This window comes from Myzus persicae, unplaced genomic scaffold, assembly GCF_001856785.1.
Source record: "Myzus persicae strain clone G006 unplaced genomic scaffold, MPER_G0061.0, whole genome shotgun sequence".
Lineage (NCBI taxonomy): Eukaryota > Metazoa > Arthropoda > Insecta > Hemiptera > Aphididae > Myzus > Myzus persicae.
Genome location: NW_019102520.1, coordinates 582,612 through 870,969, shown reverse-complemented (window position 1 = coordinate 870,969; position 288,358 = coordinate 582,612). Strand labels below are relative to the sequence as shown.

The window sequence follows — 288,358 nt, the reverse complement described above, 5'->3', positions numbered from 1 at the left end:
TTTGAACGTATATGTCGGATCAATCAATTACGAGTAGTAGATAATACCGGTTCAGAACGATGCGTCCAAGCAAGATATATCAAAGAGTATCCAGTTGGTAATAATGATTGGGGTGATTTTCAAACACATCGACGGCTTTTGGGTCTTATAACTGTTTGTAAGTATTTGTAGTAATGAACTTAAATATTATAGTATGCTTATTTTAAAAAAAAAACCTATGTTTAGATTGTATGAAAATTAAATACTATTCATTATCTATGTATGTACATTTTTTTTAGCTAAATGCAAACTTCAAATTGAGTTAAATGAAATATGTAGATTACATGAAAGTTTAAAAGTTAAATATCAATCTACTCTATATGATTCACGATGTATTATATTTGGTGTAAATGCTCCAAATTCTCCAGAATTGAGTACACCATCAAATTTCAAGTCAAGAGATGTATATTATGCTAGTGATAATGATCCGAATCCTTCTATTGAAATGCATTTAAATGAATTTTTATCCTCTTTATTTTGGGTATTGGATGCTAAACGTCTGGAAAAATCAAAAGAAAAAGTATGTATTATTATTGGAACTTGTTACTATTATTATTTTTAGAATTGTTGGTATCTGAAATTGTTTTTCTTAGTTGGATAAAGCTACTTTATTAATTGCTCCATTTGAAAAACGTAATATTATTGGTTTGGACATGGAGTCTAGAGCTAATAAGAAACGTTGTATGGGACGTGTAACAAAGCATTTAGCTGATTTGAACCTGCAAACTGGTTTTTTAAATGATGCTCTTAATTTCTATCAGACTGCTATAGATACACTACGTTCTTGTAATGATTGGCTTTGGTTAGGAGGTAATTTTAAATATTTAAAAAATAAAGTCAATTTTGAATATATTAATAGAACTATAATTCTATCTAAAGGATGTTTGGAAGGGTTATGTGCAACATCATTAATGATACTACAACCACAAAATCAACTCACAAAATCAAATTTTCAAAGAAATGCTTCACTTCAAGAACGTCATTCTAGATTCAAGTATGTTTTCTTTAGTTATTGTTCATTAATTATGTTGTATGCTATTTTCTTTAGTTGGAAATTAATTTTAAAGGTTTAGACCATTATCCACAAATACTGGTTTTGTTTCATTAGATGATAATGTTGTCAGATCTACAATGCCTCAGAATTTACTTAGCATTGATGATATTTATAAGAATTATGGCGAAGCTCTTAAACACTATAGTAAAGTAAGTAGCAGGTGAAAATGTAATTAAATATTAATTAAATATAGACATCATGATTGGTTATTTTCTGGTGATAAAAATTAACATAATGTCCTTAACATTAAAATATTAAACTAAACAATATTATATATTAAATGCAGCATGTATGGTAATAAATAAAAAAAATACAAAATCCTGTCTTACAAAATTTAATTTTATCAAATAACTGTTTGAAATGTTTACCCGGTTAACTACAGAGTTTTTATAAAATTGGCACAAATAAAGCTGTAATTTAAAACTATTCACTGTTAGTAAAAATATAAAATATATTACAACAATTGAGGCATCTTACCAATCTTACCTTAGGTTAGGTATTTAATAAACCTAAGCATATAAGTGGTTTGCGACTAAATAGTTACGTTTACTTATCTTCCCCCCACAATCAAGGGAAAATTATTAGTACAGCAATTTATTTTAATTGTAAAAGTGTACATAATATACATTATATACATTATATACATTAAAAGTGTATAATATATTTGTTTATCTTATAGTATTTAAATGCTGGAGTAGTATTAACTGAAGGAAGTCTAAAAGCTGCTCGTATTGCAGTTGACCACCATCATTTCATACATGTTCATTACTTTTTACAAAATGTTTTACCTGTAAATTTGACTTTAACTGATGAGGAGAAGGTAATTCTAAAATTTTTTCTATTTATTGTTATCAAAATAAATAATTAATTGCAATTGTAGTATTTGGTTAATTTTAATAAAAACAAGTTTTAAAAAAATATATATTATTTAATGTACAGATACAACGTTTAATGAAATTAGCTGAACTATACTCAGAAATTGGTTTTCATCGTAAAGCATCATTTTTTCAATGGTTAGCCTCAAAAAGATATGTTTCTGCAAGTAATCCACACACCTCTTGGGAACAGTGCTATCAGTTATTACTTAAAATGTTGCCTGGGCATAAGTTATCTTTAGATCCAAATGATTATGTGACTGGAGGACAATTTGGATGGCCTGAATTACAAAGACAAGTAGTTAATGAAATTGTATTAGCTGCCAAAAGAGTTGGAAATGCTAGTTTAGCAACACGGCATTGTACATTTTTATTACAAACTATGTGGTGGATGATGGACAAAGTAGAAAGAAGCGCATATGCTACACAACTGTCTGTATTATCTGCACAATGTGAAGGTTCTCCGGTTCCTCTTGTATTGGATAATGGGCTAGTAATTCCCCCAGCAAATCTTTTAAATATACCACAACCTGAGTAAGAAGCTTCAGTTTGACAAACTAATTTAATATCTATATTATTATAATCTATTTTAGGAACTTTTCTGTTCAAAATTTAAAACTTCACTTGAGACCACATAAGTTAGTGAAAGCTAAAGAAGATTTTGGTCCTTTCTTATTTACTCCATTGAAGTTCGGGTCCATGGAAAAATATAATATTAAAAGTAATAAAATGGAATATGTTTGGGTTATAAATGAACCTTGTGAAGTTATACTAGAACTCAGTAATCCATTAAACTTTGAATTAGAAGTAACAAATATTGTAAGTGTATTTTTATTTATTAACTTTTTTTACCATAATGTTATAAATTGTAATAATTGTGTTCAATGGTAATTTGTATTTTAGCTTCTATTAACTAATGGAGCTGTCTTTGAAAGCATTCCATTTTCTATAAATTTACCTCCAGAAATTAGTTATCAAAATGTTGTGTTAACTGGTATACCCAAAGAAGTCGGAGAAATTGAAATTAACGGTTATTCAACACATACATTAGGAGTGAAATCAAATTGTCGTCTTAAAAACATTCCAAATGTTCCAGAAACCACGTACAATGTACAAGTTATTCCGTCAATGCCAATTCTGGAAGCATTCATTTTAGACTCAAAAAATGATAATATATCTAATGTTACATTATTTGCTGGTGAAAGGTGTATAAAATATAATACTATTTATATTTTACAGTCTTCTGGTATACTAATTACTTTTTACATTTTTAGTATGGATTATAACTTAAAAATATCAAATGTTGGATCAATTTCTATTGATCTTCTGGAAATATCAATTGAATCAACTATTGAACATTCATTAAAAAATAGCATAATTAAAGTTGACACTGAAAATATAAAAGATTATTTGCCAATTACTCCTAAATCAGAAATTGTGTTGGGGATTCATTTAACTGGAGCATTAAATTTCCTTTCCAGTAACCAGTATCCACTTGCAGGTAATATTGTTCTAATATTTGATTAAAAAGTATCATGCATTAAATTGTTCATTATAATTAAGTTAAAATCTTGACTTTATATTAATTAAATATTGTATTTATTATTGTTATTTTTATTGCTTCAGAGTTAAATAGTTTAAAAAGTAGCCTAACTATGTCAGGTCCAAGTTCATATCCATCATTACCTAGTCCTAAACAAAGGAATGAAAGATTGTCTCCAATGACTGCTTCTTCATTTCGGTAAATTCAGATGAATCTTTTACTTTTCTTTTTTTTTAAATCTAATAAATTATGCATATATTTTTCAGATCAGGAGAAAGCAGTTTAAATTCAAATTGTTCTAGATATAGAAGCCCAACTGATATAACATCTTTAAAAGTAACATTTATTTTATTTATGATTCACAAAGATTTAATTTTTCATTTAAAAATGAAGTTTTTAATACATACATTATACCTTCATAATTTTTTCATTGTCCATGATTATTTTTATAATTATTATGCATTTGTTAAATAAATAATGAACATATTTAACTTTAGGTTATTGAATTTAATATTAAAATAAAATATGCTGGAGGTGAAGGTATGGCTGCTGGTTATTGCAGGATAATTTCATGTATTTTATCATTAAATATTTTCAATTCTGTATTAGTAACTGGATGGGATGTCTTACAAGCAGAAACGTGAGTATATTGTAGTATTTTATTTATTAATGTAGTCATCAACTTTGTATTTTAGGGGTTCCCAATTTTATTTGGTACTTGATGTTGTGAATGTTACTAATCAAGAAATGGAACTTAAATATGCAACAAATAAAAGTATTTTAATGGAAGAAAAAGAATCTTACAGAATTCCTGTACCTGTTGATAGATTTTTAATCCATAGTTTAGAACAGGTTTAATGACTTTTATTAAATAATCTATACTGATTTTATGAAATTTTAATTTTAATCTTAGGTTAGTAGTGGTGAAGAAGGGCAAGCTGATATGGTATCCCAGTGCAATAAACATATTGCAGAACAAGTTTTGCTGAGATGGTCAGTTAATTCTTATGATGATTTACCATCGAGATGGGGTGTTGCAAAATTATACGGTCTTACATTGTGTCCTCAGATGCTTGATATTGTATGCACATCACCTATTTATTGGGGTAATTTACTAAATTAAATGTTTGTGGAGCAAGTGTAAAATAATATAAAATATACAATTTTATTAGAAATCAATCTAAATGAAGAAAAAATTGTCAGTGAGTGTGATGAAAAACTGTTATCAGAAACATCTCAATATCCTGTTGGTCAGCAGCTAAAGCTTCAAATTTGGGTACATAATTCACTTATGTCTCCATTAGATGATATTACATTGGAGCTGAATTTTTACCAAGACTATCTGAATGGAACTACAAACAATCAATTAGGAAATAGATTAGCTACTACTGGATCAACTAAGACTCATACAACTAGAGTGAGTACATAAATTGTGTTGATTAATACATAAGTCAAAAATTTAAAACAAATTTATATTTATAAATTACTCCATATAGGTAAACAAACATGATAAGTTATATCATGAATGTGGGGTGATATTCTTTTATCCTGGTCAATACAAATTGAATTTGCAGTGTCAAACATTAAAGCAGCATATATGGAAATTAATACCTCCATTACAGTTGGATATTACTGCTGAATAAATAGTAAATATAGTATTATTCATTCATTCATTATTCATGTATAGTTATTGTAAGTAAATTCGAAATAATTAGATAAATTAGAAGTCATCTGAATACTTACAATATTTACTGCCACGGTATACTCCTTTTAATTAAACCATTGTTTTAATTTTATAATTATTATTATGTTTTCTCTGTTATGAAATACAAAAAAAGGCTTAGGTTTCTTAAAGCAATTGAAAAAAAAAAAATATTAAACATTTTAAAAATATGTTGATGAAATTATTCTCGGGTATAAATCAAAATTCTTAAGTTGTTATTTTTCTCAACTTATCAATACATTAAGGGTTACTTTATTTTCACTGCATAGAATATTTATACTCTAACCCTTCATTATTATAAATAAACCTGATATTTGAAACCGACTATTTGAAATGATTGACCAAAGTGAATTCATGTGGCAAGGCCATTATAAGCTCAATTATGCTATTTTTGGCACCAGTCAACAATGCTCCATAACGAAATATAATAGTTTTTAATATTACTATTTCAGTATGTTTATTTTTTATTGTTTATTATTTATTTATGTTAATTAAATATTCATATTGTGTATTTAATCAATGCTATAATATATAAATATAGTAGTTAATGATAACATTTTTAATTGTGTTCAAATGTTATTTATTTTTAAATACAAATAATCTTATAATAATTTTATTATGATACCAAATATTTATTTTTGTCAGTAATTATGAATAATTATGATTGTTTTTTTGCATAATATATTTTATTTTTTATTTAAATCAAAATGTTTGATTATAGATTTTTTTTAAACATAATAATAATATCATAATCTCTAGCGAATAAGTTTTATTTGTGTGGAGGAAATTCATATTTGATACTTTAATTTTATGCTTTACATTGTCATTTGTGAATTTAACTGTTGTTGATCATTTGAAATTGAGCCTAGCATCAGAACTCAACTCACAAACTGACAAAATGGTGTCATAATTAAAGTCTTACTATTATGTTTATAGTTAGGAAGAGTAACCAAAAAGCATTTCCTACAATGGACGGTTAAAATTTATTGTAAGAGTTATTTTTGCTGGTAGTTATGATGGATTCAGAAAGTCATCGCCTTCGTATCAACAACTTCCTTGGAGCTATGCTTGAAGACAATTGTCTATTGTTGTATCTAATCTTCAGCATTTAATTATAACAATATATCCATATAGTTTATAGATTTAACTAGATGAAGTGATCTAAGTAACAAAATATAATAATATCAATTATTATCAATGTATACCTATTGTCTAATGATTAATGGAAGCTATAGAAACAACTGAAAAAGGTTAGACATACTTCCATAGGCATGTGTACACGATGAACCTTGGCACGTCCTGTAAAGTTTTTGAAGACCAAGAGTGGAATTATTTAATATATTGCCACATATATTTTTATAATAAATAACAATAAAAATACAATATTTTTATAATAATAAAACAATTTTATGGCTATTATTTTTTATTATTTACAGGCATAAATATACATTTTACAGAAGTGTTATCATAATAGGAGGGTATATGAAGTAACTCTGAAGTTATATGTAAAAAAAAAAAAATGTTGAATAAAATGTATACCTATGCCGGGTCGCATGAACAATCACTAAACATTTAACAAATCCATAGTGAACTAATGTTCCCTTAAATATGGCTTAGCGGCCCATGATTGGGCCGTTAAATTAATAATTTTTTCATGCAACCCGGCACTAGTATATTTGTTCTTCGCTAGTATAATACAAGACTAACATGATTGAAATTTGTTACTGATAGACAATAGTTAAAAGTTGATTGTCTATGTCATCAGTTCAACTAGGAAAGCTCCTACAAGTTGATCTTTACCCAATTACGTTGAGGTACTTAGGGGAAGAAATTCATACTAAAGTAATTCAGAATAATTTAAAATTGTTAAATAGATTTTTTTAGATATTTAGAATAAAGTATAACTACAATGAAAAGCTCCCCAAAAATCTTTCAACTCCCCTCGATAAGTCCAACAATTATTGTGAAGGGGCAAAGCCATCCACGATGTAGGTTCATTTGAAAAATAGTAGCCCCTCCTCCTACTAATATTTTTTCAATGGATTTCCGCCTATGGGTACGCCATGATTTTTAGTCTGCGCACATCTATGCATAGAATATAGATTCGTGATGGTCGATTGCAGGTAAAACGGAAAGTCATGTAATATCATGCCATCTCTATGGTAGTAACAATCGCTAAGCATGTATATACAGAGGAAAAATGTGCAACGACATACCTATAATTAATATTGATTATTGATAAACTTTTTTGCCTATCTAATATTTTCGTAAACATTTATAGGTACATTTCATAAGACTGATCTAAATAAAAAAAAAATTAACTGTACTGATCTTAAATTGAAAAAAAAAACATTTCCAGTTACAAAATACAACTTTTTCAATCCAAGTAATATGAACAACAAAATGGTAATACATAATTAAATAACAATAAATTATTACGATTAACGACATTTTGTAGAATAGCCAGGATTTTGTATTAGTAGTAACGGCCAATAAAAATTACCTACCTACTCAATTGTAAACAAATTATTCATGCTTTATTTTATACTTTTACCTACAACTTTCAAAATAATTTATTTATGAATAAATGATTATTAATTTATACGATACTAAACCTAACGTCGTAACTAGTCATAAATTCTCAAAATAATTAAAAACTTAAGAATTTTCCCATTAACGATTAACTTTCACATTTAAATTTAAAATACGTCTGTATCATAGGCGCAAATAGTGATTTAAATTGGCTGGGGCTCAAGCCCTTTAATATATTCAACAAAAATTCCTCACACCCCCTCCACATCAAATAAAAATATAACTTTTTTTTTTATTTGTTTCTAGTAAATTAATTTTCAAAAGTATACGGCAAATAAAAAGTAGATTCAAACATTCAATAACAATGTTTAGCACAATTTATCATTATTCATTATAGATACATAATAAATTAATATTAGATTTAGTGTTTTTAAAAATAAATACTTCTAATTTATGACGTATAAATATCCAGTACGGGAGCATATACATATACATCGATATATCGATTGGTATATTGCCGTATTGGTATAATGTATAGGTGATACAAATCAATCAATTTAGCTTTTTTGTCCATATATATTTTTTATAATATTACAATAGGTACACAGATAATATAATCTATGAATATCTTCTTACAGACTGGTTGTTTCGAATCTTCTTAGGTAAATTTTTATTTTATACTCAGTTATTAACACCTATCCTTAATTTAGAACTACCCGTCACCTGATATGACTCCTGAACAACTCCAAAAACTTTTGCCGTATAAAAAGTCTGAAGACTCGATACATTTTAGTCTGCCGGATAACTTTGTTCCTGGATCCATCGCTTTCGCCAACTTTCCTGTCAGACCCAACATGCGTAAAGTAAGAAAACATTTTGCAACCCATATATTTATAATCTTTTTATAGTTTACTATTAAACTGCAGTACCTATATCATTCGAGTATATGGAGTATCCCTCTCCAATATCTGTTCAAATCACTCTAATAAGTTATTATTTTAAAGTATAGTGTAGATCATGGATCATAAATTCATAAATTATATAGTGATCAATAAAGTTTGAATCCCTTCCGTTACTTGAAAATAGTTTTCGTATCAAAGAACCGTGGGACGGTGAGACTTGTCCTATACCCTTATAGACACTTACTTATTTATAAACAATTTTGCTTATCTACTCGTTTTGTAGGCACCATGCACATATTTAAAAAATGTTTATTATTATTATTTTGTGTTTTAAATACAGCAGACAAATAAACCAAATAAAAAAACACATAATCACTCCACCTGGACTCAAAGTGAAGCAAAAAGAATCTATGTAAAAAAAACGATGAATTTATATCATTGGACACAGCCTGAACTCCCCACAGACTTTGTTCGAAAAATCATTTCAGATAGTTGGGATAATATGACTGTCGATGAAAAACAAGTGTACGAAAAACAGGTTAGTAAAATAAAGAAATCGGTACCTTACACATATTATTAATTTTTCTGTGGTTTCTGTGGGTTAGTTAGGTTACCTACATTTCATTTTCATTATATGAATGTTTTTTTTTCGATAAGATTAAGTAATGATATAATGATATTAATTTAACTAGGTAGGTACCTAACTAATTAATTTTATCCAACAAATTGTAAGATCTATACTCCATAGATTTGGTTAAAGAGTTTTTTTAATTGATTTTTTTGTCTGATTAGATCATTATCATTATTATACCTATACAAATCCTTATTTATTTATACACTCGTTAGTATTGAAGTTTACACGTAGTTCAGCCGTTTAGGTAAGTCTATATACTGCAAGGATTTATATAACGTTTTATATACATAAAATAATTATAAGTTTACCTATTAATCGCGTATCTTCGTTTGAATGAAAATAAAACCTTTTTATATACAGGCAAACGGCGAATACGGGCCCTTGATGGTTCACCCTCACTTGTCACTTATGTATCAATGTGGACAGCTAGGAAAGTTTTCCAAGCAACCAGAATAACCATAGAGGAGTTTCAATTTTTATTTGTTATACATTATGCATATTAATTATTTAATTTCAATATTAATACACTTTAATAGTTCAACGTATATTTCTTTGTAAACAAATATTTTTTCTCATTAAAAGTCAATCGATCAATAGTTATACTTATGTAGTTTAACCACTGACCTTTGTTAATGAGTGTACATAATACATTGACAGTAATATTTATTAGTAAATAAACGCAGCACTTATGTACAATACATTATACATATTATTATATATAAATTAACATCCCTACCTAACAATACTTAAAAAAATAAAATATCGGAATAGAGTCACCCAGCACCCTCGTCCTACACACAGTTATAACTTTGTAAGCTTATAACACTTTTGACACTTTCAATTTATATGAATATAACATAAAAACATAACAAGACCTGCAATATTTTAACATTGTTAAATATACCTTAGAATATGCCTTTGTAAAATCTGGTCAGTGTCATACTATTATAGTAATTAAAATCAATTAGTGTTTAGTACTACACCGGAATGACAACATTGAAAACACTTTTACACTTTTACTTTTTAGTTTAATATTAGCATAATTTAGTATAATATACCTATTATTACCACCGTGTATGTCTGTACTCAATACTCTGTATCAATATTGAATGATTTTTATATAATACATATTAAACTATAAGGAACTATACGAGACTTATAATAAGAGCTTGTGATACCGTAATTAATGTTATTTTTCAATACAACATAATGTTGTATGATTTTACTTAAGTGCCTATCAGAAAATAGTTCTTATAATATGGCTATAGGAATAGGACTAATACATCTACTTTAGTACTGAGTACTTAAGGTCTTAAGATATCTTAAATCGTGTACTGACTACCATTAAAATACGTAATGTTATAAATTGACAAGACGTTTCTCGACTATAGGTATTACTGGTATTAGGTTTAGGTATATATATGATTGAGTCTAGTGGCGTAATTAAGAATGTTTTATGGGGGGGGGGGGGATTGAAATAAATTTGTATAGCAAACTTGTGAAGCATAGGCGGAGATCTTGTGAAATATTGAGGGGGGGCTCAAATATTTGATGACAAACAGACCCTTGGGGGCATTGCCCCCACACCCCCAACAAACTAATTTTTACATTAAATCACTCATAAAAAATTGTTCTCGTTGATTCGTTATCATAACAACTTAAATAGTTACAAACATAAAAAAGAATAATTAATAAACGATTTAAATTTTAAATTTAAATATTTCAAACATATTTGAACTAAATTATTTATTAAAAATCTAAATCACAATCTCAAAAGAAATGTATTCCCAAGAACATCAAACAATAAGTAAAATATAATTTAGTATAAAATGGTCAATACGGTTAACGATTCATTCAATCGCATAAACTTTACGATAGGTTTAATACAGCTATATAGCGATAGCCGATAGTCCTGTAATAGCTAGCTATATCGTTTCTCGAGAATTAACAAAAATTATGAAAAGAAATAATATTTTTCCCATCTAAAATAGAATGGTATAATATGTTATTCAATATAGATGGCCAATTGGTACAAAATATGTACAATATTAGGTATATAAACACAATATAATATTATTGTGAATTGTGACTTAATTGTTCGGTATGTTACCGTAAATAATAAATTGGTAAATAATGTGTATGTAATGTACTAGGTACACTTATATAATTGTGGATATAAGGATATAAAATAATGAAAAAAGTTCTGCAAACTGTACAAAATTACGGTATTGTTTGTTTAATATTCTTAGAGAGACTTTAACTTCAAATCATATATTTTGGGGGGGACTAAGCCCCCGTAAGCCCCCCGATCTCCACCTATGTTGTGGAGGCCTTTGCCTCCCACACCCCCTTATCTACATTTGGTATAATTTAATGACTCAAACCAATATAATAATTTCGTTCTACGAAATGTAAATCATGAAGTTACATTTTTATTATTAAATTTTTAATTTTTGGAATAGTGGTTTTACTTATCATCGGATTACTTACCATCTATAATCTATAATATGAATGTAGTGTGTAGGAAGTAGGTACTGTAATTAGGTACAGGTGACGGACGACGGTGTGGCAGGGCACCCAAGTGTTTATTAATAAATAAGAATAAAAATGAAACAGACCATATATTTTAAAATCGTGCTCATCGTTTACCGAGTAAATATTTATGATCCGTACTAACACAACTAAATATTTTATTTTATTTTTTAGTTTAATAATAATTATTAATTTATAAGTTTGTATCTGAACTATTTGTGGGTATACGACAGTATAAAAATACAGCTCATGGGGGATCTATCCCTCATATCCCTCCCGCCGTAAATCGTAACTACGCCCCTGATTGAGTCTATAATCACGTCGATAATATTACATAATTAAACAAATTATTTACTGATATGTCTCTCCTCACGATATTGAAAATTAAAAAAAAATATTATTTTTAAAAAACAAATCATAATTTCGCTGATATACGGTCATACATATTACATCATTAATCGGCTTATCGGCTCAGTTTCGTGCTCAGAGTTTTTTTAAAGGGGGGATATAAATTATTGAGTATTCTCAGATCCCGTTATATCTTATATACATAATGGTTATTATACATTCACTGCTTTTTTAGTAAATATATTTTGTACTTTTAGGTACCTTATATAGAATAGGTTGAATTAGTGTTGCCAAAATATGGTAGATATATGTTAAAAAATTGAAATTGACAAAAAAAATAACAAATTACTAAATAATTTAAGTTTAATGTTCATAAATTGGCCGGTGGAAGAATTCATTTTAAAAATGTTTATAAGCTTGTGACTAGTTTGTATGGTTAAATTTGGCATACGACAAACAATTGAAATAGAAAACCGGGTTACACCAGATCACAAAGATTTCTGAACATATGATTTATCAATAGACCATATGCTGAGTATAAGATCTATGGATCTATCACATATTTTAATATATTTATATTATCTATGGCAAACGTCAAAGATGGATAAAAAAAAATTAAGTCAAGAATATATAGAAAAGTTGTCAAGCAATAAGTATATTATATACCATGAACTCTCACATTTTGTTACTTTCAGATTCGTTTCAGGATATCTTCAAGTTTCAGTTCGGAGCGAGATGAAAACTGTTGAAAATCGCGGTTTTTTCGGCGGCGAAGTACTGCAGCACGTCTGAACTCTAGATATTACATAGCTATAAGTTTCACCGGGAGAGTCAACGTTTAAGCGTAAGTTAGTTTTTATATTATTTTGGGGCTTAAATAAACTTTTTAGATTTAATTTAAATATTGTTGCCACCGATAATATGCTAACTGGGTGGTATAGAAGTATATACTTTTACTCCCAAAAGCGCAATGGATAAAAATATACGTAAGCCCGAACGGGTTAAAATGTCATCTCCGTTTAATGTCAAGTTTGATAATATGTACCTATTTTGCCTATACTATACGCCGGGTAACACCTTAGGTTTACATGAAAAATAAAATTGTATCTAGGAAATAAATAAGTTAGTAAATTAAATTTCCGGTTTCTAAACTTATAATACAATTTTTATACAACCTATTGAGCTATAACCCAAGAATTTGGTAACCTTTATATTTTAGTATTTATGTTTAATATTCGCTTTGAGTAGTATGCATTTACTTTGAATAGCACAGTTATAAAAACTTAATAAGTAGGTTGATTCAGTGTATACGAACAAATAACAATCGTAACTGCAACGATAAATTAATACAAGGTTTCTCAAAAGTTGTTGTTAGTGAAAATTAAAAAAAAAAAATGATGGGCGTAAACCCACAATATTTTTTTATAGACGTTTAAAGTTAAAATGTTTTCAAAATTTATCAAAATATTGAATATTTACAAATTATTTTTTGTTAACAATTTATAAGATGTTAGATTTTTATAGCTAAGGATTAAAAATTAAAAAAAAGTTTTTCATTTATTATAAATAGATAATACTGTCATCAAAAGTATCTAAAAAATTATATGAACACAGTTTTGTATATAGATATTCAAGTTCAAATTTTCACAGTATTTAAACGAAAAATAGCCAATTAGTTTTATTTTACTGTAATTTAAAAATATTTTTCCTGAGTACTTGAAACTTTATTCTTATATTTAGTAATTTGACGCATCATATAATGACATTTTAAAATGCGATTCTTTCTGCAAGAATTAATTCGACCTACTGTATTACACTATTACTAAGTAAAATAAATTACTTAAATAGTAATAATATCATAAAATATATATTTAGTAATTAATAGTAAATAGTAATTTAGGCTGAGTGCTAACAGACCACCTTCCCTCAGACTCGTTTATCGAATACAAAGTTTTTAGATTTTATGTCATTGACTTCAAATTTAACACATTCATTACGGCGATTCCTCTAGGTACCTGCAGTACAGCAGAGCAGTACCCATTTGGTCAAATTGTTTAAAAATTGGAATTTGGAAGTTTACTTATCAAGAATAAAGCTAGCAGTACTATGAAAATACGTACCTATACAGATCTACCCAACAAATCTGAGAATCTAGGAAAAATACAATACAATATAATAAAAGATTTCCAATTAATATTATTCAATCATAGTAAAATTATTTACATTATGTCATTATTTGATTATTAATTCAAAATTGCAATATTTTGGTAATGCATTGTAATAATAATAATTATAATAATTACCTATATATTGTCTTGATTAGATTGAAATTTTAAAATTTTGATTCAATAATAATAATATATGATTAATTATGTTAATAAATATAAAATAATATTTTAAACATGTATTATTTTATTATAGTAATATCATGTCTGACCGGTGTACGAATATGTCCGATATATAACAGGTTTAAATTTGGCGCCGTTTAGTAAAGTCCTAAACTTCATACAACATCCTTGGTTTTTGTATTTTTCATAATAATCGATCAAATCGTTCGGTATACCTAAACTATGTCGTAAAACAGCAATAGCCTATATACATTATACCGTCCTTGCTGCTGATGCATCCTGCTTAATTATTGTTTGCACGACTGTATCGTTTTATTTCATATCACCCACTCTCGAGTCTTGACAGCCTGCCGCTAAGGCTACGAGCTGTTTTTTTACTTATTCCGATTTTAATTTTTCAATAATCATCTTGGAATTATTATCGTGATCCGAGTTACGCCGTTTCGCTCGAATCGTGTATTTTCAACCAGGCAGGCACCTTAGAACCCCGCATGTCCAAGACATGACGCTTTGAGTTCGACGACACTACCTCCATATAATTTATTAAGTATCGATTTGCGGTTTCAATGCAGTGATTGTTGCACGGTCCGCGAAACAATGAAAATCAACATCAAGATACTTAACGGACAGGAATGTTCATTCGACGTGAGTATAGGCGCTTTTTAAACGATACATTATTTTCTGTTAATTGTTGAGGAAGTGAGAACAAGCGCTTAGATCTGTGTGCGTAGATTGAGGCTTACACTTTGGCGTCACTCCTTGTTTGTGTGTATTATTGATGCGCGACAGCAGAAGCAGAAGCAGTAGCAGTAGCAGCAAGTCGCCCACTCGTAGAGAATCAATTCCTCTTATGGCTTCCGAGGCTCCCAGGGAAACGTCACGCCGTGACTCATTGACGGCCCAAGAAGAAGAATCGCTCAAGTATGGTGCCGAGCACGTCATCAAGCTGTTTGTACCAGTATCGATGTGCATGTTGGTGGTGGTGGCCACCATCAACTCAGTGTCTTTCTATAATGTCAAAGACGTGTATTTAGTGTACACACCATTCCACGAAACCAGTCCTGAACCTTCTACTAAAGTGCTAAACGCTGTGGCCAATTCACTGATACTGATATCCGTCGTCATTGTTATGACTGTGTTCCTAATCGCCTTGTACAAATATCGGTGTTATAAACTAATACATGGGTGGCTCATCATGTCATCATTGCTTCTCTTGTCCATGTTTACTTGTCTGTACATTGAAGAAATTCTACACACATATAACGTTCCTATGGATTATATAACATTTTTTTTGATAATCTGGAATATTGGTGTGCTAGGCATGGTATGTATACACTGGAAAGGCCCGCTGCGACTCCAGCAATCTTATCTGATATTCATTGCCGCCCTAATGGCACTCGTGTTTATCAAGTACATGCCCGAATGGACCACTTGGGTTGTGCTGTTTGTTATATCTATTTGGGACTTGATTGCTGTCCTCACCCCACGAGGACCCTTGCGCATTCTTGTCGAATTGGCTGAGGAGCGTAATGAACAAATATTTCCTGCACTTATCTACTCATCTACGGTTGTATACATGATGAACCGGTCAGATAGTGTCGATAGTACCACAGACAGCCAAAATGGATTTACCAGGACCTGGGTCGAAGAACATCAGCAACCTCCAACTGAAGAAGTTAGAGTTTGTAGAAGACTGTTGGACGAAGAAGATAAAGGTGTCAAACTTGGATTAGGAGATTTCATATTCTACAGCGTTTTAGTGGGCAAAGCATCATCCTATGGAGACTGGAATACCACATTAGCATGTTTTGTGGCAATACTTATTGGATTATGCTTAACACTATTGTTATTGGCTATATTTAGACGAGCTCTGCCCGCTTTACCGATATCCATAACTTTTGGACTTGTGTTCTATTTTGCTACTCGCGGACTAGTAAAACCATTCGCAGACATGCTAGCCTCGCAACAAGTTTTCATATGATTTTTATCCATTCATTAATTTTTTATATTATAACATTTACCGTGTAACTAAAATATGTACTATTAATGATACTATCATTTTAGTTACTATTCACTAAATATTTATATAATTTTTTTTTTTATATTTACTAAGTATATGAATTTAAATAATATTTTAAATAAATGATTAATTATTAAAAAAATTTTTTTTTCTGTATACTTTTTTGTTCCTTAATAATAAATGATTGCATCGACTTATTTTTTAAGCTTATTATGGTAATTGAGTAAAAAATTGAGCATAATTGTGGTTCAAATCTTGGATGACGTCATATTTTATAAGTTAATTATATCACAAAAAGTTTCAAATTATATGATTAGTCCATATAAATGTTTACAATTGCCAATTATCTAATAGTTCTGTGATTCAGTAAATTTTTTTAATTGCATTTTAATGCGAACAATTCATTTTTAGGTTCAAAGTGAGATGACAATAGCAGAGTTAAAAAATCATGTATTTGAAGCACTTAAGGTTCCTGTTAAAGATCAAAGATTATTGCTTACCGGTCGTCCTTTATGTGGTAATTATTCTAACTTTTTAATTTTACAATAATTGGTATATTCAATATGTAATATTAATGTATTGTAGTTTAAAACTGTTGATGAGGGATAACATTTTTTTTTAAAAATATTTATAGATGAAAAAACCTTAGTTGATTATCCACAAATAAAGGACGGTACCAGATTGAACTTAATTGTTAAACAGCAAATCATTAAAACTGACGAATTAGAAGAAATGATCACTAAGCATGTACGAGAACATTATAGCACAGAAGATACAGTCAAGGTATTAAAAGAATTCATGAAGGAATTTGACCGTTCCCTTACACAGTATAGCTTAGATGACTACGAACGTATGGCAGAATCATTGTTGACAAATGATGAACCACAAAAAAGTCAATAATAAATGTTAAGGTGTAATATGTATAAAAAAAATGAGGAAACATAAATAAATTAAGTAATAAACCTATTTTTATCCACATATTATAATATTAAGAGTAATCGACTTGTAGTTCATCAATTTTTTGTATAGGTTTTTATAATATTATAACATTATAAATTTAATTTTTTTCATTTATTGAACACCAAAGGTTAACATTTTAAAATAACATTGGATTTATTGTTATATTGGTGACAATATTTGTATTGACTCAAATTACTCATAGAGTTAATAATCATCTCCTTTGCTTATGATTTCCTTGCATGTTGGTCTAAGTACAATCGTGTGTTCAAACTGAGCTGTGTAACAGCCTTTGATATCACATAATGGTGGATAGGCGTCAAGAATTCCTGTACAAATAAAATATTACATTCAGCTAACAACAAAGTAATATAATTGTATATTTTTTTTTAGACAAATATAAAAACTTGCCTTTATCGCATAAGTCTTTTAGTGCCATTTGATATTTAGTTGCGCCCAACCTATCAAGCCAGCGTTTACAAAATGCCAATGTACTGAAATTCTTATTGACTGTACTAAGTAATTTTTGCGATGCTTGGAGTCGTAGTGGAACATACGGAGCATCAAAATTTTTCATATAATGGGATGTATCCATATCATCACGAACAATACCACGTCCTGTGGAACCAAATGTTTCAATAGCATAGAACTCGTTTTCCTCCATCATAGTTGCTTCACCACCTTTAACAATCGGTACGGTTTTGCCCGCGTGTATTCCTGCAAAGAAAAAAAAAAATCAAATCTGAGGTAGGTATCAGTTGCAAATTCCAACCTTTAATTATTACTTATTGAAGTGTAGAAGCTATTTTAGTAAAAATTATTTTTAAAAAAACCAATCAACCAGAGCATGTGTTGGGTATACAATATCTTACCTCACTCATAATCTAAAATGATTAAAATTATTAATAATAATTTTATATTTACTGTATGCATCAATTGAATGGCCATTGAGATTTCTAATTGACTTAACAGGATATGTTTTACCATCAAGCTCGACTTCATAAGATTCCATTACTTCTTGAATTGCTTCACCAACTTCACAAAGCTTAACATCAATACCAGCAGCCTAACAATTAAATTGTCAATAAGTTATTTTTTATGATTTATGTTAATTTTCGGAGTTTACTTTTATTCCAGTATTGGTTGCATCCCTCACAGCTTCAACAAGCTTATCATACTTGGGATTGAAAGTCAAAGTAAACGCACAATCAATTATACGGCCTAAAAATAATAAAATAAGCATGAAATTTAAAAGAGAAGAAAACATTAAATTTACCGTTCACGTGTGTGCCGAAATCAATTTTTGTAACATCATCATATAATAAGACTGTAGGATCACCCGCATTAGGTGTATAATGAGCTGCACAATTATTTCTTGAGCATCCTGTGGGAAAAGCTAGACCAGCTTTAAGGCCATCTTCTCCAATTAAAGCTCTAGAACATCTCTCTAACTCTTCACAAATTTCAATCATAGTCATACCAGGTTTCACCCAGCTTTGAATATGTTTTCGTACCTAATACACGACAGTTAATATTAAATAACAGATAATAAATAAATACATTTACTTGTCTATGTGCTTCAGCTGCGCGCCTGGCATCATTGTAATCATCATACTTGGAACGTTCTATTGCTCGTTTCTCTTCACTAGTTATTCGCTGTTTACCCATACGGCCATCATATTCAACTTCTTGACCAACAGGATACTCACCTATGGTAATATAGTAATTACATAATAATTAATTAGTTACGAGATAAAAAAATAAAATAAGTATTGAACACTAATATTGTTTTCTGATCGTTAGTGTTACTGTTTTCATATAATTTTAATTTCAGACCAATTAGATTTAATTTATGGTTTATATATTAATAATTACTACTCATAAAAAAAATTTATACATAGTTTTCACAAATATTTACAAATTAAAAAAAAAATTTTTTGAGCCAACATTTTAAATGTCTAAAATGTTGTGAGACACCCTGTATTGTTTACATTAGATTAATCTTATCTTTAAACACTATAGGATAATATACAACTATCATCTGACCATGATTAAAAGATCACACCACTTCAATCTACAGAGTGATTAAGTTTAAACATTTTTGTTTTTAATTATGTTAACCAAATTAATGAATATAATTATTCTTAATTTTAAATTGAAGAGTAACAAAAATTTGATTTTTAATAAAATGAGACAACAATTTAGAGAAACTTGAAAAAATTAATAACCTTGCTAACTCTTAGAGAATGCAATATTGCATAGGCCATTTTATTGAAACAGCGCAAACAAAAAATCAAATGTTAATACTCCATAAAAATTAAAGTAAAGTTGTATTAAGATAACTAACTTGTTGGAAAGAGTTCGTGAATTGGGACTGATGGAGGATCAGTTTGCTTTTTTTCTTTGGACTCTGGTTCATCGACCTTGGTTTCCTTCTTTTTTGTACGGCGTCTGGACTTTTTTTTCTCAGCTTCGGCTTCATCGTCCATATTAATATTGGTTACACCGCTAGTCACTTCTTTTTCTACTTCATCTTTTTCTTTTGTATCTGTTCCATCATCTAAAAATTGCACATGGTAAGACATAAGAAATTAAAAAATGTTTTTAAAAAATTACCATTTGTTTGAGCCTTCTTCTTCCTTCGCTTCCTCTTCTTCTTAGTAACCGTCGGTCCATCTTCAACATCTTCTTCTTGTTCGTCATCATCGAACATTTCTTCAGTCTTCTTTAATACATTTGACTTACTAACGTCATCCAATACTGCAGCCATTCCGCTGTGAGTAGTGATTTCAAAAATCGACAACAGTTAATACAATAACAACAATTTTAATTCGAATTTCGAACGAATTGGATTAGTAATGGCTATTGACTAACGATCAGAAAACCGATCAGAACGACTGATTTCAATTTCAAATACAGTATACAATATTGGAAACTTTTTGTTTGATAAAACATTTGTTTTTTTTAGGTTATTTTACCGGTTATCAGTCTGTTAGTCTAGTTATACAAGGTTATCAATTATTATTAAGTACAGTGATACCCACATGGACAGATTAATAAGATACAAACTTCTTTTTTTTAAACTAGAAATTATTCTTTTTTACTGTAAAATGTTATAGCCTATAGGGTATAGTTATAGCTAGGGCTCGGAAGCTGTAGGAGTTGCAAATTATTCTATATGCTCTCGATTTATAGCAGACTGCAGCCGAGATGGAAATCCGAGCTATACTATGGTGAGTTTAAAAATAGAATATTTAAATGCATATTTTGAGTATTTTGTAATTTTAAGGAGAAAAATGCATACCATTTTTTCTTAATTTCCATACGTATGTGAAGCATATTATTTAATATTTTCTACAAAAATTGAACTTTTTCTTCCTTATTTTAATAATTATAAAATTGAATATTAAACTCAATATTATAACAATAACGGTGCGATGTGCATTTTATGTCTATCGCACTAATATTCTAAAGTACTATCTATTCAAGTATGTTTTAAAACTATTTTTTCAGTTTAGTAAAATGTCAAAATGGCAAACAGTTTTCGGCCATAATTGAAACATTATAAATTTATTTTCCCACATTTTACATTTCTTTTAGTGTTAATTAATAACACCATGAAATGGTTCTTTAAGAATTGGGAATATTTATTACATTTTTTTTGCATTTTCTACAATTTTTTTCGTATATATTTACATATAGTTAAGTTCCTTTAATACAAAAACTAAGTTAGAATTAAGTAAGAAAAGAAGTTAGTTTCTGAAATTTTCCGAATTTCTAATTTAGTTAGAAGTTTGGTAAAAATAAAAACTTAAGTTAGAAGTAAGGTTTTTTAGTTTAAAATATAAATTTATAAACCCGTTCGTTCAAATTATATTAAGCATTGCATAAATTAATTACTCAGTGTCTATCGGTACTTTAGTACCTACTTAGCTTAGATTATAGGTGACGATAGAAAAATTAAATTATATCAACTAGGTAAGTTATAAATTTAATATGAATTAAAACTAACTAGTTAGTGCCCAGATTTGCCTACTCGTGTCATATACCTATAACCTAAGGTACTTCAAATTATGATATTGAAGCCCTGTAGAAAATAAGCGATGGAAGTTTTGAAATTCAATACAGAGCCTGTTTGGTCTGTCTTGTAATCACGCGACAACAAATTTGAACGTTGATTTTTCAATGTAGAAAAAAGAGATTGACATATACAGATACACTCTTACCAATTATAGAAAGAAAAGTAGAAATATTTCACAGCTATCAGTACCGAGAATGCATATATAAATACTAAAATAGTAAATACTCTGAAATACCATGAATTTATTTACCAAACTATGCATCATACTGAAAATATTATATACTATTAGTGCTAAAGTGAGTACTCACTACTAGTACTCAAGCAGTAGAATCACTGTCGAATTTAGTCAAGACCAAATAATATATAAAAGTGATACTATTATCTAACCGAAGTAGTAAATACAGTCAAGGCTCTAATTAAAAGATGAACAGCTGGGGTGGTATATTAAGTGCAAACAACGTATAGTAAAAAATGATTTTAAACTCTAATACCCAGGTATAGTTGGTCACTGGCTAAATACGAATAGGTATAGTACCTACAGGTACTATATACGACCACTCATTCAACAACGGAGCAAACTAGAGGGAAGGGCTTTGGACACAATTTTTTTATAGTGTCAGTTATCGGTGTGTTAATGTGTTATTGAATAATTTGAATATGACATATGATATAAATATAACCATGACAAAATCAGTATGTATGTCATCATCAGACAACAATACGACTTCTGGCCTGGTTGATGTTTATGTCCACAGCCATATAGGTAGTCATGATTCGCCTCTTTTCATTGGCAGTTATGAATTATCCTCTAAAAGACAATCTAACATTATTTTATGTATGTATATTATTATATATTCTACCAATGAGAATAAGAAAACTAGGCTATTGTCGGGATAAGGTGTGGTCGGAGAGACTCGGAGAACATGGTGGGTATCACAAAATTACTGACATACCTAAATAATCTATTTTGTCATTATAGATAAAATAGTTGTGTATCAAGCTATGATAAAGTGGCAACAACATTTTTTTACATAATTAATAAAAATTTACGTTTTGGAGCCATCTAGGTCACTAATGTACATGACTGAAAATAACTAGGCGTGCTGTTGAATTTTAAAGAAAAACGTGTCAAGTAAACTTAGTTACTTAGGTCTTAGACCATAGGTATTGTAGATTAAACTTATAGTATATTATGATCTAAGATTGTTCTATACGACATCCGCAAGGAGCTCATCACTTTTCTGTATTTTAGATGAGAACTAAGAAGTAAAAACTATCGAATATTATTATTACCTCGTTAGGGCATACTTTATAGGCGATAGGTAGTGGTCGATGGGCTCAAAATAAGTGGAGGGATGCCTTTCATTATTAATATATAACTCTGAAACAGTCGTACGAAATGAGTGAAGGGATGGAAAATGTAAAGTGGAAAGTGGAGGGATGCCATCTTACCCTATCCCCCCCACACTTCGACCACTAGCGATAGGCCGACGATCTTCCAACAATTGTATACTATCTACAGGCTTTGATGTAAAAGTAATATAGGCTGATCGCTGATAGATCACTTCCGCTTAAAATCGTTTTTTGTATATGCAATTATTAGTGAAATAAAATCAACACATCCGCATTACAGTGATTTACTTAATAACAAAGGTACACTGAATACCTACTGCAGTACAGCAAAGTGGTTGCCTACTTTCCCACTTTTAAATTGGTCAAAAATTGATTTTATTAAAATTAATTGTAACAAGGATCTCATAATTTTCTTCAAAATATTGGTATTTATTTTTATTTTGAGTAAATTTTAGGTTATACAATAATATAATAAAATATAACTTGTAAAATAAATTAGTAAAACAGTTTTATTAGAATACTTAATGTAGGCATTTAAATTTAACTAATTTAGAATTCATCATTGATACATCTAAAAAACACCATATTTTATTATGGATAAATTATTTAAGTATTTATTTTAAAACGAATTTTCTATATAGTATAGTATAGTATATATTAGTGTATATGTTTTTACTCATTTATTATGCACCAAATAGAATATAGTTTTAATAAAACTTAGTAGGTACCTACTGTTTTGTTAATATAATGATATACATTTACTGAAATACCGATTGACACTCAACATTTATTTGGTACAAATATATGGTACAAGTAAACATAATATTTTTTATTTATTAATAAATAATACGTTTGTAAGAAATAAATAAATAAATAAAATAATAAAATGAAAATAATTAACTAATACATATTTTGTTGAATTATAAGATTAGTCATACAGTCTATAGCTTTTAAAATTAAAAACCGTTTTGTTTTAAGAATTAAAAAAAAATTCTAAATACATATTTGTTAGAAAATGTTTTCAACAAAAATCACTCCTGTGCACGTCAATTATTTTTAATTTCATTATCGTGAAAAAGTCTGTTATTTTTATTCATTTAAGTTTTACATTGAAGCAGTAGGAACAACCATTTTTTATTTACAAAAAATTATTTCGTTACATTTTGTTTGAAATCAAAACATTTAAAACATAATATCGTTTTGAAATCAAGTGCTTCTGGGATTGTGTTGATATGGACTATTTTTTACAATAACTACGTGTAAATGTTTATTTTTTATGTTTATATAATATTAATCATCTATAATAGGTGCCCGAAATAATTTATTTAATTTTTTTAATTTATACAATGTCATTTTTAAATCATATTTATTAACATGTGATATAAATCAGTATTTATAATTTTTTATTTTGTGCTTAATTTTCTTTCAAACATATATATATTATATATATTTGTGCGTAAGTATGGAATTATGTGGAATTATGCTTGCCAAATTTCTACCATTTATTAATAAATCCTATCATTTATATTACTTGTATGACTGAAGTTCCTCAAATATAATTATTTTATTCATTTATCTACCTATTGTGACGAGGATCGAGTTATTATAGAAAGTTTGTAACGGAAAACCCGAAAAACAATTAGCGTGCCAATGGTCTTAAACCTCAATTAAACTATTTTATGTAATTAGATACCTTATGATACCGTACTTTTTTCTTTGCATGGTTGTCCTGTTGTAAACACATAGTGCTAATATGATAAATGATTATATTAAAAACGAAGTATAAATAATATTATACCGTATTATATTTATTGTCGTTTTTGTTTTCTTTGTTAAAAGTTTTAGGAATTTTTTTTGAAATATACATAAAATTATGTTACAATATATGGTTATTATTTCCTACCATTAAAATATTTTATGTACATGTTGAATATGTATGGAATTTTGTATCAATTTTCTGTATCTATTGTATATATTTACTATGTAGTATATATTATACAGGTACCTACTCTATGATATATTACTGTATTAAGTAGGATGTGACATCACAGACCTTTATAATACACAGACTGTTATACTAGACACTAGTATATTATGTAGTATAACACCTACCTACCGCGAGGAGTAACAATTATCGTTTTTTTAATATAATAATCAATTCAAGGTGATAATAATATGTTTTACATATTATGTATTGTTTCTTCTATAACAGTAACAACAACAACAAAAATAACAATAACATGGCATATCATAAAAGATAATAATACTATTATTGTCGGTCCAATACAGATCATTTATACGGAACTCCCGTACCTAAATATTACATAGTATTATTATCTTGGTAGAAAGTTGGCAAACGTTTTTCACTAATATTTAATATAATACAAGTCGCAACATTATTGGCGGTTATTATTATTATTACTATTATTACTATTATTATTAGCGTTGTGCTTAATGGCGGTGTTGGCATTCTGCAGTCCTCGCGGTCTCCTTTCCAGTTGTTCTTCTCCGCAACTCTCTTCGTCCGCCTCAGCGGCGCGCTCGGCCACGTCGCGCTGCGAGTCTTCCGTGCCGGTGGACGAGCTTGGTGTCTCGGCTGCGTTCTCGTCGGGCTCTGGCGCCGCCACCTTGGTCAGCCGGTGCGCGTTAGACCTGGCCGGTATTTGTGGAGGTTCGATGGCCGTGCCGTCGTGGCCGTGGCCGTCATCGTCGTCGTCGTCGTCAGACGTGGCCGTGTCACTGGTCGGCGACGCTACAATTACGGGCGGCGGGGCGCGCCTTGTTGGCACAGCGGGCACGCAGGATGGCTTCGCGGGCAGCGGCGGGGGCCGAGTAACGCCGTTGACGACCGACGGCGGCAAACACTCCCGAACTGTCTGGAAAATATGGTCGGGGCTCATCAATGTTCACAATGCTCGCGAACCCGTGGCAAAAGAGGATCGTATATATAATATATAAAGGTAGATACTACTTATGTTGTTAAATACATTGGAGAATATATATATATATTATATGATTATTGCATATAGCAGGGGTTCTTAACCTTTTCAGTACATATATACTATATAGCCACGCCTCCCTTCCTCACACACAAAATAAAATTTTTTTGATTTTGATTATTATCTGTTTAATATTTAAATGTTAATTAAAAAAGTATTATTATTACGAGTACTACAATAGTTATAAAAATAACTTATAGTAATACATTTTTTATGAAATTGAATACGCCTGAATAATAATACAAATACTAAAATAAAATCGCCACTGAGTACCCACCATGGACCTTCAAGGCCCAAGGGTTCCATGGACCACTGGTTAAGAACCCCTAGCAAATACGTCTAAAGGTTTAGCCTGCAGAAGTTGTGTTTATAGTAAGCAGAATCTTTTAATAGGCATACAAACTTGCGGGCGGCTTTTAACCCCTTTCACTCTACCATTTACTTATTACTTACATTATCTGTATCTACTCAAAACTTAATATTACGACAAAAAAATAACTCCACTATTATTCGTTAAAATTAAAATGTGAAAAGCTCTATACACTACAAATTTGAAATACTTGTGCTCAATTTTAAAAATAGGAAATATAATTTTTATATCTAATATCAACTATAATATAGTATATATCTGGCTAAAAAATAGTTTTACTGCCTAAAATTCTATCATCTAAATGTATTAAATATTTTTTTCAGTGTACAGAGCTGTGAATATATGAAACGAGCGATATAAAACTATATAAAAATATGAATATTAAATCTATAAGAAAATAGAGTTTAAAATGCATTTATAATATATCCTCGGTACGTATGTAGGTATATAATATTATATATATACATATACGCACGGTCGCCTTTGAACCACTGCACTATGCCACATACTTTCGCGCTGCACGAGCGAAATGGACATTGCTTGCAGGTATTTTTTGTGATTTTTAACCGAATCCGTATAAATAAACTTGTCCTAACCTGATTTAGGTGGCCAAATCTCTAATAAATATCGTAACACGTTGACGGGCTGTTGGAAATCGATAGGTTTTTCTTTCGCCTCGCTTTGAACCATTAACACAGGGGCCAGACATATAGATAAATTTTGTGCTGACATCTTGTTTCGCGGGGATTGTGACACGACAAGTGCCAGATGGTCCATAATGTATGTCAACGTAGCCTTTGTAAGAAAAAAAAACATATTTAATTATAATGAAATAAGTTATTGTCTTAAATTTTTATTATCATCGAATATAAATATATGCGACATACTCTATTCAACTTTGGCAAGCAATCTAAAATCGATAACATCAATTTAGCGTTGGCCTGTGGATCGTCAGGTAACAATACTGTTAGCGCATCAAGAAGCATTTGGTATAGACAACGAGTGAAGAGTGGTTCGGGAAGTTCTCTTAAATAGTCTTTTAAGACACCTAAAATCGAAAAATATTAGAAATGAATAGTTGTACAATTGAATTGTTACTGTATTTACCCGTGATTACGTTAATATCGGGCACGTTGTCCGGCGATAAATCCACAGTTCTGGGATTACGTTCGAAAGCTTCTCGAAGAATCCTCTTCTTAGAAGCGGACCCACAAAGTCGATAAAGGCCAATAATATCTAAACCCCTACGTTCGACCTCTTCAATACACCTCCGAACAATGACTGGTACGGATGCTGTGGCTGGTGCTTGTGCTAATGAAGATAAAGAACTGGAAATTGCGCCACTTTCACGAGTGACTACTGACTCGAGATCAATACCTATATATTTTAGTAAATATAGTTTAGAATCAGTTTTCAAATAAAAATAACAGTATCGAAGGTTATATAATTAGTAATTCATTAAAGTAAAATAAATACATACCAAATAGTCCAGCAGTTTTTGTTCTCGGTGGTAAAGTGGTTGAAGTTCTTAAAGTTTTCCTGATAAAAGTCTGGTAAGGATCGGTGTGCCTTAACCGTAAATATAATGTACCCCGAGGCTCAATTTTTAAAGCTAATTGATGTACGGGACTATCTCTAACTAAAGATGCCAGATGTACTGATCCTTTGTAGCATAACTTGTGCCTGTATTGTTGGTCCCACGAGTATATTAAAAAGTCTAATTCTTTGTTTGAAAGTAGATCTAATTCAAATGTTTCATCCCAATCAAAGACTAGATCACCAGTGCGCACCACAGTTCTGGCTTTGTGCACTCGATCACACTCCAGAACGCAATACAAGTCTCTTGAACTACCAGTGGGCGCCATAACTATAAAAATTGTTTTTAAAAATAATTTTCTAGTTTATATTGACTAAAATAACTAGATATATTAAACTATACCAACCATTTGTAGGTTGACCCGGTAATACGTTAGTGGGAGTCGCTCTGAGACCTCTGCCAGCCAGTAGATGCACCCACAATAAACCACTTATTGGTGGGGCATTGTCTATTGAAGTTTTTTCAAACTTGTATTTTAAGAACTCTATTTTAAAAAAAAATAAATACATAAATAACTATTGAATGAAAAATGTATTACAAGAAATGTATGGTTAAAAATTTACCAGCTGGATTAATTTCCAATACTCTAGCTCTGTCGGCTTGTAAATCTGAAGTGGATGATGGACTACGTCGACCTAAATGTTTAGCTTCAAGTTCTAAAAGATGTCGAATTCTTCTTAATGAAGACGTTCTAGTATGTCTGTCTAATGTCGATGTCGTTGCTGAAGGTAATGCCGGAGATCCAAGACCTCTAAATGGTCTTAAATCTGCATTTGTTCCGGAATAACTCATTAATTCCGAATGCCTTGTTCTTTCTGGTAGGTTTTCAGCGCTAAATGTGAATCTTTGTACTTTTTGTTGTTTTAATGATGGATCGCAAACGTTACGAATACGATCATAAATAGCACTGGTCGACGGTGCTCTACTCATCCACGCTCTATATTCATCAGCTGTAAATACACTAGGAGAGCTGACTAATCGATTTTTGCGCCTCATTTGAAACTCTGGAGCACTAAGATTACCATCACTATCTTCATGATCACTTAACATAGAAGATGATATTTTAGGATTGTCCTGTGTATTGTATCGCCTCAAACTACCTCTCAAGCTGTTAAATACGTATTATAATTGATTATTAATGAATTTTATAATAATATTTTAAATGTAAATATGATGTAAATGTATCATGCTAATACGAGTAATATATCGTAAGTAATAAACAATACAATGTCGCGAACCTCGTGTTGAGAGATGAAAGTGGGGTTCGTGGGGTACGAATATCTCTAGGAAGTGAATTTGATCTTAAAGAATTACTTCTAGATATTGTGGAACTGCCCTGCAATCTTGATATATTTGAAACACCTAAAACATTAATTTAAAAATAATTACTAAATTACCAAATAGTTATTTGAAATTTAGATCAAACCTGATATTTGCGAAGAACCTCTATAGTAATATGGAGATGTAGAAGTTACTTTGGTTGCTTCTGTATCTGACGCATAATCTAGGTGTCTTGGTAATGTTCTAGACGAACCTTGCGAGTATTGTGAAACTAAACGTGTACCGGATCCAGCGCCAGCACTACTTCTAAGTCCGGATCTCATCAGTGTTTGCGATTGTCGATATGGTCCTAAAAAGATATTAATATGTATTTGAAAGTATGTATGATGTATGAACACTGAATTAAACATATTTTATTTTTATTAACTTACTGTTTCCATAATCATATTCAGATCTAGGTAGATACTGATCTGAACCAGATCTTGGAATATTATTACGGCGATATTGTTGCTGTGTAGTTGTTGCAGACATTCTTCTGCCAGTTGAGGATTGTCCGCCTGGACAAAACGGATGTACTTTTTCAGCTAATGATTCTAAAGTCTTAGGGTATGCTTTATCGAATGGCTGAAAATGCTGAGGTTTGGGTTGTTCATTAGAAACTGGAGGATGAGGAGGTTGATACGACCAATTATTACGACGATCCAGCTGAATAATATAATGTAAGTTTTAGAATTTAGTGAAGTATTTTTAGTTAATCATAGAATAGTCAACATTCATAGTGCATACCGTAGAAGCTTGTCTTCTTGATTCCGGAGGCCGTGAATTGTAGTAGAGATCTCCAGAAATATCGCCATTTGAATCCAAGGCAAGTTGAGATTGTGATCTTCCTCTAGATTCTCTTCGTCGTTGTTCGTGCATGTTTTCTTTATTTCTTTGATTTACTCTACTATTATATTTAATATTTGTTTAAATTTTTTATGACCTTATTATAGAGCATACGTTAAATTATTTCATAAATATATAAGAAAAAATCGCTAAATAGTTATTTATATGATTAGTTTTGACAATAATAAATTATCAATACATTAATTAATGCACTAAATAATTTATTTATTTCTTAATTATTTTTAATTAACTGTTATTATTTATCTTCTTTGATATATTATGGTTTATTAATAACATTGAAATAAATTATGATCAATTTTATTGTCCCTTCAAATATATACTAGTAATGATTTTTACTCTACATAATATATACATAATACATAATATATTTTAATAAAACGTTGACTGCCATGTGACTGCTGGCGGTTATCTGTTATCTCAAATTGTATACTTTTGCGAAAGCCGGCGTCCATAGTTGGTCATTAATACTAGGTTATGCATGCCATTACCGCCGTAAATTAATGTGGTTTTATATTAACTTTTCCATGGCCCTAATATGGCCATAATGAACTAAGTAGTGGGAATCATTATAATTTTTTTGGATGTAATGAACATTTTTTTAATATCTTTTAATATTTTCTTAAATACAATAGTATAAACAAATTTGTAATGATATTTATAAATATTTTTGGCATGTCGATAATACATATTGTGTGACCACTGGCAGTCAACATGCTTTAAAAATATTTGTATGATCTAAATATTATTTAGATATTATATTTATATTACTATTTTAAATGTACTCACCCTGTAGTCATATATGATTTCATATGCATATCATCATCATCATCATCATGTTGGTCATCTGATTCTCTACTAATATCCTTTTTAATCACAACTACTGGAGGTTGGTGACTGGGCATGGCAGATGCCAATGAAGCATTGACTGAAGCTCGATGCATGCCTCTTGTTTGTCTTAAAGCTAATACCAGTCGTCTAGGTATTGACATAATGATCACAACCTCGTCTACGGCTTTTCTAGTAACATCAACTAGGTTTACAGCTAATACTTCATCACCAACCTAAATATTAAAGAAATTAAAAACACACGTTTTTATATTGTATACTATAATATTTATTTTTATTCGTTTATATTATAATATGTTAAGTTATTTACTTTATATTAATTGTAAGTTGTTTACCTGTATACATCCACTATTATATACTGCCGACTCAAGAGCTAATCTAGAAATGAATAGACCATCGTGACGATTTATGCCGTTACCTTCCCGAATGTACAACCCTAAAGTCTGACCAGGTCTCTTTATTATCTCAACTAGATTAACTATATGGTTAGAATCCTATAATAACATTTAAATAATATTATGAATCAATATTTATAATCGTATTAATAAATGTACTTTTAACTTACTTGAAGCATAAGAAATTTTTTAGCCGCATCTGTAGCAGTTTTAGTGAGGTGAATTCTCGGGTCCAGTATTCGGACAACCATTTCACCTCTACGTTGTACTGCATCAAGTGCCGCTGCTGTAGTTGCATCATACTCATTTTCAATGGTATCGATTAATCGAAAATCTTCTTTACTAATTCCACTTAACTAAAAATTAAAAAATAATGCTCAAAATACTGTTGTAAATAATAAATTACGAATTTACTAAAACCAAAATTAAATTACTTTTCGGAAATCACTCTGTAAAACCACTGGCAGTGCATCTTTAGTTTTTGTCCCAGCCGGCAATGGTTGTTGGCCATGTCTGGACGTTGTGGCCAAGTCTTGAGCTCGATCGCGGCCCTAAAAAAAACACAAATTTAACGCGTGGTTATACCACTTGTTTTTCTTAAAATATTGAATGATTTTTGTCCTAATGCACCAAACTATAATAGTGTATTATATTTTTAATTTGTGTCAACTATGACCTCAACTCATATTTATTATCATTTATCCATATATATAATTTATATTTACTAAAGCCAATAAATAAATAATGGTAAAAATAATTTTGGGTAGACCAATCATAATGTTTGACCTCATTTTGACACGAACATTTCTATTCTATCTTCGATCCTCTTTGACCACAATAATATTTGTATAAGATTGTATATATATATATATATATATATATAGGGTTGTGTCGAATGCGCCGTTTACGCGATTTATACACATTTGCACGACAATTGCATGTATGTACCGTATATGATATACGTGCAAAACAATTATACATACATAATATACATATACATATAAATTAATATATAGTATCATCACCGACCTTTCTCGATATGAAGAAGCATCCCGAACTTGAGTCCCTGTCACACATTTGCAACGATTATTCGCCTAATCGTGTGTATACCATTACACCGAGTCGGTGCGCTATGTCATAATATTATGCGCGAGCAGTGTAGAGAGTGATGTCTGCTACATTTACGCGTTATTTGTTTTCCGGTAACGGCGATTTTATCTTTAACCCGGACGAAAATATATAAAACTCTATGCCGTCGACCTGCCGGGGAGCGTGTACGCACCGTGGAAAAATGATTTTTCCAGGACGCCCATCCAACAGTGCTCCGTTTTACACGGGGACTGTACGCTTGCGTACAGAAACGACCCCCGTACGGTATTTATTGTGTCCGTACGATATATTGTTATTACCGTACGCGGACGAACGCGCCCGCGATGGGTTCGAGACTGTTGTGCGAATATTATATTGTCGTTCGATGTCATAGTACACCGCCGCATGATAATAACGCATAACAATATATTTTTATATATTATTGCGTATGTATGGGAGTTGTGAACGAAACAAATCTACACACGGCTGCGCATATATAGGTACAGATCGTGGTGGTTATTATAATATTATAATTTACGGCTTTTATACGCTTAAAACCATTTGTGTGTAAATCCGTCGCTCCGACGTTGGCAACGTCTGGAAAAGTGTACGCATGTATATTATATTTATATAATATTCCTACCCTTGGACCAATACTACTACTACTACTACTACTACTACTACTACTACTACTACTACTACTACTACAACAATTTATACTACAGCGCCGCTCGCGAGAGGTGGTGCGCATGGTGTGATGCATAACGTAGTAAAACGCGAGGGTGTGCGTACTCGGAAAACTGACGTATACGTGGCGAATATGGGTCAATGAAAAGCGGACTGGGGGGGGTGGAGAGCGCGACTCCATTCAAAACCTGCGAGGCCCATCAATTAAAACCGACGTGCGCCTTTTGACATATAATAATATATACGTGTACGTATAATATGCCTCCGTCGTGTGTACCCACTCGGTGCACTCGTATATGCCTATAGACATTGTGTATACCGGCTGGTCATAACATTTTAACGTACTGCGCATCGTTAAGTTTGTGTTTTATGCGATGGTTCCTGCTGCGGTATCGCAAGCCGTATGTATATATATATAATAAAATACCAACAGAGTTGGCAGACTGGCAAGAAACTTTGCCGTTTTTCTGCCGGGAAACTTTTGTAATAATTGGATCGTAAAAGTTGGCCGGCATCACACAGCGCCGTATTGGTTTACCTCCATTGGTTCAATCTATAATACGGGCGCTTGTGTGTGTGTGTGTGGGTTGTCGTGTATTTGTCGAGCACACCTGAGGGGTAGACTGGTAGATGTATATAGTTAGGTAGGCACTGATGAGATCAATATAACGTTTTACTATAAAATGTGTTATTAACATTTTATTATTTTACGTAAATACTATGATGCTTATGTATTATTATTTACTATATTCAGTATCATAATATGTGCTTAGGTTTCGTGCTTTCGCTTATAAACAAAAATAATAAACAAAGTCTATAAAAGTGCGAAATAACTGTATAAGTGGGTACTGAAATTTATTTTATTGTACAATTAAATTAGGCCATGCTACTAAACTGTTAAGTACCTTTTACCTGAAGCACAGCTTCCAAAAATATACTATGTTACTATAGTAATAAAGAATAATTCATAATAGTTTCAAATTTCAAGTTTCAAACAATTTCCTTTAAGCTCCGGTGGTGAATATAAATGTACATAAATATACATTGCACATATTAATATTTTGCGTCTATAGACTAAAACATTATTTTTTTATTAACTATTTACATCCTATGACTTACGAACATCCATCAGAATGTATTTCTATCTATTTATGGGCTATATAAATAAATGTCATCAAATCTACTATGAGTATTTAAGATTTGAATAAGTATCAAAAATTAGAATCAGATATTGTACTGAATTTTCAAAAAAAATTAACAAAAACTTGAAAATAAATGTATAATCATTATTATATTTTAATGTAGATATTATATCGCTAAAACTCAACAGTTAAGACTTCATACAAATTAAAAATTATATGAAATATACCAACTTAAAGTATAATAACGATTAACAAAAGTTTAGAAATATGCTTAATGTAGTTTTAGTCTCTGCGCGATGAATGTAATGGTAACACATCAACGTGTGTTCTTTTACCTGTCGACCATCAACTTTCGGTGGAGTAACAATGCTTAAATATTCAACTTTGAGAATAATTTCTAGTATCAAATTGGTTCTAGTTTGTACTTTGGAAGAAGTTGTCAAAATTCACAGAACGTTTCTTACTTTAAATAATTGTTAAAATGATATTCATTTGATTGTATAGCTGGATTTATTTGTATGGTTTAACAACTTTAATCTACCTCAGGTTAAAAACTAAAAAAAAACTACGGGAAAACAGGAATATTTACACAACACTATTCTTCGATAAAAGTGATTTTTTTATTTAGTTGCAACTTGCAATTCAAAACCTTACTTGCTTGAAATTTTTTCCAAATATTTATATTTGCATAGGTATTCCAGAAGTCTAGACATGATGTATGTTGGCTCATTTTAAGCAACTAATACTTAATAGTCATTTGAAACTGTCGATACTATTTAGTTTTTTTTTGTTTTATACTTTTTCCACAACTCTATTAAAAATCTTACTCGTGTCGTTCTAATGTACATCGGTATTTACTAATAACAATAATATATGGTATCTATAATATTAAAATAATTTTTAAATAATGTAATTATTTTTTTTTAAGTTAACCTTCGTAAATATATAATATATTAATTATATACGAGTATAAAGGAAGGAGAAAAATATCACACTGCAATTAGTAAAAACTGCAGATTTTCACCAACACTGATTGCATACCTTAAGATTTGGAAAGTCTCGTTTGTAAAAGTCCAAACTCCAAAAATCAATCGGGGTTTTAGACCGAACTATTTTGTGCACCTATAGGTTTTACCAACATCAATCTGTAAATGTCCGAAATTCAATTTACCTACCGGCAAATCCTAGGATTCAGTGGTTTCACCGGTATGCTCATTATTGCCTTAACTATATGTAGACATATAGTTACATGTATTTCTATAGAAACATGATATACTTTTATGCATTATGCATTATGCATTCATGGGTCGTGTTAAGTTTTTGATATAAATTGGGTATATTATATATTAGCGTATAATATATAATTTATTTAATTTTGTATACGTATCCACGTGGGTATGAGTAGTAGCTATATTTTATGTGTGTGTATAATTTGTATAAAATATAAGTAGTGATGTAAGTACCCAGAGTCATTATGCTGGCCGCAGGGTTGGTGGTAGAAATTAGGGTGCTGCCGGTTAAACATGTTGTACCTCATCCCTAGTAACTATACCAATTGTATACTTAAAAGTATCGTTGTGACTTTCCTATTCTGGAACAGTGAAACCTTTAGGATTTTAATAAGCTTTATAACTTATAATCTAGGCAACAATTCTACTGTAAACAAATGGTTGCCCGCCTATGCTCCTGCTCCTGCAACCACCTAACTACCTAAACCAAAATGGTCTATCTAGATAACCATCCCCATTCTCCTGGTATCATTGACTACAATTACTAAATTTTAATTGTATTTACGACGTAGGAAATGAATAATAATAATTTAACATCGACGTTCAATAATTTAATTCAAGAGTGAAGAAAGAAATGTGTTGAACTTTGGATAATCATTTTTTTTGTCATCTTTTAATTATTATTTTTTTTTTGTGTAGAAGAAGTACTCAAAAAGTTTCATGCAGCGTAGACACTAGACGCACAGTTATATAAATCAGAAATAAAGTCTGGATATTACGTTAATGATAACTGATCAGTCATTTTTCAACAAATTTGCTCTAAAACTACCGACAAATAACGCCGAACAATTTTGAAGTAATATCAGCAAACGCCATATTAAACGGGATACGGTCAGAACCGTTTTTAAAATGATTTGTGATTGCTTTCAAAATTAATATCAACAAAAATACAGTAGACGCCTATAACCTTCATCCATAGGTAGTTGGCTGAGATAATACCGGAGAGAGCAGACGCGTGTGTCCACAGCTCAACCCCTGTATTTTGTATCCTGATCGTATTTTTATAGTGACACAGGGAACGCGATAGTCGAAGACTTTGATTATTCAATATAATATGTACATTTGGTTTGAGTAAATCCATGTAAAATAATAATTTAATAATTATGTTTAAGCATAATAACGTACGAATCGTAAGTAGTAATCGTACGTTTCACACACCTTGGATATCACTAACATGGTTCCTATGTGTATATAGAAAGTTTAATTTTATACTCTGAACGCATTTTTTTGTTGATATATTTTTAAAGACAAAACAAGTTGTTGGCTACATTATATTTTAGTTATCGACGAATAATCAACTGTTGAAACTAGCCGTTACTTCGCTTATAGCATATTATCTTCTATAGTCTACTAGTATAGCTAACTCGTATGGTAATATTCAAATATTGTCTAAGATTTCTTAGCTTATTATTTATGATGATAATAATGTATGTTTTCATATTATTATATTAATCATATTTATGAAATTTTGTATTGAGGGTGAAAACAATTTTTTTTTCTAAATATTTCATGTAATATATCGAATATCGGTTAATATTTCTGTCACTAGTAATTTTTCAAACAATTTGTTTCTATAAATGTTCGTCTATAGTCTATACTCTATAGCAGCGTTTCTTAAACTGTGTTCCGTGGAACCCCAGGGTTCCGCGGAGGTCACTTCAGGGTTCCCCGAAACTTGTGGTTTTTATTCAAAATTTTAAATTTTGGCACATAATTATAACTTTTATTGCAAACATTCCTTACATAAAATGACGCATTGAAAGTATTGAAACAATGTAGTGGTTCTAATTGTCGAGCTGTAATAATTTATTGTTAAGAGCTCCATAAAAAACAGCTAAAAAAAGTTGGGGGTCCACGGTGAAAGTGCACATAAAAAAGGGTTCCACGGATAAAAAAGTTTAAGAAACGCTGCTCTATAGTATGACGACTAATTAAAATACTAAAGTGCCTCAGTGGTTCGTCTATGAAAATAGTAATTTAAACGAATAAAATATCATGAAAATATTTAATTATTTCCTTAATAGTTATTATAACAACGACATGATAACATGATTCATTACATAACTGGTTTTATCTAGAGATTAGAGTCTAGGTAGTCATAGGTAATTCGGATTTTTATTTAAAGAAATTATGATGGAAACAATACATTTAGTGATATCATAGAACAAACATTTCATTCAATATATGCAAATGATTAGTTTTGAATCCCAAAAATGTTGATAGTAAATGGTTTTAATTTTGCAGTTTAGTGTGTTCTCAAAAAATGTCAAAAAATCTTGCTGAACAACTTAAAATTAAAACTAATTAAATGTATGTAAATATCCATATATGCATTACAGAATATAGAAACGTGTTTACTCATTTTTTAACAATGCTCTATGCCTTTCACATCTCCTCCATTAATGGATCATGGATCATTTTCATTATTGAAACATATAAAAATAGGTAAGGATCAACATTGAGAAAATAAAATGTATATAGAGAGGTAGGTACATGCTTTGGGAATATTATCGATCGGTAATGATATAACAGACAACAGGAATTTAGACGAATTTTTGAAACAGAAAGCGAGGAAAATAATAAATATGTTTGTGAATAATTTTTAATCAATTTTTACTTTTAACATTTAATTTGATGTATTATGTAGGTATAGGTATATTCTTAGTATTAATACAATAGGTAGTTGTATTATGTATTTAATTATACGATCAACCACACATATACCATAAATATATTTTTTTAATATGTTGTGCAAACATTTTTTAATAATATGTTTTGTTTAGTTAATAGAGAGAGATAATTTGGGGCCCATAGTATTAAAAGTAATCTGTAGTCTGTGACCTGTGTGGCTTATTTAATTATTATTATTTATTAGTGTATATATTAGTGTACTAGTGTACTTATTTAATACGTTAATATATATTAAATAGATCATAGATGTATAACGTAATATCGTATTATGGTAATACTACTAGTACGACTCATACACTACTTTTAAGTTCTAAGTACCTATCCAAGGGCCTAAATAAAAACTAATGCTATACGCATACTATATTTTTTTTGCGAACAGCAATGTATACATTTTATGAAGTTCCAAATGATTATAATATGTGTTATAGTTGTTAAAATGTATACTAAATTGCTCACATAAATTAATTAAAGTATTTAAGCTACTATTCTAACATTTAAGTCTAAAAAACTTAATTTGTCATAACAATATTAATTTTTTCTGTATATTAGTATACCATCAAGTACTTATATTATTTATTACCACTAAATATCATAGTAATATGAGACGTATTGTATTTAAAAGCAAACCGATCGGCTCAGTACGACTTAACGGCCCTAATGGTAATTGGGGTGGTGGGGGGATGGTTGGTATAGTTGCGGCACTACTACTACTACTACTATTACGCGTGCATGGTGCCCATGTGATGTGTACCACTACGAATGATATAACCATATAGGGGTGTATAAGGGGTGGTCTTGCGTTTGTGGTGGATACGAAAAATGCCGCGCTTTCGAAATTGGGTCATTGCTACGTCACGATCGATATAGACGGCAAGTGCACGCACGCCCTCTAAATATCAACCGCGGTACTGGTGGGCCGCAGTCCGCCTTATCAACACAACAACAAATCACTATCAGTCTCGTCTCGCAGCCTGTGTTCGTTCAAAAACCTCTCGGCTCTCGGTCAGTTGAAGTCCGCTTGGATTACTGGTTACAAGTTAAGTTATCTATGGCGAATTTTTCGTCCCAAGTGTAATATCTTATTAGTTATTATTAGCGGTATCTCGTCTGCCGTCGTTAATGGTTAGGTATTTCATGTGCGCACGAAAAACCATCGATCAATGCGTACTCGAAGGAATGAATGACAATCGTATGATACATGCAGCACTATAACTCGGGGTTGGCGCCCGACGTTCCGAATACTAGGAATTCACTCATCAATATGCACCAATGATATAGACCGCTAGGTAAGCGTACCTGAAAATCGAATCGTGGATATTCCTAGCGTCTGGTCTGCACAATTTTTTTTGTTCCTTGACAATTGAAATTTTGCAGAATAATGCATTCGTCATGTGGCCACTTCGGTCTTATACAGGATGGCTGTGGTGCTATATCATCAGCCAAAAGCACCGTAGACACTGTACCTGTATTCACCAAAAAGCCACCAAATACTCGAAAACCAAATATTCCAGACGAAGAAGCAAAAAACTTTGATATTGTTAAAGCGACTCAGTATGGACTGCTGAACCGTTGTAAAGAAATAATTGAAAGTGGTTATGATATAAACAAACCAGATCCTCAAAATATTTATCTCCTACATTGGGCAGCAATTAACAATAAGATTGATGTAATTAAATATTTAATTTCAAAAGGAGCAGCTGTAGACCCTGTTGGAGGTGATCTACGGGCAACTCCACTGCACTGGGCAACTAGGCAAGGTCATATATCTGCAGTAGTGTTATTGATGAGCAACGGAGCAGATCCGTGTTTTTATGATATTGAAGGACGCACTTGTTTGCATATTGCTGCACACTTTGGCTTCACAGCAATTGCAGCTTATTTGATTGCCAAAGGTGTAGATGTCAATTTGAGAGATAAAAATGGAATGACTGCTCTCATGTGGAGTTCATTTAAGTCATTAGGACTTGATCCAACCAAACTTTTAATAACGCTTGGTGCTTCTATGTCCATACAAGATGATGTGCATAGAAACACTCCACTCCACTGGGCTCTAATTAGTCGGAATCCAACAGCCATCAGTATTCTAGTCATGAGAGGATCACCATTAACAATTAGAAATTCAATAGGATGTACTGCTTTAAATTTAATTCACGAGTCGAGATCAGAGGTATGGATAGGATTGAATACATTAAAAACTGTTGATGAAAAAATGAAACCAAAGAATATTTTATTAAAATTAAATGAACAAACTATATCTACTACAATCGTTACTATAGCATTTTATGTGATTGGATTTGTATTGGACTCTCACATGATTTATGTAGCAAAATTATGTTGTTTGATTATTGGCTATCTCATTATGTACAAACTAAACCGTACATATGCATCAGTTTCCAAAACACTGCCTGTGTCAGTTTATTTTGCAACAAAATTTTGGATGTACGTCACTTGGATATTTTGGATTTTACCCATCATAAGTTTCTGGTGTTCAGTTGGTTTTTTTGTTACTACGTCATTGTTGTGGTACAACTTTATGTACAGTTGGAATGGCAATCCAGGATATGTGCCAAATACCAAAAATGATCAATATAATGCTATCATTGAATTGGCTGAAAGCTCTGGATTTGGTTCGGATGGGTTTTGTAGTACATGTTTGATTAAAAAGCCAATCAGATCAAAACATTGTAGTATTTGTAATAGGTAAGAATAGTAAATTAATTGTGTAAGCAGATTGTTTCTATTTATTGTGTTTATGTTTACAGATGTATAGCAAAGTTTGATCATCATTGTCCTTGGGTAAACAATTGCATTGGTATTTCAAATCATCGTCACTTTATTGGATATCTTATATCATTACTTGTAGCATGCGGTTTTATAATTTATGGAAGCATAAAATACCTGAATATGGCAAATAAATTTAATGAACAAACTTTTCATTATAATATATTTTATGTTATTTGGGAAGTTCTCATACTAGATTCTTGGGTCAGTTGGATTATGATCAATGCTATTTTACATTCGATTTGGGTATCAATGCTGTTAGGATGTCAGACTTACCAAATTGTCTGGCTTGGTATGACTACTAATGAACGTATTAATGCTGCACGTTACGAACACTTTATTCCACACGGAAAAGGATATAAGAGTCCTTATAATCGTGGTAAATGTCAAAACTTGTTGGATTTTATCCAGTGTCATTGTCTTGGTTCTAGATTTTTAAATGAAAAAGTATGGTTCAATTATTGTGATTTTCAAGTTTTTACTGAAATGGAATTGAATTTTTCTGCTATAAAACCCGATTTGGAATATGTTTAAATATTTTGATTATATTTTCAATTAGCAATAAATTGCAAACTACTAATTATTAATAATAATGTTAACATGAATAATAATTCAATATTATTAAGTTTTTATTGTATGTTCATTTTTTTTCTATGTGATTTGGCTTAATTCCAATAATTATTGTATTGTATAATATGTTAAATTTTGTAAGATTCATAGTATTTTAAATCCGATCATGTATGAGAACTGATTAAATTAAAATAATAACACTTAGCTTTTTTTTTTATTTCACTAATTATTAAATATAAAATTAATTGATTATTTATTGATTTATTGTTTTGAAATTGTATCCTGTGATTTTAAATGAGAAAATTTAGTTCTGTAGAAAATAATTATGTATTTTTATGTTTTTTGTGTAAGAATTTACTAATTGTGGCTAGCTGCTAGCATACAAATCAATAATTGTATATTTGTATCATTTTCATAAGGTAACTATATAAATATAAAATTAATTTTTAATTTCTGTTAATGCCATATTGCCATGATTCACACATAATGACTTGGGCTTAGAAATGTGTATGATTGTATATTTTTAATTGGCTGTTAAAAAAAACGTTAGATAGGTACACTACAAACTTATACACTTTCTAATACGTTCAAAAATAAAATGTTATTTTGCATATTTTTCGTAAAATTAAATAGCATTTTACTGTATAGAAGAATTTATTTTATAGACCCTATGCGGAATGATTAATTTTAAAAATACATAACAAGAGAATTACATTTTTCAGCAGTTATTTATACAAGAATTTCTAGTTTTGTTATACATTTCAAAATATTTTGACTCTTTTTGTACCATTTATATTTTATAGACATTTGGAATTTTCGACTTTTTTGTCGATTTAAATACATGATCAAATTTAAGTTTTTGGAAAAAACGAGCTTGAAAATTTAATACAAGGTTCCTTTATAATTTTTTTTTTATTTTAAAAATATAAAATTTGCTCATTTGAATTTTTTTTTATAGACGTTACAAGAAAAAATGTTTACAAAATATAATTTATGTGTAATTTTGTTGTTATTTCAAAAATTCGAAAGGACATGCAACTTTTCACCATTACGTATACTATTATTTTCTGTACACAAGGTAACTTTCAAAGTATTTCAATTAATTAAACATTTTTTATACTACGAACTTGTGGTCTACGATACGGTTGGTGTTGACTATCTAACGTCGGTGAGTTACACAGATAGGTGTACTATGTATAGTATAGAATATAGATATCTATGGTAAGTTAACAAGAAATATTGTATTATATGTAATAATATCATAATTATTCATGCTATTTGTTTTTGAAAAAATTGGTTCAACCAACCGTGCTACTAACATAAGGCTACCCATAATAAAATTTCCTTAGGGCTTGGTCATATTATAATTTATAGACTGACTACTGACAGATATGGCTTAATACTCATAAGAGGAAAAAAGAAACCATCATCAACAGCCTAAGAATAGGTCACACCAGAATAACCCATGGTTACCTGGCTGATACACGATTGAGCATAAAACACCATTTTAGCGACACGATTGTGCAAAATTGTCGGCGTATCCAAGAAAATCTAAATACAAAAAAAACCTAAACGATTGAGCATAAAAAACTCTGCAACCTTGCCATTTTAAATGTTTTACTGTATTATAAAAAAATATTTATTTAAATAATTATATTAATTCAAAATATAACTTGTCAAAAAAAAAAAATGATTCATAGGCTATAATATAGTCACATATTATTCTGTATAGATCTGTTTTATAATAGGTAATAATAAAAATATTAATAATATTTATAATTTTAATTTATAAATCAATATAAAAGTCTCAATAGTGGTCATAAATGATGTAATAATACGTGAAAATAATTAATTACAAAATGTTGGCAACGTGAATGTGGCAATATCGCGTAAAATATTCTATGCTCAATCTTGTTGCTAAAAAGGTATATGCTCAATCGTTTTATGTTTAATCGTGCTTTAATGTCCCCAGATGAGCCCCCCTCATGTATGATCTGCGGGGTCGAACTAACAATAAAACACATCCTCACGGAATGTTTTGCTGCATACCTCAATGCAAGGAATCGCAATCATTTACCCAGCGACTTATATGATATACTTGGACCAGTCCTGCCATCACCTGACACATTCGTGTTCCTCCAGGAGACAGGATTGGACAAACTTATTTAACCATCTGAACGACACAACTTTAAAATTGAAGCTCATATAATTTAGTCTAGATATTCGTTGTTATTAAACCTTTTTTTAATATTATTTTATATTATACCTATAATACCTATATAAAAAAAAAAACTCAGGGAAAATTCATATTAATTACACTATATCTTTTAAACCCTTCTGTTAATATTATTATTTATAGGTATCAAATATATTTTTAAATACTAAAAAAACAAAATATTCATCGCAATTTTGATAGCTTTGAGCGTCTGAACCTCCAGGCCCTACTAAGTAAGTAACTACTATAGCATATGGGCATTAGGCATCTTTTTAAAATAGTATCGATTGACATAAACTATTTAACAATAAAGGTAACAATTAATAAATATTACTTTAAAATCTATAAACCTTACATAGACTCTAGACTAGAGCATCGTTCTTTAAACGTTAGAACCTTAGATCATATAAATCTAGATCTAAGGTTAGAACTGAATTTACAGCTACGTCGTGTGTCGCATCGTGTTGATTAAATCGCATTGTGATTGGACATTAATATTTTGGTAACATGTTATAACCCAGTTGCAACTGAGTATACCAATAATTGATTTCATTTCATCTTTTAAACCATATTGATGACCAGTTATAAACCATATAGTTACCACTTACCACACCCTTGCATGACACGACGTAGCTTTGAATTCGGCTCTAGGTTTGTAGCCGTGTATAGTGCACCTAATTATAGTAGCCACTATTACTGTCATTTCCAAAAAGTTATTCTGTCATTATTCATTATTTACATTCTAGTTAGTTTCTAAACTTGGGAAACTGGAAAGGGTTTCAAACTCATTGGACAAAAAAGTATATCTACATAATTACACAAATAGTACTTACCTACTTATGTTGCCTACTCGTATATGTAGGCATATTGTGGCATGTCGCCATATTATGTTTGTACCATTATAGAGTAAGATATGATAATCTAACCTTACTCCATGGCTTGTACACAGATAGTATAATAAGGTAGGTATAGTTAAGTACCTATAGATATGCTAATGAATACAGCTATGTGCTAAAAGTATGACAAATTCTCTAGATTAACCGGAAATTATATAATCAAATTTAACTGTTGGTGTGAATGCATAATATGCAATATCGGAAGATAGTTGGTCGGACGGCTAACGGACCAATATTAAATTGAAGCCTAACCGTGGTAATTGCAGTCGAGCTGAATAGGTATTAGGTATGCATTACTTTATTACGGATTGGGTTAGATATACTTTCTTTTTTCGAGTTGGTAATCGTATAAAATATAAATACCTATATAGTCACAAATTATTTAATGTTACATATTAAACCAATCGTGTCTAATATTAATATAATATATGTAATAAGTAATAACCAATAGGCAATATGTTTTATCCATAGTATTTCCTACCTATATGAATATACCTATAATGGCTAATACTAATACATTAATATTTAATAGTTTTATGCGGCTGCCTATATTATCTCCTTATTATCTATAAATGGCGACTTAATTATTTATCATGGAAGTTAAAACGATTTAATATAAGCATATAAAGTGCTTATTCGATATTAAGGGTAAGTAGGCATTAGTCATTTGGTAGAGAATACATTTTGTTTAACAAAATACATGAATGAGGATATTATATAAGTCACAAACGGTTTATATTTTAAACTATTTTATAGTTTACTATAAAGATAAGTAATAGGTACCACAAAATTACATGGAATATTTTCAATTTTGTTAACAAGTTTAGATTATATCGTGTTTTAATGTGCAAAACATGTATTTATAATTTCAAGTCAATGGCTTTTGGTAAAGTCAGGTATCAATGCATTTATTAAATATTTTAGTTTGAATTTTATAGGAAATTTATTTCTTATATACCTACTTGACATTTGATTGTATAGAAATAAAATACATTGTTTATAGTTTATATATATATATATATATTATCTATTTATCTACAACAATATAACGACCATGCTAGGGTTCGATAGTGTGAGTGGGTTTTAATTTTTAATAAGAAATATTTACTAACTATATTTCCTAATACGTAAATTATTAATCATAATAAGACTGAAATTAAATGATATATGAGCAAATGGACTTCGATATAAACAGTGTTTTTAATTTTAAATATCGTTAATTAATATGAATTTTAGTATTTTTATGTCAGTGACCTATAAATTACAAGTAAATTCAGTTTTAGTCAAATTCAAAAAAGTGTGTTGGTTTGTCTTTATATATGACGCCTTTACACTATAACACTCGAAAAACAGTTCTTAGTAAAGCTCAAAATCTAAAAACACCAAATCTCTTTAACCATTTTTATTCTTTACAATTTACATTAAGTAGGTATTCTAAACTTATTCCTCGAGGACTTAGGTCTTGGGTAACAACACGATTTTAATAATATATAAGTATAACTTATGCATATACAATGTATATTATACATATATAATACAATATTTATTTGGTCGGAGCGTGTATACTTTAGGCTTTAGCATTACATGATTGACACATGATTGACATATGCCACTGGGCACTGACACTGTCATGCAGGAGGTACTCAGTAACCTTTGTTAAATTATTATAATTGTTGAGAACTCCTTTAAATATTTATATAAAATTATATTTAATGAGTAAAAATAAACGATTTTAATTATACAATATAATATATTATGTATAAGTACACGTCACATTTATAAGAAACATACAATTTAAGTTTGTTGATAGGTATGATAAATAACAATGAAAAATAAATTTGTGTAGTTTGTATATATTAATTTAGTATTTTTAATTATTTAAACTTTTAAGGGTATTAAATATTAATGTTATAAAAGTCAATTTATTTATAAGTTATAAATTATTATGTACTTAAAAGACAGCTCATATTTCAAGTTAAAAACTGATTTGTTTTAAGAATTAAAAAAAATTTTAAATACATATTTGTTGGAAAATGTTTTTAATTATAGTTGATATTCTCAAATTATTCGATTTGAAAAATGTATCAAAGCAAAATAGAAATAAGTGAAACAGTTTTATATTATTTTAGGCACCTATCTATACCTACCATACATGATGGTGTAATAATTTTCACAACTATTTGTTTGGTAAGAAGGTACATTTGGAAAAATTGGAAAAAATGCTCTGTTTGGACTAATTATTTAAATAGGAAAAATGTCATTTTTATAATTTTTTGAATCAATTATACATTTATACCATTTTTAATCATTATTAATTGTTATTTTAGTTTTTAATTATATAATTCTTGTGTTCAAATAGTACTTTACGTCTTTACTATACTGTTTAATAAGGGCGGTAAAAAAAATCAGCAAAGAATTGCATTCAAATTAATGTAAAGAATTATCTCATGGCCATAATCTTAATCCCGCATAGGTAGCCAGGTTATATTAATTTACAAATTTATAGTTGGTAAATAGCCACCGCTATATCTAAAGCCCAAAGACTAAAAGCCATGTTTATTTGAGGTGGTTTTGTTTCCCGGAAGCAGAAAGAATGTATATGGCCGATGTCATAAAGTTGATGAGTATATAGTATATATTTTACCTTACCCGATGGCCTAGGCTCATGAGTACCAAAAACGTTTAAAACTGAGTAGCTTGTCGTGTCATGTGTCTTTTATCGTATTCTGATTGGCCGTTGTAACCATGGTATCATTTACTATACGCGTCTACCCATGATTTACCGAAAAATGTCTGAAGTTGTGCCCATTTCAACTTTTAGGTATAAGTACCAGCCGTATAGTACCTCCGCTGGGAGGCCTCTACATTCGGTCTAATCTGTCGTTAATTATTTTTATTTTATTTTTTTATTTTAACTAATTCATCAATTGTTCTTATTGTTCTATTTTGTATTGTAACAGATCGAATGAAAAATCCTTTAATAACAAAAAAAAAAATAGATATTAGTACCTACACGACACAACAGACGATGTTTAGCTGTGAATAACGCGTTACAATAATAATGTGGATAGCGATCGCCTCGGACGACTCCCGCCGTGGTTGTCGGCTTTCGGGAGACGATATGTATAAATAGAACCTGATAGCAGAATTAAAAAAAACCGCGAAAAACCGAAACATTTACCGCTGAGTTCAGCGGTTCAGCCGAGATTTTTAACCCATGTGGTATAATCCATAGACGTATAAAAGATATGAACTGAGAGTAGAGAGGTTACAACATTGTGTCATTGGTGGAAAAAGATAGACTACAACTTGGTTTATACTTGCCCAGTAGTCAGTACCCATCAATTAACTTTATTCTGTGTCTCTGATATCTTGGCGTCCCGCCGATGACTATATTGCTTACGGTACTCGTAGAGTCGTAGCAAGCGAGTTCCCGTTATTATTAACAAACAAAATACATCTCATGAGAAATTAATTCTTCATAAATATTTCTAGAGGGAGGGGGAGGGTATTCCTCCATTAGTATACCAATGGGTATGATTTATTAAGTATGAATAAAATAAGAGTACGATGCACTGAAGTCACCAACTTTAATATTCACAGGCCCCTTGTATCCAATACACTGCAGTTTCACGAGCATTTATATTCTAAGGCCATTATTAAGAAATTGTATTTACATATTATAATATATTAATATGAACATGGCTTTGGAATATCTTAGGAAAACATTGATATAAATAACCACCGAGCAACGAGCTGTATTATGATTTTAGGAATAGTACTTTTTGACCTATCGCTTCTAAGGTTATAGCATAAATAAATATAAATATAAATATTAAATATCAAATGCCTACCTATTATTGTATAGTACTGTACTGTGTATCATCGTATCTCGTATAAAGTGTGCTCGTTTATAATCATTTATCGAGGCCACATATTATTTGGTATCAATTGTATTACATAACTATGTCTCTGTGTATACATATTCGCTTTTTGGCGTAATGTAGGTAACCATAATGTGCAGGTGTTATCCAATGACCAATATTCCAATAAGATGTTACAGTATCATTTTTGGTTGCAGCAGATCCGAACCTAGTACTTATGTATATTCTTATTTTTAAGCATCATCATCATCAATCATATTATTATGTATTAATGTATTATTAATTATTATAAGCTATTTTTAATTAATAGGTATTATTAAATATTAAATATAATTCAAGAACATAACTCATTAATCATAATATTAAATTTAAAATTTAAAATTTCCGAAATAGTGTTAAAAACACGCGCAAACAATAAGATTTTACCCACTGATGGTTCCAAATTTTATAAAAACTGTTAACAGACGACTGTTGTTTTCGCGAGTTAAATTTTAATACTAGAGAAATGTCAAATAATTATAATATTTATTGTAAATAGTTAAAAAATTTTCCAAATAGTAAATGGGTTGTATTTTTTTTTAATCGGTCAAACTCTAAACGAGTATTGCCTATATTATAATTGCACCCAATAATCTTTTACATATTTCTTACTTTCCCTGTCTGGACCCAGCTTAATATATATTAATAATAATAATAATGATTATATCATATAAATATTGAAAATACCTATACTAGTATACATGTAAGTACTAACTGCTAACTATATTATTATCCTCACAAATATTAAATACTCATCCTGTTCTTTCTAACTTCTACAATTTTAATTTGTTTTTAATTCTCTAAGATAAAAATAAGATAAAAAATGGGTATTTTAAACATTTCAAAAATTAAATTACACATGTACCAATGTCCAATACCTTTTTATGTGTACAAGCTGAATATTCTGGCCTTGTCCAGTTTTTTTTTGTGGCAAATCCTACATAGTATATCCCCTATGCAGGTATAAGTGTTGGTATCTAGGTTTAAGTGTATCTCAGTTTTAGTTTACGGCAATATACCTACGTCAGTTCACGGACAAATCGGCGTCAGCTAGTATACCTAGCTTGATGAAATCATTTGACCTAGATGGGTAACCGCTAGTTATGGACTGGATTTAGCGCTATAGATATATTTTTAAAGTGGTTTAAACTACTTGGGTACTTTTTAAACTTTTCTGAAATCTCTAAAAACTATCTATAAGATTTTCGTCAAATTCAACCGAGTAGTTTTTGAGTATATAAGCTACACACATACATTTGGTTTTAAGATATAGTTTCTTAACTCGAGGCCAATTGATGCATGCTTGTACCTGATCTACCCGAGAAACCAATGGCAGTTGGCAACTATTTATAAACAAAAAAAAGGTTTCAATTTCTACAGTGAATCTTAAGATTCCTGTTTGATTACTTCTTTAAAATGCGAATATCGGAAGTCCTTTATTATTGGACATCTAAATCATTAGAAAAACCACTATTACGAATTCATTGTATTCATAGTTTTGTAGTTTTTGAGATGTAGTGATAAAAGTAATATAAGATATTAGATATTTAGATATTATTTTAAAAAATTTGAATTAGTTCCATGTATTCATATTTCATGGTTAGGTTAAACTACAATTTATTCAAGTTTAATTTATAGATTAATAGAATTGTGGACTACACAATTATTCATGATATTCTCGTTGCCACTTCACTACCTTCCTAATCTTAGTTAAACTTTAAATATTCATAATTAAATTAAAACCTATTTACTTAATATTTGATATTTAGGTATATTTTAGAAATTTATTCTACTTCAGATTATGAAATGAATTTAGAAAAAATAGTCAAAGGGAGGGAAATGGAGAAGGTTGTCCAAGTATGTGTGTATATAATATAGGTATTAGGTATGTATATACATTATACAGTATACGTATTATATAACTGTTTTATGCATAATATATTAGTAAGTTCTATTTCCAAAATTCCATAATTAATTTTGATTATCCAAAAACCCTTATAATTTATCTACCTTAATTTGTGATTCTGGGTTGACAGTATGTATAAAACTTCGTTGGTCGTATATGGTATACCCATCATCAACATATCACATGGTAATAAAAGTTTATGATCCCGGATGACGAGTCCAATATTCAATTTAATACAGTATATTTGATACAAAACTATCTTATTCAAGATTTTTAGTTCTATGCAGTATGCACGTTCGTTAGGTATAAAAATCATAGAGATATGTAACTGAGATTAATGTATGTGTGTATCGAGTATAAGGAAAAATAAGGATCAGAAAACTTTTTTAAAGCCGTACCTTTAAATATTAAAAATATGTCATACATTTTTAAATATTTTTGTTGGTACACTTATATTGACTTTTATTTTATTATAATGATGTAATACATGACGTAATGTCTAATATTATAATAATATTATGTGTTGTGTGTTAAGTTTTTGTTATTTTTAAAAGAACAATTTATTACAACAACAAAACATATTTTACTTTGGTAATTTTTATACATGATAATTTTTGCTATTTGACTAATTTCCAGTGGACTGCTTTGCTTGGGCCAATTTTGTACTAGGTAATTTTTTCCGTGGCCATTATTACCGATTATCGTATAAAAATGTCCCTTTATAGAATATATTATATATTTACATATAGTCATCAGTCATCACTTTTTTTATGCTACTATGCTATGATATAAATGGATATACTGTACGATTATTGAGGTATACTCGTGTATTATTAATTATAATTTAACCAAACTTAACCTATCTGAGTTATAACTTTATAAGACGTGTCGTTTAGGGGTTAATTTTTTAAATTATATTGGTACAACTGTGTGCGTAGGTGTCAGCGGTCAGCCGACGCATTTTAAAAGCGTGGAATCGGATACGATTTTTTTCATGGAAAGGATGAAATTTAAGCCCTATTAAAATACAATGAAAACAAAAAATGAATGATTTGTATAATGCAAAATAAAATACTATTTATATGGGGTTGGGAAGATTTATTTTCCGTATAGGTACCTATATAAATGGAAGCAATATTCATCACCATTCCTGTGTGTTTAATATAATACTATATTCACATGAATATTATGATACACTACTGACGGATTTTGTACTTCCATTTTCCACGATATCAAAAGCAAACAAATGAAGTACGTTAAAATGTTTAATGATACGAGATATATTATACATGTATTTTATAAACGCTTAATAAATATATCAGACATTATTTTCTGGACAATCTGATTCATTAAAAGAATCGAATATTTATAATGTAAATATAATGACAATAAAAGAGCTTACAGGCTGATTTGCGAAACATACTCAACCACATTTTTTCAGTTAATAATGAATAAGTTCAAATTCTGAATTTTGGATGTTTATAACTATACAGAGTGTAACAGAAAGATAAATTAAATAACTTGTGTTCTAAACAATTTTTTTTTGGCATATAATTAATATAATTAAAAAGTTTATATTTTACGTGTAATACAAGTGTCTATTAATTATATGAAAAAAAAAAATTTAAAAAAATTGATTAGAACACAAGTTATTTAACTTGTCATATCTTTATGTTATATTCTGTATATGAGCTTATTTTCAAGCTTCTATACTTTGTATACCTCAAGGAGTGTCTTGTGATGGTTCAAACTTCTATTTTTAAATGAAAATCATCCTTTTCCTTGTAAATTTTTAATCACCTTAATGAGTTTTTCGAAAAACAATAATGCATCCAAATCGAGGTTCAATCGAATATTTTTTGAATTAATTAACTTTTTGTATTAAGGATACGGGATAGTAGATTCATGGACCACGAATAGATTTGAAATAAATTGGGGTCAATGATGTTTTAAAAATTACATTAATTAATATTGATCAAACAAAATTGTAAGTTTTAAAAAAAATTGTTTGAGTAATAGTATAATAGGATGGCATTTAGTTTTCCGTTATAGTATATTTATTTTAATAACTCAGAAACTGAGAAACTACTCTTTCGAATTTTGATGCGGATACATGAATATTTTCAAAAAAATCATATACTTAACAATTTACAGAAAATGATGTTTGTTTGAAAAAAATGTTTATATCGCCACAGGACACCCCTTAAATGATGTCAAAAGTCTAAGTATTTGAAAATATGATCTTTAAGTAGATAAGTAAACTTAAACATATCTAAAATCAGAATTTGAAAAAAAATCATTATTAAAGATAAAATGGGGTTTATCGTGCCTGGTGAAGACCCCGTATTATATATCTATAATATTATAGTGTTTGGTGGAGACATACAAAATAAATATTTCTTGGCCGACGCAATAAAAGGACTATTTTTTCTCTCTTCCTCGCCGAAATCGTTGCCAATCCCCTTTCTTATATCAACAAATATCGTTTTATGCGCAACGCTATTCTATCTACAAGCAATATCCGAGCATATTATACTTGCACACACATGTGGCAGGGTATATCATTTTTGAAGGCGACGGACAAATCGATATGGCTAAGAGAAAATTATTCACATAAACATTATAATAATATATATATATATATAATTTATAATCCTATATGGCTATACTATATGATGGCTGTATTTCATATATACATATAAGTGCGAAAACTGGCGAAGATTCGTGTCACCGGCTGGGCAAACATAGTGACATTATATTGCTTGCTGATATAATATATTACATTGTATATTTATATAAAAGACCATATATGCAGTGTGAGATACTGAGATATAATTGTATATAATATGATAATGTTATATAATATGCATTTATGGGCTTAATTTTTGAAAAACTTTTCGTACACCATTTTTGTTCTGATGTGCACACAGGTGAAAACAGTTTACAGAGTCCGGCAGAGTTGAAATGTATATGAAAATGCGTGTTTTTTTATTATCGATTTTGTTTTAAAACCATATCGCCGGTCGGCGGGTATCCCGCTTACGAGAACGGCCCGAGTGTATAATTCCGTCCACCCGTCCGAGACGCAATGTAGATGATATATACATAAATAACGTAAAACCTTAGAGAGAATCTGCTGGTAGTTGCCATTTTCGGCTTTTTTTTTCACTCTGACCTTTAATGTTTCCCCGCGAAAAAATAAGAAACGTTTTTTCACCATAACGACCGCGACGTCGGCGCATCGCGCGTTTGAAAATTACGTTACAGTTACAATATTTCTTTGTATATCAAGTATTCATTAATAATACTACATAATAACGACTACAGTACATATATATGATTCATTATTCAATGTACATTTGCGTTGAACAAAAGTACAATACATGCACATTTTGGCAGATGCATATAACCAACAGACCGTATTCTTTTTAAATCAAAGACCGGAAGCGAATATTTAAGAAGAAAATATAAAACCTTGACAAACGCATAGTAACATCGATTATTCGGCCATATATATTATATGGTTAACCAAATCGGCATTAGCTGACGTCATAGACTGCAACACATAGCTTAAACGCCTCAAACAAGCGAATAATTGTAATAATATTAAATCTCTAATTACCGCAAACGAATCCACATAGGTATATACAATAGTGGTAGGTGTACAAAAACAATGTTAGATTTATATAATACAAAACGTAATGCGCATTACGTAACAATAGTAACATATATTATATGTTATATTGGACCATATAATGCGACAGTACGTATGCGTAAATATTTATAAGTAGCCGAACAAGGGTGATTAGTTGCCAATGTGGTTCAAAATAATTAAATACAACTGAAATAATATGTCTGGGACGAGGTTAGGTCACATAACATTATATATACCTAATGTAGTGGTGGTGTGTATAAACTAGAAAGTCGCATACGGGGTTGTGAAATCAGAGACGTGATATTATATATACATATACATATATATATATATATATATATATATATAATACGGGGTGATCCACTTAACCTAAGACACTCTTTATTTCATAAAACATTAAAGTTTTTGAGAATAATTCTTTTACACAAGTTTTAGTCGTTATAAAACAACATTTTCAGAAAAAATTCCTTTTAAAGTTTTTAACGACTTAAAATTATGTAGAAAAATGAATTTTTTAAAAAAGTGACGGCTTTTGAAAAAATGATTAAATGAATCATCCGGTATATAATAATATACAAACATACGATATACATATTATTTGTGTGTGCGGTGTGGACTTGCCGCTACTATGGTAAACGATACCTGCTTTAACCTATATATAATATTACATGTAAAAACAACTTATATCTGTAGTGTTTGGAGGGTATCGTCAGTCCGACAGTACGTACGGTATCTGTGTATGCAATGATTATGATATATCGTACACATTTATAAATCGTGCGGTTTTGCCTTTTCGTGATGCACGTCATATAATATACTCAAATTATGTCAGCAGCCGTCCCGGAGGGATTCAAAACACCAAACACCTCTATAGCGTCAATGCAGCTCGTCAGATACGATAGTTTCCTTATTCGACAGCATAATAATATTATTTAATATGTTTTCTGGATTTAGGTGTCCCCTGTAAGGACGGATATTACGGCTGCAGATGGTATATCATGTATGTCATGTATGTTCATATTCTCGGGTCATTTGATATTTTCAAAAATTATGTTTTGAGGATGTGGTGGCAGAGTGCGAGGTCAATTAAAGTACCTACATTATACTACAGCTAGTATACTACCCGCTGTTTATTGTAAATGCACGTGCCTGACTGTTGATGTATACTGTTTACACACGATACTGCAGTCAATTAATAGTACTTAAGAATATTATAATGTCTATTGTCTATTAAGTATATTTATTACTTTATTAGTCAATTACTATTCAATCATTTTCTTCCGTTTTAAAAATTTATTAAATTATGTATTTTAATTTTTAATCCATTATAGATAGATACCTAAGTACATTAAAACCATCGATTTTGTCCATGTACCAAGACAAAAACTTAAAACAAATTTTTAATTACCTATATGGTTATACTAAACTGTTTTATTAATTAGCTATATCATATTATCCTTACTGTTAATTTTAAAATAAATAATGGAAGGAATTATGAATTACCGATTGCATTGGTAAATTGTCAACATTTCCCTATTACATAGAAAAAAATCTGTTCAAAAAATAATAATGTATAATGTGAATAATGTACCATTAATATTAAATATTTTTAAACGACAATTTTCAATACAATTTCAAGAAATTTTGGAAATAATTTTGACCTTCTAGCCTTTCGCAATAAGAAAATTCTTCCAATCATTTTTTATCTTAAATTTCAATAAGTATAAAATGTTATTTTCATGAACAAACTAAATGATTTAAATATGATAATATATAAACTGTACACATGTATACTTGAACACTTCAGTATATTTAAAAGGTAAATCGTTATGATTTTTTCGGACGCTACAAATGTATGGACGTGTGGTTTTGTTTCAACATTTCACTGAACTTCAGCAATTATTTTTATGTCTTCATAAATGTTATTAAACGAAAATTAGACTTTTGCAGTGGCCTTCATACAGATTACAATTTTAATACATGGTTACGTAATTAGTACGTCCACTGAAATAATATCATATTTTTCTAAAATTTCTGGAAGGGTTGTAACTCCCTCAGCCATCCCCTCTCTGGCCACGCCATTACTTACGAACCAAACGTTATTAATATTTAATAGTCCTTTATGTATGTTTTAAAACACAATAAACAACCATATACCAACTACAAAACTAAATTCAAAATATTATTATAACGACGTATATGTTATGTTAATGTTCACCGAAAATTAACTTCACGTAGACAGATTATGAAACTGTCATTATTATATTGTTATAATGTCAACTGCAGCGAGCATTTAGGTCAGTTATAACTCGTTTATAATAATATAAATTATAATTACATTTTAATCCAAACAGACTAATTTATATCCTCACGGTAGTCGGAATATAACAGTAAATATATATGTTGTAAAATGGTCAAATAACTAATAAATAATATAACATTTCCTATAGGTACCTATATATACGTAGAATGCTGCGATTAGTCTCATTTCTCATATTTACAGCACGTTATGAAATTAACATTATCTACCATGTATATTATGTACATATAAAAAATGAGTTGTACCTAATCAAACTAAAATGAATTGAAGAACTAAAAATTGTTCTTAATGGAAAAAGGGACGGGACATGTTTATAATTTAAAACTTCGGGGAGTTAATACCTTTTTCGCATCCGAGTACCTACGGTCCTACGCGCGTAAATAAGCCCTTATTTCTGATGGAAATTTATTAATTTCAAACAGATATATCAGTTAATCAGGAAATCCATTTACGTTTTAATTCAAATATACTATTGACTATTAACTCTGGTAAATAAATATGTTCATGAATTCTTCCTATTAGTTATTAGTTATTATTAATTATACGTACTCATGTATATCACACAGTGTAGCAGAGAGGCACCTAAGCTTAACTGAATCCTTCATAAGTTTGATATGCTGATGTTGTGGATAAATAGGTAGTACTTTTACAAAAATCTTCATACAAATTACGATTTTAATACATAGTTACGTCTTACGTTATGCGTTCACAATATATCAAAACGATTTTTAAATGATCATACAATGTGGGGCTGCCCCGTCGATCCCATTGCTATACGCTACAAATATTATACATATATTATTATGATTTTAAATTATAACATAATATTATTTTACAAACGCATATATTTAATGGGTAATGACTGATGCATCTAATATAATAAACTTTTATTAGGTACCTATCATATAATAATATTAATTTAATTTGTCGACAACTTTTTTACTGACTATTTCTAATACCTAATATGATCTATGATTATTATTAATCATAATGTATGATGAATAATATTGTATTATTATTCAACATGAAATGTTATTTAAGTTTTATTTTTAATATTAACTTTTATTTGTATCACGGAATTATATATTTTAATGTTTATGTGTACCTATAGGCTATAACTAAAACATCTAAGTATTTTATATTATAATAGTAAAAAAAAAATTAAAGAAGTTAAATTATGTACCCTGAATAATAATATAGTTAAGTCTTATTAAAACGATAGGTATATAATATATATTATTATGCTATTAAGGCATTACCTACCTATATAAGTACTTAATTCCAACGGAACACAACTGTTGGCTCATGTGTAAAAATAAATAATCTAAGTAGGATGACACTTGGCAATGTCATATAATATAATATACTATACGTGTCTACGTCGATATAATTCAAAATTGTTGCAATAATATCAGGCTACTATAAAATTATTTCATCTTGGTGATAAACGTATAAGATAACCCTAATAAACAATACGATGTACTTAGTGATTTAGAAGGTTACAGAAATTGTAACTGATACGAACACAGTTTGACATGCTTTATGTAAGTTTTGTAAACACAAACATTATCGTGTTGAAATTTGTCCGTATTCAACATATAAAACTACAAGTACTAGATATAACAACAATATGAAAGTACATCATTATGATTAGTTATGAGTTTATGACATATGAGTTACCTGTCTACTTATAAATTGTATCGGTGGTGTACTATGATTTTGTAAATTCAGTAAAGTATTCTTCTATTTTTAAGATATTTTTATGTTACAACATTACCACAATCATCGTATACGCGTTAACATATTTCATCCAATGTAAGTAAATACTTTTTAATAACTATTAATTTAAATATTTAAATGGCTTGTTTTTATTGTAAAAACTAAATTTAAAGGTAATTATTAAACATTTAATTTGGGAATGTTTAAACTATTTATCTTATTCATAATTCCTATATTGTCTTTATAGTTTATATTGTAGTGATATATTTTTTATACAATAAACATTCCTTAAACATATTCGTATTCATATATAATATTTGAGGAAATGATTTCTTGCATTAGGACGAATATTACATTATTTAATAATGTACCAATCACCAAATAATAACCAAAAACAAATTGTGTGTTATACAAAAACTAAAACTATAAGAAATTTAAAAAAAAATTGTTTGTGTTAGAAATTATAAGTTATTTTTAACTGATACAGTGAAAGGTCCCTTAAATTAATTTTAAAAAACTTTAATATTTAAAGTAATGATTTTAAAATGTTTAAATATTAAAGAAAAATATATGAACATACATCGCCCAAAATCCATCAAGTGTAATATAAAATACTGTACAAAACGTATTTATAGATGGTAATAATTACCAAACGGAACATTTTAATGTTTGGCACTTGAGATATTTGTATCTTACATTTTTTTTTAATGTAATAATATTTATTTATATTATTTAATAAGAAAATATAAATGTTCGTACAACAAGGAAAGAAGAAAGGGTGTGAGAGACTGAGAGAGGGAGGGAAAAAGCTTATAATAGCAATAATATATGTATGTAGGTAATGATTACCTAATGAATACTGATTTACGATTTAGTAAGTTCAAAAGTCCGCGTAAGTTTGTATCGATCTACACGATATATGTATAGGTGTAATATACTAATAAATTAAGTTTATAATTGTTCTCGGTATAATGGTTTTCGTTCTTACCTTCTTTCGGGCGCAACAGAGCATTGCAGCAGACGATCGTTTGTTCGTTGATGCTACTCTGGTCGTTACCATTTTGCCATAATGCCACCGAGGGATTCAGGCACCCGGAGCACCCGGTCTTCCGAACACGATACACGACATGTCCCTTTCGCAAGAAGTGCGCTTCTATCGGTGAATATGTTATCACTTTCACGTAATGCGTGTGACGTATATATGTATACGCTACGACGTAGGTACCTATAATATTTATCGTGCGAAAATATCCTTCGACAAACCCTGATAAAAACACGCGTGTTGTGTTTACAGCGCCGAGAACACAATAATTATGGTTATCGTGGCATACTGACTAATCTGGAGTGAAAAGCGCTGGCGCACGCCGGATGGGTCGATCGATAACCGTACAAAACCGCTTTGCACCCTCCGTGGGTTAGTGCCGAGGGGGCGAGAATATAATAAAATGAAAAATACCAGTCATCAGTCGCAGTGTACTCCAAATATAATAAAATATGTATACAAAAATACAATGGATGTATATATAATAATGTACAGCGAAGCCAATATCCACGATTTTCCCACGTGGGTCGTATAATCTATACGACTAAGATATTTTTAATATTTATACATAATTATTACATTTTATATTTCTATCCTCTCAGTATCGTCAAATACTTACCTCTTACCTGCATATTATACTTTCCACTGGCAGTGGTTTTACTGCTTACTGGATAATTTCGTTTTGCAGTCCGCACAATAAAAATCGAAAGCTTTTAATAAGACAACAAATGCCAGTGTAATAAACGTGTATATAGTAGTATATAAAATCATTTCGTTTTTAAATTAAAATTAGTTCATAACCATTACATTATACATTGTTTAGTATTATAATATTATATATGTAACAATATTTCAGTCGTTCGTTAAGTAGATATATTCAATAAATAAAAAAAAAATTTAAAAATTGACCGTTCTCAGTCATCTCGTCTAACAAGCAGCAAATAATGAAAGAGAATAAGTTTGGGCGTATATCGTTGTTCCGTCCACGTGGATTAAATTTGAATTCTCTGTGCAATTAGACCATCTGAAAAAAAAAATATTTGCTTATGTACGTAACATATGAACGAGAACAGAGAGAACGACAAACAACTATCGTTTTTAGCACTTATAGAAATGATTTACATGAGTACTTACACGTTTCCTTCGGTGTCAAAAATGGATACCTTGTCTACGACCACATTGACAATACTGTTGAGCCCATGCTTTTCGTTTTCAGTTTGATAAGCTAATGATTGGAAACTCAATTCGACATTTAAATGTTTTTGCACTGATTTTTCAAATTTAGCTACTGAAAGTCCTTCAGCTAGAAGTCCACCCGAAATATAATCCGTATGCCTGGAAAATTATGAATTTAATTTTGGCGAATATAAACAAGGCGCTGGTATGAAAAACCACTCCTTTGGTTAATTTCTCTACACAAATCGTCATTCTGACACCAAAAGTAAATATTTCAATAATAATTACTTTGTTCGGAGCTTAAAATTTGCAGTATTGTCGCCATCTTCTAACGATATTTGCAAGTAACCTCGAAGTTTAGATGTTTTGGGAGATAGTAAAACGGATGCCTTGAGCTGACGCCCTAAAATAAAATAAATATATATATAACATCAACAATTTATTATCAATACCAAATCAATGAACAACATCACTTACCACAAAATGGACTTGAATCTCTAGTTGTCAAATACAGTGGACCGCGGAGTTTTGATTGAGATGCCGCAAAACCCATGGTTACACAATTAGAATCTACGAAAAAGTAGTTGAACATTTTAATGAAACAATTATAATTAATAATAACCCAAACAATCGTATAATATGCTACTTTTCGTTATTTGTGTATTAATATATTACATTTATATCACCTTTTTTTTAATATTTTGTATTTTGTATTTGTCAGTTAATATATAGTTATACCTACGTATACTGGTATACTTAAATCAATATTTCCTTTGACACATACTAAATAAATTAAAACAATGCAAAATAAAACGCAGTGTCGAGTACGCCGAACTGCGAAAAGGAAATCGAATTCACGCGTGAGTAACATAATAATATATAGTACCTATCAGTATAACAGTTAATAGTGTAAATACAAATCTCGATTTCGTGAAAGCGAAGACCTGTGCATAATTTATTGTGCTGCCAATATTTCATGGCAAAGGACCTAGGCTTTTTTTTGTAAAAAGATGAAATATTTTCAAAATGGCCAACGAGTAATAATGATATAATTTATATTATAATATCTGTCAGGTATCCGAATAAATGTAGGAGTTCTGAAGATATAATGCAATAATACATATCATATTATATTTGTGGTGACGGGTCATATAATATATATTATAATTTATAATAGGTTAGGTACCTGTGCAGTTTGTGGGGAAGCACTCTCCTCTTTGAAACATTGACCATCCGGCAGGACACGGAAATGTGGTAAACTGACATGCATCAGGATCTGACACAGCTTTGAGACTTTCCAAGAAGAACTGTAATGCCCGGAGATGATTACATACCACGCTTGAGTTCATCGTTCCCTCTATATAATATATATATTATGTATACATTAACATAACATTTATACTGTAAACCATTTTGCAGGATATCCTCGACGTCCTTTGTCACTTTACTCTTCTTATCAAACAATTTAAAATGCTTATACAGGCAAAAACCATTGTTTCAACAATATTTAATAAATAGTACCTATTTCATACGTATGAATAAATAAAAGTCAAAATATTCATAGGCAAATAAATAATAATCCGGTTTGGATTACAAAATGTTTTTGAAAAACTGCATCTATGTAGACATTCGCATAAAAAACGGGCTCGCTTATAATGCATTACGCTTATTCGCACGTGAACCGGAATCCCGTTATTCGATCTATATTTACATGTACACATAATATGTGACCTATATAGTGTATTATGTCTTATATGACTTACCGAACCGGCTTACGATTACCGAACCGCGGACTTGTTCACAACCAGGCTGGTCGAGACCGCCGTTCGGGAAGTAGTCGACGTCACCGATCGGGTTGAACAGGCCGAACCCCTCGGACCATATCCTGGCGCCATCCGTGTGCACTACGTCGACGAACTCTGCGTCGTCTGAACTCAGTGACAGTAGCGAGGCCGACAACATTTGTCTGAACAGCGGGGACGCGGGATCCAGACCTGCACCAGATGACGAAATATTGCTCATCGTCGTTTAAGTAAAATTAACACACACCGAATCGACCCCGAGCTGATATTATATTATATGCAAGATTTTCAACAAGAAAAATTCGAAACGTATCGACACACATTAGAGTTATGACGCACCGGCTCATCTCAGTCCGATACCGGTCGGTGTACGTTTCGCCGGTGTATATCGCTCGTCGTGTAATTTCTCGATTGCTAGATATCATAATTAAACCCATACCATTATAGAAAAGATTAAATTTAAAATAAAAGTGTAATCTATTCTGTGCCCATACGTATCGATACACTCCGATTTATTCCTCGAAAATCTCAATATATTACCAACTATATAAGTGTACTCGAGACCCATCACCTGTAATTCTGCCCACTCTTATGTCGATCAGTTTCAACGCCTTGCCCGCGAAACCCGCCACGTGGGCTCCGAGGCTGAATCCGATCATGTGAATCCTGGCCGGGTCACCCTTCAGCGCCACCATGTCTGTGATCAATATGGCCAGCTGACGTCCGATCAACTGCGTGTTGGCGGCTGCAAGTGCGTAACCCGGCCCGGCGGCTCCCTTTTCCCAGTCCACGAAAATCACATTAGCGTCTTCCTGCGTACCAGTGCAACCGGTTTAGATGACAAATAGATATTGTTTTAATTGTTATGAAGAAATCACGGAACTATTACCAAGTCAAGTACCTAGGTATATATAAAGGTACCTCGGTCATAGTCCTGGTAATTTCGGGGGTGCCTACAATATTTTTGGATCCTCTCTTAACAAAACATGTACATATTAACTAGTGGTATATAATATAATTACTAGTACCAAGTTACATATTTCCTTGGATATAAATATCTAATATATATTTCTAAGATGATTGCAATGTTTATTTGTTATTTGTACTTGTGCAGTTGCTACAGGTACACCAGGTGCCCCCCGTGCGCACGCCTATGACCATGGTAGATATAGTAGTACAGACTAACCAGGTCCAGCAGCGCGTTGCCTAGGAGTTTTGCCACCTTGTCGTGTCCGCTGCCTTTGAACCCGTGGATGATGATCTTGGTCGGCAGTTCGGGCCTGAAGTTGGAGTTGTTCATCGAAACGTGCCGGTCGCCGTACGTGACCAAAATCAGATCGCTGCGATTCTGACGGGTCATCACTAAGAATTTCGTGTCCACCGTGTCCGGCGATTGAGGCGATTTCATGAGCGGCGAATAATTGGTCCGGGGTATAGGGAAGCATCCGACCATGTCTGCAGAGTTGTTGTTGTTGACGTATCGTTGTGGAAAATAAAAAAACAACAAAAATAAAAATCCCATCGGTGAGTCTTATAATATGTGATGTATACAGAGTGCGACGTTCGTAATATATGCGTTGCACGTATCGTCAGTCGTTCGTACGAGATGAATAATAATTCGGCGATGTTGCAGTTATTTTAAGGCGGCGAGTTAATAGTGCTTTTTCTCGTAAAGTCGTCACAAAAGTTAACGTGCAGTGCACGCTTATGGTTATATATACGCCATACGTATGCTCGTGTTTCGCGGCAGTTTCTTTTTCGCGGATGCCGTTGTTCAAGTCTTAAATTTTTGTCGTTTTAGTAAAAAATGATCGTCGGTCCTTGTGTTACGATGTCAGACGTAAGTTGGTGTATTATTACAATTTATGTCAGTCGCAGTTAAGGTAGATAATATATATTAAACATACAAATTTCGAAATATATGCGAGTAGATATATAGTGTATAGTACATCGTATGGGGTTAGGAAAACCAGATATTAAAATAGTATTTACAATGTTCAAGTTCATCTTACCGTAACAAATTTGTTTTGAAGATCTCGACTTTTTCCTCTCTTGTCTTCTAGACAAATGGTCTCTGACCAATTGCATCGCACGTTTACCCAATATATTTGACGGCCAAAAATCATAATTAGAAACTATTTAACACGTTTAATCGAAAAAAAAATGAAAATTCAATCGACACAAGAATAGAAAAACAAAAAATCAATGGACTTGTTTTGGCGTTTACCTTCAGACGCTGCTTTAATTATACCCACATGGTCTAAAACCAAATACGCTGTGATGGATATGGTGAAAATGGTTCTGCCATAATGTTTAGTATGCATGTTATGGTTTTATAATAATAATAAATATGTTTATGAAGTTCGATGTTCTTAAAGAGCGGATCTCACATGACTGTTTAAAAAATCAACACTGATAAAACTATAACGTTAAGAGTTCACTGGATTATATAACACTATAGTGTCAAGTGTGTTAACCATTATATTATTATTGTTCCTTGTTATTATATATATGTTTTTTTTATTTTACTTTCACTCAGTCGAAGGTAAACTCTATGATATTATACTAAAGAGATAGGTAGGTAGGAAGGTAGGTTCCTACCTTTACAGTTACAAAGAATTTACACGCTGACAGCTGGTTATGTATACCAGATTATGATATTGCAGAAGGTGTACACGCATGCTTGTATAAATTACACCAAGTACATATTTTTTTGATTTTCAAGTAGGTTTTATGTACGAAAAAAATACTCGTACTATACTACAGGTAATATTCTGATATAATATCATAAATTCGTAACAATAGACCGTTAAAAAATATTTTTTCTATATACTATTTAAGTTAGGTACGCGTGACATTAACTCCTAAATATTGCAATTTTAATAACATGCGGCAGTTACATTTGAACAAGTGTAAAATACTTTTTTTTAAATATATTATACTTTATAAGAAATTTAAAAAAAATAGTAGTTATATTGAAAATATTTTGGTTGAAATCAGTGCTGAAACTTACAAACTTGCAGCTATGACACTATCTGTAATATTATAAATACATAAATTAAAGTGACAAGATATAGATTATGCCTAAATTTAAAAAAAAATTGTCATTCGTGTAGCCAGTGATGTACTTTTCAACTATAAGAGTAGTTTGTGATTTATCAAGACTTATAAACATTTCTCGTTACTTTTATTGTGAAGTACCTATACATGATGATACCTACTACATCAATATCTTATCGTAGCATGGTGGAGACTAGTTTGTATGTTTATATACTAATATAATAACAAATATATCTATCCAATTTTTAATTTTGATGTGCAATATGTTTATTGAACTCGAATTGTATACCTTATTATAGTACCTAATTGTATATTTTTTTGTGCATTTTTATTTGACTATCTGACTTCTTTGTATAACCGTTCATGATTAATACAAAATAAGTTATAATGAATGATACATTTTATGCATTCAAATGTGGCGGATCACTTATAATAAATTGGTATGAGATGACCTTCCCGTAGTATATCACCTGCTACACGAATGCCAAAGATTTGGTAAATCGAAATAGAGTATAATATAGAAGAAGTCAATAGACTATAATAGAGTCATGGCTTTATTTTGGATACCTATAATTGACCTTTCAAATAATAAAAAGTTATGATCAATGTTTTTAATATATCGTAATCATATTCTTCTTGCACGTACAGATATATATGTTATCAATAAACATAGAGGTTAGATGTTTAGATTATAGTGTTCATGATGTATAATTAACAAGTAACAACGACATTGACAATATTACTTCTGACCAATACTAAATGTGTAGATATAAATGTATAATAATGTTAAAAGTAGGTATGTATTATGGCTGCTAGCTGGTATAATATTATTCATCGAATGTTCAGAATATGTGAAAACGGCATAAATAAGTTAGGCGTATTTACTTCTCATTATTATTTATTGTAGTCTATAATATACCGTATAGAGCTTAAGAATTTTCCACTTAAATGTGTCAATCTCAATGTATAAGTTTTTTTACATAAAATACATAGTTAGTAACCTCACTAAATATTAATTAAAAAATAATATGCTGGTATACGATACTACGTATTTAAATATTTAAATATCTACAATAGCTAATAATTAATGTATATTTATGTTTTAAATGGTTTATTTTTAAACCTAAGTTTTGAAAAATTTTTGTATGAGTGATTATCAAAACATGATATTAAATTTAATATGAATATGAACTTTCTGATGTCAATCGTTGGTCATTTTTACAAAATATGGTTGTATAATTTTATATATTTATTCGATGAATGATTTGGTCAAGTAATAAGTTGATGACTATAATTGGCAACAATAAAGGAGGCGTCTCGATGCTTACCGAAGCGTAAAATAGCTCTCTCAGAATAGTATAATTATAATTCGTTTATTTATAATATTTATAAGAGAATAATAAATAGTATTATGGCTAATTCCAGGTTGGGCATTAATATAATTATTATGGTATATACCTATAATGTAATAGATTCTTTAAATTTCCGTTGTCAAATGTTTAAAAATATGGTATTTCCTAAACTTTCTAGCTGATGTATAAAAAAACACTCGAGAAAATAAAGAAAAGAAAAATGTACTTGTCACTCTCAAAATGCTTCTTCTGTAAACCCACTCCGCTGGTATTTAGATGGTGTCCTTACCATTGTAAACATACACTCATCCTTGAACATAAAACCTATAGGATATAAAAAATAACAATAATAATAATAATCAAATATTGTATACACGTTGGTCGATCCATGTATAATAATAAGCGGTATCTTGTATCTATTGTTTCGGGTTTGTACTTTGTAGCGAGTTGAAAGGAATTGCGACAATGTGACGTTTTATTTTATTTTTTTACCGGAATTTGACGCCACCAGTGCCTTTAGCTTTTCGGTATTTTGGAAAAAACTATATCACGTAAACATATTAAGTTGTTTATATTCCTGTCCCAGCTGCATAGAAAGAATAAACCACATTTTAAGTCAAATTTGGGTGCTGCAAGGTGGCCGCGAAACAGCGTTATACATCAATACGTTTGACAGTTTGACTAGATAATTACGTAGCTTGTTTTGAAATCATACATATAAATTATATACATATATGTCACCATGTACACCAACGACAATATAACTCATATAATATACATAAATGGCAAATATATATATAGGAATTGCAAATACTAAAATTTTACGGGTATATATATATATAATATATATAATATGTGTTCTATATAATAATTATGTATACGTTGTTGTTCACGCCACATGTGTCGTTTTTGAAACGGCATAAATAATTACAATAGGTATTGCATATTTTCTAAAATGAAAAAGCGCTTACTTTCAAGCATCACATCGAAATATTATACATGTATTTAATCTGAAATTAGGAAAAAAAAAAATGTTAGGTGGGTATTCCACTCTGTCAAACAGCAGGTTCGAGTGGGTCACTGTAATGGATGTGTTAAATACTTAAATTTGAAAACAATGATAAAGCATTTCGTACGAAAAATGATTCTAAGCGAAGATTGTCTGTTAGCCTATATTACTAAGTAGGTACATTTTTTGATATTCATGCTATTAAAGTAATTTATTTTACTATTACAGAAGGTTGACTTAATTTTTGCCTAAAATTGGGTATAAAATAAAATAATAAACTTTTAGAGTTCTAAGTACTCAAGAATAATATTTTTAAATTACAACAATACAACTAAAATTGTTGTTCATTATTTAATTATTTGTCCTATTTAATCGTGCTGTATAGGAACAATGATTTTGAAGTACAACAAACCAAATAGGTAATATATCCCTTGATAATAATTTAGTTGACACGAACATGTTATTTTCTAAACCACTGCAGAAAAAAAGAATGGGGATAGTCGTATAACGCATGTTTGACAAAATATTTATTTACTATTAAAAAATAATTGAGGTTCCATATAATCATTAAACATATGAGGCCAAGGTGGTTTTTTTAAAAAAATTGACTTAGTTGACATTTTTCAGTTTTCTCTATATTATTTTTTATCTTTAAACTTTTAAAGTTAAATAGGTATATTATTTGTTATAACTATAAACTTATAGCTTAATGTCCTTATCATCGACTAAACGATCTCGAGTTAATTTTTTTCATATATGATATAATATGATATTATACCATGATAGAAGTAGGTAGATAGAAGTAGGTACATAAAATAATAAAATTATATAGGTATTTTATGGGTACAATAATTATAAGTATACCCGCTGTAACAATAATAATAATTAATTGTTAAATAATTAACACTATTTGTAGTTTCTGCTGGATATAACAATTCCAGGCTTTTAATTAATGTAGTGCGTTGTTAATTGTTATTCTATACATGTATAATAGAACTGTAGTTGTAATTGCATCATCATGATAAATTACTAATTAGGGCAGACACGATGCGATATAATCTCGTCGTGTGTGTTGTTTCAATTTAATTTTAAAATAAATATTTAATCTTATGGACATATATAGATTAATATGACTGTGCCACTATTTTAATAATCTGTCTATAGAGCTACAGCATACACAAATACACAATAATATTATACCATACGCATGATATGCAATATACAGAGTGATTCACCAAGCATTCTCTTCCTCCTTTTTTTCTTCAATAATGCAGTTATTCAAATGAGAACACTCCTATTGAACTATTGTACCTATGACTTATACCGTAGATAATTTTTCTGGAATTTTTGAAGTATCAAATTCAATTTTCGTAGTTTTTGAGTTATTTAACTTTGTGTTTGAAGGATACAAGATCCATATAGTAATGCGTTTATAATATATGAGGGGCAGGGGCTACGGTGATTTGAATTTGAACATTGTAGTAATTTATATTAATTTGTAAAAATGGCCCAAGTATACTAGATCCAATTTTACGTCTATATTATATTTATGTAAAACCAGTTTTAAGGACTATTATTCTTAAAACAAATATATTAATAACTAAGAAATTACTCATACGAATTTGGAATGTGGTACTTACATTAAATTTTAAAAAAAATGATCCACTAGTTAATTTACAGTAAAATAGGGGGGTTCTCATTTGGAAAACAGAAGTATGCATCACCACAGAACACTCCTTAATAAGTACAAAAAAAATTCAAGAATGTGAAAATATAGTCTGAATATATTAAAAAATTCCAAAAATGGGAATTTAAATAAATTCATTATTAAAGGAAAAAATAAGGGCGAGCATCCTTGGTGAATCACTCTGTATACACAATATATGTATAATATGTGTTTAGAAATATATGTATACGATAATTATAATTGTATAATAATCTGTGTATAATAATATTATATGTATAATAAATATTGATGTAAGATATGACGTATTAGGAAATGGAAGGGATGATTAATATTTTTTGAATGATAAGTCCTATACATTTCAAATATAATTTGTTTTATACTACATACATATTTATATAAAAAAAATTATTTTATGGCAAATAAATATTATTTATAATTATAATGTTATTCAATATTATTATACCTAGTCGGTATTTACTTATATATATATTATAAATAATACATTGTAGAATGTTGAAGAGTTGAATTTATTTAATGGATACCATTGATATCAACTATCAAGTATCAACATATAATAATTAATAATATACAAGTATTATTATTATTATTATTACTCTTAGTGATATACATTGAAAATTACAATCTCGTGCATAAAAATATTCATTTCGAATTCCCCAACAATAACATTACCAGACTAACCCAGTTTGACGTTAAAAGAGAAGTTGGTACTTGGTACCGTGTTCTCTTAAAAATTAATTAAACAAAAATTAACCTCAATAATTTGTAACTTCAATTAGTAGGGTTCTATCATTGGATGGCCTCGTCTTCTGTTATTTTTCGGTCAGTCAAATGTATTGCTTTAACTATTTATTTCCGTTTTTGAGTATACACACAACTTTTGTCAATTTTGTCTTTTTATGCTTTGGCATAGATTTAAAAATGTAATGGGTTTTAAAGAAGTTGCTCTTTTCTATTTAACTTGTAACTTTTACAAGTTATAAAAATGAAAAGTTAGTTTAGCTTAACTTACATTTTCTGTATTGACTGTATTAATACTTAACGAGTTAAAAAAAATTATAGTTAACATGAATAATTAACATCAATTTTTATGATGTTTTCGTACGGCGAATAAAGGTTTGAATGAATTTCTCTTTGGTCGTTCTTTTCCATTTCTTTCGCCAGTTTATTTACTTTTTAATTTCCCTCAATATTGCTGGGCTCTGGTATAGTGGTATCTAAATAATAGCGATGTTGTTTTCGCAGTAATTGTTTGATTTTTATTTTCAGCCGTTTCTGGTAACTATTTTGTTTTCAATGTTGCTTATAAACTTGTCAGGGATCTGAAAAAATATGTTATTGTCGAGTTGTTTACAGTTTTTTATATACCTAGTGCCTACCTATACTTGCAGTTTGTGTGTAGTTTGATAATTTGATTCATATAATGTCTGTGTAATACCTTTTCCTGTTTCTTATGTGTCACTGTAAATATGATGATAATTTATTGACATTTTTGACATTAATAATTATCAGGAAGTGGCGAAATTCTTTGATCATTTCAGAAAACTGTACAACGTACAAGTTTGTATATTATACCTAATGGCTAATTGTGTTTTGTTTGTTTTAATTTAATACTGATTTTTTGAGTCCACTCATGGTGGTAGGTTTTGAATTTCACATTTTATTATTTTAAGTTGATATAGTGATATTTTGATAGTGTATCAATTTTTTATAAATCTTATATGGGTTGTAAATATGTATTGTTATTGATGTTTAAGGTGTTAATGAATCAGAGATTAAATATTGTTTATGCGTGAGGCCTGCCTTAAAATTTTAAATATGCATTTAAGTTTATTGAGTCGAGTGTTCCTGCTGGGTAGCTGCTCCCTTCACGTATTCACAGCCAGCATATTTCCGCTCATATGATCATTGTAGCTATTATTACAGAATGTATATATTCAAATAAATGTTTTAAAAAAATAAGTTTATTGAATTCGCCAGTGTTTTAGTAGCATTTTTCCGGCAAATAATCTTTGAATACTTTCAATTGAGCTACTTTTGAATACAACTGATCATGGGAGTGAGCAAGGGATGAGCCGGGGGCTTGATTAAAATTGTTTGGAGGCATTGTAAAATGTGTGCATATATGTTATTATAAATTCTAGTGATTAATATCCTATAACAATACATAAGTGGAGATCACGGAAATTTTTTATATATTTTTTAAATATTATAAAACATTATATATTATTATTATAATTGTATTAATATCAATAACACAGTTATTAATCTTAAATTAGAATGTATGTTTGTATCGAACAAAAAGAATAAGGGAACTGTCTAAGGATTAGAGCACTAATTATTCCAGGATCGACCAGAAATGGAAGTCTGCGAAGCCTATACATTCACCTGCTATGACGACGTTTTGGTCCGGCTATTGGAGAATGTCTGTTTAAACGCATAGCTTTTGGCTTTATTATAAAATATTATTAAATCATTGCCGAAGATTATTGATCTAAGAAGTTAGTTGAAATGTGTATGAATATTGTATATCCAAGTCCGCTCTCCAGTTTGTGTTTGCTAGGTAGTACATTAATTATGTTAAGTTTTAATGTTTTCTTTTAAGTTAATTATGTGTTTTTGTCGAAAGTAAGTCTTAGTAATTGTTTTAATTATCTGGATTTCTGACAAACTGACAAAGATATATCATCATCACTTGTCTCGGTGTAGTATTTCAAATTAATAAGTAGTAAATGTATTACATAACTAACAATTATACGAAGTTAAAAAAAAAAACAATATCGAAATATTTTACACTTCAGCAATTTTACTTACAAAAATAATTATTTAAAAACAATTAAGTTAGTATCTAGAAGCAACAGTTACTTCTATAAAGGTGAAAAAATAAGTACCTACTTATCTCATAGCTATTTAGTATCTTGTACTTTTCGAAAATGTTGAATGTATCTTGTATTCTTATATTATGTACTTAGATTTTTTTGGTATGGTTTATTTTCATTTCGTTTTTATATTTTTTCGGTTTTTTTGTATCTTTTTGTTATCGTTTTACAATTGTTTTTCGTTTTGTTTTTTGCCTTCAATTTGAATTTTTTTCGTTCAATAACATTTCAATAACAATTTTTTTTTAACGTTCCTGGTTTTTCAATTTAATATTCCAAAACGTTGAAATATAAATACTATACATTTATAATTTTATAATTTTTCTCTTATTCCCAAAAAATACAATGTACAACATATAGGTATTTGAATATTTATTTTAAATTAATCTAATATTTTATTTGTAGTGAATTATTTTGCTCGTACTATTGTCTATTGTAATTATTAGTTTGGCGTTTTTATATGTATTCTAATCTTTTATATGACAATGTAAGGGTATTATATTATAATATATATACAGGACGACATTATAGATTATTTAGGTACAATATAATTATTGATTTGTGAACGCACCTTAACAAAAAAATAACTTTCAGGTATCTACTTTAACTGCAGTTTGTAAATAATATTATCATAATCGTTCACTGTTGGTGGGTTTTGAAAATTTTTTTTGGAAGATTCCCAACAATAACTATCAACCGATACCTCGCCTTTCTCTCTTCAGATTAATCGTACATGCATAATCGTACACATAAAAATATATGTCTATTTAACGTACCGCATTTGTAAAAGTGAATTTGTTGCATTTACGTAAGTGAACAACATTTACCCAGACCCGCGTATACCAAATGATAAGCTAACCCATATTTTTTATAATTTTGCGTAAAATTGCATTTAAAATGTTGGCAAATTAATTAATTTGTTTAGGTACTCTTGGGCATTCGAAAGACAATATAGGTAGTAAATATTTTTTAAGTAACAGTCGTGCACGCGGGTGTGCCATTTAATACGCAACATAATATAGCTAGCCGGTCAGCCTGGTCAGGTCCTGGTAGTCAGGTATGCTGGTTATATTAATTTAAATCGTGTAAATTTATTACCTATTAAACCTATATATATTATAATATATTGATCCAACCATGATGTATACATAATATAATGTATACACATGACCCCGCTGAGTGCAGATTGTTAGCGATTGGCGATGTATCATGTATATTGCCACATATTTTAAAATATATTATTGTATGTATTGCACATTTCAACTATTTTTGTGACATTTTAGGGCTATATTATATCCCATTTTATGTACATATAGGTACCATACATAACTGTACATTTTAAATTGTTAATGTAATGATAAGTAATTTTCCTCTGTTGCGTTTATTGACACACGCAATATTAATCGTTTACCGTGGCTTTATACCTAGGCATAATAGGTAATAGATATCTGTATAGTATTGTAAGCACATGCAAGTGGCAAGTCTCTAAAAAGTAAAAATCAGTTTTCATCAAATACATTTAAAGACTTGGTATAAGTAGTAACTATCACCGTGCGCCTACAACTGGGAAGATAAACAGTAGTAACAGTAAACCCTCCTTACCTACACGTACAGGTACATACAATAACTTTGAAAAATTTAAATTGCGCATCAACCTGTCACACAAATAGAAAGTAATACGTATGACTACCACCCATTTGCAATTGGTACAACTAGGATGGTGTTGGCTAACCACCATAAACTAATAATTATTGTAATACAATTATTAATTTAAACTTAAATATTAATTAATAATAGATAAATGGGAATTAACATAACTAGGGTAGAGGTAAGTATAGGGGTGTGGTTGGCAGGAACTGTACAGGTTTTAAATATATGAAGTCCCGACTCCCGGAGTCCCAATAAAGTGTTCCATTACAATCAAATGTCTAGGAACTAAACTTCAATAATTCATGTTAACAATTTATTGCCTTTTACTAAACATTTTTATTCTTCTATTCGAAAAACAATATCCTTCCAATAAATTACATACAAAATTAATGATTTATTAGAATATGTAGAAAAAAATATAAAGAAAATAAAGAACAAACTGCGCAAATACAACAATTGATCAAATAACAATTTTTTATATGAATACATACCATTGCATTATAGAGGAATAAACCACAAAACCTCTTAATGAACCATTAAAAAAAATATCAATATTTTGTAAAGAATTTCCTTTATTATTATGGTGTAGCCACTAGCCGTGTAAGGCACTAGACCTGCAGATCCATAACCCCAGCACTCCTGCATGCGAATTTAAATACCAAATGATTCATGTTCTTTATTTTGTGCAACTAAAAAAAATATTGTACGCCTTCACAAACATGTATAAAAGCAATTTTCACATGCCCGTACTGCGGTAACGATGATACACAACACTCATCTTTCAATTAATCGAACACGAAGGGACTGTTATAATCACTATTCACTTATTTTACATTTATTTATAAATATCTTTTGATTTCACATAATTATAGATTATATAGTTGTGAATCAGAGCTCGATTGGAGATCGTACTTTAACACTCCGGGATGAGTCCGTTCTGAGCATGCGCATTGGGTAATTTTTTTTTTTTGCATATTCTTGAGGGTGTTATCAATTTTTTTAGCTGCGCATAATACTGAATAACTTTGGAATTCTAATTCGTATGTAGCAGTGCTCGGGTAACGGATGCAGAACCGCCAGAACCAATATAATTTGTAGAGTATAGAACCGTGGCTGTCCTCCAAAGACGGGACACTTGCCCCCCCCCCCCCCCCCGGGAATTTTAAATTGCCCTTTGCCCAAACATATTATCTACGAAGTCCATTGTCCGCGTTATATGACAAATTTTATATTTTGCAGCCTCGAGATCATCATTCTTGATTTCTATGATTACTATGGCAAAATACAGTGCTACCTATTTTAGAACCTGTGACAAATATGTTACAAAGTGTATCAGTAGATCTTTAAAAAACCTTCGACTTTCGAGCATATTAATTCATTACGAAAACGTCTAAAACTGTTGGATAATCATCTAAATGACGCTGATATCATTTTTCAATCATTATTTAACAACGCTGAATCAGTCGCCATTCCTCTAGATTTCTTCATTACATGTCCAAGAACGGTAAAAAACCTAATTATGAAACTAAAAGTTATGAAGAGGTTACATTTTGGTAACATATCTTGATTCAATTTTACAATATATAAAAAAACGTTGCGAAAAAGAAAATAAGCATGCTTTTTTATTACAATATTTCATCCCTCAGTTTTAAAAAAAATTGGACAAAACAATATTTTTTGAGAGCATTCAATAAAATAAGAAGCTGAAGTAGAAAGTTGGTACAATTGTTGACAAAATCAGAACTGCCAAGACATTGATTTTATCGATTCTTTTAATTGTAACTGTACATTTTTCCCAAGTATACCTTGCTGTTACTTTAGAAATATTCAAGTCCCTTCCGGCAACAAGTTCTTTCAGTACTCTAAGAAGTGTTAAAACATGGCTACGTTTTACGATGGGCAAAGATAGACTGAGTGGGCTATGTATAATGTAGGTATGTTGAGTTAAAAAAAATTCAGATGAAGAACAATTTATTGAAAAAAACACTGATAATACAATTCGTGTTTGATGAAAAATAATAATGTAATAAGTAAAATGTAGGTACCTAGCTATTAAAATAATGCTAATTGTAATAATTGAATGTAACATTGTCGTAAGACATTTTACGAAACAGAATGTACTAATATATTATAATATATGTGAGTTTTAGATCTATAATATAATATGTAGTAAAAACTATATAATATTAAAGCTAAGAAGGTTTTCATTTATTTTTAAAATTAACTCCCCCCCCAGAAAAGTGGCCATTGCCCTATAATCTATACTTACATTGGATAGAATATAAGTGCAATTAGAATTAAACATCGATCATATAGTTATCTTTCAGAAAAAAAGGGGGAGGGGCCGAGGAGCTACGCCCATTGTCATAATAGGTACATATATTTCTTGTATCATAAAAAAAGATATTAATAAAATCATAGAGTAGAATTTATGCATTTATTTTAAACAAATCCGTCCATCGCTATAACTCGTATTCGCATAATTTAACTCGTTGTGGACCAGCAAGTGGTAATAACTAATAATAATAATGAAAAAATAGAATCAACTAATTTTTTTAGTATAAAAATCATTTTTGTACTGCTATTCACTAATAAACACCATTACAAAATCGCATAAGCGCCTCCTAGAGGCCTATCTAGCGCCTCCTAATTAGCAATTGCGCTAATGGGTATCATCATAAGTAACACACTACGACGGAACTCGTAAACGGATTGTCCACGGGACATTTGAATTGACATTTTTGTACATATCTATGGTCAAAACTTCCAATAATTCTGAGATTTGTCTTAATTATTATCACCATTGGTTAAAAAATTGTGGACATTATCATTATTTTATTGCCGATGAGCGATGAATTGCGACGACTAATTTTGTTTTAAAATACCACAATAATAAGGTACCTCATACACGTCATTATCATTTATCATCATACTTTAACAATATTATTACAGCTGCGGTGACTGTTTATTGCTTATTTCTGCGATATAATCATCGAACAATATTCAATCTTACAGATAATAATAATTAGTATATAAATGACAAAATTTGTATAATATTTGTTTGCTTGCGCGTTGTTAAACACAGCAGCAGTACAATTATTGTACACAAACACAAGCGCTACTACGCCCAAGTACTTACCGACAATAATTATTACAAAAAAATAAAAATATATACCTATATACGATTCGTGATGATATATGTCATTGTTATTTTTCACGGATAATGGGTGTACATTTTTTTAGTGCATTATGATTAATGTTAAAATGTTTTTTATTAGAAATTTTATTTGGTTTTTCGACTTAAGGTTCGCAGTTCTTAACGGGATCTCCCGGATCTCCGTCCCGCGAGTCGTTTTCAAGTGGGGTTGAGAGTTATCAATAATTAAGTGGACTGATAATGTCGCGTTAATAACACTTTCAAGGTTATGTTTAAATTGCATGTAAATACTTGGGAAAATGTCAAAATGATAATGATAAAACATGTAAAGTCGGACGGTTTTTTTGAAATATACTTACGCTGGCCTCGGGAAGTCTGAACGCTTTCATTCATTGTTATTATTATTTTTTCTCCTCAAAAAACCAACGATGATTGTAAATAAAAACTTGAATTTCAGCTGTCCGATAGTTCTGAACCAGATGAAATGATGACCGATCAGAATTCGGCTGTACTTGAAGTGTCTGTCGAAGAAAAAGGCGTTACTCCAATGCCTCAGACTCTCCTAAACGATGCTTCTACGGTATATCAATTTTATAAGATTTGAAAATTAAAATACATCTTATACTATACTCTGTTTGTTATTCGTTTGAAACTATGATTTTCAGTTAGTGTCGTTTCCAACAAACTCCAATGACTTTCAACTAAAATTAGACTTTCGACGTGACATTCAAGTACGAGTTGACAATCCACAAAAGATTGTTGAACCTTTGGAGACTTACATCACATATAGAGTATCTACTAAGGTAAAGTTAGCTATTCTCCCATTGGTTTGAAGTATTTGACCTAGTTTGCTTTAGGCGGATAGAACTGATTATCCACACAAAGAGTATGTTATTCGCCGGCGTTACAATGATTTTGTGTGGCTGAGACAAAACATCGCTGTTGAATATCCTGATCGCATAGTGCCCGTAAGTATTATAATTTTCAAAAACGTTGGTTTTTTGTTCCTGACATTTTTTTTATTTACAGCCTTTACCAGCAAAACACACAATTCTTGGTCAGTTAGACAGGTATTCAAAAGAATTTGTTACATGCCGTATGGCATTGTTGGAACGTTTTCTGTCACGATTAGTTTGCCATCCTATTCTAACGGAAGATAAACATCTAAGAGTTTTTTTAACTGCAAATGCTACCGTATGTACACTATAACATATGAAAGAAAGATCTAAAAAATTGTTGACTCAGTGCTATAAATTAAATTTAAAACAGTTGACTCTGGGTTTATAATTTTTATAAGAAAATTGATTATATAATTCTTATTTTAGGAGTTTACTACATATAAAAAACGCGGAACAGGACTACTACGACGAATGTCAAACAGTCTAAATACCATTTCTGTGTCATATAATTCAAGACAGGTAGATTTTGAGTTTGATCCCATTAGAAATCATCTTCATGGCCTATCTGAGAAGTTAGCCATGTTAGAAAAAGTAGCTCAGAGAATCCACAAAGAAAGAAAAGGCATGTTTTTTTATAAATTTATAATTTAAAATATTTTTGAACAATTTTCTTGTTTTTAGAACTGTGTGTGGAATCTCACCAACTTGGAGCAGCATTTATTGAATGGTCTTCTAATGAACAGTCCGTCTCTGTTGCACTATCTCGCATTGGCCATACTATCACTGCCAATAGTTCGGCTTTACGTCATAATTTAATATCTAATTTTATAAGTGACTGGGCACAGGTAATTAAATAAAACAAAAATATTAGTTTACAATATTTCTAACAATTTGTTTTAATAGCCACTGAAGGATTATGTTAGCTATATAGAATGTGTCCGAGAAACACTAGGTAAAAGAGATGCACTGCAAATACAGTATGAACAGTCTCTTATGGATTTGGAGAAGAAAAAGGCTGACAAAGATAGGGTATATTGTGCCTTATTTATTTTAAGAAATGATTGTAACTCTAGACTATATATATTAGGTAACTAATGATGAAAAGTCATTGATGTCATTCTGGACAAAATCAGAAATGGATAAAGAGGAAAAAATTGAAAAGATGAGTCAAGTTATCCCAAAATTAGTGTCAGCTGTCGAAGCTAATCAAGAACGGTTGGATGTCTGTAGCGATGTATTCAGGCAAGAGTATGGATTATGGAAGTGCCAAAAAAAAGCAGACTTCAAAAGCATGCTAACTGCCTTAGCTGAAAGCCATATACAGTATTATCAACATGTGAGTATTAGCGTAACCTAGAAATTGTCCTACTGTTCCTAATTAATTATGTTTCAGTGTGCTGCGTCTTGGGATTTAGTCTTCAAACGCATGGCGTCGGAATAATATACTGAGCTTAATCTTTTAGTAAACCACAAATATAAAACATATGCAAGGTATATTTTCTTATTTTGTGATAAAATTGATTAAATATTATCCCCCCAAAAAAAATTATATTATTATTATCAGTCCATTGTAAAAATGTCAATGTAACTAGGAATTAAAATGTATATTAATTTGTTGTTTTATTACCACTAATTATATTTTGGAAACATAATCATTCCATGTCTTTTAAGTTATTCACTATACCAAACTATAATATAAATATATTTTTATTGTTTAATGTCATTTGAAACATAGTATATATTAATTAAAAAACTTTTTTTCTTAAAATAAAAAAAATTGTTTTAATGTAAAAATTACAATAATTGCATTACAAATAACTAGTGAAGTATATTATGTTCGGTTCTAACAAATGATAACATTTCATAGCTATAGTATCACATGAAGGAAAAATAAAACATTTGCAAAGTAACATATAGTACAATTAACTAGTATTTAGTTTATGTTAAATATATGACAAATATTTTTTTGTCCTCTATATAACATAGTAAATCAATTGCCTATAATAGCGCGTTTTTTTTGTAAACTTGTTTAAATTATATAAGAAAAGATAGGTTTACAATTTTGTTTTCATTAAAAGGTTACTAAAATCATCACAGTTATGTATATCATTAGAGGATAGGTAATTTATCATATTAATGAATGACTTTAAGTTTGTCCTCCTGATTACAAAAATGTACCTATAGTTAATGTTTAAAAGCGATAAAAAAAAAAATTTATACCATATTCAGAATCATCGTTCTGTGGGCGTAGATGCAGTAAACATTGTATTTTTGGAACTATGTCCAAATGGTGCCATACTAGACATTTCTTTAATGCTCATAGTCATAGTTTGGTAACCAGTATCTGAGCTACTTTCCATCATCAAACTACTCTTCTCAGTACGTCGTCGTTTTGGCATTGACATGGTAGATACCGGAGTCAAAAAAATAAAATCTTTATCTATACCAAAAAATAAATAATAGTAATAATTGATTAAATTAAATAATAGTAATAACTGATTATATTAATTAATACAATCACATATTTAGATGGTTAACAGTAATTGAAATTTTTTTAAATCTTTAAATTGAATCTAATTTTGTAATAATAAATGTATTGAATATTAAATACATTCACGCAGAATCTTTTTTCATTTCGCATGCATACCATAAATACATGGTTTAATTTATAAATTGCACAAAAGCTGTATGTGTGTGACATACAAGTATTTAATAATATGTGACTATATTAATACCAATGGCACTGGCCACTGAGGCATTTAATACTAATTATAAAGATAAATAACATAATAATAATATAAATATGTTGTAAATTATAACTAGGTATGAGTTTGGAATTTTGATAATTGAAATATTGTAAATATTTTAGCAAACCTAGGACATGATAATTATTATTAATTTTAATTGGATAAGTTATAACAGTTAAAAATATTTATTATTTCTATTTTGCAAACATTTAAGAAGTAATACGATCAATTGTTATTTAATTAAAAGCATTGGTCATAATTTAAGAGTTAACAATAATTTGATAACATACATAATTATTAGTAATGGGTCAATATGTTGGAATCTCAACTAAACCAACTTTTTTATGTTGTCTGAAAGAAATTAGAACTGAGCTAATTAATATCTGGAATTGTTTGAAAATATTTGTCAAACCAGAATTCCTTCTTTAGTTAAAATATTGAATTTTAAAGGACTCATACTCTACTGGTAGTTATTTTTAAACATCTGTGGTCATAAATAATGAGGCATAATTAGAGGAAGTTGATAAATAGTTAAAGTACATGTGTTTCAATCAAAATTGTTGAGTTGACCTGACCATACAATGAAAATCTAATTTTGGTGAACACATAATAATATCCTATTAATGAAGCAAATGTAAGAAAAGAATATGTTCTCATTATAATATGTATGAGGAATTTTTTATAATTTACAGTCGTAAACATTTAACATCAGAATTGTGCTTTAAGTTACATACCATTTTAAGAAGGCTCTGTTCACAAAAAAGAAAAAAAATTAAAAGTTGATTTGGTATCAATAATCAAGGTTTGACACATCACTAATAAGAAATAATTATTTGTACAAGTTACATAAGATATGAAATATTTTAAAGTTAACTACAAAATTTGTTAAAAACAAAAAGTGGTAGCATGGTTTGAATTTCTTACTTTTATTATTGGGTGGAGTATTTTCTCTATCATTTTTATTTATTATTGGAGATACATCAATTGGAATGTGACAGTCTATAGGTAGTTCTTGTACGCCTAAATGATTTCCGAGTACTGGACCTTTTGATTTAATCGTTTTGATAAAACACTTCGTTAATGGGCTAAATGACTGATTTCTGCGTCTACAACAAATAAATTGAAAAATTTTAATGTTAAATTAATTTGCTTACATTTACTTACATTTCTACTGGAGAAATTGGGTCATCATTATCATTCATGAAAAATAATTTGCGCCGTAAATTTGAGTTATCTTTTGTAGGACTTATTTCTTCTTCACAATTTTGAGTCTATCCAAATTGGGAAAAATGTATTAAAAAATGATATATTAAGTAAGTAGACAGGGAAAAATATATTACTGAATTCAAGAAGTAAGGTTTTAGTATTTCTTCAACATGATCAGGCAATACAGACGGAAAACTTAAATTTGTTTGTGTTGAAACTGAAAAATATTTAGAGTGAGATGTTAACTGTTTTTGGGTTAATTTTAGTCAAACTAAACAAAAGTACCTTCGCGGGTATATGATACTGATTTCTGGTTTAGTTTATTTGATATAGGTGTAGACGATGAATTTTTATTGGCTTCCCAATCAGTAACTTGATTATTCCAAGGGCTAGGAACTTTGTGTGTTGCATGAAAATACCTATAAAATAATGAATAACGAAAGGTAAATAATTATAAGCTTATCTAATAACTACCTATCAAATAGATTATTGATTACTTGTCGATAGTCTCCTGTAATTTAGATTCTGTTTCATCATCAACTTGATCGTCGTCGACTATACATTCATCTTCTATGTGCACTGGGTAAAGTTTGGAGACATCGTCGATATTCCATCCAAATTCTACTTCTTGCCCCGGACTTTTCACATTAGCGAATACCGTAGGGCTAATTGTTGTCTCACCCAATCGTTGCATTAAGTTGTCATTAAAAGGATTATAAACTTTTGTTTTGCAAACATTGTTAGTCTTATATTGCGAACGCAAGAGTTCTGTTGACATGCACCAGTTACGTGATGGTTTTATAGGAGTTGGAGTGCGGTTAACATGAAACCTTTTCCCGAAGGACATTGTTTCATTCTTTTCCGAGCTTAACGACACGTCCATGTATTCTACATCTTCGCAAATTGCCATAATTACACTAAAAACAGGTTGTCGACATCTACTATCAACATAAATATATTATACACTTCAACACAACTCGAAATAGGACATTGATAAATTTACAGCAAAAATAACAAGTGACAACAAACAAGTGCACAAAAAACAAATCAATAAAAATATAAAATAAAACCTAATTTTAAAAAAAAAATTTGAATTATCAAATGCCGTTGACCGTTGCACATTTTGTAAAATGTAAAAACTTAACGGTTGTTCCGAAATGTCCGTATGTCCGATATCCATAATCCATTATCCAAGGACGCTAAGATATTCACACTTGTGCAAGTATTTTCAAGGTGCTCGTAAACTCGGTATATTTGTCATCTCGGTACCGGTCACACTGTACCTCTCGTCAATCGGTTATCTGAGACCTCCCACCAAAATTGCATTTTAGGTTAACTCGTCCATTTGCCCGACCAGTTGGAGTGGCTGGTTGTTGTTGTCATTTTGGGATCACGTCCTCGGAATAATGGTGAGTTGAAATTTGTTTTTACATTTGCATCCGCTTTTATTCGAACGATCCTTTGGATTGGCTCGTAGTCCGTTCTTCTGTCGTTCGGCAGACGACCCGCCGATTGCGATCGTTTGATCTCGAAATCTGGTTCCGCAAATCCGTACTTGATATTTGTTGTGTTTCTAGACGAAAGGTACTTCAAGTTTTGGTAAACGTCACAATAAGACGCACACTCTGTGTCGTCGTTGTGGACGGTCATCGTATCACATTCAAAAGTCCAAATGCGCCCAGTGTGGATACCCGAGCAAGAAACTCCGTCATTGTAAGTACACATAACAGGCGGCGAACTTGTCAACTCATCGAGCCTCCACTTGTTGTAATTCCGTTAACGTTCCATTACTTTTTTTCAGACAATTGGAGCGTCAAAGCTCAACGTAGGAAGACCACTGGAACTGGCCGACTCAGACATTTGAAGATTGTTCGCAGGAAATTTAGGTGAGTCTTGTCTAAATAGTTTCCTACATTTATTAGTATCACTACAACGGTTTACACAGCTTTTATTACAATTTTATCAATAAAACTGTTAATTTAAAAATCATTACATGCATATGACGAAGAAAAATCAATAATATACGCTAATACGACTATTTTTTAACATGGGTATTTCTTGCCCTCACTGAGTATTGTAATGATGTAGGTCTAACTATTAAAATTTGGATAATATTAAATTAATGTGTAAAAGTTTTGCGATGATGTTAATCTTAATTAATATACGCTAATACGACTGAATTTAAAATGGGTAGTACTTGCCCTCTCTGAGTATTACTTAATTACCATTAAATATTATTCAATTAAAATAGTAGTGTGTACTATGTTAATATTATCTATGTATACTTATTTGCATAACATAATACCACATCTTTTTAAAAATAATTGAGCTTTTCATGTTGATGGTCACTTACTTTCAAATTGAAATTTTAATAACAACCAATATCTTCAAGATAATTATATTCTTACTTCTAAATTTGATTATAGGTCAATGCACTCGAGTTTAAACATAACTGAGTTAAATGAATCATTCTGAGTGTACAATTTGCTATGTTAATCTTTTGTTAGACAGACAAAACATGTGTGTATGGTGTCTTCTCAAAATTAAATTATAACACGAGCTTTGAAATAATTTTCTTTATTTTAGATAATACTTTTATAATTCCATGAATTCACCAATTTTTTGTTTTAAGTTGATTTTATTTTTGAAAGAAATACACTATTCAGTCATGAAAATTTTCTTATTGTGTCTGATAATTTCAAACTTGATATTATGTTCTAAATGTAATAAATTGTTCTATGCTAAATTTTAGGACAGGTTACTTGTGTATCATATCAACCAGTGTTGCTGTTGAATGATTGTGTCATTGGGGATACAGCTAATTTTTTATGATATAGTAATTAACTGTTAAAAATATCATTTATAATTATCAGATATTAAATATTGAAAAAAAAATAAGGGGTTATCCTCTACCTCCCTCCCATTTTGACCATCACTGATATCATTAATTTTTTTATTTATTTATTCGTTATACATCACTTTTCTAGTCAACTGATAATGATAATAATATTACATACATTTGTGCGATGATGTTAAATTTTATTAATATACGCTAATACGACTGAATTTAAAATGGGTATTACTTGCCCTCTCTGAGCACAACATGCTCTAGTACTTCAGAGGTTTTTTTTTTAAACTGTATTGTAGTAAGTTTAAGTTTTATTATTAATGTATCATATCAACAATATTATGTTTTGTTTGTTAGTACTCTAGTTTCAAATTGATAATTTAGTATAAAATAACATTCAAAACAATTTTAAATATTTATAAATCTGTGCGATGATGTTAAATTTTATTAATATACGCTAATACGACTGAATTTAAAATGGGTATTGCTTGCCCTCTCTGAGCACCAACTTACTATAAGTAATAAGTACAATTCAAACAACTCTAAAATATATATAAATTATTTATTTGTATTTTTTCAGGAACGGTTTCCGTGAAGGAACCCAAGCTAAGCCCAGAACCAGACAGAGTTAATCATGTTTTCTGTTAAATTGAAAGACCATTAAAAAATATACAAATGACTTTGTAAATATTGTTTTTGTGTTTATTTATTTAAGAGTTCAATTATTTGATAAGAAGAAAATGTCTAAGAAATTCATTACATATTAATGTTCTCAAATAACCTTCACAAAACGTAAAAATCCTGTAACTTTTAATTATTTTATCTAGTGACTTAACGTTTAATGAACATATTACACTCGTGTGCAATGAAGCAACACATGTTTGTCTTTTTAAAACAGAACTGTAGTGAATTTAAAGATCCAACTTTTTTGAAAACATTATATTGTTAATTAGTTGAATATGGTTCTGTTTTATGGAGTCCTTACGAAACTGGTCTTGTTTCTAAAATTGAAATGATACAAAAATGCTTTTTCTATATGATGGGCCACAAACTTGGAAAAACTAACACCCCATCAATTGAATTAGCTAAAGAACTTAATCTTTAATCAGTAGCAGAAAGTATGTTTAATAATGATATTTTTTTCCCTCATAAATTGTTAAATAATCAAGTTGATTGTTCTGAGCTAGAAAAAATCCACTAAATGTATCGCTCTTCTAACACCTTTTATGTACAAGCTAAAAAAAAACTATGGTCATTATGCTCCCACAAATAGAATTTTATTTATTGTTAATCTTCCTTTTACAATTAATTATTACTATTATTATTTTAATCGAATATGCTAATTCAGAAGGGGTATAATTTTACATAGTTGGTACACTTACCATTTTGTTTTGAAAATGTATAATTGTTATATTGTCTTGTATGAAGGTGGATTCACTCATTGTGTTGGGAAGAGTTATATTCAACTTGTGGGTAGCGTGGCCAACATTTTGTTACCAATGTATTAAATATTATTTGGAACGCTACTTGATGAGGTGTGAATCCATCTTAAGTCTTATGTGTCCAAGGATATTTAATACATTTGTGTAATACACAAGTTGCAACTAGTACTGTATTGCTGTATCCGAGATACTCAGCGGCAGTAACAGATCACCACTTGATGTCAATCATCTGCTGAGTATTATTATACCATCAACTACAGATACTTAAATGGAGTATATTCACATGTAACTGGCACACAAATTATATGTTGGAATAGAAATGTAAATTAAATATGGATAAGAATATAGTTGAGAGGATGCTACGCCTGCAGATGTCTCAGAATCCCGCAAGAAAAGATCAATTTTTAAGATATATTACCTAATTGATTAGGAAAAGGAAAAATACATATGTTTGTAATTAGTGTGTAAACTGATAACTTACTATGCGTAAAGAGAAATTGCCTATACTAAAAATATTGAAGTACAAACATTTTTTATTAATAAATTAAACATTTTAAAATGTGCATAGTAAGTGATCATTGTATACACTAATTTCAAATGTATACATTTTTAATTTTTATAAATAGGTCTTTTTTACCTATGTTCTACTGTTGCAACTAAAAAACCAAAGTTTCAAAACATGAAAAGGAAAGAATTTTCAGTGTCGTGTTAAAAGTATTAGTTTTTTTCTCATTAATGATATCAAACAAATAAAAACGCCATGACAGGAATTATAATGTTTATTTTATAAACTTTTGGTCTCTTTTAGAACTACTGCTGAGTGGTTGTATCCCGCGCAAAATAGATTTTGCCGTGTTGTCCATGTTTATGACAGACCACTGGCAACACGCCGGGTGTAGCGGCCTCTTAACTGGTCATATTTTTTCCTACACTGGTAAACGATAAAGTTCCGTCCTATTGTTCTGTGGTCGTGGTGTAAGCTAGTATTCAAACAAAAAAGGTTAGGTTAATAATTTATAATATTCTCTGCGCGGTGTTGAATGTTTATGTATTTGTCAGTTAAATTACTGTCCTATTTTAGAATGATCTATTTGCCTGTCGTCGTCTTTTGAAACCGTAAAATTGCTTCAATTTTCTAATATTAATGGGAATCAAGCTGTCACTAAGGGGGGTCAAAATTAGAATATTCTGAGCTGTTATCAAAAATGTAAAGAAACTCAGTTGTTGACATTCGATTTTGTTTTTTTGGTGTACTCAAACAATAATTAACCATGACATTTTCACTGAATTAGTATTAACATTCAATCCCAAATTTTATAATCTAAACAAAATCCCCTTGGTGGTGGGGCTGGAGTTGTGAGCGTCGGGAAGAGACACTTTCCTTTTCAAATATAAAGGAAAAAAAATATAGGCACTGTAGAGAGTTTCGATCTATGAGGAAGTTGAACGCAAATTTTCATTTTTCATATTATAAAAAAAAAAAAGTGAAATGGAAGTTATTTTTAATAACAAATTTTTCTAGAATATATTGAGTATTGGTAATTTGGTATCAATTCGTCAGTCACTAATAAATTACCAGCTAGACCTAGGACCTGCTCATTGCAATAAATAATTATTTTCCATTTTTATCTCGATATTCGCATAACAACGGGATAGCATTCGAGATCTTTAACATCATACAAGGCACTTAATATGATCCTAAAAACCACAGCAAGATTATAAATAAATAATTACAATCGTGAAACACAATTGTAGTATAACTACTGTAATAAATAATAATTGTTTAGGATAACAAACAATATTATATAATTTTTTGAATTATAAATTTATAACAAATAAACCAAATCAATTTTGTTAAAAATCGGGGATCCTTAAAAATTCCTGTATTTTAGCCATTTTTTGTTAGAATCTTCTTTCTCATTGATTGACTATTAAAAATCAGCAAAATTCAAAAGCTGGCACCATTCAAGTTCAAACTGGGTCCAATTAATTTCCAACAAATTTATTTTATTTAAAATTTAACCGATTATTAATGATTTAAAAGTTATCTACAAAAAAATATCATTGAATAGGTTTGGTTAGGTTAGCCTATGACGTACATATTGACTAGACGCAGCGTCTACCTTAGCCTACTTGCCCCTTTTTTCTGGGTCTGGTCTACGTCCTACGACATTATTATTGTACCTACCTACTTTAATTGTACTAAAAAGTAAATAAATGTATCTTCTAAATATTTTAATTATGATTGTATACTTATAACCTTCTGTCAAAAGCATTATAATAGCTCAAAATGAATATTGCTTTCGTCATTTAGTCGGAAAATAATATTAATTATTACAAAAATATTTAAAATGATATGACCAAGAAACGTGTCTTGTGTGGGCATTATTCACAATTGAATATATTTGAATCACAAATAACAAGTAATTAAAGCAGTTTTGAAGAAATTATGACTTAATTTTCAAATCTCTAATCTAGGAGACAATTATGAATATATTTTAGATTATTATTGAAGTGAATAATAACTTCTTTAGGCGTGCTAGTATACTAGCGTTAGTCGGTTAGGCCGTTACGACCAAAAAGTGTTTACTTAAAAAGGCTTATTCGCCTCCTATCAGACGATCGCATTTTGCTGACCGTTGCCGTGTTCATCCTGCCACAGTTTAAATATGCCGGGGCTGGCGAGAAACGTCACTGTTTGTTTACAACAATCTAAATTTAGGAATATATAAAAAACCAGACACCGGCCTGCAAGACCCGGTCGTCTGTATGGACCCCAACCCCAAGTCCCTAAGATTATCATCATGGTAGGTAATAAATATTAATCATTTTGTCTCATATGTGTATATAATTATAATAGTAAGCTACTTTCAATGGAAAATTGTGTTTATTTTTATATTACATACTTAAAATTTCACCTTAATAAACCTTTTTCTTCATACCCTCTGTAAAGAAATTTAATTTCATCCGCTCGTACCTATACTATCCTAGGTTGCAACGCTCTCAATTTTTTTTATTGTAAAAAAAATAGTATTGTACACATTATATTGAACGAACTAATAAATTATGGTAGGTAGATACTAGATATAATATAAGCTGAAGAAAAGGTAAATTTATTATGAATGGATTTTTTTTTAATCTTAATTGTATTAATAATAAATAATAATCTATAAACATTTATAATAATCTATAAACATTTATAATTTTCCCCTAGATTGAAAATTTGAGAATATAGAGATCGTTTCCTCAAAACTGATTTAATTACTAGTTATTTGTGATTCAGTTGTGAAAAATGCTCACACAAGACACATTTCTAAGCTTTCTAAAGTCATAGTCGACCTTAAATATTGTAATTATTTATATTATTTTCCGACTAATTGATAATAAATGATGTAAGCAATGTACATTTTTGATCTGTAATAATTGCTTTTGAAGTTTTAACAGAAGCTTATAATAATAATGAAAATATATTATAATTAAATACATTTATTAACACAATAAACATATTATGCCAATATAAATTTACCACACCCTAAATGGACTAAATCAGGGTAGATTTTCCTTCCACGCTTGTCTGTTGCTAAATATAGGATGTTAACAACCTAAACACGTATCCTGAAATGGCGCTAAAAAAAAATGCTTTCATAACTTAAAAATTGTACAAAATAATAATAAAAAAATCAGGTAATTTTAGGATGCCACTATGCAGTCTGCTGTAGGTACAGGTGTAAGTTACAAGTGGGTCACTGTAATATGGATGGTGTTACATTTGAATTCAATGATTTACAATCATTTTATACGAAAAACAATTCTGAGTGAAGGTCTGTCAGTATATAATATTACTTAATATATTGTATTATATTATTGTGACTAAAGTAATTTATTTTACTATTAGGCATTAGTACTATAATATGTTAAATTCATTTTTGCCAAAAAAAATGCATTTGAAAAGTCGTTGTGTGTATGCAATTTAATTATAGGTATAGGTACTCTAAAAGATTCAAGCACCCACAAATAATATTTTTGAATTACAACAAAATAACTTATGAAGAACCTTGAATTACATTTTCAAGTTTTTCGACTGAGCGAATTTTTCGATAGGGTATATGTTGCCTTGGGGCGCAAAATGTTCAAATACGGCCTTGGCAGGAGTACGGGATCTCAACGTTATTAATTATTACTGTCATAGTGTCATCATATTATTTTGCTCAGTTGGGTGCACGTGTTCGTGTTTTAGTATTATTTTTTCAATTTTTTGCTTGATTTTAGAGAAGTGATGAATAGGGTACTTACTACTTTTGATTTCAGATAAATAATTATTGAGATTGTGTTTATTTTATCAAAATTGTGTAAGCTTTCAAGTTTCAAATGATGTTTGTCAGCCGTGTAGATAAGAAGAACCTATTCCTAGTCGCTACGACATGGTTTTTTGAATGGCGTCGTTTCGGTCAAAGCGCTTTCACTCATTAGGTGGCATACCATATAATATTGTGGCGAAGCGTAGACATATAAACATATATTTATTTATATGGCTATGTGGCCAAGTGTCCACTTTGCCTGACAATAATACCATTTTTCTATTCACTGTATTTAATAAATTGTTTAAACCATTTTGATAAAAAAAGGTATAAAAAAACACACATTGTAAAATCAATACATTCATCACTGCTCAGAATCAAAAAATTTATAACTGCATGTTTATTAAGGTATTAGGTAGGTACCTAAACAGCTAATAGCATATCATACTATAGCTACTTCAAATGTCATCAATATATCATAATATACAACTATAGCTATATAGGTATTAGGTACTATGTGGGTAGGTACCTACTTGCAGTATTACCATACACACCCATTTATAATTGTATGCATAAATAATATGTTTGTAACTTACGACTTGACATTCATCGAGTACGTCATGGCCATTTGTATAAAACTGGTTTTGATTAGTATACCTACATAGTATGAAAACAACATTTGAACATTAGACCTTAGTGAGACCTATAAGACCTTACGTAGGTGATAGGTCCATCATACTGTTAGTTATAGTGTTCTGCAATACACTTCACAATATAACAATTAAAATGAATAAAACTAACTCACAGACAGTTTTTTTTAAACTTACTTTAATATTTTTATATTTGAACTATACAAATGGTAAGCAAAAATGGATTACATTTCATAAGATGTATTTTAATTATAAAATAGTGAATATTGCGTATTAATGTAGTAATTATGTTCATATAAATAGACAATATTATAACATAAAGTAGTTTTTTTAAATTCATAATTTATTACATATTTTTGTTTAAGGTTGTGACAGTAATAAAAAGCTGTACACTGAAATAGGATGTAAACCTATTTACAGCAATGACTCAAATTCTTGTCCAGTGGCATATGATTGTGGTAAATATTGGTGTTCAAAATCATGAAGTAAAATAAATATTATAATATTTAAATCTAACTTTTGTATAGAACAAGTGTTTGCTAGACCAACTAACAAGTGTTATCTTAATGGAAATGTTTACGAGCCAGTTGATAGTCTTTCTAAAACAGACTCAGCATTGAACCCATGCTTTGCTGCCTGCTTTTGCGATCAGAGGACATATGAAAAGTATGATTACATTTATATTATGTATTTAAGCACCTATTTAACTGTGTAGTATTTATTTAATTTAAAAAAGTTATAATTTTATCAGCCTTTTAAATACTTTCCTAAAAAACATTTTACATTTAAATGTTTCAAGTTTTTAACATAGGTAGTATAATTTAAATTTTAAATATTGTGTATGCCTACTAAATAGTAATAAGTAGCCAATAAGTATAACGTATACCTAATGGCTAACACCATTGGCTATAAATAATATTAAATAGTATTTAATATCAATACTAACAGTCATGTCAACTAGTAACTGCCATATAATATATAATATTATATTAAATACAAATTTAAAAAAATTGAGTGGTAGGGTTAAGAAGTATAGTTTACTCTATAGTCTGTTCTATTACCTACTACATTTACATTAACATTTTAAAAAAGTTTCTTTAAATAATATAGATACCTACCCAGTTAAAATTGTAATAACAGAATTCAATTGAATTAATAAACTTAAAAAATGCACTAAAATATAAAAATGTATAATACACATAAATCATCAAGTTGTGGTCAGAAAAAAACTATATTTTTAGCTAATTTAATTTGTTTAAAAAAATTTAACAATAATTAATACAGTTTTTGTAAATAACTAGGTTATGTGAACTGTGAGAAAAATATTGAAAAAAGTGATGAATTTACATAATAAAAAGACTTTAAAAATTCATAAATTAAAAAAAATAAGAAAAAAGGATTTAAAATTGAATTAATTGGTACTAAACTTAAACTCTGTGTTAAGAAAGCCATGTTCTGCAATAAGCTTAAAATAATAAAATCAATTTTATAGATGTTCTATAAAGTCACAGCCTTAGTAATAACCTAATAAGTAATAATAGATAAGTTTTTCATTTTCATCATCATATTACATTCATGATGAAAATATATTTAAATTTTAAAGGTTATTTTTTACTTTTTAAAAACTGATATGAATGTTAAAACTAATTAAAATGTGTTTACAGTAAGACTACAACTAAATTTACATGTGCCAAGGTTGAATGTCCATCATATTTCACAAGATTAAGAGATCCATGTTATTATCAATATGACAAAGATTCATGCTGTGAGGTTAAAAAATACTGTCGTAAGTTAAGATGACCAAATGCTTAAAACTGTCTTAGAGTAACAATAACTTAAGTATCATTGCTTGATACTTGATAGTCATACAATGCATTATTTTTGTAGTTTCTTAATACATTAAATAAACTATTTAAATATTATAATAATTTAAGTAAAATAGAATTAATAATTTTTAATAATTTGATTTTTAGCCGAAGAAAAGGCAATTGGTCATGAATGTGTACATGACAATCAGGTTTACAAAAATGGTCAACGATTTTATGTTGGTGATTATTTACAATGTGTATGCTCACCGGAATTTAATGGTAAAATACATTTTTTTTTTTATTAGATAAAATAGAATATTTACAATCTGTAATATTTATATACATACATTAAGTAAATTTGATAATAATAAAGGAACAACATGAATGGCTTGAGGAGGGAGGCCCAGCAGTGTGGATACCCTCTAGCTTGGGGGAGAATTTTATTTTTTTAATTAGTGCAGTTCGGGATTCAGGAGATCACGACACCAGTGTCTTTTTAGTCGACGTGGGGGGTTATTAGGCATGAAGTCACTGGCCAAGTTGGAAATCAATGGATTTGTGTGGTTAGCTGTTTTGGTGTTTAAATTGTTGTAGTAGTTTTTGGCTGTTTTAGAGACTGTTTCAATTTTAAGATCCTTATGTGGTGAGAGGTTTGAGATGTACCATGGTGCAGATGTTATTAGGTGATAGGAAATAGACTGGAAGGCTTGTATAGTCCGTACTTGGGAAAGCTTGGCACATCCCCAAATTTGGATGCTGTAGGCCTAGATAGGTTTTAGCGTTGATTTGTATATTAATAATTTGTTGTCAATAGAGAGTTTTCGACTTGAAGATCGGCCGTAAAAGGTGAAGTCTGGTGTTAAGAGTCTTTCTTTTAACTTTGAGGTGTGGGCCCCAAGTTAGAGTAGTTAGACGCTTGTCTAAAATTAGACCTGAGTATTTGGTTTGAGATGTGGTTTGGATTGGATTGTTTTGAAAATAGATTGTAGGAAGAACAGCTTTTCTTAAAGTAAAAGGAATGTGGAAGGAATGTGTTTTCGGAGCTGGGAATGTCAGCTGTGTAAATGTTGTAGAGGTCTGGTGATAAATCACTTCCTTGAGGTACTCCTGCTAAGATTTGGAATTGTGATGAGAGGGAGTCTCCTTGGCGGGCGAGAAATGAGTGGTTTTGTAGATATGATTTGGTCAACAAGGAGTCGGGAGGAAGATTTTTAGCTTAAAGAGTAGTCCGGTGTGCCAGACACGGTTGAACGCTTGTGATACGTGTAATAATGCTCCCGGGCAAAAGTTTTTGATCTCAAACGACGAGGCTATTTTGTTGACAATTCGATGGATCTGGTGGGTTGTGGAGTGGTTTTCTCTGAAATTGGGTTTTTGGTATAATTTTGTGAGACTTGAAAATGGGTCTAATTTGTTGAAGCCTCACTTTTTCAAATAATTTCCCTAATACTTGTAAAAGGCTAATTGGTCTGTAATTTGAGGGTTCATTTTTTTGGTTTGAAACATTGATACATATGATATAAATGTTTTGTATATTATAGTTGAATTTATATTTAAAAAATCAATTGATTTTAATTTGCAAATTTTTGAATTTAAAATTAAAAAGGTCAAGACATCAGAAGAATAATTATTGTATAATTTGGGTTCCTGCTTCTGCTATGTGAAGAGTTATTACCTCATATAAATGTATGTCCTATGAATGTAAAACCTCGGTTAATTTAAAGCACTGTCTGCTCCTCGATACAATTAAAATAAAATTTATAAATAATTGAATAGTATTATAGTAATGTAGGTAACTAATGGATTTACTGTATTAATTCCACTTAGGTACAGTTAGTGATAAGTCATGTAGAGAAGTTGGTTGTAGTTATGAGATTTTATACATGGAAAACATTTTAACACGAAGTGCTCCTGTTTATTTCGAAAAAGTAGACGGATGCCCTATTGAATGGTTCAATCGTAAGTTTGTCAATTGTTTCTATAATTCATAATTTATTTGAATTACAAAATACTATTTTTGTTATAAACTTGTACTTTTTAGCTGAATACAATGCTGCAACTGCTGATGAAATAACTTCTACCAGCAAGTCTAATGGCCACAAATGCAAATATGGGGATTTGAGTTTCTCAGTAGGTCAAAATATAACTATTGGCCAACAATCTGACTCTGATACATACAAAACAACATGTTCTTGTAATACCCCTCCTTTAGTTACTTGCATCAAAGTCAGAAAATAGAGCATTTAATAATAGGTAGAAATATTATAGTAGGTACTTAGGTAAATAACTATTTTAAAAGATCACTCAAATATATTAAATGTAATAAACTAAGTAAGGTATGCAAGTATATTATATAGTATCAGATATTGTGAACCATTTGTGTAGGTTTGTGTAGACGTGTCAGCGTGTTACGTATAATTATACAATTTAATAAAACTATTTTATTACAAATATTTGCCTTCTTCTTTTAGTTCACCCTTTGCTTCCAAATTCCCAACTATGTGGGGTCAGATAACCTCCCAAATATTCATAAGGCTTTCAGGCCCTGCCCCTTCCCCTACTAACTACAACTATTTCCGTGTCATTCTTTAATCTGTTTATCCACCTTTTCTTCCTCTCCATCTCTCCTTCTACTTTTATTTCCAAAGCCACAAGCCTCCAAGTCACCTCTCCTCATAACATGATCGAACTATCTCAATCTCAACATATGAGCATACCTATTGTCTACAATTGGTGTTATTTCTATTCTACCCTAGAGCAAAACAATTTTTTATTCAAACCCCAGTATAGTTAATCCACACATTCTCATCACAACCACAATCGCAACTCACCTTCTCAGGGGCGTATTTAGAAATATTTACGAGGAAAGGGGAGGCAACATTCTGATCCATACACAGCATAAATACACGATTGACGTTAACACGGTTTTATTAAATCTACCTTTAGTTAGGAACAAATATTTGTATATTAGTTAAAAATATAATATTATAATATGTGTGTGATTAGTAAAATTATAGGTATGTGATAAAATAATTGTATTGAATAAAACAAATTATTGGTAAGTAATTATATCACCTAAACTAGGAATAGGTATTTTTATTGTAATTTTTTATTTTTACTTTTTAGTTAGTTGATAACTTTTACAATCAGTGAAGTCATAAAGATACACAGCAAAGTTATATTGCACAAAATCAACATTATTAGGTATTTTCTTACTTAAACCATCTATAAATAATTTATAATGATTGGTTATTGTTTTGCTTGTTAGTTCTTAACTTAGTTTGTCAACATTCAATTTATTAAATAGTCTTGGGTGGGTTTTAAGTTTCCAAGAGCTTGTAATAAAAATTTGCTGTTTGATCATTTAGGTATGAGACAAATGGACACTTTGATTTTGAAATACACAAATGTATTAAGTTACATATTTAAGAATATATCAATGAACTTCAAAATTTAACCTAGCCAAAAAAAATCTAGTTACATCATTGTTCTTGACCCATTGCATAAGCAAGATAACTAAGAGTCGATTCTCGTGTGTGCTCAACAACTCAAATATCAGAAATTAAACTTTAAAGTTTAAATGTAATTTTCTTAAAAAAAACATAGAGAAAAATCAAAAGAAAATTATGGAGAAACAGTGATTTCTATGCAAAATCAATTTTTGACATAATCGAATTAGGTTTTTCTGGTGTTAGTCAAAACTGTGGATACATAAAATTTTTCTATAAATGATAAATTTTCAATTTTTGTTGATAAATAATTTTTAACTCTGTCAAAAAACTTGGAAATGTATTATAAGGTTCCTCATAAGTTATTTTTGAACAGCTGTAAATTAATAATTTTCTTATTTTGTTCAAATTCAAAAACCAATAACCAATAACTGTACATACTTAATTTTTTTACTAAATGTTAATTTTATTCTTTTCTATACATAACACTATTTTCAAAATATTTTAACCGTTTTTGACTTAAACATAGTCATTTTGATTTCTCAATTTCTTTCTTTATATTTTTTCTATTAAAATCGATATAGCTTCTTTTGATGCGTCAAAAAGTATGAACATTTAATAGAACTGTCGGTGGCACAATTTTATTTTTTAAATATTTTATGTTCAAATTTGGAGAAAATTCAATTTGCAAATTATTTTATAGTTAAAAATGTATAAAATGTTTAGTTGTATAGTTGATTGAAAATTTCAAACTAGGTTTCTCATGAGTATTACATACTGTAACCAAAAAATCTAAAAACACAGTTTTCTTTAATAGATATATTGAGTTCAAATTTAGATGAAATTAGATATCGAAACAAAGAATAACAATTTTAGTTATTTTGTTGTAATTTAAAAATACTATTCTTGGGTATTTGAAACTTTTAAAGTATATTTTATTTTATACACAAAATAACATTTTAAACCTACTGTACTTATTACTAACAGTCATATAAATAATAAATTACTTTAGTAGCCACAATATCATAAAATATACTTAATAAAAAGGCTGAGTGTAATTCACAGACAGTTTTCTCTCAGAATTGTTTTTTTGTATGCAAAGATTTTATATCATCAAATCAAATTTAACAACCATTCAAGTGACTTCTCTATCGTACTGCTCTCTTTTATATCCATAATACTCTAAATTATAAAATATGTTTAATTTTATGAGAATTGGGTAAGAGGAAAATATTTAGTAACTCCTATCTGTAAATTCCTGGATATGCCACTTAATTTATTACTTAACTAAAATATGAAATATTTTTAGTAATCATAGAAAAATCTTTATTTATACTTGACACAATTTCTACAAATACACTTTGTTTAGAGGTCAAATTTGAATAAAATAACAAATAAAGCACTCTTAATTAATTCTTTATTTTATATTTTTTTCATAATTAATTAAGTAATGCTGAAATACACATGAACACATACAAGAAGATATGGGAAATATATTATATTTATTATTGAAGAATGCAATAGCAAATGTTCAGTAAAGCAGTTAAAAGTGTTATGCTATTGTAACTAAATAAGTAAGTGTGTATTAAATCTAATAAGGAACCCTACTTGTGAAATATTGCACTAAATAATAAAAATACAAACAAATTTATACAGAGTGTTGACATATTATAATACCTAAACACACCTGTAAATAAGTGCATAAATAAATTGCACATTGTTTCAATAATTTTACTTGAGCCTCTGAGTTACACTCGCAAGTGCAACTGCAAACGCTTGGACGGCAGAAAATGGGTGTTGAAAGTCTAGAGCAAAATTATTGCGGTCAATGCGTCCAAACTGCATCACTTGTATTCCATCATATTCAACTTGAAAATTTTTTGCCGATTCTTGAGTAACACGACCTCCAAAGTCCAACTGGTAGACTTGAGTCAAATCGTTCCAAATGGGAGCTTTGTTTTGCATAACAAATTGCTGTCTTTTGGTGCACATTTCAATCTAAAATTTAAAGAAAATTAAAAATGCTATCCTTGTTTAAATTCAATTTAACCAGCATATCATGTAATTACTTTATTTTTTATTTGAGATTTTTGAAATGTTTCTAAATTTTGAAAATCCGGTTCAATTTGAGTTCTAAGAACTTTACGGAAAAATAACGGAGAATTCATTAATCGTTTCCTAGAAACAAACAGGGTAAAATATTATAATGATTAAAATTTAAAACACAAACATCAGTAATAACCATAAAATTATTCTACCTTATAGGTGATGATAAACCACTTTTCTTTTTAGCTGCAACTGGACTAGATGGTAAACTGTGAGCAAATGTCTCGGAAACTTTTGAGTCTTCAACCACTCTGGACACAGCAATTTTTGGATTGGATGATCCAACACTACAACTACGTCGCCTTTGAAGTTGTTTTGGTGTTGGAGAATCATCTTCTATCGATTGCCCATCCCCAACAATAGATAGTGTCATTTGACGAGGTTGTAAATGTAAAATGGATGTGCGGTATGATACTCTCCCTAATTTTTGAGTCAAATCATCGCAAAGCCCACGAATATGGAATTCTGTACCCCAAACATTCGCTGTAACTTCTGCCAAACGATAGTCCTACACGATAATAAAAATAATAATAAAATAATTATAATATATTGCAACACTTTTTAGTTTTTATATTAATGGTTTTATTTAAGTACTTCTGGTAACACATCAGTGTAACAATTTAATTGCAATTTTCGATTACAACATGCAGGTCTTGATCTGTGTCTATTTTTTCGATGGAGCTTGGGGCTAGAGCAAGATTCAGGTTCAGAGTCATCCCAACCAAAATTACTATAAGTTATCTGTGCATTAGCATATGTTGTATCTATACAAATAAAAGCACAACGTTAACATTAAGCGCATATTTAAATTTTATATTAATAATACCAGTATTATATTATTTATAATATATTAATCACAATAATGAATGCATATAGAAATCATTATTGATGAAATAATCAATTAACAAATATTAAATTAGCTAATGAACATTTTAGTAATGTATGTTGTATTTACCATCTACTTGTGGATCAAAAATGACAAATTCTGGTCTTAGCATACTGATTCGTTTGCCTTTCAGTAATGGTACAAGACCTCCAAGGTATTCCATGTATAGTACATAACAGACTGGTGGTGTGGTTTCTGGCCCGTTGACATGTTGTACAACTGTACAATATAGACGATTTTTTGGGGAGCTACTAACAAACTGACGCAGTTCTGACAACTTGGGCACTTCGCACTAAACAATATTTTTTATATATTTAGATTTATTATATTACAATATTAATGTACTATACAACTAAAAGTTGTAGTTAATTACTAAATTGTTTGTTTACTCATAATAATTATTATAATATTGGTAATTTGCTCACATAAATAGTAGATGATGAAATAGCAGTCAAAATTTCTTGAATACTAATAGGAAGTATGTCATCTGACGGGAACAATGATTCATCACACATTCGCAAAGCACAAAGCACATATAAAGGAACAACCGAAGCAGACACACATGCAACATGTATTTCTGGCCCTGTTGCTATAAAAATCCTTCTGTCATTGTGTGCCCAAGTTACAGCTGTTACTACTGCCTATAATTGTAAGAATTATATTTTATAAAACTATTTTGTACATAGATGATAATAATAGTATTAAAAATGGAAACTTGCCGAAGATTGAGGCATGTTAATGGAATAAACTAATTGACCAGTGGCAGAATAAATTTGCACAACATTAGCACTTAGTCTTCCAGGCCTTGAACCAGCAACACAAAGTAACTCTTTAGCATTAGACCATTCCATATAAATAGGACATAAACCTGTGCGTATTAATACTGGGGCAGGATCATCAAATCGTCTCATCAACTGAATAGTACCATTTTTGCAACAAAGTGCTAATACATGTTTAAACATATCTAAATAAAATATTACATCCAAATATTAAAAAAATAGTACTTTTACTATTTTATATAATACATTTTACTCAATATACTCACGATCTGACTTTATTTTGTTTTCATTCATGCAAAACTTTTCACAAGACCAAGACATAGACGATATTCCAGAATCATCTGACAAGTTGACTTGAGATACTGGAGCTCCGTGAATATCCAAAACTTTCATCTGCCCTCTGCTAGTTCCAAAATATACCTTAGTGCAAAATTATATAAGTATTAATATTTAATAAACATTAAAATTTATTAACAACAACAAAAAAAGTACTTGTTGATCATCGGGGGACCAAGCACCACATGTAACTGTTCCCTCAGGATGTAACATAGAAGACCAGTACCTATGACCAGTAACTGAACCAACCAAAACAAACCCATCCTAAACAAGAAAAAAATATACATAATTATTTAACAGAAAATATTTAATAATAATACCATTATTTATATAATACTAACTTGGTAGCATATTAGTGCCAATCTACCATCATGAGACCAACTAAAATAAGTAACTCTAGTATTCCGATCATTGATAAGTTCAACATTCCAACGACAATCAAACTTAGCCCAAACATTTATAACACCAGAACTATCACATGATGCCAATTTTTGGTATGGTTCGTTCCATTTCACAAGTACAACCTTTTAATAAAAATATTCACAAAAAATATAGTTATCAAAAACAAACAAACATTTAGAAAATAGCAAAAAAATGTCATCTTTCTTGATTAATAAAAATTGTTAATAACTAGGAGGTAAAATCCATATACTATAAAATATAAACTTTAAACTTTTCAATCAACAGTTTCTAAAGAGGAATATTATGTATTAAGTGACTATAGCTAATTTAAACTATCACAATATACTTCCATGTTTCATCAATAGTGACTCATGGAACTTTTTTTATATAGTTTAAAGATAAATTGAAACAGTAAAATTTGGTTTAGTGGGTCACTTTGTTAACTTCATAAAAAATGTATTGAAGTAATGTTTTTTAAACCTTACAAATAATTACTGTTACATTATTCCCCATTCAATATACATTTTTGAGGATTAGTAAATTAAAATAATTAAAATCAAGAAAGTGATATATTTAAATTGCATATTAAAACTGTTTATACTTACCAATAATCAAATGAGAAAACCCAAATCAATAATAATAAAAAAAGTGCAGTATTCAAATGCAATATAAAATTGCTGTATAACTAAAAATAAATAAATAAATAAAATAAAATGTAAAAATAACTAAATTGTTTATAAATTTTAAAATAATAAATGATTTATTCAAACAAAATAATAAAAAATATTGCATCGCATTTGAAAAAAAAAATAATAATAAATGTAATTAAGGAAAAAGATACGCATCATGATACCTTGGCATGATGATTTCTCAAGTTGTAATTAGTGCGAAGCGGTAATCTTTCACTGTTTGGTCCACTATTTGTTGGTATAGAAGTAAATGTAACACCAACAACTCCTTGAGAATTGCCTGTAGCCAACCATCCTTGTTTATAGTAATTATGCCCATCCAAGTTCCATCCTTCAGCCTAAAATTATACGTAGTAGACATTTTAACTTAAAGCTTATTAACTTTAAATATAATATAATAATAATATTTTAATCATCAGTTTCCCAATATCAAATAAAATATTATAAAGTTTAGATGTTCTGTGTATAATTTCTTTAAGCTCTCTTTTAGCCCACAATTTGTAAAACCAAAAAAACATACAAGGAAAGTGTTAGACCCCAAAATTCTTTGTACGCCCTGGGCCCTGCAAGTCCTGAGGACAGCTCAGTCTCCTCAATCGAATAAGAATATAAAATAAAATATATAAAATATTCAAGTAAGTACAAGGTGTACAATACTCCTATATTCTGTATACATAATCTGATAAGACAAGAAAGAAAAACAGAAATCAGGAATTATTAGTTTAATTTGGATGTTAAAGCCATACCGTTTTCAAATTAATTAGTTTTTTGAATAAACTCACTATGGCTAAATATACATTATATATCACTAACTTCAATGACAGCAAGCTGGAAATAGAAACAATATTCTATGTATTGCATCAACATTATTATAAAATAGGTAAACAACGCTCAATTAAGCATTAAAATATTAAATAAGCATTAAGGTGGAGTCTGAAGTATGATTGTCTTATAGACTTATAGTAACTCTATGATAAATTTCTTCTTTCCCAGTAAGTTCTTGTAGCCACAGGATTTAAAAATCTATGTATAATTTCAATACTTTGGGTTAAATAACTTCTTTTACGAGGGTTTACGGGCTGAGCTTTCATTCTGAGTAAAATAATATTACACTATTTGTGATAAATGTACTTTAAAATCTACAAATCTCTTCCAGGAATTATAAAATTATTTTAATAATTAGCAAAAAGTCCTACTGTCCTACCGATTGCAATTGTGAAATAATCAGTAGGATCATTAAATGACATGAATTCTACAAAACTATATTTGTTTCATCAATTTGGTTCAGGTTTTACTTATTTTCTAAACAATAATAATAGTAAGAATAATAATAACAATATCAGTATTTTGGCAATCAAATTATTTTGTTACCAAACATAAAGACCAAGAAAAAAATGTCATTAATGTTGATTTAAAAATCAATACACAGCTTCGAGAAAAAAACTACAACCAATAATTTAAAACATACTTCTACATTATCTGGAACTCTTCCCATCCAGGACAATGACAATATGTCACTGTCACATTTTGTATTGGCTTTCTTCTCAAACCTGATGTGCATTGTAGTATATAAATTCAGATACCCAGAAATATCATCATTTTAGTGAAAGTAGTGCACGGTGGTTGAAACACGAAATTCGTTTAATTATTAACAAAAACGTACGAACTCTACAGTCTACACGATTACTATTTACTAGAATACCAGTGCTCGGAAAAAACTAAAAAGGTAATTCATAAAGTTATTGATTATAGATAAGACCAAAAGTACATAGTTTGTAAGGTAAGTTTGTGATAATAATATTACAAGGCAAGGTGAATATAAATTCACCTTGGTTTAAGAACTTTAAGGTAGTCATAAACCGCGGGACGGGTTATATTAGTTTTTGAGGTTATCGTATTTATTCAAAAATCAAAATTCAAAATATTGTTTAAAATTTTCATTTTTAATCAAAGGTACTTTAAACTTGTGGGGACACGGGTTGCGTACATATTCCACATCCGGGACATCCCGTCAATCATCATTAGCCTATGCAAACATCTAAGTGACAACTGTTTATGGCAAAAGTACGTTTTTACTATTTTTTGTTGTTGACATTTTCACCTTCCACTGATAATAATATGTACCTCCTATTTCAGAATTTTGATGTAATCAACTGATGAATAAGTAATAACAGTCAACGGATACCTACTACTGACTAGTACTGAGTGCTGAGATTTTTAGTGTCATCATTTTAATTAATTAAACCCTAGTGAGATGTTGCATCGCATCTGTCAAGCTGGTTTGAAGAAGCAGCTTATGGTCGATCGTCGACTTGTGCGATGTGCTAGTGTGATAATTTCAAACAATGATAGATCAGCATTGGTTCAGAAGAACCATGCATCTAATCGTCTTTGTGTTGTTTCCTCTATTAATGTTCCAGTACGTTATAGAAGGTTTGACAATAAAAAAGACGATGATAATCCAGAAGAAGTGGAAGAATCTCAAACTGTAAGAGCTGTATATGACATTAAGTCCAATCAAGATACTTCAATTGCAACTATTCAAGTACCAGATGAACTGCCTTTCCTACCGTTAGTCACAATAGCAAAACCGCCGTTATATCCTAGATTATTTAGAATTGTTGAGGTTAGTATTTAATATAATATCTATAGAAAATATTTTAGAATATAATAGACATTTTCTTTCACAGATCAGTGATCCTAGATTAATTGCTTTGATCAAAAGAAAAAAAGCTTTAAATCAACCTTTTATTGGTCTTTTTATGAGAAAAAACATTGATACGTAAGTAATATTGTTGCATATTATTGGTTAATATAAAAGTAAATATGATTTTGTTAATTCGTGTATATAGTATACGTGTGTATATATTTTTAGAGTTCCAGATAATATTGTTACAAATATTGATGAAGTATACAGTGTTGGATCACTTGGTAGAATAAATGAAATGCGAGAATTTGGAAATAAATTACATATGCTCATACAATGTTTTAGGCGTATTAAGCTGACCAAGCCACTTTTTGAAGACCAAGATATTGATAAAAGTAATGTTTATGATAATTATTGTACGAATATAAAAATGCATCGCTCAAATAATAACTTTCAACGAATTATCAATTTGACACATAAAAACAAATTACTATTAAACAAAAGATAATTTTTCAATTAAATTAACTCCATATTATATAAACAATTAAAATTAAAATGTATATCTAAAAATGAAACATGATAATATTATAATATACTGTGAATCCTCAGACTGGTTAATATTTTTGGAAGTTAGCTTGTTATAAATATGGAAATTAAAACTCAAGTCAATAATTATTTATGAAAATTGTGACAACAGGGAGCCAGGGAAGTACTACTATTCATGTAATTTGGTTTAACACGAACCTATTGACCATTTTATTGCAAAAATCGGACCAGTATTAAATTATAAATCATTGATTCCTTTTAATCTGTTATCAATAATTATTAAAATATTGTGTTAAACATTTTTAGTCACAAATGATTTGACCAAGCGTAATAAAAAACAATCTCGTAATAAGGGATCTTCAAGCACTCCTGAAATAGAGCCAATTTCAGAAACAGAAAAAACTCAAGAACAAGTGCTTATGATTGAAGTAGAAAATCTAAAAGATGAACCTTATGATAAAACAATGGAAATTAAAGTATGTCTATAGTATTTACTATTTTTATATCAAATTAATTGCATTAGTTTGTTATTTTTCTTAGGCATTATCTCAAGAAATAATTAAAACTATTCAATCAGTTATTAGCATAAATCCCATATATAAAGAAATATTACATCCTATGTTGCAACATGGCAATGTATCAGATGATCCTTCATATTTGTCTGATATCGCAGCTGCAATAGCTGATTGTGAGACTCATGAATATCAAGAAATTTTAGAAGAAATTAATGTACGTACTTCACATTTCAATAAAATTAATAATTACAGTGAATTCTGTGCATAACAGATCGTTACTAAACCATAAAAAATAACCATTGTAGACAGGCAATATTTAATACAACATAACAATAATATTTAATAATATTTATTATAGTTTTAGTCAAACTCATATGTAACTCTTTAATAAAAATATTGTACTTTTATGAAAAAAAATGTGTTAATATTAGATGTAGAAACACACGAGTAGGTTCTAGTGTATGACTGTACTAGATACTTAGTTTAGAACAGTGAGTTATATTATATTTCTAAGTTCCATACTCTATAGTCTATTTTATGAGAGTATGAAAGAATAATCAGTCCACAGACCAATGCTCGTCAGTGCAGCTCATCTCCTACCAACTTCCCGGGGATGAGTGATCACATGGTTCTCTACGCCCCAATCTAAAAGTAAATTCTCTGGTAGGATAGCTTATAGCATCTATGGATAACTGCCTGTATTTAGTATCTACTATTACATATAATCTCTAAAGTATATTTAGTCCAAATTTGGCAATTTCCTCGGTTTGATATTAGTATTAATTTTTTCTATACAATTTTCAATACCATCAAGTTTTTCACTTGTTTTTATTAATGTTGAATGTCATTCAAATTTTATTCAGTATTAACTATCATAATTAAATAAACTTTTAAATTGAAGTTTAATAAGTTATTATTTTTACATTATAATATTATAGTATTCAGTACTATTGGAATTGTGTAATTGATGTTCTATGCATTTTAAAAATTCATTTTAGGTTCCGAAACGTCTTTTACTTGCACTTGGTTGTGTAAAAAAACTTTTAGAACTTAGTGAAATTCAAATAAAAATTAGTAAAGAAGTCGATGAAAAAGTTAAACAACAGCATCGTAAATTCATTCTTCAAGAACAACTGAAAGTAATAAAAAAAGAGCTTGGCCTTGAGAAAGATGATAAAGATTCGATTGTGGAAAAGTTCAGAGACAGAATTAAAGTATGTTTTTTTTTTCTAATAATTGTATTTAGTATGATGTGTTAATTTATTACTTAGCATAGACGTATAGTATTGAATAAATTTACCAAGATTAAATTGAATCAAACATTTAAAAAGGAAAAATTAATGTGATGCTTTTGTATTTCAATTTTTTTTTTATTATTCAAAGGAGAAACAAGTACCAATTAAAGTTATGGAAGTTATTGAAGAAGAATTAACTAAACTATCATTTCTGGAACAACATTCATCAGAATTTAAGTAAGTGATTGTTTTATATTTAATATGAACTATATTTTTGTTAAACATTATATAGTTAGTTATTTAAGACTAAAAGTTAAATTGTGAAGTTCATTATAAATCTGAATTTTTAATTATATTTTTTAGTGTTACGAGAAATTACCTTGATTGGCTAACACAATTACCATGGGGTACAACAAGTGATGAGAATTTTGATTTAAAAAGGGCATCAACTATTTTAGACGAAGATCATTATGGGATGGAAGAGGTAAAAAAACGAATTCTAGAGTTCATTGCAGTAAGCAAATTAAAAGGTTCAACTCATGGAAAAATTCTTTGTTTCCATGGACCACCAGGTGTTGGAAAAACAAGTATAGCAAAATCAATTGCAAGAGCCTTAAATCGAGAAGTAATTAATTTTAAATAGTAACAGCTTTTTTATTCATAATCCAAAATAATATATTTTTTATTATTTAGTACTTTAGATTTAGTGTTGGTGGTATGACTGATGTGGCTGAGATAAAAGGTCATCGTCGGACATATGTAGGTGCCATGCCGGGTAAAATGATTCAATGTCTGAAAAAAACTTCAACTGAAAATCCATTAGTATTAATTGATGAAGTTGATAAAATTGGGAGGTAGTAAAGCTACAAAATCATTATGTTAGTGTTAAAATTTAATTTTAATTTTGTTTTTTAGGGGACATCAGGGTGATCCTTCATCTGCGCTATTAGAAATGCTCGATCCCGAACAAAATGCTAATTTCTTAGATCATTATTTGGATGTGTCAGTGGACTTATCAAAAGTACTATTTATTTGTACTGCCAATGTAATCAACACAATTCCAGAACCACTTCGGGATCGTATGGAACTTATAGACGTGTCTGGATATGTAGCAGAAGAAAAAATGGCTATTGCCAAACAATACTTAATTCCTCAAGGGCTTAAGTCTACTGGCCTGAAAAAAGAACAAGTAAAGTATATTTATAATAAAGTTATTTATACACAAACTATAATAATATGTATTTATAGATAGAAATTGCTGATGATAGTCTATCTACTCTTATTAAATCATATTGTCGTGAAAGTGGTGTACGTAACCTTCAAAAACATGTTGAAAAGGTATTTTTTCTATATTATAAGTTTCTAATAACTGCTATTTCTTTTAAATCAATAAGTCTTTCATTTTTTTTTATTCATTTATATGTATTTAATAGATGTTAAGAAAAGTTGCATTGAAAATAGTTGAAGGTGAATCAGAAAAAATAACTATTAGCAGTGATAAATTATATGACTTTGTTGGAAATCCAGTATTTACAAAAAATCGAATGTATGAAGATCCAATACCTGGAGTTGTAATGGGATTGGCTTGGACTGCCATGGGTAAGTTAGAAAGACTTTTCTGTTAGTTATATTATAGTATAATAATACATTTTTATTCAGGTGGCGCTTTAATGTATATTGAAACCGAGTGGACTAAAGATCCAGCGACAATTACGGACAAGGATAAAGCTGTCGGAAACATTATATTAACGGGTCGCTTAGGCGAAACCATGCAAGAATCAGCAAAAACTGCATACACTGTGGCAAAACGATTTTTAAGTGAACTTGATCCACAAAACTTATCACTGTTGACCGGAAACGTACATCTGCATGTTCCTGAAGTAAATATTCCTTATGTTTTAGAAAATAGATCAAACAGATTGATTATATAACAACATTAAATAAAGTGACTACTAGAGTACTAGAACTACAATTATTGTTAGTTGTACTACTATAAATTTAAATATTAACTTTAAAAAAATTGTTTTTACTCACTACCATTTTATTTTATTGATTTTCTAAGAACTGGGTTTACTCAGTTTAGTAACTTTTATTATAATAATTAGTTTAATCATTTTTTATTGTAATTAATATTAATGTAGGGTGCTACTCCTAAAGATGGACCCAGTGCTGGATGTACAATTGTTACTGCTTTGTTATCATTGGCTTTAAACATTCCTATTCGGAACAATGTAGCTATGACTGGAGAAATCTCTCTCAAGGGAAAAGTTATGCCAGTAGGAGGTATTAAAGAAAAAACAATTGCTGTAAGTAATTAATAAATTATTAAACCTTGTGTAAGATGTGAAATAATTTTTTTCATTTTAGGCTAAAAGAGAAAATGTTAATTGTTTGATACTGCCTGAAGAAAATAAAAAAGACTTTAATGAACTTCCAAAGTTTATAACTGACGGGATTGAAGTGCATTTTGTTTCATACTATAAAGATATTTTTAAAATAGTCTTTGAAAACAAATAATACTATTCCTATTTTTTAAGTTTGTTAATTTAAAATTAAATCATTGTTATATCAATATATATATATTTGTAAATAGAATAGATGTTAGTATTTTTTGAATAAAATGATGTAAAATTGTTATTTTATCTTTTGACACCAAAATCATAATTAATTATTTGATTAAAATAACTATTTTTCAGGAAATATTGACTATATTGTTTTTACTCAATTCTTTTAGAGCTCAGGACTGAACAGATAAATCTATTAATCCATGTTCCTGGATGTAACTTGGCTTAAATAAAATATGGCTATTGCCTATTTCTCAATGTGTGCTCTACCAATTAACTGTGGTCCACCTCCACAAAAATAAAATTAAAGTTTGAGGTCTACTATACAAATTTTATTAAATTTGTTGGCATAACATGAAATAAATAAAAATATTATGATTTTAAGGATTGGAAAATATAAATATTTATATAATTGGTAATAACTAATTTCTACTAAATAACTGTAGATTCTTCAGTTAAAAGTAAACTATTAAATTAATTTACCAACATTTTAAAAGGTTGATATTTAATTTATAGTCTATTCAGAGTACCTTGTTATCATACACTAGCTGAACTAATGTTATCTATATATAATACCATTGATTTTACGATATTAACACTGGGAGATTTATAGAATTGGTGGTAAATTACCATAATACTATAGCTTTAGAAGAATGCAAAACATCTCGAGCAACTTAAAAATAGGTGGGTGCGTTTTTATTTATTTAAAGACTTAAAGTTCTAGTTCAAGGAATATACAATATACATATTTTCCAAATATATTAAGACTAGAAGTAGGTAATGAAGGTATGAGGTAATGAAAATAGATCGGAAAAAAATGTACCTGGGACCCAGCCAAAAAAAAAATCAAAGTTTAAGTATTAGTATATTTATTTTTAATTTGGATAAATATAATAATATAATTATTATTAATTTGTCATTTTATATTTTCCTAACTAGATACGTCATTAACCCAAATTATAATGCTCCCAATACAAATATCCATCATAATTATAATTTATAAATTTATTGATTTTTCCATATTATCTGAGGTTTTATTAAAAACTATTTTTGGGAGTATATTAATCCTTAGTTTTTGTTTATTTATTGAATATAAGGTAATAATAATTTATAAATGTTTAATAATACCTACATTCTACATAGTATATGACAATTGCATGCATTACCTATAGATAATAAGGAAATCAAAAATTCGAAGGTCTTGTACTCTTAGACTTAAAAAAAAAATACATTGTTACCTATTAAGTATTTGAATATTCAATTTTCCATTTGCGTCAAGTAGAACTAAATAAATTCATATAGTTTTTAAAAACAATGCCAAATCATCCATCGGTTAGGCACCTAATAATTAAATAATAATCTACGGCAAATTACAATGAGATGGACAACGATTCAAATATTTATTCTCATAATCCGTTCGATTCTGGTTATTAAACTGTCTTCACAAATGTCATTAATCTCAATACATCCAGCAGATTGAACTTTTGGATCGGAGACGAGGACTCGTGCTGAGATGCACCAAAAAAGCATAACTGCTTCCTCAACACTTTGACTAGGGGTACGGGAGAATGCATTTTAAAAAATATGTCAATAAACTCGTGGACTAGTTTGTAAGGTGAAATTTGGCGTGTGACAAAACAACTGAAATAGAAAACCAAACTACATCGGTATTCGAAACGAATTAAAAAAACTCCCCCAACTTCCCGCTCAAAATATTCAAAATGACTTGTTGAATTTATCGCGAAACAGCTGAGTTGGAGTAATTATCACTGAATTGATTAAATTTCTTGTTGTGTTGATAAAATATTGCCGCCAAAATACCAAGGTCATTGCAATCATTTGTGGATTGCTATTCCTCATTATTTAGTCTAGTTCTCTGCACCATCGCCTTCACGTTACCACAGTAAATCGGTACTGAATTGTGAATACAACTATAGTTCTGTAGACATAGATCTAATTATTTCGTCTACACGTCTCAACGTTTGTAACTAGAGGATAATCTAGTTATATGATTTATTTCGTTTTCACATCAAATTTATTAAATAGTTCTAGTCTACATCGACGATCATGAAATTGGTGATCCCTGAGATTTCTTGGCACAATCGTGACCCAGTGCTTAGCGTTCATTTTCAACCCATTGCCATAGACGGATTCTATCGACTAGCTACTGGTGGATCGGATTCTCATGTTTTTGTAATTAATTATATTTTTTGGAACTGCCGGTTTGTTTGTACTGATAACTATTTGTGTGTGTACAACAATATTTTAGATATGGCGAATCAAAGCAGATGGTTCTAATGTGACCGTTGAATTTGCAGCCGATCTGACAAAACATCAAAAAGCAGTAAATACTGTACGTTTTTCACCCAATGGACAATGGTTAGCCACTGGCGATGATGGTAAATTAATTGTTAAATGTTTTTTTATTTAGAAAATTTAACTTTTTTCTTTCAGAGTCTGTTATTGTCTTGTGGAAATTCAAACCTGAAAATGGTCCTGATCAAAGACCTGATATATTAGAAGACGACGAATCAAAAAATCTTGAAAAGTGGGCTTGTCATTGTGTGTTAAGAGGCCATCTAGAAGACGTTTACGATATATCTTGGTCTCCAGATTCTAAACAACTTATATCTGGTGGTGTTGATAATAAAGCAATTATTTGGGATGTTAACAATGGTAATTACATTTAGTTTTTATAAATTAGTTGAACTTTAATCAAAATTAATATTAATAGGACGCTATAAAGCAATACTTGATGATCATAAAGGTTTTGTACAAGGAGTTGCTTGGGACCCCTTGAATGTGTATGCTGCTACACTAAGTAGTGACAGGTAAATAGGAGATACATATTATTAAAATATTCTATTTCTATATTAATTTGTTCTTAATTACAATTTATTTGTAGAACTCTAAGAGTGTTTAATACAAAAAATTGTAAATTATTCAATAAATGTGATAAGTGTGTTCCTTTGGGGAAAAAAAGCGATGGTGAAGAAATAAAAATTAGACTATTCCACGATGATACACTGAAATCTTTTTTCCGACGCATTTCATTTTCACCTGATGGTCAAATTCTTGTAACTTCATCTGGTATCATGGAGATAATCGATGAGGAAAATAAAAATAAAAACACCACTAACGTTAGCTATGTATTTGCCAGAAAATCATTTACCAAGCCTGTACTATACGTACCATCTCTTGACCAATATTCAGTTGCTGTTCAGTTTTCACCAGTTTTTTATGAACTTAAAGAAGAGACAAAATCAATATTTGATTTACCATACCGAATGATATATGCTATAGCAACCAATTCAAGTATTTTATTGATGGATACCCAACATGCAGCTCCATTTGCTTACATTGGTGATATACATTATACTCGTTTGACGGACCTCTCTTGGTAAGAACATAATTTTAAAAGTATTTGAAACGTATATTTCATAAATTTATAATTTATATTATACATTATACAATTTTATGTTTATCAGGTCTTCTGACGGACAGTTACTTATAGTGTCTTCGTCAGATGGATTTTGTTCAATAATAAGCTTTACAAAAGAAGAATTGGGTGTAGTATACAAGGATAACACAAAAGTCGAGCCAATGGAAATAGTAGAGTCGATCGTCCAAGAAGATAGTGATGATAAAGAACTTCCGATTTTAATTGCCCCATTGCAAATGGAACAAAAAGAAGAAGAAAAACAAATTGTTGAGTGTTCTGAAGCTCCTACAAAGAAAAGAGTACAATTGGTCACACTTTCTAGTCCTAAAAACAATAAATATTTAAACAAATAACTGTGTGGTTACTTATTTTGTATTTTTTTTAATTTATTTTTTATTATTTATGTGAAATTAAACATTTTTTTTTTTACAAACATTAATCTTCATCGTCGTCAAATGTTATTTTCTTTCCTTCAAATTTGGCCAATGATTTTTGTTTACGTTTTGCTTCCCATGACGGATGTAATGTTGTATCAACACATTCCTCAACTTGTTGCTGCCTTCTTTCTCTTCGGTTGCCCATGTTATTTTGTTTACCAACAATTACCTTTTTGCCTTTACTGAAAAATTCTTTAACTGGTTTTTGATATTCTACTTTTGTATGTTCCTCAAGAACTCGTTCAGTTACTGGTGGTGGTTTGTATACCGACATGTAATCCTTATTGTCAACAGTCATGAAAAATGAATCAACTGTTTCACAAACAGGCTTAATTTCATTTGCAGTAATTCTTTTTTTTTTACTGTCAACTTTACTTGAAATACTTTGTTTGGCTTTTCTTTTTGATACATTTTTATCAATATTGTCAAGGATTTCATTAGTGGACGAATGTGAGCTTTTCTTTGGTAGTTGAGTGTTTAAAACATCTGTTTTTACTTGTGAGTTAAGTAAGCTTTTGTCTAATGTACTTGAGTATTCCTCTTTGTTTTTGACAAACATTTCTTTATTGTTGGAGATTTTCGAGTCTCTAGACACATTGTTTTGATGTTCATCATTACTTGAATTGTTTTCATGGGGCATTATTTTCTGCAAAAATAAACTGTCACTTTTTGAAGTATTTTTTGACTCAGACTGATCTTCAGGCTCAGACTGGGCACCATCAGACATTGACTGATCTTCAGACTCAGACTGAGCACCTCCAAAGACTGATTGATCCTCATGCTCAGACTGGGCATCTCCGGACACTGACTGATCTTCAGGCTCAGACTGGGCACCATCAGACACTGACTGATCTTCAGGCTCAGACTGAGCACCTTCAGACACTGAATGATCTTCAGGCTCAGACTGAACACCATCAGACACTGAATGATCTTCAGGCTCAGATTGAACACCGTCAGATTCGGACTGAGCATATTCAAATTCTCTCATGTTTTTAATTTTGTTATTATTCTTAGTGAGAATTTTAGTTTTAATCTCTGTCTTCACTGATTTGTTTTTAATGGGTTTCTTTTTTGCTCTATATTTAGCACCTAACTCATTTAATAAATCTGTTATGCATAGTTTCCAATCAGGATATTTGCTTCTAAATTTTTGAACTTCATCTGTAATAAACTTATGTCCTGCTAACCTTGCTAATGCCCTAGTTTCCAATGTTATGTCTATACTATTTAATATTGTAGCAGAAGGCACTTCATTTTGCAAGGCATATTTTGTAACATCGTCATCATTTAATTTCTATGAACAAAATTACTAATTTATTATCTATTTAAAAATGTGGGGTAAAATTACTATAACAAAACATTTTATACCTTTATCACCATCAGTTCACTAATAAAGCGTTCAGCTTTTTTTTTATTTTTGACAAGTTGTTCTTCGTTTCCTTTTTTTTCTTTCAACTTTTTTGCTTCCCGTGTTAATTTGTGTATAGTATGCACTTTTGATTTCCGCACAATATGACGCATGGTGACAATCTAAAAAAGTATTAACAATTAAAGTGAGTCAGATGTATTTCACATTGAATGTAGCAAAACCGGTAAAGTTTATCATTTTTTCCAACTAGTTAAAGTCAAGCAGTGGAGTGATGAAAAGGGAATTATTATGCCTCGGTGTCGTGATAAAAGAATCGGGTTGGTCAATGGTCGGTGTGTGAGTGGGTGAGTAATTATATTATGGTAAGTAATAGTATAACACAAAAATCACATTTAGTTTTAATAATTATATATTTTATACTATGTCTATATTTAGGGGGTTAAGGGTTAAGGGTGAATAATGGATATTTACTAGAATTTATGGTGTACATTATGGTTTAAAAATGTACACCATGACACTGAAATCAAGTTACCTTAACATAAAAACTTACCATGTTATAATATAAGTTAATTCTTAAAATTTCTTACTTTGTTAGAAGTTAAATTTTTTATATACTTTAAAATAGCTAAATGTTTTTGAAGCGTAAATTATTTTATGCATTGAAAATTCAACTCATTAAGTTAGAGAGTTATAAACATCAAGACCAACTAGCTAAGTTACAAATTTCCTTTAAAAGTAACTAAAATTGTGTAATAGGATGTATAACAATAGTGGCGGACTGAATTTAAATTTAACCTAACCACCACCCCTCCATTTTTACTTGTCACAAAGTTATGATATAAATGAAATGTGGCTGAAAGAGCTAAGAGGTGGAGCCTAAGCATGTAATTCTACTCTACAGTCATGGGTGGCATTACACCCTTTGAAAAATTGAAGCAGTTGTGTCAAAATTGAGCTCTTCAGCCCGCCACTGGATAATAATATAAAATTGGGTTCCATTGCACTAAACATATTAAAAATATATCAAATTACAAAATTATTTGATTTTTATATTTAAATGAAATAAAAATCTAAATAAATAATTTTAAATTTTAGATATTATAATAAATATGGAAAAAATCACCTGATTATTGAGAGATAGTTTTGATAAAAGCTCCATAGTAAATGTATTTCATACAGCAAAATTATGTTTCAATAAATTATAAATATTAAAATAAGTAAACTTGAAGGATTATTTATATAATACTTATAAATTTATAATATATTAAATTTTAAACTCGTGTGGTTGTTTTTATCCTTTATCACAAATTTAGAAATACATTATCTATTTTAAAATGCTATCAGTTATCACAGAATTCTGTGATACCATCACGGTTATCTAAGTAGATAACCGTGGTACCCATAAAGAGGTTACACAACTGCTACATACTACCACAGATTATATAATCTGTGATACTACTACAACTGCTACGATATTTTATTATTACTATTATTATTAATAATTATACAACAACAACAGCTATCTTGATCTTGAATGTTAATTATTATAATATTATTTTTCATTCTTTTAGATTGTATGGTAAACAGCGATTTTAAATAATATTTTTGTTTTAAATATCTAGCTGTGAACCACTGCTACAATATTATCACAGAATATTAAAATAAAAAGAGTACCTAATAAAACCACAGAATCACCATTTAAAAACGTAGTTTACTAGTGTAGTCTTACCACTGCATTCTAATAGTTATACCTAATATACTTAATTATATATAATCTAAAATTATTATTCTGAACAAGCGACAAACTATGTAAATACATCTACTTGACAACTAATTATAAAAAAGTCTGTTTTTGCTTTGTTTGACACTTTATAGTATTTTGGAATCAATGTGTTGATTTTTCGTACACAATGTTTAATTTTAACATTTTTCATAGACTTGTAGTCTTATCGATTTTTCATTGTCTTCAGATACTCTACTATTTGATTGTGTACTCAATATCGGATTCATGTATCGTACCTATACTCTGTTTACCGAGATAATGTGGTTACATAGGTACAGACGGAGACGAAGTCGGAAGTGTTGATTTAGGTGCTTGTGGCGAGGAACGAACAGTTTTGGATTGTACTCAACCACTTTCTCTCGGCGAACGTAGTACACTTGTGATGAGTTATAAAATGTTATCATGGACAAAATATTGATCCGGATTCCGGGCAGTAATGTAGCTATTTTGCCTACACAATACGCCGGGCCACATATTATGACTTGTTAGCACCAATTATGTCAAACAATTTATATGATATTACTATAAAAGTATAAAAATAATATCTGCATTAACCGTCATTGCCATGGAATCAGTGAAACCGAGATGGGCAATACACCTGTAGCGGATAGCAATAAACAACTTAAACAATTGCGAACAAAATTGATTTACAGACGTATATGTGGTTTTGATTTTAATATTGTCAATAGCAGGTAAAGTAAACCACTCTAAAATAACTAGTTCATCTGCAGAACCTTCCACAAATTGTCGAAATCGGAAGGTACAGGATTTTTTGGTATGTAAAACGTAATCATTCCATTCACTTTGCCACTAATATATAACACATATTGCTCAATTTTAAAATAATTATGTATAATAATAGCTGTGTTACTTAAAATTATAAAAAAATACAGAAAATGGCATACACTTTAATAACTATTTTGTAATCATCTTGTAAGACTGTGCCCATTAGCAATAATTGAAATAAGCAAAAAAAATATTAAGCTACGTAGACACGTATTTTATTCCCTAGCGGCTAGCACGATATACATAAAACAGTACTGTAGCCAGGATATTTTTTCGGGGGTGATCCTTTTTTTTGGTGGGGGTTTCAACATTGTATTGTTAGGGCCAGGGTACTACAAGGTATAGTAAGTCTGATATTCCGGGGGGGGGGGGGGATTCAGGGGGGGGGGGGGGGGCTTTAACCCTGACATATTATTTCCCAAGTTCTTTTCATAATTCTGCAGATCCTGATATTACTATATTTCAAATTACACGTATGTCAGATAATATAATATATTATTATACGTATCATTTTGGGGTGAACAAACTAAGATGGTATTATCTTAGTTCATTATGTTTTTCAATATTGTAATTTTACATTAACAAAAAATTGTGGCCCCCCCCCACCCAGATCTTTGCTCTAGATCCGTGCCTGGCAACAGCACTGACATAAAATACGTGAGCACAAAATAACCAGAACTTCGTCGTGTAATTTTATATTACGTATTACGACACGACACAACCCACTCATAGTATAATGATAATAACAATTATTATTTATCGTCCTTATACCTTATACCTACCCCGAAAATTTTACACCTATTATTATAATCGTATGTATACATATCTATCAAAACCGAAGGTTTTCTGCTCCAACCCTACAATAACCTGCTCAATGTGTGGCGTTTAAGTCTACGAAGAGTGTCAATCGCATGTATTGAACTACGAGTAAATTTAATGTATTCCTCCTATATGGTCTTTTAAATAAATCTAGGTCCACCAAAAGCACTGTTTGCTACACTCGTGTGCTTTGTGTACGCCTGTGAAGTAGTCAGTAGGTATACGTTACAATATTAAGTAATCATTTTTATTTATGTAACTTATAAATCCTTAAATAAAATATTTAAAAGAAATAATACATAATAAATACATTGTAACTATGTAAGTTACCCGTAGTAAATAATTTTTTTTAAATTTATTAGAGATTAAATAATTAATTGTTTTTTTCTAATATTTCTTAAAGGTTTAAATCCAAATTAAACATCACTTGTGCTTCAAAAAAATTACTTTACAGACCGTAAAAATGCTCTATTAAAAATAAAAAATAAGAAAAAAAAACAATAAAATACTTATTTTAAAGCTTTTAACACAAAGACTACACAGCAACAGCCTTTCACTTGCATTGCTATATATGTCTAGATTGCACTGTTATACACAATATATTTTGATTTATGTACTCTGGCAGTCTGGATTATTGCTTGTTTTTTAGAATGGAACACTGAGGTATATATTTAAAATAACAACAATTATTAAACAATAAAATAAACTGAATCAAATTTTTAATATTTTAATATCTTTTTGTTTTAATGAATTATATATAACAAACATTTTAATCTACGTCGTTATGGGACCATCAAGAATAGGTTTATCAACAAATTTCACGGACAAATCTTGAGATGTACCTTCAAGTTCTAATATCACAAGTGTATTAACATAAGGCGATGGTTTTAAAAAAGGAGCTGGCACATAAAGTGTAACTTGAGGTCCACCGAGCGGCCAATACCGCCCAAGATTCACATTGTTTAAAAACGCTACACCCTGTAAATATTGTTTATTAAATTGCAAATATATGGATAAAAATTGACTTAATATAATTAACTTGAAAAAACACACCTTAGTCCAACCTGAAGTGTCTAAATAAGTATCTAAACATTTTGTATAGTTTGCTGGCAATGTAAACTGCGTTTTATAAAATGCCGGTAATAGGACACTATTGACATTTTCATCCGATTTGATTGAAGATATCCATGATGTATCATTCAAAGGATGTGCAGTCATTTTCCACGGGCTTAATATTTTATTTCCAAGAAATACTTGATCAAAAATTCCCTAGAAAAAGTATTTATTATTGTTTTCAATACAATATTTTAATTAAGTAATTATACTCAGTTTGTAGTTTAAAAAAATACAATGCAATCTGATTTAGTGATGGTAAATATTATAATTTTTGTTTCTAAAAAGATAATGTTACCATCACTCATTATCACCACAAATAAATTAATTTATCATCAGCTATTATTACCTTTCTATCTTCAATAAAGTCTCCATAATTAATCCTTCCCTGATTTTCAATTAAAATACTTAGGTTTTGTACTGAACGGTTTATGTTCAAACTTATTGTAGTATTACCTTTTAACCGATTCATAGTACCTACTTGTACCTGAAAAAATATATTTAACACTTGTGTTTCCAAAATTATACAAAGCAATGTAACTCTACTTGATCCAGGTAAATGATTGCTCTATCTCTAACAGTGTTCACAGTAAGATTTACTGGATTTTCCACATTCTTCTGATCATCTGTTAACGTTGTTTCATACATTACAAAACCAGTGTTAATATCCAATTCCTCAAATGGCAAAGGAACATTACTGATCACTGGTTTAATACGTTGAGCAACTTTTTCAAATATGCTAACCAAAGGTCTTAAATAGAATTTACCATAGGCACCTTTAGGCGTGGGATTTGGTGATATCTCATTTGTCACAGCATATTTCTTTAAAATAATTAATTAATACACTGGTTATTGGATGGTTAACTGTAATAGAAACTCACAGCTTCTTCAAGTGTCTGTTTGATTTTGAAATACTTTTCAGTAGGGTCTCCAGCTTCATCTAATGGTGCATTATAATCATATGAGGTCAATTGCGGTAAGTATCCAATACTTTCTTTAGTGTCATTTGTATTCGCTCCAGATGTGAATCCAAAATTTGTACCCCCGTGAAACATATAAAAACTAAACGAAGCATTCATTGCCAACATTACTTTCATTTGTTTTACAACATCAAGGGCATTTACTATAGATTCTGATTCTTGCCAATGAGTTAACCAGCCAGGATAGAACTCTGAGTTGACTAGTGGACCTCCTTTTTGAACTTTTTTCATGAAGTCAAAACATTGGGAAGCTAAAACAAACATACAGAAATGAACTATAATGCAAATCTGAAATACATTTAATTTTGATCCTATATCTCTCAATGTTTTGATGACATTTTTTAATTTTTCACATACCAAATAATCTACTTGGCCTTTTGTCAATACTAACCGTTCGATGAAATTCCAAAATCGACAGTTGCGTATACTTCTGGAATAACACCACAGTCAAAGTATGACTGACCACATCCATCAATTGTAAAAAGCACAGCCTTATTACTTACGTAGCTCCTAAATAAATCACGTATCCATAATTTATACTCAGAATCGCAGGCATAATAACTTCCATACTCATTTTCTACCTAATAAAATATGCTATAAATCAAATTTGAACCAAACATCTCAAAATTGAACATGTAATACCTACATGAAGTATTTTTTTCTCACCTGGACCAAAATTATATTTCCTCCATTTCCATACAAGTGAGGTTGAATTATTGGCATAAGCACACTAAACCATTTTGAAACATATTTTTTATAACCTGAAATTTAAGTACTCGCTTATTAAGTATAACAAAATATAATAAAAATAATATGTAATTTAATTAATTAGATGTCTGTTAATGGGAATAAGTCAATATCGCTTACAAAATATAAATGATTGTTGTATTATTTCAGATAATATATTAGTTACAAAGTATGAAAAATGCATTACAGTCAATACAGAAATGAGATCAGTTTTTGTTTCCTGAAAAGTAATGATTTTTTACTTTTTTCCTTTGGCTCTCACATCATGCAATTATAATATTCCTTATTATTTATTTGTATTGGTTTCAGTTGACAAATAGATAATAATAGTATAATACATGTTTCGTCTATTTTTTGAGTATATTCATATGTTTTTATGAATTTTATATAATTTAACATACTTTTTTTCCAATCATTAAAGTTATTTTAAAACAATACATTTGTCTTATTTATTTTGAAAAGTGTAAAAATTATCTTATTATTGTACCTAAAAAGTTATTATTATTACTTAGTACCATCATAAAAATCTACCAAAATAATTAGGGAGGTACCTACTTAATTTATATGAACATTGAACAAGAATACAAGAATTGACTGAGGAAATAGGTTGAACTCATCAAACAGAATATGTTACAGAGATTAGTATTAGGTACCAGATTGTTAAAATATTTCCTAAATCAATTTCAATAAAATTTTACTTGAGTTGTTAGTCCTCAAACTCTTTTTAGGTGTCACGTTTAATAACCAATATGGGAATCCACCCTGGAAATAAGAAAATCCATTTGTCTATATAAATCTTATCAAATACCTAAAATGTTATATGAAAAAAAATACATTTTAAATTATAGTTACTTACAAAATCTCGTTCAGCACATATATATGGTCCTGGTCTTAAAATTAGAAACATGTTTTCATTTTTGATTAATTTGATAAAATACTCTAAATCAGCAATCCCTTCAAAATCATATACTCCAGGAAATGGTTCATGTAAACTCCATTCAACATAACTGTATAATACCATCATTAAACAAATTAAAAATCTTATTTTTGCATTTACAATACGAACACAATATTTGTTTTACTTTTATACGAATAAAATTTTATATGTTATGTAAGTGAACTTCATTTATTTTAACATTATGATCATAAATCTAAATCTTGTACATGTCCAGTAAAAAATGTGAAGATAACAAACAGGAAATATAATTTTAGGAACAGATAGAAAAAAATGTATTAATAAAAATAGGTAGGTACCTACCCATACCTTTAATAAACTTATAGATTCTGAGTTAATTTTATTAGTTTGTTAGTTTTTTATTAGACCTAGTCGACTATTATTTTAGTGCCAAGTGTGCTAATACATTATAAGGACACAATTTATTTATTTTCCCAGTTTCATTAAATTTTTTATAAATGTAGGTATTAAACAATTTTTTTTTAAAACAATAGAGAAATGTATGATATATTTAAAATAATAAATCTTAGTGATTTTTTGGTAGTTTAGTAAACAATTATCTTAGATAAGGAAAATAGGGCAGTAGTACCTATAGTGAATAAACCAAAAATAAATATCCAGTAAACTATATCATTATACTTTATTATACTAGGGTGATGGGTACCCAGATTCTATGACATCGTTGAGTTGCAATGAAATATTTATTAAACACATTACATGTAATAAATACCTAGTATAGATATTAGTTACTCACTTTGTTATGGTATTCAATCCAGCAGCTTTCATTTTTTGAATTCTATCTTTCCAATAAGGCCGAGGAATTCGGAAATAGTGCAATGAACCAGAAACATATCGGAATACTTTGCCGTCTTTGAGAAATTCATTATTTTCATAGTCAATGGTAAAAGTCTAAACAAAATACAAAATAAATCACAGTCAATGGGTCTATTGAGAATGGGCTATATTTTATAAAAAATAAAAATGTATAATTAGGTACTTGATTAACTCAATTAAACATTTATGCCATATGGGCATATTAATAATAATAATAATAATAAAAAATATTTGTAGCATGAACTGTTACCTATTTGTAAAAAAAAAAAATAACCAAATATTTATAACTATTTATTTGTTGATCATTTTTTTGATGACTTTCCCAAAAGTTTTTTGAATCTAGGACATTTGATACACACTAGTATTAAATATCTATTACTTACCAGTCTATAGACTAGGTTCTAGGCATAAGTACCAAATAGAAGTCTTATAAAATATTCTTTTTAAAAGTATTCAAGTACATATACAGGTGCTTACTTATTTTGAAAAGCATTTACAATAGATATATTATTTGAATACTCAGTAAAAAAGTATTTGTGTAAGAATATAAATACTTTAAAAAAGTATTTATAGATACTTTCAAATAGGCACCATTAAATACTTTAAATTTTTTACCGTTTAAATCAACAAAACCAATTAGGTATCATGTTTAAAGTAAATTTTAAAGAGCATTTTATACCATATTATTTTATGTAACTATCAAAATATGCACATCTGGTTTTATTGTCAAAGCAATTGAATTTCCACATGAGTGTAACTCATAATAAAAAAAATTAATAAATAAGTATTTGAAAATTAGTACCTATTTAATTTAAAATACAGATACTTTGAGAAAGTATTTAGAACAATTTGTTCAAGAACTTTTTAAAATACATATTTGAATACTTAAAAAGTATTTGAATAGTGAGTACTTTCACTCAAGTACGTTGCAAGACTCCCAAATAGGTACCTATATGAAAATATATTTGGTACCTGGTCTATGGTATTACTTAAAACTTACTGGTTTTTGAGTATCCAAAAAAACCGGATTGATTAGTGAGCACAAAAAACTCAAAACTATCCACTTCATGTTTGAATGTTTCACAGCCGAATGAACAAGTTAGTTTTATTAACTATTTGACATTTGATGAGAAAGTTTTCGAGTAAATTATAAAATTAGAATAACTCAAAGTTACTTATTATTTTTTGATGCTCTTAAGGATTTTGCTTTTCTCTGAACATGAATGAAGGTACCTATTCAATAGGCAATATTATAATATTAAATATGGATGTTGGACTGCTTTATCTCTTGTCGAAGTACCGGACTAAAAATATAGGTATTAAATGCCAAATGGTTGTTATCTACTTTTTTAAGTCATTACCTATATTTGATAATTGATGTACAAAACGTTATTTATTAGCTACACATTTTAAACTATAATAATATAATATTATATAGCCATATAGGTGCCTATATTTTAATGATATTATTACTGAGCACTGACAGTAAAATAAATAATAGGTACTGATAAAAATCATTTGTAATCTGTATTCTGTAGGCCATTTTTTATTTCATACGACTCATACGAGTACATGGTAGTCTAAAGTATACTACATTAACACTTCGGATTTCGGACTTTCGGAGTAGGGCGAGTAGCTAATAGGCATATATATATATAATATGTACAATACATTGTTGTATACACAGTACACTGTATATTGTATAACAAACGTAAATAAATTAAACGTTTAACAGTTACAACTTACAACAAGTAGGTACAAGCAGATCTAATTTAATTTAATATAAACTATTTCAAAGTATTTATGTGCATAGTGAGTAGGTGGGTATATAACAGATGGTATATATAAATGTATATAAGATGGCTGTTATAAAGAAAAAAAATGAAGACCGCTAGATCAGCTAGGTATGATATCTATCCAATTTTATTTGTGAGTTATTTTTAATTGTACACAATTATCTTGGTTACCTTAATACTTTTCCGCTGATCTACAACCCGAATACCCGATACTTAATATGGCCATATGGGGAGGGGGGTGTATGGGTGATTCGCTGTATTAAAACCACAGATATATATTATGTTATATATATATATGTAAATCTGTGATTAAAACGAACAAAAATGATTTCTCAGGAAGTCAGGAAAAGTTCTCATGCAGTTGGGATTTGTAGAATTGTCAGATTTTGATAGCTATTTTTTTATCTGAAAGGATATGATTATACCTACAAGTAACATTGATTTTCGATTTTTAAATTAATTTTAAACAATGATATAAAATAATTTGTAAAAAAAAATTGATCAAATTTGGTTGGTGCTCGATTCCACATAACAATAAGATTATTATTCCCGTAAAGCCTATTTTTTGGGGACAAAATTTTACTGGCACCAGGTCACCTACGTTCATTTTAAATTTAAATTATATAGATATAACGTACCTACTATAATGACCATAATACATTAATACGTTTCACCTTCTGTCTATACCACCGCCTAATAATTTGTAGGTACTTTCGTATAAAATGTATTTTATTAAATTCTTTATACCGCGATTTTGGTTTCAGAGTTCATTGTATATCGCGAGCAGTCACGACTCATAAGGTCATAGACACAAAGTCACAAACTGACAATATATTATTGTTTTGTTTAACATATACCTTGTATAGTTATAATTTGCACCAAATACTAGGTATTTAATAATTATGACAATACGGAACAACTTGTATCAGAAATCGTAACATATGTGTATTGTGTATGCCCCTCGAGAAGGAACGAACGCTCTCTAGGTCGTTTAGGATTGTAAAATTTATCGTAACATTTCAGCCTTCGGGGGGCTATGTCGTCCACAATTATTATCAATGTCTATCCCGTATCGTCATACATAGTATTTGTTTGAACAATCGTAGGTATCTACGCAGTAGCGTAAATTGGCTATAATTTCTGGTGGTGCAGAGAAATATTCTAATTTCTAACAAATACCTACTGGCTACTCCAACTTCCAACAAGAAAAAGGGGGTATTTTGATACAACAATAGTTTAGAACCAATTTTTTTGATAGTTTTTTTGGTTTGACTTTCGTAATAAAAAAGAGCGACAACTTTTTCAAACACTTTCAAAACACTTAAAACACTCATTTTGAAAAAAAAATTGAAAAACGAGCTTGGACTGTTAACTAGATTTGTTCCAACAATTTACCCACAGCGTACTTTTAAATTTATTACAGTACAGTAGATCGGTGTGTAAGTGTGTTGCGATCCAGATGTGGAGTTCGGTTGACAAGGGTCGAATCAAATGAATTTACTCGTAGATAAATTAATTATTGTTATATTTTTATTGACGTTGTAGGTTAGTGTTTTAACACTTTTTTAAACACTCAGAGTAATGTTACAATTTAAGACAAATATCTCTAGCATGAATACTGTCCATTATATTTCATCAAAATCCAAATTATTTATTAATTATAACTATTTTAAATTGTAATTAATTTTACTACAGAAATACAAAAATACAGAATAGAATAAATTAAGTTATAACTACAACATCTATGACTTATGAGTTCAGTACAGCGGCTGAACAGGCGAATTATTTAATTGTATTACAATTTACAATTTACTCCAAGAATCCAATGTCAACTTATTCCAATGGTAATAATGTCCTCATTTTAGGTAAGGTTTTTTCATAAAACAATTTTCCAAAATTTCCCTTTTTATTCTATTTTTTCATTTTTCTTCCCTTTTTCCCATCACGCGATTTTTGAGATCAAATTTCCCCCCAAGCGGGAAATTTCCCTCCATATCACATCACTGACTGTCAACTAGTCGTCACGCAGAAATAGTGTGTCTGGTCTCCCTGATGTGGGGCCTTAATATACTAGACAAACAGTCAGTTAACATGGTCTTTTACAAGGTCCCACTTAAGTATTTACAACGGATCTTTTATCAACTTTTCCTTGTGACACTTACTAATAGTAATTAATATATTGTGCCACGTATGTCGTGTGTAATATTGTCTTAATAATATCTTCGCGTGTGGTCATTCTTACCTTGGCTATTTCAACAGGTGAGTAAATTCCTAAGTGAAATAACCGCTCACTGTTCAGAATCTAAAACGGATTATTCTGTCATTAGCTCCTCATATCTCAATATACAATGTGTCCCGGGGCGAAGTGACCGGCCGCCGTCATATGAAAGTATACCTAAAATGACGAAGAAATAACCTTTAAAGTGGGGGTCTAACTCTTTTTTTTTGAGTTATGGGCAATTTAAGTTTTTTTATACCAAACCAAAACTACTACGGATTTGTTTTATCAAAAGTTGGAATTTTTAAAATTAAATCTCGTATTACTCAAAATAATTCAATATTTAGTATGGGTTATTTTGGTTGTGTATTATTCTACAGAATAATACCTAGAATACCTTATAAATTTGGTTTTCATATCTTTCATAATCGCAGAGTTATACGTTGTTAATGGTCACTAATCACTATCTTAGTTTTCTTAGAATCGAATATCGCTCGTTAATTAATCGTTAATCGTTTAATTTTATTTATTTCGGTAAATTTTAGTTAAATTGTCATTTTGTTTTCTTCGGTTCACTTAAGTTGTCGTGTCATCTGTACCTAGACCTGTTATTCAGTTAATAATTGTGTAAGTAAATTTGTAAAAAAGTTTCAAAATGCCAAGATTATTTGATTTGCTATTTGGTCACATTGCTGATATGCATTTAGCATTATGTGTATGGATTTTGTAATGGCACTGCTCGAGCCGCTGTGCAAGAGTATAGGCTCCGATATCCGGAAAGACCTGTTTTAGGATATCGATCGTTCATCGTTCATAGACACCTGGCAGAGTTTGGATTAGTACGAAATCGCAATGAACAAGGCGTTATGTTGGATGTAGAATTAGAAGAAGAAGTGTTGGGTATAATTACTAGGGATCCGACTACAAGTATCCGTCGCATATCTGCAAGGCTGGGTGTATCAAAGACCTCTGGTATGGAGAATTTTGAAAAAAGAAGGCCTTCATCCATATCATTTTCGTCGATCTCACATTTTAATATTTGGGGATAGTGCAGCAAGATTAGTTTTTTGTACGTGGCTCCTTCGTGAACACAGAAGAACTGTGGATTTTTTGAAACATATTTTATGGACGGATGAAGCCACGTTTACCAGAACAGGTATAACTAATCACCGTAACGCACATATCTGGGCCGTTGAAAATCCCCATGTTCTATGGCCAACTACATTCCAACATCAATTTTCAATTAATGTTTGGGCTGGAATGATAGACGATTTAGTTGTTGGACCATATATTTTACCTAATCGGCTAAATCAAGATTCTTTTTTGGAATTTTTACGAGAGATATTGCCAGTACTCTTAGAAGATGTACCACTTGCAACTCGCCAAGACGCCAAGTAATGTGGTTTCAACTTGATGGCGCTGCTGCACATTTTGCTCGTTCAGTACGTCAATTTTTGAATACGCATTATCCAAAATGGATTGGGCGTGGAGGTAGAATAGCTTGGCCACCACGATCTCCCGATCTAACGCCTTTAGATTTTTATTTGTGGGGATACATGAAACAGAAAGTTTATGCTGTTCTCATCGAGAACCGTGAGCAATTATTGGACCGCATTGATATAGCAGCAGAAGAAATACGACAAAATCATGCTGAAATACAAAGGACTACACAGAGTGTTTCATTTAGAGCTCAAGCTTGTTTGCAATCAGGTGGGGAACACTTTGAAAATCGTATTAATTAATCAAATAAAGTATAAACATAACATTTATTTCCTTGTTATTTAATTATTATTATTATTAAACTACTTAATTTTCATTTAATTAAAAAAAAAATTGACTTATTACATTATTTATTTCACCTCTAGTGAGTTTATGCCTAAGTTAGACTTGATGTTTAGTAAAATTATAAATTGCCAATAATTAAAATCACAAAAGACCTGTAATGTTTAGCTCCGTATAACTCTGCGATTATGAAAGATATGAAAACCAAACTTATAAGGTTTTCTAGGTATTATTCTGTAGAATAATACACACCCAAAATAACCCATACTAAATATTGAATTATTTTGAGTAATACGAGATTTAATTTTAAAAATTCCAACTTTTGATAAAAAAATATACTTTTTTCAATTTAATAATAATAGTTTACATAAGTTTGGTTTAATTGCGTATGATGGTTGAAAGGACAATTAAATAGCTTTAAAATAAAAAAAAAATTATGTTAAAATGTTGAAAAGTTTCAGAGTAACATAAAAAAATCCGTGGTAGTTTTGGTTTGGTTTAAAGAAACTTAAATTGCCCATAACTCAAAAAAAAAAAGTTAGACCCCCACTTTAAAGGTTATTTCTTCGTCATTTTAGGTATACTTTCATAAGGCGGCGGCCGGTCACTTCGCCCTGGGACACATTGTATATTGAGATTTGAGGAGCTAATGACAGAATAATCCGTTTTAGATGCTGAACAGTGGGCGGTTATTTCACTTAGGAATTTACTCACCGATTTTCACATTTTACTAATTACTATCGGAGTTGGTTCGTAGGTACCCTTCACGATTTAAGATTACAGGTTACTAAAAGCAACATTATTTAATGTTTTTTATGCCTAATGTTTACCACGATACGGAATGCTAGAAGCGCAACTAGCGCTGTAGCTGAAATTTATGTATAAAATATACATATATTTCTATCATGAAAATCGATTATATGTATATTCCTATACATTTAAATACCTATTTACATTCTGAGCGGAGCGATGAGTGTATTTATATATTACAATGATGTGTGTTTATTTTTTTTTTACTTTTGTCTGAGAACAAAGTAGTCGAAATAATGCTTCGATTTTCAACTTCAGTATCTTCTCCGGCGAGAAAGAAAATCTAGTTGGTGCATTCGGGAGGTCAAAATTAAAAAATCCCACAAGTTTTCAAAAGTGCAGGGAAAAACAAACAAAAAATTAAGAAAAACTTAAATTTCAATGCAAAATTGGTTTTCGACAAAATCGATTTTTATTTTTGTGAGAACTCTAAAACAAATGGTCGTAGATACATGAAACTTTCACAGAATGTATATAATATTAACATTTTATATACACACCATTAACTCCCCCCCCCCCTAGGGACGGCCCTGCGCGACGACCAGTCGTATCTTGGAAAACAACCGGCGGCATTAAGTTTTCAAAATATTTTAACTCGTGTTGAGTTATTTGTAGATATATGCAATTTTCGATTATTATTAGTTTAAAAAAAATTAATATCGATAAAATACGTTTGTTCAGTCAAAAAACTTGAAAATGTAATAACAAGGTTCCTCAGAAGTTGAGGGTAACTCCACCATAATTCATTATGGATTTCTGAATTTAAAATTTTGACAAAATATGTAAAATCACGAAATTTAACAAAATATTTTAACTTAGAAATTCATAAGAATTTTTCTTTTTAAATCTAAGATTTGAAAATTTAATACAAGATCTCTCATACTTCCACTTTAATCAAAGAAAAAAAAAATGTCTATCGAAAGTCAAAATTAAATTTTTATGAGCTTTTTAAGTTCAGTGAGAGACTCGCCGATTTCCCAACTGCACACCGCTATAGAAACCGGTTTTCCTATTACAGGTGGTTGTGTGGGGGTATGCAGAGGAACAGATTTTTGTCGGTGTGACGTGTAGTTCTCTCGCTGAAGTGGTGAACAGAGTATCATGTTTATTATTTGTAATTTGTATAAGCGATAAAAATCTACTTAAGTTTTCATGACTAGAATACCTATATCTATTCTATTTACTATGTATCCAAATTTAAGGAAAATAATCATAGTTTTAATATTTAAAGCAATGGAGAAGAATAAATATTATAAGTTGATAAATGAAAATCAAATACATACATAATATGGTAAATTAATTTTATTCAGTTGAAAAGATAATTTCAAGTCAATAAAAACATCTTATTAACCAAGAATTCCATTCTTTTTCAGGTAGTTAATGTCATAAACTTTCAAGTAATGTAAACAGACAATTGCAGAACCTTGCTCTGCCCACCTTTTATTTTTTTCCCTGAAAAATACAAATATATCAGAAAATAAATCTTATACAATTTCCTTTATTCACATATTCGTAATTACCAAAAGGATGATGAATATTTTTGATTATCAAATGTTACTGTACTCTTGAAAAGTTTTTCAAATTGTTCTGTATGATATTTTGGTAATGGCTTGTTGTGTTTTTTTGCCCAATTTAATAGTTTTGTTTTTGGCAAGTCTTCAGGTTTTGGGTATAATGATCGTATATACATACACTTTAAACTATTACCATAATTTGATTCTTCTTCTTCGACAGAATTCAACTTAATTCGTTTTTGGTCATTAGACACAACATCTCTCTCTTCAAAACGAAGATAGTTCATTTTCTTTTGTTTTAGACGACAGTAATCACCCAATTCCCAAAGGTCACTTAAAAATCAAAATTATAAATTCACAAATATAAATTTATCAGGATTGGTTCACATTAGTACAGCATTGAACAAGCAGCTAAGTCAAAATTAATCAAAATTTAAAGACTAAATATTTTGGTAACTATGTAAAACAATACACATATATAATGATTTATATCTAAAGAACGATTGAATAAGTAAACATGTTTGCAATAATTTTAGACAAATCTGACAACAGTCTATAAAGTATAAGCTGTATTAATGGGAACCTGCCTTTAAACATACCAAATTTGTTGTAAGGATGTGGACTCCAGAAAATGTCTCCCCTGCTCTGTTTCTTGAATATTTTGAAGCATATTTTGAATACAGTATTTTGTATTTGGAGCAACATTATCATAGTCAACAGCATGGCGTAGGTAATCTCTTATTATAGTAAATAATTCTAATTTTCCATCCCGTTTAAATATAGAACAATTTTTTTCAGCTGTACGTGCTATCATAACACTTGAACAACCAGTTACGTTTTTAAACTTTATTATATCCTCAAACACTTTAATTTCTTTTGACCCACCACTACAACAAAATATAAAAACAGATCAAAAAACATTTTTTTTAAAACTATAAATGCATAATATAAAGTGCCACAAGCTTTCATCTTAATGGAATAATTACCACTCCCCTCACTTATTTTATATACTCATCTACCCACCACCTTTAAAATAATAACTAGGGAACGGATTTATATGTGTTTATACGGTAAAAATATGTACAGATATATGTGCTAAAAAAACTCAATATATGTAATACATTAATGTAATATACTTATTAAAATTATGCCCATATGACCTAATCTATAATATCTTAAAAATTAAAAGTTAAATTGATATAAATGTATTAATATTTAAAAATAAATTAATGATCTTGATTACATGAATAAAACATATTTTGCAAACTTAGATGATCGGATTTTTGGCATGATTCGAGCAATAATTATAATAAATTACTGTTCTATTAACTATGTATATTAAACAAACACACACTAAAACATGAAACATGCAGTACGACTCGCTGCACACATATCGGCTCTATGGAAATCAAAATTTTTTTAGTTGATACTTCAATAATATATCTTGAATTTTCATCCAATAAGATGTTATATAGAAATAAGTTGAAAAATATAATAGTATATTACACTTTGTTCAGAATAAGAAAGCACTAGGTGGCGGACAAAATCTGGTTCTAGTTTACGCATCCGCTTCACTCCACAGACCATTGCCGTTGACACCGCGTGTTTTGCTGTATGTTTCTTATTTTGAACAAAATATAGTCTGAAAGATTTCCTCAAGAGAGAGCCTAAAAGGGTCTAATTATACGAGAAAAAAAGAAATTATTGTGAAATATGTAAAAACATGTATTTATCACAAAATATTATGTAAATTGGAGTATATATAGCTCATTTAATTTAAAATCAATTTATCACTTGCCTCAATTAATTTATCAAGTCATACTGAAAATATGCACTTACATATAAATCCGTAAACCTAATATTAATTTTTTATCCGACTAAGTAACATGTTACTTGTGGTACTAACAATTCAAATTGAGGTGACCGAGTGGTCTGACGCGTCCGCTGCGACGCAGCCGGTCGCGGTTCGATCCTCGGCTACCGGTCGGCATTTTTCTCCGGACAAGTCGCGGTGACCGGAGAACAAGTGCTGCCATCCCCCACCCCCGGGGCATGGCAGAAACCTACGGGTGCCCCATTCGAAATTCTGCCAAAAACAAACACACACGTGTTCCCCCCTATCGTCCCAAAATATACAATACAAACCTACAATACAAATCCTATTACAGCTAATGGCCTCAGTTGCCGAAGCTTAAGATCAATAAAAAAAAAAAAAAAATTCAAATTAGAGCAAGGACTTGTGCATATGTATTATTTTTACTGGTTAATCCTGTGCATGTTAAATAAGTAAAAATTGTTATGATTCATAACATTAATAATGCATATATTTGCATATTTGAACATTTTGAGGCTTATAGGGCATATTTTAGATTTTAAGGTCATACTTCAGTGTTGTACGGTTTTAGTACTTAGTTTATACATAGGTAGTTTGTAGAAAACTGCCCAATATTTTCACGAATTAGAGTAAAAAATGTTTTTATTTAATTATAATGTTGTCATATGGCTGATTGAGACCAAATCTTTATGATCAGTAAGTAATTTGGATTGCAGCACATTATAGACTATACAGTACAACTTCAAGTTAAACTTAATCTTATACCTAAATTTAATAAGTGAAATAAGTGGCCACCAACTGTTTTTCATACTATAATTGTAGGCCACTAAACCGTTTTTCATACTATAATTGAAGTAGATTTTTATTTCTAGTCGATACTTGAGAATTTTAAAAGTATGAAAGTCCTTGCCCTGCTTATGATACAACCTGTACATAATATTGTATATAAATTACTAATATATTATATATCATTATTAACTTTGCAATAACTGGAATATCTAATGCTTCAGATATAGCTTTAATGAAATGGTTTCTATTCGAATGCATTGGTCTCTCTTTAATGGTACGACCATGCACACTGATTGCAGCCACTCCAGTGGCAGCTAATTTCTTACATAAAGCAACTGTATCATCAATATCTTGTAACACGCGAATCTTGCATGTCACTGGTATTTTAACTGCTGAAACCACTGCAGAAAGAATTGCACAAGCCTTGTCAGGTTGAAATAAAAGAGCAGCTCCCATTCCTCCTTTTAGTGAAAAGTCTTTTGGGCAACCCATGTTAATGTCAATCCCTGCTACATCTTGTTCTCTAATGGAAATTATAAAAAAGTAAAGAAATTTACAATTTACAGTAATCAAAATTGTACTTACACTATTTGTGCAGCCTTAGCTGCTCGTTCAGGATCACTTGTACCAATTTGAAGAACAACATAGTGTTTTTCCCGCGCACAAGTGCGAAATACTACTGTAGCATCGCTTTTGTCAATAAAATCAACACTTTGTAATGTCTCTAAAATAATTATATTGGTTGTCTATCATGTGATTAACAATTTTATTTTTAAATTACCATTTACTTTTCTATAACATCTAATTAGCCTATGATCAATCAGCTCTTCTGTGTATACAATATCCGCTCCATAATCCAACGCCAATAAACGCATTGGTAGTGTGTTTATCCTGACCATGGGGGCTAGTATAATTTTGTTGTCGTAACATAATCGTTTAATGTTTTCCATACAGACCATTGATCAACTATACTCCGTACAAAAAAGCAATATTTTCTAATGAAAAAATATTTATTTCTCTAGCTAAAGCTAAAGAATTTAAAATAATTATAAGATCAACTTTGGTTGAATAATTTTTATTCTATCAAGAGAATAAAAAAAAAGAGAAAACTGATTATTGTGTAAAAGACGATCTACAATATAGAAATCTTAGTATTATTTAAATAAATTTTGAATTTATAATTTGTACTATAAGTAACTTACTAATAATTATAAAAAAAGTAGTTTACTTCCCAGTAATTACTAATTAATTGTATTAAACTACCTATTACAATTATTTAATAGTTACACTGTTTTGTGATTGTGTTATCATGATGCTTATAAGTTATAATCATATCGGTATGTCTATAGTTCTATTGGAAAAAAACCCCGGGAAAAAAAATCCCCGGAAAATAAAGCCTTGTCATGGGAAAAAATTATCTTTAATTGGTCTATATATATAATATGTCTGTATGATAATATTAAATACTTAATAAATATGATGTAAAAGTATACAAATATAATTATATTAAGCTTATTTATAGCACAGCAACACATTATGTTAAAATAAATGGCATAAATAATTGGAGTATAATTATTAAATGTTTGTTGGTAAAGGGCTTTTTTTCCTCGATTCCTCAGATCATATACATACATGACTTGAGAGTTCTATCCACGAATTAAGATATTGTATTATTCATGGTTCTATTCTATAGAGTTTAGTTATAATCCATGTCTACCATACATACTACCGTCGTCACTCTTCATTCAAATTTCAAATAACTGACTCCTTTGTTTGGAACAATAATAAAAGATTAGTTAAACGTTTTTCCCCATTTACAGAACGTAATAGGGTTATTGTTGTGTATATATAAGTAACAAATAAATAATATAATATAATAAGCAGTTGTCACCAATGTCCCGTGTTCAGTAGTGACTATTGTCAGTTCTACATTTGTTTTCCAGACTCTAGGAAAAATCCCAGAGGCAACTACGTAACTACTTAAACTTGAACCATTGATACTACTTAGTAAATTTTTCATTATAATAGTGAGCTTATTATAATAAATTGTAATAGTAAATTATTGGTTGAATTAAAATATTCAAATTTTATAGAATTGAGGAAAATTTGAAAAACCGGCACTCTGCCCATTAATATATATATTTAAATTAATCCATATTCATCAATTTATCAGGCTTTAGGGTTCTAGTATTTTACAATAGTTAATACTCATCCTTATAGTCACAAAAAGGTAAATCCTAGTTTTTGCACTTTTTAGAACGTTACTATCCCTGACACACAACAGTGATAAAATTTTGGAGTAGGTAGGCAGTAGCATGGCTAAATAATTAAGCTAAATAATTTAGCCATGGGCAGAAGGATATATCAATATGGAGTATGGACCTCAATTACTTCTTTTGCAACATCTACAATTGTGGTTTACAAGTTATAATGTTTCTGGTTAAAATTATATTTTAATACAACGCTAAAAACTTAACAAGAATTTAACAAGTAATAACTAATAACATGTAAATAAATAATTTTTTTTTGTATTTACACAATTCCACGTTTATTTTTTCTTATACAGTGAGTTTAATGTTTTTTTCAGAAATACCTCTTTAAAATTTTGGAGATAATTTTTCTGATTGTCTGGTAGACATACTTAACTTTGTGATGTCATTTAAGGTAGAAAAAAATGATTTATACATATTTACATATAAACATAATAATTAAATTAAATTATTAACTATGTAATTCAAATATGTTAGACTTTTCATAATACCCAAGGTTCTTTTGTATTTATATTGTTTGAATTACTATTTTCTTGTTGTGGTTTATTAGCTTTTCGACATCTCTCAAGTATCATTGCTTCATAATCCGAAAAAGCCTAAGGAAAATTGTATTTTGTTTATAAATAGTAGAATTGTTAATATGGCTTAAAAAAATTACTTGTGCTGATGATGAAGTATTTTCAACATGACTGTCATTTGGATTTTGACAAGCTGAAAAGTTAGTACTAGCATTTGAAGCTGAAGTATAATTAGTACTCTTTTTAGTGTCTTGTCCGTAATCCCCAAGAAAACTCACAATTAGAGGACTATGTGGATAACCAACTTCCAATTTTTTGGCGTTTATCTAGCAAAATATAATATTTGTATGAACATATAAACATATTTGCACAAAGTTAACCAAGTTAACCTTAACTTAATTTAAAATCACTTACAGCAGAAGTCTTAGATTTGTACTCAACAAGAGCAACACATTTTTTATTTTCCAGTACCACAACAGTTATAACGTCACCATACTATAATATTGTATAATGTATTAGACAAATATTTAAAATATTATTTTGATAAATTACCTTAGAGAACAATGATGTTAAATTATCTTTATTATAAACTCCATTTTCTTTCCACTTTACTTTTAATTTGAATGAACCAATCTTCTCTTTCTCAGTTTCTTGCTGTCTAAGTAGCTCATTAACTCGAGCCCTTTCTTTGGCAAGTAGAGATGAACTTTCTTTTCTTAAACGCTCCAGTTCTTTCTATACAACAAAATTAATTTAAAAACAAAAAATTAACAAAATTACTATAATCAAAAATTACCTCGAAATTGCGTTCTACTGTATTTTTTTGTTTTCCTAATGCTTCATTTTCTCTTTTAACAAGATCATCTATTAGTTTCTTTCTTTTTGAATCATATTCTTTTTCTCTCAATTTTGCAGCAATTTTAGCATTTACTAACTTGTCATAAGCTGACTAAAACAAGTAAAAACATTTAAAATGAAAAAAAATATATACTTACAATATAAATGCAAGAAATCTTACTCGTGCTGCTGTGTCTGTAAGAATAGTTAAAATTTTAGATAACTGCAAGAACAATTGAGCTGCTTTGGGATTATCGGGATTTTTATCTGGATGGCATTGTAGAGCTTTCTTTCGATATGCTGTTTTAATCTGATTTAAATAACAAATATTAATAGTAATACATGAATGATTAAAAATGAACTTACCTCCTTTTCAGTAGCCGACTGTTGGATCTCAAGTATTCCATAAAGATCTAAATCTTTCAAATCAGAATCCATCTTAAAAAAATATGGTTTATGAATTCTATAACAACAAGTAGGTACAAAATACTATAGAAATATATTATATGTTATAACTTTATGAGTTATGAGCCGAGTTATAAACAACGTATAACTACGTTTAGTTTAGTACGTTTTGTAAATTGTAACTATATTAACTTATATCATGATAATTGATAATAATTATTATGAAAACATTGTACCAAAATTTATTTTTCCATTTTGTTATCAGCTCACGACCACAATAATATTCTGTTATCAATAAAACTATTTCAACTTTCAGCCGTTTCAGGACTTCAGGGAAATCCTCAGATTGATGAGTTTATGACAAATGTACGTTGCTTTCCAAGTTATTTTTGTTTATGGTCCTGACGAATCACGATTGACGACCGTTTACATATTTTAAGAGATGTTTTTTTTTTAAATATTAATATTTTTTGAATTTTGTATTGTTCAATATAATACATTAATATGAATTCTGGCATCCCAATTTTTCCAACTATGTTCCCTAATATCGTAAACCCATTATGGTTTAGTGTTGATGAGCCTAAAAATGAAGATACAGAAATTACACGAATAGAAAATATCCATCAAAACTGGGTAAAATTAAGAATATTTACTAAAATATTTTGCAATTGGATTTGATAATAATGATCTTAATATTTTTTAGTTACTCACATTAACAAATAAAATCAACGACAAGGACTTTCCAGTACCAATTGGCAAAACGGCAACTGAAGTAATATATACTTTTATGATATATTATCTGCATTATTCGTATTGTAAAGTTATTTATTTTCTAGTTGTAATTTATCAGTATATAATTATATTTTTAATTTCAGTGATTTTATTACTGCATTATTTACATAGTTGTATTGAAGATCATTTTTTGATTATAAAAAATAGATATTAAAGTACCTATCTAATAAGTGTTTATTTTAAAATTTTAAAGTATATTCAATTGAGTTACAATAAATTAAAATCATCCGTATAAATAAAACTAAAACATTTTTTTTAAATAATTTTGTTTAAGAACAAAACAGCAACAACATTTTATTTTGTTTAAGACATAGTTTTTAATAACATTAGGTGTTTGATTATGTTATTATTATGCGAAACAAGTCTTTTAGTGCCTTGGTGAGGTGCGGTCACACGCTCAGTCTATAGAAACGGTCTGAGTGTACATACTGTTCAACAGCTCCCAGATGAGTGACCACCTGGATTTTTAGCAACACATCCTTGCCACACATACACAAACACGTGTAACAATCCTACCTACATAACAACCTACTCAACCTATACAAACCCCACACCCAATTATTAATGTTTCCACAAGTTCTCTCTATTGAAAAAAAAAATAGTCTAGTTTACAGGACATCCTCTTTTTTCTTCAAAATATGTGGTTTATTAGTTGTATACCCATAGGCGCAATTTCAGTTTTTAACTTAGAGGAGCTCAACATATTTATATCAGGCACGTGGGGGACCCCCCCCCATTCAAGTAAAAATATGACAATATCATATTTTCTCACCTACTTTCCTACATTTTAATATATTATAATACATCTATTAATAAAACTAAAAATATTTGTATGAAAAAAATAACAAAATTTAGGTAAATAAATGCAATATATATATATTTATTAAATATATTATTGTAATTGCCAATTGGAGTTTTTTCGTTGGTCAATTCATTTGATAAATCTCGTTCTATATAAATCAATGACAAATTTGTTAATTTATCTTGATTCATAGATGTTTGAAGCCAATTTTTAAACTTTCTCATTGCTAAGAATGATCTTTCACATGTTGCAGAGCTAATTGGAATTATTAAAGATAATGATAACAGTTTATATAAATTAGGATAAAGCTCTGTGTCTTGCACGGGCTTGTTTTATGTTTCCAGATTTAAACTTTAGAAACAATTTAGCAACTAAGCCCCTCAAAGTCCCCCCTAATTGCGCCTATGTGTATTTCTTATCTTATCATACAATTATTAATATTGTATTCATTAATTTTTCTTTTTAAATAGGTGCAAGATGAAGAGGATGAAGAAGACGAAGAGGAAGAAGTCAATGCTTCAGATGATAGTGAAACTCATGATGAGGAAGACGATGATGTTGAAATGGATGTCACAAATACATATGATCGAGATTCACCCATTTCTGTTTCTACTAGATAATTCTTTACAGTAATAATAGTAAATAATGGTCATGGTTTGATTCATTATTTTCACAAATTGTATACTCCATTTTATTATACAACAAAATAAATACATTTTTAAATGTTTTATGTTTTTCTTATTATATTTTTTCAATTTAAAACTTATTTAATTAATTGATAAAAAAAAAAAAATTATACATAAAAAGGTTATATTTTAGGTTCCAACGTTTATTCTGTTGACAGTAAGCACTCATTATCTCGAAAGATAATAACAATTTAAAAAATATTTTTTTACTCAGTTGTGTTAAAATTAAAAAATTTTTTTTTTTGAAATTCATTTCAAGACAATATTTTAAATGAAGACACATTTTATTATTTTAAATTCTTATTTGGATTCATAATTTTTTTCTAATAATTTCAAATTTTATAAAATCAAATTTCAAATGGTTCTCCTCAAAATGTTCATCAATTATTCCGCTCATCAATTACAACATTTTAAATACTTAACTGTAATTAACTATTTATATGATGATATTTTTATTTTCCATACAAGTAAAGCGTGGCATTTCTTATATTGTTATAGCAACACTATTTCCTATTATTTATATTTTATTCCATTAAATTGTTTATGGAATTTTAATTTTTTCAATATTATAATAGTAACTAGTAAGTTAGCTAACTGTTCAGCTGTCTATTTTTTATAATAATTATTGATGTATTAGGTACATTTAATAATTAAATACCTATGATAAGTATTAATAATAATAATAATAATAATAATAATAATAATAATGTAAATAGTAAATGAGTGATACAAATTCGTTCAACGTGTGTTATCATTAATTGTTCAAGGTCATAAATTATGCACACTACGTGAGAAATTTAAATTGTTTTGGATTACTGATTAGGTATAACTTTAAATCTATGGGTAAATCGAAAAAACGTATCGGCATTTAGTTCATTCAGTTCATTGATCATTAAATTACTTTGATAAATTATATTACTTACCTATTAAATAGTATTTATGACTAATCTTAATTAAATAGTTAGTAGTTATGCAATAAAAGTTGATTGAAATGTCTTTAGAAAAGTAAAATTAATCTTAGTGCAGTGAGGTATATTAGTTAAGATGTTAGGTAGGACAATCGGATTAGGTATTCTGAGTGGTACGGTAGCAACTGCTTACTCTTTGTATGACAATGATTTTAATATTGATTCAATTGGCATCGTTCGATTTAGTCGAGCTGCTACAACTGTAAGTTTTAGTTTTCATCAGTAAATGTGTGTATAAATTACTAAATTGCATAACCAAACAATTTTGTTTAGGGATTACATGTAATGTATCATTACAAGACTACTTTGTATGCACCATCAGTTAACAAATCTTTACCGAATTATCAAGAAATAAGATCAAAAGTTTGTTAATCTCTATATTTAATTTTTTGTTTTATCAAATTTGTATTAGTATTTGTAAAATTTTATTCGTTTTGTCTAGTCTCACGAGAAAGCTGCTGAATTGTTGCTAGATCTATGCCGTACGAACAAAGGTGTTTATATTAAGATTGGACAACACATTGGGGCATTAGAAAATCTTTTCCCAAAAGAATACACAGACACATTAAAGGTATTGCACAGTCAAGCTCCCATTACACCTTTAAAAGAAATTTACAAAGTAATCAGAGAGGATCTCAAACAAGATGTAAGTATAAGTATTGGATAATATGTGTATTTGCACATTTTAAAATACTATGTACATACAATACGATATAGCACTGTTTCTTTACCTTAACTCACATAATAATAATAATAATAATAATAATAATAATAACAATGTGATAGTTGTAATTAAATCTATCAGCAGCATTTGACACAAAATAAGAGATTTTAAAGTGGGTGTGTGTATGTGTGGGGGGGAGGGGTTGTTATATTAACAATATATCTACTTTTGAAATAATTTTATTTATATTTATTTCAAAATGTAATATTTATTATGTATTTTTATGAAAACTATAATTCTCATTAATGTTGTTAGGAACGCATGTTTATTATTTTATCATAAATAACTTAGTATAAACATTTTTCACCTTTTTTAAACTTGTTATTAAAATATACATGTATTATACATACAATGTACAAGTTGTAGGTTTTGTTTATGAACATTTATAATTGCAAAGATATCTAAAATTTACTCAGTTAGTGTTATGAGTTATAACTGTTGAGAATTATAATTTAAAACATTTTGTTGTCAAATTTTCTTAGGAATATTGATTTTTTCCTCTTTTCACAAATCTTTAGAATAAAATTGTTCTAAATTGAAAAATTGGAATTGGAATTATTCAACGACCCATCCAAAATTATTCACAGTCTTGAATGGATCCCCAAGGTTGAAACATTGCAATATAGTATGTAGTATATATTTATTGTATGAATAAAATATATTATGTTAACAAGTTGATATTATTTATAACTAAAGGTCGATCAATTATTCAGTGAAATAGATCCAAAGCCATTGGGTGCAGCATCGTTGGCTCAAGTACATAAAGCAAAATTACGATCAACAGGAGAAAATGTTGCTATCAAAGTACAGCACTCATATGTTCGAGGAGATGCCAAAATAGATATTGCTATAATTGAGGTAACTTACTTATATATTAACCATACATATGAGTGGTGAATTTGTCGGGCATGCTTAAGAATAAAAACATTATTATAAAAAATATGTGTAATTGTTTGTATTTCACGGCCACGGAGCCATTTAAAATTTATTACTCCGCCTCTAGGCAACCTTACACCAATAGTCTAGTTTAAAATGTCAATATTTATGATTGATATTTTATGCATAAGTTAGTCTAGTATGTGATCTGTTTATGCAAATATGGTAAATACTTTTTATAATATTCAAATTTAGAATATATTTTAGTATTTTATTAGATTATATTATATTTTAATGGGCTAAGCCTTTTTTTAACATAAGTATGAATAATTTTTGTTTAATTAAATTAAGGATATAGTGCTTAGCTTATTAGTAATTGTATTAACATTGGTACAAAATAAATGCTTAAACTTTGATGTTAGATTAATCAAAAATAAAAATAAAAGTATGTTTGAAAATATGGGTCAACATTAGACTTTGTCATCAGCAGGGCTCGTAAGTTCATACACTAAAAAATGCCTAAATTAGCATGCATTCATGCTCTAAACATTGGCAAAATATGTATTAAAATATGCACTATAAATTCAGAAATTTGCATTTATATGCACTAACTTTTTTGAATCATGCTTTTAAAATATCCATAATATAATAAAATCATAGGCAAATTTTGAAATAATAAAATATATCCATTTTTATCCAAATTTAATTTCTTTTAATTTTTATACATTTTTTAACACTTAAAAACCTAACTTTACAGATTGTAACACTTTGTTGTCATTATTATATCTAATCTATGGTATTGCAATGGATATCACTGGTGGTGGGGGAATACATTGTCGATGACACTGTGGCGATAGAAAACTTGTACCAAATTATGTAACCATTAATTATAAGTTATTATGTATTTTATAACATAAATAACATATGACCAGCAGTTGGTCTCTTTCAGTTATACTTATATGAATGAATTATTATGATTTAATTGTATCTTTTACTAGCAGGGCATATGTTAACTTGCTTTAGCCATATGGTGCTTGTTAGTTGTTATTGCAGGATATACTGTGCCGAGAACCGATCTCTTAACAGCTTCAATTCTAACAATACTGCCGCATGTTAGCATAATAGCATGCCGCATTCTCATTCAGTTGCTTTTGCCCTACATAGGTGATATGCATTATTAATATTAAACTGTCCCAAGTAAGAGCTTTAATTTTATAATTTGAAGAACAAATGAGCATGCCCATGCATTGGAGCTATAATTTGCTACTGATATAAATATTATCTTTCAAACACTTTGTTAATATGTACCATCATAATCTCATGTTTTTAAGTAAGTAATAATGTAGATTGCATTGTTTTAGACTTTGGTGAACATCGGTTCCTATATTTTTCCTGATTTTAAATTTCAATGGCTTGTGAAACAAACAAAACAGAATATACCAAAAGAATTAGATTTTACAATTGAAGCACAAAATACTGAAACTATTAGATCAATGTTCAAACACTTGAAGTGGTTAAAGGTATTTTTTTTATAAGCAGTGTATTTAAATTTCAAATGCATATTTTTGTAATGTATACTGTAACCTAACTTAAATATATAAAATAACCCACCCAACATTATTTTTAAAATAATATTAAAATATACTTTTTTTTTAAATTCAATTTTAGATACCAAAAATATATGATGAGTATAGTTCTTCCAGAGTTTTAACATTGGAGTTTTTTGAAGGTGGACAAATCAATGATCTTAATTACATTAAACAAAATAAGTAAGTGTTTAACCGTGTACAAAACCGCATTAAAATCTAATAAGTTGTTGAAAAACAAAATTAAATCAGAATATTGTATTAGTTTAAGTATTGTATCTAATATTAAATTATATATGTTGTTAATTAATATACAATTTTGACATAAATAAAAATAATAAAAATATATATTTAAAAAATGTAGTTTGAAAGTTGATGAAATATCTGATAAATTGGGAAGCTTATATAGTGAAATGATATTCAAAAATGGATTTGTACATAGTGATCCTCATCCTGGTAATTTGTTGGTAAACAAAGATAAAAATGGTCAATTGAATTTAATACTCTTAGATCATGGACTTTACGCCGTAAGCTTATTAAAAACAATTAAATGTTACCCTGTTTCTTTTTTTTTTAATTAACTATTTATTTCAGACATTGTCTGATAGCTTTCGACGTACGTATGCTAAATTATGGATGAGTATATTGGATAATAATCATGATAGAATGAAAAAATACTGCACCAAACTGGGAGTAGCTGAGATGTATGGTCTACTCGTATGTATGGTAGCTGGACGCACCTGGGATTCAGTTCAAGATGGAATTGTCACTAAGAAATTAACTGATGCAGAAGTAATTATAAATAATAAAAATGTAAAAAGAAAATTAATGTTTCCTTTTTATTTTATAGAAAGAAAAATTTCAAAGTGGAATCCCATTAGTGTTGACTGAAACTTTATATATTCTACAGACCGTAAATCCCCAAATTTTGTTATTACTTAAGACTAATGACTTAATACGTGGTATTGATACAACTTTGGGAACACTGTCAAAGTAAATTATTTTAATTATTTATAAAACTATTAAAATTATAGAATATAATATGTTATTATATGTATATATTTATAGGTTTACATCTTTACGTCCAATGACTGTAAGCTGCATAAATACTATATATGATAAACCATTATACAATAGTTCATTTTGGACCAGCATTAGTATTCAATTCAGAAAACAATGGTCACTTTTAAGAGCCAAAATTTTTTTTTTCTGGCTTAGCATTATTGATACAGCTTAATATTAAAAAAATTACCAGTTATAAAGTTAATTATTAAAAGTATATTTTCATAAATATTTAAGTTATATTTTTATTATTTCATTTCACAAAAAATTATGGGAACATATTTTAAGAGTAATGTGTTCTAATTTTGTCGTAGATCCATGATGGTACATTTTATTATATTTTCAGCATTATGTTTTATAGCATTGATTTATATGGTATAAACCAGTGTAAAATGATTTAAAGATTGGTAAGTCATCATGTACCTAGTCGGGTTATTATTTGAAAAAAATCGGCAAAAAATAATCTTTCAGACATAATTCTAAAGAATTTGAAAATAATGTCCTTAATCCTTAAGTAATTGACTATATTTAAAAATTTCCAAAAACCAGAATAGATTCATTATTAAAGAGGAAGAGCACTGAGAGGTAAATCATCCAATAATCAGTACCTAAATTATTATACTCGTTAATCCCCTAGTGTATAGTACTAACGTGTATGTCTAACGCTCTGTGATTGACTTTTGTCTGGATCAGTGGGAACTATTTATATTCCTCACCACAGATATAAACACATAATATAATATAATAAGAAAAGTAGTAATCTTTCAAACCTATGACCACGGACAAAGATGAACAAAGTAAGAACGCTAAGACTAGAGAGAACCCTTTTGGACGCGTTACCATGACAAACAGACAAAATATATTTCGATTTTGTAAACAATTTTGTGAACGGTAACCAAGGTTGGTGTTGATAAAATATTTACCTCTTTTATGTTTAACCTCAAACCATAGACCAAAAAGTGATTATCACAACAATATTTATTATTCCAAGATTTGAGTAGAAACCACGGCTTTTGATAGTGAACCCGTTCGGCAAACGGCCGTGCTCAGAATATTCTAATCTATGATTTGAGTTTTGTATTACAATTTATAAATGCCTAAATGTTGTTTTACTAATTCGTGACTCTCAACAGTACAAACTACTCTCAATTGTTTGTTTTATGCCAAACCCCAATCTGAAAATATGTCTCTTACAATAGCCCAAATTCGCCAACATCTCAGTCACTTGGCTAACGCACAAACATCTCATAAAGATCAAGTCGACAAGTGAGATAGTTTTATTGGATGTTTTAAAAACTGACATTGTTAATTAATAATATTTAATTGTTATAGATATAGAAGCTTATTGAACAATGTTTTATCAAACACGGGTGACAACATCATTGAGGCATTGAAAGTATTTGTTGAAGCTAGTAAGTAGCTGTTTGTCACTTTTTTATGTATTGCGCTAGTCTCTAAGTATATATATTATAATAAATCAACATATTTTTTGGTATTATTAGTTGTTAATGAAAATGTCAGTTTGGTAATATCTCGTCAAATATTATCTGATGTCAGTACACAACTCTTACCTGATTTGCCTGATGGACAGTCTAAATTATTGGCTCATTTCACACTGGAAAAAGTAAGAATAGATATCTACAGTCAGTTAAGTGATTATTATTTAATTTGATTTCTCTTCATAGATTCAGCCAAGAGTAATTTCTTTTGAAGAGCAGGTCGCTAATGTTCGTCAACATTTAGCATCTATTTATGAAAGAGAAAACAATTGGAAGGAAGCAGCATCAGTACTTGTTGGAATACCACTTGAAACAGGACAAAAGTATTCATTAATGCAAAACTTTTTTAATGACAATGTTACTAAAAATATATAACTTATAGGAAATATACCGTTGATTATAAATTGGAAACTTACATGAAAATTGCACGCCTTTATTTGGAAGATGATGATCCAATGTTAGCCGAGTCTTACATCAACAGGGCTTCATTATTACAAGTAATGTTAAGGTATCTTAAATTACTGTTTCTTTAAAAAAATATTATTTTCAATCTTTTAGACTGAATCCAAAAATGAGAAACTACAAATATGTTATAAAGTATGTTATGCAAGAGTATTGGATTACCGTCGTAAATTTATTGAAGCGGCTCAAAGGTACAATGAATTGTCATATAGGTCAATTATATCAGAAGAAGAGCGTATGGCTGCTTTAAAAAATGCTCTTATCTGCACTGTATTAGCATCTGCTGGTAAGTTAATATAAATAGCATATTGTAGTTTGGTAATCTCAGTCTCTCATATGTGGAACAAAGACAGTATAAATGAGTTCAATAAGATAGGAAAGTGTTTATAAAGCTAAAATATTTATATTGAGTGTACATTTATGATAATTGTTTTGAACTTATTTTTGCTTGCTCTGCATTTGAGATTACAAAGAAAAATAATCTATTATTATACCTTTATCATAGGCCAACAACGTAGTCGAATGCTGGCAACATTGTTTAAAGATGAAAGATGTCAAAGCCTACCAGAATTCTCAATTCTTGAAAAAATGTATTTAGATCGCATCATTCGGCCAAATGAAATTGCTCAACTAGATGCAATGTTACAACCACATCAGAAGGCAAAAACAGTAGATGGTAATTCTTTGCAATGACACTATGAAATCACACTACAATTTTATATATTTTAGGTTCAACTATATTGAATCGAGCTATTATTGAACACAACTTGTTATCGGCAAGTAAACTTTATAAAAATATGAAGATTGTGGAACTTGGCCGTTTATTGGGCATTGAACCAATTAAAGCCGAAAAAATTGCAGGACAAATGATATCTGAAGGACGCATGGAAGGTTCAATTGATCAAGTAGAATCTTATGTCCACTTTAAATGTAAGTAATTTATTTATTAATATCCACGTTTTTTTTGTTTATATTATGTACATGGATTTTTTTTTAACAGCTCAAAAATTATTGCCAACTTGGGATAAGAAAATTGAATCTCTGTGCTATCATGTCAATCATATAATTGAACTGATGTCCGCAGATCCAAAAGTCCGTGAATGGATGAATAAACATTTAGATGATCAAATGACATTATAACGAGAGCAACTGATATAAATTATATTTTTCCTAATTAATTTTAAACAAATACACTGAATATTAATGTAGTAAAAATACTCTTATGATTATGTTTAATAATCCTACGTTTACTGACAATACATTTTGTCTACATAACGTACAATAAGTTTGGTATGTATATGTTGCTTACAAAGCAAGTTCCAAGCCAATACCAAATTTGTGACCTCCTTGGTTGAACTGACGACATTCCAATAAGGTGGCCAATGTCAATGTTACACCTAAAATAAAATTTAATGTTACTTGTAATTTTATTATTCGTGCAATGATAAATTTTAGGAACATACCATCTTTGACTTTAATGCCAGAACCTAGGCACAACTGACTCTTGTTATTGATCTTGGCTCGCAACTTGACATCATTGTTCAGTTGGTATTGGGAACCAACGGCAAGTGAAGAATCATTGTTTTCAGATGACCAAGAAACTTGCAAACCCAAATCTAATTGATCAGATAATTTTTGGAAAACTGAGCCACCAAACAACTTGTTATCATTTCTGTAGAATATATAATAATTAATAACAAAGACAGTTTAATTTATGGTAATTTTACTTACACAGTGGTGGTAAACACAAATTGTTTAGCTACATAGCTGAGAGCAAGATTATTAGATTGTAATGTGTTATCGCCGGTATTAAACTTAGCATTGAAACCTCCCAACCATCCTAAAAAACAATATATTAATTAGTTACAGATAGTTAGTATTTAAGGACACGAAGAACAATTTATATACCATTGTAAGCAACTACAGCAGAGGCATTAATAACAGGTTTCAGTGCTTTAAATTCAGTATCCAAGTTGAGTGAAACATAATCATTTTTGTATTCAGACTTCACTCTCACAGCCTTAGATCTTCGGAAAATAAAAATTATGAATATATTAAATTTGATTGACTTATATTTTAACTTACTGCTTCTTGCGGTCAAATGTACCATCAGTTGTAAGTTTGACACCAGGTAACAAGCCGCTTATTGAAGCTTCAGTAGTCATAACATCATTTGTGTTCCATTTCTCAACCAACGTAAATACTTAACAAGTAAAAATTATAAAAATTACAAACTAACTAAAATTTACAAACACAATTTGTAGACATTTAAGTATGGTCAATTAATAAGGTGCCTAGGTATCTATGGTGCAGATAATATATTAAGTATACCGATTAATAAAATTGTCATATTCCTCAAAACCAATTTAAATTGTTTGACTAACGAGATAAGAAGTATGAAAATTCTAAATGACCTTTAATTGGGAATGACTTACAGTATTTGGATTTGTTAATCACATATTTGGTTTCCAAATTGGCGTTTACAGCGCCCGACACCAAATGCTGAGTACCACCAGCCTTGATTTCCACGTTTTGATTGGTCTTCAGGTCTAACTTGAGCACGTCAAATACATAGCCGGTGTTGAATACGTCGCGAGCGGCTTTGCCAAGATCACTGTATGAAGGAGGAGCCATCTTAATTGGTATCTTAAGCGGAGTTCTGAAAGAAACGGAATAACAAATAAAAAAATATTATTTTTACGATCAAAAAGTTAATGCAATTTCTCCAAGCCCCGTTAATGCGGTTGTCAAATTAAAGGTGGCGGAAGTGTGCGGGGGGAATGTCATTTCGACGTCATTAAATCGCACTACCGGCCATCACAAATAGAAGGTCGGACGGAGGCAATTCAATAGCAAAATTCCGATTTGAGAACGGGCTGACGGTATGACTTACCTTTGAATATTCAAGAAGGTCCAAAAATGGTTTTAACACCAAAAACTGCAAGTTCGGAGTTGAGGTGGAGTGCACGAGCCGTGGTAAAATGAAGAGATCCGGAGATGAAGTTACGTTCGTGATACGAGCCCGGAGCCACGGCAGTGCAGGCGTCACCGGGTCACGTGATAAGAATGGCGAAAAAAGGTGAAAAAAAATGTCTGTCGAAAACGGATAAAATATTTCTTCTTGCGTTCAGAACCGAAACAGTGTTAGAAATGTTTGCAAAAATATCTATTGAACGACGATTGACAAAACTTCTTAGTTTTTGACAATTTGTGCTCGAATCTAATTTCGATTGAAATTAAATATGTAAATTTTTGGTTCATGGAAGAAAAAGATTCAGTACTGGACATAAGCCTATTACTGTATTTATTACTTACTATTATAGTTATTATATGTCTATGGTACGTTCAGATCTGACAACATCACGGACTAAGATATATCTTAGTCCGTGGACAACATTGAACATAATATACTTTACCATGATATAACTAACCTGGTTATATCATGCACCTTACCACAAAATGGCCAACGTTCCAAGTTGAATTCACCAAATTGTCGATTTTATAGTAATTTTTACTTGTGAAATTCAAAATTTATATAGAATTCGTTATAGATCTCGAGTCTTGAATTGTGTTCACTGATAAATAATTTATCTTAAATTGTGTTTTTCGACAAAACATGAGGACATGTATTAAACTATTTAAAAAAAACAAAAGTTGTGAAATTTTTTCCGTGCATATTTTTTTTCAAAACCTTTAAGTAAATATTGATAGTTTATTTTGTAACAAAAAATGTACGTGCAATAATTAATTTTAAATAAATACTAAGTAAAGATTGCTTAACCCTTCTAAGATAATGCTTCAATTAGTTCAAATATAGTTCAATTTGTTTACAAAGAACTTATACAATAATTAGAAGAAAGAATAAACAATGTTAAGTTTTGATGGACAATAAAAGGTATTGATTTACATACTTCTTAATTAAAGACAAGTCACCCCCCCCCCAAATTAATTTCCGGTTACGGCCTTGATAGGTTCTGTTTATATTAAATTGAATGCATAAATCAGTCCCAGTATACGGTGGATTCATTTTACCAAAATTGGAGTTACATTTATTAGTCAAATTAACATTTTTTTGATATATTGTACTATAATCATGATTGATACTTGTAACACAAATGTGTATGTTGAAAAACTAATAATAATAAACGCTTTTTACAAGTAGAGTTCAACAAAATTGGTTTATGGAAATTCACCGGGGGAACTGTCTGTTTTTCACAAGTGCGAAAGATAAAATGGGTTAAAATTTACCGCTAGATAGCGGCTTATATTCCAGTTAGTAGATGAAATAATATCACAGGATAAATAATTATTTTTAGGTATACTATTGTTCTATGCTTGTACGATCTCAGGTATAAATGTAAAATATTATTTTTTGCTGTTGCCTGTTATGCATACTGTATACATAATGACCTCGAGGCCGATTGCAATTTACGATTAAGGGGAATAAACTGCTGGTATCCGGACAATTTCCCCCTCCTGACATTTCCCCTCCGACTGTTTTTGGCCTAGTAGGACCTTTTCCCCCCGAAAAATGTTCCGATGCGGACATTTTCCCCCCATTTTTTCATAAATATAATAAGACATAAAAAAATTGTATATAAGTAAAACAGGTTTCTTTTTTTATATCTAAGCACATATTTTGTAATCGTCTTTCATATTTACTTTTTTTTGTTAAAAAAACCGTACCTGTTTTCATTTTTAATAGTTTATTAATTGCCATTGAATTTGACTTTTTTGACCACTTGGTCGATTTTGACAACTCTAACAATTAATCGATTGTTATTGTTTTCATTATCAAATAATAAAAATTGTTTTGGTTCGGCACCTCCTGTAGTAGTCCAATTACTATTTATTTTCAATTCCGATAAAGGGCATAGTGAAGGATACTTTTTATTCCGATTTCCTCTTAGTGATCTTTTGATCGATTTTTCATCTGTCAATAAAACCGTTGCTTCGTTTGATAAATTAGACGTTTCTTCTGCAAAAACTCTGGAAGGAGTATCAAAATTGTTTTGGGCTTTAGTATGCATATTCAACATGGCTTTTGTTGCTTCTACTTGGGCTGAGGACGGTAGATGATTTTCATGTTCAATATTTTTCAACACATTTAAAATCGATTGATCTGTTGTTATACTACCTTTACATTTTTTCTTTTTTTTTCCACACACTCCCATCTAATTTTTTTGTTAGCAAGATTTTTTTGTTTTGTATACATATAATCATTAAAAACAATCTTTAAACCTCCCCTGTCTGTTTTAATAATTTCTATTTTATCCATATTTTTTACTTTACGAATTACGAGTTACAATCACTAAACTATTACTAAATGACTACAACTGCTTTGAACAATTTTTAAACAAAAGTCCAAAACCTTTGCTCATGAAGATATAAGATTGTAGAAGAATCTTATCTTAATAGTCTAATAAATCAAATAATAAGATAGTTTTTGACAGCCCAGCAATTGATTGGGTCTTAGATACAATTTTAGATTTCAATGTTACTAGCGAATAATACAGTATGCTAGTACTATTATTTTTTAAATAAATATAATCTAATAATCTAAAAATATATATCTACTATAATAGGTAATTATAGTATAATTGATTATATTTATAAAAAAAAATTATATTTTACTGAAAAAAAATAATTTCTTATTAAATAATAAATAATAAACTTAAAAAAAAATGGGGGGGAAATGTCAAACTGCGTCACACTGTATCGTCTCGGGGGTTGAGTTGAAAATTGAAGTACATAGATTTGATTTATAGATAACTCGTTATCGACATCTTGTTACCAACAAATTGAGTATACGTATAGTATAGTATATGTATATTGTATATGTATTGTGTTTATAATGCAGAGTGATTCACCATTTTATCTTTAACTAGCTGACCCGGCAATGCTTTGCTATTGCTATATTTCAGTACATTTATATATGTTTAGGAATATGTGAAAAGTTTGATATGAATTATATCATATATTTAATTTGATTATTTTTTTTAGTTAAATTTTTTATATAAATGTGGAATATATTTGTTTCGTTATGATGTATGGTTTTAATTTTTTTGTCGGTTCGAACTCGAGACATCGTTTTTGATATCTTATAAAAGTGCCACTGCGCAAGAGAAATCTGTGCACGGAGCGATAATTTTATGCTATTTTAGTATATATGGATGCATGGCACAAATAATTTTTAGTTTTATTAATCAAGTTATACGAATAAATTGTGTACTAAAAACCTTCCCCGAATCTAGACCTATTGATTAGTGAAAAATGTACTAAAATCCGTTGGTTACTTTTTGAGTTATGCACGTACATACAAAAACGGGGGTTCTATTTTATATAGTATTATGATAACGCAGTTGTTCAAAATATGATGTTTAGAATTTTTAAAAATACCTTAAAGGGTGGTTCACATCTCACCGTGTCGTGTCGTGTTCAGTATTTTTAATACATAGATAACGTGTGACCTTAATTGTGTTACTTAAGTATTAACTAACAGAACACGACACGACACGGTGGATTGTTAACCCCTTTAAAGTATTTTTAAAAAATTCAAAAAGTCTTAAGAGTTAAAATGTTATTTTCAAATCCGTCAGATTATTTTAATATATTATACCTACTATCATTGATTACAATAGTTCATATAATTAAATAGTATTTATAATCAATAAACTTACGTACCAGTGACGAATTTTAGGCGGGGGGGGGGGGGTGTGGTCCTTCCCCCCTGTGGGCAAAAAGTGAAACTATAGATTTTTGTAAATTCTAAGTTTTTCTTTCATATTCAAACTTGTCCGCTACTCCGGAGAGATCCTTTTCGACTTTGAAACGGCTAAAAATGTATTTAAGAAATTCTACGGGTCATGTATACACAAATGAAAAGTTCATTTTAATATATTTTTGTTTTCTATTTTTTTTTTTTTTTGTGTGTGTAGATGATATTGAATGGGCTTGCCATGTTAACTGTGTATAGGACAACACCTGCACTTTCCGATGAAGTAATAGATATAATGACAGAATTACAGTTTTGTTTTATGAATAATTGAATATATTAATAAAATAATGTGTACTAAAATATTACGCATACATATTTTAATATCCACCTCCCCCCATGGGAAAATTCTAGATCCGCCACTGAGTATGGTTATTGGTCGTATAATAGTCATACTGAGTATCATATAGGTAAGTAGTTGTAGAGGTACAAACTTTTGTTTTTAAAATGACGAGAACCCCGTTATTTACGGTAAATAATTTAGTGGATAATTTTTCTGAAAATGTTGAAGTATAAAAATCAAAATTCGAGTAAGTAGCATGTATAATATTTATAAGCTTAGATTAGATTTACATTTAAAAATCTACACTATTAGATATCTACTCATTTACATTATTTCGCAGATTATCTACCTATAATCATAGTATATTCATATCTACCTACTTCCAATACGAAGTTTAATTGATACTAGTACATATACTTCTAACTTTTGAGGTTTAAAAATAAATGTACAACATTTTCATATATTTGATTTTCTTTAAAATCTAATAGTTATGAATTTCTGAACAGTTAAAACTTAATAAAGTGCTTTAATTTAGATGTATCTACATTTTGTGGAAATGTGCTGAATTTGTTACTAACACATATATTCATATAAGCACAGGTCTTTTTTCAATAGGTAACTCCCTAGTGAGTAGTTGGTAGCTTCATACAATACTTGTATAAAATGTTCGGTTTAAAAAAATATTACAATGTAGATTATTATTAAATATCTAAATACTAAATCATATTCTTTTCTTCAAAAGTTATCTCAGCTTTTTTTAACACTGAAAATGATGACATAGTCATTTTTACGCAAATATTTAAATATTTTGAATTTTATAGAATAATATTTGTATTTGTACTTTTATATATCATTTTGAGATACATATTATGAAATATTTTGATAAGTTTTAATATTATTCAGGAAAGATTAAAAAAAATATATGTACCATGTACATTTTTAAGTGTGGAACTGTAGAATATTACAAACTTTTGTTTTTAAATTGAGAACACCCTCTTTCGATTGTTAAGTATTCAGTGGATTATTTTTCTGAAAATGTTCAAAATCAAAATTCCTACAAGTAGTTTTTGAGTTATTTAAATTCGGGTCTTAAGGATAAATAAATTAAGGTCAATGGAAATGAATTTATCATATATGTTGCTGTGGTAATTTGAAAATTTTAGCCATCAATATAAATAGTTTGTATAAATGGCCCAAGTATAATGAATACTTGATCGAATTTTATCTTTTATTTTATATTTTTGTAAAATCATTCTTAGGGACTATTGTCCTTAATACAAACATTTTATTAACTAAGAAACTACCTACTCTTTCAAATTTTTAATTAGGTACATAATAATTTTAAATTGTATAGATTAAATAATTTACAGTAAAAAGGGCGGGGTTTTCATTTGAAAAACAAAAGTTTGTACAAAACCCTTCTTAAGTATTACAAACAAATTCATGAATTTGAATAAATTCATAATTAAAGGAAAATTGGGTATGTGCATGTTTGGTGAATCACCTTGTATATATGTTTTTAAATATTAAAGATTGACAATAGTATACTTGACTTATATCAATTAATTATTAAATAACATAATTTAAAAATGTCCATCTATTTATTTAGAATCTAAAAAAATTCTAAAAATTCATAGTGATAATGTTGTTTTTATTAAATTAAACATGAAGTTTTGGATCTTTAGCTTTAATTAGTAGGTAAATTAATAATTTAACCAGAATAATGCTTTATTTTATTTTGTTATATACTCTTGAAACATCTAGAGAAAATCTAAATTTATTTGCTGATCGTGTATTTACGTATATCATATTGAAGATTTGAACTAATTATTTTTTCAACTATAATATTTACAATTATATTTATGTACAATAAAGACCTAAATATACACCTTGTATAAGTAGGTATAGGCTAGAGAAATTACATCACGTTTCCCGTAGATTGGATTGGCAAAATATCGCCTTCATCCCGTCGTTCTCTAAGCTGTTTGTGAGTAATGTAGAAACGGGTAATGTCCCTGTAATGCTTTCCAAAACTTAGCAAACAGTTGAACATTTGTACCTAATAGAAATATTCAATTTTATTGTCCTAGATGTAGGTTCTTACTTAGAACGTGGTTACTGTTAAATATGATAATATTTTTGTATGGAATATTATGTAATATTAATATACTTGTTTATATACTTTACTTCATATACGTATTATAAATCTTTAAACTTAATGTTTGAGTTGTATAATTTGTGTATGTTATCATTTATGTCTAGTATGAAATTGAAATATTCAAAAACAAAAACTTAAAAAATCAAATTAAATCACAAAGTCAAAGAAAGACATACATAAGTATTATACTGCTTCTTCCGAAACGGATTGTTAAAATTAAATGTATATAAATTGATTTTTAGTTGAAATATTTTAATTAAATTACAATAGTAAAAAGTTTAAAATAAAATATTTATTTAACTGTCTAGAATAGTAAACAGTTTGGGTAACCTTTCGGAAAAGATTTTAGCATTTAAAATATGGTTATTTATTTACTTATTAAATGAAACAGAATTCCAAGCATGTTTCTAGAAAATTATTATGATGTAACATAAAATATGTTTTATTTTTCAAATTTCAATGAAATTAGTATAAATATGATTCACAATTAATACATGACTTGAGTATTTCAATTATCTATTAAGAAATGCGATAGTTTGTATGTTAACATTATTTATTAGGTTCATGGATAAATGAGGCGATTGAAAATTATGTGTTTAGCTTATATAATTAAAATATAATTTCTTTGAACACGCAATATAATATGTTCGTAAAAGTTATAGTTTCGCAATATTTGGTCAGGGAAGAAACCCTGAAAAGTCTGAAGGTTGTTATATTTCTTTTATCCATTAATAAGTATTACTGGTTTTAGCTCCGTAAGGGGCTCTTAGAGTGGTATAAACGTCCGAAATAGGCTGCAGTTATATGCGGACGTGCTGCGGGTGGGTTCAAAGCCAAGCGTGTACCTCACTCACCCTTTCCGCCATTGCACGTTAGGGCTTGAGGCGCCCATAATTCAATTTCGGATCCAAACGAACAAATTTAATTTGGGATGTTTTGGGAACAATTCGGCAGTAAACTAGTATGGAAGCCCTGAAGGCCGAACAAGCTAACCTTTAAAAACCGAACAATTCCCAGACATATCTGATTAATGTTTTTCCTCGCTTTTTCCCCATCCTAATACTATTTTCTTGAGAATCGTAGATACGTACACCTCGTATTAACTGAATTATACTGTGCCCTTATTTACCGCTATGTTTATGATTCGAAACGTGTAGTATGTCATACAATTAGAGGGCCTTTACTTATGGTAAAAACGTGATCAGAAATTAGTTGTATCAATGTGCAAGGTATTATTAAATGAAAAGATAATAGTGTCAGTAGACTAAGCCACACAATAATATACGTCTATACTTCATATATTATAAAAGTGGAGGTAAACATTTTCCCATGAGTTAATTGATGATGAAAAACACATCATATTAAATTATTTTCGACATTTGGGGTTTGCTTTGAAAGAAAAAGGTCCATGATTTTGAAAAAGATTAAAAAAAAGGAGAAGAAAACTAAAATAAATAAAAAACGGTTATAGACCTCTTGGGATTTAAGAGGCTCGTCCAAAGGAGAATATATACTTTGGGAACTTTAAGGCTGTTTATTAAAGGTAAATGAACAGCCGTTTATTTTATGGTTTCTGGGTGACATTAGCATAATGATTCCCGCGATAGTGCGAAACAAAATAAAAAAACAGGCAACGTAGAAAGTAACAAAAAAGTGTTTAAATCCCAGGAATATGCTAAGAAATTCTGTAGGAAAAACAGTACTTAGAATATGCGCTAGGGAGTACTTCAGAACAATGAGGATAATTCTTGGATTAAAAAAAATGTATAATTTATTTTGACAAATATAAAGTTTTCTCATTAAATGCTAAAAGATAGATGTCATATGCAAATATTTAAAAATTAAAATCACTAATGGGTTATCATGATATTTGGTTCATTATATTCCTAATTCGATAGTTAATAAGTACCTAGCGCCTAGCGGTACCAGTGGTGATACACTGATACCTATATAGGAATAGAACATTATATTTACAACATATTGTACATTAAGCTTATTCCATATTTGCAAACATTATAATATTAATTATTATGAAACTTTTTTTCAAAATGTTATATCTAATAATCTAATGTATATTATTAATTTAGCAAAGCATTTAGTTAAATATCTTATAAATATAGTCAGCTTTTATTTTTTGGTTTTTATCTATTTTCACTACTCCACACAGTAACTCTTCACTTAGTTATATTTATGAATTACATTTTTGTATTTTGTTACAACAATATCGTTGTTGCCTAGTACTCATGCGCCTGATAACTGGTATGTATTATACTATGTAATTTTATAAATATACGCATGGTAAACTCTAATGGCCATAATTCAAAATTTTAAGTCTCAATTCAAAATATTGACGAAATAAAAAATAAAGAAAATGTGATGTTTTGATGAGATAATATAGTAGGTACAATATAGGACTATTAAGTGTCGAGTTTTTTCTCTATTCTCGTTAAAGTTCTCATAGTAGCAGCTTTGTAACATGATATCCTCGTGCGTGTTTAATATCGCAACTGTTATCTCGTAAATTCCATCACCGTCGCCGCTGTCTCCCCAACAAGTTTGCAAACACACTTAATTAAAATTATCTACACACAAATGCTGCATCCCGCTGATTAACATCATTATTTCCATAAATAACCGCATTATATTATTATATATAATATATAAACGTAGACATATAATACGTAAATACGACTTTAATGTGAGGATGTTATTATAATTATTTTATACATTATATTGCGGCCAATACGTACATTTTTTTTGTGTGTTTTAGTGGAAACCGGTAAAATTTTTCTTGACTTCCGGGTAACTTCGCTGTTTTTTTTTATCATTGTTACTATTGTACGCCCTCTAATATTATTATCGTACACACGGTTTTGAGGTAAGCGTGGGTGGCGAGGGAATTTTCACCGGGATAATTCATTGTCGTTTGATTAAACACCGCGGCCGCCACAAAGGATATCCAACGGGTCTTTATCGGGCCCCCACGTCTCGGCGTGCGTTGACTGGTCCTGAGTCTCAATTTTAACGACCTCGCGGTGGCAAAGGTGTGGAAAAGCCGGTCGGCAGGGGTGTCCGGGTGTGATTAAATAAACCGGTAATTGGTCGGGAAAACGTGAGGGACGCGCGTCGTATTTGGCCCCACCCCTCGCCACTACCCTCGGACGGGACTCAGACGGGGTGAGAATAACTGTATATACGTTTTTCCCATTTTTCGCGCGAGACCGGAAAATACGATTTTTCGTACCATCACCGTGCGCGGCGCCGCGTCGGCCAAGAGGCGCGTGCCGAACATCATCGCCCAGTACCGAAATCTCCGCGCCGGCTGCTAGTGTGCTAACGGACACCCTGCGGGAAACATCGTCGCCGCCGCCAATCCCGTGCGCGTGTAGCATTACCGACGTGCGTATTTACGCGATTGACGACGAAATCTCACCCCATAATGTCTATATTATACTCCTTGGTGCTGCTGTGGTGAAACATTATTTTTGAGTTTTTTTCTTCTAATATTTTCGTCTGGTTGATCGCCGTTAAAATACGACTTTATTTTTAACAGGTACTTGTATATATTATAATACAATATTCAGCATTATGCGTTATTTACCAGACTCTATTATAGTTCAGAAAAAATGTGTGTTTTGTTTTAGGATATTCTAACTGAGCAAAAATATTTTTTTTAACACGTCTTTCGAATCAATTTCTCCTTTTTTTTTACACTAAAGTATATGTTTGCAAGATAATGTAAAAATAATTTTTTTTCATACTCAATATTATAGAAATTTACGAATCGTATGTATTTTGTGGATTTGCATTAAAAAATTATATGTTTTTGTATTCATTAAGTTCTTATCATAACCGTTGATTTGGAACTAATATTAAACTCAATTTTTGTTAAGTATAAACTGTGTTATAATTCACAATCTATATAAAGGGTTGATACTTGATTTACATACAATTTTTCATCCCTGTCTAAAAATCAAGCTCGAGTCCTCAGTTTTAACGTTGAAACCACAAGTTTTCAACAAATTTTTCACAAATTTCTGCGCAATTAAAACAATTGAATATTTTAAACTGATTTCGGTTGTTTAAGAATCTTAATATCTTTATAAATACATGCATTTATTAGTACCTACTTAGTAATTATATGGACGATTTAAAGTTATGTTCATCCAGCCATCCAGAATTCTGGAGGTATCATTGTCTTAATAGTATGTAACATAGGTACATTTTAATTAACATGCGATTCATTAAATATTCTACGAGGTATATATTATAGTAGCTATTAGCCACCATTAATCATGTATACATTTATAATTTATAATTGTTTACCGTTTTAGTAATGTCAGTTTAGACGTTATTTATTAATTAATTGTTGTTTTAAACATCTCGAAAGAAAATTATGTGTAGGTATTTCTATGATTATAGTGGGAAAAAACGATATTTAGAATATAATAATTAATAAAATAACAGTTTAATGTTTTTTTTTATAATTTTAAAGCTTTTATTAGAATTTATTTAGAGGGTACAAAAATAATGGCATTGAGGGGTGAAATTACATATACATATTACTTCGACGAAATAAAAATTGAACCATTCAAAGATGTTTCAATACATTATTATATGGTTCTTAAATGATTAATGATTACCCATAAAAGATGATAATCATTTATATGTTCCTGTATTAATAATGAAATTTGTTTAAAATCATTTACTTATTACATTTAATAGTAGTTACCTAATACGGTTATTCTTTTTTTTATTATAAAATTCGGGTTCTGTTTGTCTTATGTTTTAAAATATGTATTTAATAGGCATATTTTTATATTTTTCAGCAGTATCAGTTTTTTCTCGATGCAATCGTTGATGATTTACTGGAAATGGAAACGCTGCAGGTCAATAACACAGGCCGGAACCTGATGGTTTGTTTTTGTCTTCTGATCACAAGTAAGTGTATCAAATTTAAAATTTTTATAGTAAACATTTTTTCATGCACACTAGGTATTTTCCAAAAATATTATATTATATTGTATATTTAGTTGTCAGTTGGTACCTATATACTCGTACTAACTGGATACCTACTCGCATAATCCTATTCAAAATATACGAAAAATATGACTGACAGCTAATGTCGCGTGATTTATAAATCTGTTTTAATTTTCTTTATAAATGAAAATTGAACTTCCACAAATTTAAGCTACTTCACAATGACCTTTAGAATTATATTTATTCTCCACACATCAAAAATGACATGCATTATTGTAGTTAAAGAATATTTTTAGATCAAAGAGCAGGTTTTAGTGTCTTATACCACGTGTAACCGACGAGTAGATGAATGTTTTAGGTATTTTACTGTTATCATATAGTATAATATAGTATAATATTTACTTAGATATTAATGGTATTATATAATAAAATAATATTAAATAACAATATTATGATAACTATTGTACGTACCTGAAATATGAAAAAAATTTTAAAGCAGATTCCCCATAGTCCCCTATATTATTAAAATATATGTAATTCATTCGCCGTTTAAATTGTTATTATTTGTGCCTTGTGGTTCATATCGTGCTTATTCGACACGTTACCACAGTAACCAAACTTAAAAGTTTTCAACTTTTGGCCACGTGGTTGACGATTTTTATAATGAATGTACATACGTATATAGCAACAATGAGATTTTGATAACACCTGACCATGTTGATGAAACGCATAAAGAACGCAGTGAAACGCTATAAGCCTATAAATATAAGGTGTTTCATTTAAGTGCTTAACTCATTATTTTGAAAAATCACCATGAAGATACAAATTTAATAGACTACATAACACTAGACCTAGTTTAATTCTTTAATTGATCAGAAATAATTTAGTAGTACATTTTAATACACTCAAATGTAAAATTATGTAAGGATAACAAAAATTAAATTGGTCGAACAGCATTATATTTTTAATTACCTAAATTTTTTAATATCATACAAAATTATTAATGTAGAATATAATATTTATTATATAAAACAATAAATTGTTAATGGATTGACGGGTGTAAATGTTTAATTAGGCACTTATATAACAATTGTATATAGTTTTCAAATTTAAAGATTTATGATATTGTGTTTTGTGATTCACTATTTAGTATTTAAACAGCCAGATTATATGTTAATATTGGTGCAATATTTATGAAACGGTGTATTTATTTATTCCACTTCGTAATACTTAATATAAATGGTAATATATAATATTATGGTAATATGTAATATTATTTTTCAAATAACACAAATTATCAGATTTGATTTATATAAACGTAAAAAAAAATTATTGGTAATTAGAATGAAAGGCTACTTAATTTTCTTTTTATTAAACAAATATTTAAGATTAAAATATACTGCAAAAAACTGTTAGTATAAAATGATTTCCATATTGTATTGGGACTAAAGCTTTATTCTTATAATATTTAGTTATGCATTTTGTAATCACTATTTGTTTGTGTTTCACGTGTCGTATTTAGGAAATACACAAATGAATAATATTTTGAACAATTATGATGATATAGTATATAATGTATATCAATATAATATGTAGTTGTTATTATTTAATATATTGTAAACAAATAAAAAATAAAATTATAATTCATAGTTTTAGAGTTTGACGAGGGTAAGTATTTTATATTATGATTGCCGGTTGGTTTATTCTATAGGGTTTTCCCATACACCTAATATATTATATAAAATAGTGTTTTAATTGTCCTACCATTTAATATACATAAGAAACCATATCATATTGTTTCATGTTTGTATGCTTATATTTTGAAACAGTTGTATTTATAAAATACTATAATATAAATTAATTGTTGTACGCTACTTTTTCAGTAGGTATTAATTAATTGTATTTAATATTACCACACAAAAGTTTATTTTAGTTAAATTTACTGAACATTGTTTGTCATTATATTTAAATAAAATAATATTACAGTTATATTTACCTATATGTAAATAAGTAAGTTTAAAAAGATGTAACCTAGAGCACTGTAAAGTATAAACATTTATTTTAATTATTTTGAGCAAATTAAAAGGTTTTGTATAAAATATTTGATTTTTTTTTTTAATTAAGAATATAAAAATCCTACTTATAAATAAGTTAAAAAATGTATACAAATTATTCTTATATGTTCAATTATAAATATTATGAAGCAAATAGATAAAATAAATTTAAATAATAATTTACAAATCCATATTAAAATATATTTTAAACTACTTAATTTACACGTTTTTTAGTTTTAGAACTTATAAAATGTCAACCTTTGTGATTCGTTTGTTGTATAATGTACGTTTATTATAATTTCAATTATATATTATCAGGACTCTGGAATTTTAGATTATACCAGAAAATGAATTATCCCCAGTAGTAAGAAATATAGGTATATCACTCTTCAAAAACTATCAAGTGGTCACTGGTTTTCTTTTTTATTTACTTTTAAGGTGTAGCAGTACCATACAGTGTCACTCGGTATCTATTGCGTTCGTCATTTTCCCAACAGTGCATTAAAATATGGAAGTTGTTGTGGTACCACATTGGTTTCATATAAAGGGTTAAATCAGTTGTTTTAACATTGTATACTGACAGGTGAAAACCACTAGTTGCGTCTTTAAACTTTAAATGATATTATAACACGCAAAGAAAATTTATGAAGTGAAAAACAAGCACTTGTTCTATTAATAAGAGAAAAAAAGTTAATACCGTTGTTATTGTTTTAGATAAGCTTAAAATGTATAAATATATTGTTAAATATGAAATTCTGTAGTTCTGTATATGGAATGAATTAGTTGCAATAATAATGAAGTATATATAAGAAAAAAATAGGTCTTTAATTGATTTAAAAAAAAAGATATCTTTGTGATGATATATTGATGATTAACACACAACCTGCTGGACCCTGGACCTTCTTACAAAAATACGTCCTTTTTGAAAATGTTTTCACATATATCTATATAGATTATTTTAAATAAAAGTCGTTATCTTAAAGTCACATATTCTGATTTCGACAATAGCCTAATAATCTGTTCTTCTATTAACTAATTATTATACATTTTCTATCACGATTTTAAACGCCTCCTTTTGTGATGGTTTTGCTTTTTAAAAATAATTTTTATCGTTTACTTTTGTAAATAGTTACTAAATATTTCATATTTTACAATTTAAAAAAAAAAATAATAGACAGCATTTTAAATATAATTTTACAACAGATTTTTTTTGTTAAATTCGTTTGAATAATTATTTTTTTGAAGGGTATTTTGTGCTTAAAACATAGTAAACATCGTATCGTTTTAAATGCAGTAAGTTGGCAAACAAACGAGGGAAAGGAGAAATCGTTTTGAAATCCTATGTTTGCATGACCTCACTTGGATTCTCGTGATGGCAACCAATCATGTTATACCTTGTCACTATTAATTCACTTATGTTCAGATATGGTGTGCCTACTTTTGATGGAAAGGGGAGAAATAATAAAATGAATAAGGTTAAAAAAAACCATACACGTCTATTATAATAAAACATATACACACACATACATAATATGTGACCTTTCTGCGATATCGCCAAAATACCTCGTCTATTTGTTTAAATTGTTACCGTGACATAACACATATACACATTTTTTTGGCAGGATTTTTGTATTTGAATAATACATAAACAAAGAAAAACGCCAGAAGACAGTTTTAAAGAAGGGACAATAAATGTACAATAAATAAGGCAATAAAATGAATGATTTAAAAATTTCACAGTTAGATGCTTTTTTCTCTTTATTTTGCAATATTTCTTTGTAATTTTTACTTATTTCATCCTAGGAAACATAGTACTATGAATTGTACCTATTATACAAATAATAACCATAGGGTTGTTTAAAGATTAGTTTTTTATAAAAAATAAAGTAGGTAACATTGACAGTTGAAAATATTAGTAATTAATATATAATATCGTTTTAAAATGTTTTAAATTGTTGTATTATGTATACTCTGTGTTTGGTGTATATATTTTGGTATTTATACTTTATTTAAAATTGTTTGAAGATATTTTTTTTTAAATCACTTTAATCTAGGTATTTGCAATACCTATCTGATAAACAAAACAGAGGGTTACTTTAAATAATGATATTTACTTGTTCGAATATTATAAACTCTGAAATATAATATAAATACTGGCATAGTAATATCGTTATTACGTTTTTATATATATATTTTTGTCATATTACATATGTTTAAACCTTAGTAACGTAAATTGAACAAATAATATTTTTAATCAATATAAAAATGAATGCCAAGAATAATAAGTTGAATTTTATGCGTTTAGGCAAAAGTTTAGAGTCTTCATTATACCCATCTTTGGTCCGTGTGCTTAGTGAGGCACATAAAGCGGATGCTATAAGTTATAATCATAAGTTTCAAAAAATTTTCATGAATAGACTAGCTGAAGATTTATGGTATAATAATCCGTTGTATCCAGAACGCGAAAGGACATCGGTTTGTAGTATGCCGTTTGCTGTGGTTAGTAATGACTTATTACAAACATCACATACATTTTCTTGGGGTATATCACGAGATCAAGCGGCTACTATTATACAGGTTACATATTGTATTCAGTTTTTAGTTTATAAGTCTTAAATTAAAATCTGCATTAAGGCTTAAGCAAATAACAGTTATAAAATTAAAATTAATTATATAAACAAATTACGAAAATAATATACCTTATTATTTTCAAATCGTATATTAACAAAGTCTATGAAATTCGAAGTTTGTATGAAACTAATACAAAACTATTTAAAATTAGTTGTAAATTTTTAAATGTTAATCGAACTTACATATAAACAATATCTTTTTTTCTGATAACAAATAATAACTACTCAAGATATTTGAATAATTTTTACTAGAAATATTGTTGATAAATACTAAATAAGGTAAAAATCTTAATCATAATTAACATTTAATATATTATAATATAGGTAACTCAAAATACAAAAATGTTTGTATAATAAGAGCCAGGAAGGTATAATAAATTATAGTAACTAAACAAAACTACGTAGTATTGTATCAGGGAAAATTTAGTTTGTTTCTAACTAAATAATATTGTTTTGGAATATTTATACTTGTATGTTTGCCAGAAAAGAATTATTACAAAAGGAAAAATAATAAACAAATTCATAAACAATACGCCAATAGCACATTATAATTATATTTTATTTTTGTTTGGCGTAGAATAATTGATTAATTTTCGAATTCATTTTTCACTTTTTCTCTAAAGTCAAATTTATCAAAAGAATGATAAACTGTTTTTTCAGTCAGCGTATCGTGCACATATAGTCCGGATACAGCCTGACGTGGCGGAAATGAGGGCTTTCTGGCGAGCTCTGACGACCAAAGGCCGCAAGTAGACGTGTTGAAGTAGTGGCTTTTGCCTTTTGTCAACTACTCCAATCAAAAAGAATGAATTTAACTGTGAAATTTTTTTTAGCTATTATAATGTTTTGTACACATAACGCAACAATGTTTTCGATTTTTCGAATCATTACCGTCGACATGCAAGTAATATATATCTCCCCTTGGTATACTACGAAAAATATTATCATTTTTTTTTTGTCTAAAGTTTTTGCTGATTCTCCCTTTCGACTGAATGTATGGTTTTCCCCTTTAGATATTATGTTGACCTTTTATTTTCATTCACTGAACTACCAATAGGTCTTACAACAATAACGGTCACTCGGGACTCCAAAGGTGTATCATTGCACAAGGACAGTGTAGATGATTCGTTATACCTATGTTCATTGTCCATAGAGTGTAATATAGCATATTATAGTCAATAGAACATAACATAATAATGTAATTTTATATTAAAAACGTTACCAAAAACTTAAAATTATAATAAGCATAAATGCATAATAATAATAGTAAAAAAAATATAAGTAAAAATCGTATAAAAAAACAAATTTATACAAAAAAAGATTCTTGATATTATAATCAAATAATCGAACAACGATTTATTGGTAATTTATTACTAAACATCTTAGATAGTCAGATCTTGCTCAATCGGTTAAACATATCTGGGTTTCTCGGAAAACCTTAATTTTACCATCAAACTACTCCCTTATATAATTGTATTATTGCACAATAAATAATTTAACCTATATTTTAATTTTTAATTTCACCCTCTAACCTAACCTGAAAAAAAAATTATTGTAATATTCATTTTTAAATCTTCTATTAATACATTATTATTGAGTATTTGTCTTTAACACTCATGTTTGCATCTCACTTAGACAGATTTACATACAAAACAACTAACTGAAACCATACATTTTATTTTATTTTGGTAACATTAATTTATTGTTTTGTTTAGTAATTCAAATTTTGTATGGGTACTTAAAGTTATTGTGAGACAATCATCAACAAAATAATATGCCAGTTACTCAGTTGAAATACGATTGATGTTTATAAGTAATCAAGACTACTTTTTTTTTATTTCAGTTACCATTTTTAGTATGGATTATGAACAATTTCTAAAAAAACTATACTAATTTCATATAAAAACACCAAGTGCAATTGACCCATTTTTATATTATAGTTATAAACACATTATTTTGCAAAATAAAAATGAGTTTGTTTTAAATAATTTTTTCACAAATCAATAAATGTTTTGATATTATATAGTCTTATAATTTTAATAACAAGTAAATTATTTATTAGTTTTGAATTTTATTGTTAATTAATGTTCTTAATTCAAGTAGGTAATATATTTTACTTGTTTCCAAAGAGTAAAATATACTTATTAAAATTAGTTATTTTACTGTTTTATTTTCTTTCACACGAATTGTATGGAATTTAGTTATTAATTAATAAAAATAATAAAATACAATTTCGAACCGAACAAATCAAACAGTTTGTAACTATCTACACATAGAATTTTATAACCATGTTATGTTATTATTACGCCATGTATGGCGATTATATTGATCATGTACAGTCAAATATATTGGGTTAATATAAAATTATAAACACTCTTCAACAAGCTTAATTATTCTTCTACGCAGTTATAGTAGGTAGGTGCATAGGTACTTACATATTACTATAGATATTTAAAATTAAATGCATTATATATACTTATATATATATATATACGCTACTTAGAAGTTGAATTATGTTTGTTTATTATCGTATGTTTTCTCTCACATATTATATAATATTATGGCGGACGGTGTTAAATTGATATTAATTACATGTTTCACGAGTGTGTATGTCTATCTTATTGTGTATCTCATATAAGATAGATTGGCATTAGGTTGCAGTATCGTATATAGGATTTAATTTCAGGTGGGGAGGGGGGGGGTTGAAACTAAACACTCCGCCCTGTATACACCACTGTTAGGTTATGTGTATTAACTCTGGTATTAACCACGTGATGGATTAACATAAAATAGTATAATAATGTGCATTTTAAACTAATATATAAAAAACAATAATTCATGGTTTTTATAGTATCAAATCTAAAAAAATAAAAAAATACAGAATTCTCGCGATTTCAATCTGAGGTAAATGCAATAGTGTAATAATATTGACGGGCATTACAGGGAGTGGTATAAATATATAATGTTAGACGATTATATATGCGAGACGCGAGTTCCACGGATTTTGGGTAAACAACAAAACGTCAAATGGCGGTGCGTGAGCGGTGTAGTCAGCGGTCGTCGTCGGGAAGGAGAGGACACGCCGCCGTCACGCGACATCGGTGTAATAATTTGGCGGTAGGGGCGGCTTAGCCTTTCGTGGCAATTAACCCTAAATCGCATTATACATCCACCTACCCTCTCAACCAACCACCCTCGTCACCACGTCCGGCATAGTATATATCTATATTGTATTTACATGTCGGCTCGAGTGCTGCCGTAACAAATCATCTCGTCCACTGTACCAATTCCTTCCTTAGACTCGACGCACTCGAGCCAATTTTTTCTATTTTTCATTCGTAGTATTACCATTGAAACATAAAATCTTCTCTTGAATTGGCGAAAGCTTGTTATTATAAATGATGGTAATGATGGTGTCCGTGAAATATAAATACCTGAGTGTAAATATGGTTTTCAAATTATAATTTATTACATCTATCTACAACTTGGAGAATTATTCTGACCGTGGGTAAAGGATTTAGTGGGTTATGTTAATTTTTTAATCGCCGAGAATTCGTGGAAATAGCTGTATTCCTACATGATTAAAAACCTGTTAACATTAAAATTGTTTAACAAAAACCGACTAAATTTAATTAAGCTAATCGTCCGTGATATAATCACAACTTGCTGCAAAACTAATTTTTTGATAAATACATACGTTTATACAATATATTCAGGTATTCTATTACAATATTGATAATAATAATATTCAGATTTTGATCCTGCCTCTCATTTAGTTTTAAACGGACACAGATTTTTTCGTTGTTTTGAGTTTTTTTTTTTTACTCTGGCAATGTATCTATAATAATATATAATATATATATAATCGATTAAGTAAGACGACGAGCTCACATTTTGGTACGGTTCTCATTACACATTTGTTTATATTGATTAAACGTAGATGATTCAATCCCAATAGTTTGAAATTTGAAATTTCTCATTTCTATTCTTACTGTAAGAATTTACGAGAAAGTAATAATTAATTACGCTGGTCAAAATATTTTAGCTTTTTTACTTTTTAATTAATTAAAATTAATTTGCATTTTAAATACTCTAAAATATATGTGATTGGTATTGATTTTCTTTATGAAATTGTTAATTTTATCTTGCTATTATTCAGAAAGTAGTATTTAAACGTATAGTGGATAATTTCAGCAAAACTGTTCAGTACACCATTACCTTTATTAAACTTAGTTATCCTTCATTCACTCAGACTCATTTACATTTTTTAAAAAATAATTTAATTTTTATAAATAATTATATTTGAAGTTGAAATGAGTCAAACAATTTTTGACCAATTTATAAAAAAGTGTATTGTTAACTATTCAGTAACTTAATTTAATTTAATATTGTAAGTAGGTTTAGTTAAGTATAATATTATAAGGTGTACTTCCTAGTTTCTACTAATTTAAAGTGAAAAAATGTCGATTTATCAATTATTATGTAGTTTGTATCTCTTATTGTTTTCAAAAAAAAAAAAAATTTGAAAGTTATAAAAATTATTTAAAAGTTTTTTATGAGTAACTTTTACTATCTTTCTATTGGTAATCATATATTATTAAACCGGTGCCCGATAGTATACTCAATAAGGTTTGTCAGTGGTATTGAAAAAATCTTGTGAATTATGAATAGTTGATAGAAAGTTCTAGTGTAATATGAATTTAATTGATTCAAAGGTTTAACAAAAAAGACATTTATACTGTGGTATTTAAAATTATTCACGTTCAGTGATTTCCGCTTGGGATTAATAGGTAATAATATATTATGTTTATATTTTATTATGTGCATAATATTGGCCGTACACCAACTATAGTTATCGAATCATTGAAATAAAAAATCTTCCTGTCGCTGACTGCCAATAGACAAACCACATCATTTATAATGTATTTTTATTTTTGAATTCTTCGGTAACATTATAAATCCGGATTCACATTATTTCGTTAAATCGGACATAATTTTTTCATATTAGAAAGGTGTAATTAAATGGTATTTATTATGCGTCGATCGATGCGAAGACCAGCCGTATATGGCACAAATTAGCGTCCTGGATGGGGTTTCGAGACGAATAAAAGCAGAACGTCCTGAAGGTGCGTTACCGGTGCTCGGAAATTCGTTTTCACGGTTGGCTGACATTTTTTAATCGAATTAAGCTCGTTGCCTTTTTTCGGCGGGTTTCGTATATAATAGTCGCTGGCGGCGGCGTCGTATACAGCGAGAGTGGTTGGTCCTCTTCCACTTTGGAGTTGCGTGAAATTTCTCGCCCGACAACACTCCGACAGTGTTTTCAGTGGCAGCGGTGGCGGTGGTTTTTGGCAAATAATATTTTTGTTCCGGCGGCGAGAGAGGGACGCGGCGGCGGCGACGGTGGTGCCAAAGCGGTTCGGTAGGGGTCGTATAAAGTTATATAGGGTGGAAAACTACACAGACAGACGCCAAGACGGACATTAAAAACGACGTCCCCTCGCCGCCGCGACCGACAAGAATGATTCGCCCACGCTCGTACAACGCCGTCGCCACCACCACGATGGTGTGCCGCCGTGCAGGGATGAATCACGGTTGAAAAATATTCGTCGATATCTCGTAAGAGATGAGCTTGTATATTGTTATTAATGTTGAGTGCGCAGAAAGTATATAATATATTATTTTATTATTATAGTAACCGAAAGTCAAACGTCGCTAGATCGCGTCATAACAGTAATTTCGTAATTTTCACTATCATCGAATATAATATAATATTATTGGTATTAATAATTGTATTATCAAATTTTCCGATTTATGTACATCATTATTTTATATTATAGCTTTAGTACTATAACTATAATAGTACTGCTATTAGTTACTATATTTACGATTTTGTTTTTTGAACTGAACTGTACACTCCATACTTCTCGTTGATTCGTTAAACGAACACAGTTTGTAACATCTCTGTATAATGTAATACTGCATGTCTAGTCTCGTTGAATTGATATTGATCTCATTTTTGCTACACAATATTTCGTAATGTTCAGGGGAATAAACTATTATGATTAATTTACGCTTTATTCAGTACAATATTATAATATATGATACAATGCGCTGTGTATTATGGTTTGAAACGTTCGACGATGACGTGCTTCACCGCTGACTGTTCTTTGATCACGGGATTCGTATATACACATGAGTGTGTGTGTGTGTGTGTGTGTGTGTGTGTGTATTTGTTTTTGGTACGTGCCATGTTTTGGGCAATGTTCGATTATGTGTTTTATACTGCAGCGATGCTTTATTGTTGTTACTCGTTTTGTGTAAGTTCGTACACACGAGTCTTTGTTTATTTGAAACAATTGTTGGAGGGAGGCGCGTGTGCGGTGTGCGCCGTTTCTATATATAATATTTGCTGTGCATTTAGTTTGCAGGCCACATTAGGAGAGGATAACTGTTTCTTGATCTGATTTTTTAGCATTGTTTTTACTGTGTATGTATTTATAGAAACATTAAATTATAAAAAAATATCATAGGTATTAACCATTAGGTATTACTTTTAAGTATACTATTTACTATAAAATCAAAAGTACAATGATGTATCAAAAATAATTTATGTATGTTATAACTTACTATTTTATAACTCTTTTTCTAATTTCTAATGAATATTTTTGATTCTGAGCTAGTGGAGTGATAAATATATTGGTTTTATAATGATGTGTGTTTTTTTATTTTCTGCCTGAAGACACTAATTATATAGGTAGTAGAAAAAAATGCTTCGAATTTCCACTTCGAGGGTGGTTTCTGGGTAATACATTCGATATAGTTTGTGCTTAGGATTGGGGGGGGGGGGGTCAAAAGTTAAAAATTCCCAGTTCTTCCTCAGTACTAGGTACATAAGAAGTTAAACATTTTAAAGTAGGTACTTGAGTTTTTGTGCTAAAATTATATTTACTCGGGCTTAAATACTTGTTGGCCTTAACCTGTTGAAATTTGGCACACATTTGGGATAAGTTATATGTAATGTTTATTTATTACAGCTTGTTCTTATACAACTTATTTATTTTATATTTTATGTATATACTTTTGAATGTATACTCGTTGTTATTGTATAATTTTACAAACATATTCTTGTGACAAATTTGTTTCTTTGTTAATTTACTGTAACTATAATTAATATAGATTTTATTTTATTGACATTTTATATTGCATTTTCAGTAACTTTCGACAATAATGGTAATGCGAAAGGCATTATTTAATATAATATTCTAAATATTTTAATTATTTATTAATTTTACTAACATTTTAATTTATACTTGTAATAACATTATTTGGGTTTAAATAATTAAAGTACTTATAAACAACTATTATCATATTGTTACGGCTTGAATGAATAACATTATGCAATTAAATTAAGCTTTAAAGTCTAGAAAATCCTGTATCTTGAACTTTTACTAGCTCGAAGAATGTAACGGTTATGGTGTATTACCTGTAGGGTACCAAAATTATCCGTGACACGGTTCATTGGATAATTATCTAACGATCCACGAAATCGTTGCTTTTTACAAATAGGGTGATTCATCGAAAGATACTTTTTATTCTTTAGGAAAATTAACAACATTTTATTTTCGACACCACATAAATACTTCTACTTTAATGGATACGCCGTGTTTGTTTTTATTGTGTAATGTTTGATTACTATACAGTTGGATTAAATACTTTTTTTTGTTGTTATTTTTGTAATTAATTTCAGGTAAAATGTAAATATATAAAAACCATTTTCTCACATAGCTAAATTTGAATTGTTAGTTGTCGTTTATAATATTCGATGCACAAATAGTGTTTATTAAAACATATTAATTTTCGTCTAATGTAGTAAAATAAGTTTAAATGTTTGAAAATAAATTGTTATTCTTTTTAACAATTATATGAGAAAAATATTAGGTGGCTAATAGGTTTACTGATTTTATGTGTAAAAATGTAAAATTGTAACTTCTACATCAAGATAGTAATTCTATAAAATACCAAAAATCATGTTTGTGCAATTTTTTATTTTTTTATTGTTGGCCTTTCAGCACCGATAACTGTCATAGTGGAAATGGTCATCATTAGCATTTTGTCGGTTTCCTATCCGGGAGCTTGTGACGATGTTTGACTGCAGCGCACATTAGTGACTGCAGCAGGGCCGGATTAAGATTTTTGTCGCCCGTAGGCTGAAATAAATTTACCGCCTAATTAGGCATTGATATTTTACCAATATCTCAACGTAGTTTTTGGGTCACACCAAAAAAAAAATTTGCCGCCCTAGGCTTTAGCCTACTCAGCCTAAGCGGTAATACGGCCCTGGACTGCAGTCAACCAACGTGTCACATCAGATGCCAGTATGTATAATGTATTACATAAAATGGATCTTACGAGTAATTGCACTTGTGTACAGCCGTATAGGATTATTATTGTTGGGCACTCGGGTTAATCTAATAGACAATAAATAACAACATGATGAGACCTATTGAGAGTTAGATTTACGGTGGGAAATAAAGTATATATACGAGTTGTTAAACAGTTTTCCTTACTATAAGTACAGTTTTTAAGAGACTATATCTATTTTATTCGCTTATGTAGTATGTTTATATAAGAACTCTTTTTTTGAAGACAGAGCAGGTATGTTTTATTTATAAGCTCGTACTATTTGTTCCAAGCACTAGGTTCTATAATAATTAATAATGTCTTATATATTAACTTAAAATATATAAGCCAAAAATTATTATTTGTTATAGTATGTTAATAAATATTATCGTTAACATTAGGCCTCCGTTTGTATAAAACGGAGGTATGTACTTATATGTTTCTGTGTGCTTAAAGTAATTGCCGTCATTTGTGTCTGTAATATTCCCAACGACGGACTAGGTTAGGTACTTACTACTCGGAAAGATGATATTATCAACGCCATGAATATTCATTTCGTAGACAAGACGGTTTTTTGTATAGACAAGTGATGGAACTAATATTGTGTACTACAGATTTACATAGGTCGTGCCTTACGTCGATACCAGCGTCGTGTGTACGGTTTACACCAGATCGTGTCTCACACTGCACACCGCGTGGGATACACACGAAGTATTCATATACGGGGTAGGTATATACGGTTTAATCAAAATTAAAAATAAAACCTTCAACCCCCTTGTATACTTTATACAGCGGTATGTTAGGGTTTTAAGAATATTGTAAACACGCGGGGAAAATAACATATAAGACAATGTTTGTATATACTCTGGAGCGACGTCGGAAATAACTAGGGGGAGCGAAAACGGTTATAGCGCGTGCACCACGATGACAGCCATGGCCGTAGTCTGTCGATGCACATTAGTTTTACTCGAGGAACCGATCATTTCTTCTGCACTTAACCCTCCTCTTCATCTCGCTCGTATACACACACATATGATATATATATTATACGCGCGTATATGTTTTCGTGCAAGTCAGATTAAATGACTACATTGAAACGACCGGCGGCGGCGACTCGCGACTATGGACAATAAAGTTGTGCTTGTTTAGTTTAACTCATTAGTTTCGTTCGAATGTACATGGGTAGGGGGACGTTGTATGACTTATATATATATATATATATATGTGATCGTATTGATTTTGGCGATGACGGCGACAAAGGCAGTGACGGGCACGAAGACTGTAAGGACCCGGTCCACGCGTACGAACACAGTCATAGCCGACGACGACGAGCGTTCGTTGATTGTCGTCGCATCGTCGTTCAGTTCTTTTCGAACGATTTCTTTTTCCCCCTCGTCTCGTCTGATAAAAGTTAATTGTGTACCACTAGAAATTTGTCTACCGAGGGGTCGCTGCTCGTGAGATGGACACACATAAATCACTGTCGATATATTGCGCGCTTAACGGTAGTATGGACTAAGGAACAAGAAAAACACGTGTCACGCGCTTTATTACAGTGTGGGGTTATATTATTATCATAATATGATTAGGCGCAGTGATCTGTTATGGCGCCTTCACCCAAATATAATAACATAGTAATATAATATATAATATATATGTGTATTATTATTTATTCATATTCTTCAGAGAATTGGAATACTGACGTAGCAGTAACACTAACAATAGTATAAATTATTCGAATAAACGTTTTCGAGATGTTCTGTCTATTCGTTGCAGTGACAACAACTCCTTTTATGTGTTAACTCTGCAACTATTATTAATAACCTTGCCACAATAAATTAGTCCATGATAATTGATAATGTTAATTAATATATACAACCTATTCTTGCGGTTGATTCAAATATTATTGTCGTAATAATTATGTACTTCGTATAGTCATAAGTCATAACCCATTACAATTTAAACATTAAATTATTGTTTATTTTAATTTTTAGTTAATGTGTAGGTATATAAAATGGTTTATTAATTTTGATAGTTTCATGGAATTTTGCAACAAAAACAGTTTTGTGTTTCGACTATAAATAGTGCTACGAACTGTTATTAAGTTGTCTGAAAAATAATATTATTTACGAGCTGCCCCACTTATCTATTTGGTTGCTATTTGAAAATGTTAATAACTATTTACCAACATTTTTCAACGAAGACAACATTTTATTTATAGATAATTAAAAATAAATTGTACTTATACTTATTTAAACAAATTTCAACTTATTTTTAAATGTTAAATATAAATCTTCATTCAGATTTGTTTTAGATTCTAAGCTTAGCGTATATATACCTATATTAATTGTTTTTTATGTCAACATCGATTGTTTAACCTGTTAATCGTAGACACTTGAAATGTTCACTAAATTTATAAATAAGAATTTTTTAGTTATGCTACAATTTTAGATGTTATTGGTATATTTATAGACATTTAAAATGTTGTACTTTAAATTTTTTTTTCTTTAAATATTGATAAAACAATGTTCATGCTAGGATATTAAAAGATACGCCCTATTAATAATAATAATATATGATATGATATTATTTAGTAATTTAATTTAATGTAATGTTATGCAAATTCAATGAACTTCTTATGTAAATAATGTAATACCAGTAATAACGACGCAGTCGATGCTTTAAAAAAATTAAAAAAATTGTTATAATTGTAATATGCTTTACATTTGGCCAAAACTAGTTCAACCTATACTGTAATGTAATATAAATAAAATATCCTTAGAAATAGAAGCTGATAGACTGTCTTCCTTTAGAATTGGTTTTCCAATGATTGATCATAGAATTGAAATTTAACAAATTCATTATAGTGACATTATTCGATGACCAGATAGACTCTAAATCTACTACACAGCAGTTATAATAAATTGAATTTACAAAAAAAAAAATAGTAGTTATAAGTTCAATTTAGATAGTTGAGTATGTGTATACAATTTTAAAATAATTGTATTAAAATAAAATGCTTGATGTTTAATTTTTTATTTCCTCAAAAATATAAATTTTTAGTTTTTAACAATGTTTTATTTTTCAAAACTGTTATATGAAATAAGAGAGAGGTGTTCATTTCCATATTTTGACCATTGGTATAGAATCAATAAAAATAATAAAAGTTCATGAGCATAATATATATATAGTCTGCACATGAGCCATATACCATATACGATATACCGAGTGAATCACCAAGCATGCTCACCCCTATTTTTCTTTAATCATGTATTTAATCAAATTCTGATTTTTGGTGATTTTCTGTTTAAGGATTTTAATTTAAAATATTTTGATCAGTACTTTGATATACTATGTCATTTAAAGGAGTGTTGCATGGTAATATAAACTTATTTTTTTCTAATGAGAATCACCCTTCTCTGCTGTAAATTATGAAGTACATACTATATATGATTACTTTGATAATATTGATGCATATACATCGAGTATCTATTTGGAATAATGTGACTTTTAAGTAAAAAAATAAAAATAATAATTTTTAAAATTCTAAAATCAGAATTTGAATAAATGCGTTATTATACAGAATAAAAGTAGGTTGAGCATGCTATATGTTGGTTACGCTATATTGTAATTAAAAATATAAGAATGTATATAAATATGCGATAACACCAAAATAATGGGGTTTTTAGGCTTATTTAATTAAAATAAATAAAAACCATATTATGTAAATATGTATGTTATTTTATGCTATTTTACATTGTATATCAATATAATGTTTATTTATATTACAATATAGTTGATAGAATTCTGATTAAAATACATTATTTCATATTTGGAAGTTTTAGTAATACTATTAGAAATCCATATTAGAGATAATTTGTTATACTAATAATTTTTTTTTTAATAGTTCAGTTTTTAAAAATAAATTAGAAACTATTAACAATGCTGCAAGAAAAAAGTATTTAAAAATGTTTATTAAGAAACGTGTATATATTAATTAAACGGATTTTCGTGTTACAAAAAGTCGTAAAAAGTTGATTTAGTTAGCAAGTTCTATTATGTGAGTATATAGTGTTTTAATAACAGTAAATTTGTTGTTACTGCTTGAATTTCTTTTTTGTTTTTTTTTTATTTAAATAGGAAAGTATTTTGTATAAATAATTCAAAATATTCTGACTAAAACTTTTTATTTGGTTTAGTTAAAAAGTTGGTTAGAATATTAATTATTAAATCACAATATAGATTAACTAAGGTATTTAAATATATATGAAATAAAAGGAAGACTATTGGGATAGATTAATGGAAATGTCAATATCTTGAGTATAAGTTAGAAACCGCTAAGCGGAGTATATCTTTGGGGGTAGGTAACTATAACAAAGTTTCGACGAATAAAAACTTTTAAAACTTGATGAATAATAATTTATTTTATACAATAGTTTTTTAGAATAATTTTAGCTTTGGAAAACATTGTTATGTATCAAAATATATACGCCAATAGTAATGAAATAAGTTTCATAAGACAACAATACATTTACTAATCAGTAATCACTATAACCTATAATATTCTCTAGTAAATTTATCAACAGTTAAACTCTGAGTCCATTGTTATTATGTACAAGTTATATTTCCGATAAAGTATAAAATAACTTTTTTCGGGTTTTTAAGTAAGAAAAATGATTTAACTGTTAAAAGAATAATTCATTATTTTTATTGGAAACGAAATAAAATCGAATGAAAAACATTTTAGGTGGGTACGTAATTTAGTTGTTTGTATTTAAAATGTTATACTTTAATTGCTTAGTGTGGTATTTCTTATAATTTATTTGTGCCACAGCATGTGGCTATGATTTGTGGTCATGAATGAAAAAAAAAACAGTTATTACCCCTATTGTTTGGTAGAGTTAAATACCAAGAAAAGCGAAATTGAATTTTAAATATTGAGTTTTTTTAAAGAGTTTGATGACATAAAGCTCTTGAAGCCAAACACTCTATAGTTCCCCGAATAAAACATCTAGAAAATAAAAAAATAAACGCCGTCAAATCGTGTGCACATCCATCAAATCGGTCACCCATATTTTCATTCGAATCTTTTGTAAAGTTGAACTAAAAAGAAAAAAAAATACGAAACCTTTGTAATGTATATGTGTGTGTATATATTTTTTTCATTCGAATTACACGTCATACACGCACACTTGAATACTCTTACAGGATCCAATTTAGGCGGCGCATTTAAAGAAATGGAAATGATTGCATTTAAAAAAAAAAACCGTAGTGTTTTCTTTACAATGTAATTTGTCCGCCAGCGAAAAACGAATATACGCGTATTGCTCAGAATGCTCAGATAGTGAGTGTGTGTGGCTGCAACAATTTGTTTACGTTTGCCGCACGGGTCTATCGTTAGCTGCCGCCGCCGCCGCCGCCGCCGCCGCGTATATAAGAACAGGGTAGTTGTCGACGGCGTGGTGGCGGAGAGCCTTGTAATCTTTTCCAAGAGGTTTCCTTATTACATATCTCTCCATTCCCTCCTGCGCACACCCCCACCCGCAACTCCCTCACCAACCTACCACAAGCGAACTATTTTTTTTCCACGACGTCCCTCGACAAAGCCATTGTTTTTATTATGACGATAAAACATCGCTACAATATCCAATGCGGGAAGTGGCGGCGGCTGTGGTGGTAGGGCTATAGCTAGGCCAAGCGAAAAGAACCCAGTCATTCGGATTATGCATTATACAGGATAAACTATCGTAATTTTTTTCTTTCCAAACACCCCTCACCCCACTCTCACACTAGCGCGTAGGTACCTCGTTTTCATCGTCGTCGAGTAGTAAGTCGTGTGTCATCGTTTCCGTTTTTCGCCGTTTTACCACATATACGCATGCGCATGTATATAATATATTACTATACATGTTATAACGGTGTTTTTGTCAGACATTGTCTATATAATATTTTTTTCGCAGGACGCAATATTACATCATTTCTCGCTAACGTGCGCCGACCGAAAACTAATATGTTTGAAAAACGTTTGGCTTCAATATACATTCTATGTTACACATATATATATATATACATAAAATGTATTAAGAAATGATGTGTCTTGCTGTTCGATCGTCGTAATAAAACAATCGCAACAATCGTATATATATATTATGCAATATGCATATTGCATTTGATTTGATGCTGAATGTAGGGCAAAATATAAATTATATTGGTTAGATTGTACGTCTCGTAAGTCGTAATACGATTCAAATATAATGGAATACTCATGTGCAGCATAACAATAATTGTACACGATGTATCGATACTTTGAGGATATTAACATAATATTAGGTGTACAAAGTACATATTCCCCAATAAGTATTATTATCGATATTTCTTAAACTTTTTGATACAATTTATACATATTACTAACGTCCAATACACGTGTCGTAAATCATAATGTTTTGTAAGCCAGTATATTATTGTCAATGTTCTAAGTTGTCACGTTGTTCTGTATTAATGTAATGTAAGAAAATCTGTCCTCGATGATCAATCAAATCTAAAACTTTTGTTCGTTTGCACATATTGTGATATAATTATTATAAAAATTAAGTTATTTAAGTCTTAAATTTCGCATGGTGATTATATACTTATTCGATCTAATTATAAAATAATTGCATACCATTTTGACGAAATTACGTAAAATAGGTACCTACATTTTTAAATAAAATCCATCGTATAGTTATTAGCATATTGAGTATAAAAATTGGTGAAATGTGCACATATTTCATTAGAAAATTGATGTCCCAAAAACCAAATAGGCTTGCCAAGCAATATAATATGTGCAAGACATGTATATATTATATAGGCAGGTATTCTTAAAAATGTATTCGAGTTTAAAAAAAAATTATATAACCTAAATTTATATTACTGAGTAAGTGTATAGTGTCTATAAATAAATATCGTGGAAGTATTATATGCTTTTTTCAAGTTGTTTTTTTACTCTTAATTAAAAAGAATCTTGTCCATTGTAAAAGTACTTCAATTCAGCCTGCAACATTCTAATAATTCGAATGCATATTTATTTGCTTTCATCTGCTGTGCAAATACAAATATTATATTATAACTATTATCATAACTCAACTTATTCAAATAAAATAAAATATTGATGTCGATTCCTATTTCTACGTAAATCTAGACGTGATTTATGCTTTCAGTTTTGGAAATTGGTAATGTGTTGAAATTCTTCGTATAAATTAAGATCTTATTAAAACAAAAATAGATCCACTTAGGGTTAGTGCGGTTCAATGTTTCATTTAAAATTTTCAATGTTATGTATTTCAGTATTGATGATTGTCGAGTAAGTGGAACAGACAAGCTACTCCCGAGTAATATCAATTTGGAAGAATACCCGATGGTGAAAACCCATTTATTCTTATAACCAAATTATACACGTACATTAAAATTTTCATAGGTCTCTAAGAATTTGTCAGATAAATCGTATTTGTAATCCAAAATAATTAAAAATAATTTTGCAAATTATTATTATTCATACATTTATCATTGTGCTTATATTTTTTAACACTCATATATTGGTTTATATCATACATTTATAACATTTAATAATTCAAATAAAGATAACGATATATTTTATTTTAATAAAAAGTTAGATACCTAGGTAAATTTAATTTTAAAGATATCACATAATTTATGATTGGGAATAAATTAATTTCCACAGACATCGTTAAACCTTAACGATATCAATTAAACTATGAACCAAACAATATTTGAATGTGTTATTTTTTATTTCGAGTATAAAGAACCGTGTAATACGGTCTACTTGGGCCTTGGGGTAACCGCTTTTTCTTATGCATCATTATTTTGTTTTACACATTTCCGATGCATAAGCTACATATTAGAAGAAAGTAACCAATTTTCCCTGTTTCCGTTAGTATTTTCACATCTGTAGTAGTATCGAACTAAACAGTTAAACTCAATAGCATTTTTTTTGCTAGGTGTTATGATATATTCTCTAAATTATGTACATATTGATGAAACTATAGGTAGTTTTTGTTTGTATTTGTACGATAAACATATTATGTTGTATAATACGCATTGCCCGTGAGACTCCATATAAATCATGTGCTACGGTTCTCGACCATCCGAGTGTTTTAATAGTGTTTAGGATTCGTACGTATCTAAGTACGTAACCGTATTATTATTATTCGTTACGGACGAATTCCTATATTGCGTATAGTACAACAGTACATAATACATATATGTAGCAGAACACTAAACTTATAGTCCGATCTGATTAAAATGTATCAATGGAGCAAAACAAAATAAGAATAACCTCGTAACGCGCATTTTGCAATAATAATAATAATAATAATAATAATAATAATAATAATAATAATGATGATAATAATTTACTATTTATACTATTATATTACCATATTATTACACAGCAATAACGTGATACATATTATCACATTAAATTGTATGCATGGGTCATGGAATATAGTTAACATATTTGATATTATAATATACCAGTTCCCATACATCATCGTTATAAATTATTATAACATTATCAGATAAGGGATCGGAAATTTTCGATGTGCAGACTCGTTTTCTGTCGTGTCGAGATAAAAGTCTTTTAAACGATAATAATAATAATACAACATCGACATTTTATATGGTCCACGGCAGTCTATCGTGTTTTATTTTCTTTACGTGTTTTCCGTATCACTCCGGAAATGTGCACCGACTCACAGTGGTGGTAAAAATTAAACGCGCCGACGTTTTTTTGTAAGCCTATTATCATATTTTATCATACCACATATTGTTGTATAATATACGTAAATATACACTGCTATACGGGGCGCCATAGTATTTATTCACTTCGACGAAGTGCACTCTAGTTAAGTACGTTATACTGAAAAGAAGAGAACAGATTTTTTCCTTCCCCTCTTGTCGCGGCATATACATACATATATTGTATAAATATATATTATATATTTTTAAGAACACCACAGAATTTTCCGGTCACGTTGACGTCCGTTCGCTTTTACTCCTGCCCTCCCTCAACTCCTAACCTTAACACCCATCAACACCTCATCGCTCCACACCGCGGTCGAGTCGTTTGACGAATGATGTTTCGCGGTGGATACGCTGTTTTTTCGTTATTCCTTCATCATCCCTTTTCCTACCTCCACCAGGGCCACTTTGGGCGATGTGTTCCATTAGGCGACTACAGCGTATACATAATGCATGTATTATGCAGTACGCACAGCCAGTCTGGGTGCGAGTGTATATACTCTGCTGGATGTGCACCACTTTAACGCATCAATCCGGGGCGGCGAACGACGAGCGATTTCCCCCCCTCCCCAACAAACATATTATATTCTTTCAATTCACCTCCATAGATGTTAACGTGGTACGTTCAAATACACGCGAGTGTACAATATATCTATATTGTTAGGTATTGTATAATAAATAACATATGATATATTATGTATATATATATATATATATATATATATATATATTTATAGATAATATATGCAGAGTAGGTACCTATATAGTGATCACTTTATATACCTATATATATTATGCGCCATACGCTCGAAGTGTGCCGGATTACTATGGTATAGTGGTTTTCCCGAACAAGACGTGTGTACGGAAATATTTTTATCTGGAAAACTTGGCAACAAAAACGTTTTGGGCTCGACGGACGCGATACAAAAACTCTCTTTTTCCCCTTTCCTTAGACTATCTCTATTCTCTATATTATATTATGCATAACGTTTCGTTCGGTTGCTTATGTCGATGACGGATGTACAGTACGATGTGATGGACTTGATATTATAAACATTTGTCGTCAAATGGGTCGCGTTCGACGAAATTAATGTATGATTTGTATATTATAAGTGTAACCTAATGGTGTAGATCAATATATAATATGGGACATGGGTTAATAAAATCACATCCATTATTTTGTGTGAGGATTAGTTTCAAAGATCGTTGCCTCACATCGAGGTCGTTGCTGGAAATCAATTACGGGTGGCGGGGGGTTGGGGATTCTGGTGCTGGAATCATAGTTTTCACTCTCCTGACGAATGGACGCATATCTACGTAAATATAATATCACTGTACAATAAATTATTTTGTTCATAATATAGTACGTGCAATCTGGCGTCGCCCGAGGATCTCATAGAAGATTTTTAAAACGGAAAGTTTGGATAACCTATAGACTAGATGTACTTTAAACTGTGATCCTTAGCCCCCTGGTCCACGAAATTCATGCCAAGGGTTCGTGCCGGCTTTTTCTAAAAATAAAATATTACATTTTTATGAACAATTATGTGCATTAAAAATAATTAAAAATAGGTATGTATGTTTGTATGTATACCTACTTTTGTGATTTGTAATATATGAAATAAATATTAAAATATTGATTATAATAACATGAGATATTTTATAAAAAAGGTATTCGAACGAAAATTGGTAGGGGGTCCTTGATTTTTAAAAGTCTTCCATTCGAGGTCCATGTTCAAAAAATTTCAAGAACCTTTGATCTAGACGTTTCAAACCGGACAAAACGTGTTGGCCATCATTGGTTCATTGGTAGTATTCAATTTTAATATTGACATTTTGTCGGTGTCGACTGTCGGTCCGACAAACCGTGATTGCCCGAGTATCTGTACTACGAGTACGGCGTGTGCTTGTATTTGTCCAATGTCTAGCTGTCGTAATTAACGTAGTACACTTAACGCCAGAGGCGCACACTATATATGCGTTAATGATCTATTATAATTATTGACGATAAAATCGACAGCTCCACCCGATCGCATCAAACGATCTTCTGTAAGATTATGTACTTCACCCGGGTTAAAATTAGTCTGTCTTTCTTTCGTTTTCCGTTTCAGTTGAAACATATGATGCAAACACAATAAATTACAATGGTAAATTTTATAATTTTCTACTTTTTTTATTCTGAACGTAGTTTTTATGAATATACAAAAAACAACGGGAGATTGATTAAAGTAGTGCTTAAAATGTCGTGTATACATTATATTATAAGACCGTTAACATTGATATTTGTCTTTACGTATTTACATTGGAAATATATCCAGAATTAAAAATACAAAACATAAAAGTACCATCTCCTTATTTAGTACAACGACCATCACACATTGTTCATACTGCAGAGATAGAAAAAAATTAGAGTAAAGCCATATTACATTTTTATGAGTATTTGTACTTAAATTTAACTAGAATTTATGATGATATTGGACAATTTATGTAAACTAATGATTTCTCCTTCAAAAAACTTATTAATGTACATGATTCTTGAACGATTGCACTTAAAGAAATTGAACTTTTTTGAAATAACATAGGTGCAATTTATTTTAATAGAGAGTTAAGGAGTATTAATTTTGACCAAACTGGATTTAAACGTCAAATAACTTTTTTAAATTAAAATTATATTTAGTTGGGATTATTTAACCCAACATTTGTATTTAGTGTAAATAGCTCCATCGAAAGCCATAATAACTATGAAAATTATTATCATAACTCTGATTTTACCAAAGTTTAAATAAATAAGTTCGAGTTCAATGATTAATAATATAACTTGAAATCGAATTTACATCACAAATGTGTTATTAAATGATTAATTATTAAACACTTTTTGAAGTTGATTGATTCATAGCATGAGATACTAATAAAATGATCTCTTTAGTCTTTAAATTAAGTTAATTGTTTACGTGTAAAAAAAACAATTAACTATTTGTTTATATTTGGATTACCTACTGTTTAATCTAGGAACATAATATTATTATTGACTATAGGTATCATCGTATGTTGAAGAAATAAAATGTTTTTTTTTTTATTATTGAACTTAAGCCCGGCGACTAAGGCCATTAGCTGTTGTAGGGGTAAGGTTGGTACGGTAGGTTGTTTTTTTACGATTGTTACGGTTGTTACGGTTGTTACGGTAAGTGGCAAACACGTGTATATGTGGCAATGTTTTTAACTACTATGAGAACCCGGGTGGTCACCCATCCGGAAGCTAGTAGCTGTGGCCGTTACTTACTCCCACAGTCGCATTCCGCGACTGGCAGCAGGCAGCAGCTAACGTGCCATGCCGAGTCACAAAAGATGTTTTGTAATATTGTTTAATACACTACACATTTCTGTTTCTATTTAATACCTACTTATTTGTGTAACATATCTGTATTATTATCAAAAATTGGTTATAAACCAAGTGATATAAAAAATACACCTCTTTTTTAATGTTAAATTAAAAATGCAAATTATTATTATTTTTTCATTTTAATATGTATTGTATATCAAAAAGAATAAATATTGCTTACTAAGTTTGTAACAACAAAGTTAAGTCATTCATATAAGGATGTCTTCGAACGATTTTAATCAATAAATATATTAAAAGTATATCAAGTAATAATGCCAAGTTTCAAGGAACAAGTTAATAAAATTTTGAAAATAGAGTACAACTTTTGTGTATTGAGTTGTATTTCCGTGAAATTATAATAACACTGCGCTCGTTATTCATTTAACGTACATAACTGAACATAAAATCGTATACCACAGACTATATGCAGTCATGCTTAATTAAAAATGGTTTAGGGAATTTTAGCGAAATATAAGTGAAAATAATAAAAAGGGTAATCGTCCTGCTTTTAACAATAAACACTCGTTATTATAAAAAAAATATATTTATTACTGTTTTATGATTTTATTGTTTCATTTTTATAAGTTTTAACTTTTTAAAAACTCTTCATACATTTTTTAATTCATATTCTTAAACCTACCTTACCGTACTTACCGGTACTCGTATTATGTTTCTGATAATTTGAATGTATTAAAATTGAATTTTGAACCAGTAGTTAATAAGTTAAACCAGGGTTTAGAATTATTGAAGCAATATTTATAATAAAAAAGGACTTAAAACGTGAAAAATGCAAAAATAGAAGTTTAGTTGAGAGGATTGTTTCCGTGGAAAGGGGCTCAGACGTAACCAGAAAAATATTAAATTCTTTGCTAATTTTTAAATAAATAGACTTGTTAAGAACTATTAGTTTCAGCATAGTTTTAACATATTATATTAGGCGTATAAAAAAATAAAATAAATACATATTGATTGATTCAATTATAACAAGCAATATTGCTTTAAAAACTTTTAATTTAACTTATTAAATTGGGAGTAAAATAAATGGGTAGCGGTGTCGTATGCTATCTACGCACTGAATGTTATCTACACATTGCTATTTACGTATAAATTATGTCGTATGCTATCTACTTCGTTTTAAACCGGAGCACTTCATAAATAAATGAAGATTGTCAATGAATGTTCTTAATTAAAGTTGAAAAGTATTTTTCATATCAATAAAAAATGTTTCGAACGTATTTGTTGTGTTTATGGAGCGCCACCATTCTTCTTTAAGCTGCCTTTCCAGCAAATTAGTGGCACCATGCGATTTTATACCATATTTCACCTTTATATGTCGCCAATAACATTCCATAGTTTGAGTTTCAGCTCCTGTTTGTGGATCAAGGAAATTAATTTTATGATTTACGGTATTGTGGATATAGCCATGATCGTTTAAACAACTGTAAGCTTTCCATTCATCTGAAAAAATGGTCGTCCCTGGCTCAATTTCTCTTTTAATAATTGGAAGCAAAGTGGCGCGGTCTCTTTTTTGAACGATAAACAATCGACGTTCTACTATATTATCACGTCTACAACACATTCCAAACACCCACGGCCCCTGTACGCGTACACCGTAATTCCGATTAGTTATTTCAGTATCAGTATCAGAACTGCTAGATCCTGATTCTACAATTTCTTCTCTAGGTCGACGATCTCCTAGACGTAGGCGACCACGGTTATACTTCCGCTTGCCTTGAAATAAAGATTCGTCTATTTGCACTACGAATCCTACACCACCCATTTTCGTACGTTTTTCAAATTGGTCAACACAAATATCACGGCAAAGATTGTACCAATCCGACACAGTGTGTTGACTTCTGCCTGTAAATTTCATAGTTTGAATTACTTGCATACCATGTGCCCAATACCATACGAGCTCTACTATCTGGCATAAACTTAATCCGCTATTACATTTTCCATTAATATCGACATAGGTAAAAAACGGATTTTTTTTACGAATGGACTGATAGGTTTGACAACCACGTGTTTGGCAACGTAAGTATTTTGTTTTCACAAATTGCCCATCGGAATCTCGTTTGCGGCTATTTTTATAACATTCCTTGAGAACGCCACCACACACTTTATTGCTAACATTATTCATTTTTTCACAAAATTCTTGTTTAGGTAAGACACCTTTTTGTTTTAAAAAATTCACACAAGTATCATCGGTATAAATAATATGTCTATATAAATCACCAATTGAAGACATTTTGAACGCAATACAAATGACAAACACACGCGAATAATTCACAGACACAACTAATCGTTAAAAACCCGTGGGATTTAACTTTGTACTTTATAGAGTGTAGATAAATATTTGTAGATAGCATACGACACCCCTACCCGATAAGGTATCTGTAGATAGCATACGACACTAGTATTCAGTGCGTAGATAGCATACGACACCGCTACCAATAAATGAGATAGTATTAAAATGTGAGATGTTAATATACATATAAAAGACCATTTAATCCTGCGTAAACAGGTAGAAAAATAACGTATTTTATTGAGTGATGATGTAAATAATTACTAAAAAAAGTAATGAGAAAGAGATAATAATATACTATGTAATATATTGTTTGTGTAATGCAGCAGCAAGGAGAGAATGGGAGGGATTAAGGGATTAATCAACCTAGTAAGATACGAAATTTATTTATTTAGATAGCGATGCACTGATAGGTAATACATTATTTTTATTGAAGTTAGAAACTACTGAGACATTAAAATAATTTGGTCAGGACAGGCAAGCCTAGAAATGCCAGGGGTGCAGGTTTCTGATAAATATCCTGGTAAAGCCGTACGAGGATAGAAGGGAATGATGGCGTTTTAGAGATCAAGTGATCAAGAATAGTATTATAATTTAGGTGTCCATGTGGATTAGGAAATCTAATCAGGAATCAAGGTATAGTTACTTACTTGAGAAACGGTTAGTACCACGGTTGTCTTTTCGAATGTAGTTATTAATGCTTTTGGTATAGATTGGCGGAGCTGGAGGGTTGAAAATTAGCTTATTCAGAATAGCTTGACTGCTTAAGGAAGATAATTGGATACAATACCTACACTAGGTTTCGAGTTTAACCACATTGTCCTCATTGGTCGTCCACGCGATGAATTGGCTTTCTGATTTGGTTTTTTTCCATTTGTGAATTGGTGAATTTGGTGATGATGGTAGTGTGTGTTTAGATTTGATGATTTGATGAGGGTGATAAGGCCACATTACTCATGTCGAAAATATATAGAGACCCCACTCATAGATATAAATTTATAAAACGAACTACTTAAACGACACGTGATGTAACCATGAAGAGGGTCAACGCCGAACTGCATTTAATACTTATAAGTATAACTAATATTAACTTCTCGTTCCAAATTCTATTTATATATGTCAAATTTCTTGGCATAATAATTTGCTACAGAATACGAAATAAAAATTTTATTTTGTCTTTCAAAAACATAAAAAATTATAATAGTATGTATACTAAAAAAAATGATTGTTTTTCTAAAATATTGTGTATTAATATCGTTAATAATTGTTGAGATAATTAGTGTTAACTGTTAAAAAAAAATCACTCAGTATAATAGTGTTTTAAGAAATTCTGATGTCGCGGATTTTTTTGAACATAATAGTGTCTGATACTATGTAGTACGTACTAATAACCGGTAGACTGCATATAATATTATAATGCATGGTTCTCTATGAAATTGTATTTTTGCTTTTTAAGTATAATTTCTTTTTTATACTTTATATTGTTATGACGTACATGGATATTTATGACTTATAACCTGCGTACATAAAGTTTTTTTTACGTGTTTTTAATTTAAACTCATAATAAATAATAGTTCTTCTGTAACATTATACCTTTTTAACGTTTTTAATTGTAGTGACTATACAAAGGTGGTGTTGCAAAAGTTTTTAGAATACGCTCACTTGAAATGAAATTCAACAATAATTTTCGTTTTGATTTTTTCGTTTCTCTTACGTTGATTGTTGCACATAATGTAGTTCTGGTGATCGATAACCAGATTGGAGTAATATGAAGTAAAATAGTCAGCAATTAATAATAGAAAATGAGTAAATGCATTTTAGTCGATATGATGTATTGTAACATGCTCTTTTCGTACCTTTATGATTATTATTTAGTATGTTGCAATAATATTTTTAGCTGGAGCCACTGGAGGAGATAAACGGTTCAAGTTTATATAATATTTGCACGCCTGCAGATGTTACTCAAATCAGTATCATCAAAGCTTTTACATTTTGTCATTCGTTTATTCTACATGTACATAGTATGTAAAGCGATTAAGATCAAAATCATGCCTCCGATTTGTTCTATTATTATTGTTATAGTTATTATTATTATTATTTTGAATCGTTCTAGTGACTAGTACATATTATATACATATACATATTTAATATAGTGTAGCCATACGGCTCGATTTTACACGATGACGTTATGCGTGTAGATTATAGGATACATATTATACGAATCGTCCTCCCAACTAAAATAATTTCGGACTTTGTGGTTACTCCCCCCCTCCCCCCAGGGTCGCCGCCTGCAGCTGCTGCAGCGCGGGCAGTATTGTTTTGTGAGCGGGGCGCTGCAGTCATCGATAAGAAGCTTTATCCTCCCGTTTGGAGCATGAGGCGCATAAAATATATATAAAGAAGGGCCGGGCAATCGTATCGACACACACACACACACACACACACACACACACACACACACACACACACACACACACACACACACACACAGGCATACGCACACACAGTGTTATCATCCGAAGATTTACGGCGTTATATTATTCCATATGCATTTCCATAAAACGACCGTTTTCGCAGCATCTTCTCCGGACTGGTGCCGGTGTGTACTCTTACACATATACACGTGCGATAGGCGGAAACCGCTTACCGCTATCGTGGTATAGACGACTGACGAAAGAGAGAGAGAGGGAGAGAGAGAGAGAGAGAGAGAGACTGTAACCATAATAATATTATTGTATATATCATAAGACTTTCGTATGTTCTTTATCCTCTCCGTTTTTTTTTCAATAATTTCCTATCGTTCTTCCCAACCATACACGGGGCCGCATCTTTCCTTTCCACCGCTGCTACCGCGTTTGGCTATTCGGATTTATCCTCCATAATAATATAATAACATTCGGCAATATAAACCCCGCGGGGTCGGTCTCGCCGCCGTGCATCATCATCAGCCAACACATGTGACGTCGGGCGTCGTTGTTCTCTATATATTTCTATTATATTATTATCTGCGGGTCATATAATAATATAATAGTTGCCGTACGCACACACCCACGCACGTTATTTGAGAGTTCGTATTCGGATTTATTGACTTGTCCTGTTGGCCGAGAACGCGTCTCGAAAAGAAATTCGACTTTTGGTATTATTTTGTATTGTATTTTATTGTTTTTTTTTTTTTTATCGGGAAGTCGATTTCATTTTTTATTTTCACGAAAACGTTATCGGCTTTCTAATATCATATATATAAATTATTATACACACAGTGATTCCTATCAGAGATAAACTAGGTATATATATAATATATTATTATACTGCCGCGCAATATAGTCGGTCGTAAATTATGAGCGTATTATAATATATTATTTTCAAAAATATTTTAACGACGCAAACCCGTATTTTTTTATACGAGTGCCGTTGTGACAACTGACAATAGTATACGTACACCTACGCACTTTTTTCGTGTATTTTTTGCTCCGACGACGACGACGACGACGACAAAAGCGAAATTACTATTATAACCGCGTGTAAAATAAATTACAATTACAAAAATTCGTTCTAACCGAGTATGTAAAATATTAAACATAATCATAATTTTATGTATAGCCTGCCAATAACCATGCTACAGTAATTGCATTCGCCGTGTATTAAGCTTCGTCGATGCGTGTGCGATCTTTGTTTATCGATTTTGTCGAACCATAAATAAAACACGCACACACGTTCGGAACATATTTTAATTAAAAGCCTTGTACAAGCTAATAATTTTTGATGTATTATTTTTTCACGTTTTTTCACGCTTGTTATCGATTAATTTATGACATTGAAACTGTTTTAAATGTTTGACAAATTATGGTTCTGTATTCTATTTATGCATCGATAAATCATACATTTTTGTATTAATATTTTATACTATAGGAAGATCGACAAATTTCATTGATTAGAGATACCTATATACGCCCGACCACGTGTTAAACATGTTTAAGCATTGCCGCAGCATAGGATTTGTTGACCCTCTTGGGACAAATAATGGTACGAGGTCCTTGGAATATAAAACAATTGTGTATATCACCAATTTCTAAGGATTAAATATAATATATTTAACACAAATTATAAACGCAGTGTCCAAAACAGGAAAAATTATCGCGGGGAGGTTGGTGCTTCAATGCTCTAATATTGTTTGCTCGTTACTGGTACCTCTATTTTATAGTATAAACCCATCGCCGGCGGGAGAGCAGGACAGAAAGGGTAGCTGCCCTGGGCCCCGCGATTTTCGTGGCATTTGATTAAGCCTATAATTTTGTTTTTCAAATTAAAAATACAAGCCACGTGTGCAGTGGTGGCTTGTGGGTTTTCAATAAAATTATTGGAATACCTATAATAAACGAGTGAGAGTTAAAATTAATCATAATGCCAACGAGCGACGGCGACGTCCAAAACAGTTTTGATGTTAAAACCTTGAATTTCTCTTTTGATTTTTGTGCAACTCTTGTATTTAGTGTATTTGGTGTACCTAAACATTGAATTTGCACTTTTTTTATTTTAATAAATATTGAAAAAATTCTTACGAGGACCTAAGTATTAGGACGTGCTAGAAAATTTTTTTTGCCTTACGAAAAAAGGTTTCTTGGTCTCACGAAAAAAATTTACCCCGGGCCCCGCAAAACCTCCCTCCGGAGCTGTAATAAACCAGTCGAAAACCGTCAGTTGAAATGTATTAAGTATATTAAGTATATTTAGGTAATAGGTGTGTAATTTATCGCTTATGTATTTTATGAGAGGGCTTGTATTAAGGAATTTTTTTTTGGTACGGCCATGACTTTGCTCTCACAAGACACTCAATTTTGTGTCACTGAATATATACTAGTGTAAATATACATAAAACTGTCTACAGAAATAATAATGTCATATAATAAAGCCTAAAGTTATAAGCCACTCTAATGCTGTAATGTAAAATCTCTAACAAAAAAGCTCATCTAACAGTTTATGTTAGGTATGTGTAATATTTTTGTTTATGCATATTACTATTATATTATTGTTTCATTGTAAATCAAGTTCTTCATTAGAACAAATAAAAATCTTAACTAGAACTCGTAGGCACTTGTAAAATGTTTCCTTATGAAGTATAATAATATTTTGTTCTCAAATAACAATCGTATTACGTGCGATTCGTTCAGATATCATACACAACAATACATATAAAAAAAAATAAACGACTTAAGGAAAAAGAAAAATAACTTCGGTAGATGAAAAAAACCCATTTTTCAAACAGCAGCAGCTATTGAAACAGCACCGTATGACCCTTATTGAATAGTTTAAGGTTTACGGTCGTTTAAACTCGTCCACCTTTCATCGAGTTTTTTTATTAACTTCCTTATGAATTTTAAGAGACGATATGTTGGTGTAAAAATGATATTCATATTACTTACAAGGAAATAATATGTATACTGTATATGTATACTGTATAGGTATATTACTGATAGTGCCCTACGAGTAGATATGCAATAAAATGTAGTTAAATGCAATGACAATCGTTGTCATATTATATAAATGATCTAATTGATCCTTATAATTACATTGATACTATCCATATGTTGGTAATAAATCATCGGAATTAATGATGAACATTTCAATTTTTACTGCTTAGTATTTAAGTTTAATTTTAGAACCATGAAATACATTGGCGTGCAGATAGAATATAATAATCCGATTAATTTTTTTCTGAAATTTTTGGAAAATTGGTACGATTCCTGGAAGAATGAGTAAAATAATAGTGTTCATGTACATATTTTTAATAAAATTATTTTAAGTTTTAATGTTTTCAAAGTTATAAAAACTGCGGTTTCTATAAAATGAAATATATATTAGTGAATATAGAAATATATCTGATATAGATATTATTCAAACAATTCAAACTCGACCTAAAAAAATAATAATATACATTACGACACAAATAATATTGAATTTAATAATTATAGAGTAATTAAGAGCATTAATGCATAATGTGTATATTCTTACGCATTTATTTCAGATGTTTGTTATTAGGTATATTATAAATAATATTGTTGTTCTTATTATATTAATAGTGTAAGAATGCGAATTATTCAAACACTATTATTGTTTTAATTTTGTGTTTGGTAAAAAATGTTAACCAGTACCCTATTATGTCAACCATAATAATAATAATAATAATAATAATAATAATAGGTAGTCAGGTTCATATTATAATAATATTATCATGAAACATAGTAATTAAGTGTAAACGTGTTATGGTGTTGCAGGCGTTATCATAGTGAGCGGTAACCCACAGCAGACGGGCAAAGAAGTCGACCCGAACGCCAATTCTGTGAACCAATTCAATAATCATGGTGAGTGAAAATAAGCAAATAATACAATATAAAATACCTGTATCATAACAGCAATATGCTATACGGCACACGCCGCGCATTATACAGAAAAGTTAATTAAGTTCTAAAGGTGACCGGAATAATAAATAACGCGGTGGGTCGTGGGTGGGTGTGGGTGTGGGTGTGTGGGTCCTGTGGTTTAACTGTGCCCGGCCAACAGACGGCGTGTGGACCCGTGTGCGTCGCAGCTCTCGTTTGTGCAGCAATTTCACGGTCAACCGCGCTTAGGTACGGTTTTTTTTCTTACGCCGTCCCATCACGCAAACTTGACGCATTGTTGTTGTGTATTATATTCGATGGTGTACGGAATTAATAGTAATGTCGCTCTCATTGTTTTGCGTCATTAGAGTACACGTATCTATATAGGCAATGTATTCATTTTTTTTTTTTTTTTACTGATCTATAGACCGGCAACTATGGTCATTAGCTGTTTTTTGGGGGGTGTGGTTGGTTCGAAACACGTATTTGTATGTGTGGCAAGGATCTTGTTGCTAAAAATCCCGGGCAGTCACCAATCAAAGGAGCTAGCAACGCCGGCCGGTGCGTACACTCAGAGTGAGTGCGCAACTGAGTGTAGTCACCGCACCACAAAATGTATTTAATTGGAGTACGTACCCACAATTATATAATAATATAATATATTATAAATTTATAACTATATAAGCATGAGCTTTACCGGAAAGGTATGCAAATAATAAAATACACCACACACACACAGCACATGATACATAATATAATATGCGGAACCAGGTGAATTATTTAAGTCAAAACAATAAACGATATTGGAAATCTTATATATTTTTTCATAAATTTAAGTCGTGGCACATTGACATTTTTGAAAAGAAAATTATAATTATTGCAACTTTTTATTGTTATTATTTAAGTTTTACCGCTTAGGTATGTTTTTAATTTTATATGCCAAAGTAGAATATTACTCTAAATATGTTGATGTATAAATATCAAATTTTTGATTAGTCATATTAATTAGTCAAAAGTATTTTAAGTTTAGATGAGCGGAGTATTTTGTGGAGTACTACTGTACTGTTCCACGTCGCTCATATAAGTGTTAAATACTTATAATTATTCATACAAAAAACGGTCCAAAACCGAATTTTTTTTTAAATCGAAGAACTCCGAAAAACATTCTGCTTTTCAATAAGGAATATAAATGTATATCTTTATGAAAATTCAATAACATTAAAAAAAAATATAATTTTTATCTGTTTGTTTCTTTGTAATGACTTAAAAATTAAAATTATGTTAAGGAATATTTTCAAAAAACGTTAGTAGATTTTTAATTAACGAGTGTTTTTTGGTAAAAAGTATGCCCTGGAATATACAGAGTGATTTCCCAATATTTTGGAATTTTTAAGTATACTCAAAGAATATATTTTTAATTGATTCGATTTTTTATACCATTGAATAAGTCTCCTAAGGTGATACAAACTTTTTCTAATGAGACCTCTCCTTTTTTGTTGTCAACTATTAATCTCCAGATATTTTTGAAAAAGTCGACATAACTAAATCATAACTTGAATCAGTAGTTTGTGGGTTATTCAAATGTATATAGGACATAGATACTACGAATTAAAGTCCTTAAAAATGGTTTTATAAAAATATAGAATAAATAAAAAAATGTTGGATCAGGTATTTATTATATGACAATTTTTAGAAATTATAAATTGTTGATAGATTAATATTAATTAGAAATTAGTGCTTACTATTAATTTTATAATCATTATAGTCCCTAAATCTTCCAATCATAGAATATTATTATTTTGGATCTATTTATCTTTCATTTTTAAAAATTTTTCTATGAATATCTTATCTTTTTTTGTTTTTCTAAAATATATAATGTAACTCTGTATCATCATCGCAATCATCGCTTAAAGGTGGTAGATATTTTTTTTTGATAACTTAATATTATCTATTGTAAACTTGTATTATTTTACATGGTTGATTTAATTGTGTTGTTGCAAAAGATATAATTCTAGTAAAAAAAAATTATCCTCAGTGCACAAAATTAAATAACTTAAAAACTACTTGTTTAAATTTCGATTTGGCAGCATTAAAATTTTAAAAAAAATCATCTGCTTCAAAATGTACAGTTGAATGGTTGGTTTTCATTTGAAAAACATAAGTTTGTATCACCACTGCAGGACAATCTTTAAATGATGTACACAATTTAAGTATCAATTTGAAAATATATTTCCTTTCAGTATACTTATAAAAATCAGAACTTGAATAAATGCATTATCAAATGAAAAAAATGGAAATGAACGTGTTTTTGGTGAATCATTCTGGATAGTACATAATATGTGTACGTTTACTGAACGTATGTGCGTGTTGATTACGATTCCAGTGTATAGAAGAAGACTGATAGAGAGAAAGAGAGAACAAGGAAGAGAGAGTGAGAGAAATAGAGCTAGAGAGAGATGGACTAGGTAGAGTAGTGCGAGGATGAGTAGAAGAACCGAACTTAAAACACGATAAATCTAGTGGCGCGTTGGACACGGGTGGCGCCGCCGCCGCCACCGTCGTCGTCGGTGCGAAAAGGGGTAGCGGAGACTCGTATTTTATACCTGTGCGCTGAGGGGAGGGGGCGCTCGCGTCCCTCAAGACTTAAGTCGATCCTTCCGTTTCCGACCCTCGAGCCCAATGAATATCTTCGCGTTCGGCCACCATAACTACCTCTCAGAGATAACGGTTTAATTAAGTAATAATTTAACACGTAGCGCGGCCCGCCAACCGACCGAGTGTTGTGTACACGTATATTATACACACACACACACACACACCGCCCGAGAAAGCGCAACATTTATACGGTCTGTGTACAATGGTTTCTGATGCCGCTGATGCTGTTCGGGGGGGATTCCGGACAATGTACCGGCGGTGGTGGCAGCGTCACGTACCCAATGGCGTAGATTACGACGAGCGATTCCGCCACGCGAGCAGATTGAGTGGTGGTCGCGGTGCTTGCAGGGGTAGTTGCACCCTCACCTAGGGGCTATTGTAGTTGTGTTGGCGGTACGCATATTATTCGCGTTACATGTTGTTGCAGTAGGTACAAGTGTTCCACTCGATGGTGCTGGTGCACAGTCTGAAAGAGGATGTCCCGGAAATATTATACCCATTAGTATTGTCATACTGTCTGGTTGTATAAGAGACAAGTCGGTCACTGTTATTGTTGAAAACATAATTTTTCGTGTAAGAATAACTTTGAGATGTTTCAATATCTTTAGCTATTCATCACGGAACATCTAAGTAAAAATAATCCTTTTATTTGTCCAAAATCGAATATTATTCTAATATTGCTCTGCTGTAGTCATAATCAAGTTTGACACAATCCAGTAATCCAGTAATAACACTACCAAAATTATCTCGAAAACTAAAATATATTTTATGGAAACTGGAGTGTCATAAATCGGTGCATCGTTTTTTCAGAGTTTTTCTTAAAAACGAATACTTCAGTAAAAATCAAAAATTAACATTTTACCCGAAATGACCATAGGCACAAAATAAACTACATTATTTTTTAATTATATTCTTCGTTTCGCTCAGAATATCAAATAATTGATTTATTTTAATTATTAGCTGTTATTTGGGGAGTTATATGATGTTTATGCTGATCGTATCTGTTCGACCTCAAAGATACCACGGTCCCCAAAGTTCGTTCTAGTTTTATAAACTTTCAACGAAAGATCATATGCAGTCAGGAGTTGAAAAAAAATAATAAAAAAAAACTAGTAACGTCAAGCGTGGAATTTTTTTTGGGCGACAAACCTATTTTATTTTATGGTTTAGTCAGTCTCTCCTGATAAATTGAGCAAAACATAGCTTTATCCAAAGTACTCATACGCAAGTGTGGCCGCAGAATTAAGATCCCACTCGGAGGAAGCAATAAGAATTATTTATAATCTATTTACGGCGATGGTGATATCGATATTAAAGTATTAGCAGTTAAAAATTATCTGGGTGGCAATGACCGCTTTGCCATATTCACTGCTGGCACCCTTGCACACTCAAGCTCAGTAGAATACCCGAATACAGATGATATATAGGTAGGTATGTTTAAGAGTGGTTTTCTACTACACTGGACAACTGTAGATTAATAAAAAATTTTGTTGCAGTTTAAAAATAGATCACTTTGTATAGACCGTACCGATATATTTTCCAAACTTTCTCGAGACGATAAAAATCTATACCGCGATTGAGTGTTGTAGCACTTAGATACATCAGTTGAATTTTTCTCAAGGCAATCGACGTTTGCCAATGTGAAAATTATTATAATTTTTTTGGTGTCGCTGTTTTTTTGTTTTAAACGTGAAAACATGTCTTTGAATGTGTAATGTAGGTACCAATAGTGTATACAGTTGTTGCCGTGTAGAAATAAATAAGCGACATTTTTTTTTTCCAAATTGTTTTCTTGTTTACGTGCTCGGTGAATTTGACGGCTATTAAATCACGTCTATTATTCTGTACTCGTCATACGTGACCGTACATAATACTATGTTACTGTTTTTGCCGATTTAATAATACCGTATCGATTTATATTCCGTCGAGTTTTTATTTTTCAAAACTTATTTCAATATGGCGCACAAACGTAATAAATGAAATTAACTCTCATTAAAAATATTACAGCTTATTACTGTTATCAGTTATTAGATACTATTATTATACTACTCGTATTTTATAGGTACGTTGAAAAGTTGACTGTCAATTATTATTTTCAAGTGAGAATATTGTCATTCGTATCGAATCTGTACAGCTTGGTAGTTCTGATTTCGAGTGGTGGTAAATTGTATATACATTTTATTCATTGGATAGAATTAACTTATCATTACATACTTTTTGAAATTGTGTTTTTTCAATCGTTTGATATTTATAGTACGTATTTTTATTTAACGTACGTCATATTGATATTAATCAACTATTTGTGTCGTTGTAATTATTATTTTGTATTAGTCGAATTCATTCGTAAATACTTCGGTTGATATAAACGTTAAGTAGGCGCACTAAAGTCAAATTGACACAGCAAATAATCATTGTGCATTGTGATTACACATTTGATTGTACATAATTATATTATGCGATCGAATTACTGTACATTCTGTATTGTGTAGGTACATACGTATAATATGAGTGTGAGCTATTTTGAAACATAGACAGACAGAGTCCATGTTAATACGATTTGACTAATACGAACTGGTACCTATTTTCCGATGTTCATTACTATATTAATGAGAACTTGAGAGTTCGTCTTTAAAATACTCCTATTTTAATGTAATTTGTAATTAATGTTAATTGTGTCCAATGGATCTAATAGGCATGAAGTTGATTGCTAAGTCTAAAATCAAAATTAATTGTATATGTAGATAAAATAGCAATTTTACTATTTTTTAAAAATCAAAATCAGTTTATATTTTTATTAAGGTGACAAAATTATTAGATAATACTAACAAAATTGTATAATAGATTCTGCTAAAGGCAATTGCCTTAGATATATTATTTGTATTGGTAGATATATTATTTGTAACAACTGTTAACTTAAATTACAAAATTAGGTTTTGTAATTATTAATTACATCCATTAAAGTATGAAAAAGTTTGTTTAGTGAATGTTATATATAGTTCTTGAATAATTTAATATTTCTAAAATCGAGTCAAGTACTCAAGTTAAAATCAAGTCATTATAAAATATAGATGATACATCGTACATAGTTTATTTAATTAAATTATATTTTTATGATTAAGATAAGAAATATTAAAAAATATATCGATAGTAATTTTTTAAATACAATAATAATGTCATGCATATTTACTTATGATTTACTATAGGCTGTAAAGTTGGTTTCATTCTATGGAGATATAGATTCTGTAGAGATATGTATAGTGTATACTATAGATACTAGATAGTCTTAATTATAATAACAAACTCTCGAAGTATAGCTTACTAGCTCAGTACAAATGGTTTTGATGGATATTTATACTGTTAATCATTAAAATAGTATTACTGATTAGGAATATGTTAAGTTAAAAATGAATTATAATTAATAGGTATACATAAGATAATAAAACGTTTTATTATTTTTACTTACACCGATCTGTTAACAATACGTTATAAAATACGCTGCATATTATACAATTTGCATATACAGGTTTGAAATGATATAGAATATAGTACAAGATGTCATCCGGTGGCGACTCTTTTTAAAAAATGGTGGTTAACAACCAGAGGCAATTGACACTTCTTAATAATTTAAAAGCTCACTTTATCATTGGCAAGCCAACCGTCTGGGTAGTTTCCAGGAATATTATCTGTTTGGAGTTCTCTAATGAGGATGATTAGATGACTGGTTAAACTTTATCAAAAACGTTTATATAGAGGGTATATGCTGTTTTAGAGATGGTATTTACATGCCATGATTTGTGTGTAAAGTACGGTTGGGGACGTTGGGAGATGTATTTGTTTTGTAAATAGAGTGCCATTGATTGGAATAACCAAATACATATTATAATAGTTCTATAAAAATAGTATAAAAATCAATTTCGTATCTGTCAATAAATTAAATATAAAGATAATTTTATGTTGGTATATAAAATTGAATTTTGATATTTTGAATTATTATTTATTTGTATGGCTTGAATACAAATCAACATTACAGCAAATTAAATAAGATAAAATTGTGAAGATATATAACAATAGCTAACCTACCACCACTAGGCTCTGATGTCCAGCTTTTCAAATCAACATCATCATATTTTGAATTAATTAGGATAAGCTCGAGTTCTCGAAATACATGGATTAACTGTCAATGGCCTATAAATTAAATTACTGACACAAAGCCATACAATTTGCAGTCAATATTAATGTTTATTCGATTGTAATAACTTTATATCAGAATTTATCCATTCATGTTTGATCACGACATTTTCAAAATTAATGCGTTTAATCTAGAAATGACTATGTACCTAATTAACTTTTATTCTATAAATATCAATCAAAAACTTGCTTTAATTCCATAATGCAAGTACAAAACAGGGAACTGTGATTTGAATAAAATAAATTGTTGAATATTATTTAATAATAATTTATTGGGTACGATTATGAATTGTTCAAATTTTAAAAATAAAGTTTACATAAATGTAATTCATTTTATTGAACGAGACACACAATGCATAAAGTGTATATACTATTGACGCTCGTCCTTAAAAACAAACGAAATTGAGTCTAAAAAATGTAAAGTTTAAAAGACAAAATTGAAATTAACATTACGTGTATTTATTATGTTATATACATTTGAGTTAGGTACTTGGATTGAGTAAATTAATAGTTGTATGTATTCCTTAATTCTTATAGGTTTGTTGTTTCGTTGTTTAATAGTTATTGAATATTATGTATCAATAATAATAGTTTTAGTATAGCTAGCTGAGTTTATATTACTATTTAGAGAAGAACATTGAACATTTTATAACTCTAAATTTTTGAATAATGCATTTGAATATTTGGAGTTATAATTTTAAAGATTAGGTACAATAATATCATATAATTTGCATAATTAGTTAAGTTGTTTTAATACTGTTTAATGGGCATCTAGGGTTTTGATATTTTATTTCAAACGGTTGTACACATTACATATACAAGTACTACTTAAGTATATTTATAAGCTCTAAACTAAACGAAATATGCATCATGATTTAAATTTACTTTATGCCCTATAATAATGGTGATGGCGTTTACAATGGTCTATTAAATTATTCAATTACTCGTGTTGCGTGGTCTTCATTTTGTATTTAAAGAATGATTGGGGAACGATAAAAAGCTGCGTACGTGCTTTACATATTTATTATACATATATCTTTATAATATATGAAACAATGTATTTCACACAATTTTAAACATAAACACATATATAATGGCATAATCTGTGACTCCAAATACATGGAATGTTGTAGATCCTTTACATTTGTTTTACGACCCATTCACGAAATTGCAGTAGAGGTACCTGTAATAACTTTATTTTATCCATCATTCCAAAATATATAACGTATAAGAGATATTTATTATGTAAATGCTGAGCGAATAATTTATTAGTTATAATATTATCATTTTTAAGCAATTTTACTATATTTTAATATTATAAAAAAGGGCTTATATCAACTGCTTCGAAAATCGCAGGTAAAGAAAAATTATGGGATGGAAAAAAGGTATACACCAATTGCGCTGATAGATTTTGATAACTACGAATCTGTTTTTACGTGTTGGATTCTCTTGTATTATCTTAAGTCTGCTAATCTAATCTACGGCGTTTCGAAAGTAACAGGAAGTTTGAAAACCATTATTTTTAATAATTTTAATAATTGATGAAGATACAACAAAATTTGGACAAATATTATCCGTTTATAATATAAATCCGTAGTATTGTTCAGTATAATTCCCCGAGTTATATGCATATAGTTGTTGTGGATTGTGTTCTTATTTATTATAAAAATAGTTTTTAGTGAAAGTGGTAAAGAATTAATAATTTAACAAAATCATAAATTCCCTTCTGAAGAACTTACTAAAAAAGGTCGTAAATGGCGGTGTTCAGAAAAAAGTTGCAATTCTATGCTGTATATAGTAGACGAGGGTAAAACTACAATTTTATATGAAGAAATTAATCACGAACATCCTCCTCTTAAAAACCTGAAACGGAATATTATATCTAATCAAGTGAAGGAGGAATGCGATGGACGATTTAACGGAAAACCCGTTGAAAATAATAAGTGAGAAAATATCTAATAAATTAACGAACAGCTTTAAAACTGATTTATTCGATAAATTTGTAAGGTATTAACCTCAGTATTAACGAATTATAAAATACAATAATACAATTATAGTCAGTATTTTATTTTTATTGAAAATATTATTTTTTTTAATATTTTAATTTTATTTTTAATGGCACAATTTATGCATACCTTTTTAGTATACCTTTTTTGGACTAATGCAATAAATGTATATTATACAGGTTGTTCAAAAATTTGGCTCAATTGACGAACACTCATAATAAAATATTAAGATAAAATATCAATACTGTTCACAATTCGATCAATGGGTAACAAAGGCGTATTACAAGGGGTATTATTTCCACGAATTTATTTGATTAAAGAAACACCATCAAAGGCAGTGCTTGATAAAATATATAACACATAATACGAGTATTATACCTACCTATAATAATTTAAGCATATCATATTGTATAACGATATTGTGCAAATATGTATTACCAATAAATTCTGATATTTAAAGTTATCGTATAAAACGAGTATCAATATTTTTTTATTGTTTATGTATACGTATTAAAATTTATTTATCTGTCTATAAGTTTTATTAGCAGCAGTGTATTGACCTATTCAAAAATATAATATTTACCGTCTGAGTGTATCTCATCCTGTATTTTCGTCATAAATTATAATGCTATTGCCTCATTAGTTCCTATACCTATAGTTGTGTTTTTTGAATTAATAGCGAATTTTATTAATGTAAGTATTCAAATTTCAAACGATATGGTGTATCTCTATGCTATTAAGCTAAAGTCAGAAAGGTATGATTTTTGTGTCACGAGGTTAGGAAGTTGTTGATAATATTGTGACCCGATCATCGAAAGGATAACGAAGTTCAGTGTTTGTCCAACAAGCCGACGTTCGCCCTGGTGGACGGCTTGCACCTATAGGTGACTTCGATGAGTTTATCAATCCTTGAATGTACTACGTACCTATATAGCTCCATACCTACGTGTTTATGTGTATACGAATCGTAAATATATTTAGCAGTGCTTAATTTATGCGCAAGTTTTGTTAGGGGTCGTTAAAGAGTGGCTAGTGATAAATCAGTGTCTGGCGGGGGTTAGTGTGGGGGAACGTGAAAGGGAGAAACCCTGCTGTATTCTCGTTTGACGTCTAAAACTGTCCGTCCGGGCTTTTAATACCGCTAACTGTGCTCGCGGATTACGGCAAGTTTACACTTGTCCTAATATCCTAATATATATATTGCATTATATGTATAAAATGAGAAATACACGAAATTCACCCGATCCGTCCAACGGAATTGCATGTCCTAGCTCTCTCCACCGACGTGCTAAATTTTTGTATTATCACAGCATGAAACCACAAAAACACGAAATTTTTACTGTTTGTTTCACCACGACGTGGTTGCACACACACACACACACACGCACACGCGCACACACACACACACACACACACACACACACACACACACACACACACACACACACACATACACATATATATATATACACAGTGTGATTCGACATGCACGCTCATCCTCTTTTTTTCATCAATAATACAGTTATTTAATATCTGATTTTAGAATTTTTAAATATACTTTAGAGCCAATCTATAAAATTCTTGGGGATATTTGTACTACTTAAGAAATTCCCTGTGGGACATGGAGTTACAAACTTCTGTTTTTCAAATGAGAACCCCCTTTTTTATACTATACTCGTAAATTATTTAGTGGCTTCTTTTTCTGAAAATATTGACGTACCAAAATTGTATTTGAAGGAATTAGTTTTTGAGTTATATAACTACCTAAGTATACCTACACTTAGAATAATAGGTCCACGAAAATGGTTTTGGAAGTTAGGGTCCACGATGATTGGAACATGTTAGTAATTAATATTAATTTAACAACATATTTTATAATTTGTAAAAATAGCTCAAGTTTAATAAATCCAAAAAGTTCAATACTACATCTATTTTATATCTTTGTACAGCTATTTTTAAGGACCATAATTATCCTTAGTAAACATTAATATTTTAATAACTAAGAATTTTCGAAGCATAAGCCTATAGGCTATAGTAATTGACACAAAAAAGTTTGGTTCTAATTAGAAATAAATAAGTTCACAGATCATTCTTCACTTAAATAGTATAAAACGTTAAAAATTAAAATATGGTCTTTAATTAGTATACTTAAAAATTCCAAAAATCAGAATTTGATTAAAATCAAAAAAAAAAGAAAAATAAGGGTGAGCATGCTTGGTGAATGGCGAATTGGTGAATCACCCTTTATATAATATAAGAAAGAAGAAAACACCGTTTTACATAGCTGTTTCAGTTATTATAATAATCTAAAAATTACGTAAAAAATTCGTTCAAATTCAACGAAAAATACTAAGTATAAACATATAAACATATATTTGTATTTGATGTATATTTGTTTATGATAAATTTAATAATAATTTAAGTAATAAAACAAAATCATTATAAATTTAAAAAGTCTAGAAAAAATTAATATGTTTATATGAAATGTAGTTCAAAAATTTACAAAAAAATACCATGTAAAAATATATTTATACTATAGGTGTTTTTTGAGAGTAGTTCTGATCAATCCGATCCGTTTTTACATATTATAAATTTTACATTTGTACTCCATTATGCAGGTAGTAGATACATAACAATATTATATATTTATATGTATAAAAAAATATTATGATTCTATATTTAATTAATGTATTTTGATAATACACTGTAACTAATATTTCCACGTGATCAATCATTCTCAATTTCATCACTATAATATAATATGGTAGTATGAATTATTAACTGTATTTGATTTTTACAAAGTCTGTTATTATTTATAATTAGTAATTGCGTAATATTATAGACACAAATATTAAATTAGGTAACGATATTTTTGCTTAATATTGTTAATTTTTATAATTTTGTTTTTTATTGGGTACACAACCATTATATAATATTTTAAATCTAATAAAATACTATACTAAATAGAATAAGTAAAAACATAATATTTCTTAAAATTAACTGTCATACTTTTACACTATTGTTTTGTGATTTGAATTTAATTGATGATTTGCCTTGTAATCTGTGAAATTTAAAATTAAAGTATTTTTTTACATGAATTTATTTCTAAGTAAGTGCTTAAAAATATTTCTTTTATAATTTAATTTGATTATTTAAAATAAGAACTTAAAAGCGCTGATTGTTTTAGTGTGGACTAAATACTAATTGTTAATTAACTTCGTTATCGCACAGATTATAAATGAATCATTGAAACCTTTTGTTCAGTATCATTACATTTTTTGTTTGAAAAAAAAACAACAGAACATTATTATACTAATGTCAAATAAAAATATTTTTTTATATTAATTTATCACAATTCTGATTTTTTTTTTTCATGAATGTCTTTAATAAAGCACAAAAACGACTAAAAATGACTATGTAGTGAATAGTAGTTGAATATTTTACTTTTATTCTATTAGCTAAATTAATTCTTAGTAATTTATTATTTTATGCTTATTTTTTTGTCATTATTGTAAACATATGCGTATCTACGTATGAAAAAGAAAACCGTTTTATTTAAATTTTTTTAGTTTTTGTACAGGTTTAGCTCAGTTTAAACCTGAATAACTGGAAACATTATAACGATTCAAATTATTATCTTCACATACATTTGTAGTATGTATATTGTATATAGTTTATTTTAAGTATTTACATTAGTAACTTGTAAAATAATCATAAAAATGGTAAAATTGCAGCTTACCATACATTAGATAAATAAAATGGCATTATAAAAAACTTTTACTTCAACTACTTTAAAATGTAGATACTTTTAAAATGAATGAATATATAAATTAAGTATAGTTGAAATCAAGTTATGTAGCTTATAGTAATTGTATTATTACAAGTTCACAAAAATTCTAGCTTTGATTTAAGAATATTTACTTAGTTCATTCAACTACCCCTTAAACTTTGTTGCTGACATTTAAAGCAGAATTTTATGCATATAATAATTTCTCATTAATTTATGTTAAATGGATAACATTTTGTAATTATGAGTACAAATTAACGAAAAAAAGTGTGTGCAAATGTTTTTTGACATAATAAAATATAAATACATATAGTTTTAAACATTTATGAACATATGTTATTTTTAAATACCTATCAGTTATATTTAATACGTTTTGACGGTTTTCTTTTCTTTTAAAGTATCATAGCATCAACTCAATTTACATAGAATATTGATTAAATATAATATAAACAGTAACATTATTTTGTGATTGATGATCGGTAGAAAAAATGGAGTGTTCTTAACGCAGGTAAATATATACATATATTATATATATTATATATATTCTATATAGATAGCGTATAGAGACTTTTGGCATCCGGAATAGCGAAGTAATAATAATCAAAATAAGGGGAAAATAATAAAGAGTGTTCCATTAATTTAAATTGTTAACCTGAGTAAAAAATAATAAAAACAATACTACCTGTAAAAAAAAGAAAAAGCAATAAAATTAGTGGGAAAAAATTAAAACACGGAAGTTGGTCGATATAAGACTTACAAAATCCTTGGGCTTTCATAACAGTATCAAATGAGCCGTCGAAATTGAGTTTGTAATGAAGTTGTTTTTGCAATCCCTTTTGTTTCCCCCCAAACTCCCGTCGTCTCGGCATCCAACTTCTGCAGTGGTTTTTTTCCGCCCCTGATAATTTTGTCGAACCTGCTACGTCCTTTGTACGTTATTCAATAATTTAGACAGACTGGAGAGATAGATAGACGGAGAGAGAGAATGAGACCAACCTACACAAAGTTTTCCTCGTTCGAAATTATATATATAGAGTGAAAAAATGTCACTTTTTGGGATCATGTTCTATAAATATTTTCGTATCCGTTTCTCATCCACCTGGCGCGTCGATATATTACTTTTTTCGAATTTTGACACGGTGGTGGCAGAAGATAAAACTATGAGACCGCGATGGATGATTAATGGCCACCAAAGCCTGTCGTATGTAGTAACTATGGCAAGCCCTCGCCGCCACATCCCGTCCCATGCATTTGGTTATCAGGATTATATGCCGTTGACGTATTGCGTCGCCTGTGATTGATAAATTATTTAATACCTTATATATATATAAATATACGCGTATATATATATCGTACAGGCAGAGATTTAAATTTTTTTTTGTTTTTGGTCGGTAAATGAAAAACAACACTTTTTTCGTTTCGGCTAAATAATAATTGGTAAACGGCCGTTTGTGTTTGCTGTCAAGTTTTTAAACTGTTTCGGTAATTGGTGTGTCATCCTGCCACTTACGAGTCCTGTTCAATTGCATTACAATACGCGAAATCGTTCACTGCGGTCTATGGGACCCTCTGGCCCCTGCTAACTCTTAAACAAATCGCTTGCGCTGTATCTGGTACGCATCAATTAATTTTAATAACAGCAATTGAATGTTCACTCCACAATAAAAATCCTTATTAATATTTTGTTCGAACGGTTAAATAAATTACTACTTTAGAAAATGGTAATTTATTATTAGTATAGCTGTGTGTAAATAAGTGTACTTGCTCAAACAAATAAAACTCAATTTATAATATTGAATAGATTTTAATAACATTAAGCGTTTAATTTGATAATAATATTTGTTAAGAATTATTATTTACATCGTCACAATTAGTATTGTATACATCATTAGTTATATGTATCTATTTGTATCGTATACAATAATGTTTATTGAATGAACTGCTGAACATTGAATTTAGATGATTTCGTTACATTTATTTATTTTTTTGTTTGAATTTGAAAATTTTTTTTAAATACGCGTTTTTTGTTACCAAACCACTATATTTTTAATCACCAAATTAATTTACCTTTATTGAATTTTTTATGAATTAAATTTAATTAGTTGGCTACACTAGACAACTGTGCTATGTGCACTCATCTATTTTGGTATCATTTTAATTACTATGCGATTTTATATACCAACGTAAAAGCTTTTATTGTTGAAAATAATGAAAAAAATATGCTTTTTTTATTATCTTTCTACTCAATGTTTTAATTATGTTTCGTTGGCAGATTCTTTACGACTAAAATAATGTATGATCATTTAGCTTACTCTAAACAATATGATTAATGAAAGGGAATTATTTAAAATTATGTTTTTAGTATTTATTTAATTATAATTAATTCAAATTTAAACAACAATTAACATTTATTAATTTTTAGTTTATTATTGCGACGTTGCTTTATATTCTCAACCATTATTTCCATTTTTATAACTATAATAGTTATAAATATTTGTCCATGTACATTCAAATTCATCATAAATATAGCTTTACTTTATATTAAATTTAAATATATATAAAAGTACATTACATTTGAAAATGTATTTTAGTGCACTAAAATTGTATGTTATTATTTGAAACACCTCATAATTTCTAAAATTTTCTTTCGCAATGTAGACGAGGATAATTCGATACGATTGAGATAAGTGTCTTACCACAAACATATATGAAATTCACATTATATTTTTTTTTAAATGTTTTACTTTCAAGTATTTGATCAACAATTATTTATCTCAATAATGATTTTAATTGTTTCGACTATAGTTAATATTTACTATTTTTTATTCAAACAATAAAAGAGACAAATCGTCTTACTGAATATGATTAAAAAAACTTTTAATTTGATAGTTGAGTAAATATTGGTTTTAATTTATTTGTTTTTCTTCGGAAATTCGGTGTTTTTTCTATCCAATTAAGTGTGTTTTACATAAGTAAATACGTGTGTATAGTTTGTATGCGTTGCAAATAAATAATTGGCCATACAGGTCATGAAATGTTATATAAAACGTGGCAGACAAATGCGCACGTGTGCGTGCAATAAATTAAATTATACACAATTCGGGAAACGACGAAAATATACGAAAAACGTAGGTAGTAACCTAACCTAACCGGATACCCAACAGTTCCGTACAATATTATGACGTAGGTAATAATCTACCAAACGATATTTATTATTATTATTGTACTATCACGATATTCATCAATTTAATTTGAACGTCGAATTGTATACATTCGTTCGTAATAAATTGATCGAGCGCGTCGATTAGGTAGAAAAAAAGCTTATGTAAAACAGTTCAGATATATACATTATATATAATAATATTTGAACAGGAAAGTCGGCTAAAATTCTGTTCATATACACACATATATATATATATATACATAATATATATATATATATAGTATCAGCTAAACTATATATCGACGCGAACCTTACGTACTCGGGTGGATTTATTTCGGTATCAATTTATCCGGTGCTCCGCGAGTAACGTGATTTGTTTACACGTCGACCAGATGGATGCACTTGATATACTTTATATACTTAATATGTGTGTATGTGTGTGCGTGTGTGGGGCGTATTTATCATGTTGGTGTAGATTAATGCACATCAAACATACTTTACCGAACGCAAAATAAAATCGTACCGTTCGTAACTAAATAATATTATTAGGAACCGTATAGAGGCACTATAGCAGCTTTATTATAAATAGTTTTTCCCCGCTTGCGTAAGTAACGCTGTCGACTATTTTCTTTAAAATCGTTTATCGAATGTATATAAAAATAATATATGCGTTCCTCTCTGGGTATAATATTACGGTTTACGTCATTATTTCTTATTTACGTTATCCCGTGTCAGTGCAGCGAGATATACTGCTGCTGTCAATGATGACTAGCTCGAATCGACTTCATATCGTAGCGATTCTTATTTTCTAAAATTAAATGTTTTGGGTAGTCGAAAATAAACCGTTTCAAAGTTATATACCTACTTGTTTATGGTAATATATTATGGCTAACGATATTAATATAATGATTATATTGAAAACCGTCAATATTTACTTATTGTGTTTTAAAATGCATACAATTGTATCATATGATTGTTTTTAACTTGACAACGTTGTATTTAATATGTATTTTACATAACAGTTAGTATTAATAATTATAAACTTGCAGTTATTTTTTAAATTGAAACAAATGTATAGATTAAAATTATTTTATTGTCAGTTATTTAAAATTGACTACTTCATTTTACGTCGTTCAGTGAATTATTATTAATAATATATAACGTAATATATCATTTATAAAATAACTTTGGGGCTTCTCCTCACACTGCTTGTTTGGATGGCGAATCCCCACTTTTAAAGTATTACTATTTATTGGTTGCCATAGCAATTATATTCTTTGAAATATACAATTTATAATTTCCAATACCATTTCATTTTTTTTGTATAACAGACCGAATTTCGATCGAATTTCGTTCGAAAATTGTGACTCTTTCAAAACGTTAGCTGCTATGTTATTGAAAATCAAAATATTTCATCAATTATTTATTATGTTCTTTAAGTATCGACATTCATTAAAATGAAAGTTTTCTATTTCACCTTATTTGTGGCTAATTAATCGATTCCAACATAATATAATATACTTGCTGTAAATTGTAATAATACATACGTATTAATTCTCCGAACCTTATTATATTATTATTATCTACGCGCACGCTAATTGAATTTCTACGTTATTTCTCATTGTTAAAATCCATTACCAACCGGTGTTTTGAATAAAACATCCATTGTCATTTGGTTAGACATTTTTTATTTATATTGTCGCTTTGCCGTTAGATATTCTTGGCGTATCTGAGTCCATTTGGCATGAATACTTCTCCAGACAGACAATCCTTTCCCGTATAACCCCTAGACGATAAACCCGACTACACAGTAATTCGCCAGAATGTCCCAAAAGATAATCGGTCTAGTTTTCGTATCTACCATTCGTTTTATTGCGCATAATAATAATCAATGAGTAATGTCAAGAAATAATGTGGCTGTTGTAAACCTTACATAATATAAAACAAGCAATAGTGTTATTTTATGACATATACATGCCAATATTGTTTTGTATATTTGTCTTTGAAAATGTTTAGGCATTATAATTTATGAATGTAGGTACATACCTATATTATTTTATAATATAATACTTAAATATTATCGTTTTTAAAATAATTTTGCTGTAGACAGGAGGAACGGACCTAGGAATTTAAAAAAGAATGGGATAGACAAAAATGTGATACACCTGTCTATTGTATCACATAAACAGTTAGGTTTAGAGGAAGGTAGTTGTGTAGTAATATATAGCTTACAAAAACAATATTATATTTATTTTTGACAAAACTATTTTACTGTTTATAATAAAACATCATATTAAACTGTTTTTAACAGTACAAACTAAAAAACATATTTTTATTGTTTTTTAAAAAATAATTACATTTCAACTTTTTTAAAGTACGAGAGTTTATCGCCTGCTCACTTTGCTCACCAACTCTCTTGAATGGTTTATATAAGATGCTTATTTACATAATACTTCAATTTTAAATATATATTTTCGTCAAAAAAGCGTTATCTTTAGTGGCTAAACAACTACTTTTAGAAAAAAAAACTGAAATTGGCCTCTATTAAAGAAAATTGGTGAAGGACCCCCCTATTTAGTTGAATTTGGTCATGCATATAAATCAAATACTCATGGCTTAAAAAAATGATAAATTACTAATATTTAAAGTAATGTTGATATCGTTAGTGACAATAAAGTATTACATGTTTTTGTAAATCAAGTACCTAAATCAACTATTATTAACGAGAAAGGACCTCTGAAATAGTAGAGCTTCTACATCTTTAGCCCACCTTTTATTCGCCTATTGTTGTAGCCTGTAGGTTTATTTATAATTTATATATAATATAAATTCTGTAGGTGTTAGACTTTCTACCATGCATTGTTCACCCTTAGTTTTTCTTATTCACCAATAGTTATTGCTTACTCTACACATACCAATGTATAGATTGAAGTATTAAAAAAAATATATGAATTCCATGTTTATAAGAATTATCAATATTATACTTCACAATGGTATTATATTATAATAATATAGTAAACAAAAGCTTGTACAGTTAATTTATATAAGCTAATTTGAAATGATTATTCTCAAAGAAAACGAAAATAAAACATAAAAATATTTGCTGGTCTTCTAAGATTCACGACTATGATAATATATTTTTTAAATTCATTAAAATACGTAATGAAATCATAACACGGCGTCTTGGATAGGCTATTTTGCTACACTCAATTCGAGTGTTCACTGAGCTTACTTATAAACGTAATAATGATAATGTTATGAAATTATATGTTATTACTGAATTTAAATAATAATATTATGATCTTAAATTTATTATTAGTTACACCACTTGTGGATCTATATTTCTGGTATTTCATACTAGTTATAAAACTATCGAGTTTTCATAATAATGTCGGATGAATATAATAGTACTAGGTATATTGTCAAAAATGTCTCCAATTAGTTTGAATTGGTCAACATGAGTGATGTACCATGTACATTCAAATCAAGGTTCACCGGAGCTAAACGCCTTGTACCTTTTGTACATATTTTCCTTTGAAGCTTTTGCAGTCCAAACGACCGAGTGCTGACCACTAGACACCTGTTACACGTTAATATAAAAATGTACCCAACTCATCTATTTACATTGGCTTTTTCCATTTTCTTTCATAAAAATTATAATTTTTCTTTAAATTTTTTGGTTTGCCAGTAAAGTATTGAATTTAAACGACTGATCACTAGCTCTATTCTAACTCTGACCTACGCAACGATATCATTTGCAATTGTGAAAAATCAATCATTAATAAAATACTTCTCATTAAAGTATTTTAAATATTAAACTGCAATAAACTATGTATTAGTACATATCTTTTTAAATCAAATCATCGAAAATTATGAATTGTATAATATATAAATCATAGTTTTGTATATTTTATGTTAAATAATATTTTACCCGAAACTAATAAACTATTAATAACGAGAAATTGAAATTTGTGATCTACTATAATATTCTATGTATTCGAATAAATTATTTTGTATATAACAATATTACGATACAACCAACCTTACTGTTATTAGGATAAACAAATGTTTGTGAGAGTTATCGATTTAGATTTCTGATAAACAGTGATTAAATATAATGAAAATGTAGATATGTACTCAATGCGATAAGATTTTGGCAACTGTTTCTGACTAAGCTGTTCGTTTAGGTGCACATCTACACGTTGATATAGCTTTAAATATTTCCACGAATATAAGTATAAGTTTATCGTTTACTAATAAAAGCTAATTTACTAAATTACATTAAATATTCATGAATCAAAAGTCGTTAATTTTTTTTATATTGGTATAGGATTAAAAATTACTAAATCACTGCTATTGTTTAGGAATTCACGAAAATTTATGACTAACCATACCACTAAAACTACAATGTAATTTAAAAATATTTTTAATATAATATTTTATTATAGTTTAGAATTAAACTTGATGGTGCTGTAATAATAATAATAATAATAATAATAATAATAAAAGAAAATTGTGTTATCTATACATAAATGTTAATCGTAAAAAGACGTACATATGTCGTAAGAAGTACTCAACTATTTATGTAAAATGTATACAAATTCTTCTTAAATAATTATGTTTTCATTAAACACGAATATGAGGAAATTGTTTGTGTTTTGTTTTTTAAATTGGTCGCCAATTATAAATATATAACTAGATTACACAACAATATTCTGTTATAGAAACAATTTTGCTATCTGAAATATTGTCAACATAGTTTTCAATCGGGTGAAAATGTTTGTAGGTATAATATTAAAATATCTTAGGTCAATAATCGTTCGTAACATTTATATGATAATGTCCACATAAATTATTTTCGTATTTATAGATTTGCTTTATGTGAGCTGATATTTATGTATATTGCAGTGAATCGCATATCAGAGATAGGTATGTTGTTTCCACTTTTTCATTGCTAATGTATTGCTAAAAACTATTCATTAATATTTAAAAAGAGATTGAACGAAAGAATATTATAAAGTGCACAAAAAACTTTTCTGAATCTTGCAGTTTTCTTTGTTTGCATATTTAATGTTGAGTGAAGTGGTACAAATACTGAAATACATATTTAATTTTGTTATGAAAGTTAATATTTTAAAAATGTCTGAATTATAAAAATCACAATTAACAAAGTGGATATAAGAGTGAATTGTTGGTACTAACACTTAAAAATTAGTAGCAAACCAGAAAATTATTTAGATAATGAAACATTAAAATATGTGTGGTATGTACTGCAGTGCTTCTGTGCATAAACATGTTAAGGTAGTTTAATGTCATCACATAATTAGGTATACTAGATTCGGCATCTGTAACATGTGCAAGTATTATTATTGTTGTAAGTAACGATAATGGCAGAGTTAAATCCGACTTAATAGTTAAATTATATATTTTTTTTTGCTGTCTCAATCCCACCATGATGGATTAAACTGTTCGTATTTTACTTCAACTCATGGCTTCAGTGGCGATTTATTTTATGGAATTTACTAGTAGAAATTTAATGAAAAAAGTTAAGAAATGGGGACGAAGGGACGAAATGATAAGCAAAGACAAAAAAGGAGGGGGGAGGAGGAAAAAATATTATGAAAATAAAGCCTATAAATTACACCAGAAATTAATCATAAAAAAGGCACTAGTAATGCTTTTATTTTCGACACCCTCTTATTGTTAGTACTTTTTTTCTTGCTCTTTTTTTTGCCATCTTTTCGTATATTTTCCCATTTAATGGTTATTTATTTTAAAAATGATTTAATATTCCTAGTACGATTTGAATTATTTTATCACTTTAAATAATATCTTATTATTTTTCTCTATTATGAAAGCGGCATATAGGTTGTTAGGTTTTTTATTTGTTCTACAGTATATATTATTCAAATATTAGTTTATATATTTATACCAATTACACATTATCTACCTAGTAGAATAAAATGTTGGTATATAGTTTGTATTGTAAGATTACACTTTTATAACGGTTTGAAGAGTTTATTAACTGAATTATTACAATTACAATTAATATGTTATATATATATATATATGTATGTACTTTATTGTATTTTTTTAGTTAATTTTGATAGTTAAATTTACTGTATATGTAAATGTATATTGTGTAGTATTTATTTCGTGCAAAGTAAATCATGTTTGTTGAAGATGTATTTGGAAATTATTTTATAATCATTAATTCAAGATAATATTTTTGAATTTTATGTAACTATATTATAGAAGCAAAATGTATTATTTTTTTATTGAGTTTTCTTATCTCTGTCTATTGTCATTCCCGCAAAATAGACTATTTACTTTTCGGAGAGTCAATACATAGTATGTACATTGTACGTACTATGTAGGATGTATGTCAATATAATATAATCAAGCTAATATTTTGACCCATTGTATGAATTTGAAAGGCGAAAATATTGTCTATTGAAATGTAGCGTTGAGTTTTTTTTAAAGATTAATTGTGTTAAGATGCTTACCTAATATATTTACAGTATTCAATATAATATTATGTATACATGTATTATATTATACATATAATATATATTAATGCAAGCCTCAGTGTTGGTCTTACAAAAATGTAATTTGGTATTTGGCGAGCATGATAAAGACAGAGATAACATTGCATTATTCTATTAAGACGTGAGATGTTCTCTTAAGTCTTCTAGACAAATTATTTTTTTCACAATATTACAGTTTGTTATTTTAAAAACATATATGTATATTATAGTTGGAAATAAAGTCAAGACTGCTTATAATATATAAGTGCCAACATGAAATACCATGCTTTAAATTAATAAATATTATATACATACACTGCACTTAAAAGAGCGCATTTCGTCGCTTTGTCATAATTATTAGTAGTAACATAAACGCAAATAAAAGAGTTCAGTCGATGCGTTGTAAATTTATTTATTTTTTAAACGTTATTCTAGCCGCCCATACAGTATATTATGTTGTTTTTATATACATGTACGATTTGGTATGGTATATTTTTATTATAACGTTGATGACGACAAATTTATATCGCACATAAAAAATTCTGTACAATAATATATTGTGATAATGTAACGGCGGCTGCAATACGAGGGTGGAATGGGGGCGATATACAAGAGAGGGAAAAAATGTGTTTAATTTAAAACAATAAAATGGGTCACTCAATTTGCAGGACTCTTGCAGACCCTCTCCCGACCATCGTTTCCAACGTACGTGATGTGTCTGGAACACTTGGCAATTTTATCTAAACTATGCATTTATACATATATATAAATTTAATATATAATGACCACGGTTTAATGACTCACTCGACACTATATACAATATATATAAATTATACATATACATCTACAGTCCGCACACACACATACACGTCATGGTGAATATTGTTTCGCGCCACAAAATGATTTCGCACCTCCCCCCTCCAATACACCACTACCCCTTCCACCCCGGGACCCACACCAAACCTCAATCGCCACCCCTCTTCCGTATATTATCACTAACTTTTCCTGGCGTGCTGGTATACTCAGCCTAAAGTTTTAACGTTGTCGTTACACAACTTCCGTCGAGCGTATACACCCACGATTTCTCGCGTTTCCAATAAACCGCATCACAAGTCCATATATTATATGTATACAGACAAACACACACACACACACACACACACACACACACACACGCGTGTATAAGCTTGTAAATCGTCACAAGATCTCGAGAAACTTTTATCCACCACCGCAGCTTAAAACGGAAACCCTGTCGAATAAACGTCGGTAATTACGTATAACATCTTATAAGTATGCCCAAAAAATCATGAAAACATAACCATGAAATATGCTTTAAAATTAAAAAAACCCATTTCAGTGAAGTAATAATGCAAAATTTAAGACCAAAGTTATATACGGAATAATACTTTTCAAAAATGGTATTATACCTAACAAACTATCCATTAGAAATGTGATGTTTAAAATAAATAAGCTCGTGGAAGTAGATCTTTCGAAGTATATTTTTTCATTGAAAATTGCGCTGTAATGTCTATGGATGTTTAATAAATTTAGTGATAACTCATGGCATACCAAAACAGATTCCGAGTTGACACGCTATTTTTGGTGTGCCAGCCTACATTTCTATAATATAATTAGGATATTATACAATTTAATTATATCATTGTTGTCTATTAGTTAGTAATTTATTTGTAAAAATTGTCAATACGGTAGTTGGTAGGTTCTCTCTATATACCTATATACTATTGTATTTCCCAATATTTAAGAGCAATTTTAATCTTTATAAATAGCACAAAAAAGCTAAAATATCAAAAATAACTGAAAAATTATAACAAAAAAAAAAAACAAAATTGATACTGTTAAACATTGAGGTAAATATTCCTATTAAAGCATACATTAAATATTTTTGTTTTCCTTGTTTTTTTATAGTTCTCTCAATTTTTTTAATAGTATTGGGCATTTTTACTTTTGACCTCACAGATTTTCATCTAGATCCAATTTCTTATATACAACCCCCTCAAAGTTGAAGTTTTACTGATCCTAAAGGCTAAAGGTGACGATAGACAAAAAAAAAACACACACAATATATGTATAGTAAACCAATACATTATTTCTCCACCCACAATCTAATAAATATTATAAATTGGACAATAATTGTCGAAAAAAAAAATATTATTAATTAAAAATATTTCTTTTAACAGAGGCTAGTTTTACTTTATTTGATCTGGCAATAAAGCACATTGATGAACGTTTTTTCAAAGTCATAAAGACTTAAATATTTGATTAGGTAGGTAATTTAATTTATAGTACTTGAATTTATATTATTTTTTAGTCGTTGTTCTCTCACCTACACGATTGTATTTTACTCGATTTCTTGTCTCAGATAAACAATTCACTCGAAATACAACTTTTTTAATCCTTGTTCGACTTCAATCGTCCTATTAGGTACATAATATAAGTAAAATAGTAATTAGTCTTATAATTGCACCCGTTGTTTTCTTTCTATAACAATATAATGAAGTTTTAATAAATGCTTTGTGAAAAAATCAACCGCCAAGCAGTTATGACGTTTATCAATATAAAATAAAAAAAATGTGTACACCACCATGGCGATTCACGAGATTATAGGATAACCAATAATGTTGTTTTTTATTTATTTTTTTCAGAAACGTCAATGCCAAGATTTGCCGAACCCATACCAAACGTCACTGTCAGCATTGGCAGAGACGCACTACTGGCATGTGTGGTGGACAACCTACGTGGATTCAAGGTGAGAAAACAAAAACATTACCCATGGTGGCGGTTTTGCTAATACGCAGTTAATTTAAGAGATAATAATATTCTCCAGGGTGGTCTTTTGTCCCGGGCTACGATAGTAGAATTCACCAACATGTTTCTCTCTTCTAAATAACAAATAATATAATTCTTACTAACGGTACATTACGGCCACTTAAATAACCCCAAAACAGGTGGCTTCAGCCCATTAAATAACCTCGGTCAACAAAGGAAAACTTTTAATTGGGTTTTAAAATAAAAGTCTGAAATAATTTCATCTATTCGCTATAATTTTCCGGAAAATGGCTTTTAAACGGGGGAAAAAAAGTTAAATAATGAAAATGTAGTATTTTACTGATAACTAATTAATAAAAGCAGACATTTTTATAAATATCATATATTATTTTATTAATTTCATAAATAAATATTTATTATATGAAAGGAAGTATTGTTGTCTAAACGTATTACAAATTGAATGAATAAACTTAAATCATTTTTCTACCATTCATACTATTTTTGAAAGGTCGAGTACATTTAATTATTTTAATTTATTAAATTATTATACTTCTACTTAGGTAATATTATAGCAGTAAAGTTTAAATATATGATTTTAAAGAAGGCAAAAGAAATCTACGCATTTTACGTAAAGATTAGTTTTATCATTTTAAAATGTAGATGATCCATGTTTTAAATCCAAAAAAATCTATTCGCTGTGGATTATGATAATCGTTTAATTTTATTTCATAAACCAATTAAGTTACAAAAAACTATTGCCTCGCTTTCTGTAAATACTTTAGAAAATAATAAAATAAAAATCAATTCAATTGTATGTTACCCTATCTTATCTATAGTACTTACCTCGGTATGGTACAACTTTCTAGCTTGACAAAAACATAATAAACATTTACATTTCATCAATGGATATTTTTATTTTTAGTAACCATAATGTGTTATTATATACTAGTTATACTACGCGGTATTTAATTATTGCACTAGCGTACTTTTTACTTCAATATATACATTTCAAATATTTTTTGTCTATTAATTCGAAAAATCACTGACTTTAATTAAAAACATTTTGTTACTAAATATAAAATAAGACATTACTTAAAATATAAACCTTAATATAGGCTCTTCAATAAAATATCATAAAATATGTAAGTATCTATAATACATTTTTGACTATTTGAACCCAATATTCTGTATATCAATAACAGTTTTTAATTATATAATGAAGAAATTCCCCATACATAATATTATACACATTCAATACAAAACTATACACACTAAGAGACAAAAGTCACAATTTTTATCTTCTTTTTTGTTTTAATCGTACTTTGAAACCTACTATAGATTACAACTATGGAATTTAAAATAATATATAACATTCATTAGTAGTTTGTGAATACGACCCCCATAATTATGCAATATATTTTACAGTATAATATAGTGATTGTTGCCCTGTGATTTCTCGTCGTAAACATCGTGTTAAGTCTAATTGAATATTATGTACCTACGTTTCAACGTTCAAAGGCTTACAGTAACTTTACAATAGAGACGCTGTGGTCAATCACGAACGTGTCTAATCAACAACAGTTGGCTATAATACATATTCATTATTATTATTATTATATAGGAACATCTGGGTGTGGCTAACTGGCCAATCAAGCTACCATAAATCCGTTGTACCTATATAATATTATACCACGGTCATTATAACGATAATCCGAAACGCAGTTGGTTGCCCATTCACGTGCGGTGTTTAGTGCGGTTGCAGTGCAGTTAGGTCTCGACGATCTAAGAGCACAACAACATAATATTACATTAATTCGTAATAATCGCTCTATCAGTGAACGTTACAATATGTAACTGCAGGCTGTAGTGCTTGAATAACATGAATGACATGCAAATAACGAGCCGTATACGATAGCGGATCTATGGTTCTAATCATAACCCTGGGAGTAGGATAGATTCAAATATTCTTATCAAATCAAATATAATTTTGACTTCCTATGACGGCGTTAATTTTTTGGCATACAAAAACTTGATAAAATAAATCTTATTTATATAGTATGTATAAATGATACTATAGATCTAAAAGTAGATCTTTTTTGTTCGTATTATTTTTACAGCGACATTTTTTTTTTCGTTTTTATTACGGCTATTTGTTTGGATAAAAGAAGTGGTCCAAACATTTAATATATAAACATTACAAACTGTGTATATGAGTGTGCGATAGGACATATTACTTAAATTGATGGTACTTCATAGAAGTCTTTTTTGGAATTCCTACTGCAGTTTTCCAAAAAGTTTCAAAAACAAAATACCAAAAACCTGCCCCTTTATACGGAGGACTTGAGAGCAAACGACCAGTATTATAGACGATATTTGTAAAACTTCTCAATGACCCTTGTTGTTTTCATCAATTATGTATTTTATTACATTTTAATAGTTTTTAGAAGTTTGTATTTAAAAAAATATATTTGCTCTCTATTATGTTCAATCTGTATAACAAAATCTTTAAAATATTATCTAATAATTAGTTGAATAGCTGAATTGAAAATATCTTACATATTATAGCGCTATAGAATACCGAGATTCAATATAGGAATTGATTTTTGAATGTAAACATTTTTATATTGTTTTTAAATATAAGGGTTGGAATTTACAAGTTCAACAGTTAAAGATTAGTTACTTTTAACTAAGGTGCATACGATGAGTTACTTTTTTTGGAAGTAACTTCTAACTTCACAAGCTCAATTTATTTCCATATTATAAATTAACTTATAAGTTAATTAATTTAATTGTCACGTTAGTAAGTTATTTTTTTCCTAACATCACAGATTTAAAATATATTCCATTTTGTAAAAATTAATTAAAAAAAAAAAAATAATAATTTATAATAATGGTATAATACTGCGTATTCGCAGAATATATTTTATATATTATAGACAGAATTCTGATAGTGTAGCATTTAATTTTAATTTTTATACATACATTTATTTAAAACTGCAAGTCATTTATTAAATTACTATGTTATTTGTTAGCTTTTAAAAAAAATTTAATTTTTAATTTTATATTATGAAAAAATGTAACTGATTTTTAACTAAGTGAAGTCACTTTTATTTTCTAGTTAACTTGTAACTTTTACAAGTTTAAATTAAAATAAAAGTAACTTTTAACTTTAAAATTATCTTACATTTTTCTATATTAGCTTAACTCAACGTATTAAGAAAAATTGTTAGTTAGCTCAGCCTTGAATGAAAGTATGATGACACACTGCAGACTTTTACCCAGTCAACCAGGTGATCGAAACTAGTTTAGTGCCCATATCATACATATACAATATCCGTATATTCTTTTTGTACCTACAGACATTACTGTACCGTAGTGAACATTTAAGGAGAGAAACTATCTGAAAACTATTCAGAGAGCTGAATAATAATAATTTGTGCTTATTTAAAATATTGTAAACAAAATTAAAAATTAAAAAAATTGAACTTTTTAAAAACAAACAATAATAATAACTATGGTAAATTGGTAAATGATAGATAATAAACAATAAGTATACTTATATCATAGATACCTCCCTATCATATTATTATTTTATTTTATGATCGTATACATGAGGCATTATTAGTGCATCTTTTGTATATTTTCTTATATTATACTATTGAAAGTTACGATATGGTTCAATAATCATTGCGATCTCGGGGATTGGAACATACTTGAATTTATAATATTTACGTGCAGTACTATAATACTCTCGAATTGTACTCTATTGAAAATTCTAAACATTTTATCTTCAATCCAGTCTTTTTTTTATTTTCTCGTAGGTCGCCTGGGTCAGGGTAGATACTCAGACGATTTTGTCAATTCACCACAACGTTATTACCCAAAATCCAAGGGTAACGCTTTCCTACAACGATCACCGATCGTGGTATTTGCATATTAGAGACGTGCACGAAGAAGATCGGGGATGGTACATGTGTCAAGTGAACACGGACCCGATGAGAAGTCGACAAGGGTACTTGCAAGTGGTCGGTAAGTATACGAATTATTTTTAACTTCATTCGTTCATGTATTGTGTTTCGATTCTATAGCTGGGTTTCATTTTATTGTACGTAAACCGAAAGTGACGAAGTAAAACATTTTTCAACTTTCGCTGGTAATTAATGTTATTTGTTTTATTTAATGTTTTAATTCGAAAGTATAAAATTCACTCAAATTAATTGAGTTTGTAAACTTTGGAAAATTTGCCAAGTACGAAATAGTATCAAAATATTAGACAGTTAGTCCAAAATATAATATAAAACTAACTATCGTGATACCATCTTAATATTGTAGCGCTTTATTCTAAACTGCAGGGTGATTTGACAAACACGCTTATCCTTATTTTTTATATTAATAATTTATTTATTCACATTTTAATTTTTGATATTTTTAATTACACATAGGTATCATATTTTTTAATTCTTAGATTTTTATATCATTTAAGTTTCTTGTTTGAAAAAAATATAGTTTGTAACACCAATGAAAACTCCTTAAATGGTTAATCTTAATACTAGAAAATATGGTTCTTAAGTATACTTAAAAATCATAATTTGAGTAGAATACGTATTATTTAAGAAAAAAAAATTGGGATGGGGGTGGGTGCGCATGCTTGGTGATGGTGAATCACTTTGGGTGTTCTATATGTACCCAATGGCAGTGGGTTTAAAATACACATGTATGAAAATGAAACACGGGGTAGTTATTATGAATATTCAACGTCAAGAAAATGTTTTCATAATTTATGTTTTATATAACTTTAATAATACCCTTGTTAATCCTTCATTAATATTATAATATTAGATTTTCCAAGTAAAAACTACGTAAGTAAATTTAATTTTTAGTCTGCATTATTTTTCTGGAAATTGTGTTACACATATTATAGGTAATGCCTAGTATATAATATGCTAGTCGACACATTTGACTCAAGACGCTCATTATAAATACAGGTATTAAAATTTTTGAAAATATTTGTTTACATTATTTTAAGTTGTTGATAAACAACAATTACAAATTATATAGTTTATTATTTTTTATCGTTATTATTTATAAGTTAAAATTTTTTTTTTAATGACATGAATTTTGAATTCCTTATCACAGAGCAGAATATTTTTTAGGATACATCGATACTTAAGAATCAAATTTAGACGAGTAGTTTACAGGTTAGAAGTAGGTGGTATTTAATGTTTCTATGAATGAAGTGAAGTAGTATATAGGAGTACCTACTCCGCAGAATGTTGGTCCTGCTCTCATTAAATATAAATACTTATATACTTATAACTAATAAACTATTTGTCCGACATTTGATATTTAGAGATAAAAACATTTCAAATGATATTCTGTTTGGTAGTATGCAATTAAAAAATACGTTGTCATTTAAAAAAGTAAAAACTTAGAAATAGGTAGTACATAATGTTGTTTTGTACCGACTTATAATTAAGTGAAATAAAAATTCTCATAAACGGTAGTGTCCTACGAAATAATCAGTATTTTTACGTTAATTGTGACACCCCGTATATTATGTAATTAAGGAATGAGGATTATTTATAATACATTTTTGAGATATTTAATAAAATTAAAAGAATACCAGATTAAGTATAATTATATATTATTATGTTATGACCTATGTTACTATATTAGTCAGTGGTAAAAAATTCACCATAGAAATTACAATTAAGTTTGAAAGTGAACCAAAGAACGTAAAATAATAATTATAACGTAGTAGTAATAATATTTTAACAATAAAATCATAAAATGTATTTAAGAGATAAATCAATGTCACCCAACATAAAACTGTAATACTAAAGAACTGGAAGAGTGGGGTTTAATTTCAGACTTGGTAATTAGAATACGTTCAGGTTATTTTTTTTTTGCAATCATAACATTTGGGGGGTGAATTCCGAATGGATTATAGTAGCCAACCAAAAATGATAAATGCTTTCGCTTTTCTCCCATTAATTCGGACGAACGATGAAATCTTTAATTTTGGTATGAATTAAAAGTGCAATGACCGAATGTATGTGATTATAATTAAATGTAAAGTTTTTCATCTTATATATTTACATAAATGAATGTTATTTACGTTGTAGACTGAGTGCAGTCGGATTGTTTCACTAATTTATTTGTTATTTTGAGTGTAAATCAAAGTTAAGTTGAACGTCTTCGATGACTGCTGCAGTGGTTGGCCACAGTAGCATTAAATCATCATTTATCCTCTTCAAAGGTTAGGAAATACAAAATATAGGTCACGAAATGTTACATATAATACATAATATTATTATGTATGTCAATATCAATAATAGGTATGATTAATTATCCCGTGTATGATACCAAATAGATTTTTATATTCTATGAATAGTGGGTACCTTGTTTTTTTACTGCAACTGAAGAAAACTAATTGATAAATAATTATTAATGAGTAATTTTACACCTAAGCCATCATATTATAGAATATATAGATACTTAAAACTGATTACTGTCACTTGTAAAACACCTGATATGTTATTATAGTAAGTATATATTACACACATTTGACTATTGTCGATGTTAATATTATGTTATACTATTAATGAACTATATTAAATTATTATGGTTTAAAATTGTTATATTGTCATATTGTTATTATTATGTATTCGTGAAAAGCGTAAAAGCATTTCAGTGCAAAAACTAGGATAATACCAACCATCGAAATTGAATCAAAATGCGACACATATTATAACAAATAATTTGAAAAATATGTTTGATTTTTTTTTTATTCTTTGATTTCAAGTACCCCCGAGCATCATAGATAAGGAGACGAGCACAGACATGGTGGTGCGCGAAGCGAGTAATGCTACTTTAATATGCAAAGCTGCCGGATACCCAGAGCCGTATGTGATGTGGCGGAGGGAGGACGGCGACGATATTAATTACAACGGAGACACAGGTAGGAACGCGATACCGCGTATGATAATAATAATAATAATAATAATAATAATAATAATAATAATAGTTATAATATGGCGATACAGACGCAGTTATGATAACGAGGGTCTATCGCGTATGCACATTTAATATATTATATTGTGGCGGGCAATAATAAGAAGGGTTGGCATGGGTGGGACCGGGCCTCACCAAAGCTTTTGGCCGGACGAGTGGAAATAATTACTGAACCACTTATGCCCCGATACGACAGATTCACGGCGACGGACAACAAGCGCTGCTGTAAATGTATAATATTAAACGTCCGCGATGGAAACTATTATACCTTCGGCGTGTAAATAAAATAGTATACACGAGATGCGTATTGGATGTATATTATAACATATGAGGTGATTCTTTTATCGACAAACACTCATTGTTTTAGGAACTAAAAAAGTTTTTTTTTTACAACATTTTAGATATCAAAATTATTAATTTTCATTAATATCATTTTTAAGTTTTCATTTTTTTTGATTGTCAACATATACCAACTCTTCATTTTATATTTCGAAGAAAATTTCGGGCGAGTAGTTAATAAGTTATAAATATTAAAGGGCTTAAACTAAGTCCTAAATTATTATTATGTAAAAATAATATTTTAAAAAGGTTATAAGTTTATGAAACAATGTGTGTTTCTTCGAAAAAAAAGAACCACCCTGTATACTTAATAGTTGCAATAAGTAAACTGACAATCTGAAAGTATGTTCCAATCTTATATAATATTGTTATCTGTATATTCACCTACCTTGTCTTTGCATGCGATTGACATGCAGATGATATGTCGAAATTGACTGGCTTGTATTTATTTTTCATTTCGATTGATGACTGATCTCTTGTGTGTAATATGGAACGATTATAATAATTACCGCTATACACTGCAAAAGAATAATTATTACTGTCATTAATTGACTGTCGGAAATGTTTTGAACGCGATTTCTGGGGCGACCGATCGTCTTAAAGTTACCAATACGCGAGACACGTTCGTCAATGTCCTAGTTCAACTCGTTTTTTCGTGATATTGTATGTGTGTGCGTGTGTAATTATGATGAAATTCAAGGTCACGAAAAATAAAGGTACATTGTGCCAGGTGAACTATACTATTATAATACGTATACATGCTAACGCCTAATTATAAGAGCCACCGGCGCGGCGGGGGTAATAATCGCGCGCTTGCTACTTTCTTTCTTTTATTTTTATATTTAATTGCGATAATTTTCTCGTGTACATTTTTTTCCGTTGCACGGTTAGAGAAAAAACATATCGGTATAATTATTATTGTGATTTTTGTACAGTGTGTACCGCATAATGTATACACGATATAATAAGCTTAACACGACTAGCCGTTTTATCACGTACTTTCAATTTATTTCGACCGATTATTCTCTGCACCGACCCGAACCTAATATAATAAACAGTGTGTAATACGCAAAAGTCGTCGTGAGCTTAACAGCAATAAAAATAAAATAAAAAATAAAACTTTTTTTTGTTTTGTATGTATACACTCCGCTATTGTTTCGCTACCAAATTACAATAAAAGTAAAATGTATACGCATGTATTGTGTCGGTGCATGTAATCGCGTGCATGAGATACCTACCTCTTATAAAAAGTTATAATCCTGCTATATGCATTAGTATAATATACAAAGGTTACAGAAGTGGTTTGTAAGTTTCGGTGTAACCTATAATATGTGCGCACGTTAAAAATATTTAAATTTATGTACGGAATTTAGTGGATTACACTTTCAAGGGTTAAAACTTTTGTTATTATACGTTGTTGTTGGTGGTGGTGGTGGTGGTGCCGATGTCGGTGGTGGTATTGTTAGACTGTTGGAGGCAGCGGTTGCGGTGGTGGTAGCTAGTGATGTCGAAAATTTAATTTACCACTGTGCTATCATTTTTTCAAATTAAGATTTAATATAATGTTGTTGTTGTTGATCATTTTAACCATGGAAAAAAAATAACAACACATTGACTGACAAAGACTTTTGAAGTGATATATATCATAATAAAATAATATATTTCTCTGGGGGATTTTTTGCAATACATACTTACATTTTGCTACACATTTTTGGAACATTTTAATCGCTCATTCTGGAAGTGACAATAATTCCATCATTTTTTTTATGTAATTATATTGCGATCCCTGTTATGATATTTCTGTTTTTTAAGTTAAGAATTTATATTGATGGGCGCTTGAATATGAACTTGTTCTCTGAGTAATCAAATCTTGTTGTTTTAATTATATACTACAAAGTGCAAACACTAAAACTATTTAGCTATATATTTTATCGATTTCCTTTGTTTTTTTTTCCTTGAAGGAAAAAGTATGTTTGGAAAATTGAATTATGTTGGCAATGAATTGTATAAGAAAACTTTCAGAAAATAATCTTTAAATAAAATGAAAAAAAGTATTTAAAATACAATTGTTGCCAAAAAAAGTTGTTTTGATTTATTACTTGAGATTGCAATAAATTAATATATTTAATTTAATTACATTCATCTAAACTTAAAAAATAACTTAAAATATTTTACGATACAAAAATAGTGAAATAATTGAAAAGTACCGTTTGCTCTAATATTTCATTATTTACTATATTTAGTATTTTTTTAAACCGATACAGCGATTAACTCAATAAATAGATAAATGAATTCTTAAATTATAGTTATTTTGAACATCTTAAACAATCATGGACATTTTCATATGTACCTACGAGACGTTTCGTATAGGTTAGGTTAGGTATTTTAAATAATTATTATGTTACGATTGAAAAAAAATTGTTATCATATTTTGTCCAAATAAATAAACTGTTAAACTTAAAATAATGTTGTCGTAAAATTTATAAATCCAGTGTTATGGTTGGCAATTAATTAATATTAAGTCACCGACAAAGTCTAAATACTTAGGCGTCTTAGAGTTTAGTAATTGTATATTAGATATGGTTAGTATGAAATAGTTCTAATTTATATCGTAAGTTTGCACTCATATTATCTAATACTTATTTTTCAAGCAGCAATTTATCTCGGGCATGTTAAAAATGTTTTGATGATAAAACTTTGTTGTCCATTTTGCTGCTTTTTTAATTGACTTCATACTTAAACTGCGAGAGCGAGTTGAACACAAACTCCGTGTATAAAGACGTTACGAATTATTCGCTGTACCATTTTGGAATGTGTACCCACGTGCCCATTATTTTCCCGTCAACTGTATTTGCATGTTTGTGTTAACCGTTAAACGAGTATAATATATTGTTGTGACTCTTTCACGAGTGTTAATACACGTACATTTCCGGCATTTACATTGCCAATATTGTCTATTCAAAAAAGATTCTTTGCAACGTCAGTATTTATGATGAAATCAGATTTTATGTTTGTTTTTTCATTCGAACATGCGATATTACATGCGATCAAGGATGCCTACGAATTGGGTCCTACGAACTTTAATTTTAATTTTAAAACTATCTAAATATTAAATTTACCACCCATTGTAGAAAAAAAAATGCTCATTAAACCGACAGCAGTATCACATGTTTTTGTTGCTAATCTATCTATACAATATACGCAATTATAAGGAATAAGTTATTAAATAATTAAATAGGTATATAATAATAGTATAATCAAATGTCAAATAAGTTGAAGATAATACAAATAATAAATAAAAAAAAATATATGCAGTTCACCTTTTACAATATTATACTGGTTGGGTGCTTTTTCAATTAGTAAAAAAATATTTGAGCGGGTAGAATAAAATTATGAATTAAGTTATTCACTTCTAACGATTGGAAACAATATGAAGTTTGGTCAAAAGTAGATATGAACATTGTCAATATTATATGTTGAATATTTTTTTTGCTCATATTTTTTAGTGAAAAATCAGTCATCCGATCTTAACAATATTACCTAATCGTGGATTAACCAATTTGAACAGAATATGTATGATGATAAGTAATTTTTATCGGGAACTAATTCGAACCGCTTTATTTCGGCCCAGGAATCAATTCTGTATTTACCGTTAAAGGATTGGTTTACGAAACGATAATAAATAATACGTATGCCACGATTTGTTTTGTTTTATAATAAACGCTTAAAAAGTTTTGCTCCTCTTAATTTTGTTAGTGTTTATTATCTTCAATTAATCAGAAATTATTTGCGGTTAAACATTGGTTTTTAAAATTTGTAATATTCCGTTTTATCAAAATAAAAAATAAAAGAAATATATTATTACGACTCGAGCATAAATATCGCGCAATCATATTTTTCAGTGTTCTCGTTTAAAACTAAAATAATAATGGTCGTAAAAGTATAAAAGTTTGAAGATTTATTTTATTACTTTTAAGTGACATTAAATGCGTATGAATAAATTTGATTTGGTTTATGTGTGTGTGTGTGTACAAAAACTTCTAAATTTTATCTATAAAATCGAAAATTTTCAAGACTCGTCACTCGTGATTTCCACCGTTTCTAAACGGAAGAGGATATTGTTATACAGATCGAAAAATTCTATGATCGTAAATACGGCACGAGAACGTTTTCAACTGCGATAATATATGATTCGTAGTTTTTTTTTAGTTGAAAACTGCTATCGTCGTCGTTTAATACCTACTCGTGTGCTGTTGTTGTTGGGCACGGTGCATTTTATTAGTTTCGCACACTATACTGTCGTGTGTATCAGCGAACAACGTACTATGTCGAACGTAAAATTTAACTGTTATTGTTTATCGAATTAAAAACTGAGACCATTGAGAACTTGACGACGAAAATATTACAAGAATTCGAAGCACGCGGGCGACCTGCGATCGTGCATGTCGTCTTGTAAGACCGGAAAACCGCAGCTTTACCTATAAATAACACCAAAGGTGAGGGGCATAACTAGTTGAAAAGTTTAATTTTTTTAAAACTTTTTAACTTTACTAGCTTAATTGATTGTTGAAATAACATTTTTCATTCGATTTAAAAATAATCTATCAAGATTCATTTTTTTAAAAAAATTTTTGATATTAAACATTTTTTACATTGCTTATTGTACACTATAAAAATAAAAAAAATATTTTAACAGTATAATAATAATAAAAATATTGTGATTTCTGAAATGTTTATTGATAAGACCAATGTTATGTATGTATAGATAGACACAAAGTACTCCGTATGTAATCCACGTACTAATAAAAAAGTAGATTGGGTTTTTTTAAATTGTACTAGATAAATATTTTTCCATATTAACTTAGAAATTGGTAAATCAAATTTGTTATTTTTAACAATTCATTTCAAACTTAACAACCCTTCACTTAACTTTGGATTATTCATTTTTATTAACTTGCTCACTTCTGCCCAACACATCATCATTAATATGGTACCGACATACTGCGGGGTTGATGCTTAACAGTTATTATTACACGGATGAGAGCTTCTAAACAAAACATGGTTGTACAAGACGTGTGCTCGTATAGTCAAGTGCCGCTAAATATTTTTGTTAGTTGAATGAAGTTTGAAACAGCTTTATTTTTCACATCGTGGGAAATCTCAAACCATCAACACATATTTTTAATGAATAACCATTAGCTATACACGTTTCTGTGAATATTATAATGCAACGCAGGTGACAATACTGCAATAATGATAAAAAAATACACTCATTTTCACCCCGTTTTATGGCTTTTGACGTAAAACCTAAAAATATTTTAGTTTCATTCGTTAAATTTCCAATATTTTCATACGTATTCTTACTGAATACAATGCTATTATTTGATACATATAAAAGCATTACAAAAACTTATTAATTTATCCAGTGTGCCGTCCTGCTGTCGTCCTACCGAAATATCGTTATAGGAAATATAAAATCATCGGATACGTACCTACAGACATCCAAAAGCAGTGGTACCTAAACATAGGGTTCGGTCAGCCACAATTTTTTTGAAAAGGTGGACAAGGGGCTGAACTTCTGTGATTTGTAACTCATACTAGTATTTGCATGATTACCTGCTCAATGAAAATAAAAGATAAATATTGATAGTTATTTATATAATTATATACTGTTGCGGCTGTGGGTTCTGTCTGATGAATTCTAATTTCAGTTTATTAGCCAAGCATTAGATGCATAGATGTTATGAACTAAATTGTATTTTATTTAACTCAAAGATTACAGTATTTTATTTTAATTAATAAAACGTTTGTGTTAAAAATTACATTATTTAAGTGACCACCTTCATTTTGTATACTGTCAGCTACACGCGTTTATGCATAGATTGTACTGCAATATAAGCCGTAATGTTTTTTTTTTGTCAATATGTGACGTGTACGGTGTACTGTATGATTGCTGATAAATTAATATAAATACATCATGAACTTTAACTTAAAACAAAAAATTAGTTTATCTTATCTAACCGAACGCAGTACTCTTTAAATCGCCAGAACCCAATACTACCGCACCTTATTGTAGTTTGGACCTTAGACAATATTATGTACAATGTATTTATGATTAGTGATTACTATACATAGGTAATCAAATCAAACTACGTGAACGCCTTTTGGAAGTTAAACAATTTAAACTTTCAAAAATTGTTTCTCTATACAAAGTGAAAATATAAATTTGTGGCTGCACGAGAGTCTTGGGGCCGTTGAATTTTCATTGAGTTCACTTTTAAAAGTTCAGTGCCACTTCTTTGGTCCGAGAGAAAAACACCATACGAATAGGAAACGGTCCCAACGACTGCATAATATCCTCATCGCCATCCACCCACAATCACCCCCTCATTAATTGCGATTTGAGGCGCAACTCTCGGTACTTATGTTTTACACTGAAACTACAGGTATAATGATATAACGAATGTCCATATCCAGCGGGACCGATTTGTTGTTAGGTAGGTATAATGACCCACTCGTATACACACATATATATTTTTATACTCACTGTATGTAACGTTATAATTGGAAGTAGTGTCGTATACGGTTATTTTATTTATTTATTTTATTATTTTAATTATATTTTACCGAGTTGTTGTTTTGTCCGTGATGATTCGCCCTCGAATCATATTCTGCGTGTGTGCATATAATATTATCAACGACTTGTGTACAACCAGGACTGTATTTAGTTGGTAAAATATGGGCTGATTTTAAGGGGGTTCAATTTTACTTTTAAATTTTATTATTTTAATCTCCTTATAAGTTATACCCCCATTTCCTACATTATATTTTTCATTTTCTAATTAGGTATCATACTTTATTATATTATCATTTTCTTTAGGTACCGCATAAACACGTCCTTGGTAAGTTGTTGTATTAAACATCAAAAGTGACATAACTTCCACCATTAGTTATGATAGTATTGGTATGGTTAAAGATTTTAATTCTGGAAGAATAAATTACATTTTTGTACCGTAATTTTTAGCATGTAAGATTATTTAAAAATTTAAAAATTACTTTTTAAAACCAATACATGTTTTTTTCAAATAACTGGACAGCTTTTATTTCTATTGCCCCCCGGGTAAATAATTTCTAAACACGGCCTTGTTCATAACTGCCCTACCAGTAATACATCCATACGACAAACCTGGAAAACTCGTGTTGGTCATATATATGTGTATATATATAGTGAAAATCTTTTTGTGTACACGTATAATACGCACGTATTACATATCATCATATGTATGTGTGTGTGTGTGTGTGTGTGTGTGTGTGTGCGTAACACACCGACGCTACACATCCGAATATCTCCGAGCACTGCACTTCCTCTACGAACCCGTACCTCCACGCTTCCCCGCCTGTGCCTTTGGGGAAAACCGTACCGAAAAGCCCGTGTGCCCCGAGCAATTTATATATTACGTCCGAACGACGGCGGCGGTCGCTCGGGAAAACATAACGAACCTCCACCCATACACACACTAACACACACACTCGTCCGTTTGCGTCCCGCCTTCCATGACTGTTCTTTTCCAACGGTCAGTATATCTTTTTGATGGTCGCGGGGACGAGCGGTGTATATATAATATATATAAATATACGCACACCGGGTGTATGTATGTACCTTGCATTTACACACACACATATATATATATATATACGGTGTACACACATACATACAACCCCCCGAGGTAGATATTCGGCTAGACAGATTTGCTAAAACCCCGGTCACCGGCGGCGGCGTCACCGTCCTCCTCCGAATCCACCCATACACACCTCCACCGCCACTGCACAGTTATACCCTCCGGGAAATCGGTTCGTGTGCAGTGTATCTTTTTCCCATATCGCATATATGTACATGTGTGTGTGTGTGTGTGTGTACTTGCCCCGACTTATTTCCGCCGTGTACTACGTTATTTTTTTCCCATCTCTTCGACATTTTTTCTCATAAATATAACGTAACAAATATGGTCACCGCCGCCGCGGTGGCCGTCATTGTTGGTCAGAGATTTCGCCCCAACGGAAATAAGCGGTGTACCGAATCCCAATATAATAATACGCAGTATACTTCCGGTTTTGGTATCGGAAATAATTTAATTTATATATTACTAACCTAACCTACGAGGAAATAACGTGCGATTTGCGCTCGCACGAAATCGATAAATGGAGCAAAGTGGATTGAACGAAATATAATAATATTTTGATCGGTATTCCAGCATGTACGTCCAACGTATTATTATTATTTGTATTATTATTATTATTACTTATGGCGTAGTAAAACCACGACGTAATATATGGTCACAAACATGATGTTTTCGAACATTCCGAGGGTGATACATTTTTAGTTTTTATTCGTTTGTTTTGTATAATATATTATCATCTAGGACGAGTGTCGTGGTATGTATTTTTTGTCGTCACCGCAGCTCTTGCAGCGAACCGCGTTTGAACGTATAAACCAACAATTTCGTAATTCGAAATGAAAAACTTGGTAATTTTAAGATAAGTTTAAATAAATGGATAATGCAACGTACTGCAGTAGGTTAAATGAAAATACCTTCATAGTAATAATGAATTAAATATTAATGCTAAAGTTAACCTTTAAAGTTTAAATTAATTTAATTTGTTTATTATAATTCTACCATTATACATTCTAACACATTGTTGTTATAAGTTATAATATAGAAAAAATATCAAAATAAATAACAAATGTAATATTAAGAAAAACAATGTTTTTTGAAATATGCTGTATACATGATTTTTTACCAAGTAGATCACCCTATTTTCTTCAAAAAGCAATTATACAACATCTGATTTTTGGAATTTTTAAATATATCTACTTAAAGACTATATTTTCAAATACTTAAAGTTTTTTGTGCAACTTTAAGAATATGCTGTACAGATACACACTTTTGTATTTTAAATGCAAATTCTTCTTTTCTAGGGTAAATTATTTAGCAGATAATGTGTCTACAAATCTTGACTTATCAAAATACAAATTTTTTTTATTTTTTTTTTATTTGAGTATTTAACTTTGTGTAGCTACTGAGGGCAATAGTTCCAAGATAAGGGGGTTGGAAGATAGGGGGCTATTGTGATTTGAAAAGTTTAGTAATTAATATTAATCTATCAGTGTTTATAATTCGTAAAAATGGTCCAAGTACAACAAATACTAGAATATTTAATATTTTTATCTTTAGGCTATTATTCTAAGAAACTATTTGTTAAAAATGTTGAATTTTATGCATAAAAATGTCTAAAATAGATATCCAATTAATAATTTATCGTCAAAAGGCGAGGAGAGGGGGGGGGGTTCTAATTTGAAAAACTTAAATTTTTATGATGACAGGACACTTCTTAAGTAGGTAGTACAAAAAATCAGAATTGTAATAAACTAATTTTTGAAGAGAAAATTGGGAGTGAGCATGCTCGGCAAATTACCCTATATAGTATAAACTTTTCCAACTTGTTTATTACATTGCAATACATGAAACCAAACTTTAAACGATTACGGTATATAAGCGTGCGTTATTAATAATTCGCTTTCGGCATCGGCAATGAGCGCTGACAAGCGATAAGTTCACACGTGGCTTTAAAGGTTCAACGAAGACGAAAGTAATATTTCGTTGATATTGTACTTATTCCGCTACACAAATACCGAGAAGAGGAGAGTGGCAGAACCTTGATTGTTTTACAAAATACCACCTATTCGAGAAGACGAAATAAGATTTATTATTTTGCGAGTTTATACGGTTTATTTTATGTTTTTTTTTCCTCTCGTCATTGTACTATGTTTAATAATTGCGTATTAATATTCAGTTTACGTCCTTCCGTGTTAAGTTGTACTCTTACACCGTTTGTCGCACTCATAATACTGCGTTATAATATTAATGTATATTTTATGAATACGTACCTATAGATAATGTGCAGAAGGGTTGGTACATACGGCATACGCACTCGTACAATATAATATATTTCGCATCATCAAATAGCATTTACGTTCAAGTCGTCTGAAAACGTACACAATATAATATTTCATTCGAATCGTAGAACATAATATTTTAATACACTTTACGTGCGCGTTATGATTTTAGGGGTACAGACTAGCTTTTGAGGTTTCGAACGTTTAAAACACAATAATATTATATACGTTCTGCCGATGTATATATCTTTACCTTACGTATTAAGTAACAACAAGCTTGTAACACTACACTTGGCTGAAGTATATTATATAATGCGTGAATAAAATATGCAGTGTTTGTGCGCCAGGTACGTTTTACCTACACTTAAATGTAATATTACAGACAGAATTAAATAGGTGCCTACCATATGGACGTGTTTGATTACTGTGCCCCCCCCCTTCCCTCTGATCGCGGGGTTATGTGATTAGCCCAGAATGTCTGGAGTACAAAATATATTTTGTATTGGGCCACGAGACTCCGTCGACGACTCATGAGAAATAGATTTGATCGAATAACGTTTGCACGAGTTTGATATTATTGAATACGTTAGGCAACCGAATACTTTATAGTTTATACACTGCATTAAGTTTTCATGAACTTGATCGTTGTCAAAGTAAACCAAGAACCCCGCATCACATTTACAAGATATAAAATATAAATCTCACATAAGCAATAAGAGGAAACTTTGATAGTTTCCTTAATGGTTTTTGTTTTAATAACACCTCATTGAAAATTGTTTCTCAATAATATGTAGGTATAATATATTGTAGGTGGACTCAGAGTGCGTATACTTTTAGTACTTTCATTCATTTTTTAAAAATTGTTTTCATAATTTTGATCGATTTAAATTTTAATACTTGCGATATGTTACGTTATTTTTGTATTGTCGAAAAACATTATTTTTTAAATTCATTCATACAAATCATTTTCAACATTAATTTCATTGTTTTTATAATTAAAATAAGAGACTTTTTAAATGTTTGGAGGTATTTGTTTATAAAATGCGCAAAGATGTGTTTATTTTTTAGTGTACAAAATCGTATCTAGTTGGTGCTTTTTTTAATATTTACAATTGTTACTCAAAACGTAAGAAAAACTTAGACTCGAAATTCGTTTTGTTGCCTAGTTACAAAATCATGTTCCACAAGATTTAAAATATTTTAGTAATCAGAATCATTTTGGAATGCTTTATTCAAATTATTATATTTCCACTATTAATCAACAATGAATTTTTTTTTAACGTAATTTGTTGTACGGATTAATGTATAGGCAATATACGTAGCTACATGCCTACATTACCTTGTTGAAGAACGTTACTCTCTTTGTGTGCTATTTAGTATTGTGTATTTTGTTGGCCATGACACAATATTACTTCATCATATCATTGTTTGAACTTCAAAGTTTTGTGAACGACTTTGGTACAAATTGTTCACCTGAATACATGTTATATTACATATGACTTATCAATCATAGTTAAAATTATATGGCTTAATCATAATGCTATATCATCTTCTAACACCATCACCTCAAAAACTGATAAGTGGATATATAGAACAATGAGACGAAACTTCCAAACAACTTTGTAATATAACGTACAACAAATATTTGATTATAATAATTTATTAAAACCTTTATACGCTATCGATTGTCGGTAGAATTTGGTTTGATATTTAATTAATCAAGCTATATTGTTATTATTATTAGTTATTATTACTGCTTACATATTCTACCGTAATGTGGAATTTATAATCACTCAAAATCTTAGCTTAAAAACTATTATTAAAATATGTATTCTTAAAAAGATTTTTTACTTGTATAAATTGTTGTGTTAGCTGCATTATGTTTGTTGGTTTTCTGTTACATTACGCGTCTCTGCTACTCAAATAATAGTAAAGATTTGTAACAAAAACTACAAATTATTTAAGATTGTATGTGCTTTTCTAAAGACACTTGCCAGTATTACCTGCAACACTGGGTATTTGCAATATTATAAGCCTGTGGTTATTCAGTATTATTATATTCTCCAAACTATAAGTTTTTATTGGTTAGAGTGTAAATAAAATAATATCATAGTAGCTAGCAAAGGAATGCCTTAATAGTGATAAGAAAAAGAGTCTGTCGAAACGAGGGAGTAAAATAATGCAATCGTCATCTGAAATAATTGAACTTAACCTGAGTAGTTAATAAGCCCATTTGTTGGTATTTTTTTAAAAATTTTTTTTATACAAATTATAGTAGAAATAAAAATCTAAAGGATTTTAATTTTATGAACTATTTTTTTTTTGAAATTTTGTCCTACCGTTTTTACGGAAATAACTTATTTTCGGTGTCTCGTGTTTCTTTCAAATCCTGGCTCTATATCGTATTATCATATTATAATATATATAAAGTGTACTTTAATGACTTAACAACATGTACATATATAGGTAAAAACAGTAATAATAATACAAAATATATTATACGCTCGCGCCAAAGATAAACAGCCCTGAACGTTATTGCGCGTATCCGGCGGAGGGAATAAAACAAACAAAAAGAGAAAAAATAAGATATTATTATATTTACGTCCGAAATGTCTGTTCGCTCGAATGCCAGTCCAAACGTGCTGTTGCCACACGTCCAAGAGAGGGAGTCGGCGATAAAAATTCGCCAAGTCGTTGTGCGCGACGAGTGTTCGATATTGTCTCCTTCTGTACAGTCGAGAACGGAGAAACGAGCTTAGATATTATATTATGTACAGGTCCGGGGGGGGGAGTAGAAGGTGTATGTATATATACACATACGCACAACACACGATTATATGATATTTATTTGCGCACACGTCATACGTCTTATTTATAAATAATATATGTATGCTCGAGTGTATATGAGGCGTTTGTTACATAAAACTTACATGCTTTGGCGATAGGCTTTTTTGTCTATTGTTTTAAGACGAGTACGACGATTACTTGAGACGTGTTAGATCAGAGGTGTTTTGAATGTAGTATTACTGCACTTAGATTGCAACACCCGATATAACTTCCACCTCCGCCATACACAAAATAAGCACTTTTTTAAAACTTTGCTTACAACATTTTCAGTAGTTATCTTTCTTTCACTTTCCATGATTACTGTGAATGTTGAACGTACAGTAAAACACGTATATATTTAGCGTTACATTGTTAATTAATAATTATCAAAAAAATAAAACGTTTATTCAAATAATTCGTTCAGCTCCAATTATATGAATTATGAATGGTATTTGAATAAGAATACTAAATATGTGTACCCGCGGTAACATCACGTTTATGACAATGGTACCAAGTACATAATAACATTTAATAATAATTACATTTATTAGAAACATTGATATTAGAAAATTGAAATTAAACCTCGATAGAAGATACTGTTAACTGCGAGGCAACTTTTTTAAACATTTTCAGCCGTGGTTATTAAGAACCATTCATTTTTATTTATTTATTTTTTTTATTCATAGTACAGCTTCAACTGCTAGGTTATTAGCTTTCAACAAAAAAGTAATAAGTAAAAAGTATTTATTTACATAATATAGTAAAACAATATTTCCTTAACTTCGTTTGTACATATTAATTTGTTTTTGGTTACAATAAATCATTCATTTTTAATGTGTATATAATTATAATAATAATAATACATTTATTTATTGCCCCACGAAGTTATTAATACAAATAGAAAAATCCAACATTGCTATTTACTGAGATAAAAGCTCTAGTCAAAGAGCACGAGTATTCTCATTAAAAACTTATGATAATTCAGAAATTAGAAGTAGAAATAAAATTTAAAATATAAAAATTCAACATTTTTGCAGATAGGTTAAAATTAATGTAATAGACCCATAAATAACATTTTAGATATGTTGTATGCGCCAACCAGTTTAGTGCACTCACACACACTAATTAAATTAGAAAAATAAAGACAGGATCGTTTTCGTAGTAATAGGCCCAATGAACCAAATGAGCTGAGACAGCACTTTGTAAAAATTATATTTAAGAACGTAAGCACAGGCGTATCGGGACACTGATGGTTTTATCAGTACTATACGTATGACTGTGGTGTTTCTTTGAAACCAGTAATTTTGTGTGTTGGTTTTAAAATATATAAGAATATTAAAATTGTGAGAATTATTTTATTTGGCGTACCTTTTGAAAGGTAAATGACAATCAATTCAATAAAAATAATATTAGGAATATGCTTTTTTTATTTTCTTCATAAATTAGTGTGAAACTAATTTTTCATCTTTTATTTAAAATGAGACTTAACTAGTAAAACTTACTTAATAATATCCGTTGGCTTCGTAGTTATACCTCTTAAGTCATTTTTATAAAAAGGGTACACGAGAAGCAAAAAAACCGTGGTAGGCCAAAGTATTATTACGTTGGTTTTACATATTTTATTGATCGAGCTATGAGGTTTTTTATTTTGTATTTTATCATATGAAATAACTGTCAAATATTAGTTATCATGATATACAAATGTGTAGAAAAATAAAGTATATCCATTTCAAAAAAAAAAAAAAATATATAAATATTTCTACTTACGAGGTCTTGCCGTGAGGCCAATTTTATTATATTATATCATCGGGGATCTTAGTCCGTATGCGTCAAGAATAATCTGCACCCAACGAGTTCTTCTACATGCGTAAAATCCAAGTAGAGTAATAGTTACTGATCTGTGAAACCGATTTGGGAGTACTTGTTACTTCTTAGTTATTGATAGCTACATAATATTAAAACATTTTTAAGATTTATTACGTTCAAGTTTAAACTGTCCGGAATGTCAATGTAAATCGTATCAAATAACAAAAATATTGTATTCATGTTTATTACATGTAATCACCTGCAGATCACTTAACACCCAACCCAAAAACAACCCTCAGCTATCTCTCTTGGCCGTGCCACGGATACGGTCAAATATGTGTGATTATAATATGTACTTCTTTGCTTCTACGATTTCGATACAAATCCCTGCTGACGTGAACTTTGCGTGTCGGTTAATATCCATTGCCTCTGTTCATTCGTTTCATTTATTCAGACTTGTTTTTTCTTTCCACCACGTACGTTTTTAATTTCGTAGTAAATTTCGCATATCTCAGAGCCATACAGTCTCGTAAAATATCATTGTTTGCCCGTGATATCGTTCTTTTTGTGTCCCGTTTCGTATCTTGTTTTCATTTCGCCACCAAATGTTATGTTGATGTATAATATGTAAAACACTACAACGCATATGTGTATATACATAAATGTGGGGCACTAGACATTATAATAGCTTGCCAACTTCTTTACGGTTTCTTAGGATTTCATTTGTGACAATCACCAACAACGTCGTCTCAAATACAATGGAAGACAGTATACTCTACAGTGCATACATTTTAAGGGAGTACAGAGACTGAGGAGTAAAAAAAAAGCAATTATTAATATCTCAAGATTCTCTTGATCAAGATGCAGGATTTATTTTTAATTAAACGCGTTTGCTTGTTAATTATTATGAACTTTATTGCTCCCGAGACTAAAATGTATGTGTTGTATATAAGAGGATTTCTCGTCATGAATTATGATGACGTTAATACGTTGTTATTAATGAAAATTCAATTAACTATACATTTAATATGGCAGTAAGATCACAGCAATTTTCTGAAATTAGGACCAACCTTATACAAAATACTCGAATCTAAAGATATATTACTAGACAACTTTATTTTCTCAACTTTTTAATGTATTTCATAAAAATTAAAAAAAACGATTTGAATATCGTGATGGTATTCGACAACAACGACTGGATATAATAAATATCAAAAACAGTTAAATAATAATATTGTCTAATATTAAACTGTAAGAAAATAGTCTTATAGAAAATATATTTTTATCAAACCGAAAACGTATTATAAATTTCAAATAGTTTATACTGTTTTTATTGTTCATTGGCATTCTAACAGATATAATAATAATACATTGCAACAACAGTATCACGTATAGCTGCCATAGATAGTTTACATTTCAGACTTCAGTACGATAAATTATTCAGAATTGGTTTTTTTAAATTTATTATTATTACTGTTAAAACATAATGTTTTGGAGCATATAGAAATGTTTTAACGGTACATAGTTGTGTTTCAAAAATATCAATACTCAAAATATATGTAAATATTACTGTCAGGTGCATACGAAGCTCGATGGGTTAAAAGCGAATTGATTTTTACCTTCGTATGTTTTGTACACCTCCGACAGAAGTTGCGTTATGTCATACCGTGTGTAATATATAAATAACTGAAAAGTTTAAAGAGAATAATTGACATTGATCGTAGAATATTTAAATGATTTTGGTGGTAATCTTAAATATTTATCCGTATAGAACACACACTTAGTGTATAACGTAAAAATACTCTCGCGAATAAAATTACGATAAAAAGTTTATAATATCTGCAGTGTTTGTAATTAAGTAATCCTGCAGTAAAAATATGATTATATTATAATAGAAGTATTATAGCGTGCTATAAAGGATCGCGAAGTGGAGTTTTAACAGCATTATAGAATTTTTTATAAATACATTTTTTTATCGTTTTTATTTCAAGTATTTTTTTATAAACATTTCGAAGTTGTTTTTAAGTTTTTAATGTTAAAAAGCGATTATATTTAGTAAATAGTAACGACGACTACAGGTTATGATATTTATTATTATTCTGCTATATATCAATATATATATGTATACATATAAAAATACTGAAACAATTTTGTGAAACTACAATAATTTATTGTTTTTGATGCAAGTATAATAATATAATTAAAATGTACCTGTAGGTACTTCATTAAATTAAAATTCACCTAATAACTATAAACAACGAATTGTAAAATAATGATACCCTAATATATTGGCTTGTATAACCAATATAATTTACCTAAGCTGGATTAATTATTTATCCAGTTATTAATTACAATAATTTCTTGGATAATATACAGTACTATATAATTTACGTAATACTCTGAGTACCCTTATCACAATTAACGAATTTTCGTCAGATGTTGCCGCATTGGTTGAGTCGAAATCCTTAGAAAATGACCGAAGATCTCATTATTGGTTTTTGAAATCTATATTTTAATCGTTTCATCGCGCATAAAATTAATTTATACTCGCAGATTACTATGGTACGACTGGTAGGTATATTATATTATATCCGGGTCAAATTAGGGCCAATCGCACGGTATCGTCGAAATGAAAAAAAATAATGCCATATTCTCTACAGCAGTGGTTAATTTAATTTTTTTTAAGATATTAAATTATCTAGCAATATAAAGGAGACTAAACGAGCAAGAATATAATATTGGTAAAATGCTTTATAGCAGAGAGATGGATACAAAAAATAAAAAAAATGGGTTTTTCGGGACGATACTTTATAATAAAAATTATTAGAAATTTTTAACACTTTACCTGTATAATATAAATTCGATTTTTGGTATACATAGCATATGTCCTTATACCACCTAATATAATATTTTAAATAATGATTACATTTTAAACCACGTAGAATTTCATTTAAATACATATATAAAACCTCTAGGTAGCAGGGGATGCCATGAGTAGTGATTCGCAGACATTTGTTTGCATATTATTTATTATGGAATACACCATTTACAATTTTTTGTAACCCAAACATATTACACATGATATAAGTGACTAAAATATGATTATAATGAGAAATAAGTGACTGTGTCTCACGAGAAGAAGCTTTAAAGGTACCGTTTCGCACTGAGATCTTTTCGATATTACGCGACCTGAGATGATACTTGGATAATGTTCATAGTGCGTCCAAAAAAAAAGGTATAAGCCGTAAAAATTATTTTTATTCTGTATAGTCCATGTGCATCCCTCCTCATTTATACCTCAGGGTGCACCACAAGGAGTTGAACTGGAATACGCCCTAAAATTACTTTTTGGGATTTTTATTTTTAAAATTTACTAATATTTATATTTTCAATAATTTTGTCAATTTGAAATTTCAATATTTTTCTGTTTTATTTATTATTATACATGGTATATTTGTTTTTTTTTTTATTGATTCTTAAATGCCGTTTTTGCAAAATCAATTCTCTGTGTTTCGAATATTCTGATATCCTCAAATTCTCAATGAATGTGATTTTTTGTGTTTCACTGATCTACATTTTTCAGGTATTTGTTAAGAACATTGCTAATACTGAACTATGTACAAATTGTAGATTTTCTTCATTCTTTTCAAATCTGAAAAATACTTTAAAAGGTTTTATGAGTATCTTGTAGTAGCTATAGTAGACAGTAGTATAAATAGCTAGGCTATTGGTATTAGATACTTATTCTTATCAAAATTAGGTACCTATTTTTTTTCTGATAAAAATGCAAGCTGTACAGAATAATAAACTACTATCTTGCATACTGCTATAGTAGGATTTTATAAGACATTTTGAAATTATTGAAGTATCAAATAATATTTTAACACATATATAAATAATACATAAATTAAGTGACAATCCAAAATAAAAATAAATAATTACTGAAAAAATTGTCATTTTCACAGTTTTTGACCTTTTGGCCAAATGGTCTTATTTCTCAGGATCGCTTCTAGGAGTTCCAAGTTCCAACCCTAGGCGAGGAGGCTGTGCTAAATTTACTGGTTTATTGGTCAAGACGTGGTACTTTTCTATCGTGAGACAGTCTATAACGATATAATATTATAATCTGTTATGCAAATTGGGAGTGACTTATGAATTTGTTGGGATGAGAAGTAGTTGGTAATTCAATAGTGTTGATGGTAATGTAATCGGATACCGGTTTGCGGTATTAGAACCGGAATACTGAAAAAATCCATCAACGCCAATCCCGGGTGCTTTGAAATTTCACGATTTTAATTAACAATTTCGAGCATTATGGTTTTCAAGATTTTCGTAAGAAGAGTGAACTTTTTGTAGTTATGGTACACCGTTTTCGGTTGATATTAATATTGTGCAAATCAAATTTAAAATGGAATATTTTGAGTTACGATTGGATATTCTGATAATCTAACCAAAAAAAAAAAAATTGAAACAGTTCTCCATGGTCACACATAATGTGATAATTATCATTCATGATTTCCCTTTTCGGCGAACAAATGTTTTCAAATATGAAAAACTACAAACATTAGAATCAGTCCACTATTTGGAGAAGCTCATCGGAAGTTGTTTGCGAATTGCCTGAACTTCAATCGATCAGAATATTGATTTATTAAATTTAAAAAAAAAAAAAACAATAATAACTATAAAAATGTATGTAGTCCTCAATAACTTCCTCTGGCTGTAGCAATTTGGCCCACTCTTTCCTAAAGGTTGGACTTTGCTTTCAATAATCTGTGTTCTGTACATTGTGCTTACTGCAGTATTGTTGTAACAATGAACCGGTGTCTGCAAAGTTTAATAAAACCTATTGAATCAAACATAATTTTTTCTAATATAGATGTAGGAACATTTTGCTTTGAATAAAATTATAAAATTTATTTGCGCATTTAAAGCGACTCGACGAACAATATTCGGGAAAAAATAAAAACACGTTTAATTCGAATATTTTTGTCGTTTTCCTTATTATACGCGCACCTCGACCATTTACGATTTGAAAGGATCGGCTCGCTTTATTATTCTCAACAAAAGACGAGCAAAACGTAGGTATTATACTGAATCAAAGCAATACTATATAAACGACAATGATTTTTTTGCATTCGTTATATTTTCATCGGTCGTGATTAAGAGGCGGCGCAATAAGTATAAAAACGCAATCTACATATATATTTATTACATTAGATTGCACAGCTCCTCCGCACCGTTTTACAATGAATATTCATAAGTTGTCCCACTCACCGCGACATCTCGCCCTCCGACCCACCCACCCACCCTCGCCGCACCGACTATCGCCTAAAGTGAGCCGCGCGGAAACTTTTCGACCAAGAATAATATTTACATATTTTATTACATTTTAAACGCTCTCGTTTGTAATACTTATATAATAATAATATACACCCTCCCACACGCCCGGAGGGGGTGGTGACAAAGGGTACCCGTTGCTCTCAGAGGTCCACTGTAGGCGGCGGCGGCGGCGGTGGCCGATCCGAAACTTTCCCAATCGTATCGTCGTAGCAGTATTTTAGTTATATTCATATCGATAACGACGATTGCCGCCGATGTTTAATAAATGTAAATGTCTCCACGGATTTATTATACTTATTGTTGCAGTGTTATGCGTATCATTATTATTGCGTGTACCGCATTTCGCCTTATCGGATGTATAATATATCCTCAGACCGCAAAACAAATAACGATCGCTGCCCCCGCCGGTGCAATCTTCGAACGATAAAAGTAGTAATATTCTTTTCCTCTATAACAGCCATTACTCGGTCCGTTTCTATTTTCTACCGAAATAACCCAAAAAATATAATATCAATACTCGGCACTCACCACGCGAGCATATATGTATATGCACACTGCAGCATGTAATTTTTATTTCTTATTCGAAATTTTTCAAGAAAATTTTTTCTCTAAACATGCAATAAATTGACAATAGGTAACTGTATTGTGTTTGATAGCGTTTTCTACTGCTGAATATTTGTCGTTCCGATAACTGGAACAATTTACATCCATTTATGTAGTGATTTTCACGAATTGAAGCCTCAGAGAGAGAGAGAGATATAGTTGACAATTACATTTTACTGCACACCTCGCCTGTTATAATAACAATTATTAAGTTTTATACAAATTATAGTGCTCCAAAATGTTATAATATTTTTTCCACAAGTTTATTGTATTTAATTTTTTGAAACCTTGTTTTCATTTTAAATAAGTATCTGTATTAACAATATCCATAACACTCTCGACTTAATTTTTTAGCCGTTTAGACCGCTATTTGCATATTATCAGATAGAGTCTGTCTTATCGAGAAAAACAAACGGTTATTATATAGGTACTTGCAATGCGCTCAATATTTTTTTTCCTAAAATACCTCTGTAATCGTATACTTTATACAATGTATATACTCATACAGTGTAGGGAAATGTATTACTATAATATCGTGTAAGACGTCTCATTCCAAACTTTGTTGTGCGTGTACGGGTATGTATTGTGTATACAACATGTGGATTGTTTCAGACATCGAACTGCTCGAAAACATTAAAAAGTGCGTTGTAATAATAATAATAATAATATCGCGATAACTGTAATTGAAAAACGTACATGTTCATAATGCAAATGTGTCTTACGAACGTTATTATTTTGGTCGATTGAATTTTTAATGCGCCAGCAATCGATAAAAAGAAAAAAAACTAACAACTCTGTTATCTTTTTCTCAATATCTGTACACATCCGGACCATTATTATATATGTACTATGGATCATCACGTTTTCGACTTTCAAACTTCGCACACACACGCTCACTCGCATATAAGTATACCGCGTTGTTAACTTTTAAACTTTCTCTATTTCGCACGCAATTACGGTGCGATATTTTAGCGCGCGAGAAACGTTACGCGAAACGCTGTCATTTTATCCTCCGTAATTTTAATGCTCGCGGTCTTTTGAAAACCACCGCTGGATAACGTACATTTTATGATATTATTATTTTTATCTCGTAATGAAAATCGTATGCGCGAGTATATCGCGTTTGTATAAACTTTGCGAAATGTAATTTGCCCATATACCTCTACCTACACAATATTATACTCCACTCGGTACCTACGTTACGCGTCGTATTCGCATATACAAATGAAAACGTAAAAAATTGTTTTTAAAAAGTTTAAAAAAAAACTGTGAATAAGGAACGGCGGTAATCAGAAAAGTTTTAAGACCTATCCAACCGTTTGACACATTTCCATGTACAGGTGCAGTGGATAATTGTACGACGATATATATAATATATCATATGCGTAGGTAAAATATAATATGTAATTTAACAATTGATAACTTCGGTTTTCATGTACCTGTACATTATTATAATACTTGTATTATGTATATTATTACTTTTTACTTTACCATACTTCATGTACAGTCCTTTTCGATCGTATAAACGATTTTTAATGGTTGCTAGTATACAGGATTACATTATAGTGTACAGATTGATTTACCGAGCATGCTCACTCCCTTTCTCATTTAGTAATGCATTTTGTTAAAATTCTGTAATTTTTAAATGTCCAAGTATATAAATACGTAATGGCCATATTTTTAAAAACTTGAATTTTTCGTACCATATCAGAATATATGTCCTGTGACGATAAAATCTTCTGTTTTTCAAATAAAAACCTTCTTTCTTTACAGTTACCTCATTGTTAAGTAAATATTTTTTTTGAAATGTTATTGTACCCACAATTTTTCCTTAAAAATTGTTTTACTAAAATATAAAATATATGCAATGTTTAGTCTAGTTACTAGACTCTAGTACCTACTATACTCGGACAATTTTTATAAATTATATAATGTTAATGTTAATTACTAAAATTTTCTTATCGTTAAAACCCCTTCATCTTTATATCTATCATCGTGGAGTATAATAATTTTCTTTAGAACATCATTTTGAATAACCCGGAAACTACTCATTCAAATTTCAATCTGGATTGACACTTAAAAATTTCCAAAAAAATTGTCTGCAGAATAATTTATAGCAAATGGATGTTTCATTTGAAAAACAAAAGTTTGTATCACCGTAAATATTATAATATAATTATAAATAATTTAATATGGCTGAGTATTCTTAAAAATTCCAAAAATCAGAATTTAAATAAATACTTTATAGAAGTAAAAAAGGAACGATCATACTTGTACAAGTACGTTTAGAACCTATAATCTTCCAATTTATTTATTTTGTACCTATTTCAATATATTATTATATTATATTTATTTTCTCGTATATTAATTAGGTAGTTTTTCGCACAATTTTCCGATGGTTGTTTAGTGCTACATTATTTATATGAATGACAAATTGAAATTTGAATATGAAGGAAATTAAAATTAATTGACTGCTATAATAATTGCAATTGTATTACTATATATTTATATATATTGACTCAACAGTTTTTTGTTATTATATTGTTTCAGTTAATTTTATTGACGGCGAAGTGTTGCACATCACGAGAGTTAGTAGGCTCCACATGGGTGCTTATTTGTGCATAGCCTCAAACGGTGTGCCTCCTTCCATTAGCAAAAGGGTCACGCTCAAAGTCCAATGTAAGTATTTATATATATAAGTCTATAATATATTATAAGCCACAACGAATAATAAATTTTACTTAAGTGGAATTTTATCGTTCGCGACAAGTAAAATATATCGTTGGAAACGTACCTACCGCGTACACCACTTAATAAACCATTTTAGTGAAATATTTATGTTGTTTTGATATCACAGCTGTCATTTGTATTCATTTAAAACGATGTCTTTTGAACGTTTAACAATACGAGTAGACAATTTTATGTTTAACTTGCAATTGTTTAATAAAATCTCCACGACCCGCGACCTATAGAATGCAACCTCTTTTATTCATCATAGTCTCGTTTGATTTAAGTATTTTTAGATAATACCTAAATATACATTTGTATAAGTTTATATTATACGTATTTAATCGTACCGAATTTACCGGATTCGTTGTGTATAGTAGTATAGTTTATCTAGCCAAAACGATTATCGTAACGATAATCGTTACAAATCAAGATCACGTTTATTCTGACGGTTATTCTATTGACTGGGCAAACTATGGATAGTAATTCAAAACGTTATTTGTTTCATAGCAGTGTTCGTATTAATTAAATGGACAATTTAGCTATAACCTATACCTATCTATATGGCATAGATACATTCTATGGGCCGTGAGTTTGGCATGTATTATACGTACAATGTTTGTGTTTCGTATTTCCGAGATTTAATAAAAAATCCACCAAGTAATTTCGTTTCTAACTTGGGGAATTCGATAGTGAATTCTGAATATATAGTAAACAAAATATGAGCGTATTCTCGAGATCTGTACCATAATAGTAGTTATATCGTTTGACTATTCAAATATGAAACACCGCCGTTGTATAGTATTACTCGAATCACAATTTTTTTATTCAAACATTTTACTAAAATAAAAGTTATATTTTAATATTTTGCCGTATCTTAAATTGTATGTAATCGTAAGACCTACGAATTCGTCTTGACTAGAACGTGGATTTTTATGCACTAAAAAGTATCATAATGTGCCATATAAAATCATGAAAATATGCAACTTATTTCAAAAATAATATTTATGGTATAAAACATAAATTATCAAATGTTGTCGAAATATGCAAAAATATGTAATAAGTAATAACTATAATAATCATCAAAATAGGCAAAATAAATTGTAATAATTAATTTAAAGCTATTACATTTGTAAAAATTATGACAAAAATTTAAAAAAAAATATGTAACCATAATTCCATTAAAACCCATGCTTTATGACGCATGAGTTATACTTATACCTATATAGTGAATGACGCTGCTAATTTATTGTGTCATGGATGTATATATTTAGATAGCTAAACGTATTATGTTTTATAATGTAATAGGTGTTTTTTTAATACTGGTGGACACTATTGTCATATTAATTGTATTCAACTGTAGATTATTTTTTATTGATAAACAATTTTAAATAATATATTTAATGACATTGAATCAAATTTCTAAGACCCAACGTTTTTACTTAACATATTTTATCATTCGAGGTTTGTCTAAGAAACTCTAATTAATAAAAAATTGATAAATACATATTATGATAATCATTCTATACTGTAGAATATGGTCCGCGAATCTCAGTAACGAAGATCGTCGAAAATACTGAAAAATCTGCAGTACATTCCACATAATAAGCCTCTTGGAATCCACCCTCTAGGAGACTTATTATTGCAACTTTTTATTTAGTCTTGTGTTTGCGATTATTTAAACAATATTATTATACGAGTATAATGTACTTTGGTGTAGACCATTTGTATTGACTAACTAGTATTTGACGTTTGTGTTATAGTTCCTCCGATGTTGACTATTTCAAATCAACTAGTGGGTGGCTATATTGGTCAGGACATCAAATTGGAATGTCACACCGAAGCGTTTCCAACGTCCATAAATTTCTGGACAACCGAAAAGGGCGACATGATCGTCTCGGGTAAGCAACGAGGTGACTGGATTGTGTAAAAAATGAACAAAAGTAGATATGACGGTTTCAGGCGAAAAATATGAGGCCATATCCACAGACAGCGGGTACAACAAGTACATGATCCTGAAGATTAGGAAATTGTCACCACAAGATTTCGGATCATACAAATGCGTGGCGAAGAATTCACTGGGTGAAACCGACGGATTCATCAAACTAGACCGTAAGTGTGTTTTAATATTTTATATACCTTTAATTTATAATATTATTATTATCTGTTTGGATATATTTTAAGCCGTTCGAGCGCTGTCAACGTAGAAAAACAGCTTTTGTTTTCTCGTTACAGAAATGTAATGATTATTTAGTTCGATTATCGTATAGTATAATCCGTATATTATATAGCGCTTAACTGTAACGGTGCAGCAGTCTATTGTTATTTTTGACTCGAATACTGCCATAAAATCCCGCAACTAGGTTCTTTTATATTTTTGAAGCATATTTTCGTTGTCTCGTTACAGACTTTAGATATTATTATTGGATTAAGTAGTTCAAAGTACATGTGCTGCCCGGCACCCTTATGTGTTACCTGCTTCACCTCCATCTGCGCCACTCTAGAGTGTATCTCGTAATTTATTCGGAAAATCCACGTTTAAACATAAAAATCCACTACCACGACCACAACATTTTGTTCATGACATCTCCTCTCAATAAGTACTCACAGTCGCATATTTCACTGATGAAATTCGCGTTGAAAACGTTTGATCAAAACTTATGCGATCGATATAGGTGTACATATCTATATATAAACCGAGACACGACAACAGCTCACAAATGTTGTGAGACTTGCACGAACCTAAAACTTAACCTTCTCCGTTCTCCCCCACCTAGGTGCACGACTATAAGAGACGAACACTTTATAAGTATTCGGCTATCGGTTAAGTCGTTTTAAGAAGAACACGCAACGCCATTTTTTTTACGCTCAAGGAACGCTTTAAAATGGAGCGGAATCGGGTAAAAGACCCGGCCTCGTTTAACACACTATAAACTATTATAATATATATGTGTGTGTGTGTGTGATATACACGAAGCCTACACAGGCACTGCAACAATGAATAACCGCCATCGAACACACGCGCACACACATCACACATGTATAAACATCACACTAGCAGACGGCTCGTTGATAAACCTCTCAGTTTGTGTATAGCTATAGTCCGTTGATTTTTGTTTCGTATTTTATACCTTCCCCGCGGATTTCAGCAGTGCGATAGACAATTTAAATTTATGATACGATGTAATATATTATGATACACAAATTAGTTTAAAAAAAAAAAAAACTACCGATGAAATTATTGATATACCATTGTCGGGCGTAATCGCCGCTGTGCTTTTTTGAGTATACACATACAGAGTGGGCCACTCCACTGATAATCTAAGATATATTGTAGTGGTCATGGTGGATAATGTTTCGAGGGTTCCCAGCTCCGGGAGATCTTGTATGGTGCATTGAGAAAAACGAACATTTTAAATCATAAATATATTTAATATATTTCAATACTTATTTAAAATTACTCTCAAGTGGTTCCGTGTTCTTTACCATTGATGGTTATTTGCGTAATTTTTACAAACAAGATAATATAACAAATTGAAATACGATACAAAAGACAATTTGTTGTGTGTAGTAGCGTTTTATTTATTTTGAATGGTTTTAAAAAAACGACAAATGATTAGATACAGCAAAATATTGTTCTGTGTCAAATATAAATGTAGTTTCTTAACTATAGCTGTATGGAATTCTACTGGATAGATTTTATGCGGCAACATTTTCAGAAATTATTTTGATTATAAAATTATAGTAAAACTCCGAAAACCGCTTAGATAAATAATTGGATTTTTTTCATAAAAATATAACAGTGCTTCAAATCGTATATAAACCTTTTCTTTCAAAAACGAAAACTCGACTAGAATATCACGATACTATGATAGTATATACAATATACATACACAAAATCAGCTGTAACTGGCTTGTAAGTATTGTTCGCTATATGTGGGCGAAGCAGTGCGTAGGTATTGTTTTCCCAATATACGTTTCCGGTTTAAAAATAAAACGAAACGAAACTTGTCGCGGTACGTACGATACACATCTAAAATAACACGACTTTGACTTTTGGTTTTCTTATGCCCGAGAGATTCCCACAAAAGAAACATCAATCACGCCCGTTATCGGTGCATGTATTGATATCGTCGAGAAATAACCTGCTGTCGCTGTATTATTATTATTATTATTATTATACACTTTTTCTGTCAGTTGTCCCATAATATTTACACGAAGTAACATCATATAGGTACTGCCAGGAATGTATTATATTATTGTAAAATTCGTCCCGCGTGTAATCAGGTGATAAAAGTATCATTATCATAGGCGATAGGCCAGCGGTGGCGACTCTTTTTTGGGGTAGGCGCGGAAATGCTGTAATTCGAGTTTTAAAAAAATAACACATGTCTGTATAATAAGTACGTATCTTCAAACATTGTCTTTTAGGGCTGATTGAGAAGTTTGGAGGGTAAGATTAAAAATGTATAAATATAATAATGTATTTTAGAACATTTTCGTATAATCTCTGTTATATAATTATTATTGTCCAGTTGAACTTCTACGCCCATTTCATTTTATTTTTTACATTTTTTTCGTTACTGTTTATCATTGGATAATTTTTAAGTGTGTATTTTGCGACTTTTAATGAAACTCAAACAAGTAAATAAAATTCGTCTCGTTTTGATTTGATCACATTCAGCGTGTAATTACATTTTTACAACTGTATGTGTTAACGAGAATATTGAGAGTATGAAATGAGCTATTTTCTTTTAGTAACTACCAAATAATATGGCTGTATGTGATTTCCAATAAATGTCTATAATTATTAGTAAATACAACATTTTTTTTCGACGTATAAAATAAGCCGTCAGGTAGGTAACTGGTATAGTATAGGTGTCGAGTGTACCTCATCATAAAGTAGGTCACTGTAATTTATGTGTTAAGTTTTAATTCAATGATAAACCTGTAGTGCATACAAAAACGATTCTGCACAAAGACGACCGCCTATATTACTAGGAATACGAGTATTTCATGAAATATTTTTTGTCATTGCTCTTAAAATAATTAATTTTATTTTTTAAGTAGGTCAATTTAATTTAATTTATTATTATTATTACTTTTATTATTTTATTAAAAATATTTTTGGAATCATGATCGACATTTTTTTGAATTCCGGTATTTATAACTTATGAGAGACCTGTCTTCATAAAATTATTTAGCATTTAGTCCAAAGCCTTTATAGAAAAATATCTAGTAGCATGCTACATTTTGTTAGGAATTTAATAAATTAAGAATTATAGATTTATTTTTAAATATTTTTTATTGATTTATGTTTCTTTGGTGATAATTCTGATAAGCAAAGTGTTTCACAAAGAATTGTGTTTAAAAAAAGTTGTATCGAGCTAAAAACATATTTACGTTAAAAAATCAATAATAATCGAAGACAATCCAACTTTTTGGTAACCAAGGTTACCGAAAAATTATTTTATAAATAATATTTCAATTTTAATACATGTTTGTACTTGTTTGTTGTTTTTCCCGAGTATAGATTAATAAATAAATCCAAAAAAAATGGCTGGTAGGTCTTAGTCCGAGGTACTTACCACTGCTAACCTACGTGGTAACACATAGTATTATTATATCACACCGTCACGCGTAAACCGTTTATTAACAGCGTGTTAAGCCGGGTTTACAGTTTCGTCGTAAGTCGTATCGTGTAGTTTTTGTCGTATTCTGATTGGTCTTGGTAATTGGTAACCATGGTATAATTCACCAACCATGATCTACCAGGAAATTTCCAGAGTTGGGTCGCTGCGACACCACGATAGATGACATAACTGTGAACCTGACTTAACACTATTAATAAACAGTTGGCATTATAGGACGTAGGTAGTTATTATACGGTTAAATCGTTTATAATTTTCTGTCGCACGTCACACACTAATTAATTCGAAAGCTGCGTTACAGTATAATTTGTAGATCGTCGTCGGAAGTCAGATAACCATTCCTATAATATATTTACCGAGCACTTGGCGTTATTCAGATTTGTCAGGCCGACGTTTTCGGGGTTGATTCACGCTGTGATTTCAAGCGTTTGTCGTTGCGCCCGGACCAGACAATTTCCGGATTTGTCGGCAACGATTGTTTCGATAATAAATCGCACTAACGCGCAGGCGAGTGTTGCAGGTAAATCTATATTGTAGAAGTCAAATTGCACCATGGTCACCCCCATTTTTACTTTTAACAATAATGAATTTAATCTGATTCTGGTTTTCGGATTTTTTTCAGTACAGGTATAATTAAGTAGCAAATTCTTAGATTGCTTATGCAGCTTAAGGAGTTATAATATAATGTCCTTATGCGGGGATAAAAACTTATTTTTTTTTTCAAATTAGAACCGTCTTTTACTGTAAAATGATTAAGGAGATGACTTTTTTTAATGTACTTTTATTAACAGAAATTCAAACTAGTAGTTTCTGAGTTATTAAACTTTAAGTACCTATCCACTGAGGATAATAGGTTTATGGTTCATGATAATAGGTTTGGAAGATATGGGGCCTACCTATATTATATATATTTATTGTTTATTTGTGTAAAACTATTTTTAAGGATATTAATTCTCAGTACTTATATACATTTTAATAGCTCAGAAACTACAAATTCGAGTTTTGATTTAGATATACAAACATTTGAAAAAAAAGTGCATGAGCATAATAAAAAAAGTAGTAAAAAAGGTTGGTCATCATTTGAAATAAAAAGTTTGTACCGCTATAAAATACTCCTTAAATAAAGTATAAAAAATATAAGTATTTAAAAATATTATAGTCTTTATGTATGCGTAATATGAATTCAAAAAATCATAATTTGAATTTGAGCAAGCTTTGTGAATTATTACCTTAGCTGTTTATCGTACCTATTTCATATAAAAAGAAACCCATATTTTGTTCCAACACCTCGCAATCATGTCTCAAATGTGATAATATTATATTATGATCAGCAAAACCAGAAGCGAGTGAGTTAAACTATCCCAAAGTCGTACATCTTGTGTGGGTACTGATCTAAACAGTAACATTAATATATGAAATTTATTTTTCAGAAACTTTTTTTTCTGGTTATGAAATTTTCGAAAATTATTAGTTAAATAATACCTATATTAATAATGTATTATATTATGTAATACGATTTTAATTGTTTTAATAGGTAGGTAGTCGACAATAATTTGGTAAATCCAATGTACTGCACTGCTAATTTATTCATGTAAAATATTAAAAAATTAAATTGTAAATTCCCATTAAATATTCAAATAGTGCATTGTGCAAGTCATTAACTTATATTGAAGTGACGTGGCGGGTTGGTTAATAATATAATATTGTATGTATAATATAACATATTAATATGATATTATAATATACTCAACGATAGGTTAGGTTAGGTTAGGTTATATACGATATCAAAACCGTTGGGTTGGGTTCCGCCTACTTTGTAAATCCGATAAACAGCTTCAGGATCCGTATTTGTTCAGTTAGAATATTCGTCTCGTTATTTGATCGTAAATATGCTTCCAGAGTGGAACGATGCATGTCTTATTAATAAATGCCTGATATCAATCGGCGCAGTTAATGCCGCGTGAAAATATCTTCGTCATATTACGTACGTACATATTTACCGTGATATGACTGATAGCAGAATACAGACGATATTATTCGCGGTATACTTATATGGCTGGAAAAAATGTTTCATTTGCAAACTCTAGTGCTATAATTTTAATATGGTACGATAAAATACACAAACGAAATTCTAATATGTATGTTACATAATATCATAATATAATACGGTTACTGAGTGATGGTTTAGCGAAATCTTCATAATATTTAATACCTACTGCACTTCATAGTTTTCGTCCTTGTTTTGTGTCGACGAAACCATTATATTATGGACTATTTTGATTAAATTCATGTTTGGATATTATTATCCGTTGAAATGGTTTTGATCTTGCACCATAATATTATTGATTAATAATTATTAATACATTTCAAACATTGTACAACCATGGCATAAAACGTCTTAATTAGTGTGTAGGTACCTATATTATGCAAGTTACCTACATACCTATTATATAATATTGGTATTGAAGCTACAAATGTTTACTTTTGAACGAACAACGTATTATATTCAACATGATATAATACCACAATATTATCGTCTTATTTCACTAATAATCGCAAACAAACGGTTAAATATTAAAATATGCATGTCACAATAACTTTTTGTTTAGCATCTGCGCGTGCAGGTGTTCCGATGGTTTTGCGTATGCATATACTTCGGTATAAACTTTTCTTCATTTACATTAACGGTCGTGCCTTATAAATATACTCTTATAAAACAATTTGTCGAGAAGAATCTAAATTTTTCGTTAATACTGTAATAACAAAAGCAGTTTATATACCCGTATACCTACTATATTGTATTAAAGATACATCAATATCGTCGTATAAACCAATATCTTCACGCCTCTATACCACCGTCTTCCGGAACATAAGATAATGTATAATAAAATGGTATTGTATATACATATATATTATAAAAAATGCTATTGATGTTTTTCTGACTTTGTAGTAATAATAAGTGTAATATTAAGTTTCCTCCGATGAATTATTCAAAGCACGAATTTATTAGGTTTCCCGAAACCCTGTAAAATGTCAATTAATGTTTGAACTGTAAAATGTTTTTCGTAATTCACTCCGTAAAAATAAAAATGGCGTATGATTAACTTTTAAAGAGTTTGTTATAATAACCGATCGAAAAAAAATATTTTTCCAACTATATTATGTTCGATCAACCATAATAGTTTTCTTCAATTATAACCAAACACTATTTCGATGATTTTAAAATTTTACAATCTAATTAGGTCCATCTATTTTTTGTCGAAACTCTCTGACGAATTGTAACTACTGGAGCTGACTAAGACCACGCTTATTTATATTCTAGATTATGATATTATCTTTGCTATAATCAATTTCGGACGACATTTAACGAAAACGATATCGTACCACAATATTTTTACTCGACGGCTCTAGTAAATCTTCAACATCTGTGGCAGCGAACGTAAACGTCACCACTGCTGCAGTATATAGTTGAACTCGTCACTTTATTATTATTATAGAGGTACATCGAGGTTTCGTTATCTACAAAACGGTAATCGATTGCATCGACGGAAACAAATGCATCGGTCGAATATAATATGTACCTACATATATGTCCACGTCAGTTTATGTGTTAGATGAGAGGAGATAGTTTCAAGGGAGCATAGCTTATAGGAGAAAGAATTATAACCCGGGAGGTGGGTGGAAAGAGAAATAGAGCGATCGTTACAAATAAACGTCGCTTTTATTGCGTCTCTAAATATATAGTTAAGGTTCGACGGTCCGTAGTGTAAACCACCGGACAGGATGTATAATCGACTGACTGTTGGATTTTGTTCACAGAAATCGCAGTGCCGTCGAGACCCATGGCGATTACTGAAGAACCGGATGAAGATCGCAAAGGTGAGTCAGATACCAATGAATTATTTTTAATATATGTGTTTATACTTAATTTTAACATGCAACATATGTTTTGCTAAATAGCTTATATTAAACCACTCGAAAGAATGGTGTTAACTTAGAGACATTGAAATATGTATTTCTTTTTATTGTGCAGGGAACATTTAGGGATGTAGTCCAGTGTTATTGCAATATTTATGAAAAAATTATCGTGGGATTTGTGCGCAGTTCGCTTAGAAACTAAAAAATTATTATTTTTTGAGGAATATTTTAAATATAGAATACAATCGAATGGTTTGTTCATTGTTATACCTACACTTTTCGTATGACGCAGGAGTTTCGGGAAACCATTTGCATACTGTGCCTACAATTTGACTTTAACTAGCGTCAATAATCACTCAAAATGTCATGGTGATATTATTCTTAAAATAAGTCGCCGAAATAATAAATCAGATATAAATATTGGTTGAATCTATATCGCCAGTATTGTTATTTTAGTCATTACTGTCTTATAGTTTTCAGTGTTTTTTTATTTTCCTATGTCCATCATATTGATTTTTTTAACACACTCCTGTGACCTCATAACGAAATACTCGTTACCTCCGACCTTCGCACGTGTCTTAAGGGGATTACAAATGGTGAATTGCTGTCCCTGTCCATCACATGTGCGATATAGACATTTGTCGTTAAGTCTATACTCGAAACCGACTTACCCACACGTCCGATTTCATCTCTAACCTATATAAGTCACGCCAAAGTGAATTGGAAAAATTGGAACTTCAAATTTTTCACATATATTTTTTTTTAAAAACACAAGGGAAAAAATCGAAAATGTGAAAAAGTCAATATCAAGTAGACTTTATGACTCATGTCAAGTTCAAAATTTGTTTTCAGTGTCCTTATCATTAGTTAGAGATAAAACGATGGTCAGTTGGTAAAAAATAAGTTTCTAAATTCCTATACCATGCATTTTATATATTGTAGATAGATAGCCAATGCTTCCAATAATTTCAATTGCCTTGACTCATAAGTGACATTATTATACTATAATACTAGGGGCTCTAACCCCAGATCGCTTCACTCACCAGCCCCAAGGGGTTAAGACTTCTCATCGGCCAACGACAACCCTCCTGTGTTTCATCCCCCACGACACGAGGGTAGCCACCCTTTGTATCATGAACTTTAAAATATTTAAAAATCTCCTATTACACAAAAAGTTTAAAAAAATTGTTTCGTAAAATAAATAACGTGACAACCATTACTAGAGTTCTTTTTATACGCTGCATTTTCAAGATGTAAAAGTTGTCTGGGAAACAATGAACATTTTAAGAGATATTAATTGAAAATATTGTATTTATGGAGCGTTACATAATTTATGTCTATTATATTTTGTTTAAAATGTGAATAGTTTATAATCTTTATATTCGAGTAATACTGTCTTTGTTCACAAAAAATAAATTGAAGGTCGATTAACGAGCGAGGATAAAGGCGATGAGCCACATAGTAAAATTTATAAAACTTAAATAATAGGTAGAGAATTTTAATTAATAATTAAATTATAATAATAATATCTTAAGAACAATTAAACTATAATAATAATAATAATAATAATAATAATAATAACAGCGTCTTAATTTATAGTAATTAAGAATTTAATTAATAATAATAACTATTTCTTTACGTGGTTGCTAATGGCGATTATATTAGATAAACACTTTTTTTCATATATCAGAGAGATTAAAAATGGTAACTGATTATGATATAATATTGCGATGTTTTGCGATTTCGTCCACGCAGATTATGACGACGACGACAACGACGGAGCCAACGGTGGCCCATCGGAAACCGTTTTCAACTCGCTGCCGACGGACAACAGTTCGCTCAACTCGGACGCGGTCCGGTGGTCGCATGACGGCGTCTTCGGTTGGATCGCGTCTGCCGGATGCTGTTGGATAGCCTCCACCTTAGTGTCCGGCAGGTGATCGTCGTCGTTCGTGAATTGCTCTCAACATCCGATGCGGAAGCGTCGTCGTGCACGTAATCGTCACACTGTCAAAATGTAGTGCTGTGGCGCGGCATCGTCCCATCCTCCGGAACCGGAACGGACTGTAGTAATTTTTTACGCCCTTAAATTTTTGTGTTTTTGGTTTTTTTTTTTTTTTTTTGGTTTAGTATAAGTGCGTTATTATCCTCGTGCATTTTGTATGATAAAAAATTTAAAATGAAAATCGCGGCCGGGCGTGCCGGCGATTATGCGGTGTTATACGAGTAATTCGTCGCTTTGATTTGTAATGTACCTATATAATTGCAGTTATTATAATATATTATATTTATTATAATATCACGCAAATCAAATATTATTATAAATCGTGTTGTATTATTCGGCTAATTGTAACGTTTTTATAGCATAATTATATACGTATTATATATACATTATATAATATTTCGTCCTATTCAGCACTGTGTAATAATAACAATATAACAATACTTACATTGTTGTGATGTATATGCGTGCGTAGTCTCCGCCGAAACCGTTGTACATATTATTATAGTTATAATACTTATTTTGATCGTTTACAATAAATAAATTCAAGCACGCACGCGTGCATACATGTTTATGATAGTATTATATTATAATACCTTCACAATATTGGCAATACTAAAAGTGTACTGTGTAGGTACGTGTTTGTGCGTGTGTCCGTGTTTATATTTGATACTATTATATTTCATGTACTTTGTGTATATTTTATTACTGCGTAAGGAACGCAATGTGATTCCGATGGTGATCCACGTCCTCATATCATACCCCGTGTTCCTGGTGTCCCGATTCGGGGGGGGGGGGGATTAAATGGAATCCTTCGTAAATAACTGCGGTACAAAATTTCGATGTGCGCACATCGATGTGGTATACATCTGCAGCATCGCCCCAGCACAAAAAACTTAGCGAACAAGTGGTTTTCGTTGTTATTTTTCAAGTATCAATAACCGTCGAGCTCAGATGCAGTCACTGTGGTTCAGCCGTGTACATACAGAGTGATTCAACGAGCAAGCTCACCCCTTTTTTCTTCAACAATGCGTTTATCATAGCAAATCACCGAGATCTAACTTTTTGAACGATTTAGAGTGATTTAAATCGATTCCCATTGGTGTCTCTGAATTCAATTTAAATATATTCATTTTTTTTGTTGATTTCATGCTATATAAACTACAACAATAACAATAATAAAAAGTGCCCCGTTTTAAAATTGTTTTTTTTTCGCTGAGTACTTCGCTAGTTGAACACCTAAACCGATGAAACTCATGAAGTTATAAGTCAAAATACACCAAAGCGGATTCCTCACCTCGGTGACCACAAACCCAGGTTCCTACTTACAACATTGACACCGACATTCCTGCGAACTGAGGAAAATTTAAACTAAAATACACGTGTTTGATAATAAATTTTTAAACTTTTTTTGAGTCGAAAACTAATAAGCTAAATACGCCTATTATGGATATTATTATATATAAGTATATAAAAAAATGCACGAATAAAGTCTATAATCCATTATTCTGCGTCTATAACGTTACTATAATATTATATTTGACAACTTTAGTTCAGATGCATTTTGGTTACCTATGTATTAATAAATCGTTAAGATTTCATATTATAAACAACGATGAAAATAAGTACGATCATTATCGAGGTGACATGTCTCCTGTCTCAGAGAAAAGTGGAAAACGAAGACCACAGGTTGCCAGACGCCCAGACGATAACAACTGTTGTCAGGACAGAATACGTAAAGCGAAAATAATTCGGTAAGCATATAATAATAGTATACAATTTATGAATGTGATTGAAATATCGTGCGTATTGGGGCGTGGGTTTTAATGTCATAAAAAGACAAGAAAAATTCCCCCGAAAATTGTATTGACATTATGTTAAATAAAAAGATTCAACTATCATCATGTATTTGTATTATTTTTATGTGCGTAATTTGGAGTTGTCGCGATTGAAGATTGTCGCGGTGCAAGTCTTAAATAAAACTACCTATCTACTTGTTTCTATTTGACAAGTCATTTTTTTAGTTTTTCATTTTAGCGTTGTAGTAAATGGTTAATTGTTATCAGATTTCATCCATTCTTTATATAAAATGTTATTCCAAATGAAAGTTTTTTGATGTAGGTATAAAGCGAATCTTGTGCTTAAAAACAATGTTTTTGTGATTAAAAAAAAAAAATGTAAGTTGCATTTCAATCCGTATCATACGGAAAAATTAACTCCATCGTTTGATGATTTTTTTGCCGCGCTCTGATCGTATACACAGTTGAAACGAATCGGAAGTCTTCGATTTCGGGGCCAGGAAAGGGTGAAGCAGTTTTCGGGTACACCAAATTATACGCATACATCTTTATACCAATGTAATATGCTCGCTACCCTTCTCGCCGGTAACATGGTTCAGGTAACCCGGGCGATGCGGATACCTCGTGCATATCGTTTGTATATATATATATATACACATTATACGCACACATAGATCTTTCCACGGAAACGCGTGCGTGTATATACACAATCCTATACGCGTGTACATCCAAACCAGTAAGGGGTGGGGGGGGAGGGGCACGACTCGGAGGGTTTCTTCGGAAATTTATCGGTGCTGCCACACAGCCGATTGCCGGACCGTATATCTTACGGACCCGCGGCCGGCTGACTGTACAGCTTCTGTATATATGTATACTATTACACACATATGTACGCGAGAGTTTCGTCGGCCGACGACGGACGAAAAGCGTACCCCCACCCCCCTTCGACAACCGTAACCCATCCCTAACCGGTCCACTACACCCCCTCGCCAAGAATATATAGTTGCACGGGTGGTGGTGTTTACCCCCAGGAGAGATGTGTTTTATCTGCTCAAATACATTCAATGTACGTGTATTATTATTATTATTATTACCTGTTCATGTGTGTGTGTGTGTGTGTGTGTGTCTGGGTATGTGCATGCGTAAATCGCGGTATATAGGTGTATCTAATGATATAATATATCGAAACAGATTGGCCGACCGATTCGCGAACACAATAGATGGCGGCGGGAGATCGCATGTGTAATTAGGGAATTCCGGTGGAAAAAAAAAATAAAAATCACGCTGTCGGTCCGACCGGACGTCCGGTGATTTTTATACAACGCAGCGCGTCGCAGTCCGGTCGAAAAATCATCTATTTACCAGAGGTCCACCATATCCTCTCTCACTCTCTCTCTCTCTCTCTCTCTCTCTCACTCTCTCTTACTCTGTATGTAGATATCTACGCAGTCGGCCTTTCCGAAAAAAAAAAATATATATATATGCATGTGTCAGCAGCCTGGAGCGCACTATATATCGCAGCAGGTTTCCCACCCCAATCCCGTGAATAAATTCCGTTTATATTTTGTGCTGGCCCGGCGTGTTCTATTTGTTATCAAATGGTATAAATTGTATCTATTTGATTAGGCTATGTACAGGTTATGGCCTAACCTGTATGCGATCAGTAGACTTATCTGGTGCTCTCAGTACTATACAAAAAGGCGTCTGCCACAAAAAAATGCGTGTCTTAAGTGTTAATATATAATATATTATATTTTAATTAATATTAATAAATTGGTATACAGTATTTTTCTCGACAAACCATGATGACAATCGTCCAAGGTTTGTTTTTCCTTCAAATTTAAGGCTGACCGTCGGTAATTACATATTCCTTCGCTTTTAAACGGTGCCCTGCTGCCATTTCATAATAAATGATGACTTAAATAATTTATTACAGGACAATTTTATTTTTTGTTTACCACAATCTGTACTATTTTTACAATAAGCAAAAATGATATGTTGAATAGGTTAGGTAGCTATTTAGATATTTTGCAAAGAATCTGTCCATTAATCTATGAAACTTCATAACAATTTTTAAAACTTCTAAGAAGTTCATGCTAATTGACCGCGTTATAGTTCACCCATAAACAATTTTGTCGACACACTATTTATCGCAACTTATAACAATACAGTAACAAAAGCAATATATAGATAGGTAGGTACAAAATTAATTAACGAAAAATAAAGATTGAATTATTACATTAAAAAATATTTAATGACAATCACGCAAAATTAAGTGTAAATTAAGCTTAAGAGTAGTAAAGATCATATACCTATACCAACTTGCAATATCATAGTATATTACATATTTCATATTTTTATTTTTATACTTGCAACATGGCCTTGAAATATCGACAATTCTCTTTGCAATGCCAATATTTTCTGTACAAATTCATCATGTAATCACATTACAAACATAAATATTGTATAGACTGTGGTAATCTATGCGGACGACAAGAGACAGCGACTAACTCAACTTAAGATTTACGATTTTACGATAAAATGGTGTTTGTGATCAATTATTGTTTCTTATTTGTTTGGCAAAATTATTGCGATTGAGTGTGTTGAATTTTTGTGCGATCAATATTTTACGTAAGCAGGTGCATATATCCATTTAAACACCAAACATCTGGGACGAGCAGAAATACGTAAAACGATTATAATATGAGTGTGAATACGGAAAAAAAATGTCACTCATCAAAGTGCCTATTACATAATATACCAGGCTATACACCATATAAAGTAGGATTCTATTTCTCGACAACGAAATGACAACTGTCAACAAAGTAGATAACTATAATAGAATAATAAACGCCGAATGCAAAAGACATTTTTATAGGTACCTATCTGTCTTTCAAACTGTTACACTTATTACGTTTTTACAATTATTACTGTATTATGTTCCGTGTATGATTTCCAGCTAGTTGTACACAAGCAAGCCTCGACAGCTTCTTTAAATGGTTTTGAAGATTGATCAGTCAATGTCTAAATCTCTTAATGTGTAAGGTTTTTAAATTTGCTATAATCCAATCCACGGCGTGGTCCTTATTAATTATTGTATCGACGAGAATAATATTCCGCGAGTAGGAACTTGATTATGTCGCGGACTTTCATTTTAAGTTAAGCTGTAACCCCTAGCTGGATCCTAGTCTACATATGTGTTGTTTATTTACAAGTTGTCAATTTACATATTATGTGTGATGCAAGGAACAAATAAAATAAAAAACTAGGTATTGTTATGAGTTTTGCAAAAGAATTTTGTAAATAGCTAAGTACATGTCAGTTTTATACCGTCCATCCAAAACTGGAGTATGATTGCCTTGTGTGGTATCCTAAAGCAAATACAATTTTTTTTTGTGTTTTGCCAGTTATGTACTAAATATTCCCTGACCTGCCTATGTCTATGCCTGGGTAACAAATGTACTCGGACTATCTTCCTGGGCCAAACTAAAGACTGTCAGACGATTGAGCATCAATTGATGAGCAGAGTAGTGGACCAACATTTTGTGTGGTGCTTTGTACCTATAACTTTTATATTATTATAACTTATAAGTTACGATTCCAAAATTCGATCTTTATGTTATATCGAACTACTCCAAAAAATATTCTGCTTTGGAATAAGAAATTATTAAAAATGCTTGTAGTAATTAAAAAAGGTGAACGATTTAAAAAAAAATGATAACGATAAAAAATAGTAAAAAAAATTGTTGTAATAACTATAGGTTTTGTACTACTTTAAGTTATGAAACAAAATATATATTTGAAACTGTAATAGTTTTTGAAATGATGAATGCCTTAAGTTAAATTGATCAACCGGTACACTATTACCTGGCCAGGTGAATTAAGTATGGAGTGCGACCACAGTACGATATCCGTTTGTCTAATCAAAACGGTATGGCTCTTGAAAATGTAATGGCTCAAAAGGACTCTCCGAATACTAATATAATGTATACATAAGCTACTATGGCTGGAGACTACCTGATAATTTATTATTATATAATAATATAATTATTTACTGATCCAATTGGAATGTATACAGGTATATGTATTATAATGAATTCGCCATGACCCTGCCGCACGTCCGATGTAGCTATTAATAATCGTGTGAATTTGAATTTCAAATTTTCCCTGGGGCGAAGGTGGCAGAAACCCCCCCTGCCACGAGGAGAGCGGGGGTAGTCTTATTCTAGCTACATTGTACAGGGTTTATTGTTTATAACAGTTATATTATATATATATTTTTTTGTTTTTAAAGAGAACAAAAATAAATAATTATACTCCTATTGATATAAATATATTATGTTTTTTAAGCATACTCATGCTATTTTTAATTACGCCCGTATAATTTATTAAAATCCATATTTTTGAAATTTTTAAATACACTTGAAGACCATTTTTCAAATCATTGAAATTGTTTGTAGCATTTAAGGATGAGCCTGCGACAATGCAAACTTCAGTTTTTCAAATAAGAACCTCCCTTTTTCATTATGAAGCAAATATTTTTTTTGAGAATTTTATATATCTAAATCGAAATTCAAACTAGTAATTTTTGAGTTATGTAACTTTGTGTCTTAAGGATAATATGTATATGATAAAAGGTTTAGTAGATGGGGGGCTTAGATGATTTGAAAAAGTTAGCAATTGCTATTGATTTATCATTATAAATAATTGTAAAAATGATCCAAGTATAATAAATACTACATCGAACATAACGTCATATGGTTTGTATTTTAAAAACCATTTTTAAGGATTTTTTTCTCAGTATAAACATTTTAATAACTCAGAAAATTCTGATTAGAATGTTGGTATGGATTATCAACATTTTCAAAAAAATCATACAATAAAGAATTTTTAGTAAACAATGGTGGATTTCTTTTGAAAAATAGAAGTGTGTATAGCCGTAGGATACTCCTTAAGTAAAAGGTCTTAAAAAGCCTTAAAAAATATGAGAAATTTGAAAATATCAAATGTCTTGAGGTTTACTTAAAAAAACATCATAATTTGAATAAATGTACTATTAAAGAGAAAAATAGGGGTGAGCTTGCTTAAAAAATCGTCCTGTATAATAAATGTTTTAATTATTGGTACCTACATCTACGTCAGTGTTATTCCTGTGTACACTGCCGTGTATGTCATAATAATATGTTTTCGGGTTTTTTTCCGCTAGCGCTGAGTACCGTAATACTTTATTATATATTTATTTTATTTTATTTATATTTAATATTATACCTATTTGCACGTCCTCCCCTGAAGGGCTTCATTTCAAAACCAAATTTGTGTTCTACTCGTTTCATAAAACTAACAACCTCGCCGATTAAACGTTCACATTTTACTGACGTTTGCGCACGACAATAACTAGACCACGCATCTGTTGTTACTCGTAGGGTTTTGGAAAAAGTTTCGAAACTTGTTAAGAGTAAAGTGGAAAATTCTGTGTTTAGGTGTTAGAAGAACATTATATTATAGCGAATGATGCACTGTTAAAAAACTTCCAACCGAGATGAATGCAGAACGTCCGATTAAAATATCTCAAGTTCCACTATTCGAGCTTTTAAGTTCTTTTTAATTTAAGAAAAAACAAAATGATATAATAACCATTTATATAGATGAGTATATTATTATTACAATAAAATACGCGCAAACATAATTTTAGTTTAATTGAAGCACATAATGTTGTTTCTTGTAATTCTTTTTATTAATGCTATTATTATTATATCTTTAATAATGTGTTTTTGTAAGTTTTAAACGGTTTTAAGATTTATTGCAACAAATTGTTGTTTATGTATTATTATTTTTTATCTGCAAGTAATAAGATTTCTCAGTTTAAACCTAAGTCGTTTGTCTCTCCGGTTGCCATGAACTCAGTTTCTATCATTTCTATTGTTCCCGAATATTATATAATATATATATTTTTAATATTTGGCGTAGACAATTTTAAAAATTAAAATCAATACATTTAATTGGATAATTGTTTAATGATGCACATTTATTAAATAAGTTTAATATATTACATTCCAAACAATTAGTTATATAGTTAATTATTACGCCGCTATATTATAGGCTATAACAGACGAATAATATATAATTTATAACATCTTGAAATTACACTGTTATACCTCTAAACCGGACAAAATAATATTGAAGTAATGTCAAAGCATAAAATATATGACGAATCAGTAATCCTAAGTGTTGATTGTAAAACAATTGATATAATATATAGTTGTTTTGTGTTTAGGTTTTACTTTAATGAATCATATAGTTATTGCGACAAATGTTGACAAAATGATTAATATACAGGATCACCGCTATTTATGCTTTAATAATGTGTTGATTCAAATTCTGATGGTTATGATGAATCATCATGTATAATGTAAATGTTTATACAGCGAAATAAAATATCGTCTATTTCGAGGATTTCAAATAATCAAAAATCAACATTTTTAACTAACAGTTTTGTATACTTTTTAACTTCATAATAATAAGAATTATATTTACATTTATTTCATACGACGTAGTTGGGATTACTTCAGAAAAAATACAACAGCAAAAAGATGTGTAAAATTAAAATATAATAAAAAGGATTAAGATGCCCTATAGACAACGGCCTTTAAATTTTATAAGAGTCAATTCACTCAAATGTCTTAACTATAACAGAGCTAAACGTGATATTCTGAGCTTAAAATTTGCTCTGTTACCCACTTGTAAGACAGAGACAACAAATGTCGGTGTAACGTCCTCTTAATGATCGGATTTCTATAAGTCTTGCCAGTTGCCGGAAAAGAGAATAACTTTAACGTGACTTTCGACCTAGTATATTTCGCGGCCAAAGAGATTTTCACGGTTAGTAATATTCAATTAAACATAGCCTGAGGGTCGAAAATTCACAAATATATTTCACTGTTTCAGAATATTAATATAACTTAAGACCGGAGTTTTGTGCAGTAAATACTCGAAAATCCTGAAATTAAAATGCCAAACATGGTGAAACCCTAATAACACGAAAACGAGTGCATTTTGATGAAATAAAATTGAAAATGTGCTTTTCAATGCAAAACCCATGAAACGTGCAATGTTGTGCAAAATGAAACTCTGTTTGAATTAATGCAATTCACTTTATTCGTATTTATAACTTGTTTGTATAGGTTTTGGAACACGCAATAAAAAGTTGCAATTTCACTAGAATCCAGTCTTTGATTACAATAATCTCTCGCCAGACGCATTATATTACATACCTATATAATAATTTTATGTAAATTCGTATAGTGTTAAGTTTATTATTAACTAGATTCAAAATAATATAAGATTGGTACCCTTTGTCGCGTGCATAATAGTAAGTATTATGATTATCATATTATCTCATTTGGGTCTTGGAAGTTATAGAATCAAAACATTATGCACAGAAAACTCTAAAATATGCAGCCAACTTTTTTCAAAATTCCAAACAATTTACAAATGTCGTTACCCTAACAGCAACAACACGTATCTGAAAAAACCTTATTTTTCAGGAGAGCTTAAAAACCACCTACTTTTCAATAAATGTATATATTTGAACAATTTATTGATGTAATATGTCATCATGTATGAGTTGATTATACTTTTTTTTGAATCAAACTTATAAAAATGTCGCTTGTATTATTTTATGTAGATACGGGTTCTTCACAAATAATTTTTCAGATACGAGTAAATGTTTTTGTAGATATGTGTTATTGAATTATTATACATTGTATAAATCATTATTTCCGTACATAGATTGACTCCACGAACCAAAAAATAAGGTCATGCACGCACCAACATCTAACGAGAACGGAAGACCTCGTGGCTCACTATATCAGCTGTGGCACCAACCTAACAGTTATAAATGCACTTTAACAACAAAATTTCGGACGATTTGAGAGAAGGTGTACAAGGTGCAGATTGAGATTCTACAACGATACCTTACCTAAGATCTTCAATCAGAGACAAACTGCATCTTAGAAATCTCTAACCTAGGATTCTTATCAGGAACAACACTCATCGATCCACTGCTACTTATATTTTTATCATCTATTTAATGCTCCTCGTATCATTGTTTAATTTTATAATTTATACCGACCTATGGTTTTTATTTATTAGGGTTATAATAATATGACATACTCGCCCTTACGGATGGCAGCACTCCTCGTACAAGGTAGGTTATCCTAACTATATGCATATATTTTTTTTGTCATTAACAATACCTAGCTAACATTTGGTCTCAAAATATTTTTTGTCAACCTACCCACATTGTTGGGCATTGAGCATTGCATATTATAAAATAATAAATCTAACCGCTTTTGTTTGATTCAATTCATTAATTACGTGTAGTGGGTATGTATCTGCGTAAAATAAATTTTAAAAAAATGAAAGCAATAATCTCGGCAATTCGTAAAATGTGTTTTCGTTAAAATATATCGTACACTGTGTGTCTCACTCATCGAGAGAAATATGTTGGCACAGATATGATATAGGTAGGTATGTGCGGGGCACCGATACACGGATATATATTAAATTAATTAGGAAAGACGACGGCTGCTAACACAGCTCTCCTCTTCCGCAGATTTCGAAACTAGGATATATAACTGTGTGGTTTTCCCGATGCTCGAGCGTGATGACTAATGCCTCTATATATTGTACAACAACACAAACGTAATAATATAATAATACAATTACACCTCTCGCGCATGCCATTTAGGAGCCGAGCTTAAATCGGCAAAGGGACGTGAGAGTGTACGAAATTCCCCGTTCACCTTGAAGTTTTTCTACATTTCGTGAGGGTCTTAGACTTATAACCGCAATAGGAATCGATAATTTTTAATCCATTTTTTCCCGGTCCGACGTACCGCGTTAATAAATAGTAATGACAAGTTTCGATTTCAATCCCTATCGAAAATAATAATATGTGATTAATGATTATGATGTTATTTTTTAGTGCATCATATATTTGACTAAATTTAAAAAAAAATGCATACATATCGACCGAATAAACACATTTACATATATATATATATATATATATATATATATATAAGTACCTTACGTAAAAAATAAACCACCTGTATACATACTCACATCATACAGATATATAGTAGCAAAACATGGTTATTTTGGTCCCAATGGGGAAATTAAAATGTGTGCACACAATTTATAACATTTTGTTTTTTTGCTGTAAAAGTCAAAGGTATGATTATTATATTGGATAATTTATTTTAGACTATCGGACATTAAATAGGTAGACATTTTTTTGGTTTTCTGTTTGATCATTATAAATATATTTTAACATCTGCAAAATAAATGTTTACAATAAGTGAAAGTAATATTGTGTTGAAAGTATAGGTTATATTTTAGTTTTACGTTGAAGAATCCATCCATTGTTACGCGCAGTTGTATTTATTCATTTATTCAAATAAGAGGTCGCAACACTATTTCCGATTCGATAGTTTTCTATAAACAATTTTAAAAATATTAAGGAGAATGAAAACCTTAGATTAATAATAAAAATATTAAAGGCTCTTAAAGTCATAAATAAGCTTGTCCAATTACATAACATTTACATTTATAGCAGAGGTGAACTGGGACCAACAATTTTTTACTGAGATTCAAATCTAGAGAGACCACATTGGTATGAAGTAAAAGCATATTATGAACAAATAATAAATTTCAAATTGTATTACGTAATATATTAATTTATAGTTTTGTTACTTAAAGGTGACAGATCTGGAGTGTTTTTAGTACGAAAACATGCCTTACGTGAAAAATTCTCACGCACTGCAGGATAGTCTGATTTCGTTATTTTTTTTATTCATAAGAAGAGAACAGGTGAGATTAAAACTCGGTTTTTAAAATTATAGTTATAAAAAGTAAATTATACATTTGAATAATGCAAGTAATTATGTTATTTTTTAAACGTATTTTTCTAGTACTATTTAAAGTAAAATTAAAATTCGGGCGGGCATTTAATCGTTGTCTTATCTGGTCACAAAAGTGATTGAGGTTAAAAAATATTGCACATAATATAAGTAGTGTAAATATTATAGGGTATTTATAGTTGATATAATATTGTGTCAATGGTGGGTTACAAATACTTTTGTTTAAAACCATTTTTATGTGATGTATATATACTTCAGTCCCCATTTTATGAAACAACTATTTTGCATTTTTTTGATGAGTCACTTTGTCAGCTGCTGCAATACCCAATTTAACTGCCAGGCTGCTTGTATTTTCAACAATACTACTGTAGTCGTTGCTGATTTGCGGTAGACAAATATTATAGACATCTGCTTGATCCATCTAATGCCTCTCTGTTTTTAGAGTTCAACGAGTCCACGAGACAGTTACAAATTAGTCGAGTAAAAATATTCAAAATGTTCTATTTGTCTTATGATTTAAAAAACCATATGTTTTTTATATTACTTGATAGACTCAAGTAAGTTGTTTTATACTTCCAATATTTTTTTACTTTGATGCAGATTTATGTCGCATTAGTGTTTTCGTTTGATGTTTTTTATAAATTCTTTTATACTTCATTTTTACCAATGAAAATTGTCAACGAAAATACCTAACAAATTGACCTAAGGTTATTCAATAAAATATACACCATTTCAGGATACTGTAATCAAATGCTTCACCAGCCAGGAATCGGTCGATAAATTATATCGGAATTACATAGAAGATATTGAAGGATGCACCGGAGGATTGGTCATATATACGTGGTATCAGGGTCACTCTATACTTGAGTACTTGACCGAACCCTTCGGTCCGGGTCGTTAGGCTAATAGAACTTATATTTACGTCCCTAGAGGTACGGATGATGCCTTTACTCGTGTACATGTTCAATGTGTATATGTATAGGTATGTATATGGACAAGATTACACAAATAGTGAGCAAAATTATATTTATTACTATAGATACAACTGAAATATAATAATGGTGGTATGCATTATATTTTAAGCGTTCCTCTCGAAAGTTCGGCCTAGAAGCACAAATAAGGAAGGAATCGAGATGGCTTGTATTGCAGTAGGACATAATCATTTGTTGTTTATTCAAAACGAAGTAAACCCAGGTACTTTAAACGTGTACACAGAAGTACTTTCGACACTATACACTCATTGAGTACCTACTCATAATATTCAGTCGATTTTCATTAAAAAAAAAATATGATTCATAGACGTGTTCGGGTCGTTTTAGTGTAATATTTTATGATGCAATTATTTTACTCGTTTTGTTTTCCGCAGTTTGAATTCGAATCTTTTCATGAGTTTTTTTTTTGTATGCACATAAAATTTAGAAGGAATAGATTATTATTTGTAATAAGATTTAAAGTTCTGTTAAGAGGACTTAAAACATTACTAAATCATGTGGCATATTATTGAATAATTGATATACGTATGTATAACTTGTTCAATATCAACGCCAACGTACTTAGAGGAGCATTCGTCTGCAGAATATTATATCATATATATGGAATTAAATCTATGGGTATAGTCATCGCCCATCGGACTTACTGATGCTTAATACTGCTTAGGTCTTTATGAGAAATAAAGTCATGTCCGAACACGTTTAGTGACGTTTATCTCTCCGCGGTCGACCCTTTATATTTATTTCACATCGAAACTCGACCGCGTGTGAGGCAAAAACTTTACGCTATAACACGAATATAAGTTAATTATTCGAATAATACTAATCTATACTTAAGATGATGATTAAGACCTAACCTATTTGTTTTCTCTCTCTCTCTCTCTCTCTCTCTCTCTCTCTCTGACCAACTGCGGACAACAACAAAAAAATTGCATTTAGCAGGACCAATTTTGTGTTGTTAACTTTAAAATTACAGCGAATTGACCATTTATCACATAAAAAATTTAGAACGTTATCCGTGTTTGCGTGTTAGCATTTTTTACGATAGTTAAATTCGTATGCAAGACACGAGTATGTAAAACAATACAATGTAAAAACGATCGTAACACTTACATCGCAAACTCAGATAACCTTTTAGACTTTAAGTTTGATAATGTGACATCAATTCACTCCAATATCAAACCTATAAAGACATGATTGGTCTGCTGAACGCACTGTGTGTAATGCTGGGTCAGAGAGAAAATAAATTTGGCTCCAATATCCACTTAAGTTTAATACTATTATATAATATATGGCCGTGTCACTGTATTGTATACCTATACTGCAGAGGTACTATTATTATAATATAGTTGTGCACTCGTGTACAAAATTGATTTTTCAGTTTGGTCAGTTTTATACTATTATAACCCATCTATAACCACAATTAATTAATATATACCGATTGTTAATATCTTAAAACCATGACAGAACTTATTTAAACTTTCAACATAAGATTATCAAGAAATAAGAATTTTTTCTTAAATTGAATCAAAGGTAGACAGCTCGAAAATTTCCTTAAACTTTGTCCATGTGTACACGACATAATAGTGATAAATGATAATACAGTACCAATAGCAACTTGGCAATTTATTTTTGTGCCTATCATCTTATGTGTGTACCTACTAAAAATTAAAATACTAACTTCTCAAAAAAATATCCTCCGATATTAGAGGTATGAAACTCCAATTCTGAGTTCATAGATTTTGTAACACGAATCCACCAAATTAAAAATAATTGTATATTGTCATAGATTCTCAGCAGAGTGATCACTGATCATGTCTTGGGTTTTAAATTTTTTTTTGTGTGTTTGTCATCATCTTACGGAGTAGAAAAAAATGCTTCAATCTTCAATGTTGAGGGATATCACGGTAGATAATTAGATCTACTTGGTACAGTGGAAGGTGAAAAAAAATACACTAGGTAATTAAGAAAAAAAAACACGGTTACACACGAATATCCACGCAACACTTGTTTTTGACAATTTTATTTTTATAATTCATCAATATTTCCGTGAAAGTTGTCAGTTGGAGCAAAAATAAAAATATAAACGCTTGTTTTCTGTAAAAATCAGTAACTTTTATTGAGAATATATACGATGTGTTTCTTATTCGAAAAGCGGTAATAACGTAATGAAAATGAATGATGACGATAAGAAAAAAAATGAATTTTAATAGGTAAGTAAATGACAATTAGATGCACATGTAATAATAACTATTTCGACGAGGTATATACAAGGCAGTTTTTTTTCTTATGAATTCGTACATATATACTACATAATATATAATTGCTTAATACTAGGAAAAATATATTACGGAAATAATGGTCATATTTTGTCGATAAAATTCCACAAAATAAGAATCTAAACGTTAATTGACTAGTGATGTGCCAAACATTTCTGGTTTCTTAAGTTATTATTTTCCGAACAACGACCAAATAAAATAGCCGAAACAGGTGGGCAGTAAATTGAAAGGTTATTTCGGAGATTTTCGACATTTTTCCGAATACTATTGGGAAATTCCGAAAGTGACCGTTTTTTTTTTACACACACACCGTGTCATATTTTCAATCTATACAGAGAGGCTATAATATGTGAAACTTTTGGAGCGGCACTCCTATATTACATACTGTACTAGAAAAGTCTTAGACAAAATACATCGGTACATACATCATTGTAAAACCAATTTCCTTCAGGTCGCGCGTTCCACTAAAAGAACTGAAATAAAATCTATTTGTTATAATATATGAAATTGGTTATTCTTAAATATTTCGTATTTTTAGCAGTCAGAAGAACACGTACATAAATTCACAAGAACAGAAAACACAATAATAATAATTATAATTGTTGTAAAATACAGTAACTAATATAAATACAATATTAATACGAATTTCAAAAAAGTACTTCACTGATCTCAGTGTAATAATTGACCGAATTCATTAGAAAGAGAAACGTGATTTATTTGCAGTTTGTTTTTCATTATAAAATAATAAGAAGGCGAACACGATTGAGACGGCGCGGGTCGGTCGCTTAATTTGTAATGTTGTACACTGCTATCAATTTTTAATTTGTCTGTAAAAGTTATTGTACTTAGATACCTATGGTGCAACTCGATCGTGAGTTGATCGCGTGAAAATATCCGGACCCTGGCTTCAATTCGCTAACAGAAATTAACAAAAATCATCCTTACTAACAAGAAAAATTTTCATCTCATTTAATCATATGCTCATACTATAATATATTGTCTTAAAAATAAACATTTTTTTTTCATTCACATGACTTGTACCTCACTTATGTGAAACTATGTCCACTACTCCAACCGTGTCCAAATTACATCAGACATAAAACTAATGCACGTGATCATCTATTTGAATAATTAATTCAAATAAATATAATATTTATAAGAAATGAAATTTTCTGATTTTCGTGCCGGCAAAAACACCAATTATTTTATTCATATCTAATAGCTGTCTTTTTTTTTGTTAAATGATTTATACACTAGTGTTGGAAAGATGATCATTGTTTAATCGAGTTTCTCTGGCGAGTCGTAATTAATTTTAATTTTGAAAAATACCTCTCTTCCGATGTAAATGTAAAGGGTAGGGACAAATAAATAAGAAATATACGCTTAATACAATAACTATACGCTGTGTTCAAATAAATAGGAATAGGTGTTTTATAATTTATATTTCTGAATAACTATTTTATGGATAACAATTAGTCAAGTCCTGACCTATGTCATCGTGATACAACTGTACAAAATCATAAAAACCTTTTACCATATTCCTTCATTTTTACCCGAAATCATCTCACGAATCTTTTAACTTATTAGTTTCTTCTTGTTTTAGACTCTGAGCAGAGCCATTAATTTATTGGTTTTTCACTCAGATTACATATTTTTATCACAACTTACACTCGTAAACATCGATAGCCGCTTTCGAATAATATTGAGTATACATATATAAATACTAATTACAATATTACTGTCATTTGGAGATATAATACACGTCAGCTGGCCACACAGAGTAAATAAAATTTTATCCACAGATAGTAAAGACTTTATTAATATCATTATTATTATTATTATTATTAGTTAGACAGGTAGTAGGCTCGGGAACCGTACACCCCTGCAAGACCCAAAAATATGGTACATTACTGTATTTTTTTTTTTAAATTGTATTGATATATGTATTGGAGCTAGAGCCCAATAGTACAGTTAGTTTATAATGTGCAAAATAAATCATGAACATTATGTACTACATTATAGTTGGCAGGTCCCAGAAATAGGAATAGTGCGGTCGGTAGTCGGTATAAAGTGCCTATCGTTTCGCACGAAAGAAAACTCTCTTACAGTAAATAGTTTATTAATTTATGTTATGTATATAAAGCGGTTCTAGTTGTGCTCCAATCACTGAACTCGAAGAACCTGTACGGTCAAAGGCAAATACAAATGTTCAGCAATCGATCAATCATCACCAGCCGCCCCTACGATGTTACTTAAACCTATAAACATGGTACACTGCAGTTTATCGTATTCGATAATATAAATGCATGCAGACGTATTTTAATACCCAGTTAAAACGCCAAACATAATATTGCAATATGCAAATGGGCTGAAATGCCTCTAATATATTAGTATGGTATACTAAACAGAGTGATTCACCAGGCATGCTTACCCCCTTTTATTGTTCGATAATGCAATTATTCAAAATCTGATTTTTGACATTTTTCAAAGTCAATAAATTTCAAATCATTGAGATTTTTGTACTACTAAAGGAGTGTCCTGTGGAGGTACAAGTTTCTATTTTTCAAACCTCTCTTTTCAACTATGAGTTATTTAGCAGAACTTTTTTGAAAATGTAGTCGGAACAACATCAAAGTTTGGACTATAAAGTAGTTTTTGAGGTATTAAAATTGTTTGTTCATTAAATAATTTACGGTAAACAAGTGTATTGCGATAAGAACATAGGATACTCCTTAAATAGAATAAGATTATCAATAATTTGAAAATATGGTATTTATACGTGTATTTAAAATGTTCGAAAATCAGAATTTTTATGAATTAATTATTAAATAAAAAACGCGGGTGTACATTCTAGGTAGATTACCCTGTATAATTTATTGACCGAGATGTCTAGTAAAACTGTCAATTAATACTGAACTGTTGAGTTCGTAGATGCATGTTGAAATCGTTGAAGATGACAACTATTTTTCAAACATCGTTTCAATCGAGTTTCCAAATACATACGCTTCCTGTCTTATCGATGATATGAAAAGCGGTCGAGATGAAGGATTGCTAACTGCAGACGGAAACATAAATAAAACATGGCTGTGGTAAGTAAGAATTTCAAGATCGAATCATGACATTTAGCTATAGGCGACATCATCTCCTACGTGGGCTCTTTGTCTCCGCAAAGCGCTTTTAATGAAAGTTCATATTATATTGACAATACAGGTATATAATATACAATTTAATCGTATTTGTTGAAGATGTAATGAACGCTCGTAGGATGTTGCAGCGATTATACCTATTGCAGAACTTGCCACAGGTACGGGACCAAACTTAAACCGAAATGTAACAGTGAAAAAAAAAAAAAATTAAGACGAATAAAACAATGCTTAAGTTGTAAATTGATTGCATGGGTTGTAGTGCCTGCATATTATAATATAAGAGCGGCAGTCATTTTTCCACGCAGGAAGCGTGCAATCGGTTATTTTAGTCATAGGTTATTATATAATTATTTTATGCCCCACTTCGGGATGAGTACTTTTTAATTTAATGAATTATTCAGTTTAAATTCAGACCTCGATATGTAGTAGCACGATTGCAAATTGTCAAACAACTCACAGCGAACGATTTAAAGCGATAGCAATCGCATGTCGACACTAATTTTCATTGCTTAATAGGCTACAACTACCACTGGAACTCGTCTATCGCAGATCCGATAGAGCCGCTCTCGACATAAATATTTAGGTTATCAACGAAAAAATTATTTTTTAAGTTTAAGGCGTAATATGACCTAACAACTTTTCACACCCCTCGATTATGACCCGATATGTTTGCTCAACTACACAATGTATCATTTTGTTCTTACCTTGAGTAATCTGTACTACAACAATTATTTACAATTAATATCCGTAGGAATACTGTATTTCTTATGATTGTTATTTTATAAACATTATGAGAATAAATATCATCAGGTATCATGGTATAAATATATGTAGGTACAGTGGCGTCGAAGTCCACGCTAACGTCATGCCATGGCCCGACATCTTTTTTTAAAAATGTGGCCAGACTGGGTAAGCAAAATATTGGTGAGTTTAACGATTCCAATGTATCTGGTGGGCGTTATCGAGAGGTTTAGCGTTCGATTTTAGGGATAGAAAATTAAATTATTTAAAATATTTTTTACCGTATATATTTTGATGTAATATTTTCAAAGCGAGTTTTTTAATGCGAGTAGGTATATAATGACTGTACCACTGCGTTAAACGCGAGGCATATTTTTGATACCGTCACATGGGGGCTTCTGGAAATTAATTAAAAAACGTGACTCTGTAATAACAGTTATATATAACAAATATTGTGTTCATGTCAGTCGGATTGTATATTGACACATTCTACTTAATTATATATATTATAACAGTAGGTACTCGTACGAGTGCGGGCCGGGTATCGAAATCGCTTTGATATATTTTATAAATTAATACTATTCACTGATGTGAATTTTTTTTTAATGAAATTCAACTCGTTTGTAGTGTTATTTCTAGACCATAGTGCAGCAAAAAAAAAAACGTCCGTCCCGCGACTTATCTATATACTTGCCGTTGTAGGCCATTTTAAAATACGGTGAACATAATATCATGTTTCCCGGCCTAACGAAGCCGACGTTGCATTAGAATTAATTTCGAAATAATTCTTTTTTACTCGTCCCTGACATGGTCCCCTTCTATTGGCACGCCAGCTGTATGTATAGAGCCTCGCTTTGTAGAAACGCGGTTTCTGGTTACGATCGCGATTTAAAAATTTAAAAAAAAAACGCATGCGAAGAGCCTACCAAATGGGGTGTAAAAAAGTTTTTTCTCTCCGATTGTTTGCACTTTTGCAGTAATTAAATAACTCTGCGTTTTAAATATTTTAAGTATTTCCAACGTATATACTATGCACAGTATTATATTATATGGGCGAGACTCGCGTGTACAAAGCGATCGGGGATGTTCGTTGGGGGGGAGGGGGAGGTCGAATCCTCTCGGCAGAATTTATTTTTAAATATATTTTATTTACACCAGGACTGCAGCACCTCGTATAACATTGTTATAACTTACTACTACTATGGACGCCATTTACTGGGTGGCGGTGTGTACTTATTGGCACTTCATTTTTGTTTTCTGTGTCTTATTGGGCCTGTTATAAAATTTCCAACGATGATGAGTGTAATATTATTTAAGGAGGTATTGTACGTATTTATTATTTACAACGATGAATATTCTTGTTATGCTTGTGGTAAAAGTAACTTTTGTTTGGGTATTTTGTCCAACTAAAAACTTTCGAATTTTTTTTTAATTAATTTTAAAATTAAATATAGTATAAACCTTCAATCCCATACGTGTGACATGCATATATATGTAGGTACATAAACTACGTGTAGGTATTTACTATGCTGAATAAAATGTGGTCTAAAATGTGACTGTTTAAATGTCTGCACTCTTATTAAGAAAGTCAAATGGCGTCGCTGCTGTATGAGGGTGCGAGGGTGCAGCGTTTGTCATTGTTATATTATTATGATACGTTTCTCGGGAAAAAAATTATTCCAATTCAGTTCAACATAAAATCAATATTGGTTATTAATTGAACATAATACAATCATTTTTTTCAAAATCTATTAACATTATTCAAAATAGTATTTTCACTGCATAACTTTATATCGTTACACAAAATTTAAAAATAAAATGTTAACGATTTACTATTATTAACTTCACAAATTAAAATTTGTTAAGTGTATTACTTTTTTTCAATGATAGCATACATTTTTAATTTTATATTCCAAAGCAGAATTTCAATCGGAGTATTTCGATACATAAAAACCTAATTTTGAACGAGTAAAATCAACAGTGAAAGTAATTATGAGTGGAGAAGTGGGCCAACATTTTGCAGGGTACCCCCGTGTCACTCAACTTTAATCATCTAAACTTAAAATATCTAAACTTCTAATTTATAAACTAATCGTCTATGAAACTGTTCAATTTTTATACATCCAAGTAATTCGAAAGATATCCTATGCATTGGAAAAAATAATTTTAAATTTATTTTCCCAACAAAAAAAACTCGAAAAGTGATAACGATAAAAATAGAAAAAAATTTAATTTTTCTACATACATTTTGTTTTATTCTTAAAATTGTTTTCAAAAACGTTAATACTTTTTTTAAATAATGAGTGCTCGGTCGATATAAGAATCACTTGGATATCCATGAGTATATCGTAGTGCTCATATCAACTCATACTCTTTGAGATCATAAGCGATTCGTTTCTGATGTATCAGGCCACAAACGTCATCCAAATATTGGGATGTTGATTATTAATTACCGTTAAAATAGGATGGGAATTTAAAACCAAATAAGCACAATTTTATTTCTATGGAGTATCCGTAAATTTTGATTTAAAGTAAAATATATTAGTCATTTGAATACTTGTTGTTGAAAAGCCATACCCAATGGCGCATTAATATTTTAATCAAAGAACAAATAATTAACACTCGTGCGTTCAACTATATTTATTTTTTAATTTTTAATTTACGATAGCTCCACTTTAGCCTATAAAATATGTATTTTGTTCATATGTACGGATTTATGCGATCGAATATAAATGTATTCATTATAGATTACAGTAGCAAAACATAGGTACACGTAAATATGTATATTAACGGACGACCGAAATTTGGGCACAATCTGAATAATGAGCGAGGCGCCGTCACTATATTATGCTGTAACTGTGTCTCGTACAAACAACGTGTTAAAATGTAATATATTAAATTTCAGCCGACACGTGGCCCGACATTTTAACAATAATTGTTGGTGCAGTGTTGTACGCTTATTACTTATTGCGAAGAGCATTCGAACTACTTAATAAAAATCAAAGGCCGCGCAATCATTTTACCTATAGTTGTAATGGGACAAATCTCACACGTTTTTCTTAGGAATCAAAACATCACGCAATAGGGGAGGTGAGAATTAATGGTTTTCTTAATATCCGGTGTTCCCCCGCCCCTCCGAGTCAAATATGAATACATCTGACTCGATGCAATATAAAATAGCCGAAAGCCCCTTTTCGTTGTCCCTTTTGTGATTTGCGTCCCTTGACAACCCCCCCCCCTCTCCCCTGGACGTTGACGTCATTTTACCCCCCCCCCCGCATATTATTCGAATATCAGTGTACAACTTCATCAGTGTATTATTTATTTAATCCGCCCCTAACGCGCATAAACTACGCTTTACACATTATAATATTATTATTGCTGTTTGATTAATATAATATCTCATACGTATAACTATACTCGAAAAATATTAATTAACCTTTTTCAGTTTTTTCCATATTATGCAATGACATAATATTCAGCGCACATTCGCATAATAAAAATGCATAATACGTACAATTATTTACAAACGACCGCGCGTGCGCAGTGTGCGTGGTTTACCGTCGATTTGACGTGCACGTACGTGGTTATAATATTATAATAGAATCTGCTGCCTATAGGATATACTTGCAGTGATTCAAAGTCATCGAACTCGAAATACGCGATAACGACTAGTCAAATATCAGTGTTTTTATTTATAGCTATCTGTAGTTTTACCTACATTGTACACTATTTACAAGTGTATTATTTGTGGATGTATCAGCTGCGCATATTTTTTTTATTTGTCTTGTGTGTACAATGTACATGCGCAGAAGATCATCGAATAATGTTTTTTTGTTCGCATGGCATTGTTTGTATAATAATTGTGTAGTACCTACCCAGCGGAATTACGTCCTGGCGTGCAGTTTTTTCCAATTATTATTGTTGTTTATAATATTTTATTTTTGGAATCACTTATCAAATATAATATTTCACGTCAATTTAATTCAGTGTAGTTAGATCGAATGCGTTAAGATCGTTTTGCAATGCCTTTGGATATAGGTATACGATTATGTTGTTGACGATACCGTTTGGTGTATATTATACAAACAGATCGTTTGCTTTTTCTACAAAGGGCCATGCCAACTTTTTCCCATACTAATCGACTGTATAGAAAAAAGCACGGATTCTCTTAAATTCAATCTACATTTGAAACAAAACTGACCTGTTGTGTGATAAAACATGTTGTTTTATTGTGATTTCAGGAGATCTGTGAAATTGAAATGATAATATATTATCGGTTAGAGCCATTCGCTTTGCTTGGTATCCATTAAAGTTTTCGAATCTAGAAATCACAACTGTACATACGCACATTGCCTTTTTTATAACATTTTATTGCAAGACCTCTAAATAACGGACACTTTCGGTCTCCCACAAAAATGCTGTCCTTATTCGGAGGTGTCCGATATTCAGAGGTTTCAGATTGTAGAAAGTTTGTAGTTGGTTCCCCAATAATTCGTCCGATATTGGGAGATGTCCTGCACGATTGGGAGGTATCCGTTTAGAAAGGTTTCACAGCATAAAGTTTGATCAACGATACCTACCGGAAACGTGATTAAAAGTATTCTTTCATTTTTTGCGCAGAAATCGCTAATAAACTGTTTCCAGCAAGAAAATCCGACGATAACTTTACTACCTATGGTTCTTTTGCTCATTCCCACTCTACACTTAGCAGACAGGTTGACAGTGGCCTGTGATAATTTGAGTGGAATCTGGGTATTCCCTTGTTGGACAGAGTATAGGTGCTATTTCTGAATTTTTTGTCGAAATCGGTCGAGTATAGTTTTTGAGTCGATTAATCACAACAACTATACACACATTGCGTTTTGTATAATATTTTTTTTTATGTGCATCAATAAAAATATAGGTTATTCGGCATTAAAATTGTGTTACGATTGCTGCATTAGTGGTATAAGATTGCCTCTTATATTGACATTTGAACGTTTTAGTGCTGGACGAGAGTATTTGTACATAGGCGATGCGATACTGGTCTTAAAAATATTGGTCCTCTATTTCATTCATTAAAACTTTAAATACCTACCTACTTATACTAATAAACTTTTTATCCAAGATTTAATTTTTTTAATTCGAATATTCCGATTATTCGGAGTATAAAATTATACATGTATGTTGTCATTCAAAACAGTAAATTTACTCGTACTTTTAAAAATGATAATTTTAAAACAACATAAATATATAATGTTTTCTTCCAAAAATATTGTTTCGTAACGACTTAAAATTATGTAAAAGAAATATTTCCAAAAACTTTGGTGGTTTTTTGAAATAGTGTTTCACATTAAATTGATCGCCCCGTATCCGCCACCATGTAGGGTAATATTTTATTTCTGAAACGATTTTTTTTCAAGCGAAAACAACCCTTATGTGGTCTCGGTGAGCGTTCTACGTCTATATTATAATATTCAATATTCACGTTACACAGTTAAGCGTATAATATGTAGAAGAGACGAAAATTATACACAACGCCTTTTATATAGAGATCGACGCGAACGGGTGATAAATTGTTTTCTTTCTTCGACGCCTAAGTGATCGCAGGTGCTAAATATTATGATGTATTTATGTGTTATATTTTATCGTCCCGATGATTTTCGCGAAAAATATTGCACTACATCTTGAACTAAAAAGCGATGACCGTATGTTCATTTCACCGTATGAGTTCATTCGTGTACTTAAGTACCTACTACCTAGGTAGGTACTTATTAGTTATTATTAAGAACACGTTTGATTAAATTATGAACTTAACAATAATACCAATACCAATATCTAAAAATTAAAATGGCACATTACACGTCTTGTCAGCGAAAGACTTATTCTAGATTTGCGTCCTACATTGACTTACTTACTAACAAATTCTCATACACAGTGTGGCCAATATACATACACAGCAATACCGTGCACATAAACTGTAAGACCCGTGGACGCAACTCAGTGTAATCTGTGTCACCCACATATTTAGTTTTCGTCATATGGTACTAGACTGAGTATGACTGTAGTTTGAGCCTCGACATAAGTTTGGCCGTTTCAGTGGTCTGGAGTGAATGCGTGCTGATCTTGGCATAATATAGCGTACACTGCACATGCGCACTAGAATTTTTCGATTTACAATAATTATTATTATATCTATTTATATAACTGTAACTTCTAAATCACGAAATCACACCTGCATCCACCGGCGCCGTGTCCGGATGCTCCGTCTATTGGTATAATTTCTATGGTTTTCACTTACAAATTCGGAGTTATTATGTTGATACCTCTTATTTTTGCCAATTTGTACCTCAAAATTAGTTGTTGTACCGAAGCTATGAAAAGTTACAACATTTTTAAGTTGATGGTGCTGGTGACATGCCAATGCAAAGCAGGGTTACCAGACATAAGGAACCTGCAGTGGTAGCAAGTGGGGTGTGAGTAACATTTTCAATAAGTAAAGTGGCGATAAAAATATTTTTTTATACACTGACCAACCAAAAAATATTACCTGATTAATTTTTTTTAGCCTTTAAATGATAGAATAAATTGATAGAAATAATTTACGGCGTGTATGAAGTATTGTCTTTTTGGCAATTGTCTCTATGGTTTGAGCTATAAAATTAGGTGTGATGTACAAATTTGTGCTCCGAAATACCGTGTTATCGGCCAAAGTATATCCAAAACATATAAATACAGCTGTCTGGTGTAAAACAAATTTAATAAAAAAATATAGTCGTTGATAACCATTCTTACAAAAAATTATTTTTGTATTATTAAATAATGATAAATCCATTTTTTCTGGGGAGGAGGGGAGGTGCTTAACATGATCCACAGCACGCTCCAGATAACTACCAAATCTGAACCGCTGCTGACCTCGGTGCCGTGTGTCCCGAACCAAAACTTTGATTAAAAAGAACAGAAACCTCGACATTTTAAGGCTAACTTTTGCTCTCAACATATATCTGTCGGTATATACGTAAAAAATAGATTTTTCTATTTTATGAATACTTATACAATCAATAAATAGTAATATTACATAATATTATGAAAAAGAGATAGATGGGGCGGATTGTTAAAGTAAATCCCAAATATTATTACGGATTTCTATGAATATATATTTTGTGAATTCTACTTACTCCACTCGAGAGATGTTAGAAAAATGTGCCATTATTTACTATGTAATATGTACACAGTACACTGTAAATAAACGTAACTACCTACGCTATTTATGGTATATACCTGTATATTACAGTGGGCACCAATAATAATAATAATAATAATATGTAATTCAACATAATTTTCAACCAAAACACAACCGTTCATACCTGGAACCAGAATCATTTCGTATTTTTTTTTCGTAGCCCGCGGCTACTGGTAGGTATACACATAACACATGTATTTGTTTTTACTACGGCTGTCTGTCTTC

General features: G+C 29.9%; 27 protein-coding genes and 2 long non-coding RNA genes across 35 annotated transcripts in view; 18 read left to right on the top strand and 11 right to left on the bottom strand.

The window, feature by feature from the left end:
* Nucleotides 1–5,363, top strand: part of LOC111032358 (protein brunelleschi) — a 6,000-nt gene extending 637 nt beyond the window's left edge. The window contains exons 3-19 of the mRNA XM_022312651.1: nt 1–157; nt 279–559; nt 633–849; nt 919–1,033; nt 1,107–1,242; nt 1,773–1,913; nt 2,033–2,502; nt 2,562–2,787; nt 2,872–3,173; nt 3,243–3,469; nt 3,595–3,709; nt 3,778–3,847; nt 4,009–4,151; nt 4,207–4,363; nt 4,425–4,617; nt 4,684–4,928; nt 5,008–5,363. The exon at nt 1–157 is cut by the window's left edge and continues 35 nt beyond it. Of these exons, the coding sequence (XP_022168343.1) occupies nt 1–157; nt 279–559; nt 633–849; nt 919–1,033; nt 1,107–1,242; nt 1,773–1,913; nt 2,033–2,502; nt 2,562–2,787; nt 2,872–3,173; nt 3,243–3,469; nt 3,595–3,709; nt 3,778–3,847; nt 4,009–4,151; nt 4,207–4,363; nt 4,425–4,617; nt 4,684–4,928; nt 5,008–5,154 (3,342 nt within the window). The 3' untranslated portion in view covers nt 5,155–5,363. The remainder of the gene's footprint in view (nt 158–278; nt 560–632; nt 850–918; nt 1,034–1,106; nt 1,243–1,772; nt 1,914–2,032; nt 2,503–2,561; nt 2,788–2,871; nt 3,174–3,242; nt 3,470–3,594; nt 3,710–3,777; nt 3,848–4,008; nt 4,152–4,206; nt 4,364–4,424; nt 4,618–4,683; nt 4,929–5,007) is intronic.
* Nucleotides 5,364–7,625: 2,262 nt separating this feature from the next.
* Nucleotides 7,626–9,758, top strand: LOC111032329. Its single transcript, XM_022312609.1, has 4 exons — nt 7,626–7,640; nt 8,477–8,629; nt 9,009–9,206; nt 9,663–9,758. Exons 1-4 carry the CDS (start codon nt 7,626–7,628, stop codon nt 9,756–9,758), a joined length of 462 nt encoding a protein of 153 aa, XP_022168301.1.
* Nucleotides 9,759–14,805: 5,047 nt separating this feature from the next.
* LOC111032341 (ubiquitin-like protein 4A) lies at nt 14,806–17,612 on the top strand. Its single transcript, XM_022312626.1, has 3 exons — nt 14,806–15,175; nt 16,962–17,067; nt 17,185–17,612. The coding sequence occupies exons 1-3, from the start codon at nt 15,128–15,130 to the stop codon at nt 17,448–17,450; spliced, it is 420 nt and encodes a 139-aa protein (XP_022168318.1). The 5' UTR covers nt 14,806–15,127; the 3' UTR covers nt 17,451–17,612.
* On the top strand, nt 15,182–16,659 carry LOC111032339 (presenilin homolog). Its single transcript, XM_022312624.1, has one exon. It carries the CDS (start codon nt 15,309–15,311, stop codon nt 16,509–16,511), a length of 1,203 nt encoding a protein of 400 aa, XP_022168316.1. The 5' UTR covers nt 15,182–15,308; the 3' UTR covers nt 16,512–16,659.
* LOC111032337 (methionine aminopeptidase 2) lies at nt 17,603–20,454 on the bottom strand. Its single transcript, XM_022312620.1, has 8 exons — nt 20,124–20,454; nt 19,855–20,067; nt 19,074–19,216; nt 18,784–19,021; nt 18,634–18,728; nt 18,432–18,573; nt 17,919–18,224; nt 17,603–17,836 (listed from the first exon to the last, which is right to left on the bottom strand). The coding sequence occupies exons 1-8, from the start codon at nt 20,275–20,277 to the stop codon at nt 17,715–17,717; spliced, it is 1,413 nt and encodes a 470-aa protein (XP_022168312.1). The 5' UTR covers nt 20,278–20,454; the 3' UTR covers nt 17,603–17,714.
* Nucleotides 20,455–24,391: 3,937 nt separating this feature from the next.
* LOC111032334 (rho GTPase-activating protein 100F-like) lies at nt 24,392–59,582 on the bottom strand. 4 transcript variants are annotated; one of them, XM_022312614.1, is made up of 16 exons: nt 59,207–59,582; nt 31,770–31,886; nt 31,506–31,691; nt 31,276–31,434; nt 30,881–31,155; nt 29,975–30,134; nt 29,620–29,893; nt 29,334–29,537; nt 29,146–29,269; nt 28,471–29,015; nt 28,254–28,391; nt 27,791–28,177; nt 27,418–27,687; nt 27,198–27,358; nt 26,907–27,105; nt 24,392–25,813 (listed from the first exon to the last, which is right to left on the bottom strand). In XM_022312614.1, exons 1-16 carry the CDS (start codon nt 59,276–59,278, stop codon nt 25,338–25,340), a joined length of 3,747 nt encoding a protein of 1,248 aa, XP_022168306.1. In that variant the 5' UTR covers nt 59,279–59,582; the 3' UTR covers nt 24,392–25,337. The 4 variants fall into 4 exon arrangements, with proteins under 4 accessions (XP_022168306.1, XP_022168307.1, XP_022168308.1 ...); XM_022312615.1 differs by having other exon boundaries at nt 29,975–30,131; XM_022312616.1 differs by lacking the exon at nt 59,207–59,582 and adding an exon at nt 32,365–32,737.
* Nucleotides 25,788–29,756, top strand: LOC111032343. Its single transcript, XR_002604301.1, has 3 exons — nt 25,788–25,901; nt 29,436–29,565; nt 29,641–29,756. It is a non-coding gene; the product is annotated as an uncharacterized LOC111032343 (long non-coding RNA).
* On the top strand, nt 39,016–42,229 carry LOC111032335 (palmitoyltransferase Hip14). The gene is made up of 3 exons (XM_022312618.1): nt 39,016–39,519; nt 39,608–40,933; nt 40,996–42,229. The coding sequence occupies exons 2-3, from the start codon at nt 39,612–39,614 to the stop codon at nt 41,546–41,548; spliced, it is 1,875 nt and encodes a 624-aa protein (XP_022168310.1). The 5' UTR covers nt 39,016–39,519; nt 39,608–39,611; the 3' UTR covers nt 41,549–42,229.
* On the top strand, nt 57,725–61,794 carry LOC111032344. The gene is made up of 2 exons (XR_002604302.1): nt 57,725–58,314; nt 61,614–61,794. It is a non-coding gene; the product is annotated as an uncharacterized LOC111032344 (long non-coding RNA).
* LOC111032336 (pancreatic triacylglycerol lipase-like) lies at nt 59,972–64,893 on the bottom strand. The gene is made up of 10 exons (XM_022312619.1): nt 64,466–64,893; nt 64,251–64,373; nt 63,425–63,693; nt 62,810–63,050; nt 62,200–62,430; nt 61,623–61,793; nt 60,914–61,006; nt 60,725–60,839; nt 60,395–60,595; nt 59,972–60,284 (listed from the first exon to the last, which is right to left on the bottom strand). The coding sequence occupies exons 1-10, from the start codon at nt 64,560–64,562 to the stop codon at nt 60,188–60,190; spliced, it is 1,638 nt and encodes a 545-aa protein (XP_022168311.1). The 5' UTR covers nt 64,563–64,893; the 3' UTR covers nt 59,972–60,187.
* On the top strand, nt 63,680–79,475 carry LOC111032338 (sorting nexin-30-like). Of its 2 annotated transcripts, none has more exons than XM_022312623.1 (10): nt 63,680–63,762; nt 77,508–77,630; nt 77,716–77,853; nt 77,908–78,018; nt 78,080–78,244; nt 78,376–78,571; nt 78,631–78,794; nt 78,853–78,978; nt 79,037–79,285; nt 79,343–79,475. In XM_022312623.1, the coding sequence occupies exons 2-10, from the start codon at nt 77,535–77,537 to the stop codon at nt 79,388–79,390; spliced, it is 1,293 nt and encodes a 430-aa protein (XP_022168315.1). In that variant the 5' UTR covers nt 63,680–63,762; nt 77,508–77,534; the 3' UTR covers nt 79,391–79,475. The 2 variants fall into 2 exon arrangements, with proteins under 2 accessions (XP_022168315.1, XP_022168313.1); XM_022312621.1 differs by lacking the exon at nt 63,680–63,762 and adding an exon at nt 64,055–64,078.
* Nucleotides 79,476–79,752: 277 nt separating this feature from the next.
* LOC111032340 lies at nt 79,753–83,061 on the bottom strand. The gene is made up of 6 exons (XM_022312625.1): nt 82,400–83,061; nt 82,188–82,321; nt 82,037–82,119; nt 81,861–81,967; nt 81,621–81,802; nt 79,753–80,389 (listed from the first exon to the last, which is right to left on the bottom strand). The coding sequence occupies exons 1-6, from the start codon at nt 82,810–82,812 to the stop codon at nt 80,181–80,183; spliced, it is 1,128 nt and encodes a 375-aa protein (XP_022168317.1). The 5' UTR covers nt 82,813–83,061; the 3' UTR covers nt 79,753–80,180.
* A 114-nt stretch (nt 83,062–83,175) lies between these two features.
* LOC111032342 (probable 60S ribosomal protein L37-A) lies at nt 83,176–85,441 on the top strand. The gene is made up of 4 exons (XM_022312627.1): nt 83,176–83,311; nt 83,480–83,615; nt 83,704–83,788; nt 85,331–85,441. The coding sequence occupies exons 1-4, from the start codon at nt 83,309–83,311 to the stop codon at nt 85,380–85,382; spliced, it is 276 nt and encodes a 91-aa protein (XP_022168319.1). The 5' UTR covers nt 83,176–83,308; the 3' UTR covers nt 85,383–85,441.
* A 5,725-nt stretch (nt 85,442–91,166) lies between these two features.
* Nucleotides 91,167–95,210, top strand: LOC111032327. Its single transcript, XM_022312603.1, has 7 exons — nt 91,167–91,349; nt 91,506–91,598; nt 91,668–91,806; nt 92,805–92,926; nt 93,114–93,227; nt 94,776–94,907; nt 94,990–95,210. The coding sequence occupies exons 1-7, from the start codon at nt 91,277–91,279 to the stop codon at nt 95,184–95,186; spliced, it is 870 nt and encodes a 289-aa protein (XP_022168295.1). The 5' UTR covers nt 91,167–91,276; the 3' UTR covers nt 95,187–95,210.
* A 2,587-nt stretch (nt 95,211–97,797) lies between these two features.
* LOC111032326 (tubby-related protein 4) lies at nt 97,798–103,349 on the bottom strand. Its single transcript, XM_022312602.1, has 12 exons — nt 103,064–103,349; nt 101,760–101,933; nt 100,846–101,028; nt 100,661–100,768; nt 100,435–100,588; nt 100,109–100,353; nt 99,815–100,030; nt 99,459–99,681; nt 99,098–99,267; nt 98,656–99,011; nt 98,467–98,575; nt 97,798–98,395 (listed from the first exon to the last, which is right to left on the bottom strand). The coding sequence occupies exons 1-12, from the start codon at nt 103,154–103,156 to the stop codon at nt 98,129–98,131; spliced, it is 2,298 nt and encodes a 765-aa protein (XP_022168294.1). The 5' UTR covers nt 103,157–103,349; the 3' UTR covers nt 97,798–98,128.
* A 130-nt stretch (nt 103,350–103,479) lies between these two features.
* Nucleotides 103,480–109,106, top strand: LOC111032325 (lon protease homolog, mitochondrial). Its single transcript, XM_022312601.1, has 16 exons — nt 103,480–103,659; nt 103,732–104,221; nt 104,286–104,377; nt 104,471–104,637; nt 105,095–105,264; nt 105,329–105,517; nt 106,302–106,517; nt 106,687–106,775; nt 106,902–107,163; nt 107,232–107,392; nt 107,454–107,727; nt 107,787–107,876; nt 107,972–108,137; nt 108,198–108,418; nt 108,680–108,844; nt 108,906–109,106. The coding sequence occupies exons 2-16, from the start codon at nt 103,850–103,852 to the stop codon at nt 109,053–109,055; spliced, it is 2,784 nt and encodes a 927-aa protein (XP_022168293.1). The 5' UTR covers nt 103,480–103,659; nt 103,732–103,849; the 3' UTR covers nt 109,056–109,106.
* Nucleotides 109,107–110,942: 1,836 nt separating this feature from the next.
* On the top strand, nt 110,943–112,912 carry LOC111032362 (chromatin assembly factor 1 subunit B). Its single transcript, XM_022312654.1, has 6 exons — nt 110,943–111,295; nt 111,372–111,501; nt 111,557–111,778; nt 111,837–111,933; nt 112,008–112,502; nt 112,591–112,912. The coding sequence occupies exons 1-6, from the start codon at nt 111,170–111,172 to the stop codon at nt 112,895–112,897; spliced, it is 1,377 nt and encodes a 458-aa protein (XP_022168346.1). The 5' UTR covers nt 110,943–111,169; the 3' UTR covers nt 112,898–112,912.
* On the bottom strand, nt 112,888–115,655 carry LOC111032360 (serum response factor-binding protein 1-like). Its single transcript, XM_022312653.1, has 3 exons — nt 115,474–115,655; nt 114,350–114,511; nt 112,888–114,275 (listed from the first exon to the last, which is right to left on the bottom strand). Exons 1-3 carry the CDS (start codon nt 115,507–115,509, stop codon nt 112,980–112,982), a joined length of 1,494 nt encoding a protein of 497 aa, XP_022168345.1. The 5' UTR covers nt 115,510–115,655; the 3' UTR covers nt 112,888–112,979.
* Nucleotides 115,656–118,435: 2,780 nt separating this feature from the next.
* LOC111032378 (beta-galactosidase-like) lies at nt 118,436–123,810 on the bottom strand. The gene is made up of 11 exons (XM_022312677.1): nt 123,368–123,810; nt 122,288–122,442; nt 121,435–121,585; nt 121,277–121,340; nt 120,498–120,592; nt 120,223–120,412; nt 119,733–120,082; nt 119,398–119,673; nt 119,201–119,338; nt 118,792–119,007; nt 118,436–118,716 (listed from the first exon to the last, which is right to left on the bottom strand). Exons 1-11 carry the CDS (start codon nt 123,434–123,436, stop codon nt 118,513–118,515), a joined length of 1,908 nt encoding a protein of 635 aa, XP_022168369.1. The 5' UTR covers nt 123,437–123,810; the 3' UTR covers nt 118,436–118,512.
* Nucleotides 123,811–127,778: 3,968 nt separating this feature from the next.
* Nucleotides 127,779–128,123, top strand: LOC111032323. Its single transcript, XM_022312599.1, has one exon. It carries the CDS (start codon nt 127,779–127,781, stop codon nt 128,121–128,123), a length of 345 nt encoding a protein of 114 aa, XP_022168291.1.
* Nucleotides 128,124–130,257: 2,134 nt separating this feature from the next.
* On the bottom strand, nt 130,258–134,379 carry LOC111032373 (tRNA-dihydrouridine(20) synthase [NAD(P)+]-like). Its single transcript, XM_022312669.1, has 7 exons — nt 134,313–134,379; nt 133,892–134,076; nt 133,696–133,834; nt 133,301–133,633; nt 131,087–131,374; nt 130,494–130,820; nt 130,258–130,425 (listed from the first exon to the last, which is right to left on the bottom strand). The coding sequence occupies exons 2-7, from the start codon at nt 134,067–134,069 to the stop codon at nt 130,320–130,322; spliced, it is 1,371 nt and encodes a 456-aa protein (XP_022168361.1). The 5' UTR covers nt 134,070–134,076; nt 134,313–134,379; the 3' UTR covers nt 130,258–130,319.
* Nucleotides 134,380–135,547: 1,168 nt separating this feature from the next.
* Nucleotides 135,548–137,351, bottom strand: LOC111032376 (dnaJ homolog subfamily C member 17). Its single transcript, XM_022312675.1, has 7 exons — nt 137,102–137,351; nt 136,917–137,045; nt 136,695–136,847; nt 136,451–136,633; nt 136,313–136,393; nt 136,039–136,224; nt 135,548–135,976 (listed from the first exon to the last, which is right to left on the bottom strand). Exons 1-7 carry the CDS (start codon nt 137,171–137,173, stop codon nt 135,863–135,865), a joined length of 918 nt encoding a protein of 305 aa, XP_022168367.1. The 5' UTR covers nt 137,174–137,351; the 3' UTR covers nt 135,548–135,862.
* A 69-nt stretch (nt 137,352–137,420) lies between these two features.
* On the top strand, nt 137,421–139,461 carry LOC111032377 (anaphase-promoting complex subunit 15). Its single transcript, XM_022312676.1, has 3 exons — nt 137,421–137,773; nt 137,844–137,912; nt 139,205–139,461. The coding sequence occupies exons 1-3, from the start codon at nt 137,645–137,647 to the stop codon at nt 139,352–139,354; spliced, it is 348 nt and encodes a 115-aa protein (XP_022168368.1). The 5' UTR covers nt 137,421–137,644; the 3' UTR covers nt 139,355–139,461.
* Nucleotides 139,462–140,192: 731 nt separating this feature from the next.
* On the top strand, nt 140,193–144,867 carry LOC111032331 (uncharacterized aarF domain-containing protein kinase 1). The gene is made up of 10 exons (XM_022312610.1): nt 140,193–140,590; nt 140,662–140,751; nt 140,831–141,034; nt 141,809–141,970; nt 143,350–143,508; nt 143,657–143,757; nt 143,939–144,101; nt 144,169–144,366; nt 144,425–144,567; nt 144,643–144,867. The coding sequence occupies exons 1-10, from the start codon at nt 140,465–140,467 to the stop codon at nt 144,809–144,811; spliced, it is 1,515 nt and encodes a 504-aa protein (XP_022168302.1). The 5' UTR covers nt 140,193–140,464; the 3' UTR covers nt 144,812–144,867.
* Nucleotides 144,868–145,649: 782 nt separating this feature from the next.
* LOC111032332 (COP9 signalosome complex subunit 4) lies at nt 145,650–147,845 on the top strand. The gene is made up of 9 exons (XM_022312611.1): nt 145,650–145,902; nt 145,969–146,048; nt 146,139–146,260; nt 146,322–146,458; nt 146,518–146,632; nt 146,694–146,883; nt 147,103–147,273; nt 147,327–147,527; nt 147,598–147,845. The coding sequence occupies exons 1-9, from the start codon at nt 145,820–145,822 to the stop codon at nt 147,735–147,737; spliced, it is 1,239 nt and encodes a 412-aa protein (XP_022168303.1). The 5' UTR covers nt 145,650–145,819; the 3' UTR covers nt 147,738–147,845.
* LOC111032333 (voltage-dependent anion-selective channel-like) lies at nt 147,737–149,628 on the bottom strand. Its single transcript, XM_022312612.1, has 7 exons — nt 149,491–149,628; nt 149,033–149,256; nt 148,683–148,800; nt 148,506–148,624; nt 148,329–148,437; nt 148,061–148,269; nt 147,737–147,994 (listed from the first exon to the last, which is right to left on the bottom strand). The coding sequence occupies exons 2-7, from the start codon at nt 149,229–149,231 to the stop codon at nt 147,903–147,905; spliced, it is 846 nt and encodes a 281-aa protein (XP_022168304.1). The 5' UTR covers nt 149,232–149,256; nt 149,491–149,628; the 3' UTR covers nt 147,737–147,902.
* Nucleotides 149,629–159,114: 9,486 nt separating this feature from the next.
* LOC111032364 (lachesin-like) lies at nt 159,115–262,605 on the top strand. Of its 3 annotated transcripts, none has more exons than XM_022312658.1 (11): nt 159,115–159,366; nt 160,646–160,754; nt 194,633–194,719; nt 219,727–219,830; nt 223,672–223,879; nt 226,656–226,811; nt 250,284–250,412; nt 252,224–252,361; nt 252,408–252,572; nt 259,931–259,990; nt 261,785–262,605. In XM_022312658.1, exons 2-11 carry the CDS (start codon nt 160,688–160,690, stop codon nt 261,967–261,969), a joined length of 1,299 nt encoding a protein of 432 aa, XP_022168350.1. In that variant the 5' UTR covers nt 159,115–159,366; nt 160,646–160,687; the 3' UTR covers nt 261,970–262,605. The 3 variants fall into 3 exon arrangements, with proteins under 3 accessions (XP_022168350.1, XP_022168349.1, XP_022168351.1); XM_022312657.1 differs by having other exon boundaries at nt 159,116–159,366; nt 160,643–160,754; XM_022312659.1 differs by having other exon boundaries at nt 159,117–159,366; nt 160,643–160,754; nt 252,423–252,572.
* On the top strand, nt 164,841–165,479 carry LOC111032366. Its single transcript, XM_022312661.1, has one exon. The coding sequence runs from the start codon at nt 165,113–165,115 to the stop codon at nt 165,461–165,463; it is 351 nt and encodes a 116-aa protein (XP_022168353.1). The 5' UTR covers nt 164,841–165,112; the 3' UTR covers nt 165,464–165,479.
* Nucleotides 187,102–188,500, bottom strand: LOC111032365. The gene has a single exon (XM_022312660.1). It carries the CDS (start codon nt 188,301–188,303, stop codon nt 187,242–187,244), a length of 1,062 nt encoding a protein of 353 aa, XP_022168352.1. The 5' UTR covers nt 188,304–188,500; the 3' UTR covers nt 187,102–187,241.
* Nucleotides 262,606–288,358: the final 25,753 nt, after the last annotated feature.

Bases quoted from the DNA above. Each gene is read 5' to 3' on its own strand.
- LOC111032337 (XM_022312620.1), bottom strand. From the start codon at position 20,277: ATGGCTGCAGTATTGGATGACGTTAGTAAGTCAAATGTATTAAAGAAG. The intron at 19,217-19,854 runs GTTAGTTATCTT...ATATTACCATAG, and splicing joins TCACGAACTCTTTCCAACAA to GTGAGTATCCTGTTGGTCAA. The intron at 17,837-17,918 runs GCAAGTTTTTAT...TTATTTGTACAG, and splicing joins AAAAGACTTATGCGATAAAG to GAATTCTTGACGCCTATCCA.
- LOC111032323 (XM_022312599.1), top strand. From the start codon at position 127,779: ATGTGGTTTCAACTTGATGGCGCTGCTGCACATTTTGCTCGTTCAGTA.
- LOC111032334 (XM_022312614.1), bottom strand. From the start codon at position 59,278: ATGGTAACGACCAGAGTAGCATCAACGAACAAACGATCGTCTGCTGCA. The intron at 30,135-30,880 runs GTGAGTACATTT...TAAATATAATAG, and splicing joins AAATCATATATGACTACAGG to TAGAGTAAATCAAAGAAATA. The intron at 27,359-27,417 runs GTAAATACAGTA...TTTCGATTTTAG, and splicing joins CGATATTAACGTAATCACGG to GTGTCTTAAAAGACTATTTA.
- LOC111032333 (XM_022312612.1), bottom strand. From the start codon at position 149,231: ATGGCTCCTCCTTCATACAGTGATCTTGGCAAAGCCGCTCGCGACGTA. The intron at 148,438-148,505 runs GTATATAAATTG...ATTGTTTTTTAG, and splicing joins TGCTGTAGTTGCTTACAATG to GATGGTTGGGAGGTTTCAAT. The intron at 147,995-148,060 runs GTATGTTCCTAA...ATTTTATTTTAG, and splicing joins TGGCATTAAAGTCAAAGATG to GTGTAACATTGACATTGGCC.
- LOC111032325 (XM_022312601.1), top strand. From the start codon at position 103,850: ATGTTGCATCGCATCTGTCAAGCTGGTTTGAAGAAGCAGCTTATGGTC. The intron at 104,638-105,094 runs GTAATGTTTATG...AAACATTTTTAG, and splicing joins AGACCAAGATATTGATAAAA to TCACAAATGATTTGACCAAG. The intron at 105,265-105,328 runs GTATGTCTATAG...TATTTTTCTTAG, and splicing joins ATAAAACAATGGAAATTAAA to GCATTATCTCAAGAAATAAT.
- LOC111032332 (XM_022312611.1), top strand. From the start codon at position 145,820: ATGTCTCTTACAATAGCCCAAATTCGCCAACATCTCAGTCACTTGGCT. The intron at 146,261-146,321 runs GTAAGAATAGAT...TTCTCTTCATAG, and splicing joins CTCATTTCACACTGGAAAAA to ATTCAGCCAAGAGTAATTTC. The intron at 146,633-146,693 runs GTAATGTTAAGG...TCAATCTTTTAG, and splicing joins ACAGGGCTTCATTATTACAA to ACTGAATCCAAAAATGAGAA.
- LOC111032339 (XM_022312624.1), top strand. From the start codon at position 15,309: ATGCGCGACAGCAGAAGCAGAAGCAGTAGCAGTAGCAGCAAGTCGCCC.
- LOC111032365 (XM_022312660.1), bottom strand. From the start codon at position 188,303: ATGTCTTCAATTGGTGATTTATATAGACATATTATTTATACCGATGAT.
- LOC111032362 (XM_022312654.1), top strand. From the start codon at position 111,170: ATGAAATTGGTGATCCCTGAGATTTCTTGGCACAATCGTGACCCAGTG. The intron at 111,502-111,556 runs GTAAATTAATTG...TTTTTCTTTCAG, and splicing joins GTTAGCCACTGGCGATGATG to AGTCTGTTATTGTCTTGTGG. The intron at 112,503-112,590 runs GTAAGAACATAA...TATGTTTATCAG, and splicing joins CGTTTGACGGACCTCTCTTG to GTCTTCTGACGGACAGTTAC.
- LOC111032335 (XM_022312618.1), top strand. From the start codon at position 39,612: ATGCATTCGTCATGTGGCCACTTCGGTCTTATACAGGATGGCTGTGGT. The intron at 40,934-40,995 runs GTAAGAATAGTA...TTATGTTTACAG, and splicing joins CATTGTAGTATTTGTAATAG to ATGTATAGCAAAGTTTGATC.
- LOC111032329 (XM_022312609.1), top strand. The intron at 8,630-9,008 runs GTAAGAAAACAT...TTTTAAATACAG, and splicing joins TCAGACCCAACATGCGTAAA to CAGACAAATAAACCAAATAA. The intron at 9,207-9,662 runs GTTAGTAAAATA...TTTTATATACAG, and splicing joins AACAAGTGTACGAAAAACAG to GCAAACGGCGAATACGGGCC.
- LOC111032326 (XM_022312602.1), bottom strand. From the start codon at position 103,156: ATGCACATCAGGTTTGAGAAGAAAGCCAATACAAAATGTGACAGTGAC. The intron at 101,934-103,063 runs GTATGTTTTAAA...GTATAATTTTAG, and splicing joins GAGTTCCAGATAATGTAGAA to GCTGAAGGATGGAACTTGGA. The intron at 100,031-100,108 runs GCAAGTTTCCAT...TTACAATTATAG, and splicing joins TTAACATGCCTCAATCTTCG to GCAGTAGTAACAGCTGTAAC.
- LOC111032378 (XM_022312677.1), bottom strand. From the start codon at position 123,436: ATGAAGTGGATAGTTTTGAGTTTTTTGTGCTCACTAATCAATCCGGTT. The intron at 120,413-120,497 runs GTGAGAAAAAAA...ATATTTTATTAG, and splicing joins GAAATATAATTTTGGTCCAG to GTAGAAAATGAGTATGGAAG. The intron at 120,083-120,222 runs GTTAGTATTGAC...TGTTTGTTTTAG, and splicing joins TTTTGGAATTTCATCGAACG to CTTCCCAATGTTTTGACTTC.
- LOC111032364 (XM_022312658.1), top strand. From the start codon at position 160,688: ATGGAAACGCTGCAGGTCAATAACACAGGCCGGAACCTGATGGTTTGT. The intron at 194,720-219,726 runs GTGAGTGAAAAT...TATTTTTTTCAG, and splicing joins GAACCAATTCAATAATCATG to AAACGTCAATGCCAAGATTT. The intron at 252,573-259,930 runs GTAAGTGTGTTT...TTTTGTTCACAG, and splicing joins CGGATTCATCAAACTAGACC to AAATCGCAGTGCCGTCGAGA.
- LOC111032360 (XM_022312653.1), bottom strand. From the start codon at position 115,509: ATGGAGCTTTTATCAAAACTATCTCTCAATAATCAG. The intron at 114,512-115,473 runs GTGATTTTTTCC...ATACTTTTTTAG, and splicing joins AACTATCTCTCAATAATCAG to ATTGTCACCATGCGTCATAT. The intron at 114,276-114,349 runs GTATAAAATGTT...TTTTGTTCATAG, and splicing joins GTGAACTGATGGTGATAAAG to AAATTAAATGATGACGATGT.
- LOC111032342 (XM_022312627.1), top strand. The intron at 83,616-83,703 runs GTAAGTACACAT...ACTTTTTTTCAG, and splicing joins GAGCAAGAAACTCCGTCATT to ACAATTGGAGCGTCAAAGCT. The intron at 83,789-85,330 runs GTGAGTCTTGTC...GTATTTTTTCAG, and splicing joins ATTGTTCGCAGGAAATTTAG to GAACGGTTTCCGTGAAGGAA.
- LOC111032373 (XM_022312669.1), bottom strand. From the start codon at position 134,069: ATGGTCTGTATGGAAAACATTAAACGATTATGTTACGACAACAAAATT. The intron at 131,375-133,300 runs GTTAATAATGAT...ATTTTGTTGTAG, and splicing joins GATATTCCAGTTATTGCAAA to TGGTGGGTCAAAAGAAATTA. The intron at 130,821-131,086 runs GTATGTTTAAAG...TTGATTTTTAAG, and splicing joins ACATCCTTACAACAAATTTG to TGACCTTTGGGAATTGGGTG.
- LOC111032338 (XM_022312621.1), top strand. The intron at 78,572-78,630 runs GCATGTTTTTTT...TCTTGTTTTTAG, and splicing joins AATCCACAAAGAAAGAAAAG to AACTGTGTGTGGAATCTCAC. The intron at 79,286-79,342 runs GTGAGTATTAGC...ATTATGTTTCAG, and splicing joins ATATACAGTATTATCAACAT to TGTGCTGCGTCTTGGGATTT.
- LOC111032377 (XM_022312676.1), top strand. From the start codon at position 137,645: ATGAATTCTGGCATCCCAATTTTTCCAACTATGTTCCCTAATATCGTA. The intron at 137,774-137,843 runs GTAAAATTAAGA...AATATTTTTTAG, and splicing joins AAAATATCCATCAAAACTGG to TTACTCACATTAACAAATAA. The intron at 137,913-139,204 runs GTAATATATACT...CTTTTTAAATAG, and splicing joins TTGGCAAAACGGCAACTGAA to GTGCAAGATGAAGAGGATGA.
- LOC111032336 (XM_022312619.1), bottom strand. From the start codon at position 64,562: ATGCATACTAAACATTATGGCAGAACCATTTTCACCATATCCATCACA. The intron at 61,007-61,622 runs GTACCTAACCTA...ACTTTTTCGTAG, and splicing joins CTTCCCCACAAACTGCACAG to ATTCTAATTGTGTAACCATG. The intron at 60,285-60,394 runs GTAAGTACTCAT...TTTTTTTTTCAG, and splicing joins TTTGACACCGAAGGAAACGT to ATGGTCTAATTGCACAGAGA.
- LOC111032340 (XM_022312625.1), bottom strand. From the start codon at position 82,812: ATGGCAATTTGCGAAGATGTAGAATACATGGACGTGTCGTTAAGCTCG. The intron at 82,322-82,399 runs GTAATCAATAAT...ATTATTTTATAG, and splicing joins TTACAGGAGACTATCGACAA to GTATTTTCATGCAACACACA. The intron at 80,390-81,620 runs GTAAGAAATTCA...TTTTTGGTATAG, and splicing joins TACTCCACCCAATAATAAAA to ATAAAGATTTTATTTTTTTG.
- LOC111032341 (XM_022312626.1), top strand. From the start codon at position 15,128: ATGAAAATCAACATCAAGATACTTAACGGACAGGAATGTTCATTCGAC. The intron at 15,176-16,961 runs GTGAGTATAGGC...ATTCATTTTTAG, and splicing joins GACAGGAATGTTCATTCGAC to GTTCAAAGTGAGATGACAAT. The intron at 17,068-17,184 runs GTAATTATTCTA...AAATATTTATAG, and splicing joins TACCGGTCGTCCTTTATGTG to ATGAAAAAACCTTAGTTGAT.
- LOC111032331 (XM_022312610.1), top strand. From the start codon at position 140,465: ATGTTAGGTAGGACAATCGGATTAGGTATTCTGAGTGGTACGGTAGCA. The intron at 144,102-144,168 runs GTAAGCTTATTA...TATTTATTTCAG, and splicing joins TAGATCATGGACTTTACGCC to ACATTGTCTGATAGCTTTCG. The intron at 144,568-144,642 runs GTAAATTATTTT...ATATATTTATAG, and splicing joins ACTTTGGGAACACTGTCAAA to GTTTACATCTTTACGTCCAA.
- LOC111032327 (XM_022312603.1), top strand. From the start codon at position 91,277: ATGAATAAAACTAACTCACAGACAGTTTTTTTTAAACTTACTTTAATA. The intron at 91,807-92,804 runs GTATGATTACAT...ATGTGTTTACAG, and splicing joins GATCAGAGGACATATGAAAA to TAAGACTACAACTAAATTTA. The intron at 94,908-94,989 runs GTAAGTTTGTCA...TGTACTTTTTAG, and splicing joins CCCTATTGAATGGTTCAATC to CTGAATACAATGCTGCAACT.
- LOC111032366 (XM_022312661.1), top strand. From the start codon at position 165,113: ATGAATGCCAAGAATAATAAGTTGAATTTTATGCGTTTAGGCAAAAGT.
- LOC111032376 (XM_022312675.1), bottom strand. From the start codon at position 137,173: ATGGATTCTGATTTGAAAGATTTAGATCTTTATGGAATACTTGAGATC. The intron at 136,848-136,916 runs GTAAGATTTCTT...TACTTGTTTTAG, and splicing joins TTACAGACACAGCAGCACGA to TCAGCTTATGACAAGTTAGT. The intron at 135,977-136,038 runs GTAATTTTTTTA...AATTTTCCTTAG, and splicing joins ATACTTCATCATCAGCACAA to GCTTTTTCGGATTATGAAGC.